General features: G+C 48.8%; 2 protein-coding genes and 1 long non-coding RNA gene across 6 annotated transcripts; 1 reads left to right on the forward strand and 2 right to left on the reverse strand.

The window, feature by feature from the left end:
- Positions 1 to 33,621: 33,621 nt before the first annotated feature.
- Positions 33,622 to 52,079, reverse strand: LOC140617834 (uncharacterized). 2 transcript variants are annotated; one of them, XR_012017976.1, is made up of 3 exons: positions 51,881 to 52,079; positions 35,490 to 35,610; positions 33,622 to 33,748 (listed from the first exon to the last, which is right to left on the reverse strand). It is a non-coding gene; the product is annotated as an uncharacterized lncRNA (long non-coding RNA). The 2 variants fall into 2 exon arrangements; XR_012017975.1 differs by having other exon boundaries at positions 51,873 to 52,079.
- Positions 52,080 to 91,670: 39,591 nt separating this feature from the next.
- Positions 91,671 to 125,760, reverse strand: BANF2 (BANF family member 2). Its single transcript, XM_072799961.1, has 4 exons — positions 125,606 to 125,760; positions 124,333 to 124,585; positions 100,092 to 100,220; positions 91,671 to 92,074 (listed from the first exon to the last, which is right to left on the reverse strand). Exons 3-4 carry the CDS (start codon positions 100,215 to 100,217, stop codon positions 91,928 to 91,930), a joined length of 273 nt encoding a protein of 90 aa, XP_072656062.1. The 5' UTR covers positions 100,218 to 100,220; positions 124,333 to 124,585; positions 125,606 to 125,760; the 3' UTR covers positions 91,671 to 91,927.
- A 16,692-nt stretch (positions 125,761 to 142,452) lies between these two features.
- Positions 142,453 to 207,810, forward strand: RRBP1 (ribosome binding protein 1). 3 transcript variants are annotated; one of them, XM_072799963.1, is made up of 24 exons: positions 142,454 to 142,650; positions 166,628 to 168,617; positions 182,101 to 182,249; positions 183,363 to 183,485; positions 187,066 to 187,218; positions 188,052 to 188,170; positions 190,587 to 190,740; positions 192,497 to 192,635; positions 194,531 to 194,709; positions 194,855 to 194,880; positions 197,659 to 197,749; positions 198,550 to 198,642; positions 200,551 to 200,643; positions 200,724 to 200,807; positions 200,966 to 201,055; positions 201,690 to 201,782; positions 202,181 to 202,252; positions 202,833 to 202,928; positions 203,509 to 203,592; positions 205,087 to 205,182; positions 205,824 to 205,907; positions 206,108 to 206,206; positions 206,655 to 206,798; positions 207,245 to 207,810. In XM_072799963.1, exons 2-24 carry the CDS (start codon positions 166,649 to 166,651, stop codon positions 207,278 to 207,280), a joined length of 4,266 nt encoding a protein of 1,421 aa, XP_072656064.1. In that variant the 5' UTR covers positions 142,454 to 142,650; positions 166,628 to 166,648; the 3' UTR covers positions 207,281 to 207,810. The 3 variants fall into 3 exon arrangements, with proteins under 3 accessions (XP_072656065.1, XP_072656064.1, XP_072656063.1); XM_072799962.1 differs by having other exon boundaries at positions 142,456 to 142,650; positions 166,628 to 168,626; XM_072799964.1 differs by lacking the exon at positions 205,087 to 205,182 and having other exon boundaries at positions 142,453 to 142,650; positions 166,628 to 168,626.
- Positions 207,811 to 208,062: the final 252 nt, after the last annotated feature.

A 208,062-nucleotide genomic window follows, 5' to 3' on the forward strand; every position in this document is an offset into this window, starting at 1 on the left:
CTGCCCCAGAGTTCCCGTGCATTGAATTCTCTCCATTTTACCAAGGTGGAAACCAAGAGTCAGAAAGATGAAGCAACTTGTCCGAGATCACTTGGCCAGCAGGGGAGGAAGCTGGATCCCAAATCCAGGGCCGTTAAATGACTCCCTAATCCCAAGAAGGGGAGAGATGGGGGAAGGTCCTGCACCTGCTCTCTGAGATTCTAGAACATGGGGTGGGCTGAAGGGCAGGGTAGGAGGCACTGCCTGCCTCTGGGCCACTGCCTTCCCAAGATTGCCATGGGGGAGAAAATCAGACTTTTTGACTTGCTTAAGTCACAGTGTTTAGGGTTTTCTGTCACTGGAAGCCAAATGGACCTAAATGGTAGTAGGTACACTTGTGGCCTCAGCCCCCATCTCTGGCCATGGCAGCTTTTATTTATGCCTCAGGGCCCAGCTGAAAGGTCACCTCCTCCAGGATGCCTTACTTATTCTCCACCTCCCTGGGGCAGGGGCGGGGCACTCTGAGACCCTTCCCCCAAGTCCCCAGCCTCTCGCTTTGCTTTCCCGTCCTGCACACGTCACTTGCTGACTCCAGTGCTATGCCCCAACACTGTATGTCCACCTGCCTTACCCCTGAGACTGGAAGAGAACATGTTTGTTTTGGTTTACAGGCGGTGGTGTCCCGGCACACTGGCTCTCTGGGAGAATGAGCACCTAGATTTGTGGTGGTTACCCATTGCTCTACTGTCGAAATACCCCACATGGCCAATTTCAAGCTCTGATGGCTTCACACAGGCTCACAACATCTCTATTTGGCAGTTGACCATTGTGAACCAGTATTCCTGGGTTCCAGCTCACCTCTACCCACCGCTGAGGCTTAAGGCTTACACTTAGTAGGGGAGCACCAGGCTGGGGCCATTGCGTGGATGGACTATTCTATTCAGTATAAATACAGATTTTTTTTCTTCCTGAGTGCCTACTTTGTTCCTGGAAGAATTTAGGATGGACCTCTGGGGCAGATCACTTATGAGCACAGTAACCCTCCTCCTTTCCTCCCTATATCCCGGCCCTTTTGTAATATGACCTTGTAGTTTCTCCCATCCAGTTTCCTGATCCCTGAGTCAGGCCTAGCCTTGTGACTTGACATAGCCATCGGAATATGGTGGAAATGACCATTCTAAGCCTGAGCCTCAAGAGGCCTTGAGTACCTTTGCTCTTGTCCTGGATCCTGCCAGCCAGCAGCATGTAGAAAGCTCAGGGTACTCTGCTGGAGCACTCAGGAGGCCACATGGAGCAGAGACATGCCGTTGCAGCCCAGCCATTGTTGCTCAGTGAGGCTCAGCAAACCCAGCAGTTGGCCAAAGGTGCAGGAGCAAGCTCAGCAGAGACCAGAAGAGTCACTCAGCCGAGCCCAGCCTAGATGGCTAACATGCAGACTCATGAGCTGAATGTATGGTTGTTGTTTTAAACCACTAAGCTTTGGGGTGGTTTGTTACCTAGCAAAAGCTAACCAATGGAACACCATGCTTGCATTCAGAAGTAGCTTAGCTCTCGTCTGGATCATCTAACTCTGAGTCAGGTAGAATTAGCCTCCTGTCCCCTGCAGCTTATTAGCCATGAGTCAGAACTCCAGGTGTCAGCACCACTGACCCCCGTGGCAAGGGATTTGTGACAGAGTATTAATCCCCCTTAGTGAACCACAGCCTGGGCTCCTATAGAGTCTGGGGGATGAGAGGGCCAGACAAGAGGCCTGGTGTCCAACACTGCAGACCTGAGCTGAGATGAGCAAGACCCCCTGCCCCTGCTGACTTTGTGTATCCCATGCAGCCCCAGGGCGGGGGGGCTACCCTTTTTCTCCTGAGCAGTGAAGACTGCCTTTCCTGGGAACTGTCCCACCAGGAACAGGGAAACTCACACATTTGTCTTTTCTGGCCATAGAATAGAAATATATTCTGACCATAGAGATTAAATATGTTTTGGGGGAGCTGGGAAAAGAAGGTCCTAATGCATCTGGGGTGTGGAGAGGGGAGAGAGCCATGTCTTAAAACTTAATTTCTTTTTTAAACTTAAAACTTTTCAGTTCAAGGGTAAAGCCTGGCTTAGAACCCATGAAGGGGTGTGTGAAAAATCAGATCTCACCCATTCCACCCTCTAGGTTTAAACCGTCAAAACTCGGTAGTAGCGAAGAGGCTTTCTGAAGAAGGAGAGAGGAAGCAGGCCCCGAAACAGATTTGCAGGTGCCTGTGGTGATGCTGGGTGGTTTCCCTTTGGCCAGCTGTGTGACCTTGGGCAAGTCACCCAACCCCTCTGGGCCTGTGTGTGACCAGGGAGACCGAAGAGCTCCATAGTTTCTTTATAATGTGGTCTTTTTATTGGTTTCAAGGGAAAAGCCAGGGAGAGCCGGAGAGACTTCAGACAATGGACTGTTCCCTGTACCACTGGGGGAACACAGCGGCCACATTGTTAGCACACAGCACACTCACTGTACTGACCTGGATGCACTGATAACACCACACTCTCTCCCAGTTTGTATTTGGCTCAGGATGCTGCCAGAACATACCCATCCAACGTCACCTCCCTCCCCCACCCACCTCAGCCCGGGGATCAGGAGCTTTGAACCTGACTGGACAGGTGGGAAAGTGTCGATAGTGTGCAGAGGGTTAATCAGCAGTTACTCCACTGAGTGATACGATGTGTCTCATTGACAAGCTGTGCAACCCTGGGCAGGTTACTCTACCTCTCTGATCTTCCACTTCTTCCTCCAGATTTTATGTGATGTCATGTGAAACTTTTAAAATGTTGAATCACATTCAATATCAAATAACTACTCAATGAAAACATATGTAGTAATGATGCATGTCTTACTACATAGAACATACCCAGAAGTTAACTGTTTTCTATAAAAGACTATGTTGACCTGAAGGTCTCGTTTGGCCTCAAGCAGTCACATTGCATATTCAGACCTTCTGGGATGTTCTCGTTTTTCAGTTTCAGGATTTTGACTTTGTTCAGTTATTTGTGGATACCTGGGAGACCTTCTTCTTCTTCTCTTCTCCTTCTCCTCCTCCTTCTTCTTCTATAATTTTTTTCTGGGTTTTATGGAGACACCCTTGGTGTTTATCTTAGAGGGTCAGTAAAAGAAGTAAATGAAATAATCCACTTAAAGCATGAAGCTTAATGCCTAGACAAGTAGATGCTTCATTAAGAGTGACTGCTGCTACTGTTACTTCCTGGTAATGCTGGCCAGCCACTCCTGCTAATAAGGAGTCGGATCCTCAGCTCTGGTGGCAGAGCCACTCAAGAAGCGTTGTGCAGGGAACGTCATGTTGGGAGTCCAGACATCCCGGCTCTCTAGGCCACAGGTCAAGTGACTCGTAGAGCCCACCTACGGTCATTCTCCCACTCTCCCTCCTGATGGAGACCCGGGAGACAGAACCTGCTCCCTCCCTGCTCACCCCCTCCATTGCTGTGGGTGAGAAGAGACTCAAAGCTGTCAGCTGAGACAATCTCCTCCCCTCGGGTAGGCACAGGGGATCTTTTCATCCCCATCATAAAGTGAAGGCAGTGGAGCCTGTCATTTTCCTGCAGGCGGTCCTATCCATGCCTCATCCTTTCCTGCTCTGCTGTGTGGCAGGTGCCTGGCCCTATGGACTACATTTCCCAGGCTCCCCTGCACTCTGGCTTCCTGTAGGTTCAGCCAATGGGAGGCCCTGGTGAGAATCTGCATTTGGGAGGAAGGGAGAAGCCAGGGAAAGGCTCCCCGGTCCTCTCTGCTTCAAGTGGTGTCTCCAGTAATGGCTGTGTTTCCTCTCCAGCCCTAGCTCCTGCTGGGCATGGTTCCAGCCCCTGATAATCCCTCCCTTCCTTTGTCCTTCCGACCCTGGGGAAGTAGCAGTTTCTTGCTATTTCTAATCTCTGGGTTGCTTTACCCTCCCCTGTTTAGGTTTCCAGCTCTTCTGTCATTTTTCTCTTTCTTGTATTAATTCACTATTAAACCACTTGGCCTGGGCTCTGTTTTCCTAATGGGACTCTGAGTGCTGCAGTTACCACAGTAAACACCTTGCAGACATTCCACCCCTCGGGCCTATGGGTGCTCCCCGAGGAGAAGGGGGTGAGTGGCATCATCCAGCTGATTGTGTTCTCTTGGCCTCACCAATTCCTTACCCTGTAGGGAGGAACATGGCCTCGGAGAGCCAGGGTGGCTCTCAGTCAGAGCCTACTCTGTACTCCTTGGACTATTGAGGGCTCTTTCCCCCTGAGCTGAGGTCCTGTCAAGCTGATTTCCTGTCCTTGAGCATCCTGTGATGTGATGGACAAGCTCTTTGTCTAAAGAACCAAAGCTCCTAAATTCCATCTCTGCTGTGGCATCCTCTTTGGAAGGTTACCTTGCTCCAGAGGGGCATCTTAACCTGCCTCAAGCAGGTCCGTTGCCTTGATACTCAAGAGCATCAGGCCCATGACTCACCCATGTGACCCTGTCCCCACACCTGCAGGTGCAGGGCCTGCCACCCTCTTCCTGTTCTCGACCACCCTGGAGGCCCTTGCCTCACAGCAGTCCCCTCCCATCCCAGACCCTTTTCTGTTCAATATTTCATCCAGGAAACATGTGGGCAGATGTTTTTGGCAAACCACTCGGTGGTGGTTAACCTGTGGGGCGCTGGAGTCAATGTGCTGCTTGGGGGATTCCCCACCCCCGTCCTGCCCCCAGGCCATCTGGGCTTTCTGGTGGAGTGAGCTACATACATATTTATAGTGGCAGTGACTGTGGGAGCCTGGGGAATAAATAAAGCTGAGGACTTTGGGTGTGCTTCATGCTCTGAGTTAAATCCCTCTCCCACTGTCTGTAAGTCAGGAGACTCAGACTGCACCATGAACTACAAGCCGTCCATGCAGCACCCAAGGAAGATGTGTGTTGGGATGTTAGAGTTGAGAGGCCCTTTCCACCAAAGATGATGAAACTGAGGCCCATAGAAAAGCAGGGGCTTGACCCGAGCATTCTGACTCGAAGGGCCTTTCTGTGGGCCCAGGTGGCTCTGGCCGCATAGGCTTCTCCCGGGCAAGTGTGGACTCCGCAAGCAAACTTCAGGCCCTCCTTCGAGTGTGGGGCTGCTTAGGAGGGTGTGGGTCCCGGGCCCTTCTGGGTGGGAGAGCCCAGCTACTGACGGCTGCTCCATGTCCAAGCGCACAGGCAGAGCCTCTGGCCATAGTCGGAGAAGCGCTCCGCGGAGCGCTTCTCCGACTATCCCATCCCTCAGACGGCAGCCGTGTTGCCAGCGCTAAGGCTGAAATGTGAAAGCATCCCCACTCCTGGGAAGCGTCGTCACCGGAGCCGCTCGGAGTCCAGAGAGAGCCTCGTGAGGTGGTTGTGCTGGGAAAATTTTGCCAAGTCCCATTTTAAAAGCAAAACAGAATGAGCCTGTGTGTGTGATGTGTGTATGGCTGTGTGTATGTGGTGTGTGTGTGTGTGTAATGTGTCTGTATGTGTACACGGGTGTGATGTGTGTGCACATGTATGTGATGTATGAGAGACTTCTGTTTGGCACATGTACACGTGTGTGTGCATGAGCAAACACACATTTATGCACGCGTATTATGCATATAAGACCGTGCGTGTGTACATGTATGTGTATCATGTATACAAGTGAGTGTGAGGAACAGCCCAGGTCACGTTCTGTCCAGACCATGTCCCGGTTCTGTCCCCTCCTAGGGTAGAAGGCTGCAGGATGGCAGCAAGCCATCCGTGCTGGCCAGTCTGCCATCCTGCGAGCATCTTTCACCCCAACTTTTTCCTGTTAAAGGCTTCACCTGGAGCCTGCTACCAGCTTGGTTTACCTGAAGATTTTCTGTCCTTCTCATTGATGATGATGATGTGCATGTTCCTCAGGGAAAATCTGGAAAACACAGAAGAGTATAAAGAAGAAAAGAGAAATCGCCCTTAGTCCCAACACCAGAGTCCTGGCTGTGGCTTCATTTGACTTTCCCATCCCGCTATATCTGGGACTTGGTGGGCAAGAGGGGAAGCAGACGTGAACACTGCTGTCACCCCAGGGCCCCTGATCCCTGAGCCCCCAGTGGCCAAGGCTTTGGAAGCTCTGAAACTGCCTTCTTTGGTTGTTGAATTCTTCATGGTTCGCAAAGTTCCTGAGGTGACTGGTTTGGCCAGAGCTGTGAAGACAGACACACTGACCGGGGTTTGAACCAGGGCTTCACTGATCTAGAAGAGGTGCTTCGTCTTGGTTGGTTTAGTTTCTTAACCTCTGCACTTTTCTCACTTTCTTAATCTCTAAAGTAGGATAAAAATAAAGGCCTTGAGGGGTGGTTGTCAGGGTTACAGATCTGGTGGTGTCCCCAGCAGTGACTACATTTCTACTGTGGAGCCTCCAACCATAGGCTCTGGTAACCCTATCTTCTCCTTTTGTCCCTTCCTGTCCTGGCTCCAGTGGTGACAGCAATGGCGTCCTGCTCTTACTAACCTCTGGGTCACCTCACCGCCCTCTTTGGCTCTTCAGCAAGTCAAAGCTGCAAAACAGATTCCCTTGGTTGAAAGACCTCATGTGGTTTTGGTTTTGTGTGGAATCCTGACTGATACGGGCATGACATGCGGGTTAGTGTCTGACACAGAAGATACTCAATGTGTGACACTCAGGTCTGTGGCCCCTTATGGGCTTGTGACAGTCTCACCAGCTAACCCCTTTCCCAAGTGAAGATGTCAGGAGTAGTGCCTTCTCTGTACTTTTTTTTTTTTTTTTTAAGATTTTATTTATCCACAGAAGACACAGAGAGAGAGAGGTGTAGAGACACAGGCAGAGGGAGAAGCAGGCTCCATACAGGGAGCCCGATGTGGGACTTGATCCCGGGTCTCCAGGATCACACCCTGGGCTGAAGGCAGCCCTAAATGGCTGAGCTACCTGGGCTGCCCCCTTCTCTGTACTCTTGATCAAAACCTCACTAGGCTTGTTTAGAGGATTTTTAAAGAGATTTATTTTATAGCTCTCTTAATGTGAAGAGCATGTGAGTGAGGGGAGGGGAGCAGAGGGAGAGGGAGAGAGAGAACCCTCCAGCAGATTCCCTGCTGAACATAGGGCTTGACATGGGGTTCAATCTCAGGACCCTGAAATCATGACCTGAGTAGAAATCAGGAGTTGGATGCTCAACTGAGCCACAGGCATGCCATGTTTAGCTTCCCTAAAAAAAAATAAAAATAAAAATAAAAATAAAAAAATAAAAAAATTATTTAAGTGGGGAGAGGGGCACAGGGAGAGTCTTAAGCAGACTCTGTGCGGAGTGTGGAGCCCCACACGGGGCTCTATCTCATGACTCAGGTCACCAGCTGAGCTAGAACCAAGAGTCAGATGTTCAACTGACTATACCACTCAGGCACCCCCGTGTTTAGCTTCTCAAATAGCATGATTGGTGGTATGAAAATGAGCTCTGGAGTAAGGCAGCCCTGGGTTTGAATCTCAGATTCACTGTCACTAGCTGGGTTGCCCTAAGCAAATCACTTCCATTCAGCTGCATTATCTAAAGCCAGTGGACAAGAATAGCAATTTGTAGAGATGGTGTATGCAAAGTGCTTGAGGGAGAGGAACTATTATGATTAATATTATTGCCACAGTCTCTGCTTCCAAGAACTTGGGATATTTTCACTTGGATTTGAGTCAGTGGACATAACAATGGCTTACCCCTATTTCTCCCGGCATCTTTTGACATAAAGAGCTTGAAGGTTGCTGGAAAGGGAGTGGGCAAATTTTTAAGAGGTTGAGAGTCGTTGTAGGAAGAAAAGGATAAAGACCTGGAAATGTCCCTTTTGGTGTAGGCCTCAAAGCATCTTTTTTTTTTTTTAATTTTATTCATTTATTCATGAGAGACAGAGACAGAGAGAGAGAGAGAGAGAGGCAGAGATATAGGCTCCCCATGGGGAGCCCAAAGTGGAACTTGATCCCAGGAGTAGGATCACGACCTGAGCCCAAGGAAGATGCTCAACCGCTGAGCCACCCAGGTGCCCTGCTTCAAAGCATCTTGAGTGGCTTCAAGAGGCCACCAAAAGGATATGGGCCTCACGAGGGATAAAGGATACACCTGGTGAGGTCTTGAGCGGGCAGAGCCAATGTCTAGATGGCCACAGCAGGTGGGCCGGCTTGTGATGGAGGACAGGTGTGCAGGAGTAAAGAGCAAGCAGAGTCCTGAGACTCTGATTCTCCAAAGGACACTTAGAAGTCGTTCTTGGAACTCACCCTGCCTCTTCTCTCCTCCCCTCTCGGGCCACATATTTGCTTCTGTCTGGAATGGCTTTTCATCTCTTGTCCATCCAGCAAACTTCTACCCATTCTTCAGGACCCAGCTAAGCTAGCACCTGGGTGGCTTCTGCTAACATCTGCAGGCGGCCATGCAGAACTAAACACAGCATTCTTCGTGCTCTCAGAACCTGCACTTTCTTCTTTTGTGGCACTTAGCACATCCTTTTCTGTGTACTCCTAATGCTTACGTGTCATTTTATTACGGCACTGAGCACAACTTCCTCCATGATTATGGTTTGATGACCTTCCATTTGGCACCGAATCATATTTCTACAGTAATAGTAATAGCAACGACAACAGTTGGTAACCGCTGAGAGCTTTAACTACGTGCCAGGCACTGTGCCATGAGCCTCCCAGACATTGCCTCATTGAACCCTTTCTTTCCCAAGAGGAATCACAGATGAGGAATCAGATCAGTATTCAAACCCTCTGTTCCGAGGTTCTAGAGTCTGTGCTCTCAAGTGCCAGCATTCTGTGTGCAAACCCCAGGGACAGTGGGGTGGGGCAGAGACCTACTTATACCCACATTTGCGTACCCAGTAGCTGTTAGGGTGCTGGTCACCAAGTGAGCACTTAACGCCAGAAGAAATTTAAAAAAAAATTCCATTGTGCTGATGTACCAAGATTTTTTTGAACCTTTTCCCGATGCCGCTGTGAATATATCCGGACGCATCTCTCCTTCTTGGTCTGGGTTATTTTCTTTGGGTCAGCTCCCGGGAGCTGGACGCCTGGGCGCGAGCCTGTGGCGCTGCGATCGCTCTCAAATCACCTCCCACCTCTCCGTTCCCGGCAGTCCCGCTGGGCTCTCCTCACCTGGACGGGGCCGGGAGGCGGGGAGGCGGGGAGGCGGGGAGGCCGGGCGGCCTCGGGCTCGGACCTCGGCCGGCGCGGGCAGGCGGGGCCGCCGCCGGGGCTTCCAGCTGCGCGCTCGGCTCGCTCTGGCTGCGGGTCCCCGGAGGGGAGGGGAGGGGAGGGGAGGGGAGCCGCGGCACCCACCCTCCCGAGGCCCCCCTCCGCGGCCTCTCCGGCCTCCCGATGGGGGGCAGGGGGTGGAAAGACAGGAGGGTGGGGGGAGGCAGCCCTGGGGAGGAAAGTGTAGGGCTGGGGACAGGGAGACAGGAAGGGGGTGGCCCCGATGGGGGGCTGGGGAGGGAGCTGGTTAAGCCTGAGGTCCCCTTTCCAGTCCCTGTGGGCCGGGGCGCTGCAAGTCCTCCCCCACCGGATTCCTTGGTTTATGGAAGGAAGGCAAACTCTCACCGTGGACTGGGACTGGAGCTCTTCTCAGGGCGGAACAGCACGAGGTGGTGGGGAGGCGCCCCGGATGGGGGTGCAGGAAGCAGGCAGACGGATGCTGGGAGCCTCACCCCGACCCCAAAGGACGCCCTCCTTTCTCCACCGCTTTTCACCTCTTTCCACATCCCTCACTCCACCTACAAACAGGCGTAACATCTTCCACTGCCGCAGATAGAAGGCCGGAGACCTCCAGTTAAGCACAGAGATGCTCAGTTTAACTCAGACATCTGGTGAAGGGCGTTCTAACCAGCTGAGACCAGTTTATCTGTCTGTGTGTCTGGGGATTGCCAGATAAAATCCGGGATGCCCACTTCAATTTGAATTTCAGATAGGCAATGAATAATATTTGTGGTGTAAGTATGCGCCCCCATGCACTATTTCATGTAAATATGCCCCCAATTTTGTACAGGGCACACTAGGCACTAAAAAAATTATTCATTGTTCATCTGAAATGCAAATTGAACTAGTCATCCTAGATTTTTAGTTGCTAAATCTGGCACCCCTCATGTGTTTCCCTTCTTTTCCTGAAATTTCAACTCAGAATTCGGCCCCCCTCCCTCCCCTGCCCCAAACCAGCTTCTCTTTCTCATCCTCTTGGACAAGGTTTGGTTTCTCCTAAACCCACACTCTTTTTAATTTCCCTCCTCCCTTGGGTTTTATTTACTGTAACCAAGTCACACTGGGTCTCAGTTTCAAAGTCTTTGATGTTCTTACCAGAGACTGGGGTTGAGGCCGTATAAGCTTTTAGGAAGGTTTCTTCAGGACACTGGAAGGAAATTAAACCTCGGAAAATATGCTTGACATTTTTCCCCCTTTCTAAAAAGAAAGTCTGCGGGTCAGGCTTCAATATGGTCACGGGAGCACGAACAGTGAAGTTAAGGCCAAAAACCTCATTTCTCAAGCTGCCACCAGCTGCAACCCCAGCCAACAAGTGATTTCTCTCCAGCTGCACTGGTGACCTTCTCAGGGTTTCCATCCTCAGCTGAACTTGTTCAGGGAGGCCCCAAATTTGTAGGCTCAAAGGGAGCTGAGAAATCAGCTAGACCAGGGCTTCTCAAACTATCACACACACACACACACACACACACACACACACGCACCCGCACATTCCCTCGGGAGATTTTACTGGTCCCAGTGCTCAGGCCCCAACGCAGGTTCCTTAACTCAGGATCTCTGGAGGTGGGGCCCAGACATCACTATTTAATACAAAACTCCTGATGTCTCTGGTTGGACACACAGGCCCAGGGGTACTTCTTGGTGGCTGGTAGGAGCTGACGGGTAAATACCCCAGCTCCCTTCCCCTTGGTCGGGCTAACTCTGAGGCATGTGACCCTCTCCTGTGGGTCATCTCTATCCCTGGTTGCCCAGGTGCCCATGGCAGTAACTGGCTTAATAAACAGCCTCTACTGGTTACCTTCACCTCCTGGGAAGCACCAGGAAGCTTTTGGTTGTAAGCAACAGAAATCATGTTTGGGCTCTGGCTTCCTTTCCCTTCAATTTTCTCCTTTGCCTTCTTTTGTAGATCATCTTTACTCTCAGAGGCTTCCTTCCTGTTCTAAGCCTGCACATTGGCTAGATTGTATCTGTGTTCCATAATTTCTAGTTTTGAGATAACCAAATCACCTCTACACCACTCTGTAACTTTCCATAGGAATTCCTTTTGCTAGGTGACTGGTGGCCTGGGTTACTTGTATCAGTGGCTAGGCAAGGGGATGAGGACTTACCCAAACTGGCTGATACTTGTCAAGTCTCACCCTGGGCCTAGGGCAAGGCTGGACACACACTGTGAACAGTTGCCTTGTGGTGGGGGAGGAGAATGTTTGGGATCAACCACAAGTCTAAATGATGGGTGATAAGCAAAGGAAGGGTTGAGGTGGGGTGTGAGAGTAGAGAGGCTGTAGGAGGGGCCCCAACATCCTAAACTGATTCTCAGACAAGACAATATCTCCTTACAGAGTTGACCTCTAAGGCTCTCAAACTGTTATATCAACCCCTGGCAAAGGTATTTTTTTCTGCACTGCAAGAGGAGTGTCCATTGGCCTTGGCTGTGTCTAAGGGAATGGAAGGTGTCCTCCAGAATTAGATCCTGGGACAGGGGCTCATGGTGCCTATGATTTATTATGGAGGTTCTCCCAGGAGAAACTAGGGAGGGAATGAAGGAAGAAGGTCTGGGTAGGAAGGAGGCTGAACCAGGGACCATCTCAGGCAAAGCCCTAGAGAGCAGCTTCAGCTTGATCCTTTGGGGGTGCTCTAGTGATAAGGGATGCTTAGGGTTATCTTTTTTAAGATTTATTAATTTATTTAAGGGGGCAAAGGGAGAAGGAGAGAAGCAGACTCCCCACTAAGTGCAGAGCCCCCACAAGTTGCTGGGCTTGAACCCATGACCTGAGCCGATATCCAGTTGGAGACTTAACTGACTGAATCACCCAGGTGCCACTGCTCAGGGTTATCTTGATCTAAGGCAGGAGGGCTGGACCCCCATATTCCTGCTGCCATTACTCCTTCACCTTGGTCAGCGGGCACGAGAGGACAATGTAAAATCCCAGGCACCTCTGGCTCACTGTCTGACAGGGAGACTCCCGTAGCCTGAGGGAAGCCCTCCAAAGAGGATCACCAGGTACACACTCTGGGAAGCAAAAGCACTGCAGAGCTGGGAAGGGTCAGGGGCATAAACTGGTAGAAAAAGATCTGAGGGGTGGGTGGAGGGCTGACATTGCCCACTCCAGCTGCCTTGGCCTGGGGTCCACACATCAGTGCTCACTCAGAAACCAGAGGTCTCAGGCTTTGACCTGCCCGCCCAGCTCCATCCACAGATTCATTCTGCTTAGCCCATGCTCTGCTGCCTCTCGGTGCCTTAAATCTCCTGAATTAGTTGCCAACATTTAAATCTCAGGTTATTTCTTTACACAAAAATCCAAATCTCTAGGTCAGATTTGTTATGAGGCCCACATCTCCACCTGGCTGTCACTGGTGGATATCATAGCGTCTGCCCAACTTGAGCAATTTTACCTGGTGGCCTTGATGCCACGTCCCCACCACTCTCTACGTGTGTCCCAAACATGCACACTGTTATTTTTCTTATCGGAGAGCTAAGAAGAGAGAGAGATTTTTTTGTACCCACGTCTCTGAAGTGAAGGAAAATACAGGGCCCAAGGATGATTAATGTGGACACAGGATGTGTCTGTGTCTTATGAATGTGGCCCAAGATGCCATGATGAAGCCTCCCTCATGGCGCCCGCTGGGCCCACCAGCCTCTCCTGCTAGGAGCTTTGCGCCCACTCCCCGCCGGACTCTTGCCCTTCCGCCGAGATCCAGTGTCTCTGCTTCCCCTCCCCCATCCCATTTTGCTAACAGCAGCTGTTTTTTCCCTTCCAGGTCTCCAAGTGCTGATTTCATTTCTTTCCCGACAAAAGTTTGAAGCCAGGAGGGAAATGGTTTGGCAGGAAGTCAACACGCAGGAGGAGGAAGCAGGCAGCGGGGAGGCCGCAGACGCTGTGTCGGGGCCTGAGATGGGGCGGCTGCGCCCAGGTGGGGCCCAGGCTCTGCAGACCCTGAGCAGAGGAGGCTCCGGAGGCCCCGTGGGACCCTGGCTCCTGGGGTGTTTGCTCAGCGTCCTCAGAGTTTTCTCTCAACAGCTGTAGCCAGGATGGATTCCAGAGCGTTCTTCCTCCTGTCCTCTGCGGGAGTCGGCGGTGGCCTGTACTCCTGTCCACCCAGCTGGGGGCGGGGGGGGGGGGGGGGGGGGAGACTTTGGAGCACCTACTGCGGGGAGCCGGGAGGTGGGGAAGGAGGCCTGGCAGAGAAGGAGATGCTTGGCCCTGACCGAAGGCCAAGCTGGTGAGCAGGCGACCCCGCTCGGCCGTGGGCACCCAGGCCAGGCTGGCCCAGCTCAGCAGCGCCCCTGCTCCTCCTCATTGAGGTCACCCCCCCCCCCCCCCAGCTACGCCAACATTTGTGACTGAGGTCGGGGAAAAATGCCTTTCTCCTTCACTATGCCAATTTCCAGGAGGAGCACGTAACTGAGACCCAGCGGGGAGCCCAGGGGCAGAGAGACGCGAGTTCGAGTTCCCGGAGCGCAGACAATGGACCCCAGGCCAGCTGCAGGGGGCCGGCCTCGAGGTCGCGGCTCAGCGGGCCTGGCGGGACGCCTGCCCCCGTGGCCGCGGCGCCCGGCGTCCCAGTGAACCGCGATCTTTTGAATGACCCGTCTGTCCTCCGGGGGTAGGAGTTATGAAACCCCTTTCTTTGGCATATATTTAGCAGGGAGGCCAGGGCAGGCGGGCTGCTGGCACGCCTGGGCCTCAGCTCTGTTTTCTCCACTAGTTCAGTCCAGAATCCAGACTTCCACTCAGGGAAGCAGAAGCCCCACGCTTAACGAGGCTTCTCTCCAGCCGAACTCCATGGTGCCTGGCACTGCTCAGTCCCACCTTCCCGATCCTTCTCCACCGGGTCACTGTGTGCGCCTCCTGGTTGTGCCCCACGCTGCCCCCACTCTGGGGATGCGGCCTGCTCCATCTCTCCAGCCTCCAGCTTGCCGCCCTCCTCCACCACCCTGATCCACTTGGCCCAGAGCCCTGTGGGCTACCCACCCCTTGTGGGATTCCTACTTTGTGCTCCTCTATCCTGAGGGTTTGAGAGGGTTCATTTCATTTCATCATCAGCTCTCATTTCACAGTGGGTTCTCACACCACCCATTTTAGGGAAGAAGAAAATGACACTGGGAGAGATTAAGCCACTTGTGGATAGCAGGATTTGAACCCAGCACTGACTCTGGGGCCTGAACTCTTAGCTACTTACGATGCTGTCATCAGAAAGCTGTAAGCCACGGGCCTCAAAGATGCTCCAGCTGCACGAAGGGAGATCCGGGCGGTCCCGAGTGAGCAAGGTCAAGCTCAAGAGTGTTGTTTTTGGCATCCCCAGTTCTCCACACCACATTGCATATTTTGGGATTCCCCGCTGCAGGCTCTGCCCTGCTAGCCAAAAGCCCATTCTCCTAGGTTCTCACTGGTACCATCAGAACTTTCCAGAGACCCATGGCTACTGGGTCCACTTGCTGCTGGGCAACGATGGGAGGTAATGAATTTTATTTATCACTATCTCCAGTTCCTACAGTACAGGCAACAATGTGGCCAGTCCAGGCTCTGGATCTACTGGCAACACGGACCACTACCTGCATGAGGGTCCTCACTGGGCTTCCTCTGCCCTCTGCCCAAGCCAGCAGCCCTCACCCCAGCCCTTCTCATCACAGTGCTGGGAATTCTCATGACAACATTCACTCTTTAAAGGCCACCTGGATAATTGCTCTCTTTCTCTAAATATGAGCTTATTCAAAGAAAAATGACTGGGTTGGCAGGGGGAAAAGGTTACGACATTATGCTGTTGGAAATGTTTATGAGCTTGAAAAGAACTGAGAATTCTTTCAATAGGTGGTATCCTCCACCCCTTCATGGTGAGGCATTTCCCTCATTTTATGACATCAAAAGTAAGTATTTTACAAAGGGCCTCTGGAAGCATGAGCGTTTTAACTGCTGGTATCACCCAGAGGTGCAATGAGAGATAAATTGGCCACCATCATAAAGGGGAGGGACTTGTTTTATTTTTTTAAAGGTTTTATTTATTCATGAGAAACACACAGAGAGAGGCGAGACACAGGCAGAGAGAGAAGCAGGCTCACTGTGGGGAGCCCGATGTGGGACTCGATCCCAAGACCCCAGGATCACGCCCTGGGCCAAAGGCAGACATTCAGCCACTGAGCCACCTAGGCGTCCTGAGGGACTCTTTTTGATTGAAATATGAAAGCTTCAAACTCATTCTGTGTTGTTGTTGTTTTAAGTAAGCAGTTGTTTAGGCCTTTCTTTTTCTTTCTTTCTTTTCTTTCTTTCTTTCTTTCTTTCTTTCTTTCTTTCTTTCTTTCTTTCTTTCTTTCTTTCTCTTTCTTTCTTTCTTCTTTCTTTTCTTTCTTTCTTTCTTTCTTTCTTTCTTTCTTTCTTTCTTTCTTTCTTTTCTTTCTTTCTTTCTTTCTTTTAGAAAAGAGGGAGAGGGAAAGAGAATCTCAAGTAGGCTCCACACACAGTGCAGAGCCCGATGTGGGGCTGGATCTCACAACCCTGAGATCATGACCCCCGAGCTGAAACTGAGAGTTGGAGGCTTACCTGACTGAGCCATGAGGGTGCTCCAAATGTAATTTTAATTTTATGTTAACCTTAGTTTTCCCAACTTGTCATTAGAAAAATTTTAAACCACAGAAACCTGCAATAGTAGCTATGAGACTCACTGACAAGCTGACATTTTGCCACATTTGCTTTATCTCTCTTTCTAGAAACATATACATTGGTCCAAAACAAATATCAATATTTCTTTCCTTCCTCCTTTCCTTCTTTTTTTTTCTGAAATATTTGAGAATAAGTTACAGGCATCCTGATATTTTACCCAGATATTTCTGCATGTGTCTGCTAAGATGGTGAATATTCTCCTTCATAAGGACAAAACCATTATCACATCCAATGAATTTAGCATAGATACAAATCTGGTCTCTCTCTATATGGTCTGTCTTCAAATTTTGCCAGCTATCCTGATTATGATCCTTTCCTCCTTTGATCCTGGACCTAACCAAGGCCATCACCCTCTGTTGGGTCTCCTCAGTCTCTTCTGATCTGGAACCTTCTTCCAGTCTGCCTTGTTTTTTGTGACACTAGTATTTATTCATTCGTTTAGCAGAATGCCCCCCAATCTGGATTTGACTGATTGCTCCAATGAGCTCCTCATGAGGAGATTCAGGTTTGGGGCAGGTGGGGAGGGGCAGGATTCATTTTTATTCTATTTTTGAATAGCTGATGCAGTGACATGAATAAAACCCCGAAGGTATGAAAGCATATACTGAAGAGTATCCCTCTTTCCCCTGTCTGCAGACACCCAGTTTCCCTTCTGGGAGACAGTGTGTCAGGTTTCTGTGTCTCTTTCACAGATAACACAAGGGAGATGTCTCAGGGTAGCTTGCACACCTTGAACTGGGTGGTTCAGTGTGTGTGTGTCTGTCTGTCTGATTGTGTTCCTTGCTTGCCTAGAAACCTTGGAAAGATCTTATACGGCCACAGGATCTGGTGCTCTGGACCCTGCTCCTCTCAGCCTACCTCACTCCACTCTCACCTAGAGGGACCCTGTCGCAGAGGCCTCCCTTCCACTCCTCTTATCTGCCATGTACTATTCCCCCTCTCTAGAGCATGCCTGTTCCTCTTCACCTAACCAGCTTCCTGTCATGCTGCATGTCTCATCTACCAGCCCTTTCCTCCAAAAACACATCTCTAAATCCCGGGCAGTATTACATCTCCTGTTAGGCCTTCTCAGGACACCTTGTTCCCTCTCCTTGCCTCAGAAGGGAGGAACCAGTTCTAATTTGGGCACTAGGCTCAGTGCCTCACACATAACAAGCTTTCAGTAAATATTTGTGGAGTGTGGATGCGCCTGTGAATCTTTTATATCATGCAGAAGGCATCAGAGCCAGGCTTAGGGTAGGAGTGGAAGGACTTCCAGGGCTGGTCCAACCCAGGGCCAAGCTAAAGAAGTCAAATATCCCAATGGTGGACAGTAGTCAACAATGAGGCCAGTGGGTAGACTGGCTCCCACTCTACCAGTCCTGAGGCTAGGAGTTCCTGAGAGAAGCAATCAAATTCCCAGGAGCCAGACTGGGCGTTGGAATCAGGGACCCAGCCATCAGGGAAGGAGACCTGAGGTCCCAGGGCTTGTAGGCATAGAGGTAAGGGCAGATACCAATAAAGCAAGGTTGTTGTGTTTTTAAAATATTTATATTTATCAAAGTAATAGTACATGGCCATAATATGCTGGCGACAGTTCAGATATATCAGAAAAGCCTACAATGAAAGCAATTGCACTTACCCATCTTACTTGTCTCTACTCACCCCCCAGTCCTGAATCCCAGAGACAATATCTTTCAACAGTTCCTGTTGACGGTTTTCCTCCAGACTCCAAATCACAAACTTCTACCTCCACTCCTCAATTACCATCTTTAGGCACTAGCTACTCACTCCATGATGGCTAAGGGAAGGGTTTAGCTCACTCCCCCAGGCATTTGAATAGTAACTCTCTGTTACTATTTCTGGTTCCTCTGTGAACAGCTCTTATTCCAACACCAGTTGCTGATTCCTAACTTTGGGAGTCTCTTGATTTCCAGTTTTGTAAGACAAGGAGATGGTCACCCCTCCCTTTCTTTATGCATTGATCTCCCTCCATGTTTTGTGGGTCTACTATGACCCCTTCGCAGCACTGTGTAGTTTAACCTGGGGTGCCATGCTTCCCTGGGGGAGCATCCATGGGTTCCTCAAAATTAGGTGCAAAATATGTTCCATTTCCTGGGGAAGTTCAGAACTTCCATCAGATTATGGAAGGGGTGGAGCATTGTACCCTATGGTCGGTGTCTTTCATCTGCTGCCAGACCCACCTCACCATTGCTACCCCTTGTATCCTGAGGCGCTGACCCACAAACCATGCACATCAATAGTGCTTATGCAGGTGGCTTTGAGCTGGGGTTAGCCGGTAGAGAGCACTTGTGGGAGTCAGGGGAGAGGAGGAGCAGGAAGGAGGGTGTTTATTCCATGGCTCCCTTCCAGCAGGGACATCTTGGACTCTTTGTGCCTCATTGGAAGACCGGTCTCATTCAGGATGGCCTTCGTCCAAAATCCCTTTCCTTAGATTCCTGTCTTCTGGTACGTAGGGCATAGAAGTGATAACAGCTTAGTTGCTCCTAGCATCAGGTCACTATGTTGTCCCTCATGGTCCCACCACACACCCCCCACCTTTGTAAATACTCCCTTTTATCACCCACCTGAATGACTCTCATCTGACCATGACATTTGTTTTCCTGTTGGGCTCTGATTATTGATCAGGTTCATTGGACACAAACTGGGAGAACTGAGTTGTGTGAGGAGGTTTTGGAGGGGAGATTTGGGCAAAGGGAAAACCTGAACTTCGATGTTGTCTCAGGGCAGGGCGGTGGGGCGGGGGGTTTGAGCTGCCCTTGGCAGAGGCCTGTAGAGTTATCCTAAATCCAGGCAAGGAACCAGGTCTGTAATCACATCCCCAGGTGAGCAGGTGTTAGATGCGGGACAGGGTGTAACCTTGAGGTGAGGGTGATTCCCAGGAAGGGCCCACAGGCAGCAGGCCCCAGCCCCCTCTAGCACATGAGAGCCCTCGTGTCCAAGGAGTAGGGAGCATGCATCAGAGCCCTCGGCACCCCTGGCCCTGGTCCTGCCTTCTGGACTGGGTTCTTTGTTCCCTGCATCCCACCTCCTGGAAGTCTGGTAGGTAGTAGGGATGCAGTAACTGCTGAATGAATGAATCTCAGCTTTCATGTTCCGCTGTATTTTCCTTAAAACTTTTTGTTTTGAAATACTTCCACAGAAAACTTATAAAAACAGGACAAAAAATCATCCAGATTTCCCAGTTGTTAACGTTTTGCACTCTGCTCTCTTTCCACATATAGAACATACAACACACACACACACACACACACACACATCCATATACTCTTGGGCTCTTTTAATTAACTGTTGAAGTGTTTGGAGGAGCGGGAGACCTCTTGCTGCTGTGCTCCTGACTCCTTCAGGGTGAATGTCCCACACACAGGCCATCTTCTGACACTTCCCCCTGAACAATTGATCAAATTCAAGAGCTACAACATTGACTTGAAGCTTTTACCGAATGCTGGATCCGTGTACAGACGCCCCGTTTGTCCCTCTAATGTCCTTTAAAGAGACTCCTGTCTGCTCCCAGGGAATGGATCCCAGATCACACGCGGCATTCAGTTGTCACGTCTCTCTAGCTTCCTGTCTCTGTCCACTATGACACTGGCATCTTTGAGGACCACAGACCAATTGTCTGGGAATTGTTCTGCAGGTGGGGTCCGCCTGTTTCCTCATGATGAGATTCAGGCTGTGCCTCTTCTCAAGACTAGGATCCTGTCTGTCACCTTTCCCCTCCAGACCTAGCAAACTCAAAGTTCACAGCATGGGTCAGCCCTCAGGGAGGAGCCGCTCTATCCCATTTCCACTCTTATGTCAAGGTCCAAAAGTTAGGTGACCTACCCAGGCCTCACCCTTAATGAGTGACCGAGCAGAGACAATATCCAGGTATCCTCAGCTGTAGCTAAGGATCGTGTTTTCCATGGTACCTGGTAACATAAGTGACGGTGACAAACACGAAGTTTAGCTGGTCAGCCTTTCCCCTAGGGCTGGGCAGGGCCTCCCTAACCTCTGCCCTTTGTTATGTTAATTGAAGTCGTGGGTGGGGAGGTAACCAGAAGATGCCACAACCAGGGAATCTAAATTGATTTTCAAAAGGAAGCACTTGGAGCTACTCTCAGAAGGAAAATCTCTTGGAAAGGGCGTTTGGTCCAGAAAGGTGAGAAGGGAGCAGGGAGGAGGGGCAGGCTGATGGCACAAAAAAGCAGGCAGGGGCTGGGAGCTTGACATGAGTAAGAGGATGGCTGGGTGAGCACCTGCCTGTGGTGTGGGACTTTGGAGCGAGTGAGTGAGTGAGCGAGAGAGAGAATGAGAGAGAGAGAGAGAGAGAGAGTAAAGGGGGTTTTAGCAAATTTGTAGTTGGTTTGGGACATGGTCCCTCCACTTCCTTTCCTCTGGTGTTTGCCTCTTCAGAAGACCTTAGAGGGGGGAAAATTCAAGGCTTTGAGAGAGGGCTGTGTTTTATTTGAATTCACCTCCGTGTTCAGACTGGCCTCCAGGTGGCCCAGTTATATTTGGTTACATATGAATGGAGGTGATTTCATCTGGGTCAATGCAAAGGGCTGCTTTCCTGCAATCCACACAGGTGTTGGAGCAGGGCTCTTGACGGGCTTCCTCAGACCCGGGGTCATCATGGCCGTTGAGTAGGAGAGCACAGAAGGAGCTTCTTTATTTCCTTCTCATTATTTCACAAGTGCAAGTTTTGTGTCCCCAAAGAAGCTGGAAATTCCAAGGTTAAAGCAACGGGCAGAAATGAGCACTTGCTCTACTGCATACCGCCTGTGAAGTCCCTCACCTTTTTGGGCCTCTGCTTTTCCACCTGGAAAACGGGGCTATAAATACTGACTCTCAAACAGGTTATGTATGATGATTAAACAGGATAAAGCATCTAAAAGCACTTGTCAGGCTACAGGGTGTGACAAGTCATTCTGGGGCCCCTGTACCTTTATAGCTCTGTGCCCCACCTTAGCCAGGAAGACGGCAGGCTTGACTGCGCTCTACAGCATCAAGGGATGGACCGCTGACCTGACAGCCCCAGGCACCTCAAGTTCAGAACACAGTCTTGGTATTCCCTGCCCTGGCTTCCCTGTGTCCCTTCCCTGGGTCATCTTCCCAGGTGACCAAGAGAGACCTGAGGCCTCAGAGGGTCTGTGAAGGATGCTGGGCCCAGAGCATTCTTACTAGATGCTGCCTCCTGCTCTGTACTTTAGAGGGTGCTGCCCCAGGCTCTTCTCTGGCTGCACTCCCCACTAAGGTGAGGAATCTGGGGGCCATGCTATGGGTCTACTCAGAGCTTGTGACACCTTTCTGGACCAAACCCCATGGAACCGGGACCCTGGATTTCCTGCCTAAAAGGCATGAGACCTTCTTCCAGGGCTCATGTGGTTATCCCCCTTGGGTGTCCCGGAAAGGCAACCTGCAACTGGAGTATGTAGATGCCGGGGTGGCCACACAGCAGCTCTTGGCAGAAGTCTGGGTGAGACTTAGAGTCAAGCCTTCCCTGTACCAGAGGGAGTTGCCAAGCCAGGCAGGGGGCCAGCTCTCCACCAGGGTCTGCTCTCCATACTCTCCCACCTTCGGGAACGGGACTCTGTGGAGCCCTGGAATTCTGAATTCAAAGCTGGTCTCCCAGGTCTTATGAAAGTAGTATATAGTCAACGGAGGAGCATGGAACATATTTTATGGAACAGCTCATTTGCTGGATTTATAACATTTAAATATTCAGAGACATGGGGTGTAGGCCTTCGTTTGGCTCCATGACTCAGGCCAGCAAGTGTGAGCAGCAGGCCTGCCCGCACAGCTGACCATGCCTGAGCTGAGGCCGGAGCCCAGGGCTGGCTGGAGCCAGGACTGCCACATGGCATCCCTCGGAGCTATCGCCCACAGAAAGGTAGAGGCAGGGGGAGGGATGTGCTCAGAGGACAAGCAAAACATTGGTGCTTTAGGAGCGGAACTAATGGCATCCGGCATCTTAAACTCATTCTCAGCTTGGACCACATGCAAGTGGCTGCAGCATTTGGGCAGATCGCCGGGAGACTGGATTTAGGGAATTCGATTACTTGAGGAGCAGGTGGCAGGACATTTTAGGAGGGAAAGGAAGTGCCTTCAGGGTTCCCTCCTGACCTTTTACCAGAAGCCAAGGCTGAGGCCGAGCCCCACCTGTCAGCTAACCCAAGGATCACAACCCACACTGCCAGCGACGGCTCTACCTTCACACTCCGGGTGTGTGTGTGGGGGGTCATTGTCCGGTGACAGGGGGGCTGGATAGTTCAGGCCAGTGGTCAGGGAAGCATGTGTCTCTTGGCCAAAGGAAAAATTCAAAACATATTTGGTTAGGAATATAAAGAAAGAATCCAAGAGAGACAGAAACTCTAGAAGTGGGAAATTCTTTTCAAAATCAGTTTTTTTGGGGAGGGGGTGTGGATTTGGAGCTCCAGCATTTTCTAGGCGTCTGGGGAGCCACGTGGCAGTGAGTCTTGTCCTCCTCACAGACTGTTGCCTCTCTCTGGCCAGAGACCATGCTTCCCTGAGATGGACTGGAGATCATTTTTTCCCCCTCTCTTAATAGGAAATTCTGAGCACATGAGGTAAACCGTGTCTGAGAGAGAAGGAATTCATGGAGTGGAGTTGCCAGAGCATCTTCTCTTCCAGGGAGGTTTGGGGAGGAGCCTGCTGCCTGCACATGTGTTTGCTGACTCAGCCTCCTCCCCGGAGAGCGGAGAGCGGAGAGTGGGCCATTCTCAAGAGGTTTTGAGTTCATTCTTCCTGATTATCTGGTCACTGTGACTCAATCTGACATGGGGACAGGGGCCCCCTCCTAATTTGGGGCAGTGGTGGTAGCTAGGGCTGAATAAGCGTGAGGAACACCGATTCACAGCAGCTGAGCTGTAGAGACTCTAATTCCTGTGCTCGGGAGGGCAGAGACTAGATCAGATGGTAGGGAGACTTGGTGGCAGCATCAAAGAACAGCTGGAGAGTCTCCTTTCTATTTCTTAGCCCTGGAGAGAAGCCTCTGTTTGACCCAAACCAGGGAAGGCAAAGTCAGGCATCTGGGGAGAAGCCACCCAGGGGCAAGCTCTGTTCCCTGCAGGGAAGCACTTGGCTTCCTTTTGGCTTGGTCGGGCCAACAGAACTAGACCTTCACCCCACTGCGATTGTGCAGGGATTCTGGGCAGTGTGTTGCTTGCCCTTCTATGGAGGCTGCAGAGCCCACCCAGGGACCGTGGCCTGGGAATTCCAGCCTTGGCCTCCTGGGGGTCTGGGAGGCTGTGTGGCAGCTGCTCAGAAGTCAGAATTGTGCTCCCAGCTGGTTTTCCACGAGCCACAGGGAAGTTGAATCAAGTGACTTGGAGGAGGCTGGGGTCAGGGCTTATAATACAGGGGTACTGCCTTGCTGATGTTGGGGAGACTGGCACAGGTTCGACAAGCGCAGACGTAGGCCAAAGCTTTTCCTCTAGTACGGTCACCTTCAAATCACCTGCTTCTCCTCCTCCTTCCCTTTTACAGCTGGCATTTCTGGAGGGCATGTTTGTTACCCAGGGCTGCTGTAACAAAGTGCCACAAACCGGGTGGCTTATGACAAGGGAAACTCATCTTCCCACGTTCTGGAGTCCAGATGTTCAAAATCAAGGTGTTAGCAAGGCTGTGCCTTCTCTGAAGGCTCCAGGGGAGAATCCTTCCATGCCTCTTCCAGCTTCTGGTGGCTTTGGTGTTCCTTGGGTTGGGGCTGCATCAGTCTGTTCTCTGCCTCTGTGTTCTTCAGGCCTCGTCTCATTTCTGCATCTCTCCTCTGTGTGGCTCTCATGAGGACACTTGTCCCTGAATTTAGGGCCCACCTGGAAAGTCCAGGATAATCTCATCCTGATATCCTTAACTTAATTACAACTGCGAGGACCTTCTTTTCCAAATAAGATCACATTGATCACATTCCCAGATTCCAAAGATTAGGATGTGAGCATCTTTCTGGAGACCACCATTTGGCCTGTGACAGAGTGTTTCTATAAACCAGGCCCTTTTACCTATTTTTCTTTAAACTCCACACACATGGGGCTTGAACTCATGATCCCCGGACCAAGAGTCACAAGTTCCACCGACTGAGCCAGCCAGGCACCCCTTACCTATTTTTAAGTGGCTTCAAGCACACTCACATTGTTGTGCAACTGTCAGAGATGAGATGGAATGTCTCATTCCCAGGCCCCTGGGCCTCAGGGCATCAATCCCGGGTGCAGCTTCTTGCAGGAGATGCTTTTATCACATTGACCGCCATTCATGCTTCTTTACAGAGCTGTGAGGAATGGGGTCCTAGGTGGGGAAGCAGATAGGACTGAAAATGGAGGTGACTTCATAGCTATAGCCCAGGACCGATGTGACCCTGTGACTCAAATACCACCCACTGCAGGCTTAACCTGTCTTGTGGCCATGCCAGTCCACCTTCTGCACACCCATGTTGGCTTTTTGCCCTCCAGACCAATGGTTCTCAGAGTCTGGCCCCTGGACCAGCAGCAATAGCATCATGTGCAGACTTGTTAGAAATGCAACCTCTGAGCCTCCATTCCACATTGCCTGGGTCAGAAACTAGAGGTGGGCTTAACTTCTGTAGTTTAATAAGCCCTCCAGGTGATTCCGGAAACCCCACTAACATAGGAGAAGCACCATTCTGGATTTTCAGAGACAGTCCAGCTTTGAAAGAACTTATCATCTCCTCTACAAAGCTACGACTTTTATTAGCAGAAGCTTTGTGAATGAAGAAAACAAGGAAGCTGACAGATTCAGTAAGATCCTGTAAGTCAAAGATTTCAAATAGGTTGCCAAAGGGCACATGTTACTCTTAGATTTGCTTGGCCTTGCATATTTTATTTTATTTTATTTTATTTATTTTATTTTTTGGCCTTGCATATTTTAAAAAATCTAATTAGTTGCTAGCATTAAAGAAGTAGAAAATTTCACACACAAATCCACATTTCAATATTTCTTGAAAATGTCAAGTGGGTCTGGCATTCCCAATACACTGTGTTCCCATGTGACAGTGGATTGTGGTAAAACATGGGCCAGGCCACATGTTTCAGTGAGATGTGGGCATCCTGGGTAGCCACAGTCCCCACTCCTCCTCAAGATAAGGAGGTGAGCCTCACCTGATAAACCCCCTCACTTATGTCACTGCACTGACTGCTGTGGGGATTTGGAGTTCTTGAAACCTACATAGGAGCAGCGGCCTCAAATTGTAGCCCACTGTGATGGTTAATTTTATGTATCACCTTGGCTAAGCCATGGAACCCAGATATTTGGTCAAGCACCAGTCTAGATGTTGCCGTGAAGGTATTTTTTAAGATGATGTTAACATTTAAATCGGTGGACTTTGAGTAAAGCAAATTGCCCTCTACAACATGGATGGGCCTCATCTCATCAGTTGAAGGCCCTATCAGAAACATACTGTCTCCCCTGAGGAAGAGGGAACTGTCCCTTACCATCTACTTTCAGATTCTAGCTATAACATTAAATCTTCCCTGAGTCTCCAGCCTGCTGGTCTATCCTGCAGATTTGGGGCTTGCCAGCCTCCACAATCATGTGAGCCAATTCCTTAAAATAATTCTCTCACACCCATCCTGTGAGTATTGTTATTTGTTGATGACTCCAGGACCTTTCAGGGACAAAGAGGTATAGGAATTCTGTTTGCTGGAATCTCCTAGGGATACATTCTCCTCAAACCATGCCCTCCAAAAATGGAGGCTGAGAAGCAAATGAGCAGTATTATAATACTAAAAATAATTAGTGAATAATAAAAATCAACAGTCATGTATTAACAATAACAATATTTATTTAATAACAACAATATAACAATACATGTTTATTATATGCCCGACACCATGCTGGAAGCTTTCTTGTAATCAAATCTCATTTAACTTTTGGCACAGCCTTATGGGACAGGTACTATCATCATCACACCATTTTACTGATGGAACAGTCACAGTAAGGAAGGAACTTGCTCCAGGTTACCTAGCACATGAGTGGCAAGAACAAGATTTGAGGGCAGCCAGGGTGGCTCAGCAGTTTAGCGCCGCCTTCAGCCCAGGGTGTGATCCTGGAGTCCTGGGATCGAGTCCCACGTCAGGCTCCCTGCATGGAGCCGGCTTCTCCCTCTGCCTGTGTCTCTGCCTCTCTCTCTCTCTCTCTCTCTGTCTTTCATGAATAAATAAATAAAATCTTAAAAAAAAACAAGATTTGAACATGGAGTAGGATTTCAAAGCTTATGGGCATACCCAGTATACCAACACTGCCATGCTATATAGTATGGACTTCACCCTGAGTTTCCCAAATGAGATTAGCAATGGACTACCTTAGCTCAAAGAAATCTGAGATGCTGAATTGTGATTCAGGTAGTCCTCGATCATAGATTGCCATGTCCAGCTGCACAGGGTGTATGCTGTACAACTCAATACAACTTCTGTGCTATATTCACTGCTCCCAACAGAAATGTTGCCAATGTTGCCACAGGCAATAAAGAAGGAGACATCTGATGTTTCCCGCCTCACCTAGAGGTAGAGAGAGGTCGTGGTATATTCCTACAATGGAACACTCTATAGCAGTGAAATAGAACAAATAATATATGCAAGAATAGGGATGAATCCCAAAAACTTGATACGGAGGGGCAAAAAGCCAGACACCCAAGAGTATATATTCTAGAATTCCATTTATAGTAGAGAAACCCGGCAGACACCGAGTTAGCCAAGTGATCAAGGTTAACATCACCAGTAATAAGACATACTGACATCACGAACCTTTTGATATGCAGAGGACACAATATAATTTTAATGGAATTCTTGCCAAAAACGCAAACCTCACACTCCAATAGGAGAAAACATTAAACAAAGTCAAATCAAGGGACTTTCTGCAAAATAACTGATCATTATTCTTCAAACATGTCAAGGTCATGAGACAAGGAAAGACCAAGGAACTGTCACAGACTGGAAGAGACCAAGAAAGAAATACCCACTAAATGCAGTGTGGGATCATGGATAAAATTCTGTGACAGGAAAAAGACATTGTTGGCAAAATTGGTGAAATTTAGTTAACGAATGTTAGCTTAAATCCACCAATCCTAATTTTCTGTTCTTGATAATTGTGCTGTGGTTATGAAAGATGTTAAGAGGAGGGGAAGTGGGATGAGGAATATAAGGGAACTCTGTATTCCTTTTGCAACTTTTCTAAGACTAAATTGAGTTTAACATTACACATTAAAAACCAAAGCAGCACAGTAAGCTAGGTAGTGAGCTGCCTGTGCCGTTGACCTGGCTGTCTCCTGCAGGCCCCACTGGAACGAGCAGTATAGACTGTCTAGAAAGTCCACCGGGAGTCAGACGTACCAGTTTGGTTCTGCTACAAGAGGAAACCCTTGGTTTGCTGATTCAAGAATGGATTGGGTATAAATGCCAACGAGGGCATTTTTAGACTCTTTCTTTTCCTTCAGAGGATGGCTGCACTTGGAGCCATGGATGTGCTGGGCACTGGTGGCCTTTCTTGGAGTCACCAGCCTGGTGTGCTGTGGGGTGCTAGAAATGGGAGGTGGGGACTCTGACAGCGCCCAGGGTGGGTGCCAGCTTGCTGGGCAGGGGGAGAAGGCAGCAAGGGGGCATCTCTCTGTGGCAAGGAGGCTTGCTGGTCCCTCCTGCATGGGGACAAGAGGCAGGACATGGCCTCTCTTCCCTCCTGTGACACCACTGCCCACAGGCCCACATAGTCTTTCATCTGGCACCTGCCCCTTCTGGTTTCCAGCGAGTTCTGGGTGTTCCCTAGCTCTTTCTTTTTTTTTCTTTTTTAAGATTTTATTTATTTGAGAGAGAGAGAGACAGAACATGAATGGGGGAGAGGCAGAGGGAGAGGGAGAAACACACTTCCCGCTGAGCAGGGAGCCTGATTCAGGGCTTGAGCCCAGGACCTCAAGACCATGACCTGAGCTGAGCCAAAGGCAGAGACCCAACCACCTGAGCCACCCAGGTGCCCTGTTCACTGAGGCTCTTGAATGACTGACGAGACCAGGACTCTGGTAGGCTGGCCCTCTGCTAGGGATCTGGGCTGGTTGTGGATGAGGGTGTTGAAAACGATCTTCCAGAGTGTTTAAACTAAAGTGCCCCTTTCTCATTCCCTTCACTCCCCGGATTGTTATTCGGTTGAAGCATGGGCAGGTTCCAGGGCACCGTTTTTAGTCTGAGTCTCCAGAGGTACATATTTGAATCTCGGGGATCCTTATTTATTTATTTATTTATTTATTTATTTATTTATTTATGATAGTCACAGAGAAAGAGAGAGAGAGAGAGGCAGAGACATAGGCAGAGGGAGAAGCAGGCTCCATGCACCGGGAGCCCGACGTGGGATTCGATCCCGGGTCTCCAGGATCGCGCCCTGGGCCAAAGGCAGGCGCCAAACCACTGCGCCACCCAGGGATCTCAGGGATCCCCTTAAGCCATGGGGATCCCTGGATGGTTGGCTCCAGACCCCACAGAGACGCAAATAGACTCTTTCACAGAGAAACTGCTCGGATTCCTCTGGGGATTTTGAAAAATGTCCCCTCCCCATCTCAAGTGCACATTTCTCACTTGATTCTAGAACTTCCTTGTGCTGCCTCTGAACCACTTGGGGGGATTTATTCAGTCTTTATTTTAGATTGGGTTCCCCTAGGAGCAGACCCTGAAACAAGCATTTTGAGGGTAGTTTATTTGGGAGGTGATCCTAGGAAATACTGGTGGGGATATGGAGGAGACAGGGAGAGGAGGGAGGAACAAAGGGGGTAGTGTTCATTAGGCATGCTGGGGCTTCTGGGACAAGGCCTCGGGGTGTCTCCCTAATGGACAAGGGGGTGGGAGTATCTGTACCCTTGTACTGTGGAACGCTGCTGGTGCCCTTCTGGATAGTTGTATCTGCGGGCGGGTGAAGTGGGCTCTGCTGGCAGCTGGGGCTAGCTGGAGGTCGGAGGAGCCTTGGCAGGGCCCAAGAATGCCAACCACATGTGTGCGTTCTGAGGGAGGAACAAAACCTATCTGAGGTCAGCATCAGTTGTTTAAACTGTTTCATGAAGGAGGAAGCCAGGGCCATGTAGAAGTAAAGATTCCCAAAGAGCCTCTGGAGAAGGTTGGGGAAGCAGGGCTGGATCCATCCTGCCAAGACAGGTCATCCTGCCATCCAGGTGAGCCATGGTGGGTCTCTGGTCCCCCTGAGAACATGGGGCTACAGCCAAGAGAATGTGGAGCCCTGGGGAGGATCTGAGGAGTCCTGAGTCGTCTTGAACCTCCTGGAGCTGTCCTGGTGCACCAGAGGTCCTCAATGCTTAAGGCCATCCTTTCTCTTCATCCTGTGAATAGCATCAAGCTCTTTTGAAGCCAGACTTCCTTAAAATAGTTCTGTTTTTAAAAACAAGAAGTACCACCTCTTTATCGGCTATTTTTTTAAGAGCAGATAACAAGTAAGCAGAAGCCTCTTTTAGCTTCAAGGTCTGATGCCTGCAGAGGCCAGCAGACCTCACCCACCCAGGGGTCTGCTTTCTCTTAGGTAAATCCACCAAATATGCCAGATACTAGATCTAGATGGTATTTTTGTAGATTTTTGTTTGTTTGTTTTTTAACCGGGAAAGGTGTTATTGCAGCAACGAGAGGATGCTTTTATAAATGGTCGCCAGAATTCCTCACAGTCCAGGGCTGTCCTCTGGAGTCCCACTGAGCCTCTAGAACAGTGCTGTCTGAAGGAACCTTGTGGGACGATGGCAAGGCTTTGAGTCTGCACTGTCTCCTACAGCAGCCACATGTGGCTACTGAACACTTGGTAGGCAGTTAGTACAACTGATGAACTGAATTTTTAATTTCATTTAAATATAATTAATTTAAATAGCTACATATGGCTACTAAATTGGACTGTGAAGATCTTGGCCAAAGGAAATCCTGAACCCAGGCAGTGTTTCTGGCTGCCTCTGGGCTGGAGCTGGGGCTGGGGCTGGGGCTGAGGCTGGAGTATAGGTAGGTGCAAAGGTATGCACTCAGACGCAAGGCTGGAGCCCAGAAAGAAAACATCTGATGGCTTCTTCTCAACTCATGTCTTCTTTAGGAGTTGAAAAACTATCAATATATCTCATTCATGCCTGGCTCTTTGCCTGTGATAATGACTGTGACCTGGATGGTCAGAGCAGGCAGGAAGAGCTAGCCTCCTAGAGCCTGCCTGTGTCAGAAATTTTATTATGTGCTTGCTCTTCATGACACTGCCCAGGGCATGGTGGGGTGGGGGTTGCATTTATCCCCATTGTCCTGAGGGGTCACGCAAATTAGTGCGTGAGTTCCAGGGCAAAAAAGTGGCTGAGTCAGGATTTTAATCCAGGTCCATGGAGGCCCATGATCCCTGGGCACTTGAAATGGTGTTTTGTTTTGTTTTCCTATAGATAGAAGTGGTGTTGCCTTGAATTTTCTCCCACACTGAGTGGGAGTCCTGAGTGACTAGGACACTCACTGGGAGAGTCCAGCGAAGGTCCCAGAGCTGAGACTGTCAGTGCTGGAGTGCTCTGCATCCTCAGGGCTCGTGGCGGTGGGCTCGTAGCTCATGGCAGCATCTCAGCTCTGACCCACCCTGGCCCCCCGCCATGAGCCTCATGTTAAAAATAACACAGAATGACCAGAACGAAGGGACAGCACATGCTTCTCATTTTCTTTTTTCTCTTCCCTGATTCTCTAGAAGTAGATTAAATATAAAAAAAACAACATTCTGACTGGATTAAGAGACACTGGGAAGGGTTGGCCAACAGAAAAATTACTGTCTTGAGAATCTTCTTAAAGCCGCTTCTTATTTTAAAAAAATTCAGAAAAGGACCCTCAATTATAAAATTCACACATATTCCTTAGAGAAAACTCGGAGAACAAATAAAGAGAAAAAAATATGCATCATCACTCTCCTCAAAGGAGGTCTTCACTAAACATTAGATATATTTGAGTTCTTTTTTCCACGCCTAGTTGTTTTTGGTTGCTGTAGTTACAACTGTAGGGGGATCGTGGGTTATAGTGGGAGAATTTGGATCCTCCCTGGGGTCAGAGGAGGAATTCAGATCATTGCTTTTCAAAGCTTCTGGGATGAAGGACCTGGTTTTAAACTTTCCTCCCCATCACTGACCACACTCGGTCCTTCCATGCACGACCCATGCAGGCCATGCCCCACTGTCCCACCTGGGCTGTGCCAACTCAACTGCCCATGTGCTTGGATGCCACAGTGACGACAAAGTGCCCCGAGAGTTTTTAAACACTTACTTTCCACTTCTATACTTACTTCTTCATAGCAGTACTGGTCTAGAGCAGGACTTTGCAAACTACAGCGTTTGGGCCAAGTCCTGCACACTACTTGATTTGAGCTCAGGGTGGTATTTATGTCTTAAATGACTGGGGAAGGGGGACATCAAAAGGAGAATAATATTTTGTGACATGTAAAGATTCTATGAAATTCACATTTCAAGGCCCATAAATAAAGTTTTACTGAAACATTTCAGTAATGTTTCATTTATGCATCATCTATGGCTGCCTTTTTTTCTTCAAGATTTATTTATTTATTATTTGAGAGAGAGAGCATGCATTCACAAGGGCAAAGGAGGGACCAGAACGAAGGGACAGCACATGGAGGAGGGAGAGGGAGAGAATCTCTAGCAGACTCCCCACTGAGCACAGAGTGTGGGTTGATCCAAGGACCCTGAGATCCTGATTTGAGTTAAAATCAAGTCAGACGACCCCTGGGGCACCTGGGTGGCTCAGTGGTTAAGCGTCTGCCTTCGGCTCAGGTCGTGATCCCAGGGTCCTGGAATCAAGTCCCACATTGGGTCCCCCACAGGGAGCCTGCTTCTCCCTCTGCCTGTGTCTCTGCCTCTCTCAATGTGTCTCTCATGAATAAATAAAAAAGTCTTATTTATTTATTTATTTATTTATTTATTTATTTATTTATTTATTATTTTTATTTATAACTTAAAAAAAAATGTCATGTGGCCCAACCACCTGAGTCACCCCAGCTAAGCACCCCATCTGTGGCCGCTTTTGTGATAACATTGCCATGGAAGTGAGTTGTTACAAAGGAGACTGATTGGCCCATGAAGTTTAGTAGTATTTAGGGTTGGGCAGTTTATAGAAAAAAAGTTTGATGACTTTTCTAAGTTTGCTGTCTCTTTGGATCTCTAAGGAACTTAAAAAATATGTATAGCTCACCAGGCCCTGCTCCAGCCGTATGGAATCAGAGTCTCCAGGATGGGGCCTGGGACTCTATTTTTTGAAACCACAGCCCCACCCGATGCCCCCCACCCTGGTGGTCCTGATGATCAGTGGCTCTGGAAGCACCCTCCAGGGGATAGGTTTCTCTGAGCCCACAGACGAGTCCCCAGGACAGGTCTTGCTTGTCTCTTCAGAGACCCCCCTGGGATTAACCCTCTTGTGTCTGGAGCTGCTGGAGATGTGGGCTCCACAGCCATATTCCTGGTGGACCCAGCCTTTCCCCGGCACATAGCCGAGACTCTCCTGCCACAGTTTAGCTTTGCCTGCCTCCTCCTGCCCACCAGCTTCCCTGACATCAGCCCAGACCATGCCCCACAGGCTTCTTCTGGGCCTTGAGTGTCTAGAATTCTTGGCCTGCCTCAAGGTGGCCTAGAGGAGTTCATGGCCCTGTGTCCTGTGCACTGGGCAGCCCTGCTCACCTCTGCTGGGCCTCGCACCTCTCCCACCCTCCAGTTTATGTTTCTGGCACCAGACCTGGAGTCTCGAGCCAAGTGCACACATGGCCTGAGCCAGTTCTACAGGGGAATTAAGAGCTGGAAGGGAGACTGAGCGTGAAGCAGGCCTCCCCACGCCGGTCTCTTTTCTCTGCCTGAACTTCCTCCTGACCCCCATCTGTGTATTTGGACCCCTTCCCCATTGCCCCTTGCCTCCCGGCCTGTTAGCCTCAGCTCTGCCTTCTCTCTAGTCTCCTCCTTGACCCACCTCCCCTCTCCTTCCTTCCCCCCCACCCCCCCACTCCCTGGCATTCTTTCCCCTCCGCCTTGAATTTTCTAGTCAGACCACTGCTTCTGGCAAAGCTGGGCTCCCGCCTCAGAGAGCTGGCCCCTCCTGCAGCAGGAGATGACACTGGAGCAGCTCCTCTGTCAGCAGTGGCTCAGGTTGTGCGCTGGACACATATACAGAGTTTACTCAGGGGAAATGTATTCAGGCCCTGCCCTTGGGGAGCTCACAGTTTATGGAAGAGCTGGACAAGACACAGGCAATTTTGACAGTGTCCTAAAGCCCAGCAACTTGGACAGTGCCCAGCAAGACGCTGAGCCTGGTTGTGGGGGATGGGGGCGGGGGCAGTGTCTGAGGGGATGTCACCAGCTCCAAACAGCAGGAGTTGGAGCTGAGTTAGATTCAAGGTGGAGAGTGTCCCCAGGAGAAGGAATGGCACGCAGAAACAGAAGGTCTGTTAAGACCATGGAAGGGTCTTAAGTGAGGGAGAGTTATGTTCTGATTTACACTTCAGGAAACTCACCCTGGAGAGTGGATTTGAGTGGATCAATCTAAAGGCAGGAAGGCCACTGGGAAGTCACTCTAAGCCAGAGATGAAGCCTGTAGTAAGGCAGAAACAGAGAGGCTGGAAGGATGAGATGGCTTTGAGGAATATTTGGGGCTTGGGGTTGGAGTGTGAGGCATGAAGAAGAGGTGAGAGTAAAGGGTGACATTCAAGTTTCTAGCATGGCTATCTGAATGACTGGTGTATCAGTCAGTTACTTTTGTGATGATGTTACATAAAACACAATCCCACAACCAACTCTTTATTTCATACCCCTGAGGCAGGAGGTCTGCTGTAGTTGGCTGATCTTGAGTAGGCTTGCCTGGGCTTGGCTGGGGTAGGCTTCTGGTTGGGTTCAGGATGCTCCATTTGACTTCATTCCAGAGCCTAAGCCAAAGGGCAATAACTAACTCGGACAGGTTCTTGTATGGCAAATCACAGGAATGCAGATCATGCAAATATCTTTAAATTCTTCACTAGTATCACATCAACTGCAGAAGTAAACTGAAGGTCACCAGGGGAGACAGGAGATAAAACCCCTGGGGACTGAGGGCTGGGGCTGATCTTCCCTGGAAAATGTAGTTGAGTCTTCTGCTCTTTCTAGACTAACAAAGGTCACTCTTGTGTGATATATTTCTCAAGTCCTTGAAAGGATGCTAGGGAACAGAGGTATTGCAACCAGAAATGGGTAAGACTGGTGTCTACAAAAGTCTTTGTCCATCCAACAACTATCCATTGCATAGCTGCTTTATGGCAGATTTACCATTCCCCACTATGGGGTACACATGCCTGCTGGAGTCACAGCCTTAGTTTACAGCCTCTGTCCCCCTTTTTTTTAAATTTTTTTTTTTAATTTTTATTTATTTATGATAGTCACAGAGAGAGAGAGAGAGGCGCAGAGACACAGGCAGAGGGAGAAGCAGGCTCCATGCACCGGGAGCCAGATGTGGGATTCGATCCCGGGTCTCCAGGATCGCGCCCTGGGCCAAAGGCAGGCGCCAAACCGCTGCGCCACCCAGGGATCCCTACAGCCTCTGTCCCCCTTGCATGGAAAATAGGCTTTTGGTATCCTGATGGATAGTTGCACCATCAAATTGTAACTTTGATTAGAATTTTAGAATAGTCAGTTACATAAACCTAATGAATTTAAAATTGCTGTTGACTATAACAGAGACCTGAAAAATAGTGACTTAAAACCCCAGGCATTTATTCTTTGCCTTATGAGGAAGTTTAAAGAAGGTATGCAATCCAGGGCAGAACCCATATTTGTTACATCTTTCTGCTCTATTGTTTGCAGTAAGTAGTTTCTACCCTCAGAGTAACCTCATGGTGTAATATGGCTACTGGAGCTCCAGCCATTGTATGAACTGCAGTCTGGAAGGAGGAAAAGCAAAAGGGGTATTCCTCTCAGTTGAGACAGATGCCTCTGAAGCAGGTTTCCTGGAAGCCCCATCAATGCTAAGGCTTACATCCCACTTAGTCACTAGTCCACATCTCACTACAAGAAAGACTGGGAAATGTAGGTTTAGCTGAATATATCCTTTCCCTGAATAAAGTCAGGGTCCTGCTACCAAGTCAGAGAGTGAGAGTAGATATTAAGTAGCATACAGCATTTTTCTCCCACACCCTCTGATCTTTTTGCTCCCCAAAATGGAGAGGCAGTGGAATATAGCAGGAAAAAAAGCCCTGGCTTGGACTTGATCAGAATTGATCCCAATTTCAATTTTTACTGGTTGTGGCATCTGGGCAAAGTCACATAACCTGTCTGAACTTTCTGGTCCTTCTTCTGCAAAATGAATTGTTGACCATATTTGCTTTCCAGCATCCAGGGGGACCAGGAAATCTATGAATTATAACACACTATACACAAATTAATAACAGTAAAATTGAAAATAAAGCAAAGACGCTTTTCCCCTAGAAGGGAATACTTGATGGTCAGCTTCTCCCTAAACAGAAGGGATTCCCCTTTGCTCTCATTGCTGCCCTGCCCCCTAAGCTGTCATGCTTTTACCAGGCTTATCTCAGGGTGGGGGTGAGGCAGGACTCAGACAGGAAGGAGCTGAGCCCTGTGGATGTGCCTGGTATCCCCATGCCCTGGGGACATTAGGTACCTCAGGAGATTGTCTACCTGTGGATGGCTCCCCTTGATCCAGGGCTTCTCAGCTGTTCTGGCCGGGCTGTTGACTTGACTCCACCTTCACTGGGTCTCTCAAGGTGGTATGGGCTTCCCATGGCATGGCAGCTGGGTTCTGAGTGGGAACATCCCAAGAACAAATGTTTCACGAGGAAGAAAAGAGAGACTGCCACCTCTCTTATCAGCCAAACTGGAAGCGGCATTCATCATTTCTGCCCAGGTTCAAGAAGTGGAAGAACAGGCTCCCCCTCTCTGTGGAGAACCGCATTTATGTTAGGAAGTGTGAGGATTGATGGTAGCATCAATCATCTCAGAGAGCAGCCACTACAGCCCTCTTGGCTGTATGTTAAAATCACATAATTTCACCTGCATGGTAAAACACGGAGTACTGAGCGCACCTCAGAGACTGCCATGATTAGTAGTCTGCAGCATGGGTGTGATCATATTTAAAAGGTCTGGAGGTGGGATGCCTGGGTGGCTCAGCAGTTGAGCATCCACCTTTGCCTCAGGCCGTGATCCTGGGGTCCTGGGATGGAGTTCCGCATCTGGTTCCCTGTGAGAAGCCTGCTTCTCCCTCTGCCTATGTTTTTCCCTTTCTGTGTGTGTCTCTCGTGAATAAATAAACTCTTTAAAAAAAAAAAAACAGAATAAAAGGTCTGGAGGTGATTCTAATGCACAAGGTTGAAAACCATTGGCTTAGTTCAACCTTGAAAACACACACACACACACACACACACACACACAAGACCCAGGAAGGGAAAGAGCCTAAGACTTGATCCATGAAGCCTGGGAGGATCCTCATCAGCTTTTAGGAGGCTCTGCTCCCCCTTTTACCTGGGTTGGTTTGGTTCTCATGGGACCTTCTGCCTGCAGTTGCCCATATGGTGGGAGAATATAGGAACAACATGGAAGCCAGGGTGGGAAACCAAGTGGGGATAGGGCCAATAGAGTTTATAAAACTAGCCAGGATTATCATTGACCCCAGACTTTTGATCTGAAATTGGTAGGTTGGCCAGTTTTTTCCCATTGTCTTCCCCAGGAATTAACTTGTGGCAGAACATGGTACAAGCTCTAATGAAAATGTCAGAAATCTCATTTTTAGAGTATTTTGGGTCAGTAAACCTACTGATAGTTAATATACCTTTCCCCCAAATGGCAGTACCTAAAAAGATGGTTTCCAACACCTTCATTTCAGGATGGAGAGGTAGGGAGCATGCTCATGAATATTCATGGTTCTGCCTACTGGCCTCACATGTTAGAAAATATTCCTAAGGCTAATGAGCTCTTAAATTTCTTCTGTGCTAGAGAAAGAGGTTTTATTTTTCTGGATAATTTATTTTGGTGGCTGTCCATTTTCTGAAAGGGATCCTTCCTTTAAGACCCTGGGCACATTTCAAGAGCAGAGAGGAGTTTAAATGCCGCCCCCCCCCCCCCGGCCCGCCCCCCAGAAGCCCGGAGCCTGGAGGTAGGTAATACGGACGACGGTGGCGGTGGCGGTGGCGGTGGCGGTGGCGGTGGCCCTCGGAGGCTGGGAGGCAGCAGCATGAGGCGGTCGCCGGGGCCCAGCTCCCAAGGAGATCAATGTGTAACCAACCCCGCTGCCAAATGCATAAAACCACGCGACGGAAGACACGGAATCGTGAATCTGGACAAGACCTAATTGGGATCGGAGAGTCCTGGGCCTTTAAGGGACCTTATAAGACATTTGTCCAGTGACCTGTGAGACACCGGGACCCCCATTTTTTACTGTTGCCGAAGCGGCACCGAAGAGCAAGGCGGCCTCCCCTCTGCCCCTGCCCCTTCCCCCTTCCCGCAGTTGTCCGGTCCGGCTGTTGGGGGGCTCTCCTTCCATCCCCCCACACGTTCTCTCTGCACCTTCCACCTGCTCTGGGAGGAGCATTTGCGCTTGCGCCCTTCCTGTCCTCTGCACTCTGTTCCAGGTGCAGGCGCCCGGACCCCTGAGAGTGGCATTTCCCAGCCTCCCTTGCCTGCACACAAGCCCTCTGCACGGGGCAGAAATCCCAGGCATTCCCAGGCATTCCCAGGCTGAGACGCACCCTCCCAGTTTCCGGTCTGGGCTTTCGAGGCTCCTCTACAGCTTCTTCCCGGGCCCCCAGGGCAGCCCCAGCGAGGACTCCGACCGGACTTGCCCGAGCCACTCACAGCGTCTGCGAGGCTGGGCTATTCCGATTGGCTGGTCTGGGTCCTAGGACGCCCGCGGTGTGAGCTTGGGGCTGGCGGTCCCGGTTCTCAGCCGCCCGAGGACCGCGTCCTGGGTGGGGGCTCCCCAGGGCGACCAGCGGAAGGAAAGTAGGAAAGCATCCCGGACGGACAAACCTGTGGCTGCACTGGCCACCCCGCTTCTTACTCCTCGCGGTGAGGGCTCCAGCGGCGCCCACAGGTTGTGACCCTCCCATATACTGCCCTGGCGTGGGGAGGTGGGAAGCACCAAACTTCTCAGGCCCGCCTGAGTGTAAACGTATTTCAGTTTGGGCTGCCCCGGAGGCCAGGACTTGGGTAAATGGGTAGTTTATTTGAGAAATGACCCCAGATGCCCCGGGAGGGAGTAAGTAACACAAGCAAGAGAAGATCACCAATGGTGGGTGTGCTAATGACAGGAGGAAATAGGACTCAAGTGCCCTTGGGGACCTTTTGAGAGCTTGTGTCGTTTTATCATTGCAAACAATATCTCAGAATCGTGCATAGGGGATGAGGACGCAGGAGTTCTTTACACCACTTGGCACCATCCCTCCTTGCTTGGTCACTGCTCCTGAAAACAGTCTCTCCCCCAGCATTTCTGGCCAGATTTGCTGGGGGCGGGGCAGAGGAAGGGGAAATAGAGGACACTCTCGGGCAGAGCGACATGGATGCTCAAAGGAGGAAGCCTGTAGCCTGGCCCAGAACTGTCCCCTGAGGCTACGAGTGACTTCCGAAGTGGGCTCTGCTGCAATCTGTCACTTTGACCGTTGCAATGGACCGTGAGGTTAGGACTACTCCATTTGCTTGACACTGAGGTTCAAACAATTGCAAAGCTCTGATACTAGAGATGCTCTAATAGTAGACAATCTGATTTTTAAAATAGAATGACTTAATTTGCAGAGTTCAGGGTTTTAAAAGTTTCTTCCACAAGTTTGACCTGCATTCTGTTTTGAAAGTTTATTATAGTTGATCATTAATTGGCATTAATAAAGGCCCTGGCAGTTATTATCTGATAGTGATAAGCATTTTGAAACTTAGGAAATAGGCCCGCAGGTGAGAAATAGTAAGAGCTTCATGCTTCACAATGTTGATGTGGGCTCAAGATTGGCTGTAGCCCTACAGGGTTCATGAGATAGTGGGCCACGGTGCTTGTGAAGCATTTCCTGCTACAAAGGGAAATCATAGCTTATCTCTGGAGCCACTTTGTGCCCCACCATGAACAAGGTTCTGGCAGGCGGCACTCCCTGTGAGCCAGCCTCACTTTTCAGACATCATAATATAAGTTTTTAGGGTTGTTTTGAAAGCCTCTCAAAATGTAAATTCTCACAAATCAAGGACTAGATGGGGTCCTGGACTCTGTGGCTTTCCTCTCAAGATCCCAGGCCTGGAAACTTGGCACAAAGGGGGCATGAGGATCTCTTTGGCTTAGACATGGTAATGAGACAATAGGATAAATAACTTTCCATTTTGCCTCAGTAACATTAAGAAGCTGGTTGACCAGCTCCCTGGCTATAGCTGTGTGGCATTGGGCAAGTCACTTAACCTCTCTGGAATTGAGCTAGCCATATAGAAGATGAGGGAGTTTAGTTAATCAAGTGGCCAACATGAGGCACTGGTGCTGCCACTGCCCCTCCCTGCCCAGGGCATACGGTGCTATTCCTTTATGACACTGTGGTAGGGATTGGCCTCAGAACCCTTCTCAACACAATGAGCCAGGAAGCCACTACCAAGCAGGCAGAGTTGGCAGGTGGGTTGAAACCCATTTGTCATTCCTGGACAGGATGATCTCTAAAGTTCCTTCTAATTTTAAATAACTGGAGTCAGTGAATATGTAAACCAGAGGTCAGCAAACTATGCCTATAGGCCAAACCTGGCCCAGTGCTGGCTTGTGTGATAAAGGTTCTCTTAGAACACAGCCAGGTCCACTTGTTTGTATATTGTCTGTGCCTGCTTTTGTGCCATGGTGGCAAAATTGGGTAGTTGTGATGGAGACTGTGTGGCCTGCAGAGTCTAAAATACTTGCTATGACGTTGTCTACAGAAAAAGTCAACCAGCCTCTGATTTGAACGTCTTTCCTTCCCTTCAATCTTTTCTTCCATGAGTGAAGTTCCTTTATCCCTGAGGGTTCTGTATATGGCAGAGCAACATTCCAAGTGCCTGTGGGCCTTCGTCATCCCTAAGTCAGGAGAGAAGGAGACAAGTCGGTGGGAAGGTATAGGGAACAGAATCATACAGTGGGGTGAATGGAGAGGGGCGGTGAGATGGGGTTAGCAAAAGGAAAGATAAAGGTATATCCAGACAGGAGGGGCAAAGGCTGTTCTTTGTGCTGTCACCGAAGGGCCACTCTGGTCAGCTTGCCTGGCATACAGGTTGGAGGCCGAGCCAGTTGCTGTAGCTCTGTGCTCCAAGAACCTGGGATGGCCAGCTGCCCACTGGCTTCCATGAGCAGTTTGGCATGAAATGTACAGGCTTGGGCTCTTGTATTGTTTCCTGAAGGGAAACAACCACCTTTTCCTGGTCCATGGACAGCCACCACTCTGAGCCTGGATGTTGGCAGGAGTGTTAGCTCCCACCCTGGAAGGCTGAGTCAGGCTCTGGGACCTGGGTGCTGCTCCCCCAGCTGCGTAGGATGGGCTCCTGTATCTGTGTTCTGTCCGTGGGCTCAAAAATCTATCACCCAGTGAGTCTTACATGATTCTTGGGTAGAGCAAAGTCTACACTCTCTTCTCTTCTTCCCCTCCCTGGTCTGCTGGGATCCCTTTTCCAAAGTCCCTGTGCTTGGCTGCTAGTGGCTCACACCTAGGGCCTTTGGGGTCCTGGGGAGCGTTTTGGTCACATCAAGAGCCTGAGGTGCTTGGGTGACTAAGTCTCCCTGTGGGGCAGCTGGTAGCCAATGACTTTTGGCAGAGAACAGAACCCATCTCCTTTGTCTCCAGGTGTAATTCCTGCCCCAGCTCCCCAGAGGGTTGGCCTGAGGCTGGGACTTAGTCAGATTTATGCACATTTAGGTCAGGCCATCACCAGGCCCTGACTGATGGGGCTAATGAACACAGATGATCCACTTTTAGATTCAGACAGTTAATTATTCACATAGACAGTGAAAGAAAGCATAAGCCAAAGGCGCCAGCTCTTCAGATCCTTGTCTCACACACCAAAAAAAGATGGTACTAACGCAACGAGACCAGATGACCACAAGGTGGCTTGAGGTTACCTCGTTGCTGAGGGGCCAGTTCTAGGTGGCAGCTTTAGGGGAGCAGGGCAGGAGACCCCATCCCTCATCAGACACGCAGAGGTGAGGAGAAGCTGCCTCAGGATAGCCTGTAGGTGGATAGAGAGGCGAGTGGGGACAGCCTCCCACTCTCTCCTGCTCCCGGGCGATCCAGGTGTCCCTCCAATGCTCAGTGAGAAGTTCCATTCCTGCTGCTGTTGTAATCCATCACAAACTGGGAGGCTTAAACAATACAAATTTATGGTACAGCTTTGGAGGCCCGAAGTCTGAAGTAGGCTTCTCTGGGCTAGAGCCAAGATGTGGCTGGGTTGCACTCCTGCAAGCCATAGGGGAGAATCACTCTTTTCCCCTCTGCCAGTTTCTAGAGGCCTGGGTCCCTTGGCTTGCGGCCCTGGCCACACTAGCCCAACTTCTGCCTTCGACCTCACATCTTTCTCCCTCTTACGAGGACCCTTGTGATTATGCTGGGCCAACCCAGGTAATCCAGGATAACCTTCTCATCTCTAGATCCTTAACTTAATCCCATCTGCAGAGTCATCTTAACCACAGAAATGAGGATAGTCACAGATTCCATGGATTAGGATGCAGATATTTTGCAGGGCATTGTTCTGACCACCACACTTAGATTAGCTGTGCTTCTAGCCTCTGCACCCCTGGTCTGGATATAGGCAACATGGCCAGGGTGCTGTGGTAGGCCGGCGCTGCCTAGCTTCCCCATTCTTCCCCATCTGGCCCCTCTCACACTGTACTAGTTGTCCCTGGAAAACACTCCCTTAATAAATTGCTTGTTCCAGATCTTTGGCACTGGGGAAGCTGCCCTAAGATGGCGGGTTACTCCCTGTGTGGAGATGAGTACTTGGGAGGGTAGTGGGACTTGTTTCCTTTGCTGCTGTGCAAGATTATAGACCAGGGACCCACCTCCTCAGTTAATTAAGGAGAAGTTGGCTAGAATTCCTGAGGAATTATATAAGCCTGGCGGACCTGTGGGAATGAAGGTTGGATGGGAGTGTCCTAGACCATGTGGTTCAGAAAGGTTCAGCAAGGCCTTTGGGGAGGCCTGGAGCCAAAGTTGCTCATGAGAAAGCCCTGTGTCCCCCAGGAATGGGCCACCCCAGTTCGTGCAATGCTCAGTCAAGGGCTGGGGGCAGTTGGTGGGAGGTGAGGCCTCTGGGCAACAAGGCCTCTGGGCAACAGCTTCATAGCCCAGCTTGGGCAGGGCTGATCCCCTGGGAGCATTGTTGCACACCTGTTGGAATCACCTCTGGAATTATTAAAACAATCCCGATCCCAGGCCAATCAAATCATGGTTTTCTCAGGGTGAGGGGTGGGGAGGGGAGCCTGACTTAGGTATCTTTCTATCGCTGCTCAGGTGATTCTGATGTCAGCCAGGACTGAGAACTGCTGTGTCTAACTGCTGTGTGATGCATGTTCAGCTCATTCAACATGCATTCACTGGGCCCCAACAGCATGCCCTGCATGATCCTAGGTTATCCCTGAGACTATAGAGCTAGCATCTTACAGGGTGTGAGTCACAAGGGGATACAGTTTTGTGTATGCATTTTCACATGTGAGGAGGGGAGAGGGGGGTCAGGGAGGGTGGAAAAAACAAGACCTGGGGGGAAAAAAGAAGACACAGAACAGGTTTTTAAAAGAAGACATTAGGGTGCCTGGGGGGCTCAGTCAGGTAAGCATCTGCCTTTGGTTCAGGTCATGATCTCGGGGTTATGGAATTGAGCCCAGGGTTGGGCTTTGAGTTCACTGGGGAGTCTACTTCTCCTTCTCCCTCTGTGATCTCTCTCGTTCTCACTCTCTCTCAATTAATAAATAAAAAATTGGAAAAAGAAGTCATTCAATGTTGGTGAAATGGCTGCTTTTCAAAATATATATATATATATATATATATATATATATATATATATATTCATTCTTTTAAAACCAGACTGAAGTATATACTGTTTTATTTCACTTCTTTTAAAAACTAAATCTAGCACCTCCGCATATTTGAAAATAATGGGATAGTTTGACATCTACTGGATTTCAGAAACTTGTTCCCTTGGAATTCCAGCCTCACCACCAAATGAGTAGAAGCTTGGTGAAGGATTCTCCCATTTACTACCCTTCTTTAAAAGAAGTGATAGAGACAGGGCTGTTTTTAAGTTGGACTGAAGGAGAAAAACTTTTTGTCCTTTCATCCCAATCCTAGTTGTTAGAACACAGTTAAACTTAGAAGTTGTGATTGAACATTGTACACATTTTAAGTCTTGCAATGGTGCTTTAAGTATCAATGTAGCATGTGAAAGGCATTGTATAGACAGGTAAAATTTCCTTTTCTGAGCGTCCAATGTGATAACAGCACCTCTTCATCTTTAACTTGAAATCAAAACTATCAGATTTTATTTTTGTATAATTTAAAGAAGGTGAATTTAGGGGACTAGAAGACTCTAAATTGGCTTCTACAGATCCAGTGACTTAAATGTAACCAGTGTGTTGGGATTTTATAGCTAAAATTATATTTGTGTATATAACTTTAACTAATCTGTAAATTGTAATGAATATATTTGCAATTATTAAATGTTACATGATAAAAAAAGAAAAAGAAAAAAAACACCCTCTCATCTTGACCCCCTCGGCCAGCCTGACTCTCTGGGTTGGCAATGGGTACAGTATCTGGACAACCCTAAACCGTGAAGGTGGGCCTGGCTCTCTGATTCCCAACTCATAATTGCACCATCCCCAGAAGGTTGCAGGAAAATGATAGCTTCAAAGACTGGTGAGGTAGGAGCTGGGAGCCAGGAGGTGGATCAGGATTCTGCTGGTATGCCTGGGTGTGGGGGGTGGGGGGCAGGGGAGCCCCTGGGAGGACTAGGAAGGGCCACTCTGAAATCAGAAGGACTAAAGAGAGGCATTGGAGGCATTGACTACGATGGTTAGAAGTACCAGTTCTCAGATATGGCCCATATCAAATCACAGTGCTGCCATTTGCTATCTGTGTGGCTTTGGATAACTTTTCACCTCTCAAAACCTCAGTTTCCCCATCTGTAAAATGGTGTTGATAACACTGCTTCTCTCCTGAGGTTAATATGAGGAGTCAAATAGAGCATCCAGACAACTGTGTAGTGACAGGCAAAATAATGAAGTTGGATCTCTATTTCTTTTTTTTTTTAATTTTTATTTATTTATGATAGTCACAGAGAGAGAGAGAGAGAGAGAGAGAGAGAGAGGCAGAGACACAGGCAGAGGGAGAAGCAGGCTCCATGCACCGGGAGCCCGACGTGGGATTCGATCCCGGGTCTCCAGGATTGCGCCCTGGGCCAAAGGCAGGCGCCAAACCGCTGTGCCACCCAGGGATCCCTGGATCTCTATTTTGCACCATGTCCACAAAATTTACTCAAAATGGACCAACCACAAGACAAGAAAAGACAAGGATAGATCTTTATGACCTCAAATTTGGCAGCAGATTCTTAGATATGACACCAAAAGCATGTGCAACAAAAGAAAAACTAGATAAATTGAGCTTTATCAGAATTAAAAACTTTTGTGCATCAAAGGGTATTAGCAAGAAAGTGAAAAGACAGCCTACTGAATGGGAGAAAGTACTTGCAAATCATATATCTGGTAAGGATCTGGTATCTAGAATATATGTGTGTGTATGTGTGTGTGTGTGTATAATCTTAAAACTCAACAACAAAAAGACAGCACCATTAAAGAAAGGGCTTGGGCAAAGGACTCAAATGAATATGTCTCCAAAGACATCCAGATGGCCAAGAAGCACATGAAAAGATGCTCAGCATCATTAGTCATTGGGGAAATTGAAATCAAAACCACAATGAGATACAGCTTCACACCGCATAGAATGGCTATAATAAAAAAACAAAACAAAATAACAAGTGTTGGCAAGAATGTGGAGAAATTGGACTCCTTGGAGATTATTGTCGGGAATGCAAAATGGTTCAGCCTCAGTGGGAAAGAATTGCCAGATGACCCAGTGATTCCACTCCTAGGTGCATATCCAAAAGAATTGAAAACCAGCTCTCTAACACATACATGTACACGCGTGTTCATAGCAGCACTATTTTCAATAGCCAGAAAGTGGAAATAACACAAATGCCCACCAGTGGATAAACAGATAAATAAACTATGACCTATCTATACAATGGAATATTATTCAGCCACAGAAAGAATGAATCGGTAGATACATGCTGCAGTCTGGACGAACCTCAAAAACATTGTGTTAAATGAAATAAGCCAGACCCAAAAGGTCACATATTGTGTGACACCATTCATACAAAATATCCAAAGTAGGTAAATCCATGCAGACAGAATGCAGACTGGTGGTTTCCAGGGCCTGGGGCTAGGGGCATGGGTGAGGAATGGGGAATGACGGCTTGGTGGATATGGGGTTCCTTCCTGGGGTGATGAAAATGTTTCAGAATCATCATTGGTGCTGGTTGCATACACTGTGAATGTACTAAATGCTACTGAATTGTTCACTTTTTTTTTTTTTTGAAGTTGGCTCCATGCCCAGTGTGGAGCCCAATGTGGGACTTGAATTCACAACCCTGAGATCAAGACCTGAACTGAGATCAAGAGTTACATGATCAACTGACTGAGCCACCCAGATACCCCCAGAATTGTTGGCTTTAAAATGTTTTTTCTTTTAAGATTTTATTTATTTATTCATGAGAGACACAAAGAGACAGAGACAGAGACACAGGCAGAGGGAGAAGTAGGCTCCATGCAGGGAGCCTGATGTGGGACTCGATCCCAGGACCCCGGGATCACGCCCTGAGCCGAAAGCAGATGCTTAACTGCTGAGCCACCCAGGCATCCCTGGCTTTAAAATGGTTAATTTTATATTATGTGAATTTCACTTCAATTAAAAAAATAACAATTTTAAAAAGAGACTACCCAGGTAGATGCTAGCACCCTACTGTTGTGCTGGCTCAGCAAGTCATGGTGTGGCAGCTGGTAGCTGTCAATATTCCTGTCTCCGCAACTGGGATCAGTGTGATCCCAACACTGCTCTTGTCTCCTTGGACCCATCCCATGCACACCACCAGGCCAGTTCCTCCCCAACCCCAGGAAGGAACCACCAGCTGTCTCTTCTCATCTGTTCAGTTTTAGGTGATAAAATGTCCTCAGGCACTCGTTCAGATAGAAGACTTGACTCAGTTTAAGTCCTGATATGCCCAGTGCAGTGTAATCACCCAAACTCTGGATGTGACGGTCCTGCCTAGCTCAGGTGTGTTCCCGCAGCCATGGGCAAGTGGGCGGGATGAGCTCTCTTGCTATTTCTCTGGCTAGGGCACATATTCCTCCTTGGCATTCACCTTTGACTCTTCCCGAGGGAAGTTGAGGGACAATGGTGAGGGTCAGGAAAGGGGCAAGTCTCAAGAGGACTTGAAATGGTCTTATTGCCACCCTCTTTCACCCTCATCTGCTACCTGACAAGCCTGCAGGCGCCCTTGCTCTGCCATTGCCATCCATGGGGGCCTGGCTGGCTCCAGGGCAGCCACCCAACCCCCACCTCAGGCTGATGACCACACCTCTGGCCTTCAGATTCCTAGGCCCTAGGACTAGGAGACTATAGGGTCTCATTGATTTCCTTTGCTCCAGGTTGAGCAGGTTGAGGGGGAGGGTAGCAGCATTCCCACCCCATTCCTGGGAGGGTGGGCCTCACAGCCACCAACCACTTCCCTCAGAGAATTCTTTGGTCACGTTGGGTTCAACCCTTTGTAACCTTGAGGTGGTCAAGAGACAAAGTGTCACATGCCTGGTTTCCAGGCATCACTTTTGGAAATCTGGCCTGAATTCCCTTTGGCATGCTGGGATCGCCCTTCATTTGCACATTCTTGGCCTTTAGGCCTCAGGAGAAATGAAGATGGAAAGAGTTCCTTTAAAAAATCCTGGTACATTTTTTTGTCACAGTATGCCTTCGTTTCCTGGAACTGTTGTGACAAATTGCCACAAACAGGTGACTTAAAACAACAGAAATATATTATTTCAGAAATCTTGCAGTTGGAAGTCCAAAATCAAGGTGTTGCCAAGTGCTGTGCTCCCTCCGGAGCCTCTATGCGAGAATCCGTCCTTCTCCAGGCATTCCTTGGCTAGTGGCTACATAGCTCCATCTCTGCCTCTTCCTCCAGTAGCCTCTGCCCCCCATGTGTTCTCCTCTCCTGTCACCTAATCTCCCCCTGCCTCCCTCTTATAAGGTCACCTGCATTGGAGTTAGGGCCTACCTATTTAATCTAGGAGGATCTCATTTTAAGATCCTTATGTTAATTTCTTCCATGAACATCCTTGTTCCTTGCATCCTTGTTATGCAAATAAGACCACATGCATAGATTAAGTTGGATTTATTGAATGGAGCCACCATTCAACATAGAATTTCTTCCCCATTTATTTTCTTTTAGCCTCATTCTCTTCTCCTGTACTCCTTCCCTACCACAGACAACAGAGGAGATTTTAAATGACCGCAAATTCTTTGAAACTTCTCCCATAAAGACCCCAGAATCTATGTCCCTCTCCTTGAATCTGAGTGGGCTTGTGACTGCTTCCACCATTAGAGTGTGGTGAAAGTGATGCCATGTGACTTCCACACAGCCTCCTCCTTGCTTGCTGGTACTCTGAGCCTCTGTAAGAACCCAACTACCCTGAGACTACCATGCAAATGCTAGAGGCACTCTGGTTGACAGCCCCAGCTGAGCCCCTGCCAAAATGCCAGACATGTCAGCAAGCTGCCTTGAGCCCTGCAGACCACTCAGCTTCCCGCAGATACCACCTAGTGACCCCAGTCAGTGCCCATGTGGAGCTCATCTCCTGGCAAACCTATTTAAGGTCCTGACCTCTGGAATCCACGCAATAGTGTAGAATGGTTGTTTTAAGTCACTAAGTTTTGGGATACCTGTCACTGAGCCATAGTAACTGGAATAGCACCATTCAGTCTATTTCTTTGCTTGAAAATATATTTTGTTGTTTTGGGTGCATGCCTTTAAGTTTATATAAATGATTTCATGTTATAGATCTCATTCTACTTTTTCCCCCCACTCATTACTTTTATAAAGCTCCCCACCATACAAAATAAGTGCTATCTGTTTTGTTGCTTCAAACTGTTGGCTGGGCCTCCGAGCTGCATGTAGTGTGCACAATTTCTCCACCGGAGGACATTCATTTTCTTTCTGGCTTCTACTATCACCAGCACCACGATGCATAGCTCTATCCTCAGCCAATTATAGATTTGTAAGAGCAAATCTGGGGATTTACTCAGGGGCAGAATTTCTGGGTCACAGGATGAATGACTTCTTTTTAGAGCCAGAAGTGTGTTGACCATGTCAGTTCACACTCATGTGCACCAGTAGGTGGAAGGTCCTTCTATTCCAAATCTTTATCTCACTGTTTTAATTTTCAATTTGTGTGATTACTAGCAACATTAAGTATTTCTTTAAGTTGTTAGCTTTGAGGTTTCCTCGTATGTTGATTGCCTGGTCGTGTCCTTTGCTCATTTTTTTTATTGGGTTTGCTTTTTCTTCCTCGTTGATTTGCAAAAGGGTCTGCAAGGCTTGGATACTAATTTGTCTGTTTGAGACATTGCAAATATTTTCCCTCATTTTGTTATCTGCCTGTGAACTTTGTGGAATAGAGATCCTTAGTTTTGATAAAGCCTATTCACCAATATTTTGTCTTATTGTTTGTGCATTTAAGGGTGTGTTTAATTTTCTACCTTTGGACCATAAAGGTGTTCTCCTACCATGTCTTCTCTTGCAGTTAGCATCTTATTTTAGGTCTTCAACCCAGCTAGAGCTCATCTTTGTGCGAAGTGATAGGTGGGGATCCGATTTCATTTTTCTTCATGTTTACCCAGCACCATTTACCAAACAGCCAGTTCTTTTCCAGTTGATTGTGTCAACACCAGTATTTCTTGGCAGAAGAGTCTGTGTTCTCAGCCTTGCCTCCACCACCTAGATTATAAACTCCTTAAAGACAGAGGTGCCCTCTACTTCTTCCCTTCTTCTTCCTCATGCATTTTCTCCTTCTTGAAGCCTAATGTCTGGCATGGTCCTGTGCATGGAATGGCTGCTCATCTACTGGTTAATTGGAATCTCCAACCTTCATTTCTTTATAATAAGCACTATTGCCTGGAAGGCACATAGAATTGTTAAATTCACTGAGCTTTGTGAAACAGGGAGGGAACATCATGGATAGAGAAGTTCTAGGTTGGGTGACGTTCAGGGTAGCATCCCAGAGAGGCAGCATCCTACCTACCAGGTTGGCAACTCCCACCATCCTGGGGCCCTCTTTCTCCAGAAAGTAAAGAAAATCGAAACTAGCAGGTAACTTTCAAATTAGATCTTAAGGATTGGGAAATTCCATAACATCACCATTATCATGAAATCACAACATGATTCCATAACATTGCCATTAGTACAGGGAAGGGGAGAGGAACTACACTTTTTTGAGCCCCTACTATGTGCCCAACACTGTGTGGTACTGTGTGGCAACAGACCACCAGAAGTCCTGTCCCTGCCTTTAAGAAGTTTCTTGGAGGAGGATGAAATACAAACTGAAAGGTGTGCTTAGTGCATCAATGGAGATAAGCCAAAGGCATTGGATGAGGAGAGGGCTGGCAAGAGGGCAGGTATGAACAGAGGAGTACAATTGGTCAAGGAGCTTGTGAGAACAGAATGAAGAGGATTATGGAAACAGATGGAGAAGGCATGGTAACAGGGTAGGAGGAGAATCACAGGAGAGAGATGTCATGGAGGCCAAGTCTAGGAGGGATATCAGTGTGTCCTACATCATCCCTCAGTCCACCACTGAGTGGAGCTACATGCAGTGTGGACAGTTCCTGTGCATGCAGGTGGCTCCCCACATCAAGCATCCACCATGGCTGTCTGCTTTCTTGCCTGAGGGAGTTAATGCTCTTGGCGAGTGACCCTCAACCCGTGGGCACCAAGAGCCCAGCTAAATGCTTTTGCCTTTCATCCTTGGCAGAAGCAATTCCAAGGTACATTCTGTAAAGTTGCTCAGAGGACCCAGGAGGGATGGAGTCCCAGCTGCCCATAGCAGGATTCAGAAAACATGCTCATTCCTTGTCCCATTTTCCCTGCATCTCACTTCTGCTTCCTGGGACCACCTCCCAAATAAACTATTTGCATCCAAGTCCTTGTTTTGGATTTCACTTTGACTGAACCTGAACTAAGACAGGAGAGTAGAGAGTTTTAAGAAAGAGAGTGAAGGACTGTTCAAAATGAAATGAGGTGGGTAGTGATATTAGCTAAGAAGACTGGCCATTGGGTTAGCAATGAAGAGGCACTGACATCCTTGGTGCCAGTTTGGTGGCATGGTGGGGAGGTGGTCCTGGGGGACTGAGGAAGCAGAGACAGTGAGAGCTGCTTTGAGGAGTTTAGAAGAGAGGGAGGAGACGATTCCTTCACTACCCAGCTGTCCCCTTCCCCCATTCCGACCCGATTCCCACTACATTCTGCCTTCTCCCCTCCACAGAGTTCTCTAACCTCCTTTGGGGGATGGTGTTGCTTTATAAACATTTTTTTTTCTGGAATTTTCCAGACACCCCAGGGTTTCTGCCCCTGTCTTGATGGTACAGAACCATAGTCCATGTACCAGCTCTGTGTTTGGAACTATTGTAGTCTGCTTTTTTGAGGCTGCCTCAGACATCCACCCAGCCATCCCCAGCAGTGAGGTAAGCGGAAAAATAGGCACAGACAAAACATAACCATGTGTCCAAGGTCAGCCAGGAAGCCTGCGGCAGCCTCGAGTCTAAAACACAGAAAACAGATCTCCCAGACCTAGCCCCAGTGTGATGAGCTAAGCCCACACACTTCCAGAGGACGAGGAAGAGAGAGAAGAGGAGGAAAAGGAAGTTCTCATTCCTTTCTGTCTGTAGAGAAATAACCCATGGATGTTGGCAGCATTGGTAGGGCCAGCTGCAAGGAGCCCCATAGCTGCAGTGTCATGAGAGGGTGGGAATGTCTGCTTGGCCAGGCCTGGGCCCCGGTGTCAAGAGCAGACACTGGCCAGCTTCTGTGCTGAGCTCCAGGGCACAAATACACTTGTGAGCGGGTTACCAGGGTTGGCTTACTCCTCCCCAGTGCCCAAGTTCAAATCCAAGTCAGGGAAGGCCTTGGGTTTGGAAGAAAAACAGAAAAGGGAGGGAGAGAGATGGGGGTGGTGGGCTTACATTTACAGACTGAATAATGCCTACCTTGACCACAGGGCAGCACTTAGCCAGGGAGAAGTGCATGGGTGCATGTGTGTGTGTCATGTAAAAAATCCACAGGATTATCAACATGCACCTTCCTGAAGTTAGGAGGATAAAATTTCATATTTTCAAGAGTGTGAGGAAATAGGAAGCACATATACACTTGGGTATAGAATGTAAAATTGTGAATTTTGAATTGACAATAGGAGACTTTAGCAAAATATTTGAGAAGCACCTATTTAGTTTAGTGGTGTGCTTGTAAGTGTTTAACAACCATCTCTAAAACAACAACAGCAAACAGTTCCATTTACAGGACGTGCCAGCTTCCATGGTGTGGATACTCTCTCAATGGCCACTTTCAGCCTACCCGTGTGATACCACTGAATGTGGAGCTAGGGAGAGATGTGCACAATGTACTCTCACAAGCTGATGTGAGCTGGCTCCAGCCTAATGCCAATTCTAGTCCAACCTCCCCATTTCATAGCCCAGAGAGAGAAAACGATCCTCTCAAGGTCATGTGAGGTGTTAGTGGCAAAGTTGGACTCCTAGCCAATGTCCTTCCCTGTATTCCATGCTACCATTTACTATTAGTTTTAGTTGTTTGTCTCTAGAATAAGGGAGGCTTCCTTCCACCAGCCTGAGTCTTTCTTTTCTATTTTTAGAATTGTTTGTGTGTGTATATGTCTTTTTCCACTATTTTATTTGGCCATTCCCTCTGTCAGGAATATACCTACTCACTTGCCCAAAGATGGCATCTTTTTTATCCTTCAGGCTCCAAGTGTCATCTGTTTAGAGAGGGCTTCCTTGACCTCCATACCACATTCAGTCCCCTCCCTGTCACACAGCCTGCTCATTTTCTTCATGTCCTTTAGTGTGTAAAATCATCTTCTTATTACTCTTTTCTCCTCCCTAAAGAGCAGTCTCTGTGTGAGCAGGAACTGCATATTTTTCATTGTTATGTCAGCTTCTAGAATGGGCCTGGAATCTATTCTTTTATTTGCTAGGTATTTATTGAGCACCTACTATGTATGGGTCAGGCACCACTTTGGTACCTCGCTTTCAGAGAAGAGCTGGGTCCTGCTGCTCTAAAAAATAGTGTGTTCAGAGTTACTTTCTGTGGCTGTGTCTGGAGGCTGGGACCTGCGATGCTTTATTCAGGAACAAAGCTGAACAGAGAGGCAGCAGATCTGGGATGCCGGCAATGAGCACTGGCTGTGGAGATGCCTTGGGCTGGTTACCCAATGTTCCAATTATCTACCGCTGCATAGCAAATCACCTCCCAAACCAAGTAGCTTAAAACATAGCATTGTACTATTTTATTTATTTATTTTTTACATGATCTCTTGCTGTTCTGGAAAATGCAATCTGCCACAATTAGCCCATTGAGTTTTAGCTTCTCCGTAGAATTATTGTGAGGATAATACATGTATACAATTTTGAATTTTAATAAGTGAACTGAAACAACTAGCAGATTACCTAATTTACAGAAGGCCCTCAGTGGAGGCGGTCATCCCCTTTATTATCCTTCAGACTCAGATGCTGTTACCTTTAGCTTAATTTTTTTTTTGTTCATGAAAACGTTAGAATGAAAGATTTCTTGGGCAGGGATCTCCAAGTTGGCTTTTTTTTTTTTTTTTTTTAAGTCGGGTTGTTTGAGGTATTGTTTACATACAGTAAAATTCATCCTTTTTAGTGTACAGGTGTGTAACTTCTGACAAATGTGTATACTGTGCAGCCACCACCGCGATCAGGACATGGACCATTCCCATGAACCCCAGCCCCTATGACCCTCTACAGTCAGCCATGCCTTCCCTGGCTCCTAGTAATCATTGATCTGTTTTCTGTTCCCACTCTTTTATCTTTTCTAGAATGTCATTTAAGGGGAATCATATAGTATGCAACCTTTCGAATGCGGCTCCTTTCAGCCAGCATAATGCACTTGAGAGACATCCATGCTGGTGAGTGTCAGTAGTTCGTGCCTTTGCGATGCCGAGCTGTATTGACTGCACCACACTTTGTTTTTCTATTGCAAGCCTGTGTTTGAGATAAGGCATTCTTTAAATGAAGTCCAGTGTGGGAACTCAAAGTATAGAACAGATGAGAACTGAGATCTAGTGGTGCAGTCAGGACGGTGGGGGAGGGGTGGGCAGTCATGGCCCTGAGTCCCAGCCTGGGAAGCCCTTAGGAGGCATCCAGGGGCTCCTGGGAACACAGTTGGAAGACCCCCTGGTTGAACCCATCTGTTCTCTGGCCTCTCTCAAGTTTAGAAGTCTCCGTTGGTTTTATTTTCCTGGGAGTTGTTTTCCATTGTTCCAAGGAGGTGGACCTCAGCGAGAGAGGGAGTATGGGACAAGAGGGAGACCTGGGCTTAGAAGTCAGCTCTGTCTGGACCTCAGCACCATCTTGGGCAGAATCTGGCCCCCTCCGATGGGTCTCTATTTCCCCATCTGCATAATGGGAATTGAATTAAAATGGATGCATGAGGGGCACGCTGGTAGGAAATGGAGCGAGGGTGAGGATGCTGGCTCTTCACCCCAAGGCTGCCACTTTGCTCAGTTCTCTTCCCTCTGTCCCAGCTAAGAGGAAGGTCCCCTCCAGAGCCACCATCTTCTTGAGAAATACTGGTCTAAATGGGGGACAGATGTGAGCAGCAAACAGCAGGGAGGGGATGGGCTGCCAAGTGGGAGGAGAGTCTATATCTGCCTTCTCTGCCAAGAAATGGAACTGCCTCTTGGCCCTGCCCCTTCTGGCTAAGATGACTGGAGCCCTAGAAATCATGTTTCTTTCATGTGGCCAACATGACACCACTCTGATGATGCCTGTGGGGACGCCGGGCCTTCTGGCTTTCTGTTATTTGTCTTGGCCAGGGAAGTGTGGTTAATACACTGTATGGGCATCTTGTAAGAGTGATGGTGTTCTTACTGGAATAAATAATTAATGGTAAAAAAAAAAATTAATGGTGACACTGTACAATTCAACATCCAGGAGTATCATTCTCTCCGAGGCTCAGGGACTATCAGAGTCACACCCTGTTCTTGGAGAAGAGATATTTAACTTGATCTCAGACTCTTCTTGGGATATGTTCCAAAAATACTCCCCATGCCATGCTTGACACACCTGGGGCTAGGCTGCCTTAAACAAATAACTTTTACCTATTTTCTCCCCACTACTGACACTGAAACAGTTGTCATTATACCTGCAGGTGAGTAAAATGTAAGTGGTACATTCTGGGCAAATAAAAAGAGAGTCCCTCTCTGTCTCTGGTTCCTGTCCCTCCTGCAGATTCAAAGGCAGCAGCCTATTTAACCCCATTCAATGGGGGTAGAAGGTGGGGTGGGTGGAGTGGGGAGGTGGTTTTCTACTTGTCCACCCTGGACTCCCAGAATCTGTGGGACCAGCTGCCTTGTACTGTCCTCGGTGGGGAGACATCTGACCTCCTTGTGTACCAGGCTTTCCACGGTGGCTGAGTTGTCCACCCGTGCAGAGCAACCCCAGTTGAGCCTTCTAAGGGCTCTTCTCCTGGAGGAGCCTTGTGGTCAAGGCTCTTGAAGAAGTGAGAAGAAAATATTCACTTTTCTTTTTTTTTTTAAAAAGAAAGAAAGAGTGTGCCTGGTGGGGGTGGTGGGAGAGAGAGAATCTTAAGCGGGTTCCATGCCCAGTGTGGAGTCTGACATGGGGCTCAATCTCATGACCTGAGCCCAAATCAAGAGTCAGATGCTTAACCGACTGAGCCACCCAGTTGCCTCAAGAAGAAAACTTTCAAAACAAGCAGTAGAAGTACCAAGAAGCCACCTGGTAGGTGCCTCATTTTCCCTTGATATGTCTCAGGTCTTAATGCGACTGTTTTGTACCCGCTGTCCCAATGCCTGGGGCACGCTTCCTGTAGATATCAGCATGGCTTATTCTCTCTGCTCCTTCATGTCTTTGCTGAAATCTTGCTGTCTCGTGAGGCCAATCCTCACCCCTAATACTGCACACTGACCCTACCCCCTCTGGCACTACCATCCCCATACCCTGTTCTACCTACTGCCCCATAGCATTTAACTCTGACACAATAAATAGCTTTCGTGTTCATGATGTTTGTTTGTTTGTTTGTTTGTTTGTTTGTTTATTTATTTATTTATTTATTTATTTATTTATTTATTTATTAGTGATGTTTATTATTTAATGCCTGTCTCTCCCTGTCACAATGCAAGCATAGGAGGCAGGGACCTTTGTTGTGTTCTTTAATGTGTTTCCACTGAGTGCCTAGAGCCCCATCCAGCAAACTGTAGGTGCTCAATAAACAGTGTCGGATGAACAAATGTGTGTCTCTGATCAGCCCTGGAGAGAGCACTGGGGTTTGCAGACAGGTATCTGGAGTCCATGTCTGAAGTCTGCTCTGGCAACTTTGCTCACAGTGTTTGGCTCCTCTGGGCCTCAGTTTTCTCATCTGGAAAATGGAAATAATAATATGCTTGCTTCACAAGATTCTGGTCAACACATGGAAATAAATAAAAAGAGATGCATTTGTTTCCTATGGGTGCTATAATAAAGTACCAGAAACTGTGTGGTTTAAAACAACAGAAATGTATTGTCCCACAGTTCTGGAGGCTGGAAATCCAAAATCAAGGTGTGAGCAGGGCCGTGCTCCCTCTGACACTTGTAGGGGAGGATCCTTGCCTCTTCTAGCTGCTGGTGTTTGCTAGCAATCCTTGGTGTTCCTTGGGTTGGAGACACATCACTGCATCTCTTCTTTTAAGGACACCAATCACATTGGATTATTGGACCACCCAGCTCCAATACGACATCATCTGAATTGTTTATATCTGCAAACTTATTTCCTTTTTATTATTTTTTAAAGATTTTATTTATGTGATAGAGAACACAATCAGGGGGAGTGGCAGAGGGAGAGGGAGAAGCAGGCTTTCCACTGATCAGGGAGCCTGATTCAGGACTCGATCCCAGAACCTGAGCCAAAGGCAGATGCTGAACCGACAGAGCCACCCATGCGCCCCTGCAACCCTATTTCCAAATAAGATAATGTTCTGTGGTTAGGACTCCAACACATTTTGGGGGCAGGACACAAACCTATAACAAAGTGAGATTAATTTTAAAATATAAAAAAAAATTTTTTTAATATATTTTATTTAACCCAATATATAAAAACATTATCATTTAAACAGGTGATCAATATAAAATATTATTAATGAGATATTTTATCTTTTTTTTTTGAAATCAGTTTTTTCTTGAGATCAGTGTGTGCTCGATGCTAACAGCCTATGTCAGCTAGACTAGCTGCATTTCCAGTACTCGATCAGCATGTTTGGGTAGAGGCTACCATATTGGACGGTGCAGGCATAGATGGAGTCAATACCGCCATTCAAATAGGGATAAGCCAAAGTCCGGTCAACAGCAACCCAAGGAGTAAACTCGAAATACAGATTTCATATCTTAGGCTCTAGTTACCCTTGTTCTGCTCTTGACACAGTTTCTCTGCCTACTGCTACCCTGCAGCCAGGCATTACTTTTTGCATCCTAGCCAGTGTAAATACCCTTTTAATTAGAAGTGATCTGTAGTTAGTATTTTGGGAACATATCAGGAAGCCCCACTGAAGGATTGGCCTATTAGGACTCAATGTGGAACACAAATGGGAGTGCACGGACCCCACCCAGGCCTCCTCAAGTCCTAGTGGAGGTTGAGTCCAACTGTCGTGTGGGTGTGGGGCACACTCTTCGCATAGCAAGGTCAGTGCTTTCTAGACTCCCAGCTTCCCTTCCCAGCACCCACTGCTCATTGCATGGTGTCCACATATTATCCCTGTCAACCAGGTGTGCCAGTCCCATTCTCCTCTGAAGCCAGGGAGTCACCTTTAACTAGGGATCCCAGATGTGCCATTTCAAGACCACCGAGGGACCTCAGTCACACCCTTAAAGAGAGCTGTGGGCCCTAGGTGGTCAGAGGCATGGATTTCCCAGCAGGGGACCTGGGAATGTGCATTCAGACTCCACTTTATCCCTTAGGAATCCCTGCTAAGTCAAACAGAGCTCCTAGCACCATCCAGACTTGAGTGCATGCTTTATGCTTGTCATCATGGAGCTCCTGGGCCTTCCAGGGCTGGAACAGGATGTGGAGAACAGGCTTCTGCTGCATTTCATAAGTTTGAGCAGTGAGCCTCCCTCCCCCTATCACTGCAGCTCTTTTCATAAGCCAGAACAGAGGGAGGGGGACCCAGTCCCCCCCAGGCATCTGGCACAGTTCCGTAGAGGGCTTTTCATTTCCAACCTTAATTTCTGCTTTTGTCACTCTTTACTGTGTCCCCGTGGCCTCATATTTTCCTTTACCCCTGGAATCCTGGCTGCCTTTTTCAGTTTGGCAGGCACGGCTCTTCTGTTTGTGAATCCTCACCGGCTCTGTCCTTTCTGACACCCACCCACTGTGTGCTCTGTGGACGTCCAGGCACGGGTCCAGGGCCCGGTGGTAGAGGCCCAGATTCAGCTTTATGCAGCGTTGGATGCCGTACATCTGTTAGAAGTCCTGCTCTTGGAGCCTGAAACAAAGATTTAAACGTAAGTCATTTATTTGGGAAGTGCCCCTTGAGACACTCGGGATGCCTGGGGGAGCAGATAGGGAAGGGAAGGAGTCAATACAGGTATGTCACAGAGCAGGTTACTGCTGTGGGCAGCCAGACGCAATGGTGTGGGGAAACTGGGGTCAGGGGGACAGCATAGTGCCCACTCCTCAGGATGACCCTCCTGGAGGGAGGAAAGGGTGGTATTTGTATACCAATTCCCACCAGCCATTGCCTGAGGGTTGCTGGGTGTGGGATTAAATCCCCTGACTCTTCCAGCCTGCCCTGCTCACGGGCAGGGCAGCCTTCTGAGGCTTCAGTAAAAGCTTTTGGGTAAAGAAAGGCAGACACTGGCAGCTGAAATTGGTAAAGCCCTACGAATATGGGCAAAGCATCCATGTTTGTCTAACTCCCTTCCAGATAGGTCCATCCCTTCATTCATCCCTCCATCACATATTGGTGGGCATCTACTTGTTTCAGACCAAGTGCTAGTGGCTGGGAATAAACGGTGAATGAGTGAACGAAGAAAGGAATGAGGCGCGGGGATCAGAGAGGGTCGGGGGTGTTGGGGACAAGGGGGATGGTGGTGCTGGTCTTCCAGCTGCACGTTTGCCAGTGGGGCTGCTGGGCTGAGACATGAATGTGAAGATGGACTGGGTACCCATCTGGGGCAGCTGTGGCAGGAGCTTCCCCTACGGCCCAGCTCCACTTCAGGCTCATGTGTTGTCTTGACCAACACGTAGGACTTGACCGTCTCGGGGGCTCATGTGTCTTAGGGACTTTAGCCTCTTCAGGTGCTAATCCGACTTGAAACTCAACCACCTTGGGAGTTCTTCCACCCCCTTAACACAGTTTTCTTGGAGTCAGGATATTCCAAGATAGTTGACTGGGCTTGGTGTTTTCAGAAGAGGATCCAAGAACCCAGACAGGGAGAGAGGAAACAAGAGAGGAGCAGAGCAGAAACAGGGGTCAGCAGAAGGGAAGGCACCAAGGGGATGGGAAAGCGACTGCCCTGGCCTCCTCCTCAGCTGCCCTATCCCTCACTTCCTCTCTCCCTGTCTTATTTGGCCACAGGAGGCCAGGAGAGGAGAGGAGCCAGAGGTCACAGACCAGCACCTCCCATCCCAGCATGTCGTGAGGAAGGGGCAGCCTCTGAAACTCATCCAGTAGGTCATCTTTTGCCAAATCCATAAGAAGAATCTCAGGAGCACAGCCGTTTCTCCCAACGTGCTGAGCCCCAAGTAGGGGGCAGAGCCAGCATTTGGTACGGTGGTATCGGTGGGAGACAGGCTAGTGGCCACCACCCAAAGTGGCTTATGGGAGCTTTAAGCACAGCAAAGAAAGAAATAAAGAGTCCTCCCAAAGGTCCCCCCAATGGCTCATTCTAGACCTTTGCTCCCTTCCCTGGGACAAGGAGAGAAGTCAAAGTGGGTGAGAACCCAAAGGGAGGGAGACTTCTAGCCCATCGTGAAAGCCTGCTTGGCTCTGGTTCCAGCCCCGAAGGCCCTTCCCGGATCCCTAGAGGGAGTCCCTATACCCTCAGACCTTCCCCACCCCCACCTCTCCACCCCCTGATCCAGGGAAGGGAAATCAGCATTTATTGAGTACCTGGAACTCACTAGGTGTTTCCCACGCATCACGATAATCCCCATGGCAGTCCTTCGAGATGGGTCCCCACCCTAACTGGGACTCAATTGGGCAGGAGATAGAGCCCCCTGAACACGTGGTTGTCCACTGGTGCAGTAAATACCATAAGGAACAAATGCTGTGAGCACAGGAGGACTCCTCAGAGGAAGAGAGGTGCCATCTGAGGACTGCGGGATGAGCAGAGGAGCACCCAGGCAGTTGCTGAGGCTGATGGGGCACTGGGAAGGTGAGAGAGAGGGCTCACACGACCCAGTTAGGGACCTGACATGGGTTCTGCTGGGGAGAGACAGGTGGGATAGGAGGAGGGGGCTACGGCTGGACCTGGAAGGACCCGTAAACCACAGTAAGAAGTTGGGATTGCATCCTGAGGACAAGGGCAATCATTGAGGAGAGTCAACCACAGAGTGGCCTGCCTAGGAAAGACACTCCACGATCCCTACACCCCATCTCCCTCTCTCCGACAGAGCCCATTTCAGGTCCTTAAGTAGGTCCCGTGTGATCTCTGATGGCCATGTAAACAGTGGGAGGAGAAGGTGCCAGAGGGACAGTGGAGGGACCCACTGGGGGCTGGAGGTAGTTGTGGCTGGGCTGGGCCGGGCTGATGGAGAGTAAAGGACCCTCACCTCCTAGAGGCTTTGAGGGAGTCCCGACCTGGACAAGAAAAGCAGGCAGCTCTGGGCTTCTTCCCTCTCTTCCCACTTTTATTTTTATGTTTTTACTCTTCGTTTTGTTGTTGGCTTTTTTTATTGGCATATAACCTCTAGACAGTAAGTATAGGAATCGAAGTGGGCGGCTTGCTGGATGTTACACGTGTACATGGCGGTATGGCCCAGACCCAAGTATGCAGCACCCCAGCTCCCAGGGCTTCCCTCCTGTTCCTTTAAGTAAGTCACCCCCCAAATTAGCTGCCACTCTGACCTCTGTCACCATCAGTTGGCCTGCTGTTCACCTGCATGCAAATGAAGTCATTTGGTCAACATTCGTGTCTCAGGTTCAACCACACTCCTGTACGTTACGGTAGTTTATTCTTTTCCCTACCGAGTTGTGTTCTGTTGTGTGAGCATACGCGTGTTATTTATATATCCTCCTGCTGGTGGGAGTTTGGTTCCAGTTTGGGGCTATTGTGAGCAGCACTGTTATGAATATTCTCGCACACACCTTCAGGTGCTCATACATGATGTAACCGCTCATTTCTGCTGGGCATTTCCCCAGGCATAGAATGTGCAGGCAGCATTTTTAGGAAGTCCCCTTGCACCTGTGCTTCCCCCTCCCCCATCCTTCAGCAAAGAGAAAGATTTTCAGGGCAAAGGGAGGAGGGACATCCTTCCACTGAATGGACTCCCACAGAGGGGCAGTTGCTCTGACACCAGAGCCCTTGCCTGTCTGGTGAGCTCAGATGCTTCTCCCCACTGAACAAACTGAGGCAGGTTCTCTTCTGTCGGTGAATCTCCAAAAGCACCCCCTCCCACCCCTTTTCTCCATTGGATTATTTTTCAGGATGAGTGACTTGAAGACCCTACACTTGGGAAGTCTGTATAAAGGGATATTCAGGATGCAGTATTCTTGGAATATTTATTTTTGTTTTGGTCCTCAGAGCTTGTTTTCCCCAAATCTGGGCCTGAGGCAGAGGTCAGTCCCGGTGGGGTATCTGTCTCTCTTGGGACGGCCATGAGGGAGCACCAGCCACAGCCCTCCATCCTGTCTGGCTTTTGGTTCTGCCCAACTCTGAGTATAGGAGTTGAATTGTCCATTTCCACTCCAATCATATGTATATAAACCAAGGGAGGATGGAACCAGGCCTTGGGCGGGGGGTGGTGGGGTGGTGGGGTGGTGGTAGGGGTTTCTCAGGTGCTCATACAGATCATCACACAGGTTTGTCCCTCTTGAGCCAGGTGGAGTCTGTGCACCTGCTGCCTCTCTGGCTTTTTCCCCCATATATTGTAGAGCCCATTTCCTCCCCTTCTCAGGCCTTGACCTCAGTGAGGACTTCCCTGACATCCTAAAATTGCAACTACCTACTTCCTATCCACTTTGCTGCCATCCCCCCTCCTTAGCCCACACTGCCTCTGTTACTTATTCAACTTGTGGATCATCTATCCCCTCTCCTCCGAGGTTAGAATACACGTCCTGTGAGGGTGGAGATTTCTTTCTATCTTGTTCTGCTGTAACCCCAGAGTCTCAGACACTGCCTGGCACACCACAGGTGAATAGGCCCTGAATGAATGAAAGCATGTCTGCTGTGTTCTTTTTTCTTTTCTTTTCTTTTTTTTTTTTTTTAAGTATTTGTTTATTTGAGATAGTGAGAGAGAACATGAGCAGAGGGAGAGGGAGAAGCAGGCTCTCCACTGAGCAGGGAGCCTGATGTGAGGCTCAATCCCAGGACTCTGGGATCATGACCTGAGCTGAAGGCAGAGACACTTAACTGGCTGAGCCACCTGGGTGCCCTGTCTGCTGTGTTCTTGTTAGGTTCCTTTTTTTCTGATTTTTGTTGCTTCTGCCTGGAGGAAGCAAAGTTAGCTGTCTTATTTAGAGAGGCGGGGGCCACACGTAGGATCATTGGCTTTATTTTCTTTGAGCCAGACACTGGGCAGGGAGCCGACATAGGATGCACACTCTTCTTTCACTTAACAATACGTCTTGGAGGTACTTCCAGCTCAGAGCATTAAGCTCCCTCTGAAAAGGCCATGGAGTATTCCATTAGGTGGAGAGAACATAACGGAATTAACCCTACCGCACCCATAGACGCAAAGGTGGGTTCCAGTCCTTGCCTATCCGTGTGTGCATGTGCCTCTTGCCTAGAGAGAGAAGGAAGGCAGGAAAGAAGGAAGAGAAGGAGGCAGGGAGGGAGGAGAGAGGGAGGGAGGCAGGGAGGAGGGAGGAAGCAAGGGAAGGAAAGAAGGAAAAGCAATCCAGCTGCCTATATGGCTTCAGAATGTATTTGCCAAATATTTATTGGTGCGTATTTTAAGCTTCAGATGTATTGTTAAACCCTACGACTCTCTTGCCCTTGGAGCCCGTCTGACAATGAGTCTCAACGCCTTGCCACTTTTGCTTTTGCATAGAAACCTCCCCCCACACCGGCTTGTCGGAGGGTGGGTGGGGGGGAGAAGGGAGGGCTGGGAAGAGGTCTCTGGTGTTCTTTGAACCTCACATCACCCTGGGTTTTACTTGGAGGCACTCAACCACGGGCAGGCTGGGGCGACTCACAAATATGCATCTGGGTCGAGGGAGGGTTGTGAGTTTGTCGTGATATATTTAGAATGAGCCCTTTAGTGGTGCCCCGGACCAGAGAGTAAATAGCTGCTTGCACGGGCATTTAAAGCAAGCAGAGAAAGAGGCTGTAATTGCAGAGCTCAGGGAATGCTGTACTTGAGAGCTTTTCTGAAATGACATGCTATTTGACCCAATATTTTCCCGAATGCAGAGGCCACTTTAATCTCTGAGGCAAGCTGTCCTTGCACAATGATTGGGTCATGGGGGTGCTCCGAGGAATTGGCCTGGTGGGGCTAGAGGCTGATAAACTGTGAGGACTGGGCTGAGAGTTGGTGGAACAAGTCTTGGATTGACTTCTCCCTCACCAGACAAGGATTGAGTGCAAGCGATTCCTGGAAGGAGGAGGAGAGGAATGGAGAAGGGAGAGAGAGGCATGAGAAGGAAGCCCAGGCAGGGTGTACTTGGGCAGGTACAACTGGGGCTCAGGCCACCCAAGGGCCGGGAAGCTTGCATGGGACAGAGTTGCCCACCTGAGGGCAGAGAAAGCTGGGGTATTTATTCCACTAACATCCCTCCATCACTAGCTCCCTGGGAGAGATGGAGGCTCAAGGCCACAGCTTGCCATGCATGAGCTGTTGGGTTGGTCTCCAAGAGATTTTTATGGAAAACCTCCCAGTTGATAAGTATTGGCAACGGATTTCCACATCTTTTAAATAATGCTGCAAGAGCCACAAAACCCAAGTTGACCTCCTAGATGCTGCTTGTGGACCACCATGTCATCACCACTGTTGGGCAGAGGGCAGGAACGCACTGCCCTCCCTCCAAGGGGCTGCCTCCTTGGCATCCAGACTGGGAGACCTCCAGATGCACTGGAGTCAGAAGAACCAGAGAGCTGTGAGCTGCCAGTGGTTTTCCCACGGCTTCTAACTTGCAGTTAGTTACTCATCGGCCCCTCTCCACCCCCATTTGAAAAAATCCCAATGAATCAGTCTGATCTGGAACAAGATCTGTATACCTGAGACTCACGGGCCTGGGACAAAGTTGGAGCATTGTTTGGATTGAACTCAAATGTCCTTTTGTGCAAGCCTCTGACTGAGGGTAGTAGCAAGAATGACCTTGTAAGCAGCTAAGACAGTAGTTGTTTTCAGGTTGTAAGTGAGGTACCATCAACAGCTCTCCACTCCCAAAAGCTTCACCTCCACTTCCCCACCAGGGCAATAATTCATAAGATGCCACTGTCACGGCGTGGTGCTTCAGCCTATGGCCTGGTGAAAAGCCCACCAAGTCAGAACAGCCTGACATTCTGAGCATTCTGACATTCTCAGTGGCTTATACTTCAGTTTAGATGAGTTTTCCAGATTAAAATGGTATTGCATTTTTTTTAAAAGTTTTTATTTATTTATTTGAGTGAGAGAGGGCACAAGCAGAGTGAGGAGCAGAGAGAGAAGCAGGCTCCATGCAGGGAGCCTGATGTGGGTCTCGATTCCGGGACTCCAGGATCATGACCTGAGCCAAAGGCAGATGCCTAACCGATTGGGCCACCCAGGCGTCCCTGCCTTTTCTTTCTTTCTTTTTTTTTTTTTTTTAATTTTTAAGATTTTTACTATTTGTTTGCAAGAGAGAAGGGGAAAAGAGAGAGAGAGAGAGACCAGGCACAAGTGGAGAGGAGAGGCAGGGGGAAAGGGAGAAGCAGACTCTTTGCTGAGCAGGGAGCCTGGATTCAGAGCTGAAGGCAGAGATGCTTAACTGACTGAGCCACCCTGACACCCTGAAGTACTATTGCTTTTTATTCATCTTTACAGATGAATTTTATGACATTTGGGGTTTGTTTCCAAGTAATACAGGAAAAAGAGAGTGGGTCTGGTGTAGACACAATAAGATTGGTTAGGAGCTGATCATAATTGAAGTCAGGTCATAATGGCCACATACTACTTTGGCATATATTTAATGTTTCCAATAATGAAATTTTGGGGAAAACTTTAAAAGTTGTTTTGTCAAGAAATGGATTAAATGTGGACACTTAAGAGTAGAACCTGATGATGTGCTGAAGGTATGTTATACCTCAGAGTAGATCTTATGAATGAAGCCAGCTAATAACCCTCCTTGAACATTTCACTCTGGAGTCTAAAGTAATATTAACTTTGATTCTGAAAGTAGCTCGAGCTTCTAGAAGAGAAGTTAGGTTTCTATGTTGGATTGTAAACAAATATTCTTGAGTGACTGTTGATGAAACTTTGCCTCAAAGAAAATTCTGATGTGGTTCTAGAATTCTTCAGGAAACACAAGTCTTCTAAGGGCTGTGGGGCCCTTAGTGGCTCACGTCAGCACATGAGCACTGATGGTGTGCATCCCTTCCCAGTTCTATTTTCAGAGGCTTTAGTTTGGAAGGTTGAAATTGGCTACAGTGGGAAAATTTATACCATGGTGATTGGCAAATGCTACGAATTGGGACCTTTCTTTTTGGAGAGTTGGGGTGTTAGATGTGTATCAACACACCACTGATGTAAGGTCTCCTGTTCTGGGATAGCCAGAGATATGGAACTATCATCTTAGGTGTCTGTGGATACTTTCTGGAGATAGATTGATGTCAACACCTAACAGAGCTTAGGCAAAGGGAAGGTTGATAGGGAAGGGGATGCAGCAAATTGTCTTCATTTAACAAGCTGATGTGTTCACATGAGCCCAGCCTGTGGTAGGTACCTACTTTATGTCAACATGCTTCTGTTGAGCAATATGAGAGAACTGAGATAGGCTCTGAAGGGAGGTGATGTCTTTGAAAAGATTGGTGATTAGTTTCATGTGGAGTGCTATGTTGAGGATTAGGATTCTTTTTTTAAATTTTATTTATTTATTTATTCATGAAAGACACACAGAGAGAAGAGACAGAGACACAGGCAGAGGGAGAAGCAGGCTCCATGCAGGGAGCCTGATGTGGGACTCGATCCCAGGACCCCTGGGATCACGCCCTGAGCCGAAAGCAGATGCTTAACTGCTGAGCCACCCAGGCATCCCTGGCTTTAAAATGGTTAATTTTATATTATGTGAATTTCACTTCAATTAAAAAAATAACAATTTTAAAAAGAGACTACCCAGGTAGATGCTAGCACCCTACTGTTGTGCTGGCTCAGCAAGTCATGGTGTGGCAGCTGGTAGCTGTCAATATTCCTATCTCCGCAACTGGGATCAGTGTGATCCCAACACTGCTCTTGTCTCCTTGGACCCATCCCATGCACACCACCAGGCCAGTTCCTCCCCAACCCCAGGAAGGAACCACCAGCTGTCTCTTCTCATCTGTTCAGTTTTAGGTGATAAAATGTCCTCAGGCACTCGTTCAGATAGAAGACTTGACTCAGTTTAAGTCCTGATATGCCCAGTGCAGTGTAATCACCCAAACTCTGGATGTGACGGTCCTGCCTAGCTCAGGTTTGTTCCAGCAGCCATGGGCAAGTGGGCAGGATGAGCTCTCTTGCTATTTCTCTGGCTAGGGCACATATTCCTCCTTGGCATTCACCTTTGACTCTTCCCGAGGGAAGTTGAGGGACAATGGTGAGGGTCAGGAAAGGGGCAAGTCTCAAGAGGACTTGAAATGGTCTTATTGCCACCCTCTTTCACCCTCATCTGCTACCTGACAAGCCTGCAGGCGCCCTTGCATCCTAAGGATTAGGATTCTGAAGCCTGCTTGGGCTCAACAGGAAAGATAACAGTCATCTCTTAACATTTGCAGCCCTTGACCTACTACTATGTTCTAGGTACTCAGCTAGATTTTTGCTCTCAAGTAGCTTACAATCTTGTGAACAGTAAATATTTGTTCTGGTGTGCATTTGTTTATCTATCCATCCATCCATCCATCCATCTCTCCATCCATCCATCCACCCACTCTTTTCAGGATACCTGGAATGAGTTTATCAGCAACTTTCCTGAGTGTAGGCATTTGAAGCAACCAGACACAATTTTAAAATCTGCCTTTTCAAGTTGTTCATCATCTACTTTCCCTTTTTCTGTAAACACCACCCACTTTTCTGTCAGGGACCCTCTCCTTCCGTCTCTGCACCCTCTGATCCCAGGGTGGCCAATCAGCACATCAATGCTCTTGGCCACAGTGATTCGTTCAAGTTGAACACCTGATCCAGGTTAGCCTAAAAAAAGCCAAACCTGCAAACTACAATGGTAAAGAGACCTTCTTTTTTGGCTGAGATTAATAAACAGGACATATGCTTATTCTTTTGGTGGCCATGTTTTTCTATCACATGACATGGAAAGAGCTAGCTTGAAAGTATAGCCAACACAGAGAAAAGCAAAGATAAAAAATGAAGAGAGTAGGAGCCTTATCATATTTTTGAGCACCTGGAATCTGCTATTCCTGAAGACAATATCTCTAGACTTCTTAGGTGCATAAATCAATGAGTTTGTGTTGCTATTAAAACTAGTTGGAATTTGATTTCTGTGTCTATCTCAAAGAGTCCTAGTGATATCTTTCATTGACACCCCCAGAGGGCCCAAAGCCATACAGAGAGTCATCACCCCTACCTAGTGAGTAATAAAGGTGATTCATTTCCAATTAGCCTGTTGTCCAGAGAGTAGAACAATTTTCACCAGTCCCTATAGGAGGCCCATGCATGGTAGCATTTCCTGGCTCTGATTTTTGTAAGTGGAGGAGGCCTGCCATGCCCCATACTCCATGCTGGCCAAGTATGGGTGCAACACTAACAGCAAGCACTGGCTGACCAAAGATGCCAAGTAAGTGAGCTTTCCAGTGTGCAGCATGTGTCCCTGGAGTAGAGTGTGAACAAGGCTTGAGAAAGCTCAGGTATTTGCTACTGGGGTTCCAACCCCAGAAAGAGCCCAGGGAATGGCCAAGGAGATGAGGTGTTTGGGAGGCTGGACAGGGGCCATAAAGAAATGTGTGAAAACAACGTCATTTCAAGTGACTTCCAGGTTGGGAGGGAAAGCTCGTTGTCCCCAGCAGGTCTATCTATTTTCTCTCTGACAGTTCCCGTACCAGCTTTGTTAGCAGTTGGGGCTAACACAGTTGGCACAGTTCAAAGAGTTCTGGAGAGAGGACAGGGCCCTGAGCTGAGAGAGAATTCTGCTGGGCTGAATTGGAATCCCTGGGTTCAAGAATTGATTCTGTACTCTGCTATATATGGTTTTGGGCAGTGAGCCCACCATGTCCTTCTTTTTGAAATGGGATGGTGTCTTCTTCATTTCCATTGCTACCAATCACACCTGCATCTCGTTCTTGCTGACCTGGATCACCCCATCATCCCCTAACTGGGCTCCTCTCTTCCACTCTGACCTCTTAGAGCTCTTTTATTAATATACCTCAGGTTGTGCAGGCACCGATTTGAAGCCCTGTATACCCAACTCTCAAGCCACTTTGAAAAAGTGACCCAGCAGTTCCACTCCTGAGCATACACCCAACAGGGATGGGCACCTAGGACCACTGCAAGACTTAGCCAAGAGTTATTATAGCGGCTTTCTTCATAACAGCTCCCAATTGGAACAGCTCAACTGTCCATCCATAAGAGAATGGATAAACATATTATGGTACATTTAGGCAGTAGAATAGTACACAGCAACAAACAAGTATGACCTGCCACTACATGTGGCCAAATGGGAGCATCTCAGAGATAGAATACTGAGTGAAAGAAGTCAGACATAAATGAGCACATAGCCATACAGTTCCAATTTATCTGAAGATCAAAATTAGGCAAGTAGTCTTTGGTGATGTAAGCCAGAACAGTGGTTATCTTTGAGGGGGGACTATTGAGCAACAAGGGGCACAAGGGAGCTCTTTAGGACACCAGAAATATTCTACATCTTGCTCTGATGGTGTTTTCATGAAGGGATGCATATTAAAATTTACTGACCTGTACACTTTAGATGGGGCATTTTATTGTTTTATTGTGTGTCCATTGTACTTCAATATGGAAAATAAAAATCCCTCCAGTGGGTTCCATGACCCTAAGAATAAAGCCCTCATTTCTCTGCATGGTCTGCCCTGCTCATTTCCCTCTGCTCCAGGGTCATTGGCCTTTCTTCCTGTAAGCTCCATCCTGCCTCTTCCCACAATGCTCTTCCCTAGGTCTTTTTATAGCTGGAACCCACATATAGAGGCCCCTCTTGTCCTCTAAGTAACTCCTACCCCAGTTAATATGATCAGTTTTGCCATTTGAACCAGGTGAACAAGAGCTTTGCCCTCAGCCTTGATCTTACCCTCCCCTAACCATGCCCCTCCCGAAGGGCAAGAAGTAGATGGGGCCAAAGGAAGGCACTCATCCGGGGTCCAGAGGTGTATATAACTCTGACAGCCCTCCTCTGTTGACATAGCTGCACAGGGGTCTCTCCTCTGAGTGTCTTCTCTTGCATCTGTGGAGAGGATGGGGTAGAATGTGGCTGTGCCCCTGGGGTGTTCACATGTGTGAAGGCCCCTTCACAGCAGGATAGAAGGGTGCCTGGGTGACTCAGTCTGTTAAGTCTCTGACTTTTAAGTTCGGTTCAGGTCATGATCTCAGGATCATGGGATCGGGCCTCCTGTCAGGACCCTGATTGAGCTCTGCCCTCAGTGGGGAGTCTTCTTGAGATTCTCTCTCTCCCTCTGCCCCTACCCCTGCTCACACACACTCTCTTTCTCTCAAATAAATAAATAAATAAATAAATAAATAAATATTTTTAAAAATAAGCAGGATAGAGCATAGAGCAGGAAGAGAAGAGAGTGGACTGTAGGCCAGGGGCCTCCACTTGAACTCTTATCTGGGGTCCATGAATATTAGGGGTGGGTCTGCTCTCTACTGTCATAACTGGCAATCACTTTGTTTATTTTGTATTTGCTTTTTTATCTGTCAGGGCTTTGGGGACAAGAGTGGGTTGCTAGCATCTAGTACAGTGCCTGACACATAGTAGGTGCTTGAAAACCACTTGCTGACTATGTCAATGAAAGCTGCCCCACAAACCTGCTGGCTTCTCTCCAGGCTGTAAGGAATACAGTGTGGTCCCAGAGGCTGAGCTGAACTAGTCTGAAGGGTGCCGTTGGCTTTGGAGCATGGTGGCCCTGGCAGGCAGATGAAAGCCAGCCCTGTCCTAGCTCTGCTTTAGGAAGGCTCATGTCCTCTTCTGTGGAGAGACAGGGTTCACCCTGCACTGATGGGACTGCACTAAGCTTGGACTGAGCATGTGCCTTAGCTAGACTGGAAGCTGGGGAATTGAGTTCTGGGGCAGGAGTGGTGTCCCAGCCTATGTGGCCAGCCCCACTTGATTATCTTGGGGTGGAACAGGTGTGGGAGGTAAGCCAATTTGAGGGCTGTCCCCTCCCAGAGGGGCATTCAGGAGGCCTGCAGGGCATTTGCCCTCCTTTCTTCTCATATCTCCACCACTCATAAAGTTCAACAGCCTGCTTTTGGCTTTTGAGTTATTTTAAAATAACAGATATATAGAATAATACATGTGGCATAAGTGTGCAGCTTGCCACGTTTTCACAAACCGAACAGCCCCAGACCAAGAGCCATTACAATACCAGTCACAGAGCCCCTGAGTGCCCTTCCAGCCTGTACCTTGCAAGGCAACCACCATCATCAGAAAGCAGAGATTCATTTTGCCTTTTTGTGCTTACATACTTGGAATTATCCAACATGGGCTTTGTGTTTAGCTTCTTTTGCTCAACATGGTGTCTATGTATATCGTTTATAGGTTGTTTATTCTTGCTGTTGTAGACTATTCCATTGGGTGGCATTTATTTGTTTATCCACCTGCTTTGTATGATTATTATTGATTATTATTTATTCAATTTATTTATCCATTTTACTATTGATGGACATTTGGGTAGTTTCTAATTTGGGGTGATTATGGCTCATGTCTCTGTGAACCTTCTTGAACATGGCTCTTTCTTTTCTTTTCAGCATTTGGGAGGGAACTGCAGGGCCATGCAATGAATGTGTGTAGCAGGTCAGCTTCTATTAATTCATAGAAACTGGTTTGTTTTCTTGCAGGGGTGGGGGAACATGGTTTTCTAAGGTTTTGGTATTTCTCTTGTTTGATGCAAAATGGTTGATTTGGTTGGGAAACAGTCTCATTTTCATTTTAAAGGAAGCTGTCACATTCCACCCCACCTCGCCCCCATGACCTCCAAAGAAACTGCCAGAGCCCGATCCCACAGGAAGCATTCCTTCTTTCTCCCAACCCAGTCCCGGACTGCAAGGCTGGAGGGGATGGAGGTCACAGTGATAGGGAAAGATATCGCCAAAGAGGAAGAGGGAAAGTGAGGAGGAGGAAGGGGGGAGAGAGAAAGACAGAGAGAGAGGGAGAGACAAAGAGAGAGAGGAGAGAATCAGCTGTGAAGCAAAAAGGAAAAAAAACCCTGGGGGCTGGGAAGTGAAACCAAATAGTTCTGGAAAAGTCTACAGCTTCAAATTGGTGACAATTGTGTCTTTCTACTAAATTGTTGTGAGATATGGCTTCAGTTTGAAAGCTTACAGGACTCAGCTCAAAATGGTGCCAGGGAAATGAAATAAGCAGGGCCCCAGGGCCATCTTCAGAGGCATCAGGAGCTTTGGTGGCAGAAGGAGGCCTTCTGGGGACTAACCAGGACCTTCCCACCACCTGCAGTGACCCTCTGGCCCCAGAAGCCTCTCAGGGCTACAGAGCTGGTGGAGGGAAAAGAATATGGAATACTTTTCCAGGACCCAGCAACAGGCCCTCGTCCTCCTTTTTCTGTGCCAGTCTCATCCTGGTCTGGGCACATATCCAGATGCCAGGCTCTTCAGAGCGGGACAACCATGACAGGTAGGCAAGTGAGGCACTGCCTTGGGTGCAACATTTCAGGGAGTGAATTTCAGGGAGTTCCAGGAGACTGAGTAATCAGAATAAAAAATATTTTATATTTTAACATGCTATTTTTAAAAGTCAAAAGTAACTCCAAAAATTGATGATGAACAAAATGTCAAAATTTCAAATGAAGATGGGACCTAATCCTGCACTTGCCTGACCCTGTCTCACTCACCTGTCCCTAGTCCCTGACCTGGTTCCAATAAAACCTCATTTATACAACCAGACAGCTAGCCTGCAGACCACAGCTTGCCAATTTTCTTTTAAAAATCATTGGGTGAGGCTGACCATCTTTTTTCATGAATCCATTAGCCTGCTGGGTCTCTGGGAGTGACAAGAGACAAGGACTCCAGGTGTTGTGGACATTATGATTAGCAGACAGGAAACAGAGGACAATGAGGCACTTGTATCTGTGGGTGGCTGCTTGCACAGTTGGGGGAAGGGTGGCAAGATAACCAACAGTCCGCCAAAACATACACATACCTTATTTTATTGTGCTTCACAGATACTGTCAATTTTTATAAACTGAAGGTCTGTGACAACCTGCATCTAGCAAGTCTTATGGTATTATTTGTCCCACAGCATTTGTTCACTTCATGTCTCTGTGTTACATTTTAGTAATTCTCACAATATTTCAAACACTTTCATCATTATTGTATTTGTTACGGTGATTTGTCACCAGTGATTATAACTCACTGAAAGCTCAGATGATGGTTAGCATTTTTAGTAATAAAGTATTTTTTTAAGATTTTATTTATTCATGACAGACACACACACACACACACACACACACACACACAGAGGCAGAGACACAGGCAGAGGGAGAAGCAGGCTCCATGTAGGAAGCCTGACATGGGACTCGATCCTGGGTCTCCAGGATCATACCCGGGGCTGAAGGCGGCGCCAAACCGCTGGGCCATCTGGGCTGCCCAATAAAGTATTTTTTAATTAAGGTATGTACATTTTTTTAGACATAATGCTATTGCGCACATAATAGACTACAGTATGGTATAAATAGAACTTTTATACATACTGGGAGACCCTAAAATTCATTTGACTCCCTTCATTGTGACATTCATTGTATTGCAGTGATCTGGAACCAAACCAGCACTATCTCTGAGGTATGTTTGCATGTTCTTCCTTACATAGTATAAAGTTGTGGCTGAGAAGCAGTTATCCAGCCAGAAACTACATTTCTCAAAATAGTTTATAGTCTGGAAGGATCATGTGACCAGTTCCCACCAATGAGAATGTGAATAGATGTGAGGTGGTTAAGAAGTAGGCATATTTTCCCCATTCTATTTTTTCCCATCTTTTTGGCTGAATGCAGAGGACCCTGAGGCAGGGAAAGGTGGATCCACAAGATGGAAGGAGGATTTAGATCCCTGAATTAACATGTGTAATGCAACCTCAACTTCAAATACACATATTGCACTTTTAAGTGAGCCAGAAAAAAATTTGTGCAACCCACTGTGATGCAGAGACTTATTTGTTACAGCAGCCAGCGTTACCCTAATTCATAGAAGAAGTCATCAAAGGTTAGAGTAACTCCAGGAAGGAGTTCACAGAGGAAGCTAACCTATTCAGGCTCCCAAGCTTGGGTGGCATTTGTGTTGGAGTCCAGCAGATGTTCCAGGTTGGAAGGAAAGCATGAGCTTCGTGTGCCTTCTAATGGTCTCATCTGAACCCCCAAAGCTGGCAATAAATTTGGAGAGGGCATCTAATGGTTAGATCGACAAGGTCTTCCCACTTTGCGGAAATAATCCCTCTTCTACTGCCAGCCACGGTGGCCCAGGCCCTGGCCCCCACTGAGTCCACCATCATTTTAAAAAAAATATTTTATTTATTTATTCATGAGACACACACACACACACACACACACACACACACACACACAGAGAGAGAGAGAGAGAGAGAGGCAGAGACACAGGCAGAGGAAGAAGCAGGGTCTCTGCAGGGAGCCAGATGCAGGACTTGATCCTGGGACTCCAGGATCACGCCCTGGGCCAAAGGCAGGCACTAAACTGCTGAACCACCCAGAGATCCCCTTCCTCCAGGACTTTTAAAACTACCTTGTGTTTCTGGGTGCCATGGGTATGAGGCTCCAGGGCTGGTGGCACTATGGAAGTTGAAGTCTGTGCTCAGAGGGAATAAAGCTGCTAGGCAGAGAGAGACAGAGACAGAGACAGAGACAGAGACAGAGACAGAAATGAGAGCCAGAGGGAGAGTAGTGGTGGGATTGGATTATGGATTCCAACTGCCAGAGACCCAGGCTTGCTCCTGCCCTTCCCACACTAACTCACTATACCTCAGAAATGATTCCTTCCAACAAACTCCTGCTCTGGGTCAGGCAAACTCTAACTGGATTTCTTTAATCTGCAAATCAGGGATTCCAATGAGACCAAATCCACAAAGCCCCAATATTTATGGAGCAAGAACTAGGTGCAACACAGTGTGGTCAGCTTTTTGTGGCTTTGATAGAGGCTGTGGGGAAGGGATGCCTCAGGAAGATATAGAAGGAACAATATTCTGAGAAATGAATCAGGAGCCTCTGCTCTGGTTCAAAAAGAAAGACAGGTGGAGAAAGAGAGAGAAGGAATCCCATGCCCAGCTCCTGTTTAAAGATACCACGAAGTTGACTTTCTTCCTCCTCTCTATCCAACCCCCTCCCTGATCTGATGGGTGATTACACCCATGATCATCTCCTGAACCCTAGAGCAACAATGCCCTGCCTATGACAGCCTCAGCTGGTGGAAGATGGGGCACCTGCAAATATGGAGCCTTGCAGGGAACACAGATATTAGAATTACATGTGTTGCGTTGCTTTCCAAAAGACAAAGCTCCGAAATGAACATTTAACCAAAGAGGATATACAGATGGCAAATAAACACATGAAAAGATGCTAAATATCTTTAGCCATTAGGGAAATGCATATTAAGTCACAATGAGATATCATTATATACCTATCAGAATGTCTAAAATAAAAAATGGTAATGGTGCCAAATAAGGATGCAGAGAAACAGGGTCCCTCATTCAGGGCCAGTGGGATGTATTATGGTACAGCCATGTCAGACAGGAGTTTAGCAGTTTCTTTTAAAAGCTAAACATGCAACTACTATACATCCCAGCAACGTACTCCTAAGCATTTATCCCTGGGAAATGAATACTTTTGTCCACATAAAAGCCTATAGATAAATGTTCATAGCAACTTTATTTGTAATAGCCAAAAGCTGGAGTCAGCCCAAGTGTGCTTCAACAGGTAAATGGTCAAAAACAAAACAAAACAACTAAGATACATCCATGTCATGGAATAAAGGGGTGAACTATTGATACATGCAATTTGGAGGAATCTCTAGGAAATCATGCTAGGCAAAAACAAAATAAGACAAAAACAAACACAAAGATCCCCAAAAGGTTATATACTGTATGATTCCATTTATATAATATTTTTGAAATGACAAAATTTTAGAAATGAACAAGAGACCAGTGGCGACCAGGAGCTAAGGAAGGGGTGTAGGTGGGAGGACAGTGGGTATGGCTATACAAGGGCAATGATGAGGGACCCCTTGTAGTGATGGAAATGTTATGTATCTTGACTATCTCAATGTCAATATCTTGGCTGTGCATTGTACCATAGTTTTGCAAGATGCTGCCCCTGGGGGAAACTGAGTAAGGCACCCAAAGGATATCTCTGTTATTTCTTACAATTAGATATGAATTTATAATTATCTCAAAACATGAAGTTTAAGTTTTAAAAAACCTGCCTGAACACACTGGAGAGTGAACAAAAGCAGGCAGAAAGAGGAGGAGCCTCTATACTTGGAAGTAAAGAAATGGCATAGGCAGAGTTTCCCGTTTTATATTTCTGTGTTTTGAGGGCAGCTCCAAGCTTGAACTATGTAGGGTAACTAAAACTCCAAAAGAAAATTTACAGTTTTTCTGGCTGAAAGAACCAGAGGACAGAGTATGGGTGACTACAACTGTTAAGAAGGGGAGGAGAACCCTAGGAAAGTGAGGATCAGCCCCATATTCTGTGTATTAACTCTGTTCAAGTCTCTGGCTGACCCCTGAACCATGCATGTGTGGGAAAGGCTTCCAACAGCCCAGCCAGGTGAGGAGAACTGAACTGAGATTTGAACTCAGTTCAAATTTCCCAAAAGGCTGAGTTTGAGTGTAGCCAAGTTTACTGCTTTAGAAAACAAGTAAACAGTCAAGTAAGCATCAATATTCTTCAAAGGAATATAACAGAATCCAGAGTCTCCACAAAATAGCATCCATAATATCTAGAACAGTATCCAAAATGGAAATAGGGAAATCTAGGTGTTGTCCTGGATTCTTCCCTGTGTCTTGCTTTCTATAATCAACCCACTTATGAGAGCTGTCTGTCATACTTCTAGAACATAGCTTCATTTCGTCTGCTTCTCACCATCTCCACTATGACCTCCTTGTCCAAGCCACCATCCTCTCTGACCTGGGTTACTAACCGCGTCTCCTCACTGGTGTTCCTACTTCCTCTCTTGTTCCTCTGCAATTCATTCCTTGTACAGCAGCCAGAGTCACTTCTTTATATGTTACAGGTCGTGTTACTTGCCATTCCTCTTAGGATATCATCCAGCCTCCTCATCATGGCCCACAAGGTCCGGCCGGATTGACCCAGCCTGTCTCTTCTCTACTCATGCCCTCCCTTAACCACTCTCACTGGCTTCTATCCGCTCTTTCAGTAGCCATAGCACCTTTGTACTTGCTGTTCCCCAGTCTTCCTGTTGTCGTTGAACTTTCAGCTCAAATATTCCCTCCTCTGATAGATTTTCCCTGGACCTGTCATCGCCGCCCCCCCCCCCCCCCTGCAATGTAGCCTGACAGTCACTGCTACATTCCCTGGTTTTATTTTTCTGAATCGAGTTACCAACTCAGTGTTTGTTTACATTATCTGTCTTCCCCAGATGGAGTGTTAGCCCCACATGGGACTTTGTCTATCTTGCTTATTGCTTATCTGCAGTGCTTGGAATAGCACCTAATACATAATAGGTTCTTATCCAAGATAATTTTTATCTATTATGCACAATGGACTTCCCAAACCTAGAGACATAAAACAATACCACTTAATTATGCCCACAGATTCAGACAGGACCCAACAGGAATAGCTTATTTCTGTCACAATGTCTGGGGCCTCAGCTGGGCAGACTGGAGTGGTTAGGGGTATCTCAAAGGGCTGGGTTGGGCCTAGAGAACCCACTTGCAAGAGGTCTTCCTCACTCACAAAGCTGGTGCCTGGACTTGGAATGGTTGGGAGGTGGGGCTGAGCTAAAAATGTTGGATGGATGCTTAGCCAGGTGATCTCAGGGCCATCAGATTCTTTATATGGTGGTTTAGCCTTTCAGTGAACTGGGCTAGAGCTTCCTACCTCAGAAGTCACAAAGCAGATCCTCCAGGGTACTCTATTGGTCAAAGCAGTTAAATGGGACTCTATACCTGGTTTTTTGATGGGAGGAATGTAAAATAATTTGTAGCCATTAAAAAAACTAAATGAATGGATGAATGAATCTATATTAGGGCATGCCTAGGTGGTTGTTCTCATGTATCAGCCATCAAAGCCAAACCCAATACTGAGGAATTTCTCCAAAGGATGGCATTTAGATAAATGCATTTTTAACTCCATGCCAACTCAATTAGAGGCTCCTTCCTATTGCCTGCTCTGCCTCTTGCTCCTCTGGCCCATATTAACAAATCAGTGAGGATGTGAGTCACTGCATTGAATTTTCTGACGCCTTGACTTCCTTGTCAAGCCACTGATGGCAGATGCTGGAGCGGACATGAGCAGTGCAACATGTCATAGCTCTCCCAGTCTGGATGTGGACATGTCATTCTAGATCACTTCATGTGATGTGAAAAGTTGAAAAGTATGGATCTGCTCACCCCCAACCTCCACCATAAGCATTTAAAACCATCATAAGAACTTGAGCCTGAAATTGGATCAAGAAATGGTGTGCATGAACATAAGCATTGTAAGCAGATGCAAGCACTCTTCAAGAAGATGATAAAGGAATGGAGAGGCTTCCTCCCAAAAGCTAGTCAAATAATGGAGATTGATACACAAATATACATGTATTAAAAAAAAAACAGCCATTAAACATGGCATTGATCTGAAAGCTGAAAGGCCTTCAGCGTCAAAGCCTCCTGAGGGGCCCTGGGTGAGGCAGGCTTCTGGTCTCTGTGCTTCCTAATCATTTCCCTTCCCTTTACCTCCTCTTCCCCACCTTGTGCACCCCAATCTGCCAGTGTCCCCACCAAAGGAGCCCCACTAAGGTTACTAGTGGCATCCTTGTTGCCAAACCTCAGGGACTTTTGGGTTATTTTCTTGCTCAGCCTCTGAATAATTGATGCTGCCATTTGGAAACTCTCTCCTCACTGGATGGCCCATGGAACCACTCTCTTGCAGAGTCCCTGCCACAACTCTGACTGCTCCTTCTTGATGTCCAAGTGTGTCCATCTACACCATCTTGCCCTGAACCCTGCAGCACCCCCAAATCTGTCCTTTAAAAAAAAAAGATTTTATTTATTTATGAGAGACACACAGAGAGAGGCAGAGACACAGGCAGAGGGAGAAGCAGGCTTCCCAGAGAGAGCCCGATCCCCCAAATCTGTCCTACCTCCACTCCTCTTCCCACCAGCCTCTTTTCTACCTGTATCTTCAACTTGTGTTCTGGTGACCACCAAAACTCATCTCTTGCCCTCTCCCTCTTCTTCCTGACTTCAGAACCAGTGGGCCATCTGCTTATAAGACTTTGGTCCTCAGACACTACACAGACACCTCCAGTTGAATGTGTCCAAAAGAGAACTTATCAGTGTCTCCTACAGATGTGTTTCTTGCTCTATTCCACCCCTGCCACTTCCAATCAGTCCCCAAGTCTGGGAAGGACAGTAGTTAACAGAATATCTCCTAAATCTCTCCCAATTTTATGCCCCAACACTGTCCTATCTGAGACTTTGCCATTTCTTACCCAGATTCCTGCAATCATCTCTGATTCTACTTTCCCTCCCCCTGCCTTCTCCATGCTGTGTTCATAGCGACATGACCCTCCCTGCTTAAACCCTCCAGTGTCTCCCATCATAGTCAGGACAAAATTTAAATATCTGGGAATGACACATGAGATGTTGATTGATTTGGTCCCACCCCACCTAGCTGCAATAAGGTTCCAATTGCGTCTAGGTTTCTTCACTTACTGGGTATATGACTTTGGGTAAACAACTTACCTCTCTGTGTCTTATTCTCTCCATTACAAATCAAGCAATGCTTCTAACTTCTACTAATGACAATGCAATGAAAAATGCACAGGAGTGCTTAATACAATGCCTGGCATATGGTAAACTATTACTGACACTCTCGTCTTTATGGAGAAGTCTCCATCCCCACATGTATCCTGCACTGCAGGTACACCATCTCTCAAAATTCCAAGGCTCTCTTATCATTCCCCATGCATGGGTCAGATTGTTACCTCTTCCTGTGCTAGACATTACCTCCCTCTTCTTTCCCCACCTTCCTGCCCTCATTTCTCCTTCTCGAGACCCCACTCAGGGATCAAACCTTTCAGAAAGCTCTCTCCACTTCCCCCACCCTCTGACCACAACTAGGCTGAGGTCCCTGGGGTCCCTGACCACATCTTTGTTTAGCTTGCCAGAGGTAGCAAATTCCTGGCTATAAGGCAGATTACAATTATCCACATGTTTTGCCCTGTACAATATTTTTCAAACTTTTTGAATTTGTTACAACATTAAAAAGTTGGGAAGCCTCACATGAAAATCTGGGTTTCTGGCAACTCCTGAAAAACTGAAGGAGATCGGGCAGCCCCGGTGGCGCAGCGGTTTAGCGCTGCCTGCAGCCTGGGGTGTGTTCCTGGAGACCCAGGATCGAGTCCCACATCGGGCTTCCTGCATGGAGCCTGCTTCTCCCTCTGCCTGTGTCTCTGCCTCTCTCTTCGCTCTCTCTGAATGAATAAATAAATCTTTAAAAAAAAAAAAACTGAAGGAGATCACAATATAGCCACCACCAGCTGGGAGCTCAGTGTCAGCTGCTCTCTTTCAAGAGGTAGAGATGCTCCAGTTTGCCACACTCCCCACCATTCCCTATTGTATGACACCCAGCTGCTTCAGTTACTATCTTAGCTCCACATAGCCCACTATCTAGCAATTCCACTTTGAGGCATATGCTCAAGATAAATGAGTGCATACATTCCACCAAAAGACACATACAAGAATGTTCTAAGTAGCATCATTTGCAATAGTCAATAAGCAAATTAGTCTATTCATACAACGAAATAGCATACAGCCATTGCTGTCTGCAATATTATACATGAATACTGTACATGAATACCATACATAAATCCCATGTAACGTGGATAGAGCTGGACACAGAAGTGTACATATTGCACTATATCAAGCTCAAGAACAGTCTACACAATCTCTGCTGCTAGATGTGAATACAACAGACATAGGGGAGGTAAACCTGTCTGAAAGGGGCATGAAGGGCCTCTGAGCTATTGGTAATATTCTGTTCTTGATCTGGATAGTGGTCACCTGGTGGTATTCCGTTTCTGAAAATTCTCTTGGTGTGTCTGTTACACTTGAACAAAACATTTTTTTTAAAAGATCGTGCTCTATAACTTGATTACCCATCATATTTCTATAATTTTGCTCTAATTAACTCCATTCTTCCCAAAATTCAAATGGATTTTCAGAAGACAGAGATTTGCCATGTTGAGAATATTTAAGAAAACATTTTGGGCACTAGTGGCCATTCTAATGGAGGAATTCCAGAATGCTCTGAGCCAGTAATGGGAGCCACGCCCACCCAGTGGCTGGGTCCAAAGGGGCCTGGGTAGGGCAAATTAGGAGCGAAAGCTCTTTGGCCCTGCTTGCTGGTGGAGGTGACTTGGGAACTACTCTGGGATCTCGACTGGTTCTGAATTGCCTTCCTTGATGCAGGCCTAACTCTAAAGTTGTTAATTATGAGACATGTTTGCCCATTGAATTACAGACCCTTTAAAAACACTGCTGTATGGGCTTGGAAATTTTGATCTTCTGTCTGCAGTGGAAACCCCAGGAACCTGGCCGGAAATGTCCCACAATGGGAGGCTCCTGAGGGATTCCCTGCAGACTGGGAGAAAGAAGGGATTCCCCAACTTCCCGTGAGTTTCCTCTCCGGACCCTTGCCTGTGGGACAGCACAGGCTATGCAGGAAATCAGCCACTCTGTGGAGGCCTATGGGCTATGTCCCTCTTTGGGCATGGGGAGCCTGCTCCTTGGGAAGTGCTGGTGAGATTTCACTACCTGAGGGTCTGTCCCAGAAGCAGTTTAGGGGCCGGGAGCTGGCTGGGCCCCTGGTGGGCTCTTTGCTGTGGGGGCCCTGGTAAAGTTTCCTCTCCTTTCAGAAACAAATCTTTGTAACCCCAGTCACCAGAGAAGGTGGCTTCTCTGTCAGGGTTCACCCCTTCCAGGTTTCACTATAGGGTGGAACAAACAGTTCTAGAGGTAGCCACCTGTCTAGTTTGTTCTAGAGCTGAGTCAGGAAGGAACCACTGACGAGGACTTGTTTAAAATCCAGAGCTTCCACTGCCATCTAGGGAGATGGGTTGAGTGGGCCACTGGTTTTATAAGGAAGGCTCTGAGTGCTAGCCATTAGCACAATTCAACACAGATTTATTGAGTGCTTCCTCCAGGCCCAGCACCAGGCCAGCTCTGATGGTGAAGTAAGTGAATGAGTTATGGGGAGACCAGCGAAGGGTATTCCAGGCACAGGGAACAGCCATTGTGTGGCCCCTGAGCTCCCTGCTGGGGAGTAGGCCCGGGTGGTTAAGGGCCAACAGAGGCCAGTGGCTGGAGCAGGAGAGCAGGTGGGGCAGAGAAGAGGCAGCCAGAGAAGTAGTGTGCCCAGATTGTCCAGGGCCTCCTGGGCCATGGTAAGGAATTTGTGTTAACTCTGAGCAAGATGTGGTTGAATTAACTCAAAACCACGTTTAGCAAATTGGCTTAGCTTCCTAGAAAAGCATTAGCATTAACAATCAAAAGCCTTAGGGGTGCCTGGGTGGCTCAGTCAGTTAAGTGGCCGGCTCTTGATCTTGGCTCAGGTCATGGTCTCTGGGTCCTGAGATTGAGCTCCACATTGAGCTCTGCATTCAGTGAGGAGCCTGCTTGGGATTCTCTCTCCCTCTCTCTCTGTCCCTCCCCCCTCTCAAATAAAGAAATCTTTTTTTAAAATCAAAAGCCTTAAAAATGTCCCTGTTTATTCACTCATTTAGACTCACTTTTAGGCATCTTCCTTAAGGGAAGAATGAGAAATGTTATACATATTTATATTTATGGCTTCATTCATTCATTCATTCAATAAGAAATGTACAGCTACTCATAAAAGCTTTGTTTATAATGCTAAAAATAAGCCAGCAAACACCTAAGAGTCCAAAACTAGGGGCGCAATTCAACACACAGTACTGCACATAAGTCTAATGAATTGCTATAAAAATGGTAAAAACTGTTTTTCAAAGATTACTCATGAGAGAAAACAAAACATAAAAGGAAGAGGATAACTGATGTTTAATAGGATCAGTTAAAAACATAGATATGTTTTTTAAAATGTACATACGTACACGGTAAACATGGACACATGTACACACTACACCACGGATGGGCCTTGATGTTCAGTGCAAGAAGCCAGTCACCAAAGACTATGTACTGTGTGATTCCATTGACATGGAAGGTCCAGAATAGGCATATCCACAGAGACAAAGTTGATGAGTGGCTGCCAGGGGCTGGGTGGGAGGGTTGGGGGGCCACTGCCAATTACTAACAGGTTTTCTTTCAGGGGTGATAAAAATATTCTGAAATTAAATAGTGGTGATGGTTTGCACAATTTCTGTGAATATACTAAAAACCCCTGAATTGTACACTTTTAAAGGGTGAATTTTATGCTGTATGAAATATATTTCAATAAAGCTGTTATTAATGAATGTATAACCATGCCATTGAAGAGAGACTGGAAAGAAATTCAATTAAATATTGGATGGTAGGGGATTCCTGGGTGGCTCGGTGGTTTGGTGCCTGCTTTCAGCCCGGAGCGTGATCCTGGAGTCCTGGGATTGAGTCCCACGTCAGGCTCCTGGCATGGAGCCTGCTTCTCCCTCTGCCTGTGTCTCTGCCTCTCTCTCTCTCTCTCTGTGTCTCTCATGAATAAATAAAATTAAAAAAAAATTGGATGGTAGTTTTTGGTGGAGGAGGGGTTATCAATTTTCTCCTATATTTCAGTGATGGTGGCAAATTTGCAAAATGACAAGTATGGCATCGAACGGAACCTTCTTGGGGACTTTCTGTGAGTATCACCCACCTCCTCCCAAAAAGTGATTTGGCAGTGATTTGTGATGTTTGCCCTAATTTTCCATTCTCCCCTCTTCCAGCAGACAGTACTGCCTGGTCCCGTTGGGGCTGGGTGGGACTACATGATTAGCTCTGGCCAATGATTTGTTAGTGAGAGTGACATGTAACTTCTGAGCCAGAGTACCTAATTGCCTGTGTGAGCCCTCCCTAGGGCTCTTTCTGCTGAGGTAAACTTCAAATGTTCAGGATGGGCCTGCTCTGTCAGCCTGGGTCCTAGAGTCATGGCAACACAGACTGGTCCCAGGAGACCTGAGATGGGCATGTGACGTGAGTTGAACATAAAGCTCTGTGGGGTCTTTGTGTTTTTTTTTTTGTCACAGCACAACCTAGCTGGTACCAACTAATGTGTGTAAACGGTGAGATCTGAAGAGGTGCCACTTCCATTAGTCATCTGTAGTTGTTGTCCAGAACGAAACAGGGCAGTAACTACCCCTCACACTGCTGTCAGCCACCCTATCTCCTTTTATGTTTAAAATGTCTTTATGTTTATTTTTGAGCTCTCTTCAAAGCCAAGCTGGGAGACATGAGAATCAGATATTCTCCTCATTACACAGACAAGTCAAGTGATTTGTCCATGGTTCCCAGGCCCACTCAGTGGCACTATCCAGAAGCTCCTCACTCTGGTCCAAAAAGATCCAGTCACTGGGCCAGGTTAAGCAATACAATAGCATAGTTTGCTCAATCATAAACCAGAGAATTGACTATAGAGAGAAAACCAAACAACAGCAAAGAAGCATCTGGTAGAAATAGGCAAGGATGAGTCTGTAAAGATAACTAGCGACTTCCATTTCTCTAAAGTGACCTTGATCTTAGGAAAGAAAGGGGAGAACTAGAAAGTGGGCGGGGGGGGGGGGAGGGAGGAAGGGGGTCCCTAAGTCTCCAAGCCAAATAATTTCAAGAGGAGCTTTCCCCTCTGCCTAGAGCAACAGCTCATGATGTAAGACCAGTGACATGGGAGGATCCGGGGGTGGTGGCTGGCCACACAGAATACATCCCAAGGACTAAGGCGCAGTCTCTTGTAGGTCATCTTCCCATGGCCATTTGAATGGGCCTCCCTTATCCCCTCTAATGCCCATATGTCCCTGGTAGGTGCTATGTATGTGTCACTGAGAACACATCTGAATTGCCAGATATGCCCCCCTCTCCACCATCAAGGGTGGCTCTGGAGGCAGCAGGCACTGCTTTAATGCCAGGCAGACCCGGTTTGAAGCAAATCATAAGATTAGTGTGGCCATGGCCCTTGACTTTTTTGGTCCTCAGTTTTCTCGTCTATAAGATAGAGAAAAGTGCCTCCACTCACCCTGGGAGAATTTGTGGTGCTAGCAAAGTGCCTGTTGCAGTGTGGGTTCAATCATTTCTATTTCCACATTTCTGTATTTAGAGCAGGAAACATTTAAAAATTGTATATCTACATATGCACACCCATATACATACTCATATATACATGCATGTATGTAGAAACATATATACACATATATGCGTATATGCAATATATACATGTATGTGTGTATATATGTAGATCTACACACACATATATAGGCATACACACACACATACATACATACACACATATTTCCAGAAACACTTGCTAAAAGGTTTACCTTCATGAGTCTTTCAGAAATTCCCAAGACTAATCACCCGCAAATGTCACCTCCTCCTAGGAGCCTTCCCTGACTACTCTCATCCATCCCCACCTCTTCTTTCTATAAATAACAATATACCATCAGTGCTACACATTTTAAGACTTAGGCTTTTAAAAAATATTTTATTCATTTATTCATTATTTACTTATTCACCCGTCTTCCACAACTGGTCACACCATTGATAATTCTTGTCTTCCCCTCTTAGATAATCACAGTTTCATCCTGCCTTCTTCCACTCTGAGCCATGCTCTTTATAAAATACTTGGTTCAAAGCTTAGCTTCCATGGTTTTCCCACCCCACCTTGGTTGCTTGGCTTTTGTGTATGAGCCATGGGATCCCTCCCATTATCACCATTTACTACTATATTAGTCTGGGTACCCTCTAAAAAAGAAGTGGGAGCTTTCCATCTTACACCTGGGATGCTGCACACTCTGAAGCCTCACATGGGAATTCTAGCAGTTAGCTCTAGCCGCATAGCAAACTACCACCAAAACACAGTGGCTTAAAACAATAGGGTTTCTTTACATGAGTTTGTAGGTTAGTTGGGTGGTTTTCCAGCTCTAGGCCAGGCATGGCTGATCTCAGCTAGACTCACTCATGCATCTGAGTTTCAGCTGATGGGTTGGCTGGTCTAGGATGACCTCACTCTGATGGCTGGCTGGCAGTTGGCTGTTGGATGAGGCAATGGAGACAAGTGGCCCATGTGTCTCTCATTCTCCAGCGAGCTAGCACAGGCTTGTTTGTGTGGGCATCACAGGGGTACAAGAGAGCAAGCAGAAGCCTAGGCTCACAACTGTCACAGTGTCATACCCACCATATTCTTTTGGCCAAAGCAAGTCACGAGGTTAGTCCAGATTCAATAGGAAGAGAGGTAGACTCTGCCTCTTGGCAGGAGGAGCTGCAAAGTTGTGTAAAGGGTGTGGATACAAGGAAGAGTAAAGGGTTGTTGGTTGTAGTAACCAGCTACTACAGGATTTCTCAGGTGCAGGGAGCAAGGCTCCTATAACCTATTCTGGGTCATCAGTACCGATGAAGTCTCTGTCCCCACTCACTGCTGCTGAGCACTAACCTTGCTAGGACAGAGAACCTGCAATAGGTTCCTTCAACTCACTCTCTCTGGGCCTGTTGGTTTTGTTTCCCCTCATAGCTCCTTCTCCCACTCCCTTCTTCCCCCTTTATTCAATCCTGACCTCCCCCTTTAACACCAAGCTCAAATGTCACCTCCTCCTAGAAGCCTTTCCTGACTACTCTCATCCAATCCTACCTCTCCTTTCTATAAATAACAATATACCATCAGTGCTACACATTTTAAGACTTAGGCTTTTAAAAAATATTTTATTTATTTATTCATGAGAGACACAGAGAGAGGCAGAGACATAGGTGAAGGGAGAAGTAGGATCCCAGTGGGGAGCCCAATGCAGGACTCCATCCGAGGACCCGGGATCACATCCTGAGCCAAAGGCCACACACTCAACCACTGAGCCACCCAGGCATCCCAATACTTAGGCTTTTAGAGCTACTATTCATGAAGCTCTTCTCAAGTGCCAGGAATGTTCATCTCCCCAGGGCTTGAGTAAAGATACTATCATCATCACCCTTTTACAGATAAGTAGTGAGGCCGACAGGGTGACTCTCCAAAAAGGCTTACCACCGCTCCACTGGTGAGAGATGGGTTGCTTTTAAAGCCAGGCCTGTCCTACTCCAAAACCCAGCCTGTACCAGGAGCTATGGGTGCCCCACACCCTGTGTGCCCTCACCTTTACCGCTTCAGTGCATGCGGCTGGGCGGACCTCCAGCTGCCAGTGCCTGACCTCCTTCTCGGTGAGGTTCACTTTCCCCATGTGGCAGGTTCAAGAGCTAAGGGATTAATTTCCTGTGGGAGCAGTCCTCAACAAATGACTGATAAGAGCAGGTATTTAGCTACCCCAGGGTGAGGTGACTGAATGCATGCTCTACACTGGCTCCCAGAGTTCCCTGGGTGGGATGTGGTCCAGTTGTCCATGGTGCCAGAGATGGAAGATCTTTATTGGTTGCTTTCTCCTTCCTGCCATACTGCCCACTCCCATAATGGAATTTTCTGGGAGATTCCTGGAAAAGGAAGCTTTCCTTCAGGCCTTTGTCTTGAGGTATACTTCTGGGATGATGCAAGCTAAAATATATCTACCTCCTAACACGTTGGCTGCTCTTCCCTCCCTTCTCCCAATCATCTCTTATTAAGCTTAATGTATTATTAAGCTTGAAACCAGAGAAACTTGTTCTTATCCCCTTTGCCTTTCCCCTAGCACCTAACCATGCTCAGAGCCTTGGACTCTCCATAAATACTAACTGGAATCACTTATTGATTCACAGATACTCCGAACTACACATATTGGGCTAAGAGTCAATACTTGACCCCTCTTCCTTCCACATGGTTTGGCTTCCGTTTAACATGCTGCTTAAATCCATAATGATTGGTAAATGTTCTCAGGCACCAATCCTTTCCCAAATCATTAAAACTGTCCTGCCAAGTAGATGAGCCTTTGACCTGGCTGAGGACACATGTACATGGTCACCCCTCTTAAGTGTCCTTGAAAATGCCTTTGGGGATCAGTGGGCTGATGTGGCCCTGTAAGATCTGAGTCAAAATCTGATTTGTACTGGTTGTCCTTTCTTACCCACTCATTAAAGAATGTGTGGTCCCTAAAGAGCGTAGAGTGTTCTGTACTCGTATACTGGAACAGAACTGGGTAGGCTGATAGCTGGCCTCCCTTCCAACTGACAGCTATGAATTCTCTCCCAAGTATCAAGACATAACCAAGCACTCAGGGGGTCAGACTCAGAGGAGAGCCTTTAGAACAAAGACAGAGCTTCTACTATGAACCATGTCATTAACATATACTATTTCAATTAATCTAGCCTTCAAGGCAGGGTAATTACCTTCCTGCCCCCATTTTATGGATGAAGAAACTGAGGCTCAGTGAGATCAAGTAGCTTACCAGGATAATGTGCCAATGCATTGGCACAGCTGGAATTCATACCTGTGCCTGGCTGCCTTCAGAGGCAATATTCTTTCACACACTCTGGACTGCTGCTCTATTGAAAGGTTTGGTTGGGCTTTAATGCAGCACCATTTGGTGGGGTAAGGACATGTTAGACTAGGAGGAGTGTATCAGTTAGATATCACTGCGTAGCAAACTGTGCCAAACATTAGTGGCTTTGTATAGCAATCCTTTATTCCTGCTCATGCATCTGTGAGTTGGCTGAGAGTTGGCTGACCAGGGTGGGCTCTGCTTGGCAGCTTTTCATCAAACTTCAGGTCTGCCTGGCCTCGGGTCCTTGCTGCATGTTGGGCTCAGATCAGTTTCATTGGGTTTCATTCTAGGACCCTGAAGGGGCAGCAGTTATCCAAGGATCTAGTTCTTCTCTCAATGTTGATAGAGACATGAGAGAGCAAGTAGAAATACACAGTGAAGCTCAGAACTGGCATGCTTTCATTTCAGACTCATACTTTTGGCCAAAGCAAGTCACATGGTCAAGTCTAAGTCAAGGGACTGAGAGTTAATCTGCCTCTAGAGGGAGGGACTGCAAAACCACCTGACAAAGGTGGAAAATACAGGGAGAAGGTGAAGAATTTGAAGCCAATAATTTTATTTATGAGAAAGACTAAAATCAATACAAATGAATAAATGGCTGATGGGGAGCATTCCTACTGTCTGTAAAGTAAATCATGAGTGAACAGGGTTCATCCTCAGTGTCTCACCAGTTACACTACACAAGGAACATCTATTCTGGTTTTCAATGTCTGTAGAGGCTCCTTAATCTTGGAAGCCCATCTCCTCCCAAGTTTCTCAGCTCTGTTATCTTCCTACATGATCCTAGACATCAACCTGATTAAAGGGATGAATTTCAGCAATATGGGAGGTATGTGGAAATAGAGTGAGGGACAGGACTACTTCCCATTCTCCTTTCCCTAGAGCCAACTAGCTCTTGTCTTAAAAAATGAGTGACTGTGGGGCACTTGACTGGCTCAGTTGGTTAAGAATCTGACTCGTGGTTTCGGTTCAGGCCATGATCTCAGGATCATGAGATCAAGCCCCTTGCCGGGCTCCATAATCAGTGTGGAGTCTGCTTCAAATTCAATGTCCTTATCCTTCTGCCCACATCCCCACTTGCATGTGCATGTGAGTGCTCTCTCTCTAAAACAAACAAACACATAAATTTATCTTAAAAAAAAAAAAGAGTGACTTCTAAATCCCATGACTATTTCAGTAGAGGGTTAATCCAAGTGTGTGCTAGACAGGAGGGAGCCAGGGAAGGGTTCTGGGTGGCCAGAACCTGATATCTCAAGAGATGGAGCTGTTTAAATCTTTGGGCCAGTCAGATGGCTCACCTGGAATTCTTCTTCTTGGACTCTCTTTGGGAACAGCTAAAGAAGCAGAGCTAGAAAGAGTTAAACAGATCCCAATGGAAATATCCTAATCACATTATGAACTTAGGAAATGTAACACCTGTGAGGCACCCAGGGAAAAATTATTGAACCAGATTGATGATTGTGGTATTGATTAGTGCTGTCACCAGACATTTCTGCTGCTTCTGAATTCAGAAGGGTCCTTGACCCTTTGAACTTAAATATGACCATGTGATTTGCTTTGTTGTTTCATTCACAATGAAATGTGAACATAAGTAGAATATATCAGTCTGGGTAGAGGCTTTGAAATATAATGTGTAATTCACCAGGGCACCTTGCCACTGCTGTGGTACTCATGGAAGCATTTTTAAAAATAAATTTATTTTTTATTGATGTTCAATTTGCCTACATATAGAATAACACCTAGTGCTCATCTCATCAAGTGCCCCCCTCAGTGCCCATCACCCAGCCACCCCCACCCCCCACCCACTTCCCCCTCTACCACCCCTAGTTCGTTTCCCAGAGTTAGGAATCTCTCATGTTCCGTCTCCCTTTCTGATATTTCCCACTCATTTTTTCTCCCTTCCCCTTTATTCCCTTTCACTATTTTTTATAATCCCCAAATGAATGAGACCATATAATGTTTGTCTTTCTCCGATTGACTTATTTCACTCAGCATAATACCCTCCAGTTCCATCCACGTCGAAACAAATGGTGGGTATTTGTCATTTCTAATGGCTAGGTAATATTCCATTGTATACATAAACCACATCTTCTTCATCTATTCATCTTTCGATGGACACCGAGGCTCATGGAAGCATTTTTTAAAAAATTTATTTGAGTAGTCTCTATACCCAACATGGGGCTCAAACTCATGACTCTGAGATCAAGAGTTGCATGCTCTTTCGACTGAGTCAGCCAGGCAACCCAAGCATGTATTGAAAGAGAATTTCTATCTAACTCACTCTCAGAAAGATTACAACAGATACAGCTCTCCTGATGGCATATGTTATATATGAAGCTTAACAGAGAAATGAACATTTGTTGGCTAAATCACTAAGCATTAGGGGATTGTTAGTTACAGCCGCATAATCTGACCTATTCTGACTAATATAACCATCTGACTCAACCAACAGGAAGATGTATCAAAACAAAAAATTCAGGAGTGACAAAGCTATGGTTTTTTAAATAATTATACCAACAAGAATTGATGATTAGCTCTTAAATATATAACTAGGACTGAACAACTGCAGGGATTATGCTTATAGGGAGTGTGTAAATGCTATAAATCTTGACAAGTTAAGAATAATACTAAAACCAATTTTAAAAAATGAGAATTAAGAGTACTACCTTCTTTTTACTTTTCTTTTTATAAAGTGGGAATTTATACCATCTAATATTTTAAAACACTTTAAAATATATACCTAATGATATTAATCTCTCTTACAGTTTTCCCCATATTATTCTTTATACTTGAAATAAATTGATTTAGAAAAGACTTATCTAGTAATGAAGAAAAAAATTCAAGGAAGTTTGATAATTCTTTCAGTTCCACTTCTCTTCTTCTGTTGAAATAAAATTAAATTCTAACACTTTTGCCTTAAGTTTGGTTCTTCTCAAACCAGACGGAGACTAAAATTAAATATTCCATTGAGGGATAATCCCAGGAAACCCTGATACTAGAGTGGGAAGGAAAGAAAGCAAATGCATGGAGGTGTTAAAAGGGCAGGGGGTCACTGTGGGAAGCTGGGTTCAACCCTGCTGGGGAGCTGGGAGATACCACCTCAGAGCTGTCCCACCCAAAACACAAGGAAGCTGAGGCATTTACCCATCAACTTCCACCCACTAGTGGGTGTTAACTCCCCAGCACTGCCTTCCTGCCCTGTGCATGGGTGGATGCCCACTGTTGCAACTCAAGATCTCTGCTGGCAGGTGCTTGCTGAAGGAAGTTACTGGACCCTACTAGAAAAGCGAATGCAAACAGGATATGGGGTCAGGCACCAACAACATCTGCCAAAATTCTCCTGAATTTATAAAGGCCAAATAGTGAATTTATCTCAACTGAATTTTGCTAAATGGAAGAAGGTACTCTTAAAAGGTTACATATTGTGTGATTACATTTGTTTGGCTTTCTGGAAATGTCCAAACTATAAGGACAAAACCAGAGCATTGGTTGGCAAGGACTGTGGAGGGGCATAGGATGACTATTGGAGAGCATTATGGAACTCTTTGGGGCAATGAAAGTGCATTTGTCAAAAGTCATAGAACTACACACCTAAAAAGGGCAAGTTTTACTGAATATAAATTATACATCAGAAACCTGACTATGATGCTCTTAAAAATATGTCCACCATCTTGGTAGCTGTTTCAAGAAAGTTTAATTCTCTTAAGGATTTAATGACTTGCTTCTAAAAATAGAACAAGGCAGAAGTGATTTAGTATGAGTCAGAGACGAGGTCGTAAAAGGCACTGTGGCTTCCTGCTTACTCTCTTACTCTCTCTTGGGTCAGCTGCTTTGGGGGAAGCTACATGCTATGCCATATGTAGCCCTATGGAGAGGCCCACGCCAAGAGCAGCTGAAGCCTCCAGTCAACAGCCATGTGTGCTCAGCCACTTACAAGTGGATCCTCCAGTCCCAGTCAAACCTTCAGATGACTGCTGCCCAGCTGGCAGTTTTCAACCTCATGGGAGACCCAGAGCCAGAACCACCCAGCTGAGTAACTCTCATTTCCTGACCCTTAAGAAACTGTGTAAGATAAAATTGTTTTAAGCTGCTATGCTTTGGGTTCATTTGCTATGCAGCAATAGATAACCAATACACTGACTTAAAACTTAATCCCCATTTAAAAATAAAAGATTCTTTTATAAAAATTTACGCCAAGATATTTGGCATGATATTCATGTAAGGTGAATGACAGTTGTTTTGAGATAGTGAATTTGGGGATCATTTGTCTTTTGTTTGTCCTCTTTTATATTCTTGCACTACTCTGTATGATGAACGTGTATCCTTAAAGTTAAACACAAAAATAATGACCCCAAGCCTGGGTGCCAGTGCAGAGTGCGCCATTTACCCAGGCATCAGGGCAAGGAGGTGTGTGTCTAGAGGAAGCAGGAGCACCACTCCTTCAGACAGTGAGAACTCTCCTGGGCCTCACTCTCGGTGGCACCACAACAACAAATGAGCCACTTCTGAAATTCGGCTTCATTCTTGTGCATCAGAAGGAACTGTCCCAACAGGATGTAGGCCTGTGAGGAGGGGGTGAGGCAGGGAGAAAAATGGGAAACGTTATAATAAATTGGCCCAGAGGTGCTCTTCTCTGACACCAGGACTTGAGTGAAAATCAGAGGAAGGGGCACAGGTCAGGTTTGAGGGAGGATAATAGCAGGCCCTGAAACCCTGGCTGGGGCAGTGGGGATGCTGGGACTGGCCTTTGGCAAGATGTGAGGCCAAGTTAAGTGGCATTTCTCAAGGATGCCCGAGTGGCTTGATTGGTTAAGGGTCTGCCTTCAGCTCTGGTCATGATCCCGGGATGGTGGGATCGAGCCTCACATCAGGCTCCCGCCTCATCGGGGAGTCTACTTCTTCCTCTGCCCCCTCCCCTGGCTTGTACACACTCATACATGCTCACTTTTCCACTCTCTCAGGTTGGGGTAGGGGTCTGTCCAGCCTGGGGTAAACCAGACCTGTCTTTCTCAAGTTTAATGATGCCATGAATTACTTGAGACCTTGTTAAAAGGGAGGTTCTGACTCATTAAATCTGGAGTAGAGCCTGAAAGTCTGCATTTTGAACATGCTCCAGCAGATGCTGGTCCAGGCACAGCATTTTGAGTAGCAAGAGCCTACTGGCCTCTGATGTTCCCTTCTGGCCTCTGATCTAGTGTTTCTCTCTCTCTTTCTCTCTCTCTTTTTTTTTAAAGATTTTAAGTAATCTCTCCACCCAATGTGGAGCTCAAACTTACAACGTTGAGATCAAGAGTTGCATGCACCAGCAACTGAGTCCGCCAGGAGCCCCTAGTATTTCTTTTTAACACACACACACACACACACACAGACACACACATACATACGTGTACGCATACACACATAAGGAGGAGTCAGAGATGCTCCCCACCCCATCGCTTTCTTAGTAGATCTTACAGAGTTTCTAACTCTCATCACTGTTGACATTGTGGATAATTTTGTGCTGTCGGAGTGGGTGGGAACTGTCCTGTGCATTGCAGCAAGTTTAGCAGCATCCCCACTTTCTACCCACTAGATGCCAGTAGCTGTCCCTAGCTCCCCAAATTGTGACAATCAAAGTGTCTCCAGACACTGCCACATATCCCCTTGGGGATGAATTCTCCCTCAACCAAGAACCACTGTTAGTGGGATGGGTAGATGAAGGACATCTTAACACCAATTTATTCTTGCAAACCAGCTGTGTGACCTCAGGCAACTCACTTAACCTCAAGTGAGACCTCCAAGAATCGGGCTCAGTTTCTGCATCACCTGAAGCCACACCACATGACCTGTCCCCCCTTGCAAGTTGAATTAAGTGGATTCAATGTGAGAACATTAGGAAAATGCAAATTCCTTATTTGTCCTAGAATGCTTCGCCTATGGAAGAAGCACAGAATGTAAAACACGATAAACTTTGCCCATCTTTCCTTTCTGAAGAGTCGGTGTGCATGAAAAATGCACGGAATTAATATTAAGTACACCAGGGCTGATAAGGTGTTCTCTCATTTTCTAACTTTCTAACTACTGCCCTACAGCTTTTAATTTATCTCTTTAATTTTAGCACATGGTTATTGACAAGGAGCAAGACTACACGGAGAAAAGACACCCGAGATTGCGTGGCCACAGATTGAGCCACTAAATGATGAAGCCTGAAGATTTAAGGTGACATATAAACAGCCATCTCTTGAGGCTGGTTTGGAGGCTCTCCAGAGTGGAATGAACGAGAACCAGTGTCCACGCCCACAGTCCTGGGCCCTCTCCAGGAAAACCTGCTGCTGTCTGTTTACCTTCAATTACATAAAACAAAGCAAACTTCATCTTAACCAAAGGGAACATATATTTTTTTAAAATAAACTAAGTAAAAGCTGAATTGCAGTTGTAAAATGTACCCAAGCTGTTGGCGCTTGGGGTTTCTTATTTTTAGTCATAGTCCAGTTGTTGAAAAGATTTAAAAAAACAGCCGGGATGTCACTGTCATTTTAAACTGCTACTTGAATCATCTTTTTAGAAAAGCCATATTGTTGCTTAGAAGGATCTCGTTTTACTTTATCAGCATCCTCATCTTTTCAGTGGCGATTTTTTGGAGATGTTTTTTAATTCAACATTTTGAAAAAAATGAACGTTTATTGAAAGTGAGCCAGTTGTGCAGTGGGTGTCGGGGGTGCAGAGGTGAATAACGAGATCAGGGAACAAGGAACTCCGGCCAGGGAGAGAGAACATTAGTGATACTGATAAATAATAGTAACGGTAATGATAATAGTAAGTGGCGCTTGAGTGCTTTCAGTGGGCTCCAGACCCCTGGAACATTTTTAACCCAGTTCCATTCTCCAGATGGAATCACTGAGAATCTGAGAGGTTGATTTTTGCTTTCCTGAGCCCTGACCTTGCATATCCCACTGGTCGGCATCAGGCCTGGCACCTATGTCAGCCTTGGCCCTTTTGGAGGCCCCACTGCTTGGCATCAGCTGCTGGAGGTGATCAGCGCCTCCCCATCTGCACCTGCCTCAGCAGCCAGGCAGTGCATATGTAGGCCCAGAGGCAAATTTTCCAGGAACGCTGCAGGAAGAAGGGCCTCACCTCAGTCGACAGAGGCCCCCTTGGTTTAAGGCTGCGCTGCGACTGTATCTTGAAGTCCTCAGTTACATGAGAACCAGGGACCTCATATCTTCAGTTAGCGCTAGGTGCTGGTCGTGGCCCATGCCAATCTAAATTTTCCATCTTCACCGTGGCACCTGGCCTTTTCTTTTCTTTTGTTAACATTTTTTTTATTTGAGGAAAGTTGACACACTTTCGTTCCAGGTGTACAACATTGTGATTTGACACCCTGCACGTTATGCAATGCTCCCCACAAGTGTACCTACCGACCGTCACCTGGCCTTTTCAGACGGAGATCTGTGGTCTTGGCCCTCTCTGATTCTCAGGCTTCTCTGATGCCTCTGCCCAGACTTGCTAGCTCCTTGGAGACTAGAGTGAATGTACTCACGTGGCCACAAGACTTTGTTGTGGTGGGCAGCCCGGTGGCTCAGTGGTTTAGCGCCGTCTTCAGCCCAGGGCCTGATCCTGGAGACCCGGGATCGAGTCCCACGTCGGGCTCCCTGCATGGAGTCTGCTTCTCCCCTGCCTGTGTCTCTGCCTCTCTCTCTTTTTCTCTCTCTGTGTCTCATGAATAAATAAATAATATCTTAAAAAAAAAAGACTTCGTTGTAGAATGAACAATAACTTTCTGTAGCCAGATGTTGGCTCTCTCTTCAGCCTTCGTGGCTGCCGGGAGCCCGGGACAATCTTGAAAATTCAGTACCTCTGGGGAATTTCTGGTTTAAATCTCCTTGTCTCTAGTGTGAATGCTCGATCCAGTGCAGGGCTTGCCCCTTCTTCTTTCTGATTCATGTCTCACTGAGATATACTAAAAAAATTATTTGTTTAACTAAAATTCAGTTTTAATGGAGTGGGTTCCTGAATTTTAGCTGGCAACCCTATGCGGGGTAACCCCAAACTTTGAGACTGACTCCTTGCAGGGCCCAGACATCAGGCTGTGGGGGCCTCTGCATTACTACCTCCCACCCCCCCCCCCCAGGGACTGTCTGCCCAGATTTGAATTTTGCCTTTCTCACCCCGAGTGACTTTGAGTAAGTCATGTGACTATTCTGTGCCTCTGTTTCCCCATCAGTAAAAGGAAGGTGAAATAGTATACCTTATAGGATATTTTGATGACTCAGTAAGATGTAAGTAATACACCGAGGATAGTGCCTGACATGGAGTGAACATCATACACAAGTTCTGCTACTAGGAGAGCCTTAGGGAACAGGTAGCCCATATATCCCTCCCTGATCTTCCAAGTATCTTTCAGGAGGAAGATTTAGGCTCAGGGATGACTTTACAGTGTCTTCAAAGAGCACTGAATCAAACCAGATTCTCTGGGGTGGTAAACTTAACCTCCTCGCTGTTAGATAACTTCAGGGTTATCCCCACGGCAATGCACCTGCTCCCATAAGGCACTGCTCAAAGTCTCTGAATTTACTGAGTGCTTGGAAACTCACTCATCCGTGGGCAGGGTTTTCACAGGGAGAAAGAGGAGTACAAAGATCGTAGAAGCATCCTGTGCTTCACATGGGAGAGCCCAAAGGCAAGCTGTGCCTCTCTAGCTAATGAGTGTGGGTTCTCAGGCCACATGTGGAAAAAATAGTCAACAGTACAGATGTCACAGCAAGGGGTCTTATTGAATACTCGGGTTCAGAAACACAAGCATGTTAGGGTGAGGTGGGCAGACAGAAGGAAGGCATTCCTCCCAGAGAAGGTCGGTTGTGAATGGAGTGGGGAAGGGAGTGAATGTCCATTTCAAGGGAGGCCTGCAGGTGGGTGTCCCGTATGTGTTCGTGATTCATGGACAGACCGGCTTGGGTATGGAGTGGGTAGGGATGGGTAATATAAGACAGAGCTAGAGCCAGGCCACGGAAAGTCTTTTGACGTCTTGTGCACCAATGTATTTTCCCTTCACGATCATTCCTTTGTCCCTCATAGCCCTTCTGTCGTTAAATCTAGACCAGTGCTGTCCAGTAGAAATTTAATGTGAGCCAGCCACATATGTAATTTTTAGTATTCTGGGGATCCCTGGATGGCTCAGCAGTTTAGTTCCTGCCTTTGGCCCAGGGTGTGGTCCTGGAGTCCCAGGATCGAGTCCCACGTCTGGCTCCTTGCCTGGAGCCTGCTTCTCCCTCTGCCTGTTTTTCTGCCTATCTCTCTCTCTCTCTCTGTCACTCATGAATAAATAAATAAAATCTTAATAATAATAATAATTTTTAATATTCTAGTAGCCACAGGAAAAAAGGGGGGGAGGATGAAACAGGTGAAATTAGTTCTGATAATATGCTTTATTTCCTCCCATATTTCAAAAACATTATCATTTCAACATGTAATCAATAAAAAAAACTATTGATGAGACACTTTGCATTGGGAGGGGTACTTTAAAATCCTAAATCTATAAAAATTACAGTGTGTACTTTATATACATAAAACATCTCTATTCAGACAAATGCTCGATAGGTATAAATGGCCACAGTGGCCACTCAGACAGCAGAGATCTAGATTCTCAGAGATCTAGATCTGCCAGGCTGACTGCCTGAGAGAGGGCAGGTGCAAAATAACTGTGGAGTTCCTGAAGAGACTTGGGTGAAGCCATAGAAGAATCGATAGTTTTCAAAGTCAGGCCATAGCTGGGGGAGGGGACAACTATATCTCAGCAGAGGCCAGCAAAGACAAAGGATAGCATGAGACCCAGAAAGGTGTCCCTCCCTAAGGTCTCCTGCAGACAGGGTATAAAAGTCCTGGAGCTCAGAGGATTCTGGGGGCAGTGAAACAGCTCTTTCTGTTACTATAACCGTGGATATGTGTCATTACACATTTGTACAAACCCATAGAAACTCTGCCAGTGAACCCTGATATTAGCTATGGACCCTGGGTGATTACGATGTGTCAACGTAAATTCTTTGACGGGTACAGATGGACCACTCTGGTTGGGGTGCGGCTCATGAGAGAGGTGTATATGTAGAGGGGGGCAAGGGATACCTGGGAAAAATCTTTGCATCTTCTGCTCAATTTTGCTGTGAACCTAAAACTGCTCTAAAACTAAAAGTCAAAAAAAAAATAGGAGCATGCATTTTTATATGCTAAATCTGAGACAACTGCCCTGCAGGATCTGCCTGCCTGGAGGCTCTTCCTGCTGGCCCTTTCTGCTGACCGGTCCTCACTCAGAAGCATTTGTTCACCATCGTAGGTGCCACATCGTGTCTCCTGGAACCTTTTACAGGCTCAGCCAGGCTCTATCCTGATACGGAGTCTCATCGCCGAATCCCAGGGTAAGCCCCCTCCCTGCTGATGGTAACCACCAGGATCCAGATCTTTCTGCATGGTTTGTGACAACACTATCCACAGCCATTCTCATCCTCACTTGGGACCTTGATCAAAGCACTAACTCTTCTTCTGTCTTCTTTTTTGTAAAGTGGAGATACAGACCCTCATCTCATCCACAGGTGAGTGAGGGGCTCAAAGCAAAGGAGAAAGGTGAAATCCCTTATGTTAGTGTTTGGAATCAGTGAGCCTAGGAATGAAGAGGGCCTAAAAGCGGTGTGCTGGTCGCCGTGCTCACCAGGTCTTGAACATAAGGGGGACCTGGCCACACAGAGGCATAATTTCTTCTCTACAGCCCTGACTCTGTGTAGCAAGTTCTGGGATGCCTAAAATTTTCCCATTATTCATTCATTTCTTTATCTTAAACATGCCTATCGCCTTACCTGTAATCCTTATTAAAAACACAGGCTGGAAAAGACAAAACCACAGGGACAGAAAACAAATGAGTGGTTGCCAGGGACTGAGGGTGGGGAGTATGAAGGGCACAGAGGAATGTTCTATGCCTTGATTGTGGTAGTGGCCTCATGACTGCATCCATTTGTCAAACCTTGCAGAACTATGTACTAAAAAGGGTGAAATTCACTGTATGTGAATAAAAATATTTTTTAAATGCTGAGTATGGCTGAACAACAGCAAAAAAAACACCATTAAATCAAAGGTAGTAGAAGCCAGAATAATGGGAACCACTGAGAATGGGGGATGGCATCAAGTGGGGAGAGACACAAGGGGTCATCTGGGATTCTGGAGGTATCCAATCACTGGATCTGAGGAGTGGCTCCATGAGCATATATATATAAAAATTCACTGAGCTGAACACTTCACATCAATGTAGGTGCGTTACTTACACCACAATAGAAAGAAAAAAGGGGCAATCATATCTTTCAAAAAGGAATTTTTAATTTAAAATGTCTTCCCTAGGAGCAGCCCAGATGGCTCAGCAGTGTAGCGCTGCCTTCAGCCCAGGGCATGATCCTGGAGACTGGAGACTGAGTCCCACGTCAGGCTCCCTGCATGGAGCCCACTTCTCCCTCTGCCTGTGTCTCTGTCTCTGTCTCTGTCTCTCTCTCTCTCTCTCTGTGTTTCTCATGAATAAATTAATAAAATCTTTAAAAAAAAAATTTCTTCCCTAGCCAGATTTGCTTGCTTCACTACCTGCTGGGGGATGGTCCCATCTCCTTTATCTGGGGAGGAAAGAATCAAACCTACCTCAATCACGGAGATCCAACTGCCTAACAATACCACCTATTGGATCTTAAATAGGCCAGTAGATTGAGGTGATGTTCAGAATATTTAACAACTGGTATGAACAGCATGTCAATTCGAAAACCAGAGGCCCAGTGGTTCAGAAGCCCCCTGGCAACAGCCACACACTGTGTAGGCACACACCAAACTGATTATCAGCCCTGCATGCAAGCGTTCCCCGCCTCGCTGGTGTCTCTGTAACATCTTCCTGCGCAGTGGTATGGATAGTAGTGCACGAAACCTCTCAACTGAGTGTGCAACACTTGGAGTGAATTTCCATCCACTTCTGTATGTGTTGGCTCTCTTTAGGTTCTCTTCCGAATCGAACTCCTAAAGCTCCAAGCAGCTTTTGCTGCACCATAGAAAAGAATGTTTAGATTCCACTGGATACCCTTGAGGTCATTCTTGGGCTGTGAGTGACATCTGAGAACAACTCACATCCTCTTACTCTGGTGTAGACCGCTCCTGCCGTTGCCATTACCCTGCTGTAACTCCACCTGGCGTTGCCAAGCTGGTGCCCTGGCGGGGCAAACGAGACCCCATGAGTCTCTTTGTGGAGGTGGAAAGTGCATCCAAATCATCCATCCTGACAGCTCAGCCCCAGATTCGGCGGCTGGCTCACTTCTGTCGACCTCTGCGTGTTTGAACACCAAGTGAGTCATGCCCGGTCCAGCTGCTCTGAGCCAAAGCCATTCAATTTGCCCATCATCTACTGGCCCTCGAGGCTGCCCAAGCATGAGGGGTCAGTGGCGCTGAAGCCGTTGGAGCTCTGCCAAGTGGTGGCTTTGCTCTCTGACGGCCCCTTGCAGGGACATGTAGCAGCGACTGCCATCTGGCAGGACTAGAGGAACAGAGGTCTGGGAGAGAATTTGGGGCAATAAGAAAAAAATGAATTACCTTGTTGAAACCTTTGGTGACTAAATTGATGGCAAGCTCATGGCTGATCCCGTCCACCCAGGCAACATCCTTTTCTCCGATGGGTTCAGAGAGGAAGGCTCTCAGCCTAGGAGACATGTGATCCATCTTCTGTAACAGCAAAGGGAGGAACAGGGTTAGGAGGTGGCTGGCTGCTCATGGGAGAGGGGGCACCAGGAGACTGCCCTGCCAAGGGATGGGGGCAACAGATGGCAGGTTTCCTTCCATCACTCAGTATTTATTAGGGACTTTGAGATGTCAGAGGGCAGTGCCCTACACTAAAGGCCTCAATACAGCCATTCCCACCTGGATGGACTGAAGAGATATATAGCGATGGCTCGGATGAGTCCAGTAAATTCCACCAAAGGAGTGCGTTTAATGCTAAGTACTTAAAGAAACAAGTGCTTCTTGAGAGTAGAATTGTGGTTGGAGAAATGAGGATATATTGGTCAAAAGATGCAAAGCTTTAGTTATGTGGAATGGATTAATTCTGGACATCTAATATACAGCACGATAATAACAGTTAACAATAATGTATTGTATACTTGAAAATTTCTTTTTTTAATTTTTTTATTATTTTTTAAAATTAATTATCTTTTTTTTTTACTTGAAAATTTCTAAGAGGGTAGATCTTAAATTATATCCCACCACGCACACATACACAAAAGGATACCCATATGGAACTGAGGGATAAGTTGTTGAACTTGGTCGTGGTGATTTTTTCAGTGTGTCTATATGTCAATCATATCATACACCTTAAATATAAACAACTTCTGTAAGTCAAAGATATCTCAATAAATTTGTCTTAAAGAAAAAAAAAGAAATATTTCTCCTCTTAGCTAATTAGCCCACCTTCTCTCTTTGCTACCAATACTTTTTCATAATTTTATTTTAGCATTTACCACACTCTGTAATAATTGGTTGTTTATTTTATTTTTGAAGCATTTTATTTATTTGGCAGAGAATGAGAGAGAGAGAGAGAGAGAGAGAGAGAACAAGCAGGGGAAGTGACCAGTAGATAGAGAGGGAGCAGCAGGCTCTCTGTTGAACAGAGAGCCTGGTGGGACTCAATCCCAGGATCCCAGCCTGGTGGGGCTCAATCCCAGGATCCTGGGCTGAAGGCAGATACTTAAGAGAATGAGCCACCCAGTGCCCCAATAGTTGGTTGTTTAGTGACATATAGCAGAAAACTTGAGTTTTCTGGATCAAATATCAAAGAGGACATCATGTAACTCAAAAGCCTAAGGATGAAGATGAGTATGGTGCGATCAGGGCCACAGCTCCATGGTCTCTAATTCTTTCAACTTTTCCTCCTTGTGTTGGCTTTAGTCTCAATTGGTTTCCCTCATGACAGTGAAACAGCTGCTTCAGGACTCATATTCGCCCACATTCTATCCCAGAAGAAGAAGGAAGGAGAGAGAACGTGTCTCTAAGGAGTTTCAAGCAGATCCCCATCCAGACTTGAAGGTCTACACAGGGTCACTGGTATGAGCTTGATGTTGGCAGTACACTCTGGTCCTAGATTTGGGAGGGGAGTTAGCTTTCTCTAAACCATACAAGCGATGAGATCAAGTTGAATTACTGGAACAGAATCAGGATTATTATCCTGAGAAGGGGAGATGAGTGTTAAACAGTAACCCTAATATCCCACTATAGTCCACCCCTTTGGTGAACCAACATCTGTACATTCTCCTTTCCATATATAATCATCAGAAATATACACACTTGGCTAATGTAGACTCACCTCCTCCCCTAATGGGTGAAACCCCATCACTCATCCAGTTACTGGATTCAGATTCGAGTTCATATTTTCTGGAAGATGCATCATACTCTCCATCATGTCTGGAAGTAGCAACTCATGGGATGGTAGCCTATGAACTAAATTCTGAACTTCTCCACTATCAACATAGTCAATACTGGGGAGGGGGGTGGGGCAGAATCCAGTATATCTGCAATAAGAATTTCAGAAGAATTCTCCATTTGGAGAAGAAGACCATGGGAAACACATTCAAGTGTCATTGGCCAGTAATATGTGCAGTCTTGAGAAAATATTGGGGAAGCCATGGTGGTAAAGCAAGTTTCTCTGTCAGCTGAGATGGTGGCCCCAGTTCTGGGTTTGCATGTAGCTGCCCCATCTGCTGCCTTGCTAACAACTGGGTGGGCAAGGAGAGTCACTGCTTTAAAAACACACTTCTGGTGGGTACAAGTTCAGGGATTGCCCTGAGGAATGGGCAATTTCAGGTGTTAGTTGGCCCCTTTCTTTGGCAAGTCAACACTGTTTTTTTTTCTATTCAAGTCCGGATTTGATTTCAGGTCAGAATCCTTGAGCTGGCAAATGGGCTCTGTGCCTTGCTCGCTGCCCTGCTCCCCAGATTAGTGGCATCTTCCTTCATCTCTGACATGAAATTATCCCATGTCGGCTCCCTACCCCCCAGCTGTTTTAGCTGCATGTCCACAGTGAGTGAATTGTCCCATTTATCAAACTTGAAGTACCTAAGACAAGACGTTCCATAGAGACCTGGGACTTGGGGGCACCATTTTCCCAGGGTCCTAATCTTTTCTCTTGCTAAGCCACCTGATTTTCTGCCTGTGTTCTAACTTTAGCCAGTTACATCAGCTTTTCCAACCCAGCGGGGCTTGCTCATCAAAGTCCAGTCACTTCAGATTGCAGGCCACAGGCAGAAAGGCCTTCTCTTAGCAGAGCTGTGTTTTTTTTTCCTCCCCATTTTCAAATAGGCTACCCTCCTCCTAAATTTGTGTCTCCTAGGACCTTAACAAGGACTGCCAGAGGCAGCCAACATCCTGAGTATTTCCCACCAGATGTCTCCAAATGTCCTATCTCCCCACACGTAGGGTCTGTATCCCAGGGTGAAACAGGGAGAACCAGTCGTTTTCTTAAACTGGGATCACCGTCTTCCTAACTCAGGTAAAGACATCCTGCTGCTCTGTGCATGAACACCTCTTCTCAGCCGATCTACATTTGAGGTTTGCTTATTGTAGCAACCCCTTCTTGGTACCAAACTCTGGGTCAGTCTGGACAGTTTGTAATTCAAGTAACAGAAAAATCCAGTTCGAACTGGCTCACACAGTAAAAAGGTTTTATTAACATCTGCCACCAAAAAGTCCAGAGGTGGATCACATGCTTGATCAAGGCTCCAGCTTGAGTTCCCTGACACTCTCTTGGCTCAGCCTTCCTTTATATATTGGTTCAATCCTCAGCTTGACTCCTTCATGAAAATAATCAGGACGTAGCCCGACTCGGCATCACTTTTGCAAGGCATGGCCCCCTCCCTCAAAGGAGAACTGCTTTTTCCTAGAAGCCTCCAATAAATGCCTTCTCCAGTCCAAATCATATGCCAAGCCCTGATACGTGTCCTATCTCTGGTTCAGAAGGCAAATTAGTGACCAACAAATCACCTAGGCTGCAGAGGATGGGGAAAGAGCACAAGATTGGAGTAGTTGCTGTGTTAGTGGGGGTAGTTGTCCTATACCATGATACAGGACAAGATCAGGAGGGCAATCCAGCATCCACTACATATCCCCCAGTAGATTGTGTGGGCTGTAACTGCCTCCTAATGCCCTTTGCTCCCCACCCCCCCCCCACCCCCAGTGCCTGGCACGTGGTAAGCATTTGGCATGGAAGTAACCTATCCATCCATTGCTTTCAGATGCCTCCAGCACTGGTCCCCTCACCTATTCCCACACTCTGAAATACTCTGCACCTAAAGTCTAGCTCCCCTCATACACCTTCCCAGGGGACATTTTGGGACACTTAGGGACATAAACTCTCCAAGAAATGATGAATCTGAAGGCACTGATCATGGGAGTCGGGAGATGTCTAAGGAAAGAGGCCTTGATGTGTCAGCCAATTGGAGGAAGGGTTTTGTCCAGGGGCCCCTGACACTGCGGGTCTCAAGTACACAGATGTGTGAGCTGGGAACACACTATTGTATGGATGGCATCCATCTTTCTAGCAGCTAAATATGAAGATCTCTCTTAATCTGTGAAAATCTGCTAAAGGGTGAGTTCTGCAGCCCCCATCACTTCCTGGGACAACGAGTTGGGTTTGGGGGTCCAGCTCAGGGCCAGGCTGCCGGAGATCAGGGTTTCTGAGCAGCGGAAGAGCCCCAGAGAGTTCTGGCGGGGTTCACCAACTTTGCCGGGAGAAAATTCAATTCACTATCCACGTTGGCCATCTGTTAAGTTAAACATCTCTGCCCATTTAAAGAATAAATGGAAACTACAACATTGCTATCAATGCAGCAGCAGCATCAAAGACAGGTAATGATTAGCAACACCTTGTGTGTATTTGCTTTTCTCACACACCTGATCTCACTTTGATCCTTGGAACACTCTGGAGCATATAGGCAGCAGCAATTTTTATCCTCCTGAGGAGCCACCGAATAGAGGCCTTCACATCCATTAGGATGCCTTTGTCTATGACAGTGGTTCTCAACTGGGGGCAAATTGTCTCTCCTCCCTGAACCCCAAACATTTGGCGATCTGTCTGGAGACACTTTGGGTTGTCAAAGCTGAAGGCGAGGGGAAGTACTATTAACATCTAAGGGATACAAGTCAAGGTTACTGCCAAACATCCTGTAATGCACACAACAGCCCTCCCACAACAAAGAATTACCTGGCACCAAATGTCGATAGCTTCAAGGTTGAGAAACCCTCAGCTAAGAGTAACAGAAAACTGGACTCAAATGGTTTTAAAAAGCACTTTTCTAGGTTTTAAAAAACACTTTTCTAATCTCATATAATCAGAAATCCGTCAGTGAGGTGGACCCCAGGATCTCGTCAGTCAGTGGCCGTGTGTGTGCATGTGTGTGCAGCAAGGATTAGGCTAGCTATGCCCAAGATCCCAATATGCATATAGATTTTGCTTGGATCTCATCCAGACATGAACACTTCCAAAGAAAGCACAGGCCATTTCTTCTCAGGTGTTCCCAGAACCTCTTCAGTAGAACTTGACTTAGTTTTATTGGCCAGAACCAGGCAACATGCCCACCTGGAAACCAGTCACTGTCCAGGGAATGGTCTGCACGGGGGCGTGGATACGGGCAGCCCTCAGAGAATGCCGGGTTCTGGGGAAGGTGGATGCTAGGGTAGCAAATGACTGAGTCTGTGTTGTCTTCCAACCTGGTCAAATGTTCAGGCCATTACAATGAGCACTTCTGAAAGTATAATGTGTGTACACACCACTTGGGTTGGGATCCTGTTTAAAAATGTGGGTTCCTAACCAGATCCTAAGAAGATGTCCATGCCAGGAATCCACAGATCACACTTTGAGTAGCAAGGCATTACATGATGCCATTTTTTCTTTTTCTGTTTTATATTTAATTGTAGCAAAACATACATAGCATCAAATTTTCCATCTAAAGCATTCTTTTTAAAAATATTTTTAAAAATTTATTCATTTGAGACAGAGAGAACATGAACAGGGGAGAGAAGCAGGGGGAGAGGGAGAAGCAGATTCCCCATTGAGCAGGGACCCCGACACAGGGCTCAATCCCAGGACCCTGGGATCATGACCTGAGCCAAAGGCAAACATTTAACCGACTGAGCCACTCAGGTGCCCCCCCTACCTGATCTTAACCATTCCTAAGTGTCTAGTTAGGTAGTGCTATGTATATTCACACTGTTGTGCAACCAACCTCCAGACCTCTTCATCTTGGGAAGTTGAAACTCTAAACTCATTAAATAGCAACTCTTCACCCTCACTTCTCTCCAGCACCTTGGCAATTACCACTCTATTCTCTGTTTCTATGAATCTGACTACTCCAGATTCCTCATTTAAGTAAAATTGTTAAGTATTTGTCTTTCCGTGACTGACTTATTTCACTTAGCCTAATGTCTTCAAGGTTCAACCATGCTGTATCATGGGTCAGAATCTTCTTCCTTTTTAAGAATGAGTAATATTCCACTGTATGTCTATACCACATCTTGTTCATTCATACATCCATTAGTGGACACTTGGCTTCCTTCTAAGTTTTGGCTACAGTGAACAATGCTGCTATAAATACAGGTGTGCAAATATCTCTTCCAGATCCTGCTTCCAGATTCTTTTGGATTGAGTGGAATCGCTGGACTACATGGTAATTCCATGTTTAATCTTTGGGGGAACCATGGTACAGTTTTCCATAGTGGCTATACAAATGCTATGTATTCTTCAACTTTAGCACACATTAGACTCACGCTGGGAAACACAAATAACCAATGCTTGGGTCCCTCCTCTAGCACTTGACTTAATCAGCATGAGGTGTGGCCCAGACATCAGAATTTTCAAAAACTCCCCAGGTAAACCCAACACGCTGTCGAGTTTGAGAACCACTGTTTCCTTGCCATTCACTTCTCATAAAATTAGGAGCATTTCTAGGATGATGGGATTCCAACTAAGTGGGACTGTATAGTCGGTTGCCTAATGTCTGTGTGGGCAGATGGCTTATGTTCACCAACTAGCAGACAGTGTCTGTCCCCACTTTCCCAGGCACATCATATCCTCATTAGCCATCGATAGGAAGACTTAACTATGACCCCTGATGGCTTTGAAGTCAGAGAACTTCAGAGCGGATAGGCCTCAGTAATGGCCTACTCCTTTTTCTTTCTTTCTTTCTTTTTTTTTAATTAAAAAAAAAGGATCTTTACTTCAAAGGAAATTTTACCTGGAATCCCTTTATATAAAATAGATCAAAGCAGAATAATTGTTGACTTGCCAATGAGGGGAGGGTACTAGAGCCTCCTCTGGATATATGAAGCCATCCCCATGGTCCTTCTTGTGTCCCCTTCAAACCTCTGTGTGATTCAGCCTAAACCCTTCATTTCACCCATAAGAAAACCAAGACCCCAGAATTTAAGTGACCTGCTCAAGATCCTGCACCTAGCAAAACACGGTTGACTCTGTTTCCCAGAGGAGCACTCTTTCTGAGTCATGGGGCATTTCCAGGGTGGGCTTCAGGGTGGGCTCTGTTATGGTCAGATCAAGTGCTCAGCCATCACATGACAAAACCACCACAAATGCCTTGACATCGTCCTGCCCCATATAAGAGTCTTGTTACAGGCTGTTCTTTTAATTACATCATTTTGAACCGCAAAGTACTGTTTGGAGAGGATACTTTGGCAGGAAATGACTTCAACCAAGTCTGGTTTTAGAGGCTAAGAGAAGTCACTCACCTGTTTAAATAAGGAATAAAGGGTCAACGGAATTTAATCACAATTCCCAAAGGAATGGCCTTCTAGTTGCGAATGTTTGACATCCTTTAAAGATTGTTTGAAAATCTCTACAATAAGTCTTTGTAAAGAGGCAATCACAAACACACCTCATCAGATAAATGGAGTGGGGGCTTGAGGGGGCTGCTCTAATGCCATACAAATGTGTATTTGGGGCTAGGGATACAATTTCCAGCGGAGACATTTACACAAATTCAAAAAGTGGTATTTCTCAACAACCATTAGCTGAACATGAAGTCATTTTTCTCTGGAGCCCAAATAAGATGACTCTAGGGATGACCCCAATGATGGAGACACTGGTGTGGACCATACATGAACATAGTTAGAATATTATACATGAACATAGCTAGAATACTATAGTTTTCTTGAAATCTAAGTGGAAAAGTATAGTACTTCTAAATATATTACTTTGCATAATATGTGCTTTTAAATGTGTATAATTAAATTATGAAATGAAAAGGTATAAGCAAATTGTTTTATCTACATCCCTAAGAGTTTACACATTCAAATGGCAAAAAAAAAAAAGCATTTTTGGAAGGGTCTTCTAATTGAGCAAATGAGAGGTTATCTTATTTTTCTATTTGCTTTGTATTTGGGCATAAGTGGTACTGCATACTCCAGGGAACTAAGATGTTAATACTACTTAAACTTCATGTTTTTCTCTCACCTTCTATTGAAGGGATACAGGCCAGGAATCTGCATAGGTGACATCATTAACATCTTAACATCATTAAGAGTGCTGCTACCAACGAGGTATTCTAGGAAATACTCCCCATGGTGAATCTTTTTTTAATGTGAAGAAAAAAGTATACCTTTAAAAATTGGGATATTTCTATCTTTATGAGGAAAAGAATTTGTAAGCATATTTCTCTTTTTACTCAGCCTACTAGGAAGCTTTGACTTAAATCTAATGGCCACACCGAGAAACTAGCATGGTTAAAACTTCTCTCCCTTCCTGGTTATCATATCTGCTTCTTCTGCTCAGTGCCCTCATTTTCTTTCTACTTTTACTTTCAAACTTAAATTCATGTACTCAGAGTACTCACACATTTTTCAAATTATACTGCTTTACTATGTGCTCAAAGCCTCAAAGATATGGAGAATAAAAACAGTTCCTAAACTAAGCAGATTTATGGAAAAATTCAAAGGTCCATCCCTGTGGCCTCACACCCCTGCAGCCTTGTAGCACCAAGGGAAGGCAAGAGAATGAGGGTGAGAATAATCTCAGGATTGTCCCTATGGAGGCCCTTGGCTTCCAGTGCGTGAATGGCAAGACAATGGAGTTGGACCTGGAGGGAATGAGGACAATACGCATTTGTCACCCCTCAGTAGCCAAAGCAATGTTGTCTGTCAAATACCACTCCTGCCTCCATACACCTCTCCCCTGCTCCTCAAAGCTATGTCTTCCCCTTCAAATAACCCAGTCTCCCCCCCGCCCCCGCCAGTCATTCCTAGATAAAAAAAAAAAGAAGAGTAGTAATGTTCCTGTGACAATGAGGTCTGACTCTGAGGAGCTCTCTCCCCCTCAAGCTGTTAAAGATCTGAGGAGACACTGTAAGGTTGCCTCCCTTTCTGGACGGGAGCTCATGGCCTAAAGGCATCAGGCTCTAGTTTGTACGGTTAACTCAGAAGTTACTTTGCAGGGCCTACCATGCCCATCCCAGTGTCCTGGGGCTGGCCTGTGGCCACACCTCACCTCCTCATATCCTGGTTCACCTATGAATGGCTTTCTCTAGGAGGATTGCTCAGCTGGTGGGCTCCACCTGTGTCGGTGGGGCCATCTTTGCCAGCACATATGGAGATCCTGTCTGAGAAGGAAGCAAGGCGGAGAAAAGCCGATCTGAGAGCAATGCAGATGGGCAGAAGAAATGCCCAAGCTAGGGAGTCAGAGATAATTGGATGCAAATATCTGCCCCTTCACTTACTAGCTGGGAGAACATGAGAGGATTTCTGAACAAAGGCTCAATTTCCTCATCTGTAAGGTGGGCATAACGAATGTCACCCACCCACAGGATGGTTGTGCAGCTCAGATGAGTTAACTGAATGTCAAACGAGCAGTACTCTCTCTGGAAGTAAGCACTTCTGCAAGTGAGCCAGTTCATTGGGATTGTGTCTCATCATGATTTCCCAACCCTTTGCAAATCTCTGTGGTTATACAGTCAAGTTGATTTCTGTTGCATCTAAGCATTACCTTCTTTTTTTAATTTCGAGTTTTTATTTAAATTCCAGTTAGTTAACATGCAGTGTAATATTAGTTTCAGGTGGAGGATTTAGTGATTTTCATTTACATACAACACCCCAGTGCTCATCACAAGTGCCCTCCTTAGATCACGTGATGGGATGAGCGCTGGGTGTTATGCTATATGTTGGCAAATCGAACTCCAATAAAAAAGTATACAAAAACAAGAACAAAAAACAAGTGCCCTTCTTAATTCCCATCACCTGTCTAGCCTATCCCCTGCCCACCTCCCTTCCAGCAACCCTCGGTTTGTTCTCTATAGTTAAGAGTCTGTTTTACAGTTTGCCTCTCTTCCCCCCATTGTTTTGTTCATCTGTTTTGTTTCTTAAATTCCACATATGAATGAAATCACATGGTATTTGTCTTTCTCTGACTGACTTATTTCATTTAGCATTATACTCTCTAGATCTATCTATGTTGTTGCAAATGGCAAGATTTCATTCTTCTTATGGCTAATATTCCCTTATACATGCACCCCCACCTCCCACCCCCCACCTCCCCACACATACACCACACCATACTTTCTTTATTCATTCATCAGTCAATGGACATCTGGGCTCTTTCCATAGTTTGGCTATTGTTGATAATGCTGCTATAAACATTGGGGTGCATGTATCCGTATAAATCATCACTTTAGTATCCTTTGGATAAATACCTGCTAATGTAATTACTGGGTCATAGGGTCATTCTATTTTTAACTTTTTGAGGAACCTCTACACTGTTTTCCAGGGTGGCTGTACTAGCTTGCATTCCCACCAACAGTGTAAAATTGTTCCCCTTTCTCCACATCCTCACTAACATCTGTTGTTTTCTGTGTTGTTAATTTTAGCCACTCTGACAGGGGTGAGGTGATACCTCATTGTAGTTTTGACTTGTATTTCCCTGATGATGAGTGAGCACTATCTTCTAAAACATGACCCTGTGTGTCCTTCACACACCATGGAAAGACCTTTTGCCATCCACCCCCATAAGAGTTGCCTATTGTCTACCCCTGCTTAGCACTGGCCCTCTTTACCTCTGGGACCAGCACCTCTACTTCCCTTTGGGGACTCATTCTTCCCCAAAACTCAATCTCTATCTTCCTAACCCCCTGACTCCAGGGGGTAACCATGTTCAGGCCTGGCCAATGAAACTTGTGCATCATTTTGGCCACAGCGATTGGTTCAGAAATTGATGTATTTCCTAGTAGTATGTGAGTACAGAACTCCCATGACCATCTCCATCACTACCTGTCCCTGAGAACCTGCCTGGGAAGGAAGCAACATGTAGGGAAGCAGATCTGTGAGAAGGAAAGAGACATTCCCAGGACTCACTTGCAGGCCTGGATCTAGCCATGCCTGAAGGCACCTACCCCTGGACTTTTCCATTGTATCAGGCAATATTTCTCACTTTTGTTTAATTAAGTTTAAGTTGGAATTGTGCGATCTGTAACAAAGAGTCCTAACTAATCCACCCCCCATATTCATTCACTCACTCACTCAATCATCAAGTGTTTGTAGTATGCCTCCAAGCACTAAGCACAATGCAAGGCACAAAAGCATATTTATTCTACCGAGAGGCCTATGACAGGATTAGTCCCACGGGCAGGCATCAGGGATAGAAAAATAATTTTTCAATGACCATTAGTGCTCATCATTCACAATTAAAGGAATATTTGCCTTCCTTACCCTTAATCCCGATTCTACAATGGCAAACAAGATTCCTCTGCCACTTGGTGGCTGTCTTACACATCACCCTTTAATGTAAATCTTTCTCCTGATGCGTGTGACAAATACCCAAATAAATACAACAATTTTTCAGAACTTTACTGAGCATTGATTGTCTCTTACAAGACCTTGAGTTAAATCTAGAGGACAAAGACTTCTGCAGGTTCCTGTCAGAGAAAAACTCAGTGATAGGAGTGGAGGGGAGGATGTTCCCAGAGGCAAGAGGTCACCTCTTCAGTAAACCATAAAGGAAAGGGATGATTCCAGACTCCAAAGGTCATTGTGGGTCTACCAGAGCCCCGTGGGGTATGCCAGCTTGAGGGTAGGAGACCTGAGTCTGCTCTGCCCATGACCAGCAGTATGATGTTGGGCAAGTCACTTCCATGTCATGTGTATTAAGTCAGAATGTTGAATTAGCTGGACCTCATTGTTCTGGTCCCTCCCAATACCACGTGTCTTTGTTAACTTAGTCTTCAGATGGTACAAAATTCATACAGGTTCACAATCCCTATTCTGCCATTTTCATTTCCAAAAAGCTCTGAAAACCAAAATATTTTTTTAAAACTTATTTGGCAGCAAAACTTGGCCTGGACCAACACAAAGCTATTTATAGCCTTTATTATCCCACTTAGTGTGAATATTTATACATTTCACCACAGGAATATTAATGGGTTTATTTACAGTGTGCTGAGCCAGACTCCACCAGGAATGTTCTATAATACATAGAATGGACACCATATTGCCTTTCTAAAATTCAGAAAAATCTGAATTTTCCAAAACTTCTAGCCCTAGAGCTTTAGAATAAGGTTTTATAGACTTATGCTAAGATCACTATGCCTGCAGCCAAGACACCCTACAACAGTCTCCTGTAGAAGACACTTGTTTCCCCAGCTTGTCCACACTCCACCTTTCTTGTTCATGTCACTAAGGCTCTGTCCCTGTCACTAACCCTCTCTCCCCAAATAGAGTTGTCCCTTTCTCCTATCTGTGCTGGGTATCCTCTGTCTGGGTAATGGTTCTAACTGGGACTATTGCTGGTTGCATCTTTGCTTCATGAAAACATTTCCTCTCCTTTGGGGCCTCATTCTCTGCAAATGACCAGGCACTGAGCTAATGAAATAAGTCATCTAAGGAATGAGTGTTTTAATTCCCCTCCATGGACAAGGCATCTGTTATTTTTAACAGATTTTTTCTCTTATTTTTAATTGTGGTCAAATGCCGCACAAAATTTACCATCTCAATAATTCTTAAGTGCACATTTCATAGTGTTAGGTATATTCTTATAGTTGTGCAATCTCCAGAACTTTCTCATAACCACTGAACATTAGCTCCCCCATTCCCCACTCCCCCAGCCCCTGGCAACCACCATTCTACTTTCTGTTCCTGTAAATTTGACAACTCTAGGTACCTCATATAAGTAGAATCCTATAGCATTTATCTGTTTGTGACTGGCTTATCTCTGTTAGATTAATGTCCTCAAGGTTCATCCACTTTGTATCATGTGTCAAGAATTTTCCTTTCAAGGCTGAAAAATATTCCATTGTGAAGACACATCAATTTTAACCATCATTCATTCATTGATGGACATTTGGGTCGCTTCCACCTTTTGGCTCTCGTGGGTAATTTGGCTATCAATATATGGGTATACTCTAATGTACATTTTTAAACTTCTTGATTTACATTCCTTCAGGGGTAGAGCTGTTTGATTCTGCCTCTCTCTGCTGTCATAGCCCTAGAGAGAGGGGGAAAGCAATAAGTCTTGGGAAAGAGGAGGATTTTCCCCCAGAGAAAGGACAAAGGAAGGTAGTGTCTATCTCATCTGGCCCAAGGCTTCTAGAAGAGGAAGGAGAAAGCTTGCTCCACAAGAGAGAACACAATGTCTGCCAAGTAGGTAATAGGGGCCTGGGACTTCACCTTCACCTTTCCTCTCTGAGACAAAATCCCAAAGTCCGCAGACATGCTAGATTCCAGAGAGTAATGTCCAGAATGCCGGCTGGGCTGTGGAAATAGTGCCAGAGACCTAGTGGCTTGCTTCCTCAGACTTACCATGAGATGAGGCAACAGGAAGAGGCACTTCCTAAGCATTGGTGGCAGCACGGCAGACAATGGCTAGATACCACAGCCTGAACACAGGGCTGAAGATGCTGTGGGGGCTGATGGGTGAGCTGAAGCCAGGGGTCAGAATGAAGAGGCCCCATGAGTGGGGGCCTTACAACCAGCACAAAGGCCCAAGCCACAGACTCCAGAAGTGGGTGCCAAGATACCCTTAGAAGTCCAGAAGGGCTAATGACCTGTGTGGGCCAGAGAAGCCACACTGCCATGAGATCAGGCCACTGTCCTGCAGATCCCCAGAGTATTCAAAGCCCCCTTCCCCCACTGCCATAAGGACCCACATACACCTCTCCCCACCTCCACAGGCCACAAAGCTCCTTAGGGAAGGCGGAGAAGGGCCCAGTGGTCCCTAAGGAGACACACTTTGTAACACTCTTTACAATTTGCAACTGAAAAGACAGATTAGTGGGGGGGGGGGCGGGGGCAGGGAGGGAAGACCCATTCCCCAGCTGCTAATGCTGCTGCTAATGCTTCCAGAGATGGCTCTTCCCACTGCATTATCTCAGCAATGGAAGCCACCACACCCGGAGACACCTGGGAGGTTAGAAAGGCCCAGGGTGTCAGTGACCTGAGGGTGTCAGTGACCTCCAACCCCAAAGTAGAAAAACCCAATCCCCTTGTCTCAAAGTAAGACCAACTCTCTGGCACCAATCCTGCTTCAGAATGTTCATGGGGTCAGGTGGATGCTGACTCCAGCTGGCCCCACGGTCTTGCTTAGCCCTTGCTTTCGAGTCTCTCTGTCCTGAGGGTTTTTTCTCCCAGAATAGATAGGGGGGCCAGACTGAGGAAATAAAAATACAAAATGCCCAGTTCAGTTTGAATTTCAGATAAGCAATAAATAAATTATTAGTGTAAGCACGATCTAAGTATTTCAAAAGACGGACGTACAGACATACCAAAGAAGTTACTCGTTGATTAACCGAAATTTAAATTTCACTGGGCATCCTGCATTTTTTCTGGCAGCTCTCTCCTCCATCTCTGTCTCAGCAGAAGACTCTTACATCTGCCCACACTCCGCAACGTGGGCTAGCAGGTGAGCTACAGGAGTCAGAAATCCTTCCTGTGGGGATTTCCTTCCTAGATCTTACTTTACTTCAGCCTCCTTCACTGGATCTGATGAAAGCTGCAAACTCACAAAGCTCGTAGCTAAAGGGGACACAGCATGATAATAAGTGGCTAGAGAGAGAATTGCTATGGGACAACATGTCACTCAGAAGTGGCCTCTGCGGCAAACACTAGTTAGGATGTCAGGGTGCCCCTGCTCAACTGGAAAGAACATCTGGTGCCAGCAGGGCTCACAACCGGGTTGCGAGCAAGTGGGAGAAATGAAACCAAAGGGGGCTCATGTTTGTCGAGCACCTAGCACGTGCCCAGAATGTATGGCCATGGTCCCACATAATCCTCAAAATTCATTTGGCAGCACCAGAAAATTGTTCCTGTTTTGAGAGATGGAGAGACTGAGGCCCAGAGGGGCAAGGAAGATCACATATCTAGTAAATGGTAATGTTGGGGTGTAAGTGCAGGTCTGGGTGCCTCCAAAGCCCATGCTCTTCCCTGTCCAGGATGGGAATTGGAAGAGCAACAGCAGCAATGTTAGCAGGGGCAGTCCCTGCCTGCCCACATCCTCTCGGGGCTCCCGTTCCCTCCGCCAGCACCTGTGGCTCTCCTGGCAGTGGCGAGTGAGAGTAGATGGATAAATGCCCAGTGCTGGCGTGGCTCAGGTGAGACACTTCCCAGATGTCCCCAGAGGGATCGAATCCCCAGGGCCCTTGGTGGCAACCTGCTTGTGAACAGAGTTCGCAGCCACCCTCCCTTCCTGTTTTGCCTCCTCGCCCTCCTACTTGCATGACCTGGACCCCTCTCAAATTAAGTGCTTGCACATAAATGAGATTCTCAGGGTTGGTGATGGGGAAAGCCAGGCTCAGAGAGCAGTTAGTGCCTCCCCAGGCCCCCAGGGCCCTGTGTGAAGCTCTTTCTCACATATTACCTCATTTCACCTGCCATGTGAGGAGGTGCATTCTGTGATGATCCCCATTTTACAGAGAAGATATGTTCAGCGACCCAAGGCACTCCTGGGCCTCAAACCCAAATGAGCCTCAGACTGATCTCTGTGTTCCCAAGCACTGAGTCATCAGGAGAGGCTTCCGCTGCCATTTCCGGGCAATCATCTTCTTTCTTTTCAGCGCTGGACTGAATTCCTTTACTTGGGTGCAAATACAAACTGGGACAGCTGGCCCTCAGCCAGCAAGGGGACATCTTGTGGTCTAGGTGGAACTGTACAATTTTGCAGTGTTGTAAGCACTGCATTGACTCCATCCTAAGATATGTGAGCTCACCCCCTAAGTGTCTTCTGCTTGTTCTTTGGCAGAGTACTTCGTCCCAGATTTGACTTTTCCCTTATTCCTTTTGCTCACTTTTTATGTACCTGCCCTTGTCTGCTGGTCCTCAGCATAGCAGTTCCAGTACCTTCTAAAGATCTCTCCTGTTCTGCAGATCTCTGCTTGTGAGGGTATGTGTCTATGTTCTGTGAGTTTTAGTTCAGAAATTGGCCCTACTGACTTATTCAATCTTCCTAAGTGCAAAGATCTACTTAAGACTCTCCAAAAAAATCACTAGCTTTCTTGGTTCTGACTTCAGAAAGGGAGCCTCAGCCAGAGAGTTGTATTCTTCTATTTCTGAATTGTTTCCATTCAAAGCCAGGTTCTCAAGGCCATAAAGAAAGGATTTCCCAAAGATTGCCATTGACTTCATTTATTGCATTATTTATGTGAACAGATAATGAATTATTTGTGTTGCCAATAGGACTTTTGCAGAGATTATACAAAGCAGTTTCGGTGATTTTTGGAGACCTTTTGGAGTTTTGTAGCCATCAAAAAGATAAGCCAGCCCATCTGTAAACACATTCTTGTACATGGAGCATAACCACATTCCTTGGGGGGAAGAGACTGAGTCCCCTGGCCTGGGCAGGACTGTGTTCCTCTCCTACTAAGGATCAGTCTCAGCCCTGGATTAGTCTTAATGACCCTTTTGAAATCAGATACGCTTTTGAGAATTTATTAAAGTTCAGATGAGGGGTGACAAACATAAATCCAAAGGGTCCAGATAAGTGAAAAATAAATTAATGAGGAAAAACAGTGTGAGGGCAAAGATACACAAGAACTGACCTTTGGCATTCACCAGGGAGGTCACAAAAGGTATGGGCTGTGGCTGAGTTTGGTCCCCTCTCAGGAAATTGGGTCCCAGGTGGCCAGATCTTGTGCTTGCTTTCTTTCTTCCTTTTTTAAAGATTTAATTTATTTATTTATTCATGAGAGACACAGAGAGAGAGGCAGAGACACAGGCAGAGAGAGAAGCAGGCTCACTGTGGGAAGCCCAATGCGGTACTCGATCCCAGGACCCCAGGATCACAACCTAAGCCAAAGCAGACACTCAACCACTGAGCCACGTAGGTGTCCCTTTTATGCATTATTTCAAAAGAATCTGAAAAATTTGGACTTTTTTATGCACAAGCTCCCATTTTTAAAAATGTTGGACAATAATTCAAATATTGGTAACACAATGTAGACCCAACCAAACAAAGCCATTCCACCAGTTTGCCTCTCCTGCTGTAGATTTTTCTTTCCAGAAAACTGTCCAGCTTGCACATATAAATACAATTTGACATCAAATGTCAGAAATCTGTGGACCAGGGGCCCCAGGTTATGAACCTTTGCATTCAAGTTCCAACTCGTATGAAACCTTCATCTGGGGCAAGTGGTTCTCATCCTTAAACTTGGATGTGGTTTCCTGAGGACATGTTCTGACTTTCCCCATGAAGGTCATCTACAAACTGGCAACCAGCATTCTCACCTCCACTTCCCATCTTCCCACTCAGTAACCAGACACTTACTACTCCCAGCATCTTCCTGCAAGTCCCAACTGGGATTTTCATCTCAAAAGCATCCAATCATCAGGAAAATGCAAATCGAAACCACAATAAGATATCACCTCACACCTGTTAAAATGGCTAGGGTCAAAAAGACTGGACCTGACAGCTGTTGACAAGGATGTGGAAAAAAGATAACCCTTGTGCACTGTTGGTGGGAAAGCAAAGTGGTGCAGCCACTATGGAAAACAGTATGGAGGTTCCGAAATAGGGGAACAGTATGGAAGTTCTGAAATAGAACTACCACATGACCCAGCAATTCCACTTCTGGCTATTCATTCAAAGAAAAAATGAAAACACTGGGGCACCTGGGTGGCTCAGTGGTTGAGCATCTGCCTTCAGCTCAGGTCATGATCCTGGGGTCCTGGGATCAAGCCCCACATCAGGTTCCCCACAGGGAGCCTGCTTCTCCCTCTGCCTGTGTCTCTGCCTTTCCCTCTGTGTGTCTCATGAATAAATAAATAAAATCTTCACACACACAAAAAAAGAAAATGAAAGCACTAATTCGAAAAGATAACTGCACCCACGTGTTCATTGCAGCATTATTTACAACAGCCAAGACATAGAAACAATCGAAGTGTCTACTGATAGATGAGTGGATAAAGAAAATGTGGCATATACATAAAATGGAATATCACCAGCCGTAAGAAAGAAGAAAATCTTTCCATTTTCAACAACACAAATGAAACTTGAGGGCATTATGCTAAGTGAAATAAGTTAGAGAAAGACAAATACTGTATGATCCCACTTATATGTGGCATCTAAAGCACAAAAAAACAAAAGTACACTGAGCTCATAGATACAGAGAACAGATTGGTGGTTGCCAGAGGTAGGGGGTGGGGGTCAGTAAAATGGGAGAAGAGAGTTGAAAGGCACGAACTTCCAGCTATAAAAAAGTCACAGGGATGGAACCTACAGCTTAGTGACCTTAATTAATAAAACTGTATTGTGTATTTGAAAGTTGCTTGGAGAGTAGATCTGAGAAGTTCTTAAAAATTTGTAACTATGTATGGTATTGGAGGCTAACTAGACTTATTGTGATGATCACTTTGCAATATATACAAATATCAAGTCATTATGTTGTACACCTGAAACCAGTATAATGGTGTATGTCAATGGTATCTCAATTTTAAATACCTTTAAGGAGGGGGAGAAGTATCCACTGGTGGAGACATGGTTTCTACTAATGGAAACCCGGCTGACAACGCTAGGGTGTGGTCCCTCATCTCTTCCCTTCTGGGCCTTGATTGCTGATGGCAGGTGCCCCTCCCCACCCCAGTCATGCTGGGCACTGGCTCTGCTCTCATGGGCCACCCCCCTCTCATGACATCACTGCTCCACCTGGTCTTTGAATAGAGTCATCTGGAAGTGACCAAAGAGACACAGATGCCACCCGCCTCTCATACAGAGGGAAACCTGAAAAGCCCTTTGCACTTCCTGGACTCTGAGCCATTGCCATCTGCGCCGTGCTGCTTCTCCGGGCGGCAGTGCAGAGGCAGAAGAGAGCCAAGCCAGGGCTCTGGCTGGACCTGTGTTTGATCTTGGCCTTGCAGGGACCTGGACCTGAGCCCACTTCTCCGTTACCACCGTCACACACCATCACACACCATCACGTCAGAAGTCCTCACTATGGATAGGCAAGGCATGTTGAATCCTCAGAACACATGCATGTGTAAAACCCTCCCAAGAGAGCTGTGAGGCAGGACATTTAGCCCCATCGAACAGATCAGAAAACTGAAGCTTAGCGAGGTTAACAGCACATCCACGAGTGTGTACTTGGCAGAGAGGAGCTTGAATCTCTCATGTTGAACTAATACTCATAAGTTCTGCCAACCGACCAATGGCCACTTTCTACTGTTTATAAATGTGGGCCGTTGAGTGGCTCGGAAGCACCACATGTGAAGTGCCCCGACCAGAGCGGTCCTCAGAGACGCTGTGTGATAATCGCCACGTCACATCCCCCTGACGTAAGCATCCGTCTGGACTTATGGTGCCCGCTTAGCCCCAGGCACCTTCTCTCCTCTGGCCGCCCCCTGCCTGGCACTCCCGATGTCCTGGCTGTCCCTACTCTTCCACATCTGGAACCTTCCATGTCTGGCCAACCTTGGAGCCTCTTCAACCTCACAGTGCTGCCATCTTGCTGGGCGGATGGCTGTGTTTCTCTGTTCAACCCACAGGCCTTCCTGCCAGGTCAGTGGCTCTGCCAGTGGCGAGGGGCAGGTCCCAGGCTGGGGTCAGCACTTGGGGAGCCTGATGCCCCTCCCAGGGGCTGTGCCACGGAAGAGCCCCTGCAGGGAATATCTGGGAGACAGGAGAACAGGGGGAAGGAAACAAGCAGCCCTGGGGCACAGGCCGCCCTGAGCTACAATGCAATGCTTCCATGTGGCGTCAGATTTGTCACTGTCACAGCAGTTGAGGAGACACTCCATACTAACTAGTTACCTTAACTTGCCTGAATCACTTTCCCTTTCTTGGCCTCAGTTGTTTCATCTATAAAATGGGTGAAGTGGGGTTAGGTTGATAATTTTCTAAAGTGTGCTCAAAGGAACAATAGCCTTCATTACCCCCCCACCCCCACTCTTGAGAATTCAGTGTAGGCCAGCTTATTCAAGGCTCTGACAAGTCCTGTGTGGCAAGGGAACTGCTCTGTTTTGGCCTAATCCATTGTCTCCTAAGCTTCCTGGACCACATAGCCTTTAATTTTTTTTTTCATTTATTTATGATAGTCAGAGAGAGAGAGAGAGAGGCAGAGACATAGGCAGAGGGAGAAGCAGGCTCCATGCACCGGGAGCCCGACGTGGGACTCGATCCCCGGTCTCCAGGATCGCGCCCCGGGCCAAAGGCAGGCGCTAAACCGCTGCGCCACCCAGGGATCCCCATAGCCTTTAAAGTAACTTCACTTAACATCCCTTGGGCCAGTGTTCTGAGGGACATGCCTTGGCTAATTTTCAAGTCTTTTCTGGTACTAAAGGGTTCATCCCCTTTGAGTCTGTGCTAGGGGCCAAGAGCCCTGGTTGGCTGCAGGCTCCCTGGAATTGATAAAGTCCCTCTGCTTCCCCAGCCATCACAGAACATCTGTTCTCATGGCCAACTGTGGTGAGTTCTTGGCTTCTCAAGAGCTGTCTCCCTTCTCTGATTTTTGCACCTTTCCTGACCCCATTCTGTGTGGCCTGGGTGGGACTGGCCTCATCACCTGGCTCCAGGAGCATACCTATGACCTAGGCCTGGCCGTTGAGGTAACACAACCTCCTGGCCACCATGATTGGCTCATTGTGGGCATGGGACTCCAGTGGGACCAAGCAGAGAGAACTCTGGCACTTTTGCTAGAAAGATTAGGAAAGAAATGGTGCCTTCTTCCTGGTGTGGTTGCAAAGCAGGGGATCCTCTCTTCCTTCACTTTGGGAGAGCCTTCCAGAGAGATCTCCAGAGGACAGGTAGCTGATGATAGTGACAATTTTCTGACAATATCACTGAGGGACTGGGTCCAGCCATTCCTGAAACCACAGCATGCCCATCAATCCTTTTCCATTAAGTTATTTTGAGTTTGATTCTAAACTGTAACTGAAAGAGCCCCACCCCACCAATTTTACAAGAGGTGTGGTGGGCATCCAATATTGGAGTGAAGGAGGAAGGAGCTATAGAGCTTGGAGAAGCAATGTGTGGGAAGCTTCTGGGGGATGGAGTGGGATGATTCTCATGGTGTTGTGTGGACACGAGCCTGGGGACCAGGGGAGAAGGGACTGATCACATGAACCTTGGTAATAATGAGCAATGCTTAACCCAGTGGAATGATGCACCAGGGGTTGTATTGGGACCAAACCTAAACATAGACCAGCCCTGGCAGGATGCCCTCTAATACAGGCTTTCCTGTGGTTCTGGTGGTCATGGACTCAAGGCTTGGCATCTCCTGGGAGCTTGTTAGGAATGCAGAATCTCAGGCCACACCCCAGACTTACTAATAGCAGGATCTTCATTTTAACAAGGTGCCAAGTGGTACGTGTATTCAATCCAGTTTGAGAAGCAATGTGATTGGGCTATTGGGAGTGACTGCAGGAGCATGCACAGGTGGCCATCATGAGGTCCTTCCCTCCTGTATGCCCTGCCCACCTGTATGCCTGCCCACCAGGAGGTGGGCAGTCTCCTCCACTCCCTTTATCTGGGCTTGCGAGGATTTGCTTAGACCAACAGAATGTGGTGAAGCAGTGGTGCCAAGACTGTGCTTTGCCCTCAAGAACCCTGGCAGCTCGGAATCCTCTCTCAGAAGCCAGCTGTCATAAAGTCTGACTAGAGACCTCCATGCTAACCACATGGAGATGCCATCTGGAGGCCGTGTGAGCTCCCAGTGCCATGTGAGCTGAGCCCTACCCAAATTTCTGACCCAGGGCATTGGGAGACCTAATTGACCATTGCTGTATTAAACCACTACATTTTGAGTTACACGGCAAAAGCCTACTGAGGCAGTGCCTGTCTTTCCTCCTGCAGGGTATTCACTGGCTGTAGACACTATGCTGAGCACATTCCACCTGCCAGGTGCTAATCCAGGCACTGTTCCAGGTCCAGGGTGGAGTGATCATGAGACATAGCACCCCTGCTCTTGCCCAACTGAAGTTCTTATCCAGGAAGATGGTAGCAGACAGGACAATACCGAAGCACAATGCAACAGTGGAATGTTTGTGCCCCCCACCCCCAGCATTCATATATCACCCTAACCCCTAGAGTGACATAATAGGAGGTGGGGTCTTTGGGAGGTGGTTAGGTCAGTAGGTGATTAGGATGAAACATTCATGAGTGGGATTAGTGCCCTTACAAAAGGAAGCCCAGAAAGCTCTCTTCCCACCACATGAGGCAACAACCAGAAAAAGGCTGCCCATAACTCCAAAGCGAATGCTCGCCAGAACCTGTCCATGCTGGCCTCAGATCTCAGACTTTGGCCTCCAGAACTATGAGATATGTTTGTTGTTTGTAAGCCAGTCAGTAGTGCTTTTTTATAGCAGTCTGAACTAAGATGCACGATATTTTGGAGAAATTAGTAGCAGTTTAGAGTGGAGCTGGGGACACTATCAGACAACACAGGGAAGGGTGCTCTGAGCAGACACTCTTGATCTGAGGCAGTGATGTTGGACAGGAGCAAACTGTAAAATGACCAGAGGGAAGGGCAATGCTGCCAAAGCCTCAAGGGAACTATTTGGCTTATTGGAGGCTTAGAATGATGGTTTGGTTGGTGAATGGGGTGGGGAGGAGGTGTCTTGGGGGAGAGGAGGGAATGAGGTCAAGAGATGAAATCACAAAAGTTAGCAGGGCTATAGTTACCCTGCCCGGGTACCCTGTCCTAGCCACACAAGGTATTTAGGCCAAACTGACATTAAAATTAAAATTGATAATTTGGTTTCTCAGTTCCATTAGCTACTTTTCAAGTACTCAAGAGCCACACTCATGGCTCTTGGCCATGGTACTCATGGCTCCTGGCTACCATATGGGACAGCACAGATGAGAATATCTCCCTCAATGGGGAAAGTTCTACTGGCCAGTGCTGGCTATAGAAGAAATCAGGAGTAAACCAGGGTTCAAGGTCAGACCATGTGCTCTCGAGCTTGGCACTTCATTAAATCTCTTGAGGTTCTGCTTTTCCCCAGGATTAAATGAGGTTCTCACAGCTTAACAGTGGGTATGAATTAGCCACAGCAAGATGCCAAGTCCACAAACAGTTGAACTAGGGTCTTACCAGGAGAGCATGTTCAAGGCTTCATCCATGGTAACTGGCAGCAAAAAGGCCTGTTTAACTGACTTCTTTGCAACCTCATTTAAGCTGCCAATTTGGGGCTCCCTGATGTGAAAAAAAGAACAGAGCGTGGCTACTATTTCAGGGCAGTGCGCAGAAGGGAAATTGCTACAATTAGCCAAAGCTGATTTTGATTAGCATATTTTCTTCCTTGGCGCATAACATCTGTTGGTGTGGAAACAGTCGCTCTGTCTTTTCCCATCAGGGCGAGTGGCACAGGCATTGAAGGAGGCAGGCCTGGGGGAGCCCAACAACAGCCAGGACAGAGTCAAAGAGGAGGTAAAATAGCCCCTGAGAAGCTGGGCAAGCTACCAGCAGTTTGTCCTTAGGAGGGATAAATAGGAAAGTGGCTTCCCGGCACAGGCTGGGAGGTGGGAGGTGGAGGTGCATACTGTCCTTGGAGTTGGTGAGACCTGCATTGTCATTATTGTTTGTGGCGGTGCCACGAGTCCCTGACCCCTTGGGGCAGTTACCCAACCACCCTCATCTGAGAAATTCGGACCATGACACATCTACCTGACGGGTGAGGGGCAGATTACATGAAATAATCGCTGTAAACACACTTGCAGGCAGTAAGTGCTCAGTAAGTGTTGCTGAGTCATAATCTTCATAGGAAAGAGTTTTAGGATAAGAGAGATGGGCTAAGGGATGTTTGGTCAGCATTCAGGCTGATTCCAGGGCTGGCACTGTCACCCCTTCATTCATTTATTCAACAAATACTCATGTTGGGAATTGACTCTGTGGCCTTGGATCACCCCCCAGAACCCGCCTGGCCACCTGCTTTCTACCTAGGGCCCAGCAGGTTGGTAGAGCTGGTCTCTATGGCTCCTTCCAAGCTTTCCTCACTTACAAAGTTGGCAGCCACCCTGGAAGCCCTGACCCATTTGGGTTCAAACATGGAAGGTTAGCAAGGTTTTGAGACCCAGTTCCTGCAATCTGGGATTTGGAACAGCTTTTAAAGATCTTTTGGTTCAGCTCCCCGCTGATCACAAGGGTCCTGTCCCAGCCCTGCTAACGGAAGGCACCCAGTTTGCCCGGATGCGTCCAAAGGCACTCTCTCTGCCTCCCAAAGAAGTCCATTCTATTTTCAGAGTGCTCTAATCTATGGATATGCTTGTCTGTATATGGAGTGTATAGAAATTCTAGGTTAATGTCCCTCTAAAAACGCGGCACCCAGCACAGAACATAGTTCTCAGTTTCCATATCTATAAAATGAGCACAAAAATACCTACTTCACCTTCTTGGTGGCAGGAATCAAGAGCAACGACAGGGATAGTGGATCTGATACTTAGTAGGTACTTAATGTTTGTTCCTTGTGTCCCCTAATGAGGGCTGTTGCAGGTGGAGGACTATGGATCCCTCTGGCTCCAACCTCTAGACTTCTTTTCTCTTGGCAGGGCCTGGGATGGAGCTACGATGTTCCCAGCAGGCTTGGTGGATCACTACAACTTGGACTTTCACATGTATGGAGAGGCTGGCAGTCAGCTGTCATAACAAGACAAAGAAAAGGATGATAAAGCCTGGGGTCAGAAGATTTCTCCAATTGCCTCATTCTCTGCTTTATGCATTCAGGTAAAGCCAAGAGCCTGCTTGATATCATGTGCCCCCCAAAAAACACCCCTGTGCATGCATTGTTCTGTGCCTGTGCACACCTGTTGGTTCCTACGGATGGTGAATGGTCCAGGCGGATGTGGGAAGCCAGTGGACAGACAGGGCAGTGGAGGAGGCTGGCTCTGCCTCCTGGGGCCGCCTGTGCCCATCCCCACTGTTGGCTGTTAAAGGCCTTTGGGCCTAAGACCCCCTCAAGCCACTGCTGGTGACTTAGCTGGGAAAAGCCAGCATCTTGCCCTCACCCCCCACATTCTCCCTTGTTTCCTACTCTTCCAGTGTTCTAACCCATCTACCCACTTCCCATGATGGTCTCAAATCTCTCCCACTGTCCCAAGAGGGACAGAAGGGATTTAATACACTGGGCATTACTGGGGGTTGGATTTAAAAGCAGCCAAAGAGAAAAGGCAAAGTGTACAGAGAGGAAGGCCATTATGCACAGTCAGAGGGGAGGTGGTCTCCGCATCCCTCTCGCTGCCAGAGAAGCTGCACCTGCTCACACTGCTGTGAGGGTATCACGGGGCCAATGGCTGCCTCTGCCCCAAGCTGGGACTCAGAGCGCTGCTCTAGTGGCTATGCTATCTGAGAGCCTGGCCTCCCTGCCCCAGAGTCTCTATCAGGCACCCAGATGACCTTTGCCCAGGGAGCCAGGGCAGGTGGCAGACTGGGCCTAGGAGGTGATTAGAATATCAGTTCCTGCAGATGGCAACTCCGCACAACACGTCAGGAAAGGGGTGTCTGTACCAGGGGAGGCAGCTTCCCCAGGAAGGGCTCAGGTTTGTCTTGGCACACTCCTGGACACCAGATTGGACCTGCTGCTGTGAGTCTGGGACCCCAAGGCCAGCCAGTCATCAGCTGGGTTTCTTTTCGTGGTTCTCAGAAAGTCTGAATACTCACCAAGAGTGCCTGGCAGGCCAGCGCCCCAGGTCAGCTCTTCTGGGTTGCGGTGGCCCTGTAAATGCAGGTCAGCCCTAGGAGGGTAAGCTTATATACTGGGCTCATGGGCCAGTCAGTCCTGAGATCCTGAATGGGGCCACATTGTGATGTCACACCACTGGGGTCCCCAACAAGGTCTGCTGTCACTGCTTATATCAGGAGGCTGAGAGTCTCTTCTGAAGGAATAACACATCTGGCTGCTGTTCTGGCTGGCACTGTTGAAAAAGCAACTGCTCTGCTAGAGGCTATCAGCTGGGTGACACCGTGACCCCAGTGCCGTGTGTGACCCCAGTGCCGTGTGTCCCCTACCCCGTCTGGTTTGGGTCCACACAAAGTAAACCAAGTGCCTCCTTTAATTTTTCCCACACAAATCCACCCCCAACCCTTAACTCTTCCTTTGCACATTTTCTATGATTGATTTAAAATCAAAGTCCGGGGCAGACCCATGACTTTTCCCCCACTGCCCACCTGGTATGTTCAGAGGCAAGCAGAAGAATTTAAATATTAGCTCAGAAAACAAACAGGAAAATGTGCATCTCCCCCGCCCACTCTCTTTGGTCAAACCCAACACAGATGCCTCTCAGGGCAGCTTCTGTAGCTTTGTATGCTTGCACCGCTTTCCTCTGCAGGTGATTGGTAATTCGGTACAATTTCCATTTAATAAGCCCTCATAGAAAGGGAAAGCCCACAAGAGGGGCCAGAGTCTGAAAGGTTTCTAGAAGTTCCATCCCCTTACTTCTCCGGTGCTTGAGGTCGGGAGTAGGAAGCATTCTAACCAAAGAGCACATGGCCTTGCCTTAGAAACTATCCTAAATTTTAGAGAAAACTGTTTTTCAAGCGTTAAGGTACATTTGAAACATCTGGAGGGCTTGTTAAACTACAGACTCCCTCCCCAGAATTCCTGACTTTGGTAAGTCTGGTGTAGAACTCAAGACTCTACATTTTTGACCAGTTTCCAGGTACCGTTGCTGCTGCTGGTCCAGGGAGTACACTTTAAAAAGCATTGCTTGTGTAATGTGATGGTGCTAGTCTTCTGGGTTTGATCCTAAAATAACGCTGCCAGCTGGTGGCAGTATTCAGGGGTTGCTGGAGAACAAAAGGAAGCTATAGCTTTGGGGCCAAAGCTAGCTGAGCCCTCTGAGTTCAACCTACCTGCTTTATTGAGGATCTGTTCATTGCCAGTGCTGAGCCACGTCAGGGAGGCACAGCTCATGTCTGCACCCTGCCCATGGCTTCCTGGCTTTATGACTCCTGTGCACGAAGGTAGCCTGGCTTCCAGCCGCCAACACTTATGTCTCTTTGGGGGCTTTCCCCAGCTGCTGGAGCCCACCCTGCATGCAGGCAGTGCAGGTGTGAGCTGAGGAATTGAAGTCTTCCCAGGAACCTCCTCAACCAATGACTGTTAGTGGTTGGTGGATAAATACCCCAGCTCCTTCCCACGTAGGTGGAGTAGCTTGGAGGTCTGCTCGGTGCTATCTTCCATAGGCTTCCACAGGACTGAGCCTCTGTTGCCCACAGTGGTAACTGGCTTGATAATACACCTTATCTTGCTGCCCTCCCAGAGCCTCTAAAGAAACCATTTGCCCTTGGATCCTCCTTTCAAGGTCTGTTTCTGGGGGAACCCAGGCTAAGACACCATGAATGAGGAATGGCTTTTGCCCCTCAGTAAGTTCCCGTTTAGTGGGAGAAGGACACTCTTGTGGCTTTAGTACAATCAGGAATTTCTGGGCATTGCTGGTGAGTGTCGGGTCTCCAGGCAGATGGAGACATTCTACTGGTTGCCCTTTGGAGTGTCATCAAGGATGCCTCTGCCTGGAGGAAATGGGGGAGCTCAGAGGACATCTCAGGGGGGAGACCAGGGGGAAGAAGGAGCCTGGCAACCCGCCCAAAGGTTTTCTTCCACATAGGCAGGCCTGAACGGCATCCCTACCGGGGACTGATTTGCTATGCAAATTCCTCTTGCTTCCCTTTCCCTGTACAATTTCTCCTGAAAGACGAATATGGAGGTAGACCTGGAACCATCTAAAATATGGCTCTTGCTAGGTTTGCTGGGCGCACTAGCAAGAGGGGTTGATACTTGGAGAGGGGTTGATAAGGGTCTCTGCTGGCCTGACAGGATTAATATACTTTTCTAGGTGCCCACCCCTCTGCCATGCCTGTGTCTGCCTCACATCTGAGCTGTAGCAGGGTTGATCCAACTCCTCCCTTGCCCTTGCAGTGGGTGCGATCCCTGGAATCCTCCCACGTACCCCTCGGCATCAGCCGCGTCAGCCCTCCCAGAGACCCCCGCCCCCGTACGAATCTTTGGATCGTACAAACATACGATCCAAATGAACACACTCCACATGGCATCGAAACACTCTTCAAGTTCCTGGCCCCGTCGGTCGGGACTTCATGTACAGAAATTAGGGAATGGCCTCAGTCACCAGTCGGCTGGGCATCTACCAGGCACCCCAGAGTTCTTCTTTCTCCCCAATTCAACTTGGCTTGAGGGAGTGCGAAGCGTAGTACCGGAGCATTGTGTCGAGGATAGCGTTAATCTTTCCAGCATTGCCCAGGACTCAAAAATAGTGGCTACCAAACAACTATTAGCCTTGTCTCTAGACAAAAGGATCACATACACGAAGGGGCCCGATCCCGGGACCTCATCACACAGCTGAGAGATGAAAACGGGCTCAGCTGGTACCTTCAAAGACAGCATTTTCTACATCCACTTCCTATTTTAGACTCTCACAAAAATGCCTTTGGCCTGATCCTTTTGTTTTTGTGATTAATTTAAAGGAAATCATCTAAAATATGTGAGGAATATATGCATTCACATGTTGGTTTCAGTGTTATTTAGAAATGTGGGAAATTGGAAATCATTTAAATGTCTAATAGAAATGATTGAATACATTGTAGAGAATCCTCTTGTTGGAGTATTAGGAGCCATTAACATAATGGTCACTAAGACGACAGAGAATGGTCATTTTAAGTGTAAACTTAAGAAGCAGAGGCTACAGAGAATTACAACTATGGAAACACTTGCCTGTGAAAAAATGCTCAACATTAGTGATCAGGGAAATGCAACTTAAAACTCCCCCACACTCATAAGAGTAGCTATAGTAAAAAAAAAAAAAAAAAAAAAACCAGCAATACGAAGCGTTGGCAAGAATGTGGAATAAAGGGGATCCCTGGGTGGCTCAGTGGTTGAGCGCCTGCCTTCCACCCAGGGCGTGATCCTGGGGTCCCAGGATCGAGTTCTGCATCGGGCTCCCTGCATGGAGCCTGCTTCTCCCTCTGCCTATGTCTCTGCCTCTCTCTCTCTCTGTCTCTCATGAATAAATAAATAAATAATCTTAAAAAAAAAAAACAAACAATGTGGAATAAGCTGGGGTGCCCAGGTGGCTCGGTCAGTTAGGCATCTGCCTTTGGCTCAGGTCATGGTCTCAGAGTCCTGGGATGGAATCCCACATTGGGCTCCCTGCCCAGTGGGGAGTCTGCGTCTCCCTCTCCTTCTGCCCTTCCCCATTGCTCATTCTCTCTCTCTCAAAAAAAAGAAAGAAAGAAAGAAAGAAAGAAAGACCTTAAAAAAAAAAGTGCAGAATAAGCTGAATTCCTATACATTGTAAAATGGTACAACCCCTTTGGAAAAGCACTTGGTAGTTTTCTTTAAACATACAGATCTACTAAATGACCCAGCACATCCACTTCCAGGTATTTACTCAAGAGAAATGGAAACGCCTCCACAGATGTACAGGATGTTCATAGCTGCTTTATTTGTGATGTCCCCAAATGAGAATCAACTCAAATGTTCATTAACAGGTAAATAAATAAACAAATTCATATATATATATATATTCTTGTAATGGAATATTAGTCAGCAACAAACAGAAACAAACTCCTGGTACCTACATGGTAACATGATAAAACTCAGAGACACAGTGAACAACAGAGGCCAGAGACAGAAGAATACACACTTGACTCCATAAAGTTCTGGAACAGGCAAAACTAGTCTAAGGTTGCAGAAGTTTAGTGACTTCCTGGAGGAGAGGGTGGGGTGGGGTGAGGGAGTGACTAATGGGGTAAGGGAAGTTGTGGGATAAAGAAATGTTCTAGATCTTTAGCATAGTGGTGATTACTCAGGTGCTTGTATTTGCCAGAACTCGTTAACCTTCACAGTTAAAACACATGGATTTTAAAGCATGTAAATTATACCTCGATAAGGTAATATGTGTTTGTGGTATGTGTCTATATGACATGTATGACATATCTGTACATTCATATACATGTCATATAAATACACACACACACACACACACTGCTTTTTGAGGAGGAAAAACCAGAAGGTAATACACTAAAATGTAAAAAGCAGTTGTGTTTCACTGAGTTTTCATTTTCTTTTTTTTAAAAAAAGATCTTATTTATTTATTCATGAGAGACAGAGAGAGAGAGAGTCAGAGACACAGGCAGAGGAAAAGCAGGCTTCCTGCGGGGAACCTGACACGGGACTCGATCCCGGGACTCCAGGAGTACACCCTGGGCCGAAGGCAGTGCTAAACTGCTGAGCCACCTGGGCTGCCCACTACTAATGAGTTTATAGATGATTTCTTTTTCTTGCCTTAGATTTACCAAAATTTTACCTATATGGTCCTGTCCTTTATATGATAGGATAATAAATGTTCTTTTTTTTTTTTATTCTCAAGTTGCTGGAGGCAAGCATTTATGGTAGTCTATAAACATACTTGGTTTTTATTGAGTGTGTGTGTGATGACTCCTATGGATTTCTCTGTCCACCAATCTAAATCTTCAAGCCAATTACAAATCTTGCACCCCCTACTTAATTATTCATAATATCCTTGTCAGAAACAAAAACTGTCTTATATCATGCATATCTCTTCATATATTGTTTCTTTTTAACCGCATCATGTGCTCACCAAGGGCTAGAATAATATCTTTATTCTTTGTATTCCCAACAGTCCCTAGCACAGAAAAAGCATAGAAATTTGGAGAAAATAGACTTGAGCTAGCACAGGGCCGCTATGGACAGTGGCTCAGGCTGTGCACTGCACAAACTCCAAGCAATGATACAAATGGCTCCCCCTGCTGTGTGGATAGTGTGCTCTCTGGAGTTGTGCAGAGTTCTTGGTCAGAGGCCCTGTCTGCCACTTCCTAGTTTTGTGACCCGGAGGAAGTCAATAGGAATGTCGGGATGATTGAATTGAGATAGTGTGTGTTCAAAACCCAGTGCAAACTATAACACAGTCTACAATGTTATATGTGATGATTCTCAAAATAAATCTGGTCCCTGCCTTTACGCTTTGCTCATTACCATCACTTCCTCATCAGCTTTTCCTCAATTCCCTGAAATTGTGAAACATGTTCCTGCCTCAGGGCCTTTGCACATGCTGTTCTCTCTCCCCAGAAGATTTTTGCACCGACGTCCTCTGGCAGCTGGTCTCTTTGAGTGATCCAGATTTTGGTTGCAGTGTCCCTTGAGGCTCTACCTGAGCATCCTAAAATAGACTCCTCCCCACTGTCATTTTCTATCTCGCCACCGTGTGTCATGAATATCTGAATAAGGAGGCGATTGTGCCGCCCACGGAGGGGAGGCGAGGCGAGGCGAGGCGAGGCGGGCGGCCGGGAAGCACCCCCGACTGACAGGCCTCCCGCCAGGTACTTTGTCGCCTGCTCCTTTCCCTTTTCCCTCCCCGGCTGGGAGCGAGGACGCGGGCCCATCGGCCTCTGCCCTGTTCCTCGGCCGAGTGTGGGGTTTCCCTGAAGTCCCGCCGCCGCCGCCGCGAGCGCTGCCACCGCCCCAGTGGAACTTCCTGCGCGGTGCGGAGCCTGGAGCCCGTCAGCTTTCCTGCCCGAAAGGAAGGAGCCGGTCCTCCACCACCGGCGCGCTTGGTCCGCTGAGGGCGGGAGGCCTGCCTGCAAGACGTTTGATGTGGGTTTGTAGGTGCGTCATTCGGGGAAATCGGGCCACGGCCGGCCCCCGCCCCCGTGGGCCCGCGAGCACCCCTGGGGCTGCCCACAGCCGAGGCAGGCCAGGGCCTGGAGACTCGGGCAGAAATGCACCCCCACGGCCCCTCAGAGCGCCACCCCGCACATTTCCAGAAAGCTCTTCTGCCCTCTCTCTTCCTTCTTCTTCTGAAATGTGCACGGTTCCTGGAGGGAGTCACTCCTGAGGTCCTGCTTTGCAAACCGGAAAACAGGCGGGTTGTCCCCAGTGCCTGGACCCGATGCCACCAGATAAATAGCCAGAGTCTTTTTACACCGTGGTGATGATCTAAAAGCACATATATATAAAGATTGTATTTATTTATTCATGAGAGACACAGAGAGAGAGGCAGAGACACAGGCAGAGGGGGAAGCAGGCTCCATGCAGGGAGCCCGCGTGGGACTAGAATGGGACCCCAGGATCATGCGCTGAGCCAAAGGCAGACATTCAACCACTGAACCACCCAGGGGTCGCTTAAAAGCTTATATTAAAACAAACAACGTATATTTATAAATAGAAAATAATGTAGAAGGAAAAAGGTAAAAAATGTTACTTTATGAGGTTGGGACTTCAGGGGATAATTTATACCTTCCGTGATACTTTTTCCTATATTATCTGCATCATGTACAGTGTTTATATATATATATGATAAAAAACAATAAAATGATTTCCATTTTTAGAAAATCTATCCTTGGGAATATATTTGGAGAAGAATGCAAAAATTACATGGATTATTAATATAAACCCAAATGCCTTCCTGATTTAGATGGTTTAGAGCCCAGAGCCCCCCATCCACAATAGCCACCTTCACTCTCTCGTCTTTAGAAGGCAGGCCAGGTGCAAATGTTGAAGAGACATTGCATGGTAAATCAGTAAAACTTTAGTGTGAATTAGTCCAAGTTCTTGCTTTCTGTCCCTCTCTCTCTCTTTCCCTCACACACACACCATACCACCACCACAACCACCACCATCACAGATGGCACCTAAACTCAGCAAGAATCTATGGACTCACAGTAAAATGACCCTAGAAGCAGAAAAAACAAAAGTCTGAATTAAAACAGCTCACAAATTTCTGACCAGGCCTGGAATTTTCTGATTAATAGTCTGAAGAACTGTGTCAGTGGGGCCATGGGCAACGTTCTCATCCCACCAAATCTAATTTTTCTGCAGTGCACAGTCAGATCCAAGCCTGGGCAGTTGTGCGGGGCCACACCAGGAGGCTTGATCGATGAGCTGGTTGGAAGGCCTGCCAAGCCAAAGTAGAGAGCTGAATCCAACCACCCTAGCAGGCTCTTTCAGAATTTTATTCTACTTTCTTTTTTTGCTTCTGGTTAAACACCTTCTTCAAAACTCTCACTAATGATTAAAAAAAAAAAAAAAAAAGCTGATTAACAGTTTGAGAAGAGCCACGTAATGATTAAGTGGTTGGAAAAAGATGTGGAAGAAAGGTTGAAGGAGCTGCACTCTTTAAGTCTGGAGGAAAGAACCCGGAGGAGGGTGTAGAATAATGATTTTTAAGTGCCAGGCACTTACTAATCAACTGACATACACTCTCTGAACACTTAGCAGACACCAGGCAGTGAGCGGGTGCCTCAGCTCTGTCCCAGAGCCAGGAAGAGTAAGGCTTTAAGAAATACGTACGCAGTGAGGTAGGAGTGATTTAAGATAGAAGAAAGGACTTTCAAAATCACAGGGAATTCAGAAGGAAAAACATGGGATGCAGGTAGCTTTTTTGGTAAGTTTTTCCTAAGTTTTTATCATTGTTGAAGAGTCGTAATTCCTGTACACAGATTCCCCTTTTTTTTTTTTTTTAAGATTTTTTGTTCATTTATTCATGAGAGACACAGAGGCAGAGACACAGGCAAAGGGAAAAGCAGGCTCCCCGTGGGGAGCCCGATGTGGGACTCGATCCTGGGACCCCGGGAACACAACCTGAGCCAAAGGCAGGTGTTCAGCCGCTGAGCCACCCAGGTGCCCCCTGCACACATTCTGCCGGTGACCTCTGGTGCCCAATCGTACCAGAGCAGCCTCTACATGGAGCTGGTAAGGGGGGGAAATGCTCTGTGGAGGACACAGTTCTGTGAGCTCAGCAAGGGCAGAGGGAAAGCGGGCAAACTGAGAACCCAATTCTGGAATGAATGACCAAAGGCAGCTCCTGAAAGGTGGAGTGGAAGGGAAGGATCCAAACTGGGGCGGGGGCACTGGCCCGTGGAATTCCACAGACGTCGGGCAGAGAGATGCAGACTGGATGTGGTGGGAACCATTGCAGGCTCCTGAGGGGGAGGCAAGCCAGGCTGGGAGCAGTCTTGCGGGAAAGTTAAGTTTGCTAAAAGCGAGCAGGACAGATTGGAAGGAGAAAGAGTGAAAAAAGACATTGAGGCCTTTCACAGTTCCTGCATACAATTTCACTCTGTTTACTTCAGAGCACTTACCGCAAGCTGAATGTTGGTCTAACGAATTATTGATCGCCCGCCCCCATCTCTCCTAAACTGTAAGCTCACGGAGCGTAGGGTCCTATGGGCTGGTTCTCTGCTGAATTCTTAGCACCCAGCAGAGGCTCTAGCATGCAGTAATGCTCCATAAATATTTATTGAGTGAAAGAAGTAAATCAGGAATGGGGCACAAAGTTCTAGAGTCCTGAGTTCTTCATCGGTGGTGATCACAGAGAAGAGCAGGATGTCTAACTAGCGAGGCTACTGACGGATGCTTGCTGCTTGAGGCTAGAAAAATGAAGCCGCATTACTGAGGCTTCTGACTCAGTGGCTCTCAGACTTTGTCCCAGGATGTCCCAGGCCCTGCCAAACTGACCTCAGGGCTGCAAAACGTTGCTCATGACTGGCACCTCCCATCTGAGACAGGGGAGTGTGATTCCAGAACCCAGAGGGTGTATTAAGGAAAGATGCCATTTTTGGAGTCTCCGAGGCTTATCTAACGTCGTCGTAAGTGTGAAATCTTGAGCAAGTTACTGCATTTCTCCGAAGTCACCTGCCTCATCTGTACTGAGGGCACAATAATAATACTTCCCTCTGTGCGTCTAGTAAGGATCATCTCCAAAGCACTTTAGAAATAGTAAAAGTGCCAGATATACATCATCCATCTATTTTTGGTTTCCCCTTGCTTTCTTTGGGGACTCACAGCCAACCACTGGGTCAGTCCTCATTTGTGCAAGATTCCTAACTCCGAGCTCACTTCCAATGTCACCCACACAAAACCAAACGTTCTTACCCAAGTGGCTCATTACTATCACCAGCAACCATAAAAATTGGTAAATTGGGTTCTTGCTGACCATCCAATTTCTTTGTGTAAATATTGTTTTCTTCTGACACTTATTAGAGCCTGTCTATAGGGATTTTTCTTCAAGTGTATAATAAAATTACTCTGATTTTATGTAGTGTTACTGCAAAACTTAAACCGTTTGGGATATCATAAGACTTCTGCTCTAGATTTTGCAAAAGTATAAATGTGCTGCCTGTGGAGTGGAAGGAGCTGCATTCTCTTTTAAAACTTTTAGATCTTAAATTTGTGTTTAAAGCACCTCAAAGGGCCCTACATTCATTCATTCGTTTGTCCATTCATTCAAGAAATGATTGTGAGTTTCACACCAACATCATTGGCGGCCTGTTGACATCTAGTCCACCATTCCTGGGCATCTCAACCACGATCTTCTTCCTCAGGGCTTTGTCTGTGGTGTGGGCTAGAAATACCAGAAGCAGCCTCCAACCCGTGACAGAGAGGTGTCAGTGAATGAGTGCCCAGCCTTCCTGGCTTCCCAGTTCGGGTGATGCTGAGACATACTCCACACTGTCTCCCAGAGTTCCTTCATGGAATGGGGTGCCAGCTGCCTAGAGAGGAAACTTGCTGAGGATGCACTGCTCATCAGCTGTCTTCTCTTCCGGTCTCCCTTCTCTGCACCCTTCCTGGTGATTCTGGGATCACCTTCCAAATAAACTGTCTTCATTTGAACCTTCTCCTCAATGTCTTCTTCTGGGGAGACCCAGTCTCAGGGGAGTTTGTACCCAAATCAAGGCAGTGGGCTAGGTTTTCAAGGGAACATGATGGTGCATCAGACTGAGCTACCGACCCCAACGAGTCTGAGGTTCAGACAAAGAATGAGATGTGTGCAGAAATGCCGACATGAATGTGTACAATTTCAAATCCTGTTGGGTCTCTCTCTCTCTTTCTCACACACACACCCCCTCCACTCTGGTGCAGGTGACTATTATATTCAGTGGTGCGGAGGAGCCAGCTGGCTCATGACAGCTGATTGTTAGATTTTTAAGAATTTTTCAAGCAGGGACGCCTGAGTGGCTCAACGGTTGAACGTCTGCCTTTGGCTCAGAGCATGATCCCGGAGGTCCAGGATCGAGTCCCACATCGGGCTCCCTGCATGGAGCCTGCTTCTCCTTCTGCCTGTGTCTCTGCCTCTCTCTCTCTGTCTCTCATGAATAAATAAATTAAATATTTTTTAAAAGAATTTTTCAAGCAGATCATCAAACACAGCCATTCTATTAAAAATGTAATGATGTAAACTTACAATAAAATAGATTGTATGAAAAACAAAGGTAATAAATATTCAACATCATCTCTTTTCCAATTATTTCACTACATTTTACTATTACACATGCCCTTGAGATTATTTGTGAGATTATCTCTGTGGTATATAATGGCATATTACTGCAATTTCTTCCCCCCTTTGTGTTCAGTGATTCAGCAGCTTGAAATCAGCTTTGATGGGAGTATTGACAGGATGGAAATTGGCAATTGCTGCAAATTAGGAATACCCTCTCTACCCCCTACCTCCAGAGCCAGATGTTAAATATTTACCAGCATCTTACCTTGCCTGGAATCTTGCAAAAGCCTCCCAGCTGGTTTGGGGATCCACATGAGATCCAAATCTTAACTAATGCCAATGTGGTCTTTTAAAAATGTAGATCATATCGTAAGACTTTCCTGTTTAAAGCTCCCCACTCCCATTGGCTTCCCAATACCTCCTAAGAATGTGGGACCTAGGTATCTTCCTGCCTTGCTCATCCCTTGCCTTTGCCTCCTGCCCTCCGTGAGCTCCAGGCACACAGCCTTCTTCCTGTTTCCCTGAACCACCTGCTAAGCTCCTCCCTACCACAGGATTTTTTTTTTTTTCTTATTCTTCTTATCCTTCTTTCCAGGACAAGATCAACTTCTTCTCCTGTTCAGGTGTCAACTCAACCATCACCTCCCCAGAGAGATTTCCTCTGATCATGTTCTTTACATCCATTGCCCTCCCCATTCCCAGATCCCTGCCCTCTCCATTGCTAGAGGCCGTTCTCTTCCTTGAGCCCTTGGCACCATTTTAATTCATCTTGTTTATTTATCAGTTGACTTGTCTACTTTTTTCTCTAGCTAGAATGTGAGCTCCATCAGAGGAAACCCTTTGCTTTTTTCCTGGCTGTCTCTATCACAGAGAACAGTGACTGACACAGAGTAGTACTGAGTTGGATTCATCTATTGGATGGATGGATGGATGGATGGATGGATGCACATGGCTTCCACTCTCCCCTCTCTCATTTTTCTCTGACCCCTCCACAATTTGGTGGCCACCTTATCTAAACCTACCCCTCCTCTAAAACTATTTCCCCAAGGTCCCTGGTGACTCCTGAGTTGCCACATTTAACACATAATCTAGTCTTTGTCTTGCTGGATTTCCAGGCTACATTTAACAATGCTTACCTTTTTTCACTTCTTGAAACTCTCTCCCCTGCTATGAACCCCCCTACTTTCTGGATTTACTCTTCCTGTTTTTCTTGGATTCAAGGTAGATTGCATCAGTAGTGTCATTTCTTTAACGCTGCCCATATTTCAACTCCTGTTGAATCTAGGCTTGTCCACCTGAGATGCTTTGGCCAATAGAATGTGGTGGAAGTGACACAGTTATAAGCCTCCCGGAGACCTCGTGTATTTCTGCTTGTTTTCCTATGCTTCACCCATCACTGAGAGGCAAATATCTCCTCTACCTCTCTGATCCAAGGGAAGAGAGTGAGCCATGTGGAGCAGAACTTCTAAAAAGCCCCAATCAAGCCCAAACAAGACATGAACCCCAGCCTACAAAAAACCCATGCGTGAGCCAGCCAAGATCAGCCAAGTCTCAAGCCTGTTTTAAGCCACTGAGTTTTGGAGTGATTTATTATGCAGCAATAGCTGATCGATGCAGATTCCTTTTTTTGGGTTTTCCTTTCTCTGTCCGGGACTCTAATACAGGCTTTCTCTTGTCCCCACCTACATGCAGCTCCCAGCTCTATATGCTGTGTGTGATTATCCCCATTCTTAAGGCTCAAACCCTCACTCCTGTTCTTAGCTTTTCAGTCTGTGTTACCCTTGCTGGCCTCAGCACCTGAGCTTCACAGAAACAGTAACTCCACCTGGACTTCCCTCAGGCTCCTCAAATTCCATGTGTCAACAAACGTGCAACATCCTCCCCAATTCCTGTCCCCTATTTTTCATTCCCCTGTGGGTCCTGCCCCAGTGGTGTCACTCAGGCCAGGAGCAAGGGCTCACAGGTGGCAGATCCCTATCCCGCACACTCCATGGTCACCAAACCTCACCTACTTCACCTCCTAATTGCCCCTTATGAAGTATCATTGCACCTCCCTCTCCTGCCACTGCCCCATTTGTTGCAAGCCCTCATCACTGGAGCTATTAAAATGATTTCCCAACCTAGTGGGCCCCCAACCAAGCCAAGCATCACTACCACCAGAGAGTGCTAAAGGAGTGATATCAGCCTTCATGGATCACAAATTTCTCCTTGCTTGAAGTCCCCCTACCCCTCCCCACACACATGTAGCTACAGTATGCCTTCCAGTATCTGGCACCAAGTGCAGAGGTTCTGTGTGCAGATGCTGAAGCCCAACACTCTCCTCTGACTAGCCTTGTAACGTTGGGCAGGTTTCTCAACCTCCCTGTGCCTCAGTTTCCTCATCTTTAAAATGGAGAAAATAACTGTTCCCCCTGTACTGAGTTGTTCTGAAAGTCAAATAATTATACCTACATGTAGGGCACTCAAATAGCGCCTGAGGTGTGACAAGATGTAAAAACATTATATATTGTCACAGTGGCTGTTTCCACGTGGCATTCTATTCTGTGTGTCATTTATCACCCTTTCATAATTATTGATAAAGCAAAAGCTCTTTTTACCCTGGATATTCTCATCTTTCTGTCTACTCTTTTAAAATAATATCTGCAATTTAGTAATTGAAAGCAAAGCACCATCATGAGTGAATGGACCATATACTAGGTGATTATTCTTATGTATTTAGGGTTTTCTAGGAGGAACATTCTATTTGTTTTTAACACACAACTAAAACCTGCTACACCCTTTTTCTGAGTCAGGTTAATTGAAAACACAATTTGCTTACAAACTGAACTCACATTTTTCAAAAGTATATAATTTGATCATGTGATCATCTCAGTCACCAAGATATGGACCATTGACATCACCCCAAATTGTTCCTTGGTGCTCATTACGATCACCTTTTGAGACTCATCTCTGCTTACCATCTTCTGCATAGTTTTTTTTTTTTTTTAAGATTTTATTCATTTATTCATGAGAGACACACAGAGACAGAGACACAGGCAAAGGGAGAAGTAGGCTCCCTGCAGGGAGCCTGATGTGGGACTCAATCCCAGGACTCTGGGACCATGACCTGAGCCAAAGGTAGGTGCTCAACCACTGAGCCACTCAGGTACCCCCATCTTCTGCAGTCTTCAGGCTGTGGCAAAGCAAAATAACTCAGAATTACCCCTCATGCACCATGCTATCTTTGATCACCAGGCCTTTGTTCTTACTCTTCCCTCACCAAGTCCAGCTTCACCCGCTTTCTGAGCTAGGTGACTCCCACTTCTCTTTCAAGCTTCTGTTGTCACCCCCTCTGCTCTCCGCAGTCTAGGTCAATGCCCTTGCCAGAGGGGCCCCCATCACCTTGGGCCTCTCTCTCCAACTCTTTTACATGTGACAGCCCCTCACTGGACCGTCACTCAGGGAGATGGCAGGGACCTGTTTCCCAGGCTCTAGCCTGATGGTGGGCACTGAGCAGACAGGCCCTGGAGGTGCACTGTACCACGAGGTCTCTGCTGCCATGAGAGTCTGTGTGATTTGGCAGATACAGGCCCATGACAGAAGATACAGCAGGGCCAGGGGCTTTGAGCCTGGGGGATGACCCTCCATCTCCCCACAGGCACCCTGTCCACCTAATCCTAGGGAGGTTCCTGTTTTTTCCAGACACGCCTTGGGAGAGTACAAGGCCAAAACACATTGATGAGGCTGAGCGGGACCAAGGATGGGGGTCCATGGACACAGCAGTGGCTGTTAAGAGTCAGGTCAGGCCAGGCCAGGCAGCAGGGGGGTGGGGGCAGAGAGGCTGCTCTGGCCCTAGCAGAGCCTGGTGGAGGGAGGACAAGAAGCAGGCAGGGGAGGAAAAGCAAAGGCTCAGGCCAGGCCAATTCTCCATACTGAAACATACATTGTGCTGAGGCCAAACTAAATGTTAGATTATGGGAGGGAACAGAGAACCTTTTTTTTGTAAGTACCCCTCATGACCAGGAACACTGCAATCCTGTAATTCATTTAACATATTTACAGAACATGCATTTACTGAGCCTCTACTCTGTGTAGGTGCTGTGTCAAGCTCTGGGTCACAGTAGCATAGAAGATATGACTGTGACATGCTGCCCAATCCCCCCCCCCCCCCAACACACACACACACTCCGACTCTCCAGGCACACATTCTTCTGCCAAGGGCTTCTTGTTGCAAGCAGCTGCTTTTCTCTGCCAGAAAGCTTTCTCTGGCTGACAGGGCATGGGACCAGTTAAAGTCCTCTCAGAAGCAGCTCTCACTCAATGAGGAGTGTGGCAGTGATGGATAACAACCCACCTCCTCACCCCTCAGGTAGGACATCTCTGGGATGTGTTCCACATACTGAGCTCTGGTTGCCCACACCATCACTAACTTGATATTGTGTTATTTGCCTGCTACAGCTGCTTCCCATTCTACTTCTCTACCAACGTGTCCTTTGATCACCCCCAAATGAGTCACTTGAATCCAACAATCTGTTTCTGGGAAAACCAAAACAGTGAATAAGATGAAGGTCTCTGCCCGTAGCAAGGTCCTCAAGGGCAGTTGAGGTCTTTACTGGGTCTGCATTATCACTCTGGGCTGCTTGCCCAGCCTGCATACCAATACCATACTGATGAATGAATGAATGAATGAATGAATGAAAAACAAATGAATTTCCTCTCTAAAATCCAGGTTGTCCTAGAGGGGTACACTCATGTTCAGAGAAGTTAGCTGGTTTACCCATGGTCAATTAGAACTAGTTGATATGCCAGCCAAAAACTGAGAGTCTTGATTTTTATTTCAAGTGAAGGCTCACCACTGGAAAAAGACTGGGTGTTGAAAGTTAATCCAGGTTAATTCCCATTGATTAATCATTAATGTGTTAAGGAACTGCTAAGATTAAAAATAGGAATGAATGGTTTAATTTCAACTCAGCCCCTCTATTCCCTCGCCACAGCTTGTATTTTCCACACCTTTCTAACAACAGTTAGAAAGCACAGTAGTAGTGATGGTGGGGTATAGGGGGAATGTGAAATTGTCCAATAAATAGATATTAGGAACAGGATTCCGCAGCCACAGGGGCCGGGGGAGTGGTGTGGAGCAGATTAGGCTGCAGCAGCCCTTTTGGCTTTTTGGAAGCCTTAATTTGAAAGAAGCTGGCTTTGGCTCAAGTTCAAAGCATTGGCCTCAGGAGACCCTGATATAATGGTTAAAAACCAGGCCTAAAATTATCTTAATTGAAAGACTTTTTTGGTTATGAAGAGACAGTATTGGTATATATCGAGGGGAGGAAATCATATAATGAAGTACTATTTGCTCAGTTTTCCGGGAAATGCGTGAGTTTGCTTGGGTCAGACCCTCTCAGCCTCTTCCTTGCATGGAGTAAAATGCCCTAGGGTGGATTGTATTTATCGCTCTGCCAGCTGTGCTTTGTACGAGTAGCTCAAATAGACTAGTGCTCAGTTGTACCACCCCTAAAAATGGGTGCAATCACATCCACCCTCGACTCCTCCTGCACCTTCTGGACTTTCATCCCAATTCCTCCATTTGCTCAAGAAAATCCTTTCTGGTACCGAACGCCATCTCTTAGAGGATCAGAGTTTGTCCTCTTGGCGTTGACCCCCAGCCGAACTTGTCCCCACACCCTGAGCGCGGAGGCCCCGCTGCTCGGGGGAAGTTAGTGGGTTTAAACAAGGCATTCCTCCCGGCTGTCGGCGGGTTGCGCAACCGCGCCCAGGGCGACACCCACCGCCACTTCGGGCCTCCAGCTCCAGGGGCGCAGGCGCCGCATCGCCGGGATTCGAACCTGCCGCAAGCGCGCCTGGCCGGGCCCGCCCGGGGGAAGCCGCGGCCGGAGGCGCCCCGGGCCTGGAGTGGGCGGGGCCGACGGGCGCCCCCCTCCCCCTTTGGCGGGGCGTTGCGGCCCCGCCCCGCCCCCGCGCTGGGCCGAGCGCCGCACCGCGCGACCCCGCCCCTCCCGGCCCCGCCCCCCGCGGCTCCCCGCAGCTCCTCCCCTCTCCCATTGGCCGAGGCGGAGACCCTCCTCTCCGGCCAATGGCCGCCGCCGCGGCTCGGCCGTCTGAGCGCTGATTGGCCGGCGGCCCGCAGAGTGGCGGGGCGCGGACCAATGGGGAGAGGCGGCTCGATGAATGGCTGGCCCGGGCGGGGAAGGCAGGAGGCGGCGATCCCGGCGGAGGGGGCCGTTCGCCAGCTCCGAGGCAGAAAGTGCCACGACTCCACACGCGCGCACGCAGCCAGCGAGCGGCCGGAGCGGACGGCGGACGGGGCGGACGGCGGTGGGGTCGCGGCGCCTGCAGCTGCTCGGGGCGGCTTCTCGGCGGAGGCTCGGCCGGCTCCTCTCTCCCGGCTCCGCGGCGGCGGCGGCGGCGGCGGCGGCTCCTGCCCTTTCGCTCTCCCTCCCGCGTCTCCGGCTGCAGGTAAGAAACTTGGCCGGGCCCTGCGGCGGCGGCGGCGGCGGCGGCGGCGCGCGGGCCGGGCCGTCGGGGCGCCGGGGCCGGGGTGGCCGCTCGGCGAGTGACACGTCTCCTTGGCGGCCCCTCCCCGCCGCCGCCGCCGCCGCCGCCCCTCCCCGCCCGCTGCCAGCCGTCGCTGCGGCCGCAGACCCTCGGGGTCGGGGTCGGGGTCGGGGTCGGGGTCGGGCCGGGCCGGGCCGGGGGCGTGTGCCGGGCGAGCCCCGTGCAGGGGCGGCGGCCGAGCGCGCCCGGGGCGGACCTCTGGCCGCTGGCCGTCGGGGGCACCTGCGGCGGCCGGGCTGCGCGACGTGGCGGCCCCTCCCTCCCTGCGGCCGTCGGGCTGGCCGGCGCGCTCCGAAGTTGGGCGAAGAAAGTTGGCGGCGGGGCGGGGCGGGCGGGCGGCGGGCGGCGCGCGGCTGGCGGAGGAAGGGGTTAAGTTTCGGGAAGCGGCCGGATGACGTTGCCGGGCTGGAGTCCGGGCTGGAGGGGCGGGGGGGCGGGCGGAAGGCGGCGGGGCCGGCGGGGGAGGGCGGGTTGAATGGGCGCCCGCGGGCCGAGCACGCCCGCCTGCGGGCTGCGGCCTGGGGGCGCCTCGGGGGTGCGGGCGGCCGCGACGGGGCGGGCCGGGGTCGCGGGGGGCGCCGTGCGGGGACCGGGCCGTCCGGGGTTGGGACGCCGGGGCGGCCGCGGTGGCCACTTCCCGGAGCGCGGGCGGCGGCTCCCTGCTCCCCCTGGCGGCGGGGCCGGGGCGCCGTTTCCCGGCCGGGCAGCGCGCAGCTCGGCGCGAGGGCGCCCGGCGGGCCGACGGGGCCACCCGGGCCCTGCCCGGTCCGCCCCGCCCGCGCCACGATGAATGGGCCGGCGGGACCGGGACCGGGACCGGGCCCAGGCGGAGGCGGAGGCGGAGGCGGGCACCCCCGGCCCGCGCCCCGCGATGAGGAAGGGCGGCCTGGGGTGCGCGCTTCGAGCAGCGAGTCTGGGAAGCGCCAGGGACCCTTCCCCGCACGACGGATCCTAAGTGGCAGCTCGTCGCGGTGTGACGGACAGGGGAGTGGGCTCCCGAGGCCCCCGCAGCACTGAGGCTGACCTGGCCCGAGCTGCCTCCACTCCGGGTGTCTGCTTTCCTTCCCATCTTACAAACGGAGCTGCCGGTGGCTTCTACACTCGAGAGAAAAGCTGTGAAGACCCAGCACGCGTGCGGAGTAGCCAACAAGTGTTGCCTGTTACTGCTGGAATGGTTTTTAGGGGCTTGCGGGGCCGGAGAGGGAGGTGGAGCCTGGTTCAGCCTCCAGCCTGCCTGTCGCAGGCCGAGGACTCACTGAGTCCCAAAGTCTGGATTCCACTCGCAGCCCTCACCCTCCGGACCCTCTGCGCACGTCCCCTTAACCTCTCTGAACCCGGGTCTCCTTATCTGTGGCCCGGAGATCTACCACCCACTCACAGTAGGGTCGGGGCAGCCTCCCCAGCAAGTGCTGGGAAAAACCAGGACCTTGTGCAAACAGAAGGCAGTTTGGCAATAACTCCTGGAGGTCAGAGGTCCGCAGCAGAGACTGGGAAGCACCAAGGAAATGAAACTTTGAAGGGTGCTTGGGAGCCTCCCACCTCACTATTTGCTTACTGTGCTGGAACCTGCAGGGTGGGGGCATCTGGATGGTCCTTTTTGGAGCTTGGGGCAGTGGGCCCACTATGGCCTGAACATCCTAGGCTAGAGATCTCCTCTTTAGAGCTCTGGCTGCTGAAGGTTCCTGGAGACCCAGGTCTTCTTTCCAGCACTCCCGGGAGGGACAGCTGCACATTTTACACCAGCCCTACACAGTTGGGGAATGTTCTCCTGTTGACTCTACCTCCCTCCCTACGTGTTCCTTCTGTGCTTGCTCTTTTTAACATCCTCTTAATGTGATATCAGAGAAGTCTTGGTGATCCTGCAGCATGCTGCTTATGGTGCTGATGTCTCCATTACTTTATGAAGTGTTTGCAAAGGTCAGCCCCACTATGGGCTGCCAACCTGTTTCCTTTCCAGAAAGAACCTTCCAGTTCTGATGAGGTCCCAGAGATGCCACTTTCCTCTCTATTTACACAAAGGAGGAAAAGTGGGGGCATCCCTCCTAGGAGACTGTTTTCCCTTGCCCAGAGCAATGCACATGTGGTTTGCAGGGCAGCTGAGACAGGAACAAGAATGCTGTCTTGGGGTTTGGGAACAGTGGATGTCCAGTGGGTAGAGCCATAGGCACCATGCTGTAACAGGATTCCTTTCTTTCATAGTTAGGAATCAGCCTCTGAACATCTCTAAAGAGATAAGTTAGAGTGGTACCTTGATGCATGAATATTTTTTGGTGGTGGGCGATTTTTAGATAAATCCTGAATCATTGAGTCACATTTAAGCAATGAAACTCTTTGCTGAAGTGATCCCTAAGTCAACAGGTTGCAATAATTAGTTCCAAATTCTGCCTAAGTAATTGAATGGAAACGATTCAATTGGAATATTGGTTTGTTATGTAACAGGGACACCTTTTAAAAGTCAGGACTCCAGATTCTTACTTGTTCTTTTATCTCTGGGGACTTTAATGAATGACAGGGACCCAAAAGTTCTTTGGAGACAGCAGATTTTTGTTCTCTAAAATCTTGTTTCTGGAGGGGAAGAAATAACGGTCAGTCAGAATTAGGAAGGCAGAGACTGTGCTATCCAGCTGTACATCCAGGGCTTACAGTAGGTAAGGCTTGGCCTGTAGCATGATAAATGTTAACCAAGTGAGGTAGACTGCCATAGCTGTTAATATTCTCCTTAGTTAGCCAGCTGCTTCATTGGACATCTCAAGCTGAGCTCAGCTTGGTTTCTAAGGTTTACTGTTGAGAATCGGAGTCCACAATTTGGACATATATCTAGGCATTGTAGTAGCCCCATTCTGTAGAAGAGGTGTGGTTGTTCCCATTCTGTGGATGGGAACATGGAGGCCTAGCAGGTCAGGTGATGGTCAGGCCAGTTCCTGTTGCCCAGCTGCTGGGCATTGTGGGCGTGGCCTTCTGAATGTTCACCCTCAGGGCCCAGTAATTCCACATTTGCTGGAATAGTAACTACCCAAGGGAGGATGTAGCACTAGAAGATCAGAATTAAGAGCTTCAGAGGAAGAAAGGTAGACAGCTGATTGAAAATGTGTGCAGTGCAAGAAGATATTTTTCATTTCTTTATCAAATGTCTCCTGTATACTGGGCCGTCAAAACTATAAATATAAGTGAGTGAGACCTGTTTCTTGTGTGAAGAAACTATCCTCTAAAACTATGTTGTCTAATACAGTAGCCACATAGAGCTGTTTAAGTTTAAAACAAGTACAATCAAGTAAAATTAAAAACTATTTCATAGTCATACTAGCTGTATTTCACATGCTCCGTAGCCACACGTTTGCTGTGCAGATTTAGATCATTCCATTATCATAGAAATTTCTGGATAGTGCTGATCTAGAGATAGCTGGAATTCTTTTTCTTTTCTTTACTTTCTCTTTCTTTCTTTCTCTTTCTTTCTTTCTTTTTTCTTTCTTCCTTTCTTTCTTTTCTTTCTTTTCTTTCTTTCTTCTTTCGAGTTTAAGGTAGCTGGAATTCTTTAAACACCCAAGTCTCTTCTTGATTTAGGAATATTATCATGTTGAACCATATAACATGCCCATTTAATAGGTCAAAAACAATTGACTAGTGGCAGTTCCTGGGCTTTGCCCTAATAAGAGATCACCTTTAGAAAACATTGATTTCTGCCTCTTTGTGCGCCTTGTAAATTGCATACTAAGAAAAAAAGTGGGGTGGGGGTGAGCAGCACAGATAGTGGCCCTACCCTGGGGGAAATTCTTAACCTCGTATCAGCAGCATCAAAATGGTCAGCTGTACCAAGCCAAATAGGTATTGTGCAGACAGCATATGGCTTGTAGGGAAAGTTAATATTTAATTCTGTGTGAGAGCCTGGGCAGGAAGGCTATCCAGCAGTATAGAAAATTAACTCGGGACTTCCTAGGAGGCTGTTTTCTTAGGCAGACAGATTCTGATGAGTCTCTTGAAACTGGCAACCCGACCCCCACATCTAAAAAACAGACACGGGACGACTGGGTGGCTCAGCGGTTGAGCATCTGCCTTTGGCTCAGAGCATGATCCCAGGGTCCTGGGATCAAGTCCCACATCCGGCTCCCTGCATGGAGCCTGCTTCTCCCTCTGCCTGTGTCTCTGCCTCTCTCTGTGTCTCTCTCATGAATAAATAAATAAAATCTTTTTTAAAAATTAAAAAAATAAAAAACAGACACATCTGGGGTGCCTGGGTGGCTTAGTCCGTTAAGCATCTAACTTTGGCTCAGGTCATGATCTCAGGGTCCTGGGATCAAGCCTTAGTGTTGGGCTTCCTGCTCAGTGGAAAGTCTGCTTCTCCCTCTCCTTGTGAATGCGTGTGCACATGCTTGCTTGCTCTCTCACAAATAAATAAATAAAATCTTAAAAAAAAAAAAAGATAAAAACCAGACACATTTAATGTGTTTCCCTTAAGCGCAGCGAGTGACATGTGTATCCCAAAGTCTAGCAATGGGAAGAAACTTTGACTTATGAGGAAAGTTTTGTAATTTCTAAATTTGATTATTTTGGCAAGATTGGAACATCTGCTGCTGGTCCTTAAACATAGCAGTATATTGGTGTTTTCCTACTTGGCTGACATAAGTTGTTTCCTGGGTCATTTGCAGGGCTCTGTTATGCTCTATACAACTTTGAAAGGATCATCGGATGATATTTGGGAAGCTTTTTTGAATTCTTGGTTGTAATAGTGGGCTTATCTTAGTCCTCCATGTAGAATAAGGTAAAACCAAAGTTAGCACAGAACCCGGAATGATGGGTAGCCACTTACTCTCATTTTGGTTGGAAAGGAGTTCACTAAGATTGTTCTGGAAGTTATCAGCTATTTACAGTGATAATGAATGTCATCTGCTGGCTGAAAAGTTGGTATAAAAGACCTTTATAAACTGAAACCTTTAATTCCATGCCCTAACCCTGGTCAAGGGGTGAGTGAACCAGGTCTATCTTTTAGGCTGTCTTGAGACTGGTTCCAGGATGATGCCCTGCATGGACTGAACTTGGCCTGTATGTGAGATTTGTTTGGCCAGCCTTATGTTACTAAACAACTAAGCCACCTTTTAAAGGAGATTTGTTTTGTTAAAATCTAGATTTGGGGGTTCTTTTGGAGAGAATGGAAATGTGTGAGCACAGCTGGTCGGCTTTCTTGTATGGCAGACATGGACTTGGTCATCCTCTCTGGGCAGGGCCTGTGGCTCTCACTCACCAGCACCCTACCCTGGTTTACATTAGTGCTTGGTATTGGCAGTGCCTGAGAGGGCACTGTCTACGCCGGCATCTGAGAGCAGAGAGGAGTTGGAGGGCGTCCAGGTATGACTTGAGTGGTCACCACTGTCTCCTGCTGAGCTGCAGGTTAGGGACAGAGAGAGAAGCACTGGTTGTGATTTTTGTCCCAGAAATAAGTGATGTGAGCTTGGACCTGACTTAGCCTTCCTGGGTTTGAGTTTCCTTTTCATGTAAAATGAAAGTAGGCCAGTTGCCCCCTTTTACAGGCCACAAAATTTGGTTTATCCTTAATTCCTTGCTTTCTCCTTTTTGTATTCTGTACAACAGCAAAACTCCACCTTCAAAGTAGAGCAAGAATGCAACTGTTCTCACCACTTCCATTGATACCCTCACTGTCCCCCCAAGTCCAAACTCCTCTCCTATCTTTTGCGGGTTACTTCATTAGCTCTGAGGAGGTGTCCCTGTTTTTGCCCTCACCCTCTACTTTCTGGTCTGTTCCCAGAGCAGACCGTATCACTTCTCTGTTCAAGACCCTCCTTGGCCAGAGTCTTTACAGTGGCCTCCAAGAGTCCTGCTTTCACAATGCATTGGCTTCACTCCTGTCATCGTGTCCTCTGCTCCAGTCACCACTGGCCTTCTCTGTTCCTCAGGCATGCTTTTTTCTTTTTTCTTTTTTTTTGCCTGGGGCCTTTACACCTGCTCTTGCTATCCCTAGCATGCTGTTTCTTAGATGGCCACCTGGCTTTCTCCCCCATCTTTTCAGGTCTGTGAAGTGGCACCTCGACTCCCCTGCCTAGCGATCCTCCACCCTCATCCCTGCTCCCTGTCCCACCTCTCTGTATAGCTTTCTCATCATTCTTACCAGTCTGACATGTTGCATATGTGACTGTCTACCGGTGCAGGGGTGTGTCTGTTGTATTTCCCTGAGGTATTCCTAATGCCTGGAACAGTGACTGGCACACAGTGGATGCCCATCCTTGCTGAGCTAATGGGGAGAGGATTTTCTAGTGTTCATGTTCTATGAGAGTATATTATTGTTTAGCCTAAAGTAGTCAGGATTCCTAGAGCATCACATATAAACACAAAAAACATATTATGAAGCCAAGTGAATTTTGGATTCCCTCCAGCCTGGCTCCAGTTGAGAGGTTGACAGTAACATTCATGGAGGAATGCTGTCATATGGGGACGATCCTGCTCTGCCCACGGAGCCCGGGGTTTGAAGTGACCCTTAGTGGGAGGCCTGGGCATTGGCTCTCCCCCAGGTTCCCTAAGCCTCCAGGCTAGTTCTGTGAATCTCTGTGGGCCTCGTTCTCCACAGCCCACTGCCCGGGTCAGGGTGCCTCTCGCCAGGGCTAGGCCCTTCCCTGCTGCTCGTGCTTCTGGGAGGAGAGCACCCAGCAAGCTCCCTCGATTTCCTCCCAAGGCTGATGAGCATTAGGTGAGGCTCGGAGAGTAACTGAGTGTAGATCAGCGACAACACGCTCACCAGGAAAGAAAATGTTATTTTTGCTTTGAACAATGTGTTGGCTCTCTCTGAGAAGAGGTGGATTTTTGTGTTCAGTGAGCAAGAGTGTTCCTTTGTGGGAGGAGGAAAATTCTTTTCTTGTAGTTGGCATTTTCTTCTCTCTTTTAGTCAGACTTTGAGGAGCACAGGAATTGATGAGATTAACCTCCTGCCTCCCGCACGGAGTTCACTGTCCTTGGAGGACTTGGTCCTGGAAGCCAGGGAGGTGGGAGAAGATGGTTGAGGCAGGTGGTCTGGTAGGTGGTAAGAGTCCATTTCAGGTCTACCCCCCTTCTTTTGTTTCTTCTCCACTCTTCCTGCTTTTGCTTTTGGGCAAAAAAAATGAAAAGTTAGTCCTGGGTTTCTCATTTTTGGTGACGGGACCATCTGTCCTCCTCATTTTACCTGGAAGGGTGAAGGCACTTGTTCTGCCAGGTGGTATGTTTCTCTGGAACTTCTCATTCAGTGTTAAAGTGTACCTCTCGATGACATCTGAACTGTTTCCTTTTCAGTTGAGACTCCTCTGGAGTAGGAATTAGATCTAGCCTTATTTCTGTTGAATACACTTTCTTTTCTTTTTTTTTTTTTTAAGATTTTATTTATTTATTCATGAGAGACAGAGAGAGAGCGAGAGCGAGAGCGCGCGAGAGACACAGGCAGAGGGAGAAGCAGGCTTCATGCAGGGAGCCCAATGTGGGACTCGATCCCAGGACTCCAGGATCACGCCCTGGGCCGAAGGCAGGCACTAAACCACTGAGCCACCCAGGGATCCCCCTGAATACACTTTCTTTCTGAGTTCTAGATATTTGTAAAAGTCAGAAAAGAAATAGTAATTTCCAGAATTTAGTAGTAGTCACAGTGATTGAGGAAAAGAAGGAGTCATTGCTAAAGAGAAGATGACTTATTGATACCCCCTTTTTTAAAAAAGATTTTATTTATTTATTTGATAAGAGAGAGAACCAGAGAGCATAGGCAGGGGGGAACAGCAGGGGAAGAGGGAGAAGCAGACTCCCCGCTGAGCAGGGAGCCCAACTTGGGGCTCCATCCTAGGACCCTGGGATCATGACCTGAGCCAAAGCAGACAATTAACCTACAGAACCACCCAGGCACTCTGAATTATTGACACCCTTAAGGAAGACTTACGGTGGTGTGTCAAGGACAATGAAAAGGTCACCTTTAGCCACGACTCAAGCCCAGCCCCTGTGTTCTGTGTTAGCTGGCTTCCCTTCTAAGTTGGGAGCTTATTGAGTTGGAGACTTAATCTGAACAGTTGGATTTTTGGAATTCGGTTTGGGGGACTGCATAGTGGGTGGGTGTGGCCATGTGAAGGCGGGAGATGACTGTACTTCTTGCCCCTGGCTACACCATTAGTGCCCAAGAGAGGGCTGGTGCCCCAGACGCCCCAGGCACTGAAGATGCTCCTTCTCCAGCTCCCACAAGCTGTAGCTTCCTATCAGAGTGGGCATGTATATTTTTAAACTTTAAAACATATTTTTATTTGTTTATTCATGAGAGATAAAGAGAGAGAGGTGGAGACACAGGCAGAGGGAGAAGCAGGCTCCTTTCTCTGGGAGCTTGATGTGGGACTCGATCCTGGAACCCCAGGATCACACCCTGAGCTGAAGTCAGATGCTCGACCATTGAGCCACCCAGGTGCCCCAAACTTTCTAGTAAAGTAAAATACATAAGCAGCAAAGTGCTCTGTAAATAGTCTACAGCCCAGTTTTAAACTTCCACAAACTGATCACCCTATTTTATCCAGCACATCAAAGAATATTACCCTGCACCCAGTTCCTCTTCTCCCCCCCCCCCCCCCAGCTGCTGCCCAGCCCCAAGGGTAGCTGCTCTGCTGGTATCTGGTGCAGATCCACCCCACTGGGTTTGAGCTTGACGTGAATGGCATCACACGGCTTATGCTCTCTTGGGCCTTTCATTGGGCGTGCTGAAGGGAGTCATCTGTGCTGTTGGGCTTGTCATTGTCATGTGCTACTCTGGCTTGTGAGTCTGTCACCAGTGCCCCTGTCACTCTGCACGGGTACTTGGGCAGTTTCTAATCGGGGGCTCATATTATAATAGGGTAGGAATTACATTATAAAATATAAAGTCCTGCCCCTCACCATGGTGACCACTTATCCACATAGCTGTCGGGCCTATTCCTAGGAGTGGGATTACAAGCCTCAAGGAAGCATATGCTCAGCTTTAGAAGAGAGGCCAGATTTTTCCCCAAGGTGCAGGATTTATTATTTATTTATCCCACCAGCAGGATGAGAGGGTTTAGAATATATTCTGCAGTGGCTGATTTTAAAAAGTAACCAGAGGGGTGCTTGAGTGGCTCAGTGGTTGAGCATTTGCCTTTGGCTCAGGTCATGATCCCAGAGTCCTGGGATCGAGTCCTGCATTGAGCTCCCTTCGAGGAGCCGGCCTCTCCCTCTCCCTCTCCCTCTGCCTGTGTCTCTTCCTCTCTTTCTCTCTGTCTCTCATGAATAAATAAAATCTTAAAAAAATAATAAAAAGGAATGAGAATGAAGTTTGAGTTACCATCGCTATTAATAAGAAAACTCACTCATATCATACTTCTCCTTTGTCACAGAGATGGGAACATTTGACCATGGAATTCATTAATCTGAGATTGGCCTTTGCGAGAAGTCCGTGAAAGAGGGTCAGGTGTTGTTGTCGATGAGCAAAGGATACCTCTTCACCGCAAATTCAAGTGGAAAGGCAGCTCCTTTTCGCAGCTCCCCTTCGTTAACTGAAGGGAGAGCCTTGATCTGGGGTCTAAGTTTTCAGATCCCCATCCCCAGGTTAAGGTAATGAGTGTTGGAGTATTAAGGAGATTTCTTAAAAACAAAGGAGCCAGCAGTTGAGGACCAGGTATCATTGAGCCCTTCCCCACACATTTCTAATCTGACGATCCTCCCACCTCCTAGAATCCTTGTGTAGAGCCCAGGTAGGTAGTGCAGGGACACCCTGCAGACTGCCCGCTTCTTGGGTTGGATGTCTATCCAAGTCTGGATTTGCAAGTCTACCTAGTACAACCAACCTTCTGTCACATAGCAGGGATGATCACCTTTTTCTTTTAAGAGCTCTGCTGGCTGGGATTTCTTTCGGCTAGAGATGCCAAATATCAGTGTCTCTTGGCACAGTAGTGACAAATGCCAGTAGCCCCAAGAAGTGAGGGTCCAGTGTGTTCCTGTGATTGGGTGGTCTGGACCAGCCTTCTGACTGGAGTAGGGCAGGGCAGGTAGAAAACAGATAAAAAGCACCTCAAAAGCATGGAATGGTATGGAAGTTATTTTCCTTTTTTACGAGCTGTAATTGGTATATAATATTCCACTTCATGTGTACAACAGTGATTTGTATACATTGAGAACTGATCACACAGTAGATTTAGTTCCCGTTTATCATTGAGCAAAGTTGATAGAGTATTATGGACTTTATTCCCCATGGTGTATATTACATCCCCATGACATAATTTATTTTATAATTGGAGTTTGAGCCTCTCGATTCTCTTCACCTATTTCACCTCCCCCCACTTGCAACCTCCCTCCCCTCTGTGGTAACCTCCTCCCAATGTGGTAACCACCACATTGTTCTTTGTAACTGAATCTGGATTTGGTTCTATTTGGATCATTTGTTTTTTGGGTTTTACATTATGACATAAGTGAAATCACATGATACTTGACCTTCCCTGTCTGGCTTATCTCATTCAGCATAATATTCTCAAGGTGTGTCCATGTTGCAACTGACAAGATTTCACTCTTTACTTTGCCTGAGTAATATTCCGGTATGAGCGTGTGTGTATAAAGTATACCATCTCTTTTTTTGTCCATTCATCTAACGATGGACACTTAGGTTGTTTTCTCTTGGAAGATACTGAGGAGGCCAAAACCTCAGTGAAAGGACTGACGTGGACAGTGAGCCCAACCCTTAGGGCATTTTGCACACAGGGCAAACTGAATTTTGATGGCATCTCTGGGCACAGGGGGGCAGTATAATGGAAGACCCTGCTCCCTTGGAGCTGGAACCGCAGAAGACTGCTACCTGCGTCTCCAGGGTGAAGGTGACCCAGAAATAAGCCCATTCCCCTCCTGAGAGCTTGTACTCACAAGCTGTACCTCATGCAGATGCCATGACCTCAGTGGAAGGATGTTCTCCAGCCAATTTTAAAATTCTTTATTTTAGACTTGACCTGGGCAGATAGTGCTCCTGGGCCATCCTTCAAGTGAGTGGATGAGCAGATCTTTGAAAGACCGCCCCCTTATTCCAGGCTTAGTGAATCCCCATGTGTAGTTTCCACAGGGAAGTGAGCAGTCTGCAGGTAAGAGTAAGTAAACCCAAAAAAACGCAGAGCGCCATGAATGAGGACCAGCAAGAACAGGTCTGTGAAAATACCAGACAGCAGAGGGATTGACTCCGATATTAAACACTGCTTCTTACTATACTTAAAGTAATAGACAAGATAAAAAAACATACAAGGAAAGGAAACTGTGAAATGATCTAGCAAATTTTAAAAAGGAATCAGGGACAACTTCTAGATATGAGCAGCTCGATAATTGTAATTAAAAACCCAGCAGGTTGAAGAGAGTAAGTGAACTAAAAGAGCAGAATAAAATGCACAGATTTCATCTTAGAGAATCAAAGAGATGAATAATTTCTGAGACCAATTAAGAACCAAGGAGGATAGGCTGAGAAGCCTGTCTAATTGGGGTTCGAGAGGAGAGAGATCGTGGGCCAGAGCCAGTATCGGACGAGATAACGCCTGAGGGTTTGACAGAATGGATGAGGCACCCATCCAAAAATTGAAAAAACATTCATATGTAGACAGTGTAGTGATATATAGGAACTAAAGTGGTGGAAAAATCAAGAATCCAAAAAACCAAGATCACTTTTAAGGCAAAAATCAAGACAGGTAATTAGTGACAGACCCTTGCTACAGGAAATTCTGGAGGATGTTTTTGGAGGGCAAGTAATGGCGAATGGAAGGAGTAAGCTATACAAGCAGGGAATAAAGAAGGTGGTGAATATTTGGTTTGCTCTAAACAAACATAAAAGAGTAATAGTAATGTTTGGCGTGAGGGTGGTGGCTATAAAAAGGTAGGATTTAATACATGAAAACAGTTACACTGAAGGAAGAAAAGGTAATGGAATTAGGGGAAGGGGTAGACTCCTTTAACTTTGAACTTGGTAAACCCTACATGTTCTTTTTTAAAGGTAATTACTAAAGAACAGAAACAGTGTATTCTGTAAAAGTAGAGGGGAGAGAATGGATGATTTAAAAAAGAAGAGAGGTAAGAAAGGACAGATGGGAAAATAGCACAAAATAGGATTATAGAATTAAACTCATATGTCAACATTCATATTTAATATAAATTTGTTAAATACTGCAGTTAAAACATAAAGATATCATTCTGGATTTTAAAAATCCACTCTTGTGCTGTATATAGGAGACAGGTCAAAAATAAAAGGATAGAAGATGTAGTATAGAAATTCTGTGAAAAAGAAAACTGGTGGGATGCCTGGGTAGCTCAGTTGGTTAGGCATCTGCCTTCAGCTCAGGTCATGATACCAGGGTTCTGGGATCTAGCCCTGCATTGGGCTCCTTGCTTGATGGGCAGCCTGCTTCTCCCTCTGTACCACTTGTGCTCTCTGGTGCACATTCTCTCTCAAACAAACCAATACATAAATAAAAAATCTTTAAAAAATAAAGAAAACTGGTATGGTGACACCTGGCTGACTCAGTCAGTGGAGCATGTGACTCTTGATCTCAGGGTCATGAGTTTGAGGCCTGCGTTGGGCATAACGATTACTTAATATAAAAAAAAAAAAGAAAATGGTGTTGTATTATTGGTATATAAAAGAGGCTTTGACACACACACAAAGTATTATCAAGAGAAAGGACATATCATAATGATCAGAGTTTAACTTGGCTTAAAGATAATGGCAGCTTTAACTTTGCATATTACTAATGTAATCACAAAATACATAAAACAAAAATTGACAAAAGTACAAGAAGTGGTCAAATTTATGATCATGGTGTAAAGACTTGCATGGTGTAAGCTAAGCAGACAAAAATCTAGGATAGGAGTCATGCATTTATACGGCTGTGAGGACCACATCCAAACACAAGAACACAGGGATCCTGGTAGAGGAAAGTTTTAATGATTAGAACTTTGAACAAAATTAATGTGGTCTATGACTGTATATAAATAAAATACCACAGCCAACTAATAAACATTTGACTTCAAATTTTCAAAGATTGGTCCTACCGGGGGCCTTAAACTAAGTCTCAAAGGATTAAGATTATGTAGAACAGGTAGCCTGACCACAGTTTAGTTAAGCTGGAATTTGAATAAAAAGAAATAGAAAATGACCACGTATTTGGGGATTTTGTAAAAATATGCTTTTAGCATTTATTTGTAGTTCAATAAAAGGAGAAATAGAGTAGTAATGAAAATACTACATGTCAAACCTTGTAGGATGTAGCTAAAGTATTATTTACAGGGAAATGTGTACCCTTAAATACACACATCATAAAAGAAAAGAACATTAGTGAGCTGTTGAGTAAGCATCTTTTTTCAGAAGTTATGAAGGACAAAATAAACTGAAACGAGTCAGAAGAAAGTATGGATGAGAAGGAATGAATGAGACTGAAACCAGTGTACATAGGTGAATCCAACAAAGCCAAGATTTCAGTCTCAGAAAAGATGAGTAATGTTGACCAATATCAAGCAAAATTTATGAAGAAAAAGGCACAGATCCTCTCAAGAATGTAAAATGGGACTTTACTACAGATGTAGACATCAAAAAGGTAAGTGGTTAGACCAATGACTTGTGCTAAATAAAAATAAATGGTGTAGATGTCATAGATGTTTATTAAAAATATCTGAAGGATCCGAGAAGGGGGCTCTACCACACATCATACACATAAGACCCCTTCTTTTTACATCTCTACATGGGAAGAGTTTCACAAAGTTCTGACCATATAAATGAATTTCTAGGAAATATAACTTATCCACATTAAGCCAATAAGAGAACCAAGAACCCCTAGGGGAAAAAAGATATCTACCCAAAGCAAACATCACACTAACCAGCGGGACACTTCAGTCTTTTCCTTTGAGATAAGGGAAAACAGGATGGCTGCTGTCTTTGTTGAACACTGTGTTGGAGGAAAAATTCAAGGAAAAGTGAAGCCAGAGATAGGAAGATTGAGGAGAAAGGAACAAAACCGGAATCCGGAGGCAGGATGCTTATTTACATAGAAAATATTTTTAAAAATCTAAGGATGTGTCCCTAGAATTAGGCAGGGTTGCTGGGGCGGGGGGGGGGGGGGAGGTGAGGGGGGAGTCACCCTACAGAAATCTATTATATTTCTGGATATCGGCAACAAACAAAATGAAACAGACCACATATGCAATAGTGGGAAAGTCTGAAGAACCAAGAGAGAACTCCAAAAGCTTGTAAGTCCCCACAGTGTGCATTATTTTCCTCTACCAGGATCCCTGTGTTCTTGTGTTTGGATGTGGTCCTTACAGCCTTACAAATGCTCGACTCCTATCTCAATGAGCTATTTAGTAGAGCCTTCATTCAACAAGCATTTGGGAGTGTGGATGTGCTAGGGTTTGCTTGGATGCAGTGCAGGAGAGTCTGCTCCCTGGGTTCTGGGAGCTTCATGTCTGCCCCACTAGGAATTCTGTCGTGGGCCAGCTAGCACATCTTAACTGTCGTCATTTTGAGAAGTCAGGATTCCGGTTTTTGTTGTTGTTAAGATTTTATTTATTTATTCATGAGAGACAGAGAGAGGGGCAGAGACATAGGGAGAAAGAGAAGCAGGTTCCCTGCAGGGAGCCCCATGTGGGACTGGAGATCACGATCTAAGCCGAAGGCAGATGCTCAACCACTGAGCCACCCAGGTGTCCAGAGAAGTCAGGATTCTGGATTCCTACCTCGGAGGCATGTTGTCTTCATTGATGGGTTGAAGCCTCTAGGCTTCCTGTAAGCTCTAGAAAGATTTAGGCCTTTTGAAATGCCTACTTTTCCAAAGACTATTATTTTGGAGAAACACAAAAACATGTCAAATCTTTATTTTTTTCCTTAGGCATAGAAATTGAATCTGAAATAGCCGATGAGTAAGCAAAGGCTTATAATAGAATACATTTCTATTTTTAGTGTTTCATCTTTCTTTAAAATGAGTAGCATTGTTTTTATTTTTAAAGTGGGAAGTCAGTTGTTTCCATTCTCTTAAAACATGAAATAAATAATTTCAGAATATATTGTTTAGCAACTGAATTTTCTCTTCGTTTCTCTGGGTTAAAAAAAAAAAAATCAGAGATTACACTTATTATTTAGATGAGGTGTCTGAAAACCCTCTTCTCCAGACATTTAGAAATGTTAAAGTCAGTGAACATTCTCTAAAAAGCATAGCTGAGCTTATAAAGTAGTAGTAAGAGAGATCGCCAGAGGCTGTAAACTGAGGGTGAAGGGAATGACTAGGGCCTGGAAGTAAGCTGACCCTGGGTGTGGGTGAGGTCTTGTCTCCAGAGTCACCTGGGTCTCTGGCTGTCACGTCCTTGTGGGAAGAGGGGTTCATTGAGGTGGGGAATGGGGCCTGAGCCCGCCCCCCTCACCCCTCATGTGAAGCCTGTGCCCTTGAAGGGCCACACCCTCAATGGAAGGGCAGACTAGTGGCCAGGGGAGGTGACCAGGGGCTTATCTGTTTCGTCCCAGGGAAGAGAAGGCTGCAGGCTCCCAGAGAATCTGTTACAGGAAGCCCATGCCTTGTGTAAAATTCAGTCTGTGGGTGCTGCTTTCTGAGGGCCTGATTGAAGCAAAGATTAAACTGCTCTGAGACGAGCCCACAACTCAGCCAAGACCCCTTTGCCTCTCATCAAGTGCCACCAAAGGTGTGACACCAACTCACTATTAAAGGTATATAAAAGTAGACAATGAAAAACATTAATGGAAAAAATAATACAGGGAAAAAAACAGGCCAGCTTGAAAACAAATAGATTAACTCAAAGGAGTAATCATAGAGCTGGTTAGATTCAGCTGAAGACACTCTTGGTGACCTGGAACACGTCTGGAGTTTTGCTGACCGGCGGCACAGAGGTCTAATTAGGAATTCTGCCAGAATTTATGAAAAACGTGAGCCCTCAAGCTTAGAACGTGCCATGAGCCTGAGCGAGGTCAGGATACACACCTAAAACATTTTGTTTAAGACGAATCTTGAAAGTTATGAGAAGGTTGCCTGGGTGGCTTGGTAGGTTAAGTGTCTGCCTTCAGCTCAGTTCGTGATCCCAGGGTCCTGGGATCGGTCCCAGGTTGGCTCCCTGCTCAAGCAGGGACTCTACTTCTCCCTCTCCCACTGTTCCTCCCTACTGCTCGTTCTTTCTCTCTAACATAATCTTTAAAAAAAAAAAAAAAGTCAAGAGAGATTTTTTTGAAGGTGTTATAAAGAAACAACAAAGCAGTAGCATGTTTCTCAATAATAACTCTTCCTCCCCCACCAAAAAAAGCCAGAAGACAGGAAGACAGATAAAATAATGTCTTCAAAGTGGTGAGAGAAAAGAACTGCCAGCATGGAATTTTGTGTACTCAGTTAATCCATTCATGAAGAGTGCGGGTGGAATAAAGACATTATTGCAGGTCTGTGAGGACTTGAGAAAGTTGATCCAGAATTGATCCTTGCTGAAAGAGCTGGTCAAGGATATACTATGGAAAGACCCAGAAAGAAGGGAGTGAGATTCAAAAAGCAGTGGCAAGCAAATAAAATGATAAACATTTAGGGAATGCAAATGTGAGTTGTCTGAGACCAGGAGTTGTTCTGGGGTGTGTGATGGAGAAGGGGGTGCACCAAGTTGGAAGAGGGGCTTATGTGAATTGGAAGGGGCACCAGACTTCAGGCATTTTACAGTTCTGCCACTGTTGGCGAAGCGGCTGGAGGCATTGGTGAAATCAGGTGAAGTATGTATGTTAGGGAAATGGAAGGATCAAAAACATTTTTATTAGGGATGCCTGGGTGGCTCGGTCGGTTAAACATCTGCCTTCAGCTCAGGTCGCCATCCCAGGGTCCTGGGATCAAGTTGTGCATTGAGCTCCCTGCTCAGCGGGAAGTCTGCATTTCTTCTGCTCCTTTCCCTTACTCATGCACATGCTCTCTCTCACTTTCTCTCTTCCTCAAATAAATATTTTTAAAAATTTTAAGTTCAGTACTCACTAAAAAAAACAAAACAAAACAAAACAAAAAAAACAAAACTGTATAACTTCAAACACCACAGAGAAAAAGGAGATAAAACCTAAATAGTCCAATAGGGTGCCGAAATAAAGGGGGTGGGAGAAAATAAGCAAAGAAGGAGGATTATAAATAGGAATGACAAAATAAAGGTTTAAATGAGTCCAATTATGTAGGAAATCACAATAGGCGTTGATGAATTAAACCTACCAGTTAAAAAGACAAATTACTACACTAGTCTTAAAATAAAATCCAGCTTTATGCTATTTTTAAGAGTTCTACGTAAAATATACGAACACAGATAGGTTGAAAGTAAAGAATAGACCAGGATTCTAGGCCAATATTAACCTCTCAAAAGTTGAGTATAACTTTTTAAATAGTCAGACAAACTAGACTTTCATGGGGGAAAAAAGTTTATTATTAGGGATAAAGAAGGTCACTATATAATGGGGAAATAGCAGACGCTCTATCAGGAAGATGTAACAATGCTAATCTGATGTTCACCTAATGAGATGGCCTTCAAATAAAGCCCAAATTGACAGCTTCCCAGCAGAAACTGGTAAGTCCATGATCATGGTGGGAAATGTTAAAAGCTCTCAATAGCTATAGATTGAGCTGGAAAAACCTGATTCTATAGAAGGTTATTAAGCTCAAACTAAGGATACACATAGAATCTTTCACTCCATAGAGTACACATGTATTTATAAAAATTGACCACAATCTAACAAAATTTACCAAATACCATAATCTAAATCAGTATGTTGAGCTTCAAAATCAATTTAATTGATTACAAAAAGCCTTTCCAAATGTTTTAATGGTGTAGGAAATCCTGGTGCATCACATGTACTAGTATTGAGTTATTTCATGAAAGTTCTGTTATTTATGCATTGTATATATGTACATTGGCTAGTGTGTATGCTTCAGTGTCCTGGGTCATGTAAAAAATTCTTAATATGTCTAGATCCTGGTTAAAAATCTATATCACACAGAACAGATTTTCTAATGACAGCAGAGTTAAATGAGCAATTATCAATAATAATTCAAAGCCCCCATGTGTTAGGGAAGTTAAGGACACTGCCACCTCACGAGTCTAAGAGATCATATGGGAATTAGAAGATAAAACTGAACAATCGTGAAAATTGTGTGTGCTGCAGCTTGTAGGATGAAGCTAGAACAGTAATTAGAGGGAAATTTATTGCCTTAAATACTTGGCTACAAGAAAAAAAAAAAGGCCTGAAAATAGTAAATGTCCATGTCAGGAAGTTAAAAAGAACAGAATAAACCAATGGAAATTAGAAGAAGGAGTAATGAAAATTAATTACGTATACTGGATCACAGACCCAAAAGCTGATTCTGGAATCATCATTGAAATTGAATCAACGATGTGTAACAGCCAAGACATGGAACCAACCTAACTGTCCATTGACAGATGAGTCGGTAAAGAAGTTGTGCCCCACCCCCCATGCACAAGCACATACATGTACACACATGATGGAATATTTCTCAGCCATAAAGGAAACCTTACCATTTGCGACAACATAGATGGATCTTGAGGGCGTTATGCCAAGTGAAACAAATCAGAGGAAGATGAGTTCATATGATCTCACGTGTATGTGAAATCTAAAAAAACAAAACAAAACAAAACAAAACCAGTCTCCTAGAAAGAGAGATGATGTGTGGTTACCATGGGCAGGGGGAGAGGGAATTGCAGCAAAGGGTCAGAAGGCACAGATTCCCAGTTACAACATAAGTGTGTGCTAGGGACATATCAGACAGTTTGATGACTAAGCTAACATTGCTGTATGCTTATGTCTGAAAGTTAAGAGAGTGAGAGTTCTCCTCACAAGGAAAAAATTTGTTTTCCTTTTTTTTTTTCTCTTATTGTTGTCTCTATGAGATGATGGATGTTAACCGAAGTTAGCATAGTAATCATCTCACTCTGTGTGTGTGCAAAAGTCATGGCATTGTGCTCTACTCCTTAAGCTTACACAGTTCTGTATATGTCCGTTCTAGTTCAATAAAACTGAGTGGGAAAATGAAATTAGCACTTAAAAATCAGCTTCTAACCCCTCCTTCCACTGCCAAGAACAGATCTGGAAACACCAGATCTTGAGAGTTTTATAGGCAGGTTCTACCAAACCTACAAAGAACAAGGGGAAAGTGACCATCCTTAGTTTTATGAGCTGCAAGTGACCTTGCTACTGAGATTCCAAAGGAACGGGGTCATGAGAATGACCCCTGATTTTTCTCACAAGCATACATGCAAATCTCACATTAAAAAAAAAAAAAGTGAACAGACCAAATCTAGTGATACATTAAAAAAGAAAAGGCCCAACGTCAAGAAGTGTTTATACCATACGAACCATCTGTGAGTTAACATTAGAATATATATTATTGTGATTCAACCCATTTCAGATTAGAGAAAATGTCAAGTAATAAAAAGCATTTGCTAACATTCAGTACCCAATTGCTTGAAAAGAAAGGTAAGTAGGAATATAAGATAGCTGAACCTGATAAAATGTTTCTCCCAAAAAACCTGTGGTCAACATGGCATCTGATAGAGGTGGAAACTTAGAGATGAGTCGTCCAGTAAGCTCCGTTCCGACCCTGATCAATGCAGCTTCAGAGTCCTGTGAAACGAGCTGAGGTGATAGGAAATGGATGGTCACAATATTTTTCACAATATTTAAAAACCTTAGGAGATGGGGGTGCCTGGGGGCTCAGTCAGTTAAGCATCCAACTCTTGACTTAGTCTCAGGTCACAATCTCAGGGTTGTGAGATGGAGCCCTGTATCCGACTTCACCGTGGGCATGGACCCTGTTTAAGATTCTCCCTCCCCCTCCCTTTGCCCCCCTCTCCCCCCGCCCTCTAGTCACTTAAAAACAAAACAAAACACAACCTTAGAAGATGCTAGTCCTGATGTGGTTGTATCTGCCAGGGTCTCTGATTTATGGTCATTCTGTTTTAGTTCTGTGCCTTCCTGGCTGGTCACCTGGTGTCCAGAGAGTACATCCAGACACTTGCCCTCTCGGGTACCCACCCAGCATACCCCACGCCCCACACTTCTCCATGGCATGTGATGAGACCCGGCTGTTGAGGTCTCTTCACAGAACTTCACCAAATCCTGATCGCTTGTTGGCCTGAACCGGCCAATTTGGACTGGGTAGATCGGACCACACGAGTTAGCAGATGTTTTCCATGCCTAAAGAACTGAGGGCTTCCACTCACTTTTGCTCCTTGAATCCTTACCGCCCAGGAACAGAAGAGAGGCCATTCTCTACCACCCTCAGGGTGGCTCGTTGAGTTTGAGCCTGCCAAGCCTGGGAGTGGTCCCCGAGCCTCTGGGTGGCCTCCTGCTTCCTTTCCTCCCAGAGCCTCTGCCTTTCTGCTCCACACTCTTAAGTGTGCTAGTGATAATAAGTAAAAGCACATATTTCATAAATGTTTCCCGAAGTGAGAGAACGTAGCTTTTTGGGGGACGCCTGGGTGGCTCAGTGGTTGAGCGTCTGCCTTCAGCTCATGGTGTGTTCCCGGGGTCCTGGGATTGAATCTTGCATCGAGCTTCACGCAGGAATCCTGTGCTTCCTCTGCCTGTGTCTCTGCCTCAGTCTCTGTGTCTCTCATGAATAAATAAGTAATCTTAAAAAAAAAAAAAAATGCTGGTCTTGAGAGCACACTTGGAGGCCTCACTGGCTTTCCCACCCCTGTGAGTCTGGGATCTCAATGATGTTTCTGCCGCACCCACGCCAACTGCAGAGGCAGGATAGCCGGCTTTCACTTCGATTTCTTTGCTGTTTGTGGCGATACGGCCTTAGCCGTAAATGTTCCAGTGTATTATTTCTGAAGACTAGGGCTTTTCATTTTCCTGTGAACAATTTCTTTTAGAGAAATTCTAACTCAGGAATTAGTGGCAGGGATATAATTTCTTTTTAGAGCAGCCCGTTCTGCAAAACTTGGAAGACACATTTTGTGCTGCCACCAAACATACATTTGTGTGTGCGGCAGAAGAAAAATATTCTCCCAAGCTAGCTTTTCTCATGTCTGTGCTCCCAACAGAGGATATATTTTTGTATCCCATATTTGCCTAACTTGAGTACGATTCAAGGCAGCTTTTTCAGGTGTGGCTTTTCTGCTTCCACCACAAGGCCTCACTGATCCCACAGTGCTCCACGGGAACCAGACCCTGCTTTGTGGGAGCCTGGTGACTGTGTTGGCATGGTGACCCTGCTGCAGCTCCATGGGAGACGGCCCTTGCAATGTACAGTTGCTGACAAGCCACTTGGGGCTTCTGGAGTGACCCAGGCATCGCACTGCCTCGGGAGAAGGGGAATGTGTCAGAGGATTTTTGTCATCTGAATAGGTTAATACAGTGATTATAGTGTAGTTTTTGTAATGGGATGTATTCCTGTTGGCCAAGTTTTGAGAGGTTCTTGTGAGCACTCAGAGTTTTAGCTGGTGGATGGCCCACCAAGAAATGGAAGTTGACTGTAGTACATTCCAGGCCTTCTTGTCCCTTCCCTCCTGTCCACTGGATTCCCTCCAGGGGTAAGCAGGGTGCAGTTGCCTTTCTGGTACCTCGTTTGTGAGTGTGTCCCTGGAAAGGCTAATTTGGGACAGCCTCTCTTGGGGGTGCCTGGCTGTGGCTCACACTGCCACAACCCATGCCCAGAGATCAGAATCCACTTGCCCAGGATTTGAAGGCTCCATGAGCCCACCTCACACATCACCCGTGGAGATTGTGGCTGTGATAAAGAGGTTCCCCTGGTATTTGAGACCCAGGGTGATAGTCCGGGAGAAGTAAATGTCCCAGCCACAGCTGGTGGGGTTACCGCTGGGGGAGCACATGCTGTGGCATTTTTATCATGAGTCCCTTAAACCCTGTTCCTGCAAGGGGCTTGTTTAGAAAGCCACAGTGAAATTTTGTGTGTGTGTATGTGTGTATGTGTGTTATGTGATGGAAATGCTGCTTCTTTGAACTAATGCTGAGACATTTAACACCATCTCTTCTCAGTCCCTTCTTTAAAATGCCCTAGTATCACCATTTGGATTTTGTGATTTTTTTTTTCTTTTTTTTTGATTTTGTGATTTTTGAGAAATTCCTACCCTCTTGCCCTCCAGGGTAGGAATATCAACTGACAAGGCTGGACCCGGCCTACTCCAAGGTCTAGAGATTGGGGTGTGGAGGTCATGCCAGGTGATGGGGCCTGTTGACCTCTCTCCTTCTGCTCCCTCCTCCCTCTTTCTACCTTCCCTTACCCGCCTACTTAGATTTGCATTCTATTTACTAATTCCATTGCTGCCTCCCTTTAGGGGGCCTAGGATCTGTTCAGGGGACTGGGAATGTAATAGTAGCATCAAAATTCGTTGATACTAGATGAATGCATCCGAATCAGTAAGCCTCCTGGGGTTCCTCACCAAAGTCAGACCCAGCCTGGGCTGGTAGCCAGGAAGGCATGGACTCTGGAACAAGGGCAGTGAGAAGAGTTGGCTCATCCTCTTGGTTTGGAGAGTGTCAGCAGGCAAAGGGCTCCTTCCCTGGGTTGAGGATTGGGTCTGGTGACACGGTTTTCTCTCCTCCTTTGCAACCTGCAGACATGAAATTCCAAACTTGGGGTCTTTTATTTGGTGTACTTTGTAAGACTTCCTGTTTCCTCACATGCAAGTTGCAAGTTCTGCAACTTTTTTTTTTTCTTTTCTTTTTGAAGGGGCTCGAGAGGGAGAAGGAGAGGAAGAGAAAATCATAAGCAGGCTCCATGCCCAGCACTGAGCTGGACACAGGGCTCAGTCTCGCAACCCTGAGATCATGACCTGAGCATAAATCAAGAGTCCTGTGCTCAATTGACTGAGCCCCCAGGCTCCTCACAAGTTCTTCAGCTTTTTAGGAGCTGTCTTGAAGGCCAGTTTTTTTCTCAACAAGTGTTATCATTTCACAGGATTCTGAAGGCTTATCTCTGACCCTGTGTTGTCATGTTTATCAGCACTGGGGAAGAGAGACAACAGAGTAGAGATGGCATGCCAGAGGTCTGCTGGCCAGAATGCATGCAGCTGAAAGCCTGCAGAAATAACTTGGTTTGGTTTACATGGTTTTTTTTTTTTTTTTTAATCAGTTGATTTCACTTTAGAAAAAAAGATTTCTAGCCTAATGCGAAAAAGCAAAAGATCTCTCAATATGGCACTCACATTTCTACAACAATCGGCTATGGCTGGGTGACACATTCCCCCCCTAATTTACTGGAGCATTCTTGTCACAGTCCTCACCACTCCCTGTTGTCTCACCCCTGGCCTGTACTTTCGCTTATGTGTATCTTTGACCCCTGAAGCAGAGAATCTCTTGGATTGTGATTGTGGCTTCTGAGTCTCCAGGGTATTATGTATCCAGAACTGTACTCTACATTCCTCTGTTGCTTCCTACCTTAGAATAGGGGCTGCTCATAGCTTACATAAAAACTCACTTCTGGGGCACCTGGGTGGTGCAGTTGCCTAAGTGTTTGACTCTTGGTTTCGACTCTGGTCGTGATCTCAGAGTCTTGAGATCAAGCCCCGGATTAGGCTTCAGGGTCTTGAGCTTGAGCCCCGTGTTGGGCTCTACATTCTGTGTGGAGTCTACTTAAGTTCTCTTTGCTCCTTCCCCCGTGAGCATGAATGTTCTCTCTCTCTCTCTCTCTCTCTCTCTCTCTCTCAAATAAGTAAATCTTAAAAGAAAAAAACCTCACTTCCAAAGAGGGACAGGAAGGAATGTATGACGTCAGAGATTGCCGGAATTTGTTTCTTCTTTGAAACTATCAGTCTGAAGAACTAGTGAAAGCTTAAGTTTGGGGGTAGGGTTGAGGATGGAAACTGTCAAATGCCACTTTCTGCAAAAAGTAACCTACGTGTATGTATTTGGCAGGTAAAGGGAAAGCAAGCCAGGATGGATATTTACGACACTCAGACCTTGGGGGTTATGGTATTCGGTGGATTCATGGTCGTTTCTGCCATCGGCATCTTCCTGGTGTCAACCTTTTCCATGAAGGAGACGTCATATGAAGAAGCCCTAGCCAACCAGCGCAAGGAGATGGCAAAAACTCACCACCAGAAAGTAGAGAAGAAAAAGAAGGAGAAAACAGTGGAGAAGAAAGGAAAAACCAAGAAAAAGGAAGAGAAACCTAACGGGAAGATACCTGACCATGAGCCAGCCCCCAATGTGACCATCCTTCTCAAAGACCCAGTGAGGGCACCCGCAGTGCCCGTGGCTCCAACTCCGGTCCAGCCTCCTGTGGTCATTGCCCCTGTAGCCACAGTACCAGCCATGCCCCAAGAGAAGTTGGCCCCTTCTCCTAAGGACAAAAAGAAAAAGGAGAAAAAAGTGGCAAAGGTGGAACCAGCAGTCAGTTCTGTAGTGAATTCCGTCCAAGTTCTTGCCTCCAAGGCTGCCATCTTAGAAACTGCTCCCAAGGAGGTGCCTATGGTGGTTGTGCCCCCAGTGGGTGCCAAGGCCGGTACCCCAGCCACCAGCACTGCACAGGGCAAAAAGGCAGAGGGAGCCCAGAACCAGAGCAGAAAGGCAGAGGGAGCCCCCAACCAGGGCAAAAAGGCAGAGGGGGCCCTCAACCAAGGCAAAAAGGCAGAGGGGGCCCAGAATCAGGGCAAAAAGGTAGAAGTGGCCCCAAACCAAGGCAAAAAGGCAGAGGGGGGCCAGAATCAGGGCAAAAAGGTAGAAGGGGCCCAGAATCAGGGCAAAAAGGCAGAAGGAACCCCAAACCAGGGCAAAAAGGCAGAAGGGGCCCCCAACCAAGGCAAAAAGACAGATGGGGCTCCCAACCAGGGCAAAAAGTCAGAAGGAGCTCCAAACCAGGGCAAAAAAGTAGAGGGGGCCCAGAATCAAGGCAAAAAGGTAGAGGGGGTGCAGAATCAGGGCAAAAAAGCCGAAGGAGCACAGAATCAGGGCAAAAAGGCAGAAGGGACCTCCAGCCAGGGTAGAAAAGAGGAGGGGACCCCAAACCTGGGCAAAAAGGCAGAGGGGAGCCCCAATCAGGGCAAAAAGGTGGAAGTGGTTCAGAACCAGAGCAAAAAGGTAGAGGGAGCCCCCAACCAGGGCAAAAAAGCAGAGGGGTCTCAGAACCAGGGCAAAAAGACAGAAGGGGCCTCCAACCAAGGCAAAAAGGTGGATGGGGCTCAGAACCAGGGCAAAAAGGCAGAGGGAGCCCCCAACCAGGGTAAAAAGGTAGAGGGGGCTCAGAACCAGGGCAAAAAGGCAGAGGGGACCCCCAACCAGGGTAAAAAGGCAGAGGGGGCTCAGAACCAGGGCAAAAAGGCAGAGGGGGCTCCCAACCAGGGCAAAAAGGCAGAGGGGGCTCCCAACCAGGGCAAAAAGGCAGAGGGGGCTCCCAACCAGGGCAAAAAGGCAGAGGGGGCTCCCAACCAGGGCAAAAAGGCAGAGGCGGCTCCCAACCAGGGCAAAAAGGCAGAGGGGGCTCCCAACCAGGGCAAAAAGGCAGAGGGGGCTCCCAACCAGGGCAAAAAGGCAGAGGGGGCTCCCAACCAGGGCAAAAAGGCAGAGGGGGCCCAGAATCAGGGCAAAAAGGCAGAGGGGGCTCCCAACCAGGGTAAAAAGGCAGATTTGGTTGCTAATCAAGGCACAAAGGCAGAGGGTGTTGCAGGCCAGGGGAAAAAAGCAGAGGGGGCCCCCAATCAAGGCAAAAAGGGAGAAGGAACCCCAAACCAGGGCAAAAAGTCAGAAGGATCTCCCAACCAGGGCAAAAAGGTGGATGCGTCTGCCAATCAGAGTAAAAGGGCAGAGTCAGCTCCTATCCAAGGCAAAAATGCAGATATGGTCCAGAGCCAAGAGGCACCAAAGCAAGAGGCTCCTGCAAAGAAGAAATCTGGTTCAAAGAAGAAAGGTGAGCCTGGTAAGTAGTTGTGATTTCTCTGTGAACTTGGAGGGAAGAGCTATCTTTCAGTGGCTTATGAGGAGCCCTATGTATCAGTTAGCTGTTGCCACAACAACTGTGTAACAAACGTATCAGAATTCAGTGGCTTACACTGGCAGTCATTTACTCTTGGTCATGCTTTTGTTGAATTGGCTGAAGGTTGACTGATCTGGGTTGTCTTAGGTGAGTGGCTCTGCTTCATGCTGCCGTTGAACTGGGTTTGGCTCCTTGCCGCAGGTCAAGCCTAGGTCTGCTGCACATGTGTTGATTCTGGGGCCCAGGCTGAGGCTTTAGAGATTCTAGCGGGCCCCAGAGGCCCTCTTTTTGGTGATGGCAGAGCTCTAAAAGGACACATTTCAAACCGGCATCCTGTTGGCCAGAGCAAGTCATGTGACCGAGCCAAAGTCAAGGGGCAGGAAGCCCACTGTCTCCAGTGCGAGGGACTGCCAAGAGTCGTTGGGAAAGGTGTGAGGAGGGGTGAGGAGAGGTGGAAAATTAGGAATAGTAATTCCATCCACCACTCAGTCTGGAACACTTCTGTGTCTTGGCAGATCTGTCTTAGATGCCTGGTGCATTCTTCCAACCTGTTCTGTTGCTTAGCTCACCTGGTAATCATTTCTGTATGTTTGTTAAATGAATAATCGTAGGGTATTTTTAAGGAGCAGTGGCATCCACCCCCACCCCAACCCCAGTGTTTCCTCTTCCCTACCCCAGTTATTTAATGGACCATTTTATATACATGTAAGATACTACAGAACATTAATTTTTTGTTATCGTTTTAGTGCATATTACTATAGAAATTACTCCAGTCTGAACTCAGATCACATAGGACTTTAATCGTTGAACAAATGAACCCTTAATAGCTGCGAGCCAGTGAGTTCCTGTTTCATGTTCATCACTCATTTGATACGGTAGTCTTACATTTTGTTTCCTTCCTTTCTCTCTCTCTCTCTCTCTCTCTCTCTCTCTCTCTCGGGGCACCTGGCTGTCTCAGTCGGTAGAACATGTGACTCTTGATCTCAGTGTCATGAGTTCAAGCCCCATGTTGGGCATGGGACTTACTTTAAAAGAAAAAAAAAAACATCTTTAGTCATTAGTTGATTTGGAAAATTAATTGCACTTGTCTTAATGAGGTCTCTTGAGGGGTCTGAAATGTGTAGATCTGTGCAGGGTAGCATAAGGCTCTGTGTTTTTAGCTGGGTTTTCTTTTTCTTACCACCTTTGTGCAAGTACATGAACTTTTTTTGAGTTTCCTCCTCTCCCAACTTTTGGGGGCCGTGGCATTTGCCCAGGCAGCACCCTGCTCCTTGTGAGGGGACCCTGTGCTATGTGAGCAGCTTCAGGCTCCTGCTGAGGGTCAAGGATCAGCCGCACGGGGCAGTTCAGCCTCTCAGAGCTCTCTGAAATGTTGAGCTTCCGTCTACCTCCAAGGCTGGGGGGAGGGCACACAGCCTTGTCTTCAAGGTGATATTCCACTTGACCTGGGGACGGAGTATTTGAGACAGCAGACAGGAATGGAACTGAGAACCAGCCTGTTTTCTGTAAAGCATCAAGTGTGTTTAGAATAGACCTGCCTGTGTCCTATAGCCTTCGTCCTGTAGCCAGAAATGTGATGATGCTTTAGGAAGGGAGGCAAGTGGTACTGATTTCCAGGTGATAGAGAACCTTGTTCAGAGGAAGACTTAACTTTCTCACCTGTGTGAACCTACACGGCAGCTTGTGGCATAAGAGAATTTGAACAGAGAAAAGAAATACCATAGGCCAGGATAAGAAAGATTAAATATTATGGGATGTGGCTAGTGCAAGTGCACCTGGTATTTGACTGACTTGATTGACTTGAGTACTACCTTAGGTAGCCCCATTGACCAGCCCTATATTAGCTCTCTGGTACCCACAGTTCAAACTTCATGGCCCTGGAGCCCTCCTTGACCCAAGTCAAGGTCTTCTTTATTTGAAGAAGGAACTCCTTCTCCACACCAGTGATCTGCAACCTGCTCCCAAGCATCTCCCCCTAGTCATCAGGCAGGATCTCCCCCCACTCCTGCCAAGGCTACTCACATCTCCAGACCCCGAGTTCCTGGATGCTCAGGGTCAGCCAGCGCAGCCTGAGTTTTACCCTCAAGTTGAGTGCACAGGACCCTGGAGAAACTGAGGGTGAACAGGCATAGGACCCTGGACAGACACACAGAAGCTCAACCGCTAGCAAGCAAGGAGGTAAAAGCCAGACAGCCAGAGTTGACTGCAGCCTCTTGAGCAAAGGGAGTATAACTGCATGAAAAGAATGTGGCCTGCTTCCCATTCAGCAACACGTTCATGGCCACAAGATCAGAGCCATGGATGCTAAATATGTTTCGGATTAATTCTGGAACATGAAACTGCATGGATGAGATGTCATCTCAATAGAAGGGTGAGCCCTATTCCACAAGCCACTGGGAAAATCCATGCAGTGCATGGACTTGTTCCTTAGACCCTCAATCTCCACAGCTTCTGGCTAATTGCAAACATAGAAGAAATTGGGTTTGCTGGAAAGGTGGGAATATCACTGCTAAGGACTGAAGGCTCCCCGAATAGAGAAGGCCTTGATGGCTCATTACTGACCTCTGACCTCAGAGTGCATCTTCAGAGCAAGCCCTGAATTGCATATCTGTATTTGGGAACCCCCAACTGCCAAACTGAGGAAGAAAGTAGACACTTCACTCACTCCACCCTCAAGCCTACGGAACTTTACAGACAAGAGCTGCAAAGCCCCTGGAAGCCAGGCTATGGATACCCATCGTCTTGCCCTACACGCCGCCCTGGCAGTGATATGGGGCCCTTACTATCCCCACCCCCCACCCCCCCAGCCCCTGCCCCTGCAGGGGATGGTTCTGGAACCAACAGCATTGGCATCTCCTGGGAGCTGGTTAGAAATGCCGAGTCTCAGGCTCCACCCAGAACTAATGAGTCAGACTCTCTGTTACCAGTTCCCCAGGTGATTCACCTGCATGGTAGAGTTGGAAAAGCACTGCACTGGGGGAAATTTCCACTATTTCTGGGCACAGAGTATTTCAGGATCTTCATGTTGTTGGTGCCAAGAGTGACCTGCATCCTCCCAGGGATGGGGCTCGAGGATGGCTTTATACCCTAGCCACAGGAACACAAGGCTGAGACCCCACAGCGTGCACACTCAGGGACATTGAAAATAAAGTACAAGACCGTTTTTTTCCCCATGTCTCTAGACCCTCAGACCCCCTGAAGAATAGAGAAATTTACCTCTCAGGTATCCTCCCAGCTACACATGATACCCGGCATGGCTGGGTTTTCATTCTGGATCTGACAATCCCATGTGGCTGCTTTTATGGCCAGTGCCCTATATTGGCCTTTGCAGTTTTCTCATTGTGACATTGGAGTGATGTAAAGTGTCCCGCCACCCGGTAAGGTGTCTCGCCACCCGGACTAATCAATATTAATTTTGGCTGTTGTTTGAGATTTCCTAGGTTTTGCTTTCTTTTTAAATTCAATTGAATTCATCCAGACCTGACAGTTTTAAAGGGGTCCCTTTAAGCAGACTCTTCCAAATCTTGAACATGTTGCCCAAGATCAGAATGTTTCATCCCCCCCTGCCGCCATTGACGTGACACTCTGTCCCGTCAGTAAGTGCTCAGTAGTCACCTGGGGCCTACCCTGGACAGAGTGGTGAAGAACATCTCCATTGGCACAGTAGGCGCTGTTGGACAGTGCTGTTCTAAAGCAGAGCCACCAAGAGGGGGGGCAGCCTGTGATAATGAGCACGTCTCTGCAGCTTTATGTTGGTACCATGCGGCTCATCTCATGCTTTATTCTCTCTGCCTGCATCCTGGATGGAGTGGGAGTAAGCTCCTCATTGGCCTCCATACCCTAGTATGACATGACAAGTGAGGTCATGGAGGCTGTGGCCGGCCCATGACACATGACAGATCAACAGCAAAACCTGCCCCAGAGCTGAGGCACACCACAGACAGGCTTGTGCCCTCACTTGTCACCACATGGGTCCAGCAGGGTCCCTCGCTGACCAGCGCCCTAGAGAGAGACCAGGCAGGTGTGGAGGTGGGCTCGGGACATGCTTCTGCAGGCCCAACTTGGAACTCTTCCAGAATTTCTGATCTGTTTTTTCTACAAGAACAAATCAGGGCCATGTGGCAGGTTTTTACCACTTGTCCATGGCCAGATTTGACAGTGAACACCTGCCTTCCTAATCCATGCCTTAAGAATCTATTACTGTATAAATATGTCCTTCCAGCAAACAAATACTAACGATATAGAAGCACGGAGGGTGAAAAACCAGGTCTTTCCACTCCATGCCTTTTACAACCCATTCCTGGGGGAGCCTGGGAGATATACTCTTCACATTGGCAAACACAGATGGGACTTGTGGTGCACACAGCTTTCGAGCTTGCTTTGCTGACCAGAGTATTGGTGACATTCCATACTGTACCTACGTGGCTTCCAACTACATCCTACTCCAGCGCGTGAATGTCTCATTTATTTATTTAAACGACAATAAATAGTGTGCAGGTTTTTTTTTAAGATTTATTTTTTTTTAAGATGTATTTATTCATGAGAGACACAGAGGCAGAGACACAGGCAGAGCGAGAAGCAGGTTCCCTGTGGAGAGTCCAATGTGGGACTCGATCCCAGGATCCCGGGATCCTGACCTGAGCTGAAGGCAGATGCTCAACCACTGAGCCACCCAGGTGCCCCAAAGATTAATTTTTTAAAAAAATGATAGTGAGTGGGGGGAGGGGCAGGGGGAGAGAATCTTCAGCAGACTGCCCGCTGAGTGTGGAGCCCAAGATGCGGGGCTGGATCTCACAACCTCTGAGATCCTGACCTAAGCCAAAGCCAAGAGTCGGGCACTTAACAAACTGAGCCACCCAGGCACCCTGATAGTGTGCAGTTTTTTTGCTGCTAAAATTGACACTGTAATGTGTATTACAGTGTGAGCATCTCCATAGATATGTCATTGCTAAGTGGAAAGGCAGGTACATTTTTAGTTTAGGACGGCAGTGCTGCATCGCTCCCCAAAGACATTTCACGATATCCTGTTCTCGAAGGGTGATGCGAGGCCCACACATGGGTTTTCCAGAGCCTTGCACCTGACTTAACTGCTCCCGTGGTGCTGTAGGAGTGAATGGTGATCACTTCAGGGGAGCATGATAATCCTAGGTGTGGAATAAGAAGACACTTGCTCATGAAACAGAAGGCACGGATTCTTATCTCCTTGTTTGCAGAAAAGGGAACTCAGGGAACTGAAGAGAAGTGGAAATGTCCCCAGAACTAAAGCTCCGGAGCATGTGCGGCATGGCTGCAGGCCTATGCTTGCTCATTCCTGTGCGTGGTGTTCATTAGGATAAGCCTCATCCCTCTTACAGGAAGCATGCTGTGTACACGGTGGTGGTTTCTTGAAAATCTCTTGTGCTCAGGCTCTGTGTTTGCTGGCGCAGTTGTGTCAGCCACCTGCCCTGTGCTGCCCATGCGTTAACGGTTGTGTGAGGTTACACGTGTAGGAGAGCCCTTTTGTCCCAGCACCTGGAAGTGAGTCCAGATTAGCACAGTGCAGGCCTGGCCTCCAGATAAACCAAGGACAGAGTTGGGAAATGTGGGAGGCCCATTTGCACATGCTCCAGACCATTGTGCTTCTGCTAAAGCTTGGCATGCGCACCATTGCCACCGAGCATGGCCCTTTTTCCTTGCACTGGCCTCACACTAGACCCCCATCATTGCCTGTGGCCTGTTTGCTCCATGGTCGGAAGGCCATCGAGTCAGGGCTCAAGGGATCCCACCCAACCTGCAGGAGGTAGAAAACGCTTCCAGACACCCAACAATGACTGATACACACAAGTCTCTGTGGGAGAAAGGCCCTCTGGAGAGACAGAATGATGGGTAAATTTTTGTGTCTTTCCTTGGCCTTTCTGCATTTTCCAGTTTTTTGGTAACATGTATTTTTTAAGTGAAAAAAAAAAAAAAAAAACACTCCATTATTTGTCTGTGAGTCAAACAGGCAGTCATTGTACCAAAGTGGAATCCGTTGTGAGGCAGCGCAGCCCTGGCCATTGGTCCCCTGAGCTTCCTCTGAGCAGCAGAAAGGAGTGTCTGCTCCTTTAGGGGGACTGACTCAAGAAGGACAGTGGCCAGTTCTTCTCAGGCACATCCCAGCCCTTGGTTCCCCAGTGAGCTGAGATGGAAAGTTAGTAGCTCCCACATCTGTGAACCTGCCAGGATCCTGGGGGGCCACTCAGCTTCATATGGTGCAAGGCCCCCTGCACCACCACTCCTTCTGCCAGAGCAGGTGAAAATGCACAAACAGGATCGTGTTCTGTAAAATAATGAAGCAGGGATCACCAGAGGTCAGGGAAGATAGGGAAGAATTTTCAGACTTAGGGAAACTTTGCTGAAGGGGTCTGTAGTTTAGCAGGGGCCCTAATCTGAAACCATGTGACTTGACAACAGTGACACCCCTTCCTTCATACCACCCCATCGCCCCACATTGACCTTCTTGCACTGTATGCTTGCTGGGCCATTACTAGGAATGTGACACTATTCTCAACCAGACGTTTTATTAGGCGTGTGGTTTATGAAGCTCCTTTCCATGCATTTATTCCCTCATAGGTCTATAATGTGGATTTGTATGTTTTTTTTTGTTTTTGTTTTTTTAAATTTTTATTTATTTATGATAGGCACACAGTGAGAGAGAGAGAGAGAGGCAGAGACACAGGCAGAGGGAGAAGCAGGCCCCATGCACCGGGAGCCCGACGTGGGATTCGATCCCGGATCTCCAGGATCGCGCCCTGGGCCAAAGGCAGGCGCTAAACTGCTGCGCCACCCAGGGATCCCTGGATTTGTATGTTTACCTGCTTTTGCAAAAGCAGAAACCAAAGCCCAGCTCTGTTTTGAAACAGACTTCCCAGAAGTCACATGGACAGCAGGTAGTGTCAGGGACCAGCACCTCAAGCCTTGGTCCCCCACAGCCCCCCTCAGGCTAGGCCCAGCCCACCTCAGCAGCTGCTCTTCAGCCGCTTAGAGCTGAGGAACACACAGGTGTGTATTGAGATTAGGTTTGATGCTCTTTTCTTTCAAATTTCATTTTTCCAGGTTTCAAGCTCTGAAATCTCTGTTGGGCATTTGAGCCTTTATTCACTTTCTGTGTAAGTTCTTCAAACTCAACTTTTCTTTTTTGAAAGAACAGAGGCATCCCCTAGGGAAGGAGCCAAATCAGTATGGCACTGCCATGTCTTAGAGAAGCTGCTGGATGACATTCTTCCAGAACTCTCCATTCAGTCATCTTAAAAACATGGTGGCACTGGGCCTCCTGTTGCTGGCCGCAGGCAGCAGTGGTCAGGAAACCCACAGGTGCACAGATCTTGTCTTTTCTGCAGGCACAAGCTAAAATCTTGATTGTCATTTAAGTAAGGCATGTTCTCCTTGGACCAGCTACATGCCTGAGGAAGCCTACAGAAGGATCTTGCCTGGAGGTCCTACAGTGGTTGTCTTTCTTTAAGAAATACTGTGATGCTTTTCTTTTTTTCTTTTTTTTTTCTTTCTAGATATAAACTTGATTTTGTTGAAATTTTGGGGGAAAAGTTATGAGAAAAAGTCATTTAATCTATTACGGATTTTTAAATTCCATGAGACTAATGTTATGAAATGCACAACCTCCCGATTTGCTGACAGATTACTTTTTTCTCCAAAGGAGAAGGCCTGATTCAAAGGCTCCAAATCGAGCTGCTCTTAATATTATTTGTACTTTGCTCCATGCAGTTAAAACACCAGATGTTTGTGTCTGTGGCACTCAGGGGTCCCGTGTGGCTGCTCCTCCAGGGCTTTTATCGGATCGGAAGGGCACAGCAGCCCCTGGGCAGTGGCAGGCTTTGCAGCCTGAGCTGAGCTTAGGTTGGCTGTGTGCGAGCTGCTTGTGAGCTGCAGCTGCCACCTCTGATGTATTCAGGGAATCATCCATCCAGGGCCATGGGAGGCTGCTTTCCCGCAAACTCAGGAGGACCCTCTGTGGCCTCTTTCCCCCAGTGTGAAGCCAGTGGGGAGTCTGGCAGAGATACTGGCTAGTTCTATGTCTCGAGAAACAGATATGCCTGCTGGCTTCTCTGATTGTGGTGGGGCATAGAAGGGGGGCGGTGGTGGAGGTGCCTTCTGGGCTTGGGGCCAGCAGGAGTCGGGCTCCTCTCTAAATCAGATGATTGCTTGTGCAGTGGTAGCCTTCAAGGAGGCACAGGGGAGCCCTTCCTGGACCCTGGGGCCTCCGACCCAAGTTTGGCTCAGGTGACTGAGGATGTCAGGGCCTGGAAGTCTCCCTGGTTGGGGTCTGGCTTCCTCTTGTGGGAGCCACACAGGGTCCCCTGGCCTCCACTGTTGGGATGGCACTCATGCAGGGTCAGGATGCAGCAGCCTTTGGGCCTGCCTCTGTGTGTCTGAGACAAGCTTGAAGAACTGGTTGGGATGTTTCCTGAAAAAATAAGTGCTTTTGCTATTGGAGTTCTCCCCCAGCCCTCAAGACCTCATGCCTGTGGCAGCTCCACTGCCAGAGTCCCTGGATTGACACCCGGGCCTCTGCCCCCAGCTCAGCTTTCTTGGCGCCCTTAGGCCTGGTGCTTGGCCCTGGGCTCTTCCCTCATCTGCCTCTGTCTCCAGTCTTGTCCCCAGGTGTCCTGAAATAGCATTCTCCAGTTGCAGACCTTTCTCCTACTGGCGTTGCTCCTTGCCTGTGAGATAGAATCCAGATCCCTGGGGCGTGTGAAGACATGGACTTACTCTAGTCTTGCTTCTCTCTGCTTGGAATAGTGAGGCCCTTCCAAGCCTCACTGCCTGTCCTCGCTGCCCTCCTTTCCCCGCCACCCTCGCTTTCTCCTCACCCAGCAGTGCCTGGCTGAAGCATCCCTTGCTTTGAAATCTTTTCTTGGCACTGCTGCCACGGTTGCTTCCTTGGCAGCATGCCCTCCGCAGGTTCCCTTTGTACGGATCTGCTGCATGGTTGCCATGTGGCCCATGTCTCCTCTGCCTCTTAGCTGGCAGTTCCACCTCCAACTTACCTTTCCAGGGACTGACTGCCAGGTACCCAGCGTGAGCTACTTTGTAGATGGAGGCCGTTGGGACCTGCCTGCCCTGGGCCAGGCCACCGGGCACCTGCATACACCAGCTCCTGGCGTTAAGCGGGATCCCTGTGATGGGCTGTTGCAGGGCCCAAGCCATAATCACCTCCCATTGATGAGCAGCTGTTGGCACCACCCTATTGGTCAAGTTGGCAAGATGTGAGCTGTGCGGGAGCGTGCCAGTAATGGGGAGAGCGGAGGGGCTGCTGCCCATAGCACTGGGTCCCAACACTGAGACCTGGCTGCTGGGGGTGCTGGTAGTTAGGCAAAGAGAAAACTCTCCCCAGAGGACTCCAAAGTTGACAGTGAGAAAGGAATTCCTAAGTGCCTTTTTGCAAGATGAGTTTAATTTTAGGTGACTGGACCTCCCAGCGTGGTCACAGAAAGGCACCTGGTTTTGGAATATGAGGCATTAAGCACATTATCCGGTGCTGCATGCTCCTTGGCTGGGGGCCCTGGGAGCAGAGGGCCATCTCCCATCACAGTATGTCCCTGCTTTACAGACATGTTGCCCCTTCAGCCTCATGACGGTGCAGACCAGGGTGCAAGGCAGTGTCTGTGGGCTCTGCTGCTCTATCTGCAGGGCTGGCTCCTGGGCACCACCTTTGTGTGACTTCCCTGTTCCTTTGGTGGGAATGGGAGGAAGGGCAGAGTCGCTTTAGCCCCCATGAGCCCCTCCTGTGACTGGGGCTTGAAGGTGGCTCTGTTGGTTGACTTTGCGGTGCTTTTTGGGCCAGGCATTGTTCCAGGCGTGTTGGGATTTCATCTTTCCAGTGAAGCTGTGAGAGAGGAACAATTGATTATTACCCCCATTTCATAGATGAGGAAACCAAGGCCAAGGATGCCCAGGTAGGCAGGTGCTGAGCTGGAAATTGAGCCCAGGCCACCTGGCTCAGGGGCCTTGTTCTGACCTTAGTTCCCCATTGCCCAAGGACAGAGGTGACCTGCAGGTCAGACATAGCCCACATGTGTGTTTGTTCAAGCCCACAGTGGTTTGATTTATTTACTTTTCATTGAATTCACTGTCAGCACTAAAGGTCAGGAGATGACACATAAAAATCTTATTTCCGGCTCCCCCTGGCAAGTCTACACCTCTGAGAGTTCTGGCCCAGACCCCATGGAAGCCGTCCCCTAGAAGTGAAGGAACACTCCAAGGAGGCTGGACCTCCCCCCCCCCCGCCCCCCCGAGGCAGACCTGTGCAGCCTTGCGGGGCCCAGCCCCTGGGGGTGTTAACTGGGTCCCCTGCCAGACGGGTCAGGATTACTCCAGAGCAGTGAAACCCTGGTCCTGTCTCTCCACTCTGCTTTCCTGCTACATCCTTCTTCCTCCAGGCCTTCCTGCTCACCCGTTCCTGGTATTTTGGACTCACCAAGTTGGGCAAAGCACGGGCTGTGGGAGCAGGCTGCCAGTGAGCTGACCTCCCTAGAATTCACTGCCTCGTGGTCTTTATCAAGTCGGTGGCTTAACAGATGAGATGTTGGTCTTTGACAAATTCATTTTAGTGCCTTAAGGTTTAACAATACCAAGGATTATTTCTCATCTTCGAGTATTTGCTGAAGATGTGTAACATGCCAGCCCGTGTTAGGTCCTGTGGGCATGTTACTTATTGGTGGGAGTCAGTGTGTCCATCTCCCAGGAACAGGCATCGAAGTAAACTTAGTGCCACTGGTTTGGTGAGAGGATCTTGAAACGCAGAAGTAAATGCAGTTCACACGGGGTCCAGAAGTTCTGGTTTATACTTCTGAGTACTTTTTTCTTTCATTTTTACTTCCCCTGATTTGGGGGAGAATAAAGACAGCCCCATTCTTCCTAAAAGAGCTAATTAAAAATTATAAAGTTTTGGCTCTCTAAATAAAATTTAAAAGATGGTGTTCATATGAACACAGAGAAGGCCATGGAAGTTTCTGTGGGGAGATTGGGCAGGGGGGTGGGAGTTCAATTTTGCTGTATGTAATTTTAGATTGTTCCACTTGTTCAAGTTTTCCTTACTTGGTTCACTAAAATATCTAATGACATTTAATATAATTAGAAAGTTTGCATAAAGGTGAATGGCACAGGATACTCTTGGAAACATTCTACAGACAGAGTGTGTTAGGGTCCGTCTCCCTGGCCCTCCAGGAGGGCATGCAGTCTGTCGAGACCACTGGGTATGTCTGTGAGGAAAAAGAGCTCCAAAGAAAATGTAGCTCCATTATTTAGATGTCCCCTCTCCTGCCCAGTGGTGCAGTAGGGACTATTGGGACCTAGAAGAAAGGAATTATGGACCATCCTTCTAGGTGGGACTTCAAGAGAGGCCTGAGCCCATGATCAGTGTGAGGCCTCTGTAGGGACATGGCCAACAGGGGTTCAGGGGGGCCTGCTTTGGGGGGGAAAATACAGTGTGAGCCGCATGTGTGAGCTATACATGTAATTGAGACTTTCCTAATGGCCACACGAGAAAAGGCAAACAAGAGAATTCATTTTAGTGATATATTTTTTTAACCCAGTTTACCCCAAGTATTATTTCAACATGCAGTCAATACAGAAAATTATTACAGTTTACATTCTATTTTTTATTTTTTCCACACCGAACCTTCAAAATCTGGGGTTTACTCGTACCTGTCGTACACGTGGGTTCGTGCTAGCTGCATTTCAAGTGCCCGGGAGCCACGCGTGGCTGGTGGCCCGCATATCGGGGCGCACAGTACACCTTGCCCAAGTCAGGAGGGGAGACTGTGTGGTGGTCGGCTTCAGAGAGGCTGTCCTGCCCAGTCCTACTCTGGCTATATCTTTGAAAGAGTGGACGTGCCTCTTCTGGAAAACCTTGGCAGTGAGCATCTAACAGGCTGAGGGGGAGAAGCAGGGGGCCTGTCAACGGTGGGGTTTTCTTGCAGTAGTGAACTCAACAGTGGGTTTTTGCTTTGTTTTTGGCTCAGCTGTATTCAGAATGCTTTTCCTGGTGCATTTAAGTTTGCCATTAAAATCATTTTACATATGTATCTCAGTGAAAAGAGGAAAGGCAGAAGGGAGCGTGGACCCACCTCCACTTCACTTTCATGACACCTTTGAGCTCTTAGGACTTTCAGGGTGGTGGTTTTTACTCTCCCCGGCTTCACCAAGGTAAGGAATTCTCCAGAGAAGGTGCTCATAGCAACCCACTCGCCCACGTCCCACATTCCCCCATTAAGGTATCAATGCTAAGTGCTTTGACTTGCGATGAAAATATTGTGACTAGTCAGTGAAAATATTATGACAGGCCAGAGACTTTAGGGTTGCCATGGAAACCTCCCCCATTCATTGTCCTCTGGGAGCTTGGTGTTGCTGGAGGTGCCTGGGCAGGCAGGCCTGTTGCCCTTCTGTTGCTTGTCTCTGCCCACCACCCCCACCCCTCCCACCCCCCTCCCCCTCCTCCCAGTCACTGGGCCATGGGGAAAAGCTGGGCCTCAACACGAGGAATTCCCCGGGCATTTCAGGGGTATTTGTTGCCAGCTGGGGCCCCTTGGTTCCCCCTGTCCTGTCCTCAAGGCTGCAGGAGAGCCTGCACAGTGAGTGTGAGTGCCCTGTGTGAGTGTGTGTGTGTATGGGGGGGAGGGCAAGGGGGCATCAGGAGCACTGCAAAAGTGACAGGTGGCTGTTGGTACCTGACTCTGTGCCCTTCAGGAAGTCACTCACGGACACGGACAATCAGGCAGGCCCATTGTGAAAGAACCCAGCCCAGCCTCCCCTCCTAAAACCGGCCTGAGGCTTCGAGAAGCCGAAAAAATTATGTTTGAGCCCGGATGTGTGGGAAGAGCCTTTGGTCCCTGGGACCACTGAGGTGCCGCCTGAGAGATGCGAGTCTTTGCTTTCCATCCTTCTCTCATGACCATGGGGTTGCGGCTGTGAGGTCTGTGTTCATGCAGGGCCCTGGGGCCGTAGGGCTTGGTCATGGCAGGCGGTGAAACTTGCTGGACCATGCAGGGTGAGAACTGGACCAAACACTTTGCTGGAAAAAGAAGGAAAGAGAAAAGCACCTTTGGGGAAAGTGTGCCTTGCTTAGTTCTCATTTTGATGATACATGGGGGGAGGGTACACCTCCTCCAACCCAGGAAAATAGCCTTTCTTTATTTTCGGGGACCTTGCCTCCTCTGCTCTCTTTGGGCAGTTGGGAGGGTTGTGCAGGGATCTGTCATCTGTCCATTTCCCAGCACTCTGAAAGAGCCCAGGGTTCCCAGGCAGGCTGTGCACTTGGCCTGCATAGCCCAGACAGCTGGACGGTCCTCGACTCGGCCTGGTCCCCGCTGCTTCGAGGCATGACCCGCTTGGTTGCTGAGATCTGAGGCTAAGTCCCTGCTCCTTCTCTCTCCCTGCACAGGGCCTCCAGACTCTGACAGCCCTCTCTACCTCCCCTACAAGACGCTGGTCTCCACAGTTGGAAGCATGGTATTCAACGAGGGTGAGGCCCAGCGGCTCATTGAGATCCTGTCCGAGAAGGCTGGTGTCATTCAAGACACCTGGCATAAGGTGGGCCCAACCCTCCCTGCTTTCCCCTTGGGGCCAGTGAGTTGCAGTACTTATGTGGTCCTGGGCCCCCAGTCACCCCTGAGTGATCCCATTGGGCTGGCCATGAACAGCTTGCCAAGCCACACAGAGTTCATATAACAGCCTCCACTTGCCTCTCTGGGCAGAACCCTGTCAGCCCCTCTCAGGCACAGGCTGCGTGAATCACCCTGCGTATGCCTCAGCCTCACCCTCTGCCTCAGACCCAGAAGCAGGAAGGCCATTACAGGCCAGGGCTGCGCTCTATGTCACATGAGCCTGAGGGTGAACGTGGGAGCTGAGGTCCAGCTGGCTTGTGTGCAGGACAGAAGGTTGTAGGGACACGCTCATGGTAGGGAGCCCTGTGACAGTCTCGGGAGCACCTTTCTCTGATGTCCCTGCCACTGGGGGCCAGTTCAGAGGCTGGCACCTGTCCTCTGGTGCGTATGGTGAAAGAGCTGTCCCTAGGAGATGCTGCATGGCACATGCTTGTTCCTTATCCAGAGTCAGAGCTGTAGGTAATTTTGCTGAAGAGTTTTGTGGCACCCTTGTGGTAGGTGATGTTGGCAGGTGTCCTGAGAGCCAGGCCAGTGACTCCTGCCCTGAGGCCAGTGGGGTTTACTTCCGTCCTGGCCCTCGCTGAGGTGTGGCACGTCAAACAAGTCACGCGGGCTGCCATGCCTCTAGGCCCACTGTACACGGGAACTGTTTAGACCAAAAGCTTTGGATATCTGGGGTAGTTTTTAAGAGCGTGGTGTTTCCCACTAACTTGGACCAATGGCGGCCAGGGCCCCTTCCTACCCCACTGACGGGCAATTAGTCATCATTTCCAGCTCGGTGCCCACCCCTTAGCTGCTGTGAGAAGCCTGCAGGCTGCAAGCTGAAGTGTGGAGATCTTGGGAGGGGAGGTCTACTCTGGGGATGGCGGCCTGCGGTGAGTCTGGGCCTCTCTCCTTGAGGAGACGGTGGCTGAGCAGGGGTGCGTTTCCCCAGAAGTGTGTGGAGTCATCTAGAAGCCCTGCCTCACTGCTGTCTGGTCATGCGTCTGGGTCTGGTTTCTGGAGCAAGCTGTTAACACTGCTCTGTGGGCACTCCTAGGCTACTCAGAAGGGTGACCCCGTGGCGATTCTGAAGCGCCAGCTAGAAGAGAAGGAGAAGCTGCTGGCCACAGAGCAGGAGGACGCGGCTGTTGCGAAGAGCAAACTGAGGGAGGTGAATAAGGTAGGCTGTGCGCCTGCCCGGCCATGAGCGGGCCGTGCCAGTGCTGCCCCAGGATCATGGGCTGGCCTTCCTGCCTGGGCTCCTTGCTCAGTCGGGCCTGCGGGCTTGTACCTGGCTTTCACGGTGGTAGGTCTGTGGCTGTGGAAGGCCTCGCTGTCTGGGAGCTGCCGACCTGGGACTGGTTCGCCTTTAGTGGCCCCTGTAGAGCTCTAGGGGGTGGGGGCTCCCTCCCATGACTACCTAAGAACACGGGGATGTGAACTTGGGGATTGGGGCCTTCAGTAGGTGATGGGCCATCGTTTTAGGGTATGTACCCTGAAAGGAGGTTGGGCCCTGTGGATCCAAGGTAGATTTGTTGAGAATTGGAGCAAAACTTCATGGGGAAGGGAAGGCAGGGGACGGCAGTGGAGGAGCTGCTTTTCTCCCTTCTCTGATGTCTGTGGAGCAGACCTGCAAGGAAACGGCTGGCTCCTTCATATCAGCTGAAGGCTTGCTGTCCACGTAACATTTGCGCTTCATAAATGATAGTCACGGGTCCAAGCTGCCACAGTGAGCTGGGGGGCATCACTCAGGATGTGTCAGGATACATGGCACAAAGGCCCCCCCCTTCCCCCCACCACCCCTGTCAGAACTCCCTGGCCTTTTTCCTTCCCTCTCTCCTGGGGAGAGCACTATGGGGCTGGTTATACCCAATTTGAAAGCTGTCTTTTTCAGCAAAATTCTGTGGCTTGCTCTCACCCTCCCTCTGCTTACCTGCCTCTTCTGTCCAGGCAGCAGGCCCAGGGAGATGACCTAGGACTGGGGGTCTGGGCTACAGCCCTTCCTTGGGCCACCTCTATCTGCTTGTTTGAGAATAGTCAGAAACCAGGTAGGCTGAGTTTCTAACCTCAGTTGGAGGGATGCGGCCCCGAGCCAAATAGTGAAGTTTGTGTGGTGGAAATGGCAAGAGCAGAGGATGGGCCTTTGGATGGTAACTCATGGTTAATGCTCTACCCAGGAGAAAAGAAAAAGACAGGTCTCTGTGGCCTTCCTTAGAGCTCGGGAACCTTCTGCCCAGTGGACCCCATCAATCATCTCTGTCAAGACTGTCCATGTGTAGCCTTCTTCCTTTGTTGGGTAAATGCAGGATGGCTGGAGCCACTCGCCCTGCTCCCAGGAGCTGGCTGTGCAGCCTCTCTGCCTGGGCCGGTAGCGTGCCCTGGGCCATGAGTATTTATACCACGGAAATCCCAGCCCTCCCACCCTGAGGGCCAGCCAGCCAGCACACCGTTGGTTAAGTCTGTGGTTTCGGGGAGCCATCCTTCTGTACCCTGTTTCCGGACAAACTGAAAAATCCCTGTGAGATTCATTGACCTCCCCTTATCCCCACCCCGCCCCAAATAAAGTTCCAGTGGGAGGAAGTGGGAGCGAGTATTCCCACAGCTGCCAGGCCATGTGGCTGTCTGGCTAGTTGCTTGTACCTGCCCCCATGAATTTAGGGTGGGCTGGAGGTGTGATGAGTGAGTGCAGCCTCTGCCAGTCCCGGTGGCCTGTGTCTTCTCCATTGCTGGGGTCTGCGACCACCGTGGGCAGGGCACCAGGGGCCTGGGGGGAGCAGACCCTGCAGGAGGCCCCTTGGATGCTGCCCCTCATGCTGGACGCTTACGGCTCTTGCTCAGTGGTGGCCCCTTGACAAGATTTCCAAAACCACATTGGCAGCCCACCTACAGATGCCCTCCCCACGTCCAGATGCGTTCCAGCTCTCGCCTGGTAGTGTCTCCCTATCTGCAAGCTGCAGGGCTCTGTGAGACACACAGGGACACACCCTTGGTGTGCATTACCCATCTCACTCCGAGGCATCCAGGCCCCCCTCCCCTGACCACACCCTCCTCCCTGCAGCCTGAGGAGGCTCTCTTGTGCTCCCAGGTGCTAACGTGGTCCTGTGAAGGCCCTCTGTAAGCAATGCCAGTAGCTCCTAATCCTTAGACTGGAGTCTGCACCCCTCAGCTCCCTCAACACGCTGGCCCTTCATTGCCATCCCTGGGCCTTGCCTCCTTACCCTCAAATGCCTTTCCCTGCATAGCTGGCTGACATTTTCTCCTTATGCTTGAAGACTCCTTTGGCCTCCCTCCTTCGAGAAACCTTCCACAGCCCCGCTTTCTTCTCCCTGCGCCACGGAGGTCATCACTGAAATCATGTGTCCTTGTGATTCTGTCCCCTGTGATTCTGGCCACCTTGCTTGGCTCAGCCCAGCAGGCTGCTTGTTCATGAGTGGCCGCTGAGGCCTAGGGCCAGCACACAGTTCAGAGGAAGCCTTCCCAGCCTTGGACGATGTATCTCCCCCATGGATCAGTGAGGTCTGCTTTAAAATAGGGATCATGACCCTCATCTTACCAAGAGAACTGAGAGTGAGATGCCCGCTTGTGTCAGAGTGGATGCACACTGTTGGCCACCTCTCTCGTTCCTATAGATAATCAATGAAGTGTGTCCCTTAGTGTGGCCCTCATACTCCTATGGGCTCTCACCCTGAGTGGAGCCTGAAGATGATGGTGTAAATGGTGAGGCCAATGGGTCCCGGGTGGTCTCAGGGAAGGCCAAGCACACACAGCAACTCTGGTACCCAGAGGCCCCCCCCTCATCAGCCTAGCTTCTCTCATACTCTCTGATTGCTCTTGTCCCAGCCAGGGGGGATACACTGGCCCTTTGGGATAGGTCTCCCTGGCAGCCTTGTCTTGGAGAGCAAGAGAATTTCCCAATTCTCTAGTCTCCTGCCCAGGATAGGGATGGGACAGGGCCTGGAGTCTTGTGAGACACTTGGTCATTGTGGTCACACAGGCCAGCTCGGCCCACACCAGTTGCCAGTCTGGGACAGAGGCCCTCTGGGCAGAGAGCACCCCCACCCCAGGAGCCTCTTTGCATCATCCTTCCAGGTGTCACTCTCTGCTTCCTGTGGCTTCCAGCCATTGCCATCTTTCAGGAATGACACAGACCCCAGCCAGCCCCTCTCCCATGACAGCTCTTCCCACCCTATGCTCTGCCTTTGCCTGGATCAGGTTCCCAGACCCAGCATCTTGTGTTCATCATGGGCATCTGATACTGACCAGAGCAGATGTTCCCTAGACTGCAGGGAGGACCAGAGCAGCTGTGCCAGAGACCCAGCCCCTCCAGGAGTGGGGCCAACCCCCTAGTCATGCTGGGATGGGCATTGTCTGTGTCCCCACCCCAGTCATCAAGGCTCACAGCCTCTGCTGTCCTGATACAGATTCTCAAGTAGGGCATCCCAGGGCCTGGATGTCAGGGCCCCAGCCTCGCCATGGTGTTGTAACTCTAGCAGGGCTGAGTCAGGGATGCCGGAGAGCACAAGACAGTGACATGTTTACTCGGTTCCTTCTGTGTCTGCTATCTCCACATGGTTAAGGCCTGCCATGGAGGCCCCTACTGGTCAGGCCAGTAGGCTTTTCTGGGGACCCCTGTCTCATGCTGATTCTCTGCCATGGCTGGCTTGGTCTCTCTGGGAACTCAGGAGAAGGGGTCTTAAGCTCCCAGCCCCAGGTGACATCTGGGATGTGATGACGTTGGTCCTGCCTTCATTTTCTCCTAGGAGCTGGCAGCAGAAAAGGCTAAGGCAGCAGCGGGGGAGGCCAAGGTGAAGAAGCAGCTGGTGGCCCGGGAGCAGGAGATCACAGCCGTGCAGGCGCGCATGCAAGCCAGCTACCGGGAGCATGTGAAGGAGGTGCAGCAGCTGCAGGGCAAGGTAAGCTGCCAGTGGGGAGCACTGTCATAGGGCCTGGGGTGTGTGGGGGGGTGCCCATGGTGCAGGGGGTTGTGTTCAGAGTCTGGTTTGGTTTAGAGGGAGGGGCCCTTTCATCTGGCCAGATGTTGCCAGCCAGACCACCATGGGTGTGTTTAAAGGTCAACAACCAGGAAGCTATAAAATAGACTCTAAAGAGCGCTTTTCGAAAACATCCTGGTCCCAAGTGGGCAGCGCCACGTCCTGTCTCCTGGGTGCCGGCGAGTCAGTTCCCAGCCTCCATGTGACTCCATGGTCATGCCAGCTGGCTCTTCTTTCTCTGCTTGAGGCTGGGAGGAACCTGTAGAACCAGCGGCCTGAGCTGCCCGAGGCCAGTGGGGCCACCTGGAGCCACTGGGCCTTGTGAGTGGTGCTCTGCTTGTGCTGGGCCATGGCCTCCTCCCCACTGTGTGGCTCAGGACGCACCACAGGAAATCTGAGGGCAGGAAGCCAGCCTTCCTCGGGACAGTTGTAGGCTGTGGCTTGTGGCTGCATGCTCAGTGTCAGAGTAGTTAACCTGGTGACATCAGAGGCAGAATGCATGGAGTGGGTCTGCGGCTCAGGCCAAGCGCTTGCTGCCTGGAGGCTGTAAACAGCGAGGCTCAGGGGTGGGGGAGATCACCCTGCCTCTGATGCTGGAGCTGTGCCTTTCTAAGGGGTGTCCTCCTTACCCTGTGTGGAGAGGGTGACGCCCTTGGCGCGTTTGTTTGTGAGCTGGGACCTCACTGGCCTCACTTCCGAAGCCAGCTCCCTGTGAGGCCGAGTGGCACTCTGATGGCCCTTCACTGACTTTTCAGATCCGGACCCTTCAGGAGCAGTTGGAGAACGGCCCCAACACACAGCTGGCCCGTCTGCAGCAGGAAAATTCCATCCTGAGGGATGCCTTGAACCAGGCCACGAGCCAGGTGGAGAGCAAGTAAGCTCAGCAGCCCCATTCAGACACCACGAGGGCATCTTGTTGGGGCTCTGGAGCTCAGGAGGGGTCCCCTAGCCTCCCTTGAGGCTTTGAAGGTGCATTCTAGTTTCTTATGAGATGTGGGGCTGGCGTGGCAGCCTGGCATGGGCCCCACAGGTGAGTGCGTGGAGCTGGCTGTGCATTTGCATTCTGTCCCCACTGAGGGCTCTGGCCCGACACTCCACGCTGCCGTGTGCTTCTGAGTAGCCAGGCCTTCCGATGCACAGCTGACATCCTCACATGTGGTCAAGGCCCCAGGGAGAGCTGGTGAGCCCCAGCCTGCCCGGGCCCAGTGCCCACTTGTCCACACGCCCCTTGGGTGCTGGCTGGTGCTGGCATCTGGCCCTCCTGGGGAGCACATACTTCTTCCACGTCCATCCTCACCACATCCTGATTTGAGGCTTTTAAAAACTTCTGAAGGTAGCCCAGAATATCAGGGGCTTGCAGATTGTCCCGGTTCAGAGTTTGATGGTGATGCAGGGACCCACTGTAGCCTGAGCCCTTGGATTCTCCCTTGGGGACGGGGTCTCTGTGCTGGAAGGGACGTTTGTCCTCGGATGCACTGGTATTAAGTACTGCATTACAGCACATGGCCTGACCTGTTCAGTGGAGTCCAGAGAGTGGGCTGACCCCAGAAGGCTGCAGTGACCTCACTGAGTAAAGGGCGGGGCAGCTTTCCTCTGACTTCCTGACTTGAGCATTACAATCACAACAGGCCAGCCCAGATGAAGCCCCACTGTGTTTCCTTTTGATTCACACTTTCTTGCCTTCTGGGCCTGAAGCATCCTGAAAGGACTTTGTGGGCTTCCGTATCATCCCCAGAGCACCCTTTTTGGCCAAAAACACTGATAAAGGGAGAGGATGCTGGTGTCCTCTGTCCTTTAGCTGCACGTCAGGTGGGGAGAGTGTCGTCAGCCCAGGAGCTGGGCCAGGAAGGGGAGTCTGTGTCCCTGTGTCTGGTTTTGTGGGGGGCGGGGGCTTCCCCCAGGGCAGAGTGTGATCTAAAGGCCTCCTCTCCCAGGCTGGTCTTTTCTGTCTGGAGATCCTCCCTGGGTGTGTCTAAGTGCACATCTTCATCCCCAGCCTGGTCTGTCAGCAGACTAGGGGTTTGGTAGCTGTGGTCTCCTTAGCAGCTACAAGCAGAAGGTGAACAGGGGGGTGGGAGGAACGCTTTGGCTTCCCCTCTCATGTGGAATCCACTGCAGCCTCCTGGGGAAAGTGGTAAAGCCTTTAGACCTGTGACGCTAAGGTGCAGCCTCTGGCTCCCTTTGTGGAAGGTCTGCCCCACACCCCCACACCCGTGGGGTGGCGTTCCCAGGCCAGGGCTGGCATTCCCAGGGCTCCAGAGCAGTCCCAAGGAGCCACCCACCTAGCCTCCCACCTCCGTCCCACGGTGCTGGAGTCCAGCCTTTCATGGAAGCCCTCCCATCTTGAATCTTGGCCTTCGGGTGCTTGAGCTACCTACCCTGCAGAGGGCTTTGGGACGGCCACCCTGGTACAGCCAGGAAAAGCCGAGTGCAGAGAGGTAGGGCCCACCTACCCCTCAGCCAGCAGAGCACAGCTGCTCTTGGCTGGGTTTCTTGCCTCCACCTGGTCTGCTGCCACCTTGCGGGGCTGTGGGCAGTCTTGTCTGTCCCCTCTGTCTTGCCTCGTACTGTCCCTTGGCAGTCCTGCCTTGTAGAGGTGTCCTAGTCCTAGTGAAGGGGGCTGGTGTGCCGACCAGCTCCTCACCCTGGGGAAGGCAGGTTTTCACTTGCCTTTCTTTTTCTTTTTATCACGTTTTCTTCCTTCACTTCCGGACTTGTTACCAGTCCTGAGATCCAGTTTTTGCACAGTGTTGATTGCACAGTGTTGAACGGTCCATTTTGTAAAGTGCCTCAATCCCCCCACTTCCGGTGGCCTCTTGGCCTAGCTGTGGTGCAGTCATCCGGACAACTGGGGTGCATGGATCCAGCTGGCTGCTGACCCCCCTCCCTGCCCCACACCTAGAGGGTACCATGGCCAAGTCAACTTGCATCTGGAGCATGTCTGGTCCTAGATCAGCAGGGAGGAAAAAGGTGTCTTGCCTTTTCTCTGAATTTCTAGCTGTTTCTGGGCAGGGCTCCCAGGGGACACTGTAGTGCACATTTTGCTCTGGCTCTATATGGTGTGTATACCATGCTGATAAAAGAACATCTTCACCAACACGCATAGAGCTCAACATGACTGACAGTTCAAGAGACTTCAGGGCTTGGGCAACCACTTGTGAAAGAGTAGGTGCCCTGGAGGGAAGGCTTGACCGCCATTCCCCATCACCCAGGGGCAGCTCTTGTAGCCGGTGAGAGCTGACACGAGGCTGCTTCAGTCTGTCAGTTGGGGGCTGGTGACTGTCTTGCAGGCAGAACACCGAGCTGGCCAAGCTCCGGCAGGAGCTCAGCAAGGTCAGCAAGGAGCTGGTGGAGAAATCAGAGGCTGCGCGGCAGGAGGAACAGCAGCGAAAGGCCCTGGAGACCAAAACAGCCGCCTTGGAGAAGCAGGTCCTACAGCTGCAAGTGAGTGCCACCTAGGTGCCCCATTCACTCCGCCCACCAAGCCCCTTTGCAGAGAAGGGACAGAGCAGAGCTTGCTCGGCCACCTGGGGTCATCCTTAACAGCCAAGATTTTGACAGCAGGTCACCTGGGCCTGCTGGGGCTGGAACCTTCAGCCTGGACCTCCTTAGTAACAGTGATGGACAGTTCACGTGGGATGGGTGCTTTCAGTGTGGTAAGCATCGTCCTCAGTGCTTTGCAAGCATTAACTCAGCTAATTCTTATTGTCACCCAGTCAGGTGGGTGCTGTTACTGTCTATAGGTACTCGTAAGGAAACCTGAGGCTCAGAGAGGTTAAGTAACTAACTAGTCTGAAGTTCACATGGAGGCGGGAAGTGAGCCCTTGGGTCTAGCCCCAGAGCTGTTTCACCTCCCATGTTTGCCACCACCTGGGGTACCAGTCTCTGGCCTCAAGGCTGGGCAGATGTTCTTCCTTTTCAGCCTCTGGATGTGGTCTGGAAGCTCTCAACCTTCCCAGGAGACTGGCCGTTCTCCCCCAGAGTACCCTGAGTGACAACCAGGATGGCCTCAGCCTCAGGGCTCTGCTGCCTGTTGGCCTCATGGCTTCCAGATCCCCCAGCTGGCCAGTTTGGGGGCAGGATGCCTGGGAGGGGGGAGCCTTGATGTCTTGCCTGCTGGGCATTTAGGAATGCTGGGGGTCTGCAGGGCTCTTTTCAGCTCAGTCACTGAGGTTAGGCTGCACTGCGTGGGGCAGTGGGCTATCTTACGGAAGGTAGCACATGGCAGATATGGTGATGTTTGAGTTTTGCAGGGGATCAAAAAGGAACACAGTTTAGATTGTTTGGGTGGAACTGAGAGGGATAATTTGGTATGTACTGACTTTCATGTGAAGCAGGTCTGCCCATACCAGTGAGATCAGAACCACTGGCCTGGGCCTGGCCATATTATGTTTCAAAGGTTTCTGGGTATTTCTGCTGCTTCTGGGGCTGGGACCTCCACTCTGGCCCCCAGCTTTGACCATTATGTTGTGCCATTTCTAAGGGACCGGGGCTCTCACCAGTAAGCCCCAAACTCTGAGCATCTTCTGTCCTCCCAGGCCTTGGGCTCCCATCCCAGCCTGGGGCCACTGAGAGTCCTGTCTCCCTTCTGATGCCAGAGCTTCTGGGAGTAGCCACCCACAGGTGGTGAGGGAAGGCAGGGCATGTGGCTGCTTCCTCTGCTGTCCTGGGGTTAACAGTGAGGCATCCCTGGTGTCTGCTGGGGATTTCAGAGCCTCAGTGTCCCCATCCATCACATGGCCATGACCATAGTACCCGAGTCATGGCCTGGCTGGGCATTAACCATTCCGATACCCACACGATGCCTAGAATAGGGCTCTGCACGGAAAAAGCTCAACAAATGTGAACCTTAAAAGGGCCCATGTAGGAAGTCTGAGTTAGACTGGAAGTTTAGGTTGTGGGAAGCATCTCTGTGTGTCACACTGAATTCAAAAGGGGGCTGCTGCTTTTTAGCAACCAGGCTTCTTCACTTGAGGCCTCTGCCCGAGAACTCCCTTTTCAGGGGCCAGAGTGGGTGTGGCCTCCCAGAGTTTTGCTGTGGGTGAACTGACTTCAGAAATCCAGGGGCGTTTTATAACAGTTGTTGGGGGGCAGGTGGCAGGATGTGAAGAGCTCTCTGTGTCTGTGACCTCAGAGCCAGCTGAGGGTCCGGCCTCCCTCCAGCCTCCTCACGGCCCTCTTGCCTCTGCCCGGTCCCCAGGCATCTCACAAGGAGAGTGAGGAGGCCCTGCAGAAGCGCCTGGACGAGGTCAGCCGGGAGCTATGCCGCTCCCAGACCAGCCATGCCAGCCTGCGGGCGGATGCCGAGAAGGCCCAGGAGCAGCAGCAGCAGATGGCTGGTAAGGGGCTCCCAGAGGGCCCGCGGGTGTGTGCCAGACGTGGGTCTACACAGCACCCTGGCCCTGCTGCCAGGCCAGAGCCTATAAAACAGGCCAGCCCTGTTGGCGAGTGAGGACAGCATGGCATCCCTGACTCTGCCCCTCACCGAGTCGGGAGGTGGGGATCACACCCGGCCAGGTAAAGCCTGGACACGGGTGGGGGCAGAGCCACCAGGACTAGGTGCCAGGGTGGAGTTTATGAGGATGGATGCAAGGGGCAGAATTTGCGGGCTGGGCTTGGGCGTTAGGGTATGGAAGGTGCCACCAGCTGGAGCCACCCTTGCTGTGGGGCCCAACCTGGAGTGGTTCTGGGTGAGCTGCAGCACCTCCAGAGGCCTTTGCTGACCTTCTCAGGGGACTCCTTCTGGACCTTTCTGGCTTTTCTGGCTCACTCAGCCAGGCCTAAGAGGCCAAGTTCCAAAGGGGGAGCCTGTGGCCTCCCTAGGCCTACAGGTCACCTTCACAATCAGAAGAGCGTGGCAAAGTAGGGGTGTGTCAAGGGCCCCTGGAGAAATAGGGCAGACAGGGCTAGCGACAGCTCCATAGTCACTTGCTCACAAATATTTTCTAAGTGACTGCCAGAGGCTGAGCACGGCCGTGGCACCCAGTGCTTGGCCAGGAGTGAAGCTGTGGCAGCTGGAGAGACAGACATATGTAGATGGCTGTGCATCAACTAGTCATGTAGCCCTGTGTTCTACAGACTTCGAATAGCCAGCATAACCTAAAGCAGGGCTCATTGCGGTTTCTCTGAAGAGCCGTGCATGGGGTCTGTCATAACTGCTCAGTTCTGCTGCCCTAAAGCGAAAGCAGCCCTAGACGATGTATAAACAAACACACCTGGCCGTGTTCCAGTAAAGCTTTACTTAGGGAAACAGATAGTGGGGCCAGGGATGGGCCTTGGTCCTAGTTTGCTGCCCTCTGCTCTAATAGGCCAGGTGTGGCTTTAGATTGAGTGGTCAGGAAGGCCTCTCCAAGGCAGAGGGAATGTTCAGGCCAAGTCTGGATGACGGGAAGGTGCTGGTCTCATAAAGACCAGAAAGAGGAAGAGATGGCCAGCACAATGTCCCTGAGAATGGGAATGAAGTTGAACTTGGCCTGTATGACACAGATGCATAAAGTCAACAAGCATGATTGGAGCAAGAAGGCAGTTGGTCAGTGTGGGACCAGATGGGCAGGGCCCAGGTCACCCTCCCTGTGAGGTTGGGGTGCTGTGTGTGTGTGGTGGGAGCATTCAGGGCATCTAGGACGGGGATGGCATGAGCCCATTGGACTTCTGGATGCTTTGGTGCTGGGTGGAGAAGGGACCAGAGGAGCAGGAGTGGCCCGGGAGCCAGGGCTGAAGCTTTACCAGTCATTCTGTCTAAAGGCAACAGGCTGGGCCCAAGTGGCCGCAGGGGTGCTGGCCACAGGGGTGCTGGTAGATGTGGAATCTGTCGGCCTGGTTGGCCTGGGAAGTGGGGGTGTCGGGGGAGTGGAGCAGCCAGACCAGGAGCCTGGGGTGGTTGGCGAGAGTGCTGGCTTCCATTTGCCTAGGCAGAACTCAGCTGGTACAGGCCCGCACCCCAGAGAACAGATGTTTAGCAACTGCAGCTGGAATCCTTTTTGGATTTCCAGTATTCTCCCATGAGGGATCTGAAGGCATCTCATTCTACCTTAATATGTCCTGGAGAGCAAAGCCAGCGTGACTTTGTCTGTCAGCTAGTAAGATGCCCCCGTGGTCACAAGTATGTCTTACCAGCCTAGGCACATGGGAGGCAGGGGAGGGAGCCCTGGGTGCTGCATGCAGAGAGGAGGTGGTGGGGGTGTCCATCCTAGTGTGACCTGCCCCTACCCACCCTTGCTGCCTGTTTCCTCAGAGCTGCACAGCAAACTTCAGTCCTCCGAGGCGGAGGTGAAAAGCAAGTCTGAGGAGCTGAGTGGTCTCCATGGGCAGCTCAAGGAGGCCAGGGCCGAGAACTCACAGCTCATGGAGAGAATCCGGTCCATCGAGGCCCTGCTGGAGGCGGGCCAGGCCCGGGACACCCAGGATGCCCAGGTCAGCCTGCAGACGGGGTGGGGGAAGGCCACTGAGTCTATCCTGCCGATTAGAGAGGGCTGAGAGTGGATGGGCCCTGTCCTGACTAGTTGCCACAAGGGGCCAGTCTTATGGTGACCATGGCGCTGTCTGTCTCTCGTTTCAGGCCAGCCGAGCGGAGCATCAGGCCCGGTAAGAGGAAACGGAACCCTCAGCACAGGGCGGCCAGGACCCCAGGCTAGGGCTTTCCGCGGGGCACACAGACCCCCGGGGAGGAGCCCCTTCAGAGGCCCTTACCTTTCCCTGCTCCCCCCAGTGGCTCTGAGGCCAGGGAACAGACCTGGGCAGCAAAGAAGGCATCCTTGCAAAGAGCTCCATGCCTCCTCCTGAGGAGCGAGACTTATCTGTGTAGAGAGTGGCGGATGCCTCAGCCGGGGGTTCTGGACCTACCTCCCCCTGTCTGTCCCTCCATTCATGTCTCAGATGAAGGACTAGCTAGTCAAGAGAGTCTCCCAGGCAAGGGTTTTTAGGGACTGGGGTCATAAATCAAGTAGCAGCCATGGTTACACATCCAGATGGAGAACCTGGCGGGGTCACTATTTTTTTAACACAGATTGGTGAGGTCTGTGCCATCCAGAGCTAAGTCACAGGATTGTCCACGAGGTAGCTTCACTGCTGGCGGACCATGTTTTCTCGGTGTTGGTGGCCCACCACCAGGCTGTGCTCAGGGGACTGTTGGTTTGCTGTTGCTAAGACTGGGGCTGACACCTGGGCAGGCTGGCTTGGGTTAGGGGGCTCTGAGTCCTTGGGCCGTCACCTCTGGAACGTGCATCCCTGAGCAGATTTTCGCAGACTTGGGAAGTGGCTCCCAGCTGCCGTGGCCAGGGCTCCACAGGGTAGCCACGTGGCAGGGAGGTGTGAAGGGCGCCCTTCATCCCCATGCAGTGGTCATACATGTCCCAGACCGTCAGCTCACAAGTTTCCCTTGTTCTGGCCAGTTCTCTTGGCTGCTGCCAGTGAGTCACCTCCCCTGTGCCTCCTCAGGCCATAGCCCGAGTTTCTTTCTTAGCCTCAGGCTCTGCATTTGGGGGCTGAGGAAAGAAGCCAGAGAGCCTAAGATGCCTTGTGGGAGACCCAGAACCAAACCCTCCTTGTCCCTTCTCCTGCGTGGTGCTTTGCAGAAAGCTCAGGTGGACTTCGTTTCTCGTGGCATTTGTTGGAGTGGAGAGAATGTGTTTGATTAGGGTTTTTCATTTTTTGTGGGTTTTTCGTTTCTGCTCCTGTATTTTGAGATCAGATTTTTGGACCACACAGCAAACATGTAGAGTACTTAAGTCACATTGCAAATATGGCTAATTCTGATTTTTTGCACCATGCAGATGTGTTTGACACAAATTGGTTTTTGAAATGTCCTTCTGAATTTATCAGAAAATTGTGTCAAGGTCTGGCCATCCTATTCTGGGTGGAGATGAGTGATCCAACCCAGATGTTCTAGAACTCAGGCAGTGGCCACCAAGGAGGTGATGGTAAGCGTGTCCTTGCCATCTGCCTGCTTCTTCCTCTTCCTCCTCAGAATCTTGTTTTGTGTTTGCTCATGGGCTGGTTTACCACAGGCTCTTCTGTGGTGCAGGAGGCTTGCAGGCAAAGTTGTGAGGGATCCCAGCACAGCTTTAAGGGTGGGGTCAAGGCTCCTTGGCCCTGAAACCAACACCCAAGGAGTCAACAACTGATTCAAGGCCTTTACGAAAGCTGGTTTTGGAATAACAAGGCGAGACAGTGCCATGGTGGCAGGCCACTCCCAAGTAAGGGTGCGTGGGGCAGCTGGCATGCTCAACCCGCACTTAAATTGTTTTTTTTTTTTTTGTTCAGCCCCAGGATGCGTTAGAATTGTGGATTTCAAAACATTTTCGACCATGGCTGGCCCATGAAAACAAACAGATCTGCAGGTCTTTATCTGGCTGTTAGTGACTCCCTGAGGCAGCCCCACCTCGTGGGCACATCCTTGGGCAGGGACTTCTTTCCTGATTTCAAGTCTAAGTTAATCACTTTAGATTGCACGAGTTCCTGGGACCTTCCCTGTCCTAAAGTTTAATGCAGAACCTAACATATTAAAACGTCTATTTGAAATGTGTTCCTCGGAATGGCTAGTCCAGCTCTAGTAGTGTCAACCTCTCACTTTCTGGATGATGAGGGTGATTAAAGCCACCCACCAGGCTCTTGAATGTGGAGAGAAACACAAAAAAGATGGGACTGAGCTCTCTCCCATGCCATGATGTCTGGGGGGTCATGTGGGTCTGATTCCCCAGAACCTGGGCAGAGACCTGAGGGAGGGGCCTTTGGGTCATAATAGAGTTAGATTTGGATGAAGGATGGTTCTGCTGTACCCACAGTGGAGAGCCAGTGGTCTGTCGTGAGCTGCTGAGGGCAGTGGCATCCAGAGTTTTGTTGGGTGTGCAGGTGACAGCGCCACATGAGTTGTCCAGCTCAGTAGTCCTCTGAGAAGGCCTAGACTATGTCTGTGGAGGACCCAGTGTGGCCACAGGGAGTCATGTCAGCTGACATGGTCTGTGAGCACAGAGCAGGACCAGGTTGAACAGGTGACAGGGTTCAGTTCACTGGAAGAAAAAGCATCCCCAAAACCTGAGTGCTAACTGTCTGGGGTATATCCCTGCCCTGGCCACTGTGGCTGCTCTGACCTCTGCAGTCCCAGCAGCCGGCGTCACAGGTAGAACTCTGGTGGCCTTTTGGGTCTGCATCCAGGCCCCCGGTCCTTGGAATGAGTGGAGAATATGGGGCAAGGGTGGTTCCCAACAGCTTGTGCCCTGTGAGGAGGTTGAGGGCAGGGGAGGGGATTGGCCCCAGCTGAATGGCTCTGGGTAAGTGTCCGGGCAGCAGAAGGGGCATCCCGAGATGGCCTGGGGACACTGTGGGCCCTTGGAGCCCAGCAGTGATGTCACCATCTCCCTCTAGCCTCAAGGAGCTAGAGTCCCAGGTGTGGTGCCTGGAGAAGGAGGCCACCGAGCTCAAGGAGGCTGTTGAGCAGCAGAAAGTGAAGAACAACGTAAGTGTGAGGGGCATGGCTGAGAGGCTGGGCTTGTGTGAAACCCACCCCTGACCATTCAGGGAGGGGAAGGGGCTTGGCTGCCTCTTTGTGTCCCGTCATGCTATGTGGCTAGAAGCCTGCCTACTTCTCGGGGCTTCCTCTCCCCTTGGGTCCCTCAGATTCCCAGGGCTGATGCCCACTGGATGGGCCTGGGTCACATGGCCAAGCGTGGAGCCCCCTCCCACACTCCCAGCCCATGATGGGGTTGGAATGTACCCTGTGGTCTGGTCTGGGCCACATGGTCGCCTTGGAGCAGGGAGGCTGGTGTCAGGAACAGGGCACAGAGAGGTCCCATAGCTCTGCAGCTCTGGGGGCCTCTGCTGCCTCCTCCCCATGGGGCTGCCCCTCATGGCACCTCACACAGCCCAGGCTCCTTGGTTTCCCCACCTGCTCTTCTCTGGGGGGCCCCACCTGGACCTCCCTGTGCCCCCGTGGCTAGAGCCAGCCGAGGGTCAGTGGTGGCAGGAGCCTCTTCTCTCTGAGTAGCCGGGCTGACCTCTCTTGTCACCTCCTTGCGCCTCCTCTTGCCCTGCTGCCCTAGCCATTCCGCAGCGGGCTGCCCCTGAGGGGCCCCGCAGACACGGGCTGAAAGAGAGGGCATTTTGTCCCTTGCTGTCTCCCTGCGGAGTCCCAAGCAGAGTGAGGGGGCAGGTTCCTGGCCTGCTGAGCCTGGCCAGGCAGCTGTGGGGGATGTGTCGGCTGCCGCCCCACCTAGCTGCTCACTTTCCCATGTCTCCCCCCCCACCCCCCCACCCCAGGACCTCCGAGAGAAGAACTGGAAGGCCATGGAGGCTCTGGCCTCGGCCGAGAGAGCCTGCGAGGAGAAGCTCCGCTCCTTAACCCAGGCCAAGGTCAGAGTCCCCTGCTCAGACTCACCTGAGGTTGGTCAAGACCATGTGGTTTGTGGCAAGCACACAACGCACCAGCTGCGTGCAGAGCAGCCTTGGCCCCGGGCCTCGGCAGTGCCTGCCAGGCCCCGGGGCCAGCAGGTGATGTGCCCTGTGCTGCCGCTCCTTCCCCCTCGACCCCTCCTCTCTCCCTGTCCTGGGCTTTGTTTCTCCGCTGGGCCCTGGCTGGGCCCCGGCTGAGCCCTTTGCCATCAGGGCGCAGAGATGGTGAGCAAGTCCGAGGTCAGGCCATCCTGCTGCTGTCTCAGGGCCTCCCGGGTCCTAGCCCCGTAGCTTTCCTGATCCATCCCTGCAGTCGCCCCGGAAGGCAGGCTGGCTTTAGCAGCAGGCACTTGGGCCCTGGGGCCTGATTGGTCCTGCGCTCCATGCCGAGTGGGGAGTGTGGGGGGACTCCGTGTCTGGGGGCCCCACGCTGTCTCTGGAGTCCTGGGCCAGGAGCCAGCACTGAGCTAGCTCTGGCGGGGGACGTGGCCTCAGCAGCGGCGGCGGCCAGCACACGCCTCGCCCAGCCGCTCTCACCACATGTTTCCGGCCTTGATGAAAGGCCCCAAGGGGCCAGCCTTCCCCTCTCAGCCTCACTCATGCAGAAGGAATGTCTGTCCTGTTATCGTGAGCTTTACAGGGGCTTTCGTGAGCCTCCCAGGAAGCCTGAGGGTTGTATCAGATGAGGCCCCAAGTTGGGGCAGGAGGTGCAGGGCTGGCCTCGGGTCCCGCTGTGGTAGCTGTACCGAGACTCCTCGGAGGTGACCCGGGCTTGTGACCAATGCTTGTGACCAATGCAGACGTGTGACAGGAGATGTCACCTGACTGCTCCCAGCCCTGCAGCCAGATAAGAGCTGCCCTCCAGGTCCTCTGGCCCTTGCCTTGGATTCCCGTGATCGGGGGGCCTGACAGGGGTCATGAGGTCAGGGATCCACAGCAGGCTGCCCACATTGGCCACCAGCATTGTGTGCATCCCTGGGTGAGCCGAGAAGGGTCCTCTTCGGAGACTTGAGTCCAGGTCAAGTAGATGCTGTGGTCAGGCTGGGCGTCTGTTTGTCATGCACATTCCAGAACACCACTCGAAGGCTAATCCAGTCGGGGCTGTGATGTCACCCTCGGGTCTCTGGCCGTGGCACGATTGTGGTGGGCCGGCAGCAGGGCCAGGGCTGGGTTATGAGATGAGACTTTGTTTTAGCCGGAAGCCTCCCCGGGGTCTGTGGAAGGGGTTTTGTGTGCCCCGAGGGACACATGTGCTGTGCTAGGCTTCACTTTATTGCCCTTTGAGTCCTTCTTCAGTCCCTTGCATGGGAGCCCTGAGGAGGACGGCTGGGGTCTGACTGGCACAGCCCAGCCAGGGCAAGTCAGGCCTCAGAGGAGACGTGCCCCCTTACCCCTCTGGGTTGGTTCCTCCCTTCGTAGAGCAGGGTTGCTGATCCTTGCCCCTTTTGGCTGGCGGGAGCCCCTGTGCGGTGGCTCCTAAAGCACCTCCCCCTCTGTTGCCTCCGCGGCCCCCACAGCAGCTTGGCGGTCTGCACGCACGCATGGGCGCATACTTGCGTGGAGAGCTCTAACACTGGGAACTGATTGTGGGTGGGGTCCGGCAGGGGGTGTCAGGAGCCTGCACCGGCCACGTGGGCCAGCTTGCCATCTCCATCCAGCAGAGCCGAGAGCTCTCAAAGCTGACCCAGGCAGGCCAAGGAGACCAGAACCTGCCGCTGAGCTTGAGCCCCGCAACCCACCAGCCCCAGGCAGCCACCGGCTTCTTGATCCTGTCCCTCCCCCAAGAGCTGAGGTGGGGACAGGCATCTCCACCACCGCTCCCCCGGTAGCCCTAAACCATGCTGACTGCTGCCCTCCCCGTGCCTGCAGGAGGAATCCGAGAAGCAGCTCAGCCTGACGGAGGCCCAGACCAAGGAGGCCCTGCTGGCCCTGTTGCCGGCTCTCTCCAGCTCAGCCCCCCAGGTAGGAGGCGAGGCGGCTCCCGGGGGCCCTGCTACCCATGGGGAATGTCTGTGGGCCCCACTTTGCACATGTTGTTGCAGAGTTACACCGAGTGGCTGCAGGAACTCCGAGAGAAGGGCCCGGAGCTGCTGAAGCAGCGGCCGGCTGACACAGATCCGTCCTCGGTAAGCACGGGTGGCGACACACACCCTTGCCGAGGTCCCCGCTGTCGCATTTGCTCCCCTCCCCTTGTCCCAGGAGGAGAGGGTGCCCAAAGTTGTCTTACTGGGCAGCTGGGCAAAACCTTTGTGCTTGGCCAACCGGAGCCCCATTCTGCCCTTAGGACCTGGCTTCCAAGCTGAGGGAGGCTGAGGAGACCCAGAACAATCTGCAGGCCGAGTGTGACCAGTACCGCACCATCCTGGCAGAGACGGTAGGGCATGAGGGGTGGGGCCTCACCCAGGCTCTGAGCTGGGTATCCTTCAGGGGGGCTTCCGGGAAAGTTTCCAGAGCCTGCAGGCAGGAGGCAGGCCAGGGGCCCTTGGGGAAAGAGCTCTGGGCTTAGATGCTGGCTCCATGTGACTTTGGCCAAGTCATTGCCCCCCAGGGCCCTATTTCTTGGGCTGAGTGAGGTGCTCAGACCTTCACTGCTTCTGAGCTGAGGAGAGGCCTGGGCTGCGGGGTTGGGGCTGGAGGTGCAAAGACAGTGATGACATGAAACAGACTGGGAAAAGAAGAGGTGAACATTTGGTTGCTGGCCAGCTGGAAGCTACTATCTCTGTGATTTCAGGAGCCGTGCTGGTGGCAAATCCAGTGGAGACAGAGTCCTAATGGCCTCTTGGGTCACAGACCTCATTCCCTGGCATGGCCCATAGTCTTTGCACACTGGCCCGAGCCCCCACCTCCAGGACAGGCCCACCTTTCTCCCCACATGACACTGTGACAGAATCTGAGCTGGGCAGCCAGGCAGCCATCCCATAGAAGCCAAGGGACAGGTGGCTGCAGTTGTGTTCATGAGGGGCGAGGTGTCCGGGAGAGGGCCCCACCTCAGTGTCCCATTCCTCCAGGAGGGCATGCTCAAAGACCTGCAGAAGAGTGTGGAGGAGGAGGAGCAGGTGTGGAAGGCCAAAGTGAGCGCCACGGAGGAGGAGCTTCAGAAGGTACCTGAAGGGCCCTGAGACCCTGCCCCAGGTCAAGGACACCGGTGTCACTCTGGGGGCTCCCCCTTCCCCAGGAGTTCAAATACAACTTAGCAGAGACTTACAGTGAGGTCAGAATTCATCAGAACCAGGGGGAAAGCTGATGAGGGAGTCACATGGGTCTCTGGGAGACAGGAGGTGACTCTGCTAGGTTTTGGTGATGCCGCCTAAAGTGCGACCATGGAGGACAGCTGAGTCTTCTGCCCTAAGAGCCCCCCTCCACCCCAAGGAAGACCACCTCACACCTGAGGTGGGCGGGCACCACTGGGCTTCCTGGGAGGAGGCCCATCCCACTTGGGTCTGGGGACCGTCCCCTTCCAGGGGCTGGCGTTTGATGGGGCCTTCCCATTGCTTGGCAGTCACGGGTCACAGTGAAACATCTCGAAGACATTGTAGAGAAGCTAAAAGGAGAACTTGAAAGTTCAGAGCAGGTAGGTGCGGGGCTCTGCTCCCAGGGCCGCTCTCCTCATTACAGGGGCTCCTGGAGTTATTTTTCCTTCGTGGACCGCGTGTCTTGAGAGGCGCGAAGGGGTCTTGTCAGTCCTGCTTTTCCTTTGTGAGAGCCACTGACGGGCTCGGAGAGCCTGAGGCAGCCGTGGGCCTGTGTGGAATGTGCCCAACCCTGGGGCTTTGTGGCTTCTGTAGTGGCCATGTTGTGGGGCGGGTACGAGGTGGCCCCAGTGCTCCTTGCAGACACCCTATCAGCCCTGGCCTCCTAGAGGGTGCCCCTGGCCCCTACCCAGCAAGGAAATTGAAAAGCCCTCCTCTCATCCACTGTGGAGCATGAGAACACGTCTGGCCCAGGAGAGGGCTGGAGTTTGGGAAGGTGCTTTGCTGCCAGGGACTCGTCTCTGCCTGTCCTTGGTTGGCCTGCAGCCGACAGGCCACGGGTGGTCTCCCAGCCCTTACCCCAGGGCAGCCGGACTTGTCGCCCTGTCACCCTGTGGCCCATGGTCATTGACTCCTGCTGGCCCCGCTCGAGGCCTCTGACCTGTACATGTGTGTGTCCAGGTGAGGGAGCACACCTCACATCTGGAAGCAGAGCTGGAGAAGCACATGGCAGCTGCCAGCGCTGAGTGCCAGAGCTACGCCAAGGAGGTGGCGGGGGTGAGTCTGCCTGGTGGGGTCTCTGGCCGCCCTGAGTCTCTCGTCCTCCCCTGGCTCTGGCTAACGTGAGCTTAGAGTCTGGGTTCTCAGGCTTTGGCCCCCGCCTTGGGCCAGCCGGGCCGAGGATGTGTGTGGCGTGGGGCAGATTGCAGAGCGACAGCCCCGCAGACAGGCTGGCATGAAGCCAGGTCAGCCTGACGATGGGAATTCTCTCCCCAGCCTGGGGACACCCGGGGTTTCAATCAGACACTGTGCTTTGGTCAGAAGCAGAAAGCACTGACCTGCACCCCCACCCCCCACCCCGATGCTGGTTTGATCTCACACTTTTGGCTTGTTTTACAAGACAGTCTGTAAAGAAAGATCCAAGCCTGGCACATGGTGAACTCTGTCTTCCCTAAGTCTTCAAAAAAAAAAAAGACTTTCTGAGAGGCCTAGGAGCCCCTGCCTGGCCTGCTCTGCTCGGTCGTGTTCTTGGGTGGTGGGTGACTGGATGTGTCTCGTTAGCTTGTCTGTTGGGTGCTAACTCATAGGAACTGGTTTTCTCCTTTTCCGCATCGCCTGGGTCCATTTCCTCTCCAAGTTGAGGCAACTTTTATTAGAGTCTCAGTCTCAGCTGGATGCAGCCAAGAGTGAAGCCCAGAAACAAAGCAATGAGCTCGCCCTGGTGAGTGAGTGTGGAGAGGAGCGGGGTGGGGGTGGGGGTTGATTGGCCAGTCGTGCTCCTCCACCCTGTCAGAGGTAACGCAGCATGATGGGGGGAGGTGGAGGTGGGCACCGATTCGGTGTTTGGGGCAGGCTTCGATGGCCATGCTGAGGGGGCTCCCAGCTGGGTGCGCAGCTGCCAGGCCCAGTGCTCATGCTTCCCTTCCTGGATCCCCCGGGGCAATGGGAGCTCGGGGGCCCAGGCTCAGGCCAGTCCAGCTCCCTGTGAGCCCTGCGGCTCGTCCGGCCTCCCCCTCCAGGGCACCCAGGGCTCTCCTCCCTTCAGCAGTGGCGCAGACCAGTGTGCTCAAACCTGCAGGTGTGCATGGAGGCCTGCTGTCCCCCGGGGCAGACTCGGGTCCTCCTCCGTTGTCAGCTTTGGCAGCTGACCCGCTCCCTGCCTCCTGGCGAGGTCGCCCCCCCCCCCCCCCCCCCCCCCCCCGGCTGGTACCGGCTCCGGGGCTGCAGCCACAACCTGGTCTGCTGGATCTGCAGCCTTTCTGAAAATCTTGATCATAAACACATAGAAATTGGCAGACTTGGAATAGACACATCTGGTTTCTTGAGAGGATTCGGCAGGTCTGGCCCGTGGTGCTGGCATTCCCCCAGCAGCAGCCGCGGAGCTGTGAGCTGCCCCTGCCCTGGGGCGCACACCCTGGACCCCCTGGGACTGGCATAGGAGAGAGCAGGCGCCAGTCAGGCCAAGTCACCTGAGCCCAAGGACTACTCACCAGAGCCACGGCCTAAGCCAGGTCTGGTTGGGGCCCTGGGGTGCTGCCCAGGTTGAGGTCATGTGCACAGAGTCAGACCTTACACACTTGAGATGCCCTTGGGAGCGGTGCCTCCTAGAGGGGGTCCAAGACCACCCACACTCCCAGGGAGCTCATACCGAGAGCCCACCCAGGTCCCCTGACTAGAACCTTTCCCAGAGCTTCATGGATGATACTGCTGCTGCTTCAGATTTGAGGCCCCAAGGCGCAGGGGCCGCCAGGTGTGTCCCCTGCTCCCAGCAGTGGACCTCTAACCTGAAAGGACCTTATTAGGCAAGTGTCCTCTTGTCATCTTTCCTAGACCCTACAGAGGGCCCTGAACAGTGCATCTGGAAGGGATCCAGGACCCGAGTGGTGCTGTTTGCACTGAGCCTGTCTGCCACCTCTCACTTCCTTTTCAATTCCTTAGCTCTGGGAACAGAGCTCTGCGCTGTGTCCACCAGTGGTCATCTTGCTCCCAGGGAGGGCTCCACGGCTGGCCTTGGAGCAGAGCACAGGGGTGGCCCAAGTGAGAGGTCATGGTGCCAGCCCCCCGCCCCAGGGAACCTGCATGGGGACTCTGACACAGGTCACGGTTGCCAAACCAGGTCCCCCATAGAGCACCTGCCGTCCTCCTGAGGGGATCTGTGTGTGCGCACGTGTGTCCAGCTGTGATTGGCACAAACCCCCACCCCTTCCTGTTTCAGGTCAGGCAGCAGTTGAGTGAGATGAAGAGCCACGTAGAGGATGGTGACGTAGCTGGGTCCCCAGCTGCCCCCCCAGCAGAGCAGGACCCTGTCGAGGTTAGGGCGGTGAGCCGGGCCCCAGATGTTTGTCACTAACAGCCTGTGTGGCCCCCTCCCACCTGGGAGGGAGGTGCAGGCCCCCCCCCACTCCGCCCAGCCAGGCATTGCCCACTCCTGCCCCCACCCCCACCCCGGGTCCGGAGGGCGCCCTAGAACAGAGCGAGGGAAGCAACCGGTAGAGAGGTATCAGCCCCTGGATCCTAACAGCACGTGTGGGAGGGGTGACCAGGCCTGCCGTTAGGAAGCCGTGTCGGGGAGGGCGCCGGCAGGGTGCTGGCTCCCCAGACTCTCGAGCCAAGGGACGGTGGTTGAGAGCCCTCTGCGGGAGCCAGGGCCGTCAGCACAGCGGTGGAGATGGAGCTCTGGGGCAGCCTCATCTTGGGGGCCGCAGAGGTCCTAGCAGCATGTGTTCCATCCCCAGCTCTGTCCCCGGGGCCAAGGCACCATCTCCCCACTGTGGGGCTTGGGGAGCGACAGTCACCTGCGGGTGGGCAGACACGGGCTCCCCGGCCAGCCAGAGGCAGGGAGAGGCTTCTCGTTAGAGCTAGCAGGTAGAGCGTGCCGGAGCCAAGGTCCCCAGCCCCCCGCGCCCCCCACCCCGCGGCCTCCCACAGTCTGGGGGTGGTGTTCCCATGCAGCTGAAGGCGCAGCTGGAGCGGACAGAGGCCACCCTGGAGGACGAGCAGGCGCTGCGGAGGAAGCTCACGGCCGAGTTCCAGGAGGTCAGGCCCTGTCCGTGCCGTCAGCGTCAGGGCCATGGGGATGCGGGTGGGGGCTCTGCTGGGCCATCCGTGGCTACACTGTGGGTCATCTGGCGTCTGTGCGTGCGGCCCCCGCTGGCCGCCCCCACAGCCTTGAACCCGCGCCCCTCCCTGCGGGGCGTCTGGCGTCCTGCCCACACCCTTCTGCCCTCCCCCCCAAGGCTCAGAGCTCTGCGTGCCGGCTCCAGGCCGAGCTGGAGAAGCTCCGCAGCACAGGGCCCCTGGAGTCTTCAGCAGCAGAGGAGGCCACACAGCTGAAGGTAGAAGTGGGGCTCCTGCTCCAGAGTGGGCTCAGGAAAGGGGGGCCAACACCCACGCCCCGCCCCTGGGCTCACCGCCAGCTGCGCAGCCCCAGCTTCCTAGGTTGCTGTCTGGCGTGGGAGGGGGAGGAGCCATCTTGAGGCCCCTTGATTGGGGGGGGGGGCAGGCTCCCTAAACTCCAGTGTCACACATGGCAGCCACTAGTCCGTGTGGCTCTGTCACACTAGCCTCCGTGCACCGTAGGACGTCCCTGGTGTCACAGGCAGTGCTCCTGGCCGAGCTGGTAGCCGCAGCACAGACCCCTCTCTGGGGCAGCAGGGAGCCACATCCTCACACCTTTGGAGGACGCCCAGTTCCCAGGCAGCAAGGCCTCACATGCACAGCCAGGTGGTCTTCTTGCTGTGTGCCACATGGTGACTCATCCCCTTGGACCCCTCTGATCCCCAGGAGAGACTAGAAAAAGAGAAGAAACTAACCAGTGACCTGGGACATGCTGCCACCAAATTGCAGGAGCTTTTGAAGACCACCCAGGAGCAGCTGGCAAAGGAGAGAGACACAGTGAAGAAGTTGCAGGAGCAGTTGGACAAAACAGTGAGTGCCCTGGCCCTGCCCACAGCCTTGGCTCCCCCATGACCCTGGGGTGGGGGGTTGGTTGTGGGGGCGGTCCCAGGACTCCTGGGGTGCAGGGCAGACAGGAGACTAGGCCTGGGGGCCGGAGGTATTGGGGACAGACTCCTGAAAGCCGGGAGCAGGACACACAGCCTTCTGGGCCCAGCACCCACCCTTCCACAGCTCCCTTGGGTGAGGGGTGCATCTCTGACACCTCCCCGCCCCACTGACAGCCATCTGTCAGTGCCAGGGTCCTCCCCAAGCTCAGGGACCTCCCTCTTCTCCTGTATCCTCTGCTCCACTCTGGTTCTCCAGGCTGGCCGTGCTGGGTGTTCTCGGGACTGGAGGTCCCCAGGAGTCAGGGGTGAGCGCTTGCCTCGGCTCCTCGGCCTCAGCCTCTCCCTCCCTCTGCCCACCTTTGTTCACAGGACGACAGCAGCTCAAAGGAGGGCACTTCTGTCTGAGTCTGCTCTTCGGGAAAAGAAGTTCCCATTCAACTTACCAAAATGCCTTACACATTCCTTACAAATAAATAAACCAACCAACACACCGTTATCCAGGCCCAACCTCCAGTAGCTCTGAGAGAAGCCATGAGAGACTCTTAGAATCACAGAAATAGACCTTCCAGACCCCTTGTTTGTAAAAGAACCTTTGTCACATTTGATAAACACTATTCCCCAGGACCAGCCCTGGACCACCACCGAGCAGACGCCAAAGCCCTTACCAGCTCTGTGACAGACCCCAGGGTATGTGCTGGGGAGGCCGGGACGCTGGGTATCTGTATGTCAATCAGTGCAATTGTTTTCTTCCCCTGGGTTGGGGGTCAGGAGGCGAGCGGCCTGGTGGTGAGTCTCCAGGGCTGTGGAGCAGACTGGAGGGGCCCAGCCCAGCCGGGGAGGCAGCAGCCTCTCACCCCCGGGGGAAGTTGCCAGCAAGAACTGATGTGTGACTTCCTGGATGTTAATGCCATTAAAACCAACATTGTTGCCCGGCACTTTTGGTCTAGTCTGATCGCTGGTGCTCCCCCACCTTGCCGCGGGGCCCGAGGAACACGGGAAGGAGGCTCCTGGGGAAGGAACAAGTGTGCTACTTGGCTTCCCTGAAGGCAAGAGATCAGCAGCTGTCCTGGGCCCTGAGGCTCGTGGCTTCTGGGCTCTCCCTAGCACATCTGGCCGTGGCACCTGGTGGCCAAGTGTCCATGCCCCCACCCTTGAGCATCTGAGGTTACCTGAGCAGGCCATGGGTG

The sequence above is a fragment of the Canis lupus genome, chromosome 26 (assembly GCF_048164855.1).
Source record: "Canis lupus baileyi chromosome 26, mCanLup2.hap1, whole genome shotgun sequence".
In the NCBI taxonomy this organism is placed as follows: domain Eukaryota; kingdom Metazoa; phylum Chordata; class Mammalia; order Carnivora; family Canidae; genus Canis; species Canis lupus.

Bases quoted from the DNA above. Each gene is read 5' to 3' on its own strand.
- BANF2 (XM_072799961.1), bottom strand. From the start codon at position 100,217: ATGGATCACATGTCTCCTAGGCTGAGAGCCTTCCTCTCTGAACCCATC. The intron at 92,075-100,091 runs GTAATTCATTTT...CCCTCCTCACAG, and splicing joins TCACCAAAGGTTTCAACAAG to GCCTACATCCTGTTGGGACA.
- RRBP1 (XM_072799962.1), top strand. From the start codon at position 166,649: ATGGATATTTACGACACTCAGACCTTGGGGGTTATGGTATTCGGTGGA. The intron at 188,171-190,586 runs GTAAGCTCAGCA...ACTGTCTTGCAG, and splicing joins ACGAGCCAGGTGGAGAGCAA to GCAGAACACCGAGCTGGCCA. The intron at 200,644-200,723 runs GTAGGAGGCGAG...ATGTTGTTGCAG, and splicing joins TCTCCAGCTCAGCCCCCCAG to AGTTACACCGAGTGGCTGCA.